Genomic DNA, 288,358 nt, shown 5'->3' with positions numbered 1-288,358 from the left:
TTCACCCCCCTTGGCATTTTTCCTATTTTGTTGCCTTACAACCTGGAATTAAAATGGATTTTGGGGGGTTTGTATCATTTGATTTACACAACATGCCTACCACTTTGAAGATGCAAAAATGTGTGTATTGTGAAACAAACAAGAAATAAGACAAAAAAAACAGAAAACTTGAGCGTGCATAACTATTCACCCCCCTGGGATTTTTTTCCCATTCTTCAAGGCAAAACTGCTCCAGCTCCTTCAAGTTGGATGGGTTCCGCTGGTGTACAGCAATCTTTAAGTCATACCACAGATTCTCAATTGGAATGAGGTCTGGGCTTTGACTAGGCCATTCAAAGACATTTAAATGTTTCCCCTTAAACCACTCGAGTGTTGCTTTAGCAGTATGCTTAGTGTCATTGTCCTGCTGGAAGGTGAACCTCCGTCCCAGTCTCAAATCTCTGGAAGACTGAAACAGGTTTCCCTCAATAATTTCCCTGTATTTAGCGCCATCCATCATTCCTTCAATTCTGACCAGTTTCCCAGTCCCTGCCAATGAAAAACATCCCCACCACATGATGCTGCCACCACCATGCTTCACTGTGGGGATGGTGTTCTCGGGTGATGAGAGATGTTGGATTTGCGCCAGACATAGCGTTTTCCTTGATGGCCAAAAAGCTCAATTTTAGTCTAATCTGACCAGAGTACCTTCTTCCATATGTTTGGGGAGTCTCCAACATGCCTCTTGGCGAACACCAAACGTGTTTGCTTATTTTTTTCTTTAAGCAATGGCTTTTTTCTGGCCACTCTTCCATAAAGCCCAGCTCTGTGGAGTGTACGGCTTAAAGTGGTTGGACAGATACTCCAATCTCCATTGTGGAGCTTTGCAGCTCCTTCAGGGTTATCTTTGGTCTCTTTGTTGCCTCTCTGATTAATGCCCTCCTTGCCTGGTCCGTGAGTTTTGGAGGGCAGCCCTCTCTTGGCAGGTTTGTTGTGGTGCCATATTCTTTCAATTTTTTAATAATAGATTTAATGGTGCTCCGTGGGATGTTCAAAGTTTCTATTTTTTTTTATAAAACAACACTGATCTGTACTTCTCCACAACTTTGTCCCTGACCTGTTTGGAGAGCTCCTTGGTCTTCATGGTGCCGCTTGCTTGGTGGTGCCACTTGCTTAGGGGTGTTGCAGACTATGGGGCCTTTCAGAACAGGTGTATAAATACTGAGATCATGTGACACTTAGATTGCACACAGGTGGACTTTATTTAATTTATTATGTGACTTCTGAAGGTAATTGGATGCACCAGATCTTATTTAGGGGCTTCATAGCACCACTTTTCCGTTATTTATTTTTTAGAATTTTTTGAAACAAGTTCTTTTTTTCATATCACTTCACCAATTTGGACTATTTTCTGTATGTCCATTACATGAAATCCAAATAAAAATCCATTTAAATTACAGGTTGTAATGCAACAAAATAGGAAAAACGCCAATGGGGATGAATCATTTTGCAAGGCACTGTAGTTCAACTGGTAATTTTCAGTAGCTTGGTGGTAGTTTAACTCAATCAAGTTTAACTCAATGGTAGTTTAACTTATCTCCCGAGTGGTGCAGTGGTCTAAGGCACTGTATTGCAGTGCTAGCTGTGCCACTAGAGATCCTGGTTCGAATCCAGGCTCTGTCGTAGCCAGCCGCGACCGGGAGACCCATGGGGCGGCGCACAATTGGCCCAGCGTCATCTAGAGTAGGGGAGGGAATGGCCGGCAGGGATGTAGCTCAGTTGGTTGAGCATGGCGTTTGCAACGCCAGGGTTGTGGGTTCAATTCCCACGGGGGCCAGTAAAAATATATATATAATGTATGCACTCACTAACTGTAAGTCGCTCTGGATAAGAGCGTCTGCTAAATGACTAAAATGTAAAAATCTATGTTGTGTTTTCAGTATTTAATTACTGTTTTTCCATGTAGTGGTGTAGCTAACTAGTGGAACTACACACAACCTTTTGTGCAAAAATAAAATATGGGTGAAGTTGGCAAGAATTTCCTTTCTTTTTCAGCATCAGACATGCCTAATTATCACTTTTGTGTTTAATAGGATAAATTACACATTCTGTTAACATCTGACTCCAGAGTGATCTGTTCTTGCAATCTGTAGTCTATGACATTTCAGATTTAGATCTGATAATTTATCACAAAGTTGTTTGGATGTAGTGAACTACTTTTTCAAAGTAACTTTAGTTACCGGTAAATAAACTGTATCTTTCTTATGGATAGCTTTGGGGTAGCTTAACTTCTTCCAGTGTGAAGTAATTGGTAGCTTGGTAAACTATATTTTCAGAGAAGCTTCTCCAACAATGATCTTCACTACTGTAACAAGTCCCAAAATAAGGAAGTCAAGTAAAATGTGAATTCATTCAGACTAATTTGAAATGCAGATCTCTAAAATGACAGCAGTACCTAATACAAATGTATACAGTAGTTTAGAAAAGAACAACCAGCATCACTTCAGCATGTGTGGAGATGAGGAGGTGGGAAAGCCTTTGGGGAACTGACAGAGATTACATGAGTCACTCCAGCTGGAAATATGACTTGTATAGGCTATTGAACATCTTTTCAGAATTTTCATTTATACTTTCAACTTTCAATTTCTAATGGTTTTATGGCTATCAGAATAGTTTGATATTTACAGTAGTTTGATGTTCTACAGTGTTTTTACACAGGCATAATAGCAACTAAGTGTTATCATCATTACAAATCAAGCTAATGTAGCCTATTGCTGTGGTAACATGAATTTATTGTGATTGGAGTGAAACTTAAAAATTATTGATAAAGATTGAGCCCTCCTACCCACATGATGCAGCTAATTTCTATTAGTCACTAATGCAACAAAAATATTTGGTTCAGCTCTCTATGGAGCAGAGATATGTGCACATCCATAAAACAGGCTACAGTAACATAGATTTCAAAACCTTTTGACATTGGCAATGATTTAAACTACTAATGGAGGGAATGGTGGCTGTTTTACGGGCTCCTGACCAATTGTGCTATTTTGTTAAAGTTTTTGTGCTGATCTGAACTTTTTTGGTACGTAATATTTCCGCCATCGTTTCCTGTGACCGAAAAGAGCTTCTGGACATCAGAACAGCTATCACTATCCTCAATTTGGATGATAACCTACTTTAATGAGTCGGGGGCGAAATACATATTGATTATCCCGGACCAGGCCCAAATCCCCAACACTCGAAGAAGGAGAAGACGGCTCTATAGAGGCCGGCGCGCGGGTGAGACTACGGCGGCGAATGAATAAATCGCCTCTACCCTCTGTTCTATTGGTGAATGTGCAAACGCTGGAGAATAAACTGGACGAGTTCCGTTCAAGACTATCCTATCAATGGGACATTAAGAACTGTACTGTACTATGCTTCTCGGAGTCATGGCTGAACAAGGACATGGATAATATACATCTAGCTGGTTATTCTATGCATCGGCAGGACAAACCGTAAGATTAGGGGGGATGGTGTGTGTCTCTTTGTCAACAACAGCTGGTGTGCGATCTCTAATATTAAGGAAGTCTCGAGGTTCTGCTCGCCTGAGTTAGAATACCTCATGATAAGCTGTAGACGATACTATTTACCAAGATAGTTTTTATCTGTATTTTACGTACAGTGAGGGTAAAAAGTATTTGATCCCCTGCTGATTTTGTACTTTTGCCCACTGACAAAGAAATGATCAGTCTATAATTTTAATGGTAGGTTTATTTGAACAGTGAGAGACAGAATAACAATCCAGAAAAACGCATGTCAAAAATGTTATAAATTGATTTGCATTTTAATGAGGAAAATAAGTATTTGAACCCCTCTCAATCAGAAAGATTTCTGGCTCCCAGGTGTCTTTTCTACAGGTAACGAGCTGAGATTAGGAGCACACTCTTAAAGGGAGTGCTCCTAATCTCAGCTTGTTACCTGTATAAAAGACACCAGTCCACAGAAGCAATCAATCAATCAGATTCCAAACTCTCCACCATGGCCAAGACCAAAGAGCTCTCCAAGGATGTCAGGGACAAGATTGTAGACCTACACAAGGCTGGAATGGGCTACAAGACCATCGCCAAGCAGCTTGGTGAGAAGGTGACAACAGTTGGTGCGATTATTCGCAAATGGAAGAAACACAAAATAACTGTCAATCTCCCTTGGCCTGGGGCTCCATGCAAGATCTCACTTCGTGGAGTTGCAATGATCACGAGAACGGTGAGGAAAGCCCAGAACTACACGGGAAGATCTTGTCAATGATCTCAAGGCAGCTGGGACCATAGAAAACAATTGGTAACACACTACGCCGTGAAGGACTAAAATCCTGCAGCGCCCGCAAGGTCCCCCTGCTCAAGAAAGCACATATACAGGCCCATCTGAAGTTTGCCAATGAACATCTGAATGATTCAGAGGAGAACTGGGTGAAAGTGTTGTAGTCAGATGAGACCAAAATTGAGCTCTTTGGCATCAACTCAACTCGCCGTGTTTGGAGGAGGAGGAATGCTGCCTATGACCCCAAGAACACCATCCCCACCGTCAAACATGGAGGTGGAAACATTATGCTTTGGGGGTGTTTTTCTGCTAAGGGGACAGGACCAGTTCACCGCATCAAAGGGACAATGGACGGGGCCATGTACCGTCAAATCTTGGGTGAGAACCTCCTTCCCTCAGCCAGGGCATTGAAAATGGGTCGTGGATGGGTATTGCAGCATGACAATGACCCAAAACACACGGCCAAGGCAACAAAGGAGTGGCTCAAGAAGAAGCACATTAAGGTCCTGGAGTGGCCTAGCCAGTCTCCAGACCTTAATCGCATAGAAAACCTGTGGAGTGAGCTGAAGGTTCGAGTTGCCAAATGTCAGCCTCGAAACCTTAATGACTTGGAGAAGATCTGCAAAGAGGAGTGGGACAAAATCCCTCCTGAGGTGTGTGCAAACCTGGTGGCCAACTACAAGAAACGACTGACCTCTGTGATTGCCAACAAGGGTTTTGCCACCAAGTACTAAGTCATGTTTTGCAGAGGGGTCAAATACTTATTTCCCTCATTAAAATGTAAATCAATTTATAACATTTTTGACATGCGTTTTTCTGGATTTATTTGTTGTTATTCTGTCTCTCACTGTTCAAATAAACCTACCATTAAAATTATAGACTGATCATGTCTTTGTCAGTGGGCAAACGTACAAAATCAGCAGGGGACCAAATACTTTTTTCCCTCATTGTAGCTGTCTATTTACCACCGCAAACCGATGCTGGAACTAACACTCAACGAGCTGTATCGGGTCATAAGCAAACAAGAAAATGCTCATTCAGCCCTCCTAGTGGCCGGTGATTTTAATGCAGGACAACTGAAATCCGTTTGACCTCATTTCTACTAGCATGTCATCTGTGCAACTAGAGGGGGAAAAAACTCTAGATCACCTTTACTCCAAACACAGATAGATACATACCAAGCCCTCCATTTGGCAAATCGGAACCATAACTCTATCTTCCTGATTCCTGCTTACAACAAAAACTCAAACAGGAAGCACCAGTGATGCACTCAATACGGAAGTGGTCCGATGAAGCAGATGCTAAGCTACAGGCTGGAATATGTTCCGGGATTCATCGGAATTCATCGGAATTTACCACATCAGTCACCGGCTTCATTAATAAGTGCATCGATGACGATTTTGCAGGTTTTCCTACTTACAAAGCATGTAGAGGTCTGTAATTTTTTATCATAGGTACACTTCAACTGTGAGAGACGGAATCTAAAACAAAAATCCAGAAAATCACATTGTATGATTTTTAAGTAATTAATTTGCATTTTATTGCATGACATAAGTATTTGATACATCAGAAAAGCAAAACTTAATATTTGGTACAGAAACCTTTGTTTGCAATTACAGAGATCATACGTTTCCTGTAGGTCTTGACCAGGTTTGCACACACTGCAGCAGGGATTTTGGCCCACTCCTCCATACAGACCTTCTCCAGATCCTTCAGGTTTCGGGGCTGTCGCTGGGCAATACGGACTTTCAGCTCCCTCCAAATAATTTCTATTGGGTTCAGGTCTGGAGACTGGCTAGGCCACTCCAGGACCTTGAGATGCTTCTTACGGAGCCACTCCTTAGTTGCCCTGGCTGTGTGTTTCGGGTCGTTGTCATGCTGGAAGACCCAGCCACGACCCATCTTCAATGCTCTTACTGAGGGAAGGAGGTTGTTGGCCAAGATCTCGCGATACATGGCCCCATCCATCCTCCCCTCAATATGGTGCAGTCGTCCTGTCCCCTTTTCAGAAAAGCATCCCCAAAGAATGATGTTTCCACCTCCATGCTTCAGGTCATTGACCAGGTCCTCCCGTGTAGTTCTGGTCTGATCCCTCACCTTCCTCATGATCATTGATGCCCCACGAGGTGAGATCTTGCATGGAGCCCCAGACCGAGGGTGATTGACCGTCATCTTGAACTTCTTCCATTTTCTAATAATTGCGCCAACAGTTCTTGCCTTCTCACCAAGCCGCTTGCCTATTGTCCTGTAGCCCATCCCAGCTTTGTGCAGGTCTACAATTTTATCCCTGATGTCCTTACACAGCTCTCTGGTCTTGGCCATTGTGGAGAGGTTGGAGTCTGTTTGATTGAGTGTGTGGACAGGTGTCTTTTATACAGGTAACGAGTTCAAACAGGTGCAGTTAATACAGGTAATGAGTGGAGAACAGGAGGGCTTCTTAAAGAAAAACTAACAGGTCTGTGAGAGTCGGAATTCTGACTGGTTGGTAGGTGATCAAATACTTATGTCATGCAATAAAATGCAAATGTATTACTTAAAAATCATACAATGTGATTTTCTGGATTTTTGTTTTAGATTCCGTCTCTCACAGTTGAAGTGTACCTATGATAAAAAATTACAGACCTCTACATGCTTTGTAAGTAGGAAAACCTGCAAAATCGGCAGTGTATCAAATACTTGTTCTCCCCACTGTACATATCCCAACCAGAAGCCATGGATTACAGGCAACATTCGTACTGACACGTTCAAGGAGCAGGACACTAATCTGGATGCTTATAGGAAATCCTGCTACGCCCTCTGACGAACCATCAAACAGCCAAAGCGTCAATGCTGGACTAAGATCGAATCCTATTACACCGGCTCTGACGCTCGTCGGATGTTAAAGGGCTTGCAAACTATCACGGATTACAAAGGGAAACCCAGCCGAGAGCTGCCCAGTGACGTAAGACTACCAGATGAGCTAAATGCCTTCTATGCTCGCTTTGAGGCAAGCAACACTGAACGTAGCCAATGTAAGTAAGACCTTTAACCCTTTACTGCAGTTGGCTAAATCAGGGTCACACAGAGTGTTTCTTGGTAGTCTTAAACAAATCTACTTTGAAACAAAATTATACACCTCACACAGATGGTTATGGGCTTAAAAAAAGAAGACACCTCTACCATGTCAGATATAGAGTTTAAATGTATTACATTGAGTTTGCATCCCAATATTACACTTTATATAAATCACAGAAGACTGAAATATAACAAAACTGTTTGACATAGAAACAGCAGGTTTTCTGCTGCTTTTTTGAAATAATGTTTATTAATTCGCAAACTCCAAGCAGGCTTTCATGTGCCTTTTACTGAGGAGTGGCTTCCGTCTGGCCACTCTACCATAAAGGCCTGATTGGTGGAGTGCTGCAGAGATGGTTGTCCTTCTGGAAGGTTCTCCCATCTCCACAGAGGAACTCTGAAGCTCTGTCAGAGTGACCATCGGGTTCTTGGTCACCTCCCTGAACAAGGCCCTTCTCCCCCGATTGCTCAGTTTGGCCGGGCGGCCAGCTGTAGGAAGAGTCTTGGTGGTACCAAACTTCTTCCATTTAAGAATGATGGAGGCTACTGTGTTCTTGAGGACCTTTAATGCTGCAGAAATGTTTTGGTACCCTTCCCCAGATCTGTGCCTCGACACAAAGGCTGTAACGTAACAAAATGTGGAAAAATGGAATGGGTCTGAATACTTTCCGAATGCACTGTACTCCACAATACGAACCTAATTGACAGAGTTTAAAGAAGGAAGCCTGTACAGAATACAAATATTCCAAAACATGCATCCTGTTTGCAATAAGGCACTAAAGTAATACTGGAAAAAATGTGGCAAATCAATTAACTTTTTGTCCTGAAAAATGTTTTTAATCAATTTTAGAATAAGGCTGTATCGGAACAAAATGTGGAAAAAGTCAAGGGGTCTTAATACTTTCCCGAATGCACTGTGAATAAGGTAGCAGATATAGGATATGTTAGAAAGAGTATGTGGCCTTTTCTGTAGGCTACAGACTGGAGATAAAATGTATGACAATGTAATGAGACAGACACTTTTTACATCATGTAGGTTTCTCAGATCAAATAGCCTAACTTAAATGGCGCCCAATCAAATAAAAAATGTGCTGTCATGTTAACAAACAACATAGCCTAAAAATGTCACAGTAAAATTGACAATATGGAATGGACAATCATAAATTATTGTCCAGGAGTTTCACCCCATTGTCATGATTAGTGGTTTCAAGTTTGTATCCATACATTTTTGACAAGCTGATCATAGAGAAAATAAAATACTTCTGTATTTCCCTATGTGTAAACGCATTGCAAATAGGCTCACGATAACTCCTGATAAAGTTGGGTAGCTGATATTCAGAGCTTAAATAGCCAAATTCATTAGTCACAGGAATCAGGACTAATAAAGCCAGTGCAATGGCCTGTTTTACAAATGGTGGGCCTACCACATGGATGGGCATTCATAAAATTGCATTGGGGGCCAACATGGCAGGCTACACACCAGTAAGCACGAGCCAACGTCTTTTGGACGTCTTTTTTTACAAATGTTTTACAAATGGCAGGCTTAAAACATAGACGGTCACTCATAAAATGGGCATGTGATCAATAAAATGTGATTTGATTTAATTGGCTAAGTGGGCAAACTTAGGCATGACATTCCAACAACAGACTGTGAGCCATCATATTCATGTATAAAATACCTAATAATGAAAGAAAAGCATTGTAATTTTGAATTGTGTAAAGTTAGTGTAGGAGAGGTGGAAAAATTATTGCTGTCAATCAATAATGAGAAACCACCTGGTTTTGACAACTTAGATGGAAAGCTACTGAGAATGGTAGCGGACTATTTTGCCACTCTCATTTGCCAAATCTTTAATCTGAACCTGGAGAAGTGTTTGTCTACAGACCTGAAGGGAAGCTAAAGTCATTCCGCTACCCAAAAATTGTAAAGCTCCCTTTGCTGGCTCTAACAGCCGACCAATCAGCTTGCTGCCAGTTCTTAGCAAACTTATGGAAAATATTATGTTTGACCAGATACAATGCTATTTCTCTGTGAACAATTTAACAACTGACTTTCAGCACGCTTATAGGGAAGGACACTCAACATGTTCTGCACTGGCACAAATGACTGATGATTGGCTGAAAGAAATTGATAATAAGAAGATTGTGGGAGCTGTATTTTTAGATGTCAGTGCATATTTTGATGTTATTGACCATCATTGTTACTGAAAAAATGAATGTGTTATCACTTTACATCTGCCATTTCATGGATAGAGAGCTATATATCTAATAGAACACAGAGGGTGTTCTGTAATGGAGGCTTCTCTAACTTAAAACATGTAAAGTGTGGTATTCCACAAGGTAGCTGTCTTGGCCTTTTACTGTTCTCTATTTTTACTAATGATCTAATGCTTTAAAGCCTGTGTGTCTATGTACGCAGATGATTCAACACAATACATGTCAGCAACCGCTAGTGATATCACTGCAACCCTAAACAAAAAATTGCAGTCAGTTTTAGAATGGGTGGCTAGGAATAAACTGGTCCTGAACATATCTAAAACCAAAACCATTGTATTTGGTACAAATCACTTCCTAAGTTCTGGACGGCTGGATCTGATAATGAATAATGTGAATGTTGAGCAAGTAGAAGATACTAAACTTATTGGTGTTATATTACATCAACATGGCTGCAGTGGAGCGGGTCGAGAGCTTCAAGTTCCTTGGTGTCAAAATCACTAAGGACTTAAAATGGTCCACACACACGTTCACAGTCATGAAGATGGCATGACAGCGCCTCTTCCCCCTCAGGATGTTGAAAAGGTTTGGCATGGGCCCTCAAATCCTCAAAAAGTTATACAGCTGCACCATTGAGAGCATCTTGACTGGCTGCATCACTGCTTGGTATGGCAACAGCACCACCCTCGATCGCATGGCACTACAGAGGGTGATGCGGACAGCCCAGTACATCAGTGGGGCCGAGCTCCCTGCCATCCTGGACCTCTATATCAGGCAGTGTGAAAGGAAGGCCCCAGCCACCCAATCCATAGACTGTTCTCTTTGCTTCCACACGACAAGCGCTACTGGTGCATCAAGTCTGACACCAACAGGATCCTGAACAGCTTCTATCCAAAAGCCATAAGACTGCTAAATAGCTACCAAAATGGCTACACGGTCTGAGTTGACCCTTGTCTCTATGCATACTCACAGGACTTGATACACTCATGCACACACACTCACTTAATTTGCTCACACACACATAACATGCACACACATTTATACTGACTCTGCACACACACGCACACACACTCGCATACAATCATAATATACGCTGCTGCTACTCTGTTTATTATATATCCTGATGCTTAGTCACCTTACACCTATACATATCTACCTCCAGTATCCCTGCACATTGTAAATATGATATTGGAACTGACCCTGTATATACTATGCTTACTTACTTCTCGTGTTCTTCTTATTTCGTATTTTTATTTCTAGTATGTTTTTGTTCTACCTTATGTTATTTTTAGTACTACATAAATATTGATTACTGCATTGTTGGGTTTAGAGCTTGCAAGAAAGGCATTTCACTGTATTTGTGCACGTGACAAAACTTGGAACCAAGTAAACTGTCATGGTCAAACATATTGATTATATTGTAGTAAAGATGGGGAGAAGTCTGTCTGTGATAAAGAAATGGTCTGCATCACTGCTGGTCTTTGTAAGAAGTATTGACGTGCTGAAAGTACCGAATTGTCTGTTCAGCCAGTTAACACACAGCTCAGAAACCCATACTTACCCCACAAGACACGCAATCAGGGGTCACTTCACAGTCCAAGTCCAGAACAGAGGCTGGGAAGCGCACAGTCTTGTATATAGCAATGACTACATGGAATTCTCTTCCACCTCAGGTAACTCAGGACAGGAATAAAACCAGTTAAAAAAACAGATAAAACAACACCTCAAGGAACATGTGATGAGATACACACACAAACACACTACACGCACCCACACATTATTCTTCAGTTGTATTCTTTAGTTGCAATAGCCTAAAAGTGTCTACATGACAAAGCAATTTAATGTTTGAGATTAGTATTATTTATTTATTTATTTTTATTTATTTTCTCTTTCTTCTTATTTTATATAACACAGTTTTGTGTCAATTCTCTGGAAACTTGCCTCAATAGGAATGTCTTACTATGAAACCTAAGAGACTTTAGTCGTATTGTTCTTTAGTCGTAGTGTTCTTAGTTAAAATTTGTGTTGCTGTTCTTGTCCATTAGTGTTCTGTATTTTGTCATGTTCTATGTTTTGTGTGGACCCCAAGAAGAATAGCTGCTGCTTCTTAAACAGCTAATGGGGATCGGAAAAAAAATCATAAGATAATTTCCTCAGAGATGTTCTTCACAAATTGGAGTATAAATTGTAATTTGCTATTTGTTCATTTGGAGCATACTAGGACAGTTGGAATCAATTAAATTACTTTAGATGTAATTCAAGGTCAATGTGAACAAACTGGAAAGGACTTTGAATGTCACAAGTTAACAAGTTCATGCCATGGCGGCCAGTGTCACCTATCTCATACTGAGCAAATAACAAAAGCAATCTGAACTTGAAACCTAAGTAAACAGAGAGAAAATTAAATGTCGAAGCGGGGGTTGAGGAAAACTGATTTTATTTAGAGGAAATGTACCTCAACAATATGGCTCTGCTCTGTCAGGTGAGAAACGTTAATCCAAAGAAACTATACTTTTAGCTTCTAATGCCAATGTCTTGAAGATTCATGGTATAATGACCAGGTAGTCCAGCAGTCATCGGGGACTGAAACAGTGCAGTGAACCACTGAAAACCAGATAAGTCTCTCAGGCGTTTTGACATAAATACTATGATTCTTTACCACAGAACAAGGGAATGAGAATTATAGATGGAGACAAGAGACTGATCAATACACTGGACAAAACTCAATAGTCCAAAGCTGTTCTAATAGGGCGTGAATTAATTCAGGCCAATTTCAGGATATTACCTATATTCCTACTAGGCTACTATAGATCAGAGAAGTAAAGCAGCCTTACATTGTTGCAACTTGTACAATATTAGCCTGAGAACCAGTCTCTTTAGCTAGCATTCCACTCCTTGCTGCTGCTTGTCATTGCCAAAGAGACTGGCCTTTCTTTGGCAATGACATGGCGTAGCAATGAGTGGAATGTTAGCTAAAGAGACTGGTACTCAGGCTAATAAAATAAATCCTTCCATCTTTAGGAGTATGGGGCGCCAATATCATACATTTGTGAGGTGAGGCAAGCAGAAAATGAGACTGCATCTTTCTTGATAACCTTAATATATAAATACATATAACCATGGGTGTTGCATTCCATGTTCCCGGATGTTTTGAAATCACTACAGGCAACGCTGTATATGTCTTTGAAATGGCCAGCCAGGGGATTTGGTGGCTGTACTCATAACTGTGTGACTGTTATGATAAAAATACCTCTACAAATATACTATTTATGATGGCAGATAGTGCATGTTCTTCACATTGAGTACCTTTGAATGAAAGCGAGTATGAATAGATAATCTAATAAGTGGGTCATGCCCTCTTACTCAACAGTGAAACATTTTCTTACACACTCACTCTGTACTGTCGTATTCATTGTACAGTCTTGAGTATCTGTTGCCTGTTAAGACTATTGATGTAGTCTGACTGATCTTGGTGAACATTCCCTCATTGATATCGACCAGTCTTCCTCTCCATAGCAAAGAGACCAAAATACAACAGCGGCATCTGTCAACACCAAAATATTACCATTGAATAAATAGTTGTGAATGTAAAGGATCTCTGCATGGCTTTCTACAGCATCCAGACATCCACCGACCGTTGAGCTGTCAGAAGCAGTTGATGAAGGAATAGAATAAAGGCAGACTAAGCTCATTAAAACAAGAAGGTGTTGAAAAGCCAGATTATATACAACTCTAATTTCACAAGCAAGGCAGAACGATGCCTTGAGCATGGACTAGATATGCCAAAAATGGGTTTATGCTTATACATGTATCATTATTTAACAGACCATATTTCATCAATTTTATCTATACTGACTAAGGGGGGGACTCAAATAAATCTACGGCTGTTTTTATGGAGGAACAGATAATTGTATATACCGTTCCCTCAAATTCTGCAAAGTCACACAAAGACTTGAGGCCTCTTAAGTTGTTTATACCCTTACGATTATTCTCTATTCATAGAATAAGCTGGCTAATTTATTTTACCTTAATCATTCCGTCGCAAGTCTTATTCTTAAGATTATCCAACGGCCTTCTTCTGAGGACAGAAGATTAATAATTAATGGGGGGAGGGGAGAGCAGAGTCTCTCACCATCTCACAGCCACATTCCAGTTTCCATTTCAATTCCTCTCTGAATGCAATGAAAACAATACATTGGCTGTGTCCCAAATGGCCCCATAGGGCCCTGGTCAAAAGTAGTGCACTATATAGGGAATAGTGTCATTTGGGACACAGCCAATGTATTGTTTTCATGTTAGCTTCTCAAAATAACTATTAATAACCCAGCATTCTACCATCTACCGTGCCTTCAGAAAGTATTCAAACCCCTTGACATTTTCCACATTTTGTTGTGTTACAGGCTGAATTTAAAATTGATTAAATTGAGATTTTGTGTCACTGGCCTAAACACAATACCCCATCATGTCGAAGTGGAATTGTGTTTTTAGACACTTTTACAAATTAATTAAAAATGAAAATCTGAAATGTCTTGAGTCAATAAGTATTCAACCCCTTTGTTATGGCAAGCCTAAATAAGTTAAGGAGTAAAAATGTGCTTAACAAGTCACATAATAATGGACTCACTCTGTGTACAATAATAGTGTTTAACATGATTCTAGAATGAATACCTCATCTCTGTACCCCACACATACAATTATCTGTAAGGTCCCTCAGTCAAGCAGTGAATTTCAAACACAGATTCAACCACAAAGACCAGGGAGGTTGTCCAATGCCTAGCATTGAAGGGCACCTATTGGTAGATGGGTAAGAATAAAAAAAGCAGACATTGAATATCCCTTTGAGCATGGTGAAGTTATTAATTACACTTTGGATGGTGTATCAATACACCCAGTCACTACAAAGATACAGGCATCCTTCCTAACTCAGTTGCCGGAGAGGAAGGAAACCGCTCGGGGATTTCACCATGATACCATAAAACTTTTAAACAGTTACAGAGTTTAATGGCTGTGATAGAAGAAAACTGAGGATGGATCAACAATATTGTAGTTAATCCACAATACTAACCTAATTGACAGAGTGAAATGAAGGAAGCCTGTCCAAAACATGCATCCTGTTTGCAAGAAGGCACTAAAGTAATACTGCAAAAAATGTGTCAAAGCAATTAACTTTTTGTCCTGAATATAAAGTTTTATGTTTGGGGCAAATCCAATTCAACACATTACTGAGTACCACTCTCCATGTTTTCAAGCATAGTGGTGGCTGCATCATGTTATGGGTATGCTTGTAAACGTTATGGACTAGGGAGTTTTTCAGAATAAAAAAGAAACAGAATGGAGCTAAGCACAGGCAAAATCCTAGAGGAAAACCTGGTTCAGTCTGCTTTCCACCAAACACTGGGATATTAATTACATTTACGTCATTTAGCAGACACTCTTATCCAGAGCAACTTACAGTTAGTGAGTGCATACATTATTTTTATTTATTTTTTCATACTAGCCCCCCGTGGGAATCGAACCCACAACCCTGGCGTTGCAAACACCATGCCCTACCAACTGAGCTACATCCCTGCCGGCCATTCCCTCCCCTACCCTGGGCCAATTGTGCGCCGCCCCATGGGTCTCCCGGTCGCGGCTGGCTACAACAGAGCCTGGATTCGAACAGGATCTAGTGGCACAGCTAGCAAGGCGATGCAGTGCCTTAGACCACTGCGCCACTCGGGAGAACACCTTTCAGCAGGACAATAACCTAAAACACAAGTCCAAATGTACACTGGAGTTGCTTACCAAGAAGACAGTGAATGTTCCTGAGTGGCCGAGTTACAGTTCTGACTTAAATTGGCTCGGAAATCTATGGCAAGACATGAAAATGGCTGTCTAGCAATGATCAACAACCAACTTGACAAAGCTTGAAGAATGTTATTGTACAATCCAGATGTGCAAAGCTCTTAGAGACTTACCCAGAAAGACTCATCGCTGCCAAAGGTGATTCTAACATACAGTGGGGAGAACAAGTATTTGATACACTGATGATTTTGCAGGTTTTCCTAGTTTTTATCATAGGTACACTTCAACTGTGAGAGACGGAAACTAAAACAAAAATCCAGAAAATCACATTGTATGATTTTTAAGTAATTAATTTGCATTTTATTGCATGACATAAGTATTTGATACATCAGAACAGCAGAATTTAATATTTGGTACAGAAACCTTTGTTTGCAATTACAGAGATCATACGTTTCCTGTAGGTCTTGACCAGGTTTGCACACACTGCAGCAGGGATTTTGGCCCACTCCTCCATACAGACCTTCTCCAGATCCTTCAGGTTTCGGGGCTGTCGCTGGGCAATACGGACTTTCAGCTCCCTCCAAAGATGTTCTATTGGGTTCAGGTCTGGATACTGGCTAGGCCACTCCAGGACCTTGAGATGCTTCTTACGGAGCCACTCCTTAGTTGCCCTGGCTGTGTGTTTCGGGTCGTTGTCATGCTGGAAGACCCATTCACGACTCATCTTCAATGCTCTTACTGAGGGAAGGAGGTTGTTGGCCAAGATCTCGCGATACATGGCCCCATCCATCCTCCCCTCAATACGGTGCAGTCGTCCTGTCCCCTTTGCAGAAAAACATCCCCAAAGAATGATGTTTCAACCTCCATGCTTCACGGTTGGGATGGTGTTCTTGGGGTTGTACTCATCCTTCTTCTTCCTCCAAACACGGCGAGTGGAGTTTAGACCAAAAAGCTATATTTTTGTCTCATCAGACCACATGACCTTCTCCCATTCCTCCTCTGGATCATCCAGATGGTCATTGGCAAACTTCAGACGGGCCTGGACATGCGCTGGCTTGAGCGGGGGGACCTTGCGTGCACTGCAGGATTTTAATCCATGACAGCATAGTGTGTTACTAATGGTTTTCTTTGAGACTGTGGTCCCAGCTCTCTTCAGATCATTGACCAGGTCCTGCCGTGTAGTTCTGAGCTGATCCCTCACCTTCCTCATGATCATTGATGCCCCACGAGGTGAGATCTTGCATGGAGCCCCAGACCGAGGGTGATTGACCGTCATCTTGAACTTCTTCCATTTTCTAATAATTGTGCCAACAGTTGTTCCCTTCTCACCAAGCTGCTTGCCTATTGTCCTGTAGCCCATCCCAGCCTTGTGCAGGTCTACAATTTTATCCCTGATGTCCTTACACAGCTCTCTGGTCTTGGCCATTGTGGAGAGGTTGGAGTCTGCAATAGAATGCAAATTAATTACTTAAAAATCATACAATGTGATTTTCTGGATTTTTGTTTTAGATTCTGTCTCTCACAGTTGAAGTGTACCTATGATAAAAAATTACAGACCTCCACATGCTTTGTAAGTAGGAAAACCTGCAAAATCGGCAGTGTATCAAATACTTGTTCTCCCCACTGTATATTCACTCAGGGGTGTGAATACTTATGTAAATTAGATGTTTCTGTATTTCATTTTCAGTAAATGTGCAACAATTATTTCTAGTCTAGAAGTGTATACAGTGCTTGTTTTATTATTACAATTGAAAAGTTTTCATTGATTTCAAGATAGGCGCTAATGACGGGCTGTCACTCTTTCATACAATGAATACAAAAAAGAGGTTGAGTGAGTCCAAATGCAAATCCTTGGAATTGAAGTGTCCTCTTTTGGACTGAATCATCTTATTTTAGAACAGATGGTTTATATTTTAATCAACATAATTCCATGAGACATTTAGTTGTTGTCAAATAAGAGATTTCAAACAGAATTGCATAGCTCATAACTCAGGTAGAATTTTTGACGATTTTGGAGATTTGCTGAGATTGAGATTGTAGAGAACAGGAGCAAAAGTGCTTTGGTATGCCTGAAGTAGGAGACTGCCAATGGAAAATGTACTTTATTTACGAGTAGTTTTAGATGCTTGTTTCATTTGTGTGTAAACAAATCAGATTCCATCAGTGCAGCGTCATCGGTAGAATATGTTACTTTAGATAAATACACAAAGAAAGTTATAGTGATTACACCGAGAGATGAAAGATTATGCTGTTCTCAATAATTCATCAAATATTCCCATCCAAGTTTCCTCCATCGTATATCGGCTTCTGTTTACACCTCATAAATGAGAAATGGGAATATTAGTTTTTTCGTATTTGTGGCATGCCAGTCTTGCCAGAAACCTCACAACATTATGTATTTGAATGTGAAATTACAATTTTCCACGCACCAATTTGCAGAGCCTGAAAATCAACCAAAAGTGTCAAGTTAAGTCAAACAATGTTACTTCTCTCAGCACCTAAAGGTTCACTGTTATGAACCTCTTTTATTGTATAACAACAAACAAAAATATTTTGACAGGGAACAGGACGTTTTTACAGTAACTGTCCAGTGAAAATCTCACTTTTAAAAGTTCATATTTTGTTAACTCATATCCAAATAATGTTGTTGACTTGTCCTATACTCGTATTTATGGCCAAAGCATAAACTGGAGAGAAAAAAAAACATTTCAAAAACCCCATATCAAACTTGTATCTCAAACAGACCATTTCAAAAACGCTTGCTATTTCCTTGTAGAACATGATGTCATGTTGGCTCAATGGCTGACATGGCCAATCAGCGGTTTACTCGCATTAATATTTTTAATGACCGTTATACGCCCACACCATTCTGTTGTTGGAGTACACCGACACCAATCAAACAAAGAAATGCTGTTTAACATTCTTAATTACCATTATTTGGAAAGAAAACTATTTCACTCATATAGTAATTAAGTATAGGTCATATTTCATAGAAATCTGGAAACACTGGACTGTTACTTTAAATTGTCTGCAGATCAACTTAGCAACCTCCTGTAATAGAGCACAACAGAGCACTGCACCTGGGTCAAAATAACCTGCTACAGTGAAAACCTCTGCAGAGGGCACTGGCCGTTGTGAAATGGAAAAGAGAAGAGTCTTCTGTCTGCTTTTGTGGGTTATCCTTCCTGCTGGGTAGGCTGCACAGCATGTGTCCTCGCAGGCCTGTGAAGGATCGATGGAGCAACGTGAGAATCCTTTTAATAACATTTTAAGGGGATGCTGCATACCTGGCAACCGACAAAACCTCCAACCTCACAGGAGACTGCAGCTGTGGTGGTTGTATTCAGCTCTCTAGAGCTCAAATGATGCCAACTGACACCACCATGCACGGAGAGGAGAGAACCTGCCATTGTTCTTCCTCTTTGATCAAAACCCTAAGGTTTGGTCAGACCAGAGGTTTCCGGACAACTCTAGTTTATCATCGTTGCTTGCAGGTGACATTATCTAGCCTGAGTCCCAAATGGCAACCTATTCCCTTTATAGTGCACTACTTTTTGCCATAGCCCTTTGGGTCCTGGTCAAAGGTAGTGTACTAAATAGGGAATAGGGTGCCATTTGGGACGCAGTTCCAGGCTGAGTTAATGCTGGGCATGTTCTTGATCTCAACCCTCAAACTGTCCAACTGCTGGCCCTAAAGGGTGGGCCATTTTAAACCTGAACAAAATCACTTTATTGGTTGGACTATTTGCTGTTTTTTTAACATTAATGAATACTATCAACTCTTGAGACGTACACTTTAGACAAGAGCCTGTAGCTGACCACAAAGCCAAATATTTCAGTGACACTGTCATGATCCATGGTTTGAACAGTAAGTACACCCCCATATTCTGATTAAACAACAGTTTAAAAGAGGAGTGTGTCAATGTTCATGGGTTATTGCCAAAGTACCACTTGTGATTGCCACAGCTACCTCCCCAATTCCACTGTAACAATTGTTACTCATGTTTGAGAGCAAAAGTTTGAGGCGATTCATGGCTGAAATACAGTATTCTCTTTTGTAAGCAAAAATTAATGGTTTCACTAATGGAGATAGTAATTTACATTTAAGTAGCTTTAATGCACTTTTCTATTCATTTCCGTTGTTTTCATTCTTGCCTGGCACTGTTTTCTCAAGTGTCTGCTTCCTTCAAATTGCAGGAGCTGGCAGTTAATGCAACACAGCTGTGTGTGTGTCTATGACTAATATCAAAACTACAAACACTGATGAAGCGGATGTTTGTCTCCCTCATACACAGTGCAATATGAAGCCTTTCTACTAACCCAAGTGCCTAATTTAATTTACTCAGTCTGAAAGCAGAAACCAGCTGTTGTGAAGTTGCCATCTAATCAATCTCAGCATGTATCTGTGCAAAGGCTTTCTAAATAAATATGTGCCTACATGGTTAGGTAATGCATTGACAGCACCTTTATGGAAACTTTTCCTACCCTTAACATTGAGAAAGGTTGTCTTGAAATTGATGTGAACATTTTAAATGAGAATGAACTTCTGGAAGTCTTTGAAGGTGAAAGAATGCCCTCTAGTGTTCAGGCAAGCCATTATCTAAATCTATGCATTCAAATTCAGTCCACTTAGTCAGTGAGTAAAGCCTTTGGTATATATTTGCTCAAGAATATAGGAGCTTCTATCGACAAACACTCAGCATTACAGCAGGATTATTTCTTCAACCAGATGGAGGTACAAACAGAGGAGGACAGAGCATATCTGAGCTGCAATCAAACAAAACACCACAACATAAATGGTAATGGGTGTAATCCTTATGATCACTGATTTGTGACCAAGAGGAGAGATATAAATGAAGATCATAAGATGTTGGTTGTTAATGGAATGAGTATAGGGATATGAGTTGAGTTATCCCTACATTGTATTACCCGTCTTATTCCTCTCTTGTTTCCTCTGGCAAGTTTTGTACACAACTATGAAGCTATGAGATACAGAGGGAGAGTGTGTAGGTTACAGGACTGTATATTCTACTTCCCATTTGCAATGCTTATGAAATTGAATCATGTTCCTTTTACATCAGCCAAATGCCTTCCATTCTCACACATTTCTCCCTCTACCAGCTCTGCGGCTGAGTTCAAACTGATACTAAACCAGTCTCCATAGAAACAAAATCTGTCCCAATTACTTCCTCAAATGGTTCTGAACCCGGGGATGGTTTACAGAGAGAATTTCTATAATCAGGCCAAACGGAGAACATTTTAATATTTACCCTCTTCTACGCGTCAGCTAGACTAGAGTAACAGAGCTTATCCCTTTCAAGGTCGCTGTCCTATTAGTGGAAGGAGAATCATCTCTGTCATTAATTAGGGGAGGTTAAAATAATACCACACTCAGTTTGCTTTTAAAGGCAATAGCTGCTATTTTACACTCCCTTGTCGTGGTTTTTGGTCTTAATGGCAAATAGAATTAGGCACACATTGATTACAAACATTGACTGAATGAATGAGGTAGCTTCAGAATGCCAATGAAATATGCTGCTTCACCTTACAGGAAGTCAAAGAGAGGAATAGGCATAGAGCATAATCACCATAGTCTAAAATGAGCTACAATCATTATATTGCTCTATCTATGTTTTTTATATCTATACTCAAAGTTCATGTAATTTTTACTCAATAAATGTGTATTTTTTTGCAGTACAGTATGTTGGTTTGGTTACTCTCCACTCCCACATTATAGGTCTTTCAGTTCATAAACACAGGATGTACAGGAATAGACTAGCTCTGTGTTTCATAACATGTTTCTGTTAGCTGATATATCATGACAAAATACAGCATATTACCAAAGATTGTTCTATCTGTGATATTACTGTCCTGCTAATGTGCCTGGACCTTGTAGGCTAAACAGACATGAAAAACCCCAGAACTGATCCAAATGGTCCCCAATCAGGCAGGCTAGATGTAGTTATTTCGAAATTAACATGCATTCAAAACGCAGGGTTTTGAGCGGTTATTCAAATGACAGGCTATACACTGCAGTTTACAGCCTAGACTAGAGTTTTGTACTCACTTGAAAACAATAATAACATCCTTCATTATATTGTGTTGTTGTAGCCTAGGTAGGGTACATTTCTTGTCCCTAAAAAACTGAAACAATAGAGGACCACAGTAAGAGTAATGATACCCATAAAGCCTAGCAGTCAAACAAGGAAATGGTTCCGGTCACAAATTGCTATACAGGTTGAATGTTATGAGTGAGCTTGAGGAAAAAAAGATGGCGGAAGTGGATGCTGAGTTCGAATCAAGCAGTGCGTCGAGCAAAGTTGGAATGTTCTGAATGGACAGTCATAGCGAAAACAAAAAGGAAATGTTCTAAAATTGGAGTGGAGGATATGTGTATGAATGATAATTAATCGCTTCTTGTTGGGATGCATTTGTTGAGTAAGAATGCATATGTGGGAAACCCGTTTGAGGTGTCGAAAACTGTGAAGTATGCGCTGGGAAAAGTGGAGTCTGTCAGAGTGACCAGGAGTGGTCTTATTTTGATTAATTGTATTTCTGAAGAACAGAGGAAGATTGCAGTGAGCCTCAAAAGAATCGGAACAACAGAAGTTTTGTGTTTTGAACTTCGGAGTAGAGCACCCGTCAAATAAGTCATCTCAGGGGTGACGATGGATGTTCAGGTTGAATCCCTGAAGAAAATTCCTGGTGTGGTTGGTGCACAGCTTCTGACCCACTGGTGAATGGAGAAAAATAAGAAAGTCTGTCGGTCCTGTTGTTCTTTGATAAAGAGCATATACCTACGCATGTGAAGCTTGGTTATGTAAAATACGGTGTAAGAGCTTTGTCCCCAAACCATTGCAGTGTAAGAATTGTAAAGGATTTGGCCACGTTTCAAGTGTGTGCAGACGGACAGAGTGTATTGAAGAACGGTGTGTAGAAGGACGACAGTGTTGCAATTGTGGTGGGGATCATGATCCCGAGTTCCTGAAGTGCCCTGTAAGGGTGAAGGAGATTGAGGTAGCAAAAGTTACAGTGGTGGAGGTTGGGAGGTGAAGGATTTCTAGGAATCTAGAATAGTAGTCTGACACTACTAGGTAGTTTTGCTTTTTGCACTCACACGTCTATTGCTATTTTCTGCCAACGTCTGGAGGGAAGCTCATTAGATATTAATGGCTCCTTCCTCTGTGTGCTCCTAGTTTCACTGCTAAATGCACACATTTGCACCTCTGTGATTATCTCCTGTGAGATTTTAGGCCACCACACTGACTGGTTAAGCTCTCTTACTGCACTTAACTAGCCCTTGGTGTCCATCATGAATCCTATGTAGGATTGCATATGGGAATTACTATGCGGTTTCCCCTGATCGCTAGTCCATGTTCTTCTGATAGTTCCCTTCTCACCTGATAAAAGTATCTTATAGATTCAGGGGTTTTCTCTAAGTACTCAGGCTACTCATTTCTGATGAACCACAGCACTGACTGTAGCTGTGGGTCGGAATCTGTGTTCAGTCTGATGTCCTCCATTCTCTGTGGAGAAGCAGGTAGATTACTTACAACTGATGCGACATACGCTGTCAGGTTGCTGTGGGAGTCTGCTGCACCCTCGTGGTTTCTCAGTGGACCCCTGGACAGAACATCAGCTACGGCGAGTGTCTTTCCTGGTGCGTACTCTGCAATTCCACAGTCTTTGACACCTGATAGGAACATTGTCCAAGTCCTTGCTGTTAATGAGGTCGGTGACCAGCCTGAAGCTGTCTAGTCCGTAAATGTACTTCTCGAAGCGTTCACAAGCCCACACGCTCGCTAAACAAACTTTTTCAATTTGGCGCACCTTGTCTCTGCATCACTTAGATGCCTGCTGCAGTAGGCGACTGGTTTCCAGTCCTCTCCATGCGGTTGAACTAGGACAACACCTACTCCGTAGCTGCTAGCATCAGCTGACACTGCTATAGGCTTCCTGGAATCATAATAAATTAACACTGGAGAAATGCTGCCTCCTGTGTGTCTCCACAGGCCCACTCTACCTTTGTTTTGAGGAGCAAAATATTTTATGCATATGTTTTCTTTTCAGTCTCCTCCATCTCCACTGAATGAATGATGTTAACTGTAAGGATTTTTTAACAATAATAATGTAAAATTAACAAATGTACAGAAAGACCTGTGTGAAGGACAACTTACAGAGGAGGAACTTCTTGAGGCAATTAAATCCTTTCAGTCTGGAAAAACCCCAGGGCTTGATGGCATACCAGTAGAGATATATCAAACCTCTTTTGATATATTTAAAGATCCTATAAAAATGGTTGACTATCAGGTACTCAGCAAGAAGTCTGTCTCATTAGCCCAGCCAGGCAATTTATAAACATGATCTCCACTATAAAAAGCATCTAGACTTTATCTCACATTTGTAGAAAACAGGTAAAACGAAACGAAGTGCAGCTAGTTTAAAGTCTTTCCAGCTTCAGTTTGAAGTGATTGTTTTAGCTGTGTTGTTGGCTAGCTCCTCTAAACAACAGTGTCCTGACGAGAGAGCACATTTTCTATGCCAGCTGAAATCGCACATCATTAGCTCATTGTTATGGATGTATCCAAATAAAGGTAACTAGAAAACAGCTTAAACAAATGCAAATGCAGCTACTTAATTGTTATTCTGGCTGCATTGTTAGCCGTAGTTGGCTAGCTAGAAAGCAAGGGATAAGAGCGTTGCCAGCCAATATGACAATGGAACATTTAGAACGAATGACTGGGTCGCGTCCATAGATAAAAAATAAAAGACTCTGGCAACCGAACCGATAGAACGAACGACCAGCCGGCTTGGGTAGCAACCCTAGATTTGTGTCATTACTATAGCTTGTGGAAGGATTAAATAGTATGAATAAATTAATAAAAATAACATTTTCAATGAAAATATGTCAATCATTATTTGAATATGTTGGTAACCCATTGTATAAAAGTGATAATGCCCTCGTAGCTGGTGTTTGGAGGATATATTGGCACGGTTTGCCAGCCCTCGACATCGTCTCGGGCCTAACAACATCCGTGCCAATATATCCTCCAAACACCGGCTTCTCTGGCATTATCACTTAAGTATACCAACCCCAGGTGTACAATAGTAAATAATGGTTACTTCTCAGAAAGTATTGAACTGTCAAGAGGAGTGAAAACAAGGCTGTCCACTGTCTCCATATCTATTTGTTATGGCTGCAGAAATGCGAGCTATTAAAATTAGATCCTACAAGAACATTAAGGGGACCATCTTAAACAGCTAATCTAAAGGGAACATTTTTGGATTTACAAACTACAGGCCACTAAGTACCCTGGTTTAAATGAAGATATGGATTTCTCACCTTTCCATTAGGGTCGTGAGAGGTCCCTTTCCTGGCATCCAGTGGATTTTCTGCTCTTTTTGCTCTATTGCCCTCAGCTATGTTTGGACTGTTTTGGCCCATGTTTACTGTGTTCTTGTGTACTATAGAATGGATGGCTCTTCTGTTCTTAACACTTTGCCCAGTCATGTTCAAGGTTAGAACTACCTTTCTGGGGGTTCTGATGCTTCTATTTTTGATAACATATCTACAGTATTTCACTTTTTAATGGGTATAGTATTGCTTAATAGGTGTTGTCCAATGAATTCTGTAACCACTCCCTCTTCTAATCAGGGTTGATTGGAAAAATCAGTTCAAAAGAGGACATTGTATTATCATATTTTTGTACTCCCTGACGAAGGCCATGTAGTCGAAACGCGTCCGAGTTTAAAAAGAAACTTTGTTTCCATTGAACATGTCGTACAAATAAAGGCATTTTAATTAATTTATTATATGAAGAGTGCCTTGGTCCTCCTTTCTTTTTGAAGAACATCAAGGGGTTAGAAATCCAGGGCTTAAAAACAAAAGTGTCAATGTATGCCGATGACTCAAGTTTCCTCTTAAGTCCGCAATCTGGATCTCTGCACGGTCTCATTGAAGATCACTTCTCAAGCCTCTCTGGACTAAAACCAAAGTGCACCATATTACGTATTGGATTATTAAAAGATACAGCTTTTACATTACCATGTAGTTTACCAATAATGGACTGATGGTGAAGTTGACATACTTGGTATTTATATCCCTGAAGATATAAATGAACTTACCACAACAAATTTGAATAGAAAATTAGCACATTCTAGACAAGATTCTGCAAACATGGAGGTAAATACTTATCTAATTATGGAAAAATCACACTAATCAATTCTTTAGTCATATCACAGTTTGCTTATTTACTTATGGCGCAGCCTACTCCAGACGATTCTTTAAAAAAATAATATGAACATAAAATATTGCACTTTATTTGGAACGCTAAGCCAGACAAAATTAAAAGTGCCTATTTATATAACGAATATGAGTTTGGGGGGCTGAAATTATTAAATATTAAAGCATTAAACCTCTCACTAAAAGCTTCACTCATACACAAGTTATACTTAAACCCAAACTGGTTCTCCAGTACATTACTAAGAAAGGCTCACCATTTGTTAAATGGCCTTTTTTCCTTTATACAGATTACAACTTCTCATTTTTGTCTAATTGAAAATTAAACCTTGTTCAAGGTATCGCCCTTTCTGAAACAAGCCATACAAAGTTGGTTACTATTTAAATGTTATCCTCCAGAAAAGAGGACATTATGGTTAAACTAAAATATACTCATTGATAAAAAAAATGTTTTACAAATATGGATTGTTTTTATTTTTATTGTATTATATTTATTAATGATATTATGAATAGTAATGGTGGAGTTATGTCACACATGTAGCTTTCGAAAATATATGGTAATGTTTGCTCAATCCAAAGTTACAACCAACAGGTGGAAGGGAGAGAAGGTAGGGAATCTGTTTGTCTGCCATATATTAAAGACCAAAGCAGGCTGAAAGATATTTGCATAAATAGACAAATATACCAGTTTCATTTGAGGACAAAAATGTTGACAGCTGTGCCATACAGGTTGCAAAATAGCTGGGAAGAAATAGTTGATTTACCAATTCCATGGCACATGGTGCATGAACTAATACCAAAACAATGCTTGATTCAATAGTTCGAGTTTTTCCATTTCAATTGTTATACAAAATTCTTGCCACAAACATAATGTTATATATGTATGGGGCATATAACAATATCAGCTCTGCAGATTTTGCTCTGAAGAAACAGAATCATTAGATAATTTATGCTGGTATTGTCCCTATGTAGCTTGTTTCAGGTCACAGGTTCAGGAATGGATAAAACAATCACAACATTCACTTAAAATTAACCTTACAAATAGCAGTGTTGGGCGATTTGGAAGACCATAGTCGATCAATTAACAATATCATAATACTCTTAGGAAAAATATTTATCTTTAATGTACAATCTGTGGATACTATGCGATTAGAGAAGTTCAAAGTTCATGTGAGACATCACAGCACAGTTGAAAAATATACGGAGATAGGTGGGATGGGCTGAGAGTAGCAGAGGGCTGGGTTTAAAAAGCTCATGATCGGTAATAGTTATTACTGAAAACATTAGATAGATGTCCGAGTACTAACTATCCAAAATGTTGTGTGTATATATATTTTTTAAATGATGTCTTTGTGAATTAACTGTATAAAAAAAGTACCATGTACACTACCATTCAAAAGTCTGGGGTCACTTAGAAATGTCCTTGTCTTCGAAAGAAAAGCAATTTTTTTGTCCATTAAAATAACATCAAATTGATCAGAAATACAGTGTAGACATTGTTAATGTTGTAAATGGCTATTGTAGCTGGAAACGGCTGATTTTTTTATGGAATATCTACATAGGCGTACAGAGGCCCATTATCAGCAACCATCAGTCCTGTGTTCCAATGGCACGTTGTGTTTGCTAATCCAAGTTTATCATTTTAAAAGGATAATTGATCATTAGAAAACCATTTAGCACAGCTGAAAACTGTTGTGCTGATTAAAGAAGCAATAAAACCTTCTTGAGACTAATTGAGTATCTGGAGCATCAGCAATTGTGGGTTCGATTACATGCTCAAAATGGCCAGAAACATTTACATTTTAGTCATTTAGCAGACGCTCTTATCCAGAGCGACTTAAAGTTAGTGAGTGCATACATTACTTTTTTTTATACCCCCCCCCCGTAGGAAACGAACCCACAACCCTGGCGTTGCAAACGCCATGCTCTACCAACTGAGCTACATCCCTGCCGGCCATTCCCTCCCCTACCCTGGATGACGCTGGGCCAATTGTGCGCCGCCCCAAAGAAACAAATAACTTTCTTCTGAAACTCGTCAGTCTATTCTTGTTCCGAGAAATTAAGGATTTTCCATGCGAGAAATTGCCAAGAAACTGAAGATCTCGTACAACGCCGTGTACTACTCCCTTCACAGAACAGCGCAAACTGGATCTAACCAGAATAGAAAGAGGAGTGGGAGACCCCGGTGCACAACTGAGCAAGAGGACAAATACATTAGAGTGTCTAGTTTGAGAAAAAGACGCCTCACAGGTCCTCAACTGGCAGCTTCATTAAATAGTACCCGCAAAACACCAGTCTCAACGTCAACAGTGAAGTGGCGACTCTGGGATGCTGACCTTCTAGGCAGAGTTGCAAATTAAAAGCCATATCTCAGACTGGCCAATAAAAATAAAATATTAAGATGGGCAGTCTGAGATATGGCTTTTTCTTTGCATCCCGGAGTCGCCATTTTGAGCCTGTAATCAAACCCACAATTGCTGATGCTCCAGATCCTTAACTAGTCTAAAAAATGCCTGTTTTATTGCTTCTTTAATCAGCACAACACTTTTCAGCTGTGCTAACATAATTGCAAAAGTGTTTTCTAATGATCAATTAGCCTTTTATAATGATAAACTTGGATTATCAAACACAATGTGCCATTGGAACACAGGACTGATGGTTGCTGATAATGGGCCTCTGTACGCCTATGTAGATATTCCATAAAAAATCTGCCGTTTCCAGCTACAATAGCCATTTACAACATTAACAATGTCTACACTGTATTTCTGGACAAAATTGACAAAAAATATGCTTTTCTGTCGAAAACTTATTTCTAAGTGACCCCAAACTTTTTAACGGTAGTGTATGTAAAATGTGTGTAAAATGTATATGTAACAAAAAAATTTAAAAACAAAGTTGTCCTCCAAAGACGGGGTGGAGGGGCTATTTTTTAATACTTTTTTTAAAGACAGTTATATTGCACCATGAAAATGGCTTGTCCCTCAGGTCAGGAGTCATGGTTTAGTGACATATTTTGAGTTAAAAATATATATTTTATTAACAAAAAACGAAAATGTCAACTAAATATTATTTACAAAAATTAAATAATAATTGCTTATCCCCGTGACCTTTTCCAAGTCTGGCCTGATGCCGTTTGTCAGTGATGTGCCCAAGGAAACAAAGCTGGCTTGGTTTGAATTTACAATTGTCCTTGTTGAGCTTGAGGCCTGTTGCTTCAATGACTTTGAGCACGTTTCTCAGGCGCTCGTCATGTTCCTGCTCAGAATTGGCATGGATCAGTACATCGTCCATGTATACTGAACAGAAATATAAACGCAACATGCAACAATTTCATAGATGTTACTGAGTTACAGTTCATATAAGGAAATCAGTCAATTGAAATAAATTCATTAGGCCCTAATCTATGGATTTCACATGACTGGGAATACAGATGTTGGCTACAGATAACTTTTTTTAAAAGTTAAGGGCGTTGATCAGAAAACCAGTCAGTTTCTGGTGTGACCAACATTTGTCTCATGCAGCGCGACACATCTCCTTCGCATAGAGTTGATCAGACTGTTGATTGTGGCCTGTGGAATGTTCACCCACTCCTCTTCAATGGCTGTGTGAAGTTGCTGGATATTAGCGGGAACACGCTGTCGTACACGTCGACCCAGAGCTTCCCAAACCTGCACAATGGGTGACATATCTGGGGAGTATGCAGGCCATGGAAGAACTGGGACATTTTAAGCTTCCAGGAACTGTGTGCAGATCCTTGTGACATGTGGCATGCATTATCATGCTAAAATATAAGGTGCTGGCGGCGGATGAATGGGCCTCAGGATCTCGTCACGGTATCTCTGTGCATTCAAATTCAAAACAATAAAATGCAATAAAATGCAATTGTGTTCGTTGTCCGTAGCTTATGCCTGCCCAAACCATAAACCCACCGCCAACATGAGGCACTCTGTTCACAACATTGACATCAGCAAACCGCTCGCCCACGCAACGCCATAAACGTGGTCTGAGTTTGTGAGGCCGGTTGGAAGTACTGCCAAATTCTCTAAAATGACATTGGAGGTGGCTTATGGTAGAGAAATGAACATTAATTTCTCTTGCAACAGCTCTGGTGGACATTCCTGCAGTCAGCATGCCAATTGCATGCTCCCTCAAAACTTGAGACATATGTGACATTGTGTTGTGTGACAAAACTGCACATTTTAGAGTGGCCTTTTATTGTCCCCAGCACAAGGTGCACCTGTGTAATGATCATGCTGTTTAATCAGCTTCTTGATATGCCACACCTGTCAGGGTGGATTATCTTGGCAAAGGAAAAATGCTCACTAACAGGGATGTAAACAAATTTGTACACAAAATTTGAGAGAAATAAGCCTTTTTTATTTCAGCTCATGAAACATGGGACCAACACTTTACATGTTGCGTTTATATTTATGTTCAGTGTATATAGCCACACCCTCGAGCCCTTGCAGTTTCCGTTATTTTCCTTTGAAAAATCTCAAGGACACTGGTTATCTTGAACGGGAGACGTTTGAAGCGGTATCTCCCAAAAGGAGTAATGAAAGTAGTCAGCTTGCTACTCTCCTCGTGTAGAGGGATTTGGTAGAACCCACTAGCTGCATCTAGCGTGGTGAACACTTTGGCTCCTGACAGTTTCGACACAATTTCCTCCATCGTGGGAAGAATGTACTTTTCCCTTTTCACTACTTTATTCAGTGGTTTTAGATAGACACAGATTCGGATGTTGACATTTGGCTTTAGCACTGGCACCATAGCCGCACACCAATCTGTCAGCTCTGTTACTTTTACCGCTATGTCCTTATTTTCCATGCGATTGAGATGCATTTTGACTTCAGCCATTAGCGGCAGTGGTACTCGCCTGGCTGCATGTACTGCTATTTTCTCTGGTTCCATTTTTAGCTTGCCGCAGTACCCGAAAACATCACACCTTGTTTATGCTCTTAACCATGCCCATATCTGCAGCAGTTACACAGCTAAGCAGATTGTTGACACCCGCTCCTGGTATCATGTACACAAGGAAACTGTACTGTTGTCCCTTGTAGCTAGTGTTAGCCTGAAACTGACCTAAAAACTTTAACTCGCCCCCTGGGCTGCTCAGATGCGCATCGGCGGGGCACAATTCTCTCCTCGTGAGAGTTGCTAAAAACTATCTTCACTAATAATGTTTGCGTCTGCTTGTGTCTATTTTAAATCTTGTAGGGGTGTCCCCTATGTTGAGCAGCACAGTCCAGTTTTCTTGTTTTTCTCACTAGCCTCCTTGCTAACTGAGCCCAGAAAATGATCTATCTATCTCTTTGGTGATCTCCCTCACAGATTGTGGTTTGCTGTTGCATGCACGTTCACAATGTCCTTTCTTAATATACTTGTTGCAAGTGCTTTAGAGCACTGGGCATCTTTCCTGGTTAGCATGCCTGCTATAACCACATCTTTCACAGTTCCTTGCATTGTGGCTTGTTTTAGCGCCGCCATGTCCTTGACTAGCGCCCTTTTCCTCCCCGTAGCCCTCTCTCTTCCTAGTGGAGCTGCTGCTAGCTACATGCTGTATTAGCCCATGCTGCCGTTCCCTCGTCTGCAAGCTAATCTGCCTAACAACATCCTCAGAATGCCAAACGCACTTGTTGAATAGCCTGTGCTAAGGTCAATGTCGGCATCAACTGTAACTTTTGAGAGAGTTCTTTATCTGTGATGCCGACTACTAAACGGTTTTGGATATGTTCATCCCTTTTAGCACCGAAATCACAGTTCACAGCTAGCTCATAAAAGCTCTGATGTACATTTCTGCCTTTTCTCTCTCTCTTTAGCTGCATTGGTAAAAACATGCCCGCTCGTGAATTTGATTCCCTTGTGGAATGAAGTAGTTGTCATACTTTTCCAACACTATATCAAAGTTTGTTTTATCCTCCTCCTGAGCGAATTGAAATGAGCTGAGTATTTTCTCTGCCTCACAGCCCATCGCTGGATGACTCCATCATCTTTGTCCAGTTTTGTAGCAGTCCTGAAACGTCAGAATCTCTGTCTCAACTCCGGCCATTCTGCGGGGCTTTCAAACTTGAATTGCTCTGGTGGGTTGAACTTGGGCATTTCGTCATCCTCGTCGTTAGATTTGATGTAAACAATATGAATTAACCCATTCATCACATCTCCCCCCTTTAATAAAACATTCTCAAAATGTTTATCAACGGTATGTTTAAACACATAGCCTCTCTCTTCAATCTGTTCCCGTGTGCAACAGGCTATAGCCTACGCAAGCCTCTCCACAATAGGCCATTCCTCTTCTCGTGAAATCCCAGGAAAAGCGCTAGGCTACAAAAGCTATATGACATTTATTTTGATCATTTCTTATACTAGGCCTAATAGCCTATTCGAGGAAAGAAGCAGGCTTGCTCTTGCTAATTGCTGAATGTAAAACAGGCCTACAGCATAGAAAATGTCGGGGACAGTTGAGGAGAGAAAGTGTATTGGCGTGATCACTTTTGTCTGGTTATGATAAACTTGTTGTACTGATGCATTGCAAATAGTTGCACAGGACATACAGATATGAGCACAGTGAAAATTAGAAAAATGGAAGTCACTTGCAAACGACTTGAGCAACGAGGCAATGACATGCTGTAAAAGATGCGCAAGGCTAAACGGTGTTTGTTGTTAAATTGCTACATTTAAATACGAGTTACTATATTATTTTTCATTAGGCCTACATGTACATTGAAGTATTATTTGCAGTTGTCACTATGACAATGAACACACCCTGAAAGTACTGAAAGGTCTGAACCAGTATCTGTGCGTTAGAGACCTCATGAATGGTCTTGTGTTACCACCTTGTTATTATAGGCTGCGTGCAGTAGGATGCGTTGATCAGTTGATTGACAGGTGTAGGACTGTAGAACTATAACGATAAACGTTCCTTTAGTGTGGATGCTCACCAACGTTTTGTAGTTATGTAGTCTATAGTTTATCATTATAGTTATTGTTATAGTTATTGGTTTTGTAGATGGCCCGGGCCTTAACTTAACTCTGACACATCACAACTAAAACGTATTATCACAACAGAACTAGCCTACTAGTAAGTCTAGCTAACGTTAGCGAACTTGTAAAATTACACTTATACACTTATACTGGTTTACTTGACTTTTATACTCTATAAATTGACTCTTTCAAATAATTGACTCTGGCAAGTTTGCCACCAGAGCTCCAGTAGGGAAGTAAAGCAAAGTCAAATCCATCACTTCCTTTGTTTGGCTGTGCCCATAGCAACGTTTGAAAATGAGGTGGATAGAAGTCGAGGAAGTCAAGCTGTTTACCAATTATTATTTATATGGCATGTGGGAAAGCAACCAACGTAAAGCAACGTAAACCAACACGTGGTAAATTATGTGTCACCCCTGAAAGTGTCAATTTTACTAGCCCTCTGAAATCAGCCATGATCCCTTTTTCTTCACAGTACAGTATGGCAATGGGTGCGTTCTTAAATTGCTTCCAGTGTATCAGAGTGCACACTGGGTCATTGGTAAATTCAGAGCGTTTTGCTCTTGGAGTGTTCAGAGCGCACATTAATGCTCTGGCTGAGGAATAGGGTTGATCTGAGTGTTCTAACTTCAAAATGGCAGTCAAGCACCTAAGCTAACTGGCTAAAGTTGACTAGCTTGCTAGCTACTTCCAGACACAAGTGAGAGAACACCTCACTCTGACCATTTTACGCACCCTAACAGAGCTGGTTAGGCTGTTTTCATGTTATCTAGAGCATTAGTGACTGTAACTGTGCTGATGCCAACAATTTAATTACTTTTTGCCGACATTTACTGACACCGGTCATATTCGGCGGGTGTTGCGCATTTGTAAATTCATCAGTTATTCTGCGCTCTGACACACTCAGACGAGAGTGCTCTGAAATCGGAGTAGATAGCCAGAGTGAATTTACGAACGCACCCTATGGCAGGAAGGTGACAGGAATATTCATTATCCATGTTGGCATGTAAGCCAGGGGTTCCCTGTCTCTCATTATGAGCACAACAATGAATTCATTGGAATTTTCATGCTGCATGACCTTCACATTCACCTCCTGTTCATAATGGGGACTGCCAGGGCCTATGTAGAAATTATTTCACAGTCCATCAAACTGCATGCAGGAGTGTATTACAAAGTCGGCTAGGAGGTGAGAGGGTTGCAAGAGAAAAAATGAAAATAAAATGGAAATGTAATTTCCTTTTTGCCCAGAAGGGAACGATGTTTGGAGATCAAGAACTCCCATTAGGGTTTTTGGATTGTCAGGAGTGCTGTAGGTGGGTGTAGTGGTGGAATCAAGCGCAGGACACCGAAGTATAGTCCAAAAGACTTTAGTAATATTTCCAACAAGGAAAATATGAACTCACTTGCCCGAAGGCGAAATTACGCACGAAGGCGACAAAATAACGGCGCACTAAACATGTGCGAAAATGCTCCAACGCAGTGGAGTGAAGCTCAACCGAGCGAGAATGCAACTAACAAGCAACACAACGACAGCAAATAATACAATAACACACAGCACTAGACAAACACAACGAGAAACTTATAGGACACTAATTACGCTAAACGAGAAACAGGTGTCACAACAAACAGACAAAAGCAAACGAACATGAAACATACAACGGTGGCAGCTAGTATTCCGGAGACAACGAACGCCGAAGCCTGCCAAGGAAGAGAGGCAGCCTCGGCCGAAACCGTGACAGTACCCCCCCCCTTGACGCGCGGCTCCAGACGTGCGCCGACTCCGGCCTCGGGGACGACCAGGAGGACGCGGAGCAGGGTGCGTCGGGTGCCCACGATGGAATTCCGTCAGGAGAGACGGGTCCAAAATGTCTCTCCTCGGCACCCAGCACCGTTCCTCCGGACCGCACCCTCCCACTCCACTAGATATTGGAGACCCCCATCCGACGTCTCGAATCCAAGATGGACTTCACGGAGTACGCCGGTGCCCCCTCGATGTCCAATGGGGGCGGAGGAGTCTCCCTGATCTCACTTTCTTGGAGTGGGCCAGCTACCACCCGGCCTGAGAAGAGACACATGGAACGAGGGGTTAATACTTTTATATTCAACAGGTAGTTGTAATTTGTAACACACCTCGTTCAACCTTCTCAGGACTTTAAATGGCCTCTACAAACCGCCGACCCAGTTTCCGACAGGGCAGGCGGAGGGGCAGGTTTCTGGTAGAGAGCCAGACTCGATCACCAGGTGCGTACACCGGTCCCTCACTGCGGTGGAGATCGGCGCTCGCCTTATGACGTCGAAGGGCCCGCTGCAGGTGGACGTGTGCAGCGTTCCATGTCTCCTCCGAGCGCCGTGCCCACTCATCCACCGCAGGAGCCTCGATCTGGCTCTGCTGCCAAGGTGCCAGAACCGGCTGGTAACCCAACACACATTGGAAAGGGGTTAGGTTAGTGGAGGAATGGCGTAGGGAATTCTGGGCCATCTCGGCCCAGGGAACGTACCTTGCCCACTCCTCCGGCCGGTCCTGGCAGTATGTTCTAAGAAACCTACCCACATCCTGGTTCACGCGTTCCACCTGCCCATTACTCTCCGGGTGGTAACCCGAGGTGAGGCTCACCGAGACCCCCAACCACTCCATAAAGGCTCTCCAGACCCTGGAGGTAAATTGGGGACCTCGGTCAGACACAATATCCTCGGGTACCCCGTAGTGCCGGAACACATGGGTGAATAGTGCCTCGGCAGTTTGCAGGGCGGTAGGAAGGCCCGGCATGGGGAGCAAACGACAGGCCTTAGAAAACCGGTCCACAACGACCAGTATAGTGGTATTCCCCTGAGAAGGAGGAAGGTCAGTAAGGAAATCCACCGAGAGGTGAGACCATGGTCGTTGTGGAACGGGCAGGGGTAGTAACTTACCCCTAGGCAGATGTCTAGGCGCCTTACACTGGGCGCACACCGAGCAGGAGGAAACATAAACCCTCACATCCCTTGCCAACGTGGGCCACCAGTACTTGGCACTAAGACAGTGCACTGTCCGGCCGATACCAGGGTGTCCAGAGGAGGGTGACGTGTGAGCCCAATAGATCAATCGATCCCGAACCTCGAGCGGAACGTACTTCCGACCCTCCGGGCATTGCGGTGGACTAGGGTCGGTGCGTAACGCCCGCTCGAGCTCAGCATCGACCTCCCACACTACCGGTGCCACCAGACACGACTCCGGCAGTATGGGAGTGGGCTCCACGGACCTCTCCTCCGTGTCATACCGCCGAGACAGTGCATCTGCCTTACCGTTCTGTGACCCAGGGATGTACGTGATCTTAAATGTAAACCGGGTCAAAAACATATTCCATCTTGCCTGGCGAGGGTTCAGCCTCCTCGCTGCCCGGATGTACTCCAGGTTACGGTGGTCCGTCAAAATGAGGAAAGGGTGTTGAGCCCCCTCAAGCCAGTGCCTCCACACCTTTAGGGCCTGTACCACGGCTAACAGCTCCCTGTCCCCTACGTCATAGTTTCGCTCCGCCCGGACTGAGCTTCTTGGAATAAAAAGCACAGGGGCGGAGTTTAGGTGGCGCACCTGACCGTTGTGAAAGCACGGCTCCTATACCGGCCTCAGACGCGTCCACCTCTACCTGAAATGGCAAAGAGGGATCCGGATGCGCCAGCACCGGGGCCGAGGTAAACAGGTCCTTCAGCCTCCCAAACGCCCTGTCCGCCTCGGCAGACCACTGTAGACGCACCGGACCCCCCTTCAAAAGAGACGTGATGGGAGCTGCCACCTGTCCAAAACCCCGGATAAACCTCCGGTAGTAATTCGCAAACCCCAAAAACTGCTGCACCTCCTTCACAGTGGTTGGTGTCTGCCAATTACGCACGGCTGACACCCGGTCTACCTCCATCTTCACCCCTGACGCAGACAACTGATACCCCCAAAAAAGGAGACCGACTCCTGGAAAAACAGACACTTCTCTGCCTTAACATACAGGTCGTGCTCCACCAGCCTCCGCAACACTCTGCGCACCAGGGCCACATGCTCGACACGGGTAGGCGAGTACACGAGAATGTCATCTATGTACACAACCACCCCCTGCCCCTGCATGTCCCTGAAGATCTCATCCACGAATGATTGGAAAACTGACGGAGCGTTCATCAACCCGTATGGCATGACAAGATACTCGTAATGGCCCGAGGTGGTACTAAAGGCTGTCTTCCATTCATCGCCCTCCCTGATGCGCACCAAGTTGTACTCGCTCCTGAGATCTAATTTAGTGAAGAAACGCGCCCCATGCAATGACTCAGTCATGGTCGCAATCAGCGGGAGTGGATAACTGTACTTCACCGTGATCTGATTGAGACCACGATAATCGATGCACGGGCGTAAACCCCCATCCTTTTTCTTCACAAAAAAGAAACTCGAGGACGCAGGGGGAAGTGGAAGGCCGTATGTATCCTTGTCTCAGAGATTCGTCTATGTAAGTCTCCATAGCTTTCTTCTCCTCCTGAGACAAAGGATACACATGGCTCCGTGGGAGCGCAGCTCCTGCCTGGAGGTCTATCGCACAATCTCCTGCCTATGGGGCGGCAACTGCGTCGCCCTCGACTTACTAAACGCAATAGCCAAATCCCCATACTCAGGGGGAACGTGCAATGCGGGCACCTGGTTTGGACTCTCCACCGAGGTAGCCCCTACGGAAACGCCCAAACATCGACCCACACACTGGGCAGACCACTCCATCAGAGCCCTCTCCTGCCACGAAATAAATGGGTTATGGGTACTCAACCAGGGCATGCCCAGCACCACCGGATACGCAGGCGAGTCAATCAGAAATAGCTGAATCATCTCCTGATGACCCCCTGCGCACACATCCTAAGTGGCGCAGTGACTTCCCTGATCAAGCCCGCACTCCAACGGACGGCTATCTAGGGCATGAACGGGAAAGGGACATCAACAGGAAGAAGGGGAATCCCTAACGTTAAACAAAACTTCTTATCAACAAAATTCCCAGCCGCGCCTGAATCTACCAGCGCCTTATGCTGGGAATGAGGTGCTACCTGTGGAAAACTCACAGGTATACAGAAATGTGCAACAGAGAGCTCTGGGTGAGTGGGGCGCCTACTCACCTGGAAGGAATCCCCAGTGCGGGACCTGTCGTCCTCTCCCCTAGGAGGCCATCCCCAGCACCTAGCCGCGGTGTGTCCTCCCCGACCACAGTTGGTGCAGGAGATAGACCCCCTAGAAAGCCGACCCCTCCTCTCTCTAGCGCCAGCGCCCCCGAGCTCCATGGGGCACGGCTCGGAGGCGCTGGAGGGTGAAATGGACGGACCCCCCTCGGGACGTCCGCGGGTAGCTAGCAGGTTATCCAGCCTGATGGACATGGTGACCAACTGGTCGAACGAGAGGCTGGTGTCCCTACAGGCCAGCTCCCGACGGACGTCCTCTCGTAGACTACATCTGTAGTGATCGACGAGAGCCCGCTCATTCCACCCTGCATCTGCCGCTAGAGTACGGAATTCTAGGGCGAACTCCTGGGCACTCCTCCTCCCCTGCCGGAGGAAGACCAGACGCTCCCCGCCGCTTCCCCTCCGGGGGATGGTCAAACACCGCCCTGAAGCGGCGGGAGAACTCGTCGTATGTGATGGTGTCCGCGTCGATCCTCCTCCACTCCGCGTTGGCCCATTCCAACGCCTTCCCGGAAAGGCAGGAGATCAGGGCGGACACGCTCTCATGTCCCGAGGGCGCCGGGTGCACGGTGGCCAGGTACAGCTCCATCTGGAGAATGAATCCCTGACACCCGGCCGCGGTCCCATCGTAGGCCCTCGGGAGCGAGAGTCGGACTCCTCGGTGTTCCGGTGCGGGAATGGGCTGACTGGCCGATGGTGCTGGCAGGGAGGATGGCGGTGGAGGCGTCCCCCAGCCTCGGATGGTGGTGATCACCTCCTGCAGTGCGGTCCCCATCTGCAGGATCTGGTCACTTTGTTCCCGGACCTTGTCCTCCAGCGTCGCCTGGGCTGCTGCGGCTCCTGCTGATTCCATTCTTAAAGGTGTGTTATTCTGTCAGGAGTGCTGTAGGTGGGTGTAGTGGTGGAATCAAGCGCAGGACACCGAAGTATAGTCCAAAAGACTTTAGTAATATTTCCAACAAGGAAAATATGAACTCACTTGCCCGAAGGCAAAATTACGCACGAAGGCGACAAAATAACGGCGCACTAAACATGTGCGAAAATGCTCCAACGCAGTGGAGTGAAGCTCAACCGAGCGAGAATGCAACTAACAAGCAACACAACGACAGCAAATAATACAATAACACACAACAATAGACAAACACAACGAGAAACTTATAGGACACTAATTACGCTAAACGAGAAACAGGTGTCACAACAAACAGACAAAAGCAAACGAACATGAAACATACAACGGTGGCAGCTAGTATTCCGGAGACAACGAACGCCGAAGCCTGCCCGAACAAGGAAGAGAGGCAGCCTCGGCCGAAACCGTGACATGGATAACCACGTGGCTCAGAAGAAGTACGCTTCTCCCATTCTGGCACCAAATATACTGAACACAAATATAAACTCAACATGCAACAATTTCAAAGATTTTACTGAGTTACAGTTCATAGAAGGAAATCAGTCAATTGAAATAAATTAATTAGGCCCTAATCTATGGATTTCACTTGACTGGGCAGGGGCATAGCCATGGGTGGGCATTGGAGGGCATAGGCCCACTCACTTGGGAGCCAGGTCCACCCACTGGGGTGCCAGGCCCAGCCGGGCTCCTGAGTGGCGCAGTGGTCTAAGGCACTGCATCTCAGTGCTTGAGGCGTCACTACAGACCCCCTGGTTCGATTCCAGGCTATATCACAACCGGCCGTGATTGGGAGTCCCATAGGGCGGCGCACAATTGGCCCAGCGTTGTCCGGGTTTGGCCGGTGTAGGCTGTCATTGTAAATAAGAATTTGTTCTTAACTGACTTGCCTAGTTAAATAAAGGTAAAAATAAAACAAATAAAAAAATAAGAATATGTTTTTCCACGCAAAAGGGCTTTATTAAAGACAGAAATAATCCTCAGCACCCCTCCCTCCCCCTCCTCAGACGATCCCGCAGGTGAAGAAGCCGGATGTGGAGGTCCTGGGCTGGCGTGGTTACACGTGGTCTGCGGTTGTGAGGCCGGTTGGATGTATTGCCAAATTCTCTAACACGACGTTGGAGGCTGCTTATGGTAGAAAAATTTACATTCAATTCTCTGGCAACAGCTCTGTTGGACATTCCTGCAGTCAGCATGCCAATTGCACACTCCCTCAAAACTTGAAACATCTTTGGCATTGTGTTGTGTGACAAAACTGCACATTTTAGAGTGGCCTTTCATTGTCCCCAGCACAAGGTGCACCTGTTTAATGATAATGGTGTTTAATCAGCTTCTTGATATGCCACACCTGTCAGGTAGATGGATTATCTTGGCAAAGGAGAAATGCTCACTAACGGGGATGTAAACAAATTTCTACACCAAATTTGAGAGGAATAAGCTTTTTGTGCGTATAAAAAAATTCTGGGATCTTTTATTTCAGCTCATGAAAATGGGACTTTACATGTTGCATTTATATTTTTGTTCAGTATAAATAGGCCCGAAAGGCTTGAGCAAATAAATAGGCCCTAAATGCTTGATGCTTGAGCGGCTGCTTTCTATTTAAACAAGGCATTGTGGTGTACATTAGACAGAAGGTCAGGGATACTGTATATGTATGTATATTCGCTGTGGCATATTTGTATTTATAAGCCTGCAGTACTTTAAACACATTATGTCGAATATTGTATTTCTTCTAAAGGGCAGGTCAGGAATACATGGCTGTGGCATATTTGTGTTTACTGCACTTATTAGGCCTAGAGTACTTTAAGCACATTGTTTTAAATATTTATTTTTTTCTATAGCGACAGTATACCCTAGAGCCTCTGTAATATGTCTGCATCCCAAATGGCACAATATTTCCAATATAGTGCACTACTTTTGACCAGAGCCCTATGTGCCCGGTCCAAAGTAGTGCATTAAATAGGGAATGTGGTGCCATTTAGGATGTAGCCTATGTGTATTTCATTGTCTGGTTGAGGGAGTTCCTGTCTAGGGCATTGAGATGTAGGTCATACAATAGAACCCAACAGTAATTAGAACGACCAGGTAATAGCACATGAAAACCAAGATGCTGAGTGGAGCATTTTGAAAAGTATCCTACTGCTTGCAGGGAGTGAAACAGTATGGCATAGCAACAAGATAAACATTGGAAGTGCCAGGGCTGGTCTAGCTGTGTTGCTCAGCCCCCGGACCACATATGCCCCTGGAGGCAACGATTAAATTCCCCATTCCGCCTCTAGCACTTCTATGCTATATTCCTCACCTCTATCTGTCCATCTACAATTATATCTGTATCTGATAATAAAATGTAAGAAAATACCTAATATATATTTTTTATACATACATATCTATAGTATATGGCTTTGGGTACAAGTGCACAGGACATGGGATATGAGGAGGGCTCTGCCGGCTCAAGCAAAGGGATAAGGAGTAGCTGTAAACTGGCAGGCTAAAGGAGCTCCTAGTGGGAGCAGATCACCAGTAGGGTGCTGGCCTCCGCAGGGGGGTGATCTACAGAGCAACTTGAGGTTGATGAGGCAAAGATGGTGGCAGTGCCTCGAGTGGTGTGGAGCTCCTCTGACCAACATTTCTAGATGGAGTGCCTTGGATGAGGAGGGAACAACCAACCAGCAGAGATCATATAATAATAATAATTAATTAATTAATAAGAAAGGGCTTATTAAGGGTTTATAATTACACTATTAACTGTTATTTAATAATTCGTAAAGCGTTATAAAGAGCACCTTAATGTAAAGGGTTCCCCAGATGTTGATCATGCTACGATAATAATCAAGAGCCGTAATAGACTGAGGTCACTACAGATGCTGAGGAGACTGGTTAATAGGGGCTCTGAATTGAAAACAAAATACAGCAAAGGTCACCATCACTCATTATGTTGTTGCAGTCGTCTCTGGGTACTTAAAGAGCAGAGTTATGAAATCATTCATTCGTGCTTCCAAAAGAACACAAGGAAACCTTAGGACAGGACTGTAGATTTTGTGATATTTCCTTTCATGTGCATTTTACATGTAATACACTTTAGGGTAAAACATGTGAACCTAAAAGTGGTACGCTGGTTAAGTGGGTATTTTTGTGCACATTGCACAAAGGTGATAATTCCAATTTACACTCCTACTGTTGACAGGTATGTGAGCCTGGAGAAGGCTTGAGGCAGTGTTACCAAACCCCATGTGGATCTGAGCAGATGATAGAATATTATGTGTTACAGAAATTCACACATAATGTTCATACCCATACCCAGTTCCCCTTGCATTGAAATTGCTCTGAAGCAGAAAAATCTTAAATGTAAATAGTTTGGATTAAGCAAAAATCAATGTTTATGTTAATAAGGAAAACACAATCACGTTTTAACAATGTAACGCACGAACAGTTCAGCAGATTCTTTATTTACTTATAAACAGTGAAAAATAATACAATTCCTGGGGCCTCATTTATCAATCATGCGTAGGCACAAATCTGCATAGTGTGTAGGATCATTTCCACGCAAAGTGTGAGATCTATCAATATGAACGTTTGCTTGAGAGTGTGGGTAAATGTACGCATAGCCATGACCATGCTACGTACAGTGCCAAGTGGTGGAATAAGGAACTGCTTGTCAAGCGTAGAATAGGGAAAATATATGTTGAAAATGTGTGACATTGTGAGAGTAATAATTTTATGATTTTCCGATTCAATTGTATTTCCATAGGGAATTCATGTAACATACTGTATCTGAACAGGCTATATATAATTTGACCACATCAGTGCATTTTTTAAGATAATGATCCATATAAAGTACAGTAATTACTTTATATGTAATCGTATAGGATTTTTGCAAGGATGTAAGACCTACTTTAAAAAGGCAAACACATGCCATTCAGGTGCACATTCAAGCGCTATCCACCCTCAGGTGCACTTGACGATCGGCATATCACAGCCCTCGATGAGACAATGATTTGGATGCAACCATCAGCAGAACTAACGGTAACACATACAATTTCCATACACGATCGCGTTGCGCTTTTTCTCAGAGTTGTAAAAGCAAGCAGAGCAGAAACTGTCTACTAATTATTTGACTGATGTAGCTGGCAAAGTAACTGCTTAACAGAAAAAAAGTATGTATTTCCAATGATGAGCTAGTAGTGTAACTGACATGTAACGTTAGCTAATGTTTCATCCCCTCTCGACTGAAGTTATGTCTGAAGAGAATTAACTAGCTAGCTAGCTAGTAGCTACCACAGCGAGTTCAGCTCAAGCCTCTAGCTATCTGTCAGATAGCAGTATCTAACAGCAGTTATGTGTATGGAAATGTTTTGTAGCCTTTTTTTCCCATTTCAACAGAAGTAAATTAACTTGGCTAGTTTTCACCAGTTGATGTACCATTAGAGGTAGCCAAAAGTTGGCTAACGTTAGCTAGCTAGCTCACTAACTTTAGGTATTATTTTTGCCTCAATCACACTAGACCTATCAGGACTCAGGCTAAGACACAAATGCAGACACAGGAGGCGGATAGTATGAGTCTCAGAATTTATAATAGTACAAGGGGCAGGCAAAAGGTAAGTCAAGGCAGGCAAAGAGTCGTAATCCAAATCAGAGTCAGGCAGGTACAGGACGGCAGGCAGGATCAGGGTCAGAACAGGCAGAAAGGTCAGTACTGGGAAGAAAACTAGAGCACAGGAAACATGGGAACAAGCAGGTAGGACTTGACGGAACAAGGCGAACTGGCAACAGACAAACAGAAAACACTGGTATAAATACACAGGGGATAATGGGGACAAATGGGAGACACCTGGTGGGGGGTGGAGACAAGCACAAGACAGGTGAAACAGATCAGGGCGTGACAGTATCCCCCCTCTAGGGACGCCACCTGGCGTCCTACCCGGGCACATACCTGGTTGACCGGGGTGCCTGCGGCGGAACTCAGCAATGAGGGCTGGGTCCAGGATGTTCCTAGCGGGGACCCAGCACCTCTCCTCAGGCCATAACCCTCCCAGTCAACCAGGTACTAGAAACCCCTGCCCTGAGGTCAAACACTCAGGAGGCACCTCACCGTGTATGCCGGATGGCCGTCAATGAGACAGGGGAGAGGGGTGAGCCTGGAAACAGGAGACAAAGGGCTGTGAGACAGGGGTTTAATTCTAGACACATGGAATGTGGGATGTATACGGAGGGTGCGGGGCCACAGGAGACGAACAGCAGAGGGGCAAAACATCTTAGAGATGGGGAAAGGGCCGATAAAACGGGGAGAAAGTTTGCGGGACTCCACCCAAGATCCGGAGTGGACAGCCACACCCTCTGCCCAAGATGGTAGCGGGGAGCAGGGGACCGGAGGTGGTCCGCTTGTCGTCGATACCTGGAGGTGGTCTTGAGAAGAGCGGCCCGGGCTCTCTTCCAGGTACGGCAACAGCGACGGACGAACATCTGGGAAGAAGGTATGCTGACCTCTTCCTCTTGCTCAGGGAAGAGCGGGGGCTGATAACCCATGGAACACTCGAACGGCGAGAGACCAGTGGCCGAGCAGGGAAGGGTGTTGCGGGCGTATTCCACCCACACGAGTTGCTGGCTCCAGGAGGTAGGCTTGGCGGAGACAAGGCAACGAAGAGTCGTCTCCAGGTCCTGATTGGCTCGCTCCGACTGGCCATTAGATTTGGGGTGAAAACCTGAGGACAGGCTGGACGATGCCTCAATGAGGGTGCAGAACGCCTTCCAGAACCGGGACGAGAACTGAGGACCGCGATCGGAGACCATGTCCACCGGAAATCCATGGAACCAGAAAAATGTGCTGCACCATGAGCTGGGCCGTTTCCTTGGCTGAGGGTAACTTGGGAAGGGGAATGAAATGGGCAGCTTTGGAAAACCTATCCACCACCGTGAGGATAGTGGTGTTGCCATCTGATGGAGGGAGATCCGTGACGAAGTCCAGGGATATATGGGACCAGGGGCGGTGAGGAATGGGAAGAGGATGAAGGAGGCCAGTCAGAGCTTGCCGCAGAGTTTTGTTCTGAGCACACACGGTGCAGGCGTTAAAAACGAACGCGGAGACATCAGGAACAAAGGTGGGCCACCAAAAATGTTGACGTGCAAAGGCCATGGGCCTGACGGGAGCCAGGATGGCAGACCAGGAGGGAGGAATGAGCCCATTTCAAAACCAGAGAATGGGAAGAGTCCGGGACAAACATGCGGTTAACCCCCCCCCTACCCCCGGGCTCCAGCTGGGAACGCTGCGCCTCACGGACCTGGTTCTCCATACCCCAGATGAGTGCAGCCGCGAGACAAGAGGTAGGGAGGATGGTCTCTGGGTCCGATGGTGTACCAGCGGGGCTATAGAGGCGTGAAAAGCGCATCCGGCTTCACATTCTTGGACCCCGGGCGGTAGGAGATGGTGAAGTTGAACCAATTGAATAGCAGGGCCCATTGAGCTTGCCTGGAGTTGAGGCGCTTGGCGGTGCGGATATATTCCAGGTTCTTGTCATCCATCCACACTATGAAAGGGTGTTCCGCCCCCTCTAACCATTGCCTCCACTCCTCCAACGCCATCTTCACAGCGAGTAGTTCTCGGTTAACCACGTCGTAATTCCTTTCAGTGGTGTTGAGACGATGGGAGAGGAAAGCGCAGGGATGCAGCTTTTGGTCTTGGGCCAAACGCTGGGACAGGACAGACCACACTCCGAGGTCCGAGGCGTCGACCTTCACCACGAACTGCCGGGACGGATCTGGATGGATTAGGATGGGGGTGGTCTTGAATTGGTGCTTGAGGTACAAGAACGCCCAGTCTGCAGCTGGAGACCACGTGAACGGGACCTTGGGAAAGGTGAGTGCAGAAAGGGGGGAAGCCAGGGTGAACCCCAAGAAGCGTTGCAGCTGCACTCTGGAGGTGGGTTGAGGCCAATCCACCACCGCTCTCACCTTTCCAGGATCCATCTGTAAATTGCCTTCAGCGATGATGTATCCAAGGAAGGAGATGGTTGAGCGATGGAATTCGCATTTCTACGCTTTGACGAAAAGCTGGTTCTCCAGAAGACTCTCCGAGCGGGAAAACATGAGAATGTCATCGAGGTAGACGAACACAAACCATGTCTACGTGTCAAAGAGAACATGGTTAACCAGGGCCATGGAACATGGCAGGAGCATTGGTCAGTCCTAATGGCATCACCAGGTATTCGTAGTGCCCGCTAGCCATGTTAAAGGCGGTTTTCCACTCGTCCCCTTCCCGTATCCGTACCAGATGCTAGACGTTCTGGTGGTCCAACTTGGAGAAGATGGTAGCCTCCTGGAGAGGCTCGAAATCCGAGGTGATGAGTGGAAGCGGGTATCGGTTTTTAACCGTGATGTCATTCAGGCCCCAGTAGTCGATACATGGGCACAGGGTTTTGTCCTTCTTCTCCACAAAGAAGAACCCTACGCCGGCGGGGGAGCCAGGGAGTCCTCAATGTACATTTCCATCACCTTGGTCTCCGGACCCGACAGGGAATGAAGCTGCCCCCGAGGCAGTGTGGTGCCCGGGAGAAGGTGATGGCACAGTCATAGGGCCGATGCGGAGGAAACGAGGTGGCACGGGCCTTGCTGAAAACCTTCCGGTGGTCCTGGTAATCCCGTGGAAACGGCGGAGAGGTCCGAGGCTTTACCCAAGCCCGCAGGAAGACGTCCCGGGGCAGGCTGCGCCGACTTCAGGCAATGAGCTTGGCAGAACGGGCTCCAACCCTTGATCAAACCCACAGTCCAGTCCACAAGGGGATTGTGTCTCTGGAGCCATGAAAACCCCAACACAACGGGTACCTGAGGGGATTTGATAAGTAGAAACTGGATTGACATGCTGTGGTTGCCTGAAACTCGCAGGTTGATAGGAACCATGTTGTGGGTGACTCTGCCAATAGAACGCCCATCCAGCACTCTGACGTCCATGGGAATGGGGAGGGTTTGAGTGGGGATTCCCAACTCTGACACCAGGTAGCATCCATAAAACTCTCGTCGGCCCCAGAGTCAATGAGAACCCGGAGAGATTTGGACCGGTCACCCCACAGCAGGATGGCATGAAAAGGGGTACGAGTAAGAGGAGACTGGACATTCTCCGTAATGTCCACCAGAGTTCTCATACCTCCAGATGAACCGAGTCTTTTTACAGGACAGGTAGAAATGTAATGACCTGTAGTCCCACAGACAGCTCTTGGTGTTCAGTCTGTGTAACCGTTCGGCAGGAGACAATCTAGCACTGCCAAGTTGCATAGGCTCCGGAGGAGGCAAGTCGGCAACCCTCTGTGATTTCCGAGATAACTAGGGTGACATCGGATTCACTCGGAAGTGTAGACTTCGGGGATTTCCAGCATTCCTTGGAGGCGAGGTGGAAATTGAGGACGAGCGAGGGCGACAGGGAACAGACTCCCTCTCTCTCCTATGTTCCCGTAGCCAACCATCGATCCGGATGGTCAAGGCTATGAGGGAGTCGAGGTCCATAGGCAGCTCCCGGGCTGCGAGCTCATCTTTAATCACCTCCGATAATCAGTGAAGAAACGTGTCGAACAGGGCTTCCGAGTTCCAGTCACTCTCAGCCGGCAATGTGCAAAAATCCACTACGTAGTCTGCCACACTACGGGAGTCTTGATGTAGTTGGAGCAGCTCTCTCCCGGACAACGGAGAATCAAACACTTTTCGTTCCTCTGCCACGAACTCCTCCAGACTGAGGCAAACAGTGGACTGTTGCTCCCACACCGCCATAGCCCAGGCGAGTGCCCTCCCGGGCATCAGCGTTATGAGGTATGCTATCTTTAAGTGGTCTGAGGGGAACGAAGAAGGCTGCAGCTCGAAGATGAGCGAGCACTGGGAGAGAAAAGCCTGGTAGGTTCCAGAATCTCCAGCGTAGCACTCCAGAGGAGGTAAGCGAGGTTCTCGGGACACCGGGGTAGGCTGGGAAGAAGCGCCACTAGTGGCGGGGTTGCTGAGATTCAGTGGAATTACAGTAGTGGCTGGCTGCCTAATAGACAATCCGTGGACTTGCTCCAGCACTGTATGGAAGCACGGTCGTGGCAATCCGCCAAGGTCTGGAATCCTTCCATAAGGTTGTGAAGTAACTCCTCGTGTCTTCTAATGGTGGTTCTGTGGGAGGAGACAGTGTCGCGGAGCTGGTCCGAGTCTGCTGGGTCAGTCAAGGCCAGTTCGTACTATTAGGACTCAGGCTAAGACACAGATGCAGATATAGGAGGTGGATAGTCCGAGTCTCAGTACAAGGGGCAGGCAAAAGGTATGTCAAGGCAGGCAAAGAGTCGTAATCCAGATCAGAGTCAGGCAGGTGCAGGACAGCAGGCAATCGGTAGGTCAAGGCAGGCAAAGAGTCGTAATCCAAATCAGAGTCAGGCAGGTGCAGGACAGCAGGCAATCGGTAGGTCAAGGCAGGCAAAGAGTCATAATCCAAATCAGAGTCAGGCAGGTACAGGACGGCAGGCAGGATCAGGGTCAGGACAGGCAGAAAGGTCAGAAGTGGGAAGACTAGGAAAAACTACAGGTAGGACTTGACGGAACAAGACGAACTGGCAACAGACAAACAGAAAACACTGGTTTAAATACACAGGGGATAATGGGGACAAATAGGAGACACCTGGTGGGGGGTGGAGACAAGCACAAGACAAGTGAAACAGATCAGGGCATGACAAAACCTGAATCAAACGATGAAACCAGTGGCCAAACAATTGAAGACCGATATTCTGACGTTTATTGACAGCGCAATGTGAGTTTTTATTAGAGTCAGTATAGCAATGTAGTGTTATTGATCTGTCAGTTTCCCTAGCTAATATCCTACTTTTCACACTGACACAGTATAAACAGCTCTACAGACTACACTGTCATGGTGCGTAGTCAGTACACAACACAATATTGATGATGATGAATGGATACAGATATGTTTGAATGCCCAGTCATGTTCATATAATCTCAGACATAAATTACTGCAGTTTAATACCATCCATAGAACATCCTATATGCCAGTCAAACTGAATATCATGCACTCCGAAATGTAATAACTCTGCTGGAAGTGTAAAACTCAAAAGGGGACATATTTGCATATGTTAGGATCCTGTGAAGGCTTGCTGAATTCTGGCAAAGAGTAGGTAATTTTATCTCAGCATGTCTACAGATTCTCCCTTCTTCCTGTTTTTGTTTGATTGGAAATGTTGATACTGGAGACTGTTATTACATTTACGTCATTTAGCAGATGCTCTTATCCAGAGCGACTTACAGTTAGTGAGTCATTCTTTTTTAAATTTTTATATATTTATTTTTTTCTGGCCCCCCGTGGGAATTGAACCCACAACCCTGGCGTTGCAAACACCATGCTCAACCAACTGAGCTACATCCCTGCCGGCCATTCCCTCCCCTATCCTGGACGACGCTGGGCCAATTGTGCGCCGCCCCATGGGTCTCCCAGTCACGGCCGGCTACAACAGAGCCTGGATTCAAACCAGGATCTCTAGTAGCACAGATAGCACTGCAATACAGTGCCTTAGACCACTGCACCACTCGGGGGACCAGAAGAAACTGTGTAACCTAGCATTTATAGCGGCTAAGAAATGCATTGTCATTCATTGAAAGGTTGGTTATCCTCCCACAATGTCACAATGGATGGCAGAAATGTCAAGTTCTGTATTACTAGATTTGATTTCTTACACGATTAAGGGTATACTGTGCAACTTTCATAAGGTCTGGGGGCCTTGTATGGAATAGCCTGCTGTATGACAAAAGGGGTCTGTATTGAAAACATGAGTTTTTTTAGTCGAGTAGTCGCAAATAGATATTTTATTTTCATAGCACACGAGACACCTGTGTGATTTGCGCCTGTCTCAGTGGACTAATACATTGAGGAGGCCTCGGGGATGCCACGGTCCAAGAATATGGATATTGTGGTTCAGATGCACAAGGCACGTCTCTCTCTAGAATGTGCTTTCTCCTGCCATTTCATATTCATTGTTTCATAACTTAATTGTGTTCATTGTTTGCTGTGTCTATCAATTCCCCATTACAAACATCACCAGTAGTAGCCTACATTTATCGTTAATTCCCATAATTTCTCATCTGCAATGTTTGTTTGGTTATGGTAATTTCTGTTACTGCATTCAATATTATTATTACAGTCATTTACCATTCATTCTCATTGTCGGAGTGGACATATGTTTTGCAGAACTCACAACCTATGCTACACTTGTGAGAAACAAGTTTTTGTTTATTTCATTACATTTACGAGTTTTGTCAATTTATTAATCGTCTTTTGTTTGAAACACTCCTGTCAATGTTGAGTAAGGACACGCACCTGATTTCGCATATAGAAGTAAAATTAGTCTACCTGGCCTGTGCGCAAATGTAGGCCTATAAATATGCCCATTTGGGGATATCTGATTGTATTTCTGATTGTCTTAACTCACCGGCACTAATGAGCTGTGGAGCTTCTCAAAGAAAATGCTCTACACCTCAAACAGCAAGTAAACAAAGTATGTTTTTAGAATCAATTAAGAATGACAATAGTTCCTCAAAGTATTCAAACAATATTTCCAGCTCTCTCCTATTCGATATTCACTCGGCATGAAAGGGAAAAACTTAATGCTCTGATTACTTTTTATCCCTTGCACAAATAGCCTACAGCTTTGTCTGTATCGAGCTCACTGGCACGGGAAACTCTGAGGCCCCAGAATATTTTAGAGAATGTTTCAAGTTTGCTAGCAAGAGTTTTGGGGTGACCCAGTTGATAGTTGATACGTTTCAAGATCGTTGCAGACAGGCCATATTTATATTTATCAGGATATGTTCTACCTGCAGGCTGCAATGTTTTTATGTGTTGGCAATGGCAATAAAAGTTACTTTTAGATTTGTATAATTTTCATTTAGATTTGGATAGAATTAATCACAGACAATGATTTTGAGATACAAAGACTATTATAAATTAAACTGTTCCACGAAAATGTGCACATCAAATCATAACTGGGCCGCAGATTGGTATAAATAGTAAGATAAATTGGCACTCCAAATGGAAAAGTTTGCCGACTACTGGTGTAGCCTGTTACTGGCAACTTGAGGAGGATAATGTCAGAATCTGTGAAGGCCAGCAGCAGTGGGAGAAGGAGGGTCGAGAACAGGTTTTTTTCTGCTGATTAGGCTATCTTGATCTCTGGCTCCCTCGAGTCATTTGTGTTCTTCATTATTTAATCAAACAGCGTGCTTAAAGCTTCAGACAAGTTCAGTACATACAGTTGATTTTATTAAAACACATAGGGTGTGTCTATATATGGAAAAACATACGTTTTAAAATTTAGATCAGTCGATTGGTCAAATGAAAAGACTACTCTTTTGTCAGGGACAGCCCTAGTAGAAATGAAGGAAATGCACTTTAGATGCCCCAAAAAAATCTGAGGGAGGACCCCCTGCCAGGTTATGTTCCCCCCACTTCTATAACCAAAGTTGCGCCCCTGCAAAACGTAACATATCATACTAAATGGAGTGTCTCGGATTTACGTGCGTAATAATCCGAAACGCTCTGAGACCAGGTTGGGCACTCACATCACCATAAAAGAACCATCCTAAAATAATCAACTATGTGAACAGAAAAGGTTTCCACTCTTAATGTGCAGGTGAAAGATGCTGCTGAATGTGGTGGCAAGGCAGCCAGTGGAACGCACAACTCGTTCATTCTGCAGAATAGCAATGTTGACCTATGCGCCAATGGGAGGGAGATGTTGAGGATGGATGGCTTACTGGTGAGTGTTGCCTACTCATTTTAAGTATATTTGCCATGGCTAAAGCAAGTTGAATTGTCCTAATTGTCCTCTCATTGTAGCTATCAATCAAATGTATATATAAAGCCATTTTTACATCAGCAGATGTCACAAAGTGCTATACAGAAACCCAGCCTAAAATCCCAAACAGCTATGTTTTTATTTTTACTGGTCAAGCCACAATGGAGGGAGCCAAATAAAACCTTTTGGTTGTACTCAATCTCTGACACTAGCGCCGCTATTTCAGTCTCAGAAAAGTTATTTTTTCTTTGCTTTTTTGGGTTGCATCATTGTATTTCATAGTACGGAGTTGTATATTCCCCACAGGCTTTAAAGGGATAATGTTGACCATATATGGTTAATTGGGGCATTTCTAAATGCTAATAGCCAAGATCGTGCATGAGCACTGAGAACAATTGTTTCTATTCGTACGAACATAAAAAATTCAATTTGCAAGTAGTATTTTAGAATAGTTTCTACGCAATATTGATAAATGAGGCCCCTGGACTTTAGTGGGGCACAATAGATGATCCTTTGCCAGATCTAAAGTTGTTAACCTTCTTCCTGCCTCCACTCATCTCACCTCAGAGCCCCCCCAACCCCCCCCCCCCTTCCTTAACGCCAGCAGCCCATAAAGCTGTGATCCTGTCACTGTGGTTTCACAAGTCATTTGTAGCTGATGTGTGGCCTTGCCTCCCTTGCAGTTCAGCTCAGATCGATGGTTTTACCATTCCCTCTGCAATGGTGGGGATGTGAAAAGGTCATTCAAAATTGTTTGTGCCGTCATGAGACTGTCTGTCTGTCCCTGTGCAGTCCAGTGTTTGCTAGCTGGAACTTGTTTGAACACAGCTCCCTGCGTCAGTGTTCAAAGTGTGAGACACACAAAACATACACACATGCTGTAAAACAACAATGAACGTCTCACGAAGAGGGTTGGGTATTGCTGTAATGCCGTGTTTGTGTATGATAATGAAGGCATCAGCAGGATCAATAGATGTACTACATTATCATACGGCACACATATCTGGTGAGAAACATGGATTTTTTTCATATTAACATCAAAGCAAATAAATCAGTAACACGGTTATCTTTTCTTCTTGCCTGCAAAACATTGTAACTCTTAGTTATACTTTGTAAGAAATTAGAACATGCTGTCATGTCAGGAGAAAAGAATTGTAATCAATGTTTCTTAGTGATCTGTTTTAGTAAGATACAATCAAGGACAATAGACTGTCTGCCACATCCACCATCTGCCACACTTAGCATACCACAATATTAGTTAAATACAGTGATACATGGGGAAGCAAATCTTAAATGTAATGTTTTTGTCATTACTGTACGCTAGCTCTCAAAAAACTGTTACATACTGTTATGCTAAGCTTCATGACTTCTCACTTCATTTGTAAGAACCCTGTTATGACAGACATGAATCCACAGACCAGAATGAGCAGACAACAAATGCCTCCTTGAGTTTTGATGATGCTTTTTTCTCTACATTACTTGTCATACAACAGAAAGTGTTAGGCTCTGATCATCAAGTGAAATACCAATGCATGCTTGAAATGGGGTGAAGTTAATGAGGTGAAAGAGATCCTCAGAAAATAACAAACTGTATTACATAGATGGGTTTAATAGAAAATGTTTATATGAGTATGGCGCAGAGAGCACTTTGAGGAATAAAATCAATTACTTCCTCAGAGATTGGAATCAATCAGTTCAGGCTGCACTAAATCTGAACAATGCCCTCACACCCTCCACCCCCTGGTCCTCAGTGAAGACCGAATGCGGCCCGCGGGGAAAAATTTGTTTAGAGCTATTACTAAAATAGATACCATCTTGTTATTTCCTCTACCTTAATGGGCACCTGACTTGCAAACCTAATCAGCACATTTATACAAACAAACTATGCAATGAGTATTCATAAAAACCCGGCTGGTGAATTATCGCAGAGAACCATCAGCAGAAATGATTCGCTTTGAAAAAAGACCCTGAAAAAAACGATATCTTCACCACCTAAATCTTCACTATATCATCACCATCAATGAGCTTGCAACAACGGGTGGCTTTTCTCACCGCCAAGCTACAGAGAAATTACTCAGTCTCACAGAAGAATAACAATCAGTGAAAACTGTGAAGACAAATAGGGTATTTTACATTGCTTATTGAGTCTATTAACATAATGCTTTTTGCTGTATAAATAAAAATCTCTCTATAAAATAAACTGGTATTTCAATTCAACATACAAAGTCTTGCATTTCTCTTTGAATTCCCCTCCTGACAGTTTTATATGAAATATGGAAATATTGGAAATCATGTTGGTGTTTAAATTGGTGCTGTGAGTATTGAACCTGTAGAATCAGCAAATCTGTGGTCTCATCCATTAATAAATCCCCTGCTACTGCACATGTGTAAGCTATGCATAGAGAAGCCTACATGAAACCACCTAATTAGTCCAGTTAGTTATTAGTCCAATAGTTATTTCTAACTTCCATTGACAGAATAGATTCTCAACAACGTCTGTCCAGCAGGGGTTGTTGATGTCAATGTGATGCATCCCAAATGGCACCCTACTCGCCAAGGGCCCTGGTCTAAAGTAGTGCACTATAAAGATAATAGGGTACCATTGAATTTTAGCTCACTCTTCATGTTTGTCTGTCTGATTGCCTTCAAGGGGATGTTCTGTTCTTTTCTAAACGTACATTTGGGGAGGACCAATATCAGTGGATGGAAAACATTCCAAACAAACAATCAAAAGAGAATGAATGCATTGCATAATCTGCATTCTGTTCATTCTACTTCCAGCTGTGTCTTCCACTCTTACCCCGTGTACCCCCTGTTTTAGGCTAATGGCTAGGTCAATCCCTCGACTTCTTTACCTTATTAGGATGGATGCTCTGTACAAAGCTGATTGCTTGCTTCTCTCCTTGCCAGGGATTGAAAACATCCACTCTTGCATTTCAAATGCTTTTGAGCGATGAAGCAATTATAGAATTTGTACACACTATTCCCAATGTTACCTTTAGGAACTAATAATTCACATTACACTTTTATCTTTAATCGAAATGGATGAAAACAAACCTAGGAGCTGAAATTTTCATCACATGAGATTTGCTCTTAGCTCTTTCTCCTAACAGAGAGAACGATCCAGAGGTGGGCTTATTAATAGCACTCACTCCTTACAGAGGCAGAGGTGACTGTCCAGCTCGCTACCCCTTGACTGGGGCACAGAGCTGCTGTGAATGATACACTGCTCTCTGTACTAGTCAGCATTCCAGGAAGGTAATCAGAAGGTCATTCCATTTATATCCTACTACTGTATGCAAAGCAGTCAGTGAGAGTGGCAATGGCAATGTGCTCTGTCTGTAGCAACAGAAACGACACCTATTTAAAGGATATCCACAGATCACTTATTACAGCTACACTGTAATCTACTCTACAGAGGCTTCATACTACAGATAGTATTTAACATAACATGGATGGATCTCCAAAGCTTACTTATGTGTCTCTAATGAAGGGCATTTTTACCTTCTGCCTCCATTTATTAAATTGGACGTACAATTTTCTGGTCACACCATGGCACTGGCAGATACTTTCAGAGGCCTTAAGTGAAAATCAATAACTGTGGCTAAACAAGGTTTAAATCAAGGTGTAATATCCATTATAATTTGCACAATGATCCCCAAATAATCCAGCGGAGATCAACATCAATTGAAAAATCTTAGTCTGCATAAAACAATTCCCCCTAAATTACTGGAATAAAATGGCACAGGGGGATATTTCTGAGCAGAGCAGAGATGCTCAAGCACCATGTCGGATTACACACCATGCAAATCGTCTGCACAGAGGCATGCTGCGAGGGGAAAGTGTGTGCTTCTTGCTTGGTTTGTTGTTGGGTAGTCGGAGAGAATTCAATACTACAGAAGTCCAGAGGACATATGAATAAAAAAATAATTCCTTCATGTCGAGATCACAACTTATTTATCACAAAATACTGTAACAAAGTTGTTTTGCCGAGATCAGAAAATAATTTTCTCATGATCACAACATAACAAAAGTTGTTTTGTCAAGATCACGAAATAAACTCTATAAATAGGAGTGGACGTATTGATGATAGATTGACTGTATGGCTGAGGCTGCAGAGTCCATGGTGGATCAGCGCATATGTTTTATTGGTTGCTATTTGTGTTTATAAATTAGAATGTTAGCAATCTAAATGTCCCTCACCTTGAGCTAAGAGCTCTTGGGGCATTTAAGGCCTGAACGATGCCTGACAGGCAATCCTGTCTCCCAGCCTGTGTGGCACCCCGAAGACCACAGCAAATCGCATGCAAGCACCGCCGCAGCTAACTTGGCTAGTCTTGTGAGCGAGCAAGCTAGCTAGTTAGCTAGGTAGTCTTGTTAGCTAGCTAGCTAGCTTGTTATCTATGCTGGTTGTTAGCTTGCATAACTGATATGTGTATAATTGTAAGGGACACAATGTTTTATGGATAATATGGAAATTTACAGAGTGGGTGAGCGCCATTCCTGACAGGCTGATCAGATTCAATTTCAGCCTCAGAGCTTGATCAGATTCAATAGCAGCCTCAGAGGCTTATAAATCAGGATTCTGCCTTGTAGGCTGTTTTATAGGTAAGGCTCCTTGCTGGCAGATTAACAGTCAGTGTATTATGTACAGTGGGGAGAACAAGTATTTGATACACTGCCGATTTTGCAGGTTTTCCTACTTACAAAGCATGTAGAGGTCTGTAATTTTTATCATAGGTACACTTCAACTGTGAGAGACAGAATCTAAAACAAAAATCCAGAAAATCACATTGTATGATTTTTAAGTAATTAATTGGCATGTAGTGATCATAATACCGTTTCTAAACTTCTGCAAAAACAATTGGCAAGATCTTTGGGATGAGAAGCCTGCACTTACAACGTACCACTTTAGTTTTTGCTTTACTAAGTACAAAAGTGAGCAAGTAAGTCCCTTGCAGTAATGATAGCTGTTATAAGTAACAAAGTGACTGCAGTGCTAAGGGGCTGTTTACTCCTTGTAAAAAGTTCTGTCAATCCATAGTGTTTATACCCCAGACACACACTCCCTTTCACTGTATGATTCAGACATTTCGTACCAAACAGCAGTTGGGGAGACAATTAACTAAGCCCATCACTGGAGGGAGCGGGTGCACAGGGCTCAGTTAATGAACTTTTATTCATTCGCCCCCCCACACACACACAGTTCCTCAGAAAACGGTACGTGACAAATTTTCCCAAACACTCATCCAACACTCTCTGTGAACCTCTATAGAGCCAACAGATGTGATGGATGGCTGATTCTTATGTTGAAAAACCAGTGCACTCTAAAACAAGAAGTGGGTCAAAAATAGTAGAGGCATTTTGCATTTACAAAGCTCTCCCCTGCACCAAGATCCCATATTGTCATGAATTGCACTTGTAATTTTAATTTAAATGTTTTATTGTGTATATAGTGTAATATCCATCTATTTCAGTGATATGTGTATATCAGTAAACACTTGAAACTGACATAAAAATGTCCAAATGTCTTTTCCCAATAATTTCAATGGGTATGCTGCTTAGCCTGAACAGTCAAGGGGAAAGGCAGTGAGAGGAGCTGCCTCTTTGATATTCAGCAATAATGGCCTGCATCTCCTTTGAGTCCTTCTGATGGTTTTACGCCATGGACTTTGGAGAAAAGGGGATTCTGGTTTTCCACAAATAGATGAAGGACTCCTCATTAACTTTGTACTTTTAAAAGCTTTCTCCTTCCTTCTCCTCTGCAAAGGAGAACTGCTGTGGTCTAAGCACAGCACAGTACAGCACAGCAAACCGACTGGTTTCAAAAACTCTGCTGTTGGTCAATGCTCCACACTTCAAAGTGCCCAGTAGGCCTCTACCATACAGCTGGAAAAGCTGGCTTCTAGTACAGACAGTTGACTCTCTATCTCAGTCAAGACCTGGGATGTAGTGCTGCCATAGCGGGAGGGAGCAGCGTCACCTTTTTCAATTTAAGAATACACGGAGCTGAATGCTAAAAATATTATTATAAACTGGGTGGTTCAGCCCTGAATGCTGATTGGCTGACAGCCGTGTGTCAGATACCACGGGTATGACAAAACATTTACTTTTACTGCTCTAATTACATTGGTAACCAGTTTATAATAGCAATAAGGCACCTCAGGGGTTTGTGGTATATGGCCAATATACCATGGCTAAGGGATGTATCCAGGCACTCCGCGTTGCGTGGTGCATAAGAACAGCCCTTAGCCTTGGTATATTGGCCATATACCACACCCCTCGGGCCTTATTGCTTAATTAATTCCTATAAATTCTAAATAAATTATATTGAAATACCGCAAAAATTCCATGAAAACGATAGAATGACAAATTAAATAAATATGTAGGCTATAGCAGCCTATAGGTAGGTAAATTGTGGTTTCTTCCCTGTATTCTCTCTCTATTGCGGTGGTGCGAATGATGAATAACTGTAGGCGTGTGTACAGAGGCACGTCCGTCGGCCACTTGACCACTTTGAGCGGGCCAAATCTGACATAACAAGAATAGCCACAGACAGAAAACTCTACCTGGGGTTGCTAAAACGGCTGTCCTCAAAACAGTTTGTTATGGAATTGAATTGGCGCTCTTGTACGACGCACTTGAACTCGCCCTACTGTCCGTGTGCTTAGCTTACATAAACGTACCACCTTTATTACATATGCAGACAATTTTGATCCACCGCATGAACCTTATCATCACACCAACGAGAACTAGGATCCAAATTCACTGCGTGTCTGCCTTGATTTTCATAAATCTCCACGGACACCCTTGCGCAGTGGAATCCAGAACGATATGTGATGGCTGCTGTCCTTTCAGCACCACGATTCGAAGGGCGCTCAAATCGCTTAAGTTAGGCTAACCCTCATCAAGATAGTCCTACTCATCACTTATTATTATTATTACAAATAGTTTGTTAACACCATTCATTCGTTAATTCGCTCTCGAAACAGTAGGCTAATTTGGCATGCACTTTGGACGTTTTACCGGTAGATTATCATTCACGATTGACAGTGATAATGGGCTATTTTGAAATTAGATATACCTAACTTGGTGTTTAAGGATATGTGTGGGCATATAGGCAGACGTTGCAATTGGAGGATGCAATTTCTGCACCTATTCTATAATAATATTAAATCTGTTGGTGCAAACTTTGAGAAATGATGACATCATTTAATTATTTATTTGCGGTTCCTCACCTAAAAAAATAGCACTACAACACTGGTCAAGACAAAATTATTAATCTTGACTTGGAATATGAATGAATATTCATATGAATCTACAGGTTACAGGCACACAAATGGTAGCTGCCTGCGACATATTTCTGTACTTGCATGTTCTCAAAACCATATAGTGCCTTCACAAAGTATTCCCCCACATTTTGTTGTGTTACAGCTTGAATTTAAAATGGATTACATTTAGATATGGCAAGCCTAAATAAATTTAGGAGTAAAGACTTGCTTAACAAGTCCCATAATAAGTGGCATGGACTCACTCTTTGTACAATAATAGTGTTTAACATGATTTTGAATGACTACCTCATCTCTGTACCCCACACATACAATTATCTATAAGGTCCAGGTCCCTCAATCGAGCAGTGAATTTCAAACACAGATTCAACCACAAAGACCAGGGAGGTTTTCCAATGCCTCGCAAAGAAGGGCACATATTGATAGATTGGTAAAAATAAAAAAAGCAGACGATGAATATCCTTTTGAGCATGGTGAAGTTATTAATTGAACTGAGGATCGATCAACAATATTGTAGTTACTTAACAATACTAACCTAATTGACAGAGTGAAAAGAAGGAAGCCTGTACAGAATAAAAAATATTCCAAAACATGAATCCTGTTTGCAACAAGAAACTAAAGTAATACTGCAAAAAATGTGGCAAAGCAATTCACTTTTTGACCTGAATACAAAGTGTTCTGTTTGGGGCAAATACATTACAACACATTACTAAATACCACTCTCCATATTTTTCAAGCATAGTGGAGGCTGCATCATGTTATGGGCCACCACAGTATGCTTGTAATCATTAAGGACAGGGGAGTTTTTCAAGATAAAAAAGAAATGCAAAAGCCTAGAGGAAAACCTGGTTCATTCTGCTTTCCACCAGACTCTGGGAGATGAATTCACCTTTCAGCAGGACAATAACCTAAAACACAAGCCCAAATCTACACTGGAGTTGCTTACCAAGAAGACAGTGAATGTTCCTAAATGGCCGAGTTACAGTTTTGAAATCTATGGCGAGACTTGACAATGGCTGTCAAGAAATGATCGACAACGAATTTGACAAAGTTTGAAGAATTTTGAAAAGAATAATGCGCTAATATTTTACAATCCAGGTGTGCAAAGCTCTTAGAGATTTATCCAGTAAGACTCACAGCTAAAATCGCTGCTAAAGGTGATTCTAACGTGTATTGACTCAGGGGTGTGAATACTTACAGCACCAGTCAAACGTTTGGACACACCTACTCATTCAATTTTTTTTAAATTTATTTTACTATTTTCTACATTGGAGAATAATAGTGAAGACATCAAAACTATGAAATAACACATATGGAATCATGTAGTATCCAAAAAAAAAGTGTTAAACAAATCAAAATATAGTTTAGATTTTAGATTCTTCAAAGTAGCCACCCTTTGCCTTGATGACAGCTTTGCACACTCTTGGCATTCTCTCAACCAGCTTCATGAGGAATGCTTTTCCAACAGTTTTGAAGGAGTTCCCACATATGCTGAGCACTTGTTGGCTGCTTTTCCTTCACTCTGCGGTCCAACTAATCCCAAACCATCTCAATTGGGTTGAGGTCGGGTGATTGTGGAGAACAGGTCATCTGATGCAGCACTCCATCACTCTCCTTCTTGGTAAAATAGACCTTACACAGCCTGGAGGTGTGTTGGGTCATTGTCCTGTTGAAAAACAAATGATAGTCCCACTAAGGGCAAACCAGATGGGATGATGTATCACTGCAGAATGCTGTGGTAGCCATGCTGGTTAAGTGTGCCTTGAATTCTAAATAAATCACTGACAGTGTCACCAGCAAAGCACCCCCACACCATCACACCTCCTCCTCCATGCTTCACGGTGGGAACCACACATGTGGAGATCATCCGTTCACCTACTCTGCGTCTCACAAAGAAAAGGCGGTTGGAACTAAAAATCTCAAATTTGAACAGATTTCCACCAGTCTAATGTCCATTGCTCATGTTTCTTGGCCCAAGCAAGTCTCTTCTTCTTATTGGTGTCCTTTAGTAGTGGTTTCTTTGCAGCAATTCGACCATGAATGTTACAGGAGGGGGTCGCAGTTCCAGAGCGACCCACTAGGTGTCATCCTCCGACAACCTTAGGCACCTCCTCACTCACAGTCTGGACTAATCAGTGTCCATTAGTACTACTCAGTGTCTGATCGGAGACCTATGTACAGGTACTTGAGAAGTGTTCTCCCTGTTTCATTATTTGTTTCAGTCGTAGGTAGTATTTCATATTTTGGCAGTCAGCCAGTTTTTGGAGACTTATTTGCTCCGCCTTTCTTTTATCGTGATAAGTCCGTTATTTTGTATTCTGGCTTCGGGACCACCAGTGAAGGTCCTTGTTTCACCATCTCTGCCTACTGCCTACTGTACAGTATATCCTGCATCGCACCTGGGTCACACCTCACACCAACCCTTACACATGAAGGCCTGATTCACGCAGTCTCCTCTGAACAGCTGATGTTGAGATGTGTCTGTTACTTGAACTCTGTGAAGCATTTATTTGGGCTGCAATTTCTGAGGCTGGTAACTCTAATGAACTTATCCTCTGCAGCAGAGGTAACTCTGGGTCTTCCTTTCCTGTGGCGGTCCTCATGAGAGCCAGTTTCATCATAGCACTTGATGGTTTATGCGACTGCACTTGAAGAAACTTTCAAAGTTCTTGAAATTTGCCGGATTGACTGACTTTCATGTCTTAAAGTAATGATGGACTGTCGTTTCTCTTTGCTTATTTGAGCTGTTCTTGCCATAATATGGACTTGGTCTTTTACCAAATAGGGCTATCTTCTGTATACCCCCCTACCTTGTCACAACACAACTGATTGGCTCAAACGCATTAAGAAGGAAAGAAATTGCACAAATTAACTTTTAACAAGGCACACCTGTTAATTGAAATGCATTCCAGGTGACTACCTCATGAAGCTGGTTGAGAGAATGCCAAGAGTGTGCAAAGCTGTCATCAAGGCAAGGGGTTGCTACTTTGAAGAATCTCAAATATAAAATATATGTAGATCTTTCTAACACTTGTTTGGTTACTACATTATTCCATATGTGTTATTTCATAGTTTTGATGTCTTCACTATTATTCTGTAATGTAGAAAATAGTAAAAATAAAGAAAAACCCTAGAATGAGTAGGTGTGTCCAAACGTTTGACTGGTACTGTATGTACATTTGATATTGTCTAAAAACATGTTTTCACTTCGTCATTATTGGGTATTGTGTGTAGATGGGTGAGAATATATATATATATATTTAATCCATTTTGAATTCAGGCTGTAACACAACAAAATGTGAAATAAGTCAAGGGGTATGAATACTTTCTGGAGGCACTTGCTGTTGTGCTAAATATAGACAATGTGAAATGGCTAGCTAGTCAGCGGTGCACGGTAGTAGCGGTCCACCAGTGACGTCACCCGCTTTGAGACCTTGAAGTAGTTGTCTCTCTTGCTCCGCTGGCTTTTGTGGAGCGACAGGTAACAATGCTTTGTAGGTTTTCGATGCATGCATTCAGAGGGTCTCTGGTTCGAGCCCAGGTTGGGGCAAGGAGAGGGACAGAAGCAAAACTGTTACATTGATGCTGTTGACCCGATCATTCAGTTGGGCTCTGCTGGGGTTGCTGCTGCTGCGGAGGTCAAAGGGGTGTGTGTGTGTGTGTGTGTGTGTGTGTGTGAGTGTAGTCAATGTGAAATGGCTAGCTAGTTAGCGGTGCGCGCCAGTTACATTCAATCTGTGACGTCACCCGTTCGGAGACCTTGAAGTACCCTAAAATCACATCATTGAGTACATCATAGGGGCATTTTATCAAGAAAATATTTTATATGGTGTATATATTGCATATCAGTTGAAACAAAACAAAAACTTGCAGATGTTAAAGTGGATCCTTGCCTTTTGGCTGATCCATTTGTGGTTTCAAGATGGGTGAAAAAAGTGTTGGGTATAGTGGAATCGGTGAGGGTAACCAGAAGTGGTCTAGTGATAATTGTTTGTGTTTCTGTTGGGCTGAGGGAGAAGGCGCTCAGAGTTAAACAAATGGGGGAAAGAATTGTGAATTGTTTCGCTCTTAAGAAAAGGGTGCCATTGAGAGGAGTGATTACTGGGGTAGCAGTAAATGTAAAAGTGGATCAACTGAAGGAGAAGATTCCCGGTGTGTGTGATGCTCGTCGTTTGGTGCGACGTAAACAGGGTGGCGAGAGTGGGCAAACAGAAGAGTCATTGTCTATTCTTTAGAGTTTTGAAGTTGAGTCTTTGCCGGATAAAGTGAAGTTAGGATATATATGTTATCCTGTGCGAGCTTATGTGCCGAGTACATTACGATGTTACAGGTGTCAAACTTATGGGCATGTGGCAGCAGTATGTAGGAGGGAGATTCCAAGGTGTGAGAAGTGTGCAGAAGGGCATGAGACTAAGGAGTGTGAAGTAGTGGGGAAAGTGGTGGTATGTGCTAATTGTAGGGGTGGCCATGGGGCTGGGGATCAGACATGTCCAGTGCGAGAGAAGCAGGTTGAAGTTTCCAGAGTAAGAGTAGAGAAGAAGTTGTCATATGCGGAGGCAGTGAAGAAAGTAGAGGAAGAGGGGTCAAGGGGGGGGGGAGTGGTGAGAGTAGGAGATATATACCAGTACAGTGGGATAGGCAAGCAAGTGATATATGTTTCAGTAAGATTGGGTTTTTAGCGTTTATAGCAATGGTTATTAATTGTACTGCAGGGATGGAACGCAAATCGAAGAAAATTGAGGTTGTGGTGGCAGCTGCAGAGAGATATTTGGGTGTGGGAGACTTGACAGCAGAAGAGTTACAGGGAGTGTTAAGTGGTGATGTCCCATCATTTCAGGTTGAGGTAGGAGTGAGTATATTTAAATAGTGGAGAAGGGTGGGTGTTATGTATGGTACGACGTGCTGTACGTCGTACTGTACGTTGTTATGGTTTACGACAGTGTGCTGCGTTACGGATGAATGGGTTGTCAGAATGCGTGGCACATGTCATTAAACGACAGAGTGATGTTCAATGTGAAACTGTGCAGATGTCCGTTCTTTTACAACTAGGCTAGATATAACATTGGCGACGAAGATGGCTGAATTCAGTTTACCACCGCCAGCACCATTCCTCGCCGTGCCTGGCGAACCTCCAGTCCCGTGGAATAACTGGCTTGATAGTTTTAACACTTATTTAGAAGCTATGGACTTTTCTACAATCTCCGACAAGCGGAGGACAGCACTGCTCCGTCACTGCCTTGGTACAGAGGGACAGAGGATTTTCAGAGCGCTTGGATCGGCTCCTACATTCACTGCTGCAGTCAGCCTCTTACGGAACCACTTCGCCGGGAAAGAGCGAGTGCTCCTCCGACGCCACCGGCTACGGAAGAGACACCAACGGCCGGGTGAGTCCATTCAAAGCTACGTGGCTAATCTGAGGGATTTGGCTAGCTCTTGTAACTACGGGACACTTCAGGACGAGATCATCAGGGATCAGTTGATAGAGGGGACGTTATGTGAAAAGACAAGGGAGAAACTGCTTTTGGAATCGGATAATTTACAACTAGATGGAGCTATTAAAATAGCACTCCAGGTTGAAGCGGCGTTGGAATGCTCTTCTATGCTAACAGACAGCTCTGCAGCATACACTCGGCCCCCAGCCATTCTCACACAGCAGCTTCAGCCCGAGCAGGCGCACTACAACGATCACGCGCTGCGCACGCCCTCCCGCGTCGATAGCTGCATGGACACAGACATCGACATGCCCGTGCAGCAGGCACACAGACAAACAAACAGAACTAGCTGTGGCAACTGTGGGGCTAGCTCTCACAATTCAAGGGCTTCAAACTGCCCAGCCCGTGGGAAAATATGCAAGAACTGTTCAAAATACAATCACTTTGCGAAAGTGTGTCGTTCTGCCCCTGCTACTAGCTCCACCCAGAACAGGCCCTTCGTTTCATCTCACTCTCAACATGAACACACGGAAATCCGAACCGTCTCCACCAACCATGTGTCATTCAGGACATGCACTGTGCAGCTGGGTGAGGTGGGTTTGCCTTTGCTGCTGGATACTGGCGCTGCGGTGTCGTTGCTCAACCTTGCCACTTACTACAAGTTTTTCAGTCACCTACCACTCCAACAGCCCTCCACTGCCCTGTGTGGGTACGGTAGATCTAAGATAGACATTGTAGGCACCCTCCAGGTCCCAGTACACTACGGCACCAAACATCTGCCATCATTCACATTTCATGTTGCAAAGCGGGGTGCCAACCTCCTGGGCCTCGACCTCTTCACAGGCTTGGGATTCACACTGAGAGATGACAGTGGGTCAGCTATCTACCAGGTTACCTGCACATGGCAACAGAACTGGCCGACTCTGTTTGATGGACTGGGCTGCCTCACAGCCTTTACTCACAGGCCCCTAGTGAATCCGGGAAGTGACCCCAGTCATGCAGCCCCTGCGGCGCATTCCCTTTGCACTGCGTGATGATGTCACAAAAGATCTCCAGTCACAGTTGGATGCAGGCATCATTGAGCCAGTCAACGCTGCCCCCTGGATTTCAAACTTGGTCATTGCAACCAAAAAGTCCAGTGGAATCCGGACCTGTGTGGATCTCCGTGCTGTGAACAAGGCCGTTGTCCCGGATAAGTACCCCTTGCCTACAGCTGAGGAGCTGACCGCACAATTCCATGGCTCCACGATCTTCACGAAGCTTGACCTTCGTCAGGGTTATCTTCAGGTACCCCTCCATGCAGCTAGCAGAGACCTCATGGCCTTTGTCACACATGCTGGCGTGTTCAGATATACACGCATGCCTTTTGGACTTAGCTCCGCCCCCAGCTGCTTCCAGAAGGTGATGAGCACCATCCTCGCTGGAATACCTGGGGTGGCGGTCTATCTGGATGACATCGTGGTCCACGGCCCTGACCTCCACATCCATGATTATCGACTCCACAGAGTATTCAGTGCTCTACTGCGGAACAACCTGACCCTGAACGGTGGAAAGTGCACCTTTGCAGCTCCAGCCGTCGAGTTTGTGGGCTTCCGCCTGTCGGCCAAAGGCATTGCCCCACTCATGTCGAACATTGAAGCCGTCCACCGGATCCCGGAACCGACCTCAGCCTCTCAGGTGGCCTCATTCTTGGGCATGACAGCTTACTACCTCCGGTTTCTGCCCCACTACTCTCAGACCACAGCGCCCCTTCGCCAGCTCCTCAAGAAGGATGAGCCATGGGCCTGGACGGCAGCCTGCTCAGACGCGGTCCGCTCACTGAAGAGCCAGCTCACCACAGCCCCAGTCTTGGCTCACTTTGACCCCGTCTGCCACACCATTGTCACATGTGACGCCTCAGCTGGAGCACTAGGAGCTGTCCTCTCACAGCTGCAGAATGGCATTGAGAGGCCCGTCGCCTTCGCCTCAAGGGGCCCTGAGCCCCACAGAACAACGGTACTCTGTGGGCGAACGAGAAGCACTGGCCTGTGTCTGGGCGTGCGAAAGGTGGCACCTCTACCTATATGGCCGTCTGTTCACACTCCGAACCGACCACCAGTCCCTCACAACGCTACTGTCAGCATCAGGAACTGGCCACAAGCCACTTCGGCTGCACAGATGGGCCGACCGCCTCAGACAGTATGACTATCAGCTGAAGTTCACTCCGGGGAGGGATAACGTGGTGGCAGACCTCCTCTCACGCTCCTTTGACGCTCCTACTCCAACCGTCTTGCCAGACGACAACGAAACAGAGCTTGTACAAATGCTCTACGCTCCTCTTCAGTCAGTCGTCTCACTGGAGGAGCTGAAGCAAGCATCGGAACAGGATCCCACACTGTCTACCCTGCGCACCTACATACGCACTAAATGGCCAGCACATGTGCCGGAAGAGCTGGCGACTTTCGCCAGAGTGAAGCACAAACTTTCTTGCTGGGAAGAAGTCTGTGTCTCTCGAGGGTTTTGCACTGTGGTCCCGAGTGGCCTGCGTGCGCGTGTTCTATCCATGGCGCACGAGGGTCACTTGGGCATAGTCAAGGTCAAACAGCGATGTCGAGACCTTGTGTGGTGGCCAGGCATCGACCACGACATTGAAGCCCTGGTCAGGGATTGTGCTGCATGCCTCCTCAGTGGGAAAACAGGACAGTCCGCCCCACCCCCCTGCAGCCTCTCGCATGGCCGTCCCACCCCTGGGAGCACATCCAACTGGACATCTGTGGCGAGATCCATGGACACGCAGTCCCTCACCATCAGCGCTTCCTGGTGGTGGTGTATGACCTCCACTCTAAGTGGCCAGAAGTGGTTCCTGTCGGAACTGTCACAGCACAGGCCATCGTGGACATCCTAGACAGCCTGTTCACAAGGTGGGGCCTACCCCCTCACCCTTACCACGGACAATGGGCCCCAGCTAACCTCTGCCGAGTTCTCCTCATATCTCAGCAACAAGGGAATCAAACACATCCGCACGGCCTACTACAACCCACAAGCTAACGGAGGGGTGGAACGCTTCAACCAAACGCTGAAGAACGGCATCAGAGCGCACCTGGTCCAGGGGTGCACGTTCCAAACTGCTTTGAATCAAACGCTAATGCACTACAGAGCAAGCAAACACACAACAACACAGGTCTCCCCGGCATCCCTCATGCTAGGTCGTGAGATGGAACTGCCACTGGACAGACTCAGAACACAGAGAGTAGCAGAACCGGCGACTAGGCGCACCCAAGAACAGCAGGCAGTGACCAGGCACCAAAGAGCAATGAAACAGCGTTTTGACAAGGCACACAGGGTGAAGAAGTTGATCATTCAAGTGTCAGACTGGGTCCGAGCCCGACGGCCTCAGCGGTGCAACAAAATGGCCTCATTCTGGTCGGACCCCTTGCAGGTCAGTCGACAACTGGGGCCCGCCACATTCATGATGAGCAATGGATCACGCTGGCACGCCAGCCGCCTCAGAAAAGTCCCTGCCCCTCAAGGAACACGAAGGCACACAAAACAGACATGCAGGCCAGAGACGCCACCGGATGGACCTCCTCCACCACTACCACCTGAGCCCCAGCCTCTGTGGGTTCCCCAAGGGCCAGAGCCACAAGCGGTGACGGTGGAAGAAAGGCCTATGTGGGCACGAACTCGCCCTGCTTATCTGGGGGACTACTTAACCTCTTTTCATTCTTAGGCTCCGTTAGGTGTCTTAGTCAACCTCCAGGTTAATGGACTGAACTGGCTAGTTTGGAGAGTCCATCCGTTTAAGGGTTAATGTTTATTTCTTACAGGTATCACTCTAGGTTCTTGCCCTATGGACATTTTATATATGGTACCAGTCCCTGGTTTTGGAAAGGGGGGGGAAATGTTATGTATGGTACGACGTGCTGTACGTCGTACTGTACGTTGTTATGGTTTACGACAGTGTGCTGCGTTACGGATGAATGGGTTGTCAGAATGCGTGGCACATGTCATTAAACGACAGAGTGATGTTCAATGTCATTAAACGACAGAGTGATGTTCAATGTTATATCTAGCCTAGTTGTAAAAGAACGGACATCTGCACAGTTTCACATTGAACATCACTCTGTCGTTTAATGACATGTGCCACGCATTCTGACAACCCATTCATCCGTAACGCAGCACACTGTCGTAAACCATAACAACGTACAGTACGACGTACAGCACGTCGTACCATACATAACAGTGGGGTTAATTATTATTAGTAGTTTTGAAGTTGTGAGTGTAGTGTTAGATGGTAGGATATTTCTTTGCTTTGTTTTATTTTATTTTTCAAGGAAAGATAAGGGAGTTGAACTCCAGTCTAGTAGGTGATGGTAATGCAACAAATTGAATGCCAACCGCCGTTAAACCTCATTGAAGAAGAAGAAGAAGAAGAAGAAGAAGAAGAAGAAGAAGAACTTACAGAGGGCTTGCAGTTGACGTACGAGGCCTCCTGGCGGCCATGTTGGAAGATCACTGCATTAATTATTCTGACAACAACAGCCGAGCGGCTACCCCAAACTGCATGATAACAGTGCGTAAAACTAGTTGATTCATCACCACGTTCATTTTCTGTAGAGTATTTGGCTGCTCTAACAAGGCAGGAAAGACAACAGGAAAACAAATATGTTTACAGATTCCCGCAATCATGAAACACCATTGGTGACACCAATGAGATAAGACTCAAGAACTGTCTGAAAAGTGAAGAAACCTTTTTGCCCGTCAAGACCTGAACCTAGGTAGCTGTCAGTAACAGGTCTGCTACAATCATTTCATCACTGGTAAGTCAATTCTGATCGATTTCCAGTTTAGTTTAGCTGTTATTCTAACCAGGTGTTCACAACAACACTGTTAGCCACAATTAGCTAGCTAGATAGCTTGCAGTCTAGCAATTAGCATGTGTGTGTGAGCTAAAAGTTTTGGGGAAGCTATTTTTCACCATAAAAATGCACCTTTATAACAAAGGATTGCATGCCTCTATCATCACATTTGCAGACTAATGTAAGCCTACTATTTCTAATGTGATGAGTAGATTGGATAGTGATAATTTAGGCGAATAATAAATGTGTAGTGGCATAGGCTATATCAAAGACGTTTCCTTTGCACAGGGAAAATGTGGCCTTTGTCAAAAGTATATATTTTTTCATTTTAGCTAACCCTTTTCCTAACCGTAACCTGAGTCTCCTAACCTGCTGCCTAAATTCTCCTAATCTGCTACGAAATGTCAAATATGGTGTTAATTTGACGAAAGCTGAATCCCTTCTAGCCATGACCATGAAAAGGGGAGACACAAATTGTACAATATGACGTCCATATAGCCTGGAGAACATTATTGTCCAAAAAAACTGCAGTGGTTATCATATAATGATAATTTGTTGAGAACTTTATTCATAAGAGGAGGGAAAATGTATGGACATTACAGCATAGGACAAAGGCCTCAATGGGATACGACAACCTGCTGTGTTGACTATTGATTGTTCCAGCCCAACAATAGATGTAATAAATTATAGATGACACTAAGACACCTGAATGAATTAAACACAACCAAACAATTAAGAGCCCTGGTGATACCTCCAAGTGCCACTCAGACCTTCTTGGAGAAAAGTATCTGGCATTGGACTTGGTAGTAGTAGTTGTATGTATGTTTTAAGATAAGGATCCCATCTCCTGCTTCCAGACATTTCCCCACCTAGATTACAAGGGTTGGATTTGCACCAAAAAATGTCATGTCAGCACAAGGCATGTACAAAATCTAGTATAATGATTAGCCTCATATACATTGTCTACTGGTATCGTTTTTAATTTGAGAACATATAGCTGAACAATATGTAAACAGTGTGTGAGTTAAGCTATTCTCTGCATTAGATTCACAATGTCAAGGGGTGCATTGCAAATGCCCATAAGGCTAATGCCATCATACTGTAGGCCAGTGGTTCCCAAGTCCGGTTCTCGAGTACCCCCAACAGAACAGTTTTATTGTAGCCCCGGACAAACATGCCTGATTCAACTGGTCAACTAATCATCAGGCTCTCAATGAGTTGAAACAGGTATGTTTGTCCGGGGCTACAACAAAAATGTGTACTGTTGGGGATACTCAAGGACTGGAGTTGGGAACTGCTGCTGTAGGCCTATGGCTGCATTGGCGTTGCATGCCATTATCAGCTGCAAAATGGGTTCACATGGCTGATATCCTGAAAAATAGTGACATTTACATTTACATTTTAGTCATTTAGCAGACGCTCTTATCCAGAGCGACTTACAGGAGCAATTAGGGTTAAGTGCCTTGCTCAAGGGCACATTTACGTCATTTAGCAGACGCTCTTATCCAGAGCGACTCACAAATTGGTGCATTCACCCTATAGCCAGTGGGATAACCACTTTACAATTTTTTTTTTTTTTTTGGGGGGTAGAAGGATTACTTTATCCTATCCCAGGTATTCCTTAAAGAGGTGGGGTTTCAAATGTCTCCGGAAGGTGGTGAGTGACTCCGCTGTCCTGGCGTCGTGAGGGAGCTTGTTCCACCATTGGGGTGCCAGAGCAGCGAACAGTTTTGACTGGGCTGAGCGGGAACTATGCTTCCGCAGAGGAAGGGGAGCCAGCAGGCCAGAGGTAGATGAACGCAATGCCCTCGTTTGGGTGTAGGGACTGATCAGAGCCCGAAGGTACAGAGGTGCCGTCCCCTCACTGCTCCATAGGCAAGCACCATGGTCTTGTAACGGATGCGAGCTTCAACTGGAAGCCAGTGGAGTGTGCGGAGGAGGGGGGTGACGTGAGAGAACTTGGGAAGGTTGAACACCAGACGGGCTGCGGCATTCTGGATGAGTTGTAGGGGTTTAATGGCACAGGCAGGGAGGCCAGCCAACAGCGAGTTGCAGTAGTCCAGACGGGAGATGACAAGTGCCTGGATTAGGACCTGTGCCGCTTCCTGTGTAAGGCAGGGTCGTACTCTCCGAATGTTGTAGAGCATGAACCTGCAGGAGCGGGTCACCGCCTTGATGTTAGCGGAGAACGACAGGGTGTTGTCCAGGGTCACGCCAAGGCTCTTCGCACTCTGGGAGGAGGACACAACGGAGTTGTCAACCGTGATGGCGAGATCATGGAACGGGCAGTCCTTCCCCGGGAGGAAGAGCAGCTCCGTCTTGCCAGGGTTCAGCTTGAGGTGGTGATCCGTCATCCATACTGATATGTCTGCCAGACATGCAGAGATGCGATTCGCCACCTGGTTATCAGAAGGGGGAAAGGAGAAGATTAGTTGTGTATCGTCAGCGTAGCAATGATAGGAGAGGCCATGTGAGGATATGACAGAGCCAAGTGACTTGGTGTATAGGGAGAAAAGGAGAGGGCCTAGAACTGAGCCCTGGGGGACACCAGTGGTGAGAGCACGTGGTGCGGAGACAGCTTCTCGCCACGCCACTTGGTAGGAGCGACCGGTCAGGTAGGACGCAATCCAGGAGTGAGCCGCGCCGGAGATGCCCAGCTCGGAGAGGGTGGAGAGGAGGATCTGATGGTTCACAGTGTCAAAGGCAGCAGACAGGTCTAGAAGGACAAGAGCAGAGGAGAGAGAGTTAGCTTTAGCAGTGCGGAGAGCCTCCGTGACACAGAGAAGAGCAGTCTCAGTTGAATGACCAGTCCTGAAACCTGACTGGTTTGGATCAAGAAGGTGATTCTGAGAGAGATAGCAAGAGAGTTGGCTAAAGACGGCACGCTCAATAGTTTTGGAAAGAAAAGAAAGAAGGGATACTGGTCTGTAGTTGTTGACATCAGTGGGATCGAGTGTTGGTTTTTTGAGAAGGGGGAGCAACTCTCGCTCTCTTGAAGACGGAAGGGACATGGCCAGCGGTCAAGGATGAGTTGATCAGCGAGGTGAGGTAGGGGAGAAGGTCACCGGAGATGGTCTGGAGAAGAGAGGAGGGGATGGGGTCAAGCGGGCAGGTTGTTGGGCGGCCTGCAGTCACAAGTCGCAGGATTTTATCTGGAGAGAGAGGGGAGAAAGAAGTCAAAGCATATGGTAGGGCAGTGTGAGTAGGACCAGCAGTGTCATTAGACTTAACAAACGAGGATCGGAAGTCGTCAACCTTTTTTTCAAAGTGGTTGACGAAGTCATTCAGCAGGGAGGAAAATGTGGCAAAGAGCTTCCTAGGGTTAGAGGCAGATGCTTGGAATTTAGAGTGGTAGAAAGTGGCCTTAGCAGCAGAAACAGATGAAGAAAATGTAGAGAGGAGGGAGTGAAAAGATGCCAGGTCGGCAGGGAGTTTAGTTTTCTTCCATTTCCGCTCCGCTGCCCGGAGCTCTGTTCTGTGAGCTCGCAATGAGTCATCAAGCCACGGAGCTGGAGGGGAGGACCGAGCCGGCCGGGAGGATAGGGGACACAGAGAGTCAAAGGATGCAGAAAGGGAGGAGAGGAGGGTTGAGGAGGCAGAATCAGGAGATTGGAGGGAGAAGGATTGAGCAGAGGGAAGAGATGATAGGATGGAAGAGGAGAGAGTAGTGGGAGAGAGAGAGCGAAGGTTGCGGCCGCGCATTACCATCTGTGTAGGGGCAGAGTGAGTAGTGTGGGAGGAGAGCGAGAGAGAAAAGGAAACAAAGTAGTGGTCGGAGACATGGAGGGGAGTTGCAGTGAGATTAGTAGAAGAGCAGCATCTAGTAAAGATGAGGTCAAGCGTATTGCCTGCCTTGTGAGTAGGGGGGACGGTGAGAGGGTGAGGTCAAAAGAGGAGAGGAGTGGAAAGAAGGAGGCAGAGAGAAATGAGTCAAATGTGGACATAGGGAGGTTGAAATCCCCCAAAACTGTGAGGGGTGAGCCATCCTCAGGAAAGGAACTTATCAAGGCGTCAAGCTCATTGATGAACTCTCCAAGGGAACCTGGAGGGCGATAGATGACAAGGATATTAAGCTTAAATGGGCTAGTGACTGTGACAGCATGGAATTCAAATGAGGAGATAGACAGATGGGTTAGGGGAAAAATTGAGAATGTCCACTTGGGAGAGATGAGGATTCCTGTGCCACCACCCCTCTGACCAGATGCTCTCGGGGTATGCGAGAACACATGGTCAGACGAGGAGAGAGCAGTAGGAGTAGCAGTGTTTTCAGTGGTAATCCATGTTTCCGTCAGCGCCAGGAAGTCGAGGGACTGGAGATTAGCATAGGCTGGGATGAAGTCAGCTTTGTTGGCAGCAGAACGGCAGTTCCAGAGGCTGCCTGAGACCTGGAACTCCAGGTGTGGGGTGCGTGCAGGGACCACCAGGTTAGAGAGGCAGCAGCCACGCGGTGTGGGGCGTTTGTGTAGCCTGTGGAGAGCTTGTGGAGAGCTTATGACTGAACAAAAAGGTAATGTTCATTTGAGAATACAACATAGAAACACAGACAAATTAGAGACAGATTCCCTTCCCCTCTTTATTGCAGGATTGTGATCTGTGATTAATCAACATCAACACTTGTTCATATTGAATAATAGTTAAGTTAACAATTAAAACAAGTTTAAACACTTAACTTCAAAGAATCAACACTTTAATATAATTTCAAAGTGTAGAAGTAAGCTAACTCATATGTAAAGGTTAGACATTTTAGTAACAAGTAGGCTATTATTACTAAAACATAATTTCAGGTAAACAAAAAAAGTCAATACCAGAGGTGGCCAACCTCACTCCACTGATCCAGCCCGGCAATAGCACACTTGATTATTAACTAATTAGGTTTGATATATTGAATCAGGTGTGTTAGTGCTGGGCTGGAACAGAAGTGTGCACAACAAGCAGGGTTGGCCTGCTCCAGTTGTAAAAGGTTTATACATTGTGTGACTTTAAAACTGCATTTTTGTTCACAAAATTTGCTAACATAAGTACACATATCATCTATGGCATACAAGGATGTACCCTTACTCTCTTGGGACATTCATTGGGACCTCTTCATCTGCAGACAGGGTTTGACGGCTCTCTGTATCTGAGGACAGAAAACATCACAAAGAAACAGGCTGCATTATACCCAATTAACAGTACACAGCCCTGAATATTATGTTGCTATATCTCTCAGTCTTCCGTTTTTCTCACTAGGGACTGGAACCTGAGAATAGTTTCATAATGTCCTCCCACAAAGGTACCTGTCCTATCAAGAGTAGCCTACTCTCCCTTCTCTGACAGCTGGAAGTGCTAGCTAATCCTTTCACCTTCTTCCATGGCTGTTAGCTAGCTACCTACCTAGCTACAAATGCATTTGTAGTTACAACGATAAATACATCAAGATAGCTTACTAGCTAATATGAAGTTAGCAAGCTGGTGATATTTAATTCACGTAGCTAGCTATACAGTATGTAAATTTAGCTACCTACAGTTGAAATCGGAAGTTTGCATACACTTAGGTTGGAGTCATTAAATCTCGTTTTTCAACCGCTACACACATTTCCTGTTAACAAACTATAGTTTTGGCAAGTCAGTTAGGACATCTACTTTGTGCATGACACAAGTAATATTTCCAACAATTATTTACAGACAGATTATTTCACTTATAAATCACTGTATCACAATTCCAGTGGGTCAGAAGTTTACATACACTAAGTTGACTGTGCCTTTAAACAGCTTGGAAAATTCCAGAAAATGATGTCATGGCTTTAGAAGCTTCTGATAGGCTAATTGACATCATTTGAGTCAATTGGAGGTGTACCTGTGGATGTATTTCAAGGCCTACCTTCAAACTCAGTGCCTCGTTGCTTGACATCATGGGAAAATCAAAAGAAATCAGCCAAGACCTCAGAAAAAAAATGGTAGACCTCCTCCACAAGTCTGGTTCATCCTTGGGAGCAATTTCCAAATTCCTGAAGGTACCACGTTTATCTGTACAAACAATAGTACGCAAATATAAACACCATGGGAACATGCAGCGTCATACCGCTCAGGAAGGAGACGTGTTCTGTCTCCTAGAGATGAACGTACTTTGGTGCGAAAAATCTACCCAGAACAACAGCAAAGGACCTTGTGGAGGAAACAGGTACAAAACTATCTATATCCACAGTAAAACGAGTCCTATATCGACATAACCTGAAAGGCTGCTCAGCAAGGAAGAAGCCACTGCTCCAAAACCGCCATAAAAAAGCCAGACTACGGTTTGCAACTGCACCTGGGGACAAAGATCGTACTTTTTGGAGAAATGTCCTCTGGTCTGATGAAACAAAAATAGAACTGTTTGGCCATAATGACCATCGTTATGTTTGGAGGAAAAAGGGGGATGCTTGCAAGACGAAGAACACCATCCCAACCGTGAAGCACGGGGGTGCCAGCATCATGCTGTGGGGGTGCTTTGCTGCAGGAGGGTCTGGTGCACTTCACAAAATAGATGGCATCATGAGGAAGGAAAATTATGTGGATATATTGAAGCAACATCTCAAGACATCAGTCAGGAAGTTAAAGCTTGGTCGCAAATGGGTCTTCCAAATGGACAATGACCCCAAGCATACTTCCAAAGTTGTGGCAAAATGGCTTAAGGACAACAGCGTCAAGGTATTGGAGTGGCCATCACAAAGCCCTGACCTCAATCCTACAGAAAATGTGTGGGCAGAACTGAAAAAGTGTGTGCGAGCAAGGAGGCCTACAAACTTGACTCAGTTACACCAGCTCTGTCGGGAGGAATGGGCAAAAATTCACCCAACTTATTGTGGGAAGCTTGTGGAAGGCTACCCGAAACGTTTGACCCAAGTTAAACAATTTAAAGGCAATGCTACAAAATACTAATTTAGTGTATGTAAACTTTTGACCCACTGGGAATGTGATGAAAGAAATAAAAGCTGAAATAAATAATTCTCTCTACTATTATTCTGACATTTCACATTCTTAAAATAAAGTGGTGATCCTAACAGACCTAATACAATTTTTACTAGGATGAAATGTAGGAATTGTGAAATACTGAGTTTAAATGTATTTGGTTAAGGTGTATGTAAACTTCCGACTTCAACTGTATCTAACATTACGTTAGCAGCTCATTTGAGTTAGCCTGCACACTACGTTTCTGTAGCAAGCTAGCTAGTTAATAATACATCACTTTTGATCACTTTCAAAATATATTTACTTACTTGAATAGGTTCTCCCACTGCCTCTGTTTTCTGGGTCCTTAGAAAAACGAAATAATGGGCATAATCTACCCAAAGTTTCCGGTGGTTGCAAAACGCAGCCAGCCATTTGGACCATTGGAGGACTTCCAACAGACTGAGTTTGGTCTTTCAACATGGCGCTTGGTGCAGTTGCGAGGTGATTTGTGACGCAACTGCAAGCCATCTATACCGCCTGGTGATGTGATCAGTTGGTCCAAAAACCCCACCCAGCCAAACAAGCTGACATTTCAGGTGGTCTTTTCAAACAGGTCTTACACTAAAAGTGCATTATCATAATTTACACAATTTAACAGTATTATTTCAAACTCATAGTGTGGAAATATATATAAAACAAAGGAAAATTACGTTTTTGTCTACACTGTCCGTTTAATAATTAAAGGGGAATTGTCTCCTAGAACTAACTTGTCTGGTTATAAACAGCCTATGTGGCGTCGATATGAGTCAGATACATTAATTGTAGTGTCAAAATTGACTACAAAGTGTAAATAAAATAATTTTGGTCATAACATCAGTCTCGTCAGTGAGTGAGTGCGTCACGATGGGTTAGCTATGGATTACTTCTGCCAATGATGTCCAATTGCCCAGAGACAACAAGGTGTGTTCCGCCCCCAGCTGCCATGTGTTGTAACGCATGCACACTTGCTCGAAAATAAGAGTGAAAATGGGCTTTCATAAAGTTGGTGCAAACTTCTAATGCATTCAACAATATTGTGCATGATGGCAAGGAATAGATGACATACAACAAACGTATGACATGATGGCTGTGACTGGTGTGTGGTGAGTAGCTACTGTGATGTATCTAGCTAAATACATAGCCTCTCCAATATGTGTATAGCTAACGTTGCACCTGACGATAAGGTTTGATAGGATGTAAAATTAGCCAGCTTGCTATCGATAATGTTTCAATTCGAACTGGCTAGCTAAGAAGATTTCAACTTATTTTCATTTGCTAGGTAAAGTGTAAGCATACTGTCTTTACAAGCAAATCAATATGATAGCCTATTTACAGCAGAAAATGTTGTCTTTGTAACACAAACACTTCGATCGATTTTTTGTTGATAAAAGATATCTACACTCAAGCTGGCCATGTTTGTGCAATGTTCATATGTAGCCTACACCTGTGGGGATTTTAGTTCTGGGATTTGTCCCCCAGGAAAGATCTAACAGCGGACATAAGCAGAGACAAAACTAGGCAGTTATAGAACATTGTGTTGACAGCTGAGCTGACTGAAGACCAGGCATTCAAATTGCAGTTGTTGATAGTCTCAGTCGGTATTAAATAGAACGTTGCGGACCTGCCGACTCAAAGCAAAAATGTGACCTTTTTCAAACACAACTTTCTTGTTGTCTGCTTGTTTTAGTCAATTATAAAAACTACATTTAAGAAATGTACAACATGTATAAACATTACATTTCAACATTGCCTGCTCCCAAGCATTCTCACTACTTAGGAAAACGTAATATTGTAGGGCTTCCCTCATGACCCTTTTCATTATGGTGCTAGTAGCCACGTGAGTGGGTGTTACCTAGCTACCGATCAGAACAATAATCTAGCCAAAACCAACAACACAAACTAACGGACTATACAGCTACAGGTAGTGAGTGGCATTACAAACGGACTATACTAAACAAGTCAAATGGCTTACCTGGGATAAAATATTTTCCACACACATAGCCACGCCTAATAGCCTGAAGCCACAGGGCTCTTCTCGCAGGCTCTATTTCCGTACCTGGGTCAGGAGGTCAGGATTTTTGACCTGGTTACATGTACATTAAACAACACGGCAGCTGTTCGGCATATTTTGTTATAACTAAAGATCAACGATGAAGTGGGCTTTTTTACAATGGGGTTCAATGGGAAAGAATGTTTGTTTTCCCAATATATAGGCGTGGTTGAGGGGAAATAATTATTATGATGTGAATATCAACTTGGAGTATATCGTTTCCACCAGTGGTGTAGTGGAGGGTGTACGCAGGTATATGCCGTATACACACTTTTTTTGTGGGCATTGCGTAGACTCACTTCTTAATCCCCACAATGTGCATCAAAGTAGTGTAGTGGAGGTATACAGTGTACCAATTAATAAGGCTGATGGAACAGATCCGAATGTTTAGCTTAAAATGTTGATCAATTATTATTTCTTCACATTTTAAGCGCAGCAATGTGCACACTGTGGTAGGCCTACGCGCAAATGTTCCAAAATGCAATTTGAAAATGCAAGTAGTTTCATGGACAGAGATGGAAATATCAGTTAGAAATGTAGAAAGAGGGGAGATCTATAGATGCAACAACTAGCATGGGTTCCTAATATGACTAGGATAATGCCTTTGGCTGCTAGACAATGAAAGAAAGTTGATTTGAAAACCAATAGAACAGGAGAGCGCATATGAGGAAGTCATATGGAAATAATTGCCTCCACGTTTCTATGGTGGGATTTTGGCTATAGGCTACTTTGAAGCAAGGTAAGACATGCCTCATAATATGAAGTAAAATGTCCAGGTGTCAAACAATTAAGGAACAGTCAAATTTAGCGATGCTAATGATAGGCCTAACCGTCTTCTGGTAGATGGAAAGGCTCTCAAAACCCTTCTCAATTAAACGTTAACTAGCTACAAAGTAGCGTATACCTACCTGGTATAATGATATCAGAACTATTTGCATCAATCCAGTGGTAATTTGTTTTGCAAACTCCATCTCATGTGCGCTACAGAAACACCACTAACCAAACAACAGTGCTTGGTGCCTGCACAGTTGAATTAAAATGGTAACTACACTAGACCTCAAATGGTAAACCCTTTAGAACCCATTGCGGCCGTCGACGGCCTTTCTTTAAATTACTATAGTGGCCTTGAACGGACTTGTTTTTCTAACAATAATATCTGTGTCAATATCGCAAAATTAACTTGCTAACAACCTGTTGTCGTATTTGCGTGGCTGTTGTCATCAACCAGAAACAGGGTATGCTGTCATTTGACTTCTCAACATTTTCTTTACTTCATTCCTCAAAATGATAACGCCGAAGCAGACATGACTTTTCACTGTGAAAGAGGCTGTATCTATGTTGGTTGGTGATACGTATTCGGAAGCATCCTTACACTTGAAAAGCAATGATGTCGAGGTGAGTGAAATAAGTAAACAGTAGATATATGTTTGGTGTTGTCGATGTTTGATGCTGTGAAACTTGAGGAATAGCTCTCAGATTAGCAAATCATGTCATGATAGCTTGGTTGATACAGGTGAGCACATCAGCGGTGGAGCTCGAATGATTGCCCTCTGTCTCATGGAAATACTGTAGTTGCAGTGTTTAGCTGTATATAGTCAGCTAACTATATAGTTGGTTGTTTTGTCTTGTTTCTACCGATGTTATTCATATGGAAACGGCCCAAGCTGCTTGCTATAGCTAGCTAACTAGTTAGTCTGTCAGGCAAGAAAAGTTGTGTGTAGCGATAAATTAAGTCTGTAAATTCACTAGCTAGCCATACAAACCACCAGCTAACTAGCCACCAAAATGAAGGCTAGAGTTTTTTTATCTGTTGGGTTTAGGTTATGGTTTGTCATGTTTACTAGGTGCAGATATTCATAGGCTATACATTGCCTCGTTTTCCTATTATTTGACAGCTTAGCTGTCGTGTTAGGGTAGTAGATGCCTGCGCAGTGGAGCTCATATGATGAGTTGGATATTTGTTTACATAGCCAGCTAACACGTTGCTTGTTTTGTCCTGTTTCTACCAATGCAATTCATTTGGAAATTGTCCCAGCTTTGTAACTAATCAGCTAATATTGGCAAACTCTGTAGTTAGTCTGTCAGGCAAGAAAGCAAGAGTTGATAAGAGAGAGAGAGAGAGAGAGAGAGAGAGAGAGAGAGAGAGAGAGAGAGAGAGAGAGAGAGAGAGAGAGAGAGAGAGAGAGAGAGAGAGAGAGAGAGAGAGAGAGAGAGAGAGAGAGAGAGAGGCTTGTAACTGTATCACACAATTTATTACGGAAACCCCTTATTAGGAAGAGAGTATGTGGATGGTTGAGAAAAAGAAAGAGAGAGACCCGTGCGAGAGGGAGAGAGAGATTATGTTCCTGACTACAATTGTATCCTATTTGTTTCTCCTCTCATTATGTTGCTCTGTTCCTCTGGGTCAGTGAAAGTGAGGGAAGTGATGTGGAGAGTCAGGGCTCAGCAGCAGAAGGCAGGGAGGAAGAGGAGTTAGAGATTATTGGAGGGATATAGATGTGGAGGAGAGGAGAGTGGAAGGAGAGAGGAAGAGGAGAGTGAAGAGGAGGGAGAGTAGAGCAAGAGAGGAGGAGGGAGAGGATGAAGCAGAGGGAGGGGGAGAGAGAGCGCACACCCGAGAGTGTCTGCCCCAAGTCCCAACATTCACCCTTGTACCACACAGCCTGTGCCTAAAGTAACAGTGGCAGGGGTTTTGGAGTTGTTTGTGGTAGGAACTTATATCTGTTCCAGACATTGTCATGGATTACAACAAGAAAATGGGCAGGGTTGACCATCTTGACCAACTGAGGAGCTATTACAATGTTGGATGCACAGGCAGAAATGGTGGAAGTATGTGTTTTTGGGGAAGCTCAACATTGGCATCATAAATGCGTACATTGTGCAGGGGACCCTGCAAAGGCCCTTTCCCAGAAACCGCAGGCGCTGGTCCCTGAAGGCATTCAAAATGCAGCTTGTGCATTCACTTTGTGATATGGCTACAGTGGCAGGAAGAGGGGAGCCAAGAGTGTGGAACCAAGGCGTGTGGACCGAGTTGTAACTCATTTGAAAGCAGGTGAAGTTTGAAGGGCGCAAGAGATGGTGTGCATCTGGAGTGGACACAGGGCAAAGAGTGGGAGAAGTGTAGAAACCTCCTTTGGGTGCTCTATGTGTTCTGTGCCACTTTGCAGGATGGGGCAGTGCTTCTAGAAGTTCCATGATATGTTGTAGGCTAAATGCAAACACTAAAGTGACATTGTGAAATATGAATTTGTCCTACAAATCTTTTATTGTCTCTGAACAGTTGTTGCTTTGTATGTTCTCTCTTTATCTGTCTCTATCTAATACTAGTTGCATTCACTGCATTGTTGTCAAAGTAGGCTACTATTTCCACATTTTGTGTCAGGCCTGGTCTTTACTAAATCTTATTGAGAGAGGTTACCTACATTTCGAAATAGTCTCTGAATAGTTGTTTGCATTTTTACATTGACAATGATTCTTACTTCTGTAACAATCAAATAGCCTACTTTGTGTGGGTTTTGAAATACTTTCTGAATATTGTCCTCTGGTCACATTTTGGATAATTCTATTTATTTTTATGTAAATAATATTTATAAGTATAATATATTATACTTGGTACATTTTTAGTGAGTAATTTAGTCAAATTTACTACAATTTAAATACTCTAAGGTTTTTTGTTGTGTGGAGTGTTAATAGTTTTTTGATAGTGAGTGTCTTTACACAATGGAAGACAAAATAATTGTTATTCCAATTGACATGAATGTGGTGTCATATTAAAGAAGAGGTTGTGCTCTTTAAAAGTAAGTTAACTTGTAATTGTCATTTGTTCTTTGTTTTTGAGCTAAGTCTGTTTGTTTGAAATGTGTGAGAAAATTATCTTTATCTTGAAAATTCTCAGTAATCTACAGCAGCATTCTAGAATTATATTGGGGTCTAAAGGGTTAAGCATTGTTGTGGACATAGAACATCCAATTTTGTTGTTTTTCTATTAAAAAAGTGTGACTTTGAGAGTGAAAACCTGAAAGAAATGGGACAAATCTGACTCAGTTGACACCCTCATTTATCTGTTTCAATAGTAGGCCTACTATTAGCCTACTTACACAGTACAGCTTGGGTTGGCCTAACTGTGAAAGACCAATATGGGATTTATCATTTTAGGTAATTCAGAGTGTATTTCACTGTTTGTCATATACTTTTTCACACAGGGTGCATTTCCTTTGCCGGGTGGGCCGTTTGGGAAATGTTTGGCAAAATTAGAATATACCCACTTCTCCAGGCACCACTACACCACTGGTTTCCTCGGTACCATGTCTTTACCTGACGTGCTAAAATGTACATGTCGTGATAAAAAAAGTTGTAAGCTACTTTCGCAGTAATGTGTTGTAGAACGAGTGTCTCATGAAACACATTCCAGACACTGGTACTTATTGCTATCTTGGCATAACTGTGATTTGACAGAGAAATATCAGCGAGCTACACTAAACAAAAATATAAACGTGACATGTAAATTGTTGGTCCCATGTTACATGAGCTGAAATAAAAAATGTTCCATACGCACAAAAAGCTTATTTCTCTCAAATTTGGTGTACAAATTTGTTTACATCCCTGTTAGTGAGCATTTCTCCTTTGCCAAGGTAATCCATCCACCTGACAGGTGTGACATATCAAGAAGCTGATTAAACAGCATGATCATTACACAGGTGCACTCACCAGACATGATACCCATTGAGCATGTTTGGGATGCTCTGGATCAATGTGTGCAACAGCATGTTCCAGTTCCCGCCAATATCCAGCAACTTCGCACAGCCATTGAAGAGGAGTGGTCACCCCACTCAACGCCACAATCAACAGACTGATCAACTCTATGCAAAGGAGATGCCGCACTGCATGAACAAATGGTGGTCACCCCAGATACTGACTGGTTTTCTGATCCACACCCCTACTATTTTTTAAGGTATCTGTGACCAACAGATGCATATCTGTATTCCCAGTCATGTGAAATCGAATGAATTTATTTACATTTACTGATTTCTTTATATGAACTGTAACTCAGTAAAATCTTTGAAATTGTGGCATGTTGCGTTTATATTTTTGTTCAGTATAGATAGTCTAGCCAGCTGTAGCTATCCCCATGCTATGCTAGCTAGCTGCTGTCAGGTTAGCTAAACACAAGGTCAGCGCAGGCTTTAGCCTACACATAGAACTGAATTAACAGATCATCTTGAGATGGCGTGTCAGTTAGCAGGGGAGAAGTCCTCAACTTCAAAACTTCTCTCCATAGCAAAGCTAGTTTAGCCTACCTCGCTGTCACTAAGTTATTCACTACTGCCCTTGTTTGTTGTGATTGAATAGCAAAGACACACCCAAGAAACCCCCACATTAAACTACACCCCAAAGACCACTCGCGTTTGGGCTTCAGTAATGGCCGCTGCATTTCTTAATGAGCACCGGAAGAAACACATGCGGAATAGGTGAGTGCAGTTCACCTTTAAGAAATATTATTATGAATGTGTTTAGGCTGAAACGCCCCCTCCCTCAAGACGGGTGATATGTCTCAAATGGCACCCTATTCCCAACATAGCACACTATTTTGGACAAGAGCCCTACGGCACTATATAGGGAATAGGGTGCCATTTGGGATGCAACCTGGGTAACCACAGTACAGTATCCACTTTGACCATAACGACCACCTGTGTAGTTACACCTCTGAATATTATTTGTTCAAGCAGCATATCAATTATCTTCAATATAGAAGAGCTTAATAGCTTATTACTCACTCGCACCATTTTACTTGCTCTTAACCATATTGGTTTCTTTACTTCAAACATTCAGAATTTAGTTCAATTTTACATTTTCACAATAATATGAGATTCTATCATTCCGAAATGCTTTTTCATAACCTACCAACAAAACAAAATGATCATTTCTGAAAATACATTACATCGTACCATGAAACTACACATCAGTTTTCAATGAAAGTGAACGAATGACTATGTTAGCTTCAAACCACCTCCACTAAATTGACATTTCAGTCAATTGCATTCACTCACTGAGTGACTTCCAATGTTCAATGTGTCAAAAATCTAATAATGTGCCATATACAGTAGTTTGCGAAAGTATTCACCCCCCTTGGCATTTTTCCTATTTTGTTGCCTTAAATTGATTTTGGGGGGGTTTGTATCATTTGATTTACACAACATGCCTACCACTTTGAAGATGCAAAATATGTTTTATTGTGAAACAAACAACTTGAGCGTGCATAACTATTCACCCCCCTTTTGCCACCTTTTGCAGCAATTACAGCTGCAAGTCTCTTGGGGTATGTCTCTATAAGCCTGGCACATCTAGCCACTGGGATTTTTGCCCATTCTTCAACGCAAAACTGCTCCAGCTCCTTCAAGTTGGATGGGTTCCGCTGGTGTACAGCAATCAGTCATACCACAGATTCTCAATTGGATTGAGGTCTGGGCTTTGACTAGGCCATTCCAATACATTTAAATGTTTCCCCTTAAACCACTCGAGTGTTGCTTTAGCAGTATGCTTAGGGTCATTGTCCTGCTGGAAGGTGAACCTCTGTCCCAGTCTCAAATCTCTGGAAGACTGAAACAGGTTTCCCTCAAGAATTTCCCTGTATTTAGCGGCATCCATCATTCCTTCAATTCTGACCAGTTTCCCAGTCCCTGTCGATGAAAAGCATCCCCACAGCATGATGCTGCCACCACCATGCTTCACTGTGGGGATGGTGTTCTCAGGGTGATGAGAGGTGTTGGGTTTGCACCAGACATAGCGTTTTCCTTGATGGCCAAAAAGCTCAATTTTAGTCTCATCTGACCAGAGTACCTTCTTCCATATATTTGGGGAGTCTCCCACATGCCTTTTGGCGAACACCAAATGTGTTTGCAAATTTTTTTTTAACGCAATGGCTTTTTTCTGGCCACTCTTCCATAAAGCCCAGCTCTGTGGAGTGTACGGCTTAAAGTGGTCCTATGGACAGATACTCCAATCTCCGCTGTGGAGCTTTGCAGATCCTTCAGGGTTATCTTTGGTCTCTTTGTTGCCTCTCTGATTAATGCCCTCCTTGCCTGGTCTGTGAGTTTTGGTGGGCGGCCCTCTCTTGGCAGGGTTGTTGTGGTGACATTCTTTCCATTTTTTTATAATGGATTTAATGGTGCTCCGTGGGATGTTGAAAGTTTCAGATATTTTTTTATAACCCAACGCTGATCTGTACTTCTCCACAACTTTGTCCCTGACCTGTTTGGAGAGCTCGTTGGTCTTCATGGTGCCGCTTGCTTGGTGGTGCCCCTTGCTTAGTGGTTTTGCAGACTCTGGGGCCTTTCAGAACAGGTGTATATCTACTGAGATCATGTGACAGATCATGTGATACTTAGATTGCACACAGGTGGACTTTATTTAACTAATGTTACGAACCCCGTGGCTTTAAACGTCTAGGGTGGATGGACAAGAGACCCGTAACATAATTCATGCAAATTAGAATCGTGACATGGAAACAGTGAGAAAAAAATTACACCGACAACCAAATGTTTATTTTGAACACACGGTAAAGGTTTGGGAAAAAGGGCTGAGCAGGACCCAAGAAATGAAACAATAGTGTAAAACTAAACTAAACTGATCTTGCCTGCCTCAAGAACCGCTAAGCTACTGCTAATCATACAAAAATTACAGTGGGTGGTCCGCTCAGGTCTACTAGTGTTTTTAGACCATTTTCTTCCTACGGGTAATGTATGCCCAAGGGCAACTTGCTTAAATCCCCCTTTTCCCAGAAACACACAACAAAGTTACCAAACAAAGTAACCAGCAAATGAGTGAGTACACAAAACACAGGACACCACAGTATCCATACTCACATACGGAAAATAGTCTCTCCATACAAACACAACTGACTGGCTTTTAAAACAATGGGAGGTGTAAGTGAAAAACCAGAAACAGGTGGTGCAATACAGAAGAATGTCCACTGATTGGTCCACCTCAGCAATCAGCAGCCAAACGGATGTCGGACAGGTGGGACACCCCAACGACCACCAATCAGGAACATAAAGGACACCTGTGATTAGGGCAGAAGGAGAGGAAAAACACAAAAGCACACAGGATACCTGTATCCGTAACACTCCCACCCTTAAAAGAGAAAACCCCAAGGGTTTGCGACACACGTACCATCACAACACCCAAAATTCAAAGATCAACAGCATCCTGACGGGATAACAAAAAAAACCTAGTTCTCTAAACGCGAGACAAAGCATCTGCCAACACATTATCCGACCCCTTTTTGTGGCAGACCTCCAAATTATAATTTTGCACTACAAGTGCCCAACGCATAAGGCGTTGGTTCTGGTTGTACATCCGGTGGAGAAAAACTAAGGGGTTATGGTCAGTATACACTATCACTGGTAATGCACTGGAACCAACATATACTTCAAAGTACTGCAGAGCTAATAACAAAGCCAGAGCTTCTTGTTCAATGGTGGAATAGTTTGTCTGACATTTGTTAAATTTCCGTGAAAAATAACAGACAGGATGGTCCACTCCACTCTGGTCCGGCTGCAGTAGAACAGCACCAGCACCTCTGGCACTTGCATCTACCTCCAGTTTAAACGGTCGTTCAAAATCCTGCGCAGCAAGAACAGGAGTACTACATAAGAGTGCTTTAGCAGTGTTGAAAGCAGTACGACAATCTTCAGACCATACACATTTTCTCGCCGGACTGAGCAAATCCATTAATGGAGCAACTACCGCAGATACATTTTTACAGAAACTACGGTAGTAGCCAACCATCCCTAAAAAAGCGGCGTAGCTCTCTTCTGGTGGTAGGTGTGGGAAATGCATTTATAGCTGAGACCTTGGCATCTACAGGGCGCACCTGACCATGGCCGACCTGTTTACCGAGATAAGTAACAGTGGCCTTCCCAAACTCGCACTTTGCTAAGTTCAGGGTTAGAGAAGTGGCTGCTAGACGTTCACACACTACCCTTAGAGTGTTAACATGATCAGACCACTAAGTTGAATAAATTACCAGATCATCAAGGTAAGCACTACAATTAGGAACTCCAGCCAATACTGTGTTAACCAGGCGTTGGAAAGTGGCTGGTGCGTTCCGCATCCCAAATGCCATGACAGCATATTGTAGGAAGTGGTCTGGGGTCACAAAGGCAGAGATGTCAGAGGCACGTGAGGTTAACGGCACCTGCCAGTAACCTTTTAGAAGATCTAGTTTGGTTACATAAGTAGCAGCACCAACAGTGTCAATACAGTCATCCAGTCTGGGTAACGGGAACGAGTCGGGCACTGTGACAGCATTGACCTTCCGATAGTCCGTACATAACCTGGATGTCCCATCAGGTTTAGGAACCAGAATGCATGGAGAACTCCAAGGACTTGAACTTGGCATAGCCAGGTTATTCTCCAGCAAATAACCGACCTCATCCTTCATTATCTTTCTTTTAGAGACGTTGACACGATAAGCATGTTACTTGATAGGTGCAGCGTTTCCAACATTAATGTCATGTTCTAACACATTTGTGCATGTAGGAACATCATTAAAAAGACATGGAAAGCTGTGTAATAGTCTCACAATATCATCTGACTGTCCGTCCGATAAATGAATCAGGCTTGACGGGAGAGACAGCAGCATCTCTGAATTGGGCAATCTAGCACACTGCTGCGGAGTATTGCGCAACTCCAAACCATCTCCGTCCTTATCATTAACATGACCTCCCACTACAGCCGTAGCAGCAATAGAGATAGCCGACTCGGCCAGTTTCTCTGGACTGTCTATCTGAGTGACGGGTCTGGTGTGGTATGTCTTCAACATGTTAACGTGGCACACACGAGATTGGCGTTTTCTATCAGGAGTCTGTATCACGTAGTCAGTTTCACTTAGTTTATTTTCAATTACATAAGGACCAGAGAAACGTGCTGACAATGATGCTCCTGGCACAGGCAACAATACAAGAACTTGGTCACCTGGCTGCAGTGAACGAGAAACAGCCTGGTTGTCATAGTGCCGTTTCATCCGTCTCTGTGAGGAAGACAGCGCTTCCTTTGCTAGAGCACAGGCACCATGTAGGCACTCACGAAAGCAACTAACGTAGTCCAACTAATTTTCTTTCACACACAACTCTTGTGATAAAAACTGATCCTTAAGGACTTCCATAGGTCCTCTCATGGTGTGTCCAAACACCAGTTCAGCTGGGCTGAACCCTAGGGATTCCTGTACTGTCTCACGGACAGCAAACAAAACTAGAGGAACTCCCTCATCCCAATCCTTCTCAGATTCCAAGCAATATTTACCGAGCATAGACTTCAGTGTCTGATGCCAACGTTCAAGCGCACCCTGAGACTCTGGGTGATATGCGCTTGACACACGGTGTGTAACTGACAAGGATTTTAACACTTGTTTGAAAAGCTTAGAAAGGAAATTCGTACCCTGATCAGTTTGTACCACCTTAGGTAACCCAAAAGTTGAGAAGAATTTGATCAAAGCTTTACTCACCACCGGAGCAGTAATCCTTCGCAGAGGAAGGGCCTCTGGGTACCTGGTGGCCACACACATAATCGTCAACAGAAACTGGTTACCAGATTTTGTCTTAGGTAATGGTCCAACACAATCAACAATCACATATTCGAATGGTTCACCTATGGCAGGTATGGGACAAAGAGGCGCGGGAGTAATAACCTGGTTCGGTTTCCCAGTTACTTGACAGGTGTGGCAAGTCCGACAGAACTGAGCCACATCTTGTTTTAAACCAGGCCAAAAGAAATGTCACAAAACTCGATCATAAGTCTTGGTGACTCCCAGATGTCCGGACCACTGGTGATCATGAGCGAGGGATAAAACATTTTGTCGAAAGGCTGTAGGAATCACTATTTGGTAAACAGCATTCCAATCTCCGCCAGCGTCAACATGGGATGTCCATTTACGCATGAGGAGATTACCATCAATAAAGTATGCGAGGTTTTTCTTCTTTAGCTCCTCCTCTGAGACAACACTAGAAAAACATTTAGCCAGGCTAATGTCAACATTCTGGTTAGCGATCAGCTGCTCACGAGTGACTGGTAACTGTATTGCCTCGGCAACAAGTTCCACATACTTCTTCCTTTCCCTGGGCTGTTGGTCAGACTGCACCAGCTTACCAGAGGTAGCACCCGAGCTATCCTCTGGATCACACTCTCTGAATAGAATCGTGTTCGACAAATCTATCACGTCACCCACTTGTCGTGCTTGCGGGGAACACATCTGGATAACCCTGTGCCAGCTCCTCGGAGAGAGACTGGTCACTTTTATCCATTACCTCCAATACGGGTATCACCTTTCCTCCGGCAATATCGTTGCCCATTATAAATGTCACACCTTTTACTGGCAACATAGGACGTACTCCAACTCTGAACACTCCAAATCAAATCAAATCAAATCTTATTGGTCACATGCGCCGAATACAACAGGTGCAGACATTACAGTGAAATGCTTACTTACAGCCCTTAACCAACAGTGCATTTATTTTAAACAAAAAAAGTAAAAATAAAACAACAACAAAAAAAGTGTTGAGAAAAAAAAGAGCAGAAGTAAAATAAAGTGACAGTAGGGAGGCTATATATACAGGGGGGTACCGTTGCAGAGTCAATGTGCGGGGGCACCGGCTAGTTGAGGTAGTTGAGGTAATATGTACATGTGGGTAGAGTTAAAGTGACTATGCATAAATACTTAACAGAGTAGCAGCAGCGTAAAAAGGATGGGGTGGGGGGGCAGTGCAAATAGTCAGGGTAGCCATGATTAGCTGTTCAGGAGTCTTATGGCTTGGGGGTAGAAGCTGTTGAGAAGTATTTTGGACCTAGACTTGGCACTCCGGTACCGCTTGCCATGCGGTAGCAGAGAGAACAGTCTATGACTAGGGTGGCTGGAGTCTTTGACAATTTTGAGGGCCTTCCTCTGACACCGCCTGGTATAGAGGTCCTGGATGGCAGGAAGCTTTGCCCCAGTGATGTACTGGGCCGTACGCACTACCCTCTGTAGTGCCTTGCGGTCGGAGGCCAAGCAGTTGCCATACCAGGCGGTGATGCAACCAGTCAGGATGCTCTCGATGGTGCAGCTGTAGAATTTTTTGAGGATCTGAGGACCCATGCCAAATCTTTTTAGTCTCCTGAGGGGGAATAGGCTTTGTCGTGCCCTCTTCACGACTGTCTTGGTGTGTTTGGACCATGATAGTTCGTTGGTGATGTGGACACCAAGGAACTTGAAGCTCTCAACCTGTTCCACTACAGCCCCGTCGATGAGAATGGGGGCGTACTCAGTCCTCTATTTTTTCCTGTAGTCCACAATCATCTCCTTTGTCTTGGTCACGTTGAGGGAGAGGTTGTTGTCCTGGCACCACACGGCCAGATCTCTGACCTCCTCCCTATAGGCTGTCTCATCGTTGTCGGTGATCAGGCCTACCACTGTTGTGTCGTCGGCAAACTTAATGATGGTGTTGGAGTCGTGCCTGGCCATGCAGTCATGGGTGAACAGAGAGTACAGGAGGGGACTGAGCACGCACCCCTGAGGGGCCCCCATGTTGAGGATCAGTGTGGCAGATGTGTTGTTACCTACCCTTACCACCTGGGGGCGGCCCGTCAGGAAGTCCAGGATCCAGTTGCAGAGGGAGGTGTTTAGTCCCAGGATCCTTAGCTTAGTGATGAGCTTAGAGGGCACTATGGTGTTGAATGCTGAGCTGTAGTCAATGAATAGCATTCTCACGTAGGTGTTCCTCTTGTCCAGGTGGGAAAGGGCAGTGTGGAGTGCAATAGAGATTGCATCATCTGTGGATCTGTTGGGGCGGTATGCAAATTGGAGTGGGTCTAGGGTTTCTGGGATAATGCTGTTGATGTGAGCCATGACCAGCCTTTCAAAGCACTTCATGGCTACAGACGTCAGTGCTACGGGTCGGTAGTCATTTAGGCAGGTTATCTTAGAGTCCTTGGGCACGGGGACTATGGTGGTCTGCTTGAAACATGTTGGTATTACAGACTCAGTCAGGGACATGTTGAAAATGTCAGTGAAGACACTTGCCAGTTGGTCAGCACATGCTCGGAGTACACGTCCTGGTAATCCGTCTGGCCCCTGCGGCCTTGTGAATGTTGACCTGCTTAAAAGTCTTACTCACATCGGCTACGGAGAGCGTGATCACATAGTCATCCGGAACAGCTGGTGCTCTCATGCATGCTTCAGTGTTGCTTGCCTCGAAGCGAGCATAGAAGTGGTTTAGCTCGTCTGGTAGGCTTGTGTCACTGGGCAGCTCGCGGCTGTGCTTCCCTTTGTAGTCTGTAATAGTTTTCAAGCCCTGCCACATCCGACGAGCGTCAGAGCCAGTGTAGTACGATTCAATCTTAGACCTGTATTGACTCTTTGCCTGTTTGATGGTTCGTCGGAGGTCATAGCGGGATTTCTTATAAGCGTCCGGGTTAGAGTCCCGTTCCTTGAAAGCGGCAGCTCTACCCTTTAGCTCAGTGCGGATGTTTCCTGTAATCCATGGCTTCTGGTTGGGGTATGTACGTACGGTCACTGTGGGGACGACATCATCGATGCACTTATTGATGAAGCCAGTGACTGATGTGGTGTACTCCTCAATGCTGTCTGAAGAATCCCGGCACATGTTGGTGGCACAGGAATCCTCATCTCTCCCAAGTGGTCATTCTCAATTTTTCCCCTAACCCATCTGCCTATCTCCTCATTTGAATTCCACGCTGTCACAGTCACTAGCCCATTTAAGCTTAATATCCTTGTCATCTATCGCCCTCCAGGTTCCCTTGGAGAGTTCATCAATGAGCTTGACACCTTGATAAGTTCCTTTCCTGAGTGTTAGAGCTGATTTGGGCATATTTTGTATAAAAGACTGAACATACTGAGCTCCATGTACATTTGTGTAAATATATTAAATATTAATGTATATGATGAAATATTAGGTACGTACCTTTATGATTTATTTACCGGATTGAGATATATTCATTTGTTATTAGTGTAACTCAGTTTTTGGCCCCCCCTCTTGCCCATTCATTGTACTGTGTTAATTGTGTTAGTATAAAGGCAGGAAGTTGGGCCTTCGGGGGAGGAGTCCTTGCTAGATGCGGGAGCGGTATAGTTTTTTGACCATATAGACATACAGAAATACAGACAGACAGGTCATATTATATTATGTATTTGCATTTCAAGTAATCTCTGCTTTAAGTTGATTGGAGAATACCTTTTTGTTAGATAAGAAGAATAAACATTTTTTGTTGCACTATATCCCTGGATCTCATTGAATGTTTGGCCGTTTGGAAAGCGTTGAGTGTGGACTGTATGTCCGAAACAACCCCGCTTCAGGCTAGGGCAGTGGCTATGGTAAAGAGGAAAGGAAGCCACTACATTCAAGTCAAAAAACTCCGTGAAGGATTACTACCGGAAGGAAATCTCCGGTTCGGACACACGCTGGATTTTGTTCTATTTGTAATTGCATTCGGACCATAAGGACAGCTCGCTTGGAAGGATTTGAACTCCTAGATTTCGCCAGCCGTGAGTAACCACTGCGAATGAATGAGCTGCCCTGTTCAAGGCGATCGTTTGATCATGCATATTATGGAAGCGCAAATGTGCTTATAATTGGAATGTTTGATAAACTTGGGAATGGAATTCAAAATACAGCGCTGTGAAAACAATTAAGAAGTTTAAGTTTGGGAAACACAGATCCTATGCACAATGTAGCCTAATCATATATCTAATATTTGGCCTAACGTGGAAATGCAATCCATCAACGCAACGAATGCAACTTAAGGATCTAAAGATACTGCGTGTTAAAACTTAATTAAAGGGACAAAACCTCAACGGGATGAAATGTTTAAAACGCATCTAAAATGCCAAACTTGCACATGTGCAATTCAAAATGGGTCAATATGCTGAAATGGATGACTGTGTTTTTAAAGATTAAAGGAGGTCTAAAGGGGCATTACGTTTAACAATCAAACCAACAACCGTGTCATCGTAAATTGAGTGAACTAAAAGTGAATGATGGAGGAGGAAATCCCAAATAAGACTCCACTGGAGAGGGCAGAGGAGCATCTAAATTCACTCTATGCAGCCCGGAGAGGCAAACTTGGAGTGTGTACACGCAAAATGAATGAAATAAAAGTCCTTCTTGTTGATGGAGGAAACATTGCAACTGTGAATGAGAGTCTTGAAGCATTTGATGCTGTGCTCAATGACTTTAAGAAGGCTCATGAATCTGTGCTAGAGCTGGTCACAGAGGAGGAACAGGAACAGGAGAGCATTAACTATTATCAACCAAGAATGAGAACTTATGAACATTTCCTGAAAGAGGTGGAAATATGGAAAAAGGCTGAAGTTGAGCCACAAACGCTCATTGAACCACATGACAGCATTTCCAATGTGTCAAAAATATCAAGTAAAACTAAGTATTCTAAGACTGCTTCCTCAGTGTCCTCTGAACGCCTTAAAGCCGAGGCAGAACGAGCAGCTCTACTAGCTCGCCAAGCATCATTACAAGACAAGCATGCATTGGAACTGGAGAAAGCTCAACTGAATGTTAGGATGGAAAAAATGGCACTGGAAACGGACATAGCAGCATATAATGCCAAACTGAAGGTCCTGGAGAGTACCGAGTCAACTTCTCAATCCCATTCTGTGGCAGCCCATTTACTAAGCCAAGAAGATGGAATGAACTCTTATTTTGAGAAACAGGAACCAGAGGTCTATGTGGAACCTGAACCATCACCTGTTGAGTTTGCTGCATTAGGTGCAGTTCCAAAGACCCCACTACAAAGAGTTTTACAACAACCGACCACAAAGCCATCAAACCCTATTCGAAAACAGTCGTAAACCACACTCTTCAGCAGCCAACAGCAAGGTCTAGCAATCGACACAGAATCAACACTGCGGGTATCAGCCATAATACCAGCCATGATAACCTCTCTACTGTCATGCAAAGGCAGAATGAAATTGCTGACCTCCTTGTACTACAGCACAAACAAGCCACACTCCCTGTTAGGGGAGATACCTATGTTTGACGGTGATCCTCTAAACTTTAGGCCATTCATGCGTGCATTTGAGCATGGTATAGAAGATAAGACAAGCAGTCACCAGGATAGGCTCTATTACCTGGAACAATACACCTCTGGTCAGCCCAAGGATCTGGTCCGTAGTTGTCTGCATATGGAAGCCAGAAGAGGCTATGCAGTAGCTAAGAGGTTGTTAAAGGAACACTTTGGCAATGAAATCAAAGTCACCACTGCTTACATGGAAAAGGCTTGGAACTGGACAAACATCAAACCCGATGATGGAAAGGGACTGGGTGGTTATGCACTCTATCTAAGAGGTTGCTGTAACGCTATGCAAGACCTACAGAACATGGAAGAGCTTAATCTTCCCTCCAACATAAAGCTGATCATGTCAAAACTTCCCCACAAACTAAGGGAAAAATGGAGGTCTATGGCATGTGATATTTTAGAGAGAAGTCACCTGAGGGCCCAGTTCAGTGACCTGGTAACGTTCATGGAAAAACAGGCCAAAATACTGCAGGATCCGTTGTATGGAGATATTCAAGATCCCCTGTACAACAAAAGGTTTTTAAAACCCAAAACAGAAGCTGACTTTAAACAGCAGTTCAAGTCCAAGAGTAGGGGAAGCAGCTTTGCCACTACAGTAGCTATAGTGGCAGATTGTGACTCTGAAAAACCTTTAAAAGAACAAACATTCAAAGTAAAGAGACCAGGCACCTACCCTTCTGATGCTCCCAGTATCTCATGTATATTTTGTGCTGGTGCGCATTTATTGGTCGACTGCCAACAGGTGAAGGCACAGCCACATGAATTCAAGGTTGAGTTTCTGAGATCAAAAGGCCTTTGTTTTGGCTGTTTGATGAGAGGACACTTAAGCAGAGAATGTAAAAGAAGGATGACCTGTCAGAGCTGTCAAAGAAAGCACCCCACTATCCTGCACATTGAAGGAAGAGAGAGATTTAGATCTCAAAAGGCAGATATGAGTGGTGTAGCAGTAAAGCGGGAGGAGACTGTCAGCAGTGCTCTTGTTTCACTGGAAGCTGGTGAAGATACCGGGCCGGTACAGATTGTGCACTTGCAATTGTGCCAGTTCAAGTAAAGGTGGCAAATGGAAGCAAGTCTGTGTTAACCTATGCGTTTCTCGATTCTGGTAGCTCAGCAACATTTTGTACGGAGAGACTCATGAGGCAGTTGCAAGCTAAAGGCAGTGCGACTGAAATTCTGCTACGCACAATGGGGCAGGAGAGTCCTACCAAGAGCTTTGAGATATCTGGATTAGAGATTGGCAATGTGGAAGGCGACACATTTCTTGCATTACCAAAGGTCTACACCCAACATAAGATCCCAGTGACAAGAGAGAACATTCCCACTCAGAAAGAGCTCAAAAGGTGGCCATACCTGAAAGAGGTTCAGTTGAAGGAGATTGATGCCGACGTCGAACTTCTGATTGGCGTAAATGCTCCAAAGGCAATGGAACCCTGGCAAATCATAAATAGCCAAGGCAACGGACCGTATGCAGTGAAAACCCTCTTTGGATGGGTGATGAATGGTCCTCTCAACAGTTGTACCATGGCAGAAGAATCCGGGGTCCTACGGTGATGGCCAATCGTATCTCAATGGCCGACCTGGGGGTTCTTCTTGTAAATCAGTACAACCATGACTTCCCTGAGAGAGAGTATGAAGAGAAAAGTGAGATGTCAGCTGAGGATCGTAGGTTTATGGAGATAGTATCAAGCTCCATAACCCTCAAAGACCATCACTACTACTTACCGTTGCCCTTTCGCAACAAAGATGTAGTCCTGCCAAACAACCGTGACATGGCAAAGCAGCGGGCTCTAAATATTATCAGGAAGTTCAAGAAGGACAAAGGTTACGCTGCAGAGTACAAAGGCTTCATGGAAGAGATGATAACAAAAGGTTACGCCGAGAAGGTACCACAAGAACAGCTCCTCAGAGAGAAAGGCAAGGTATGGTACATACCACACCATGGCGTTCACCATAAGCGCAAAGGAACGATACGAGTGGTGTTTGACCGTTCATCATCCTATAAAGGTACATCTCTTAACCGTGAACTCCTTCAAGGCCCTGACCTGGCAAACACGCTTATAGGAGTCTTGCTAAGATTTCGGCAAGAGCACATTGCCATGATGGCAGACATCGAAGGAATGTTCCATCAAGTACGTGTCCATGAAGATGACTTAGACTTCCTGCGATTCCTATGGTGGCCGGATGGTGATACTAACAAAAGATTGGAGGAGTACAGAATGACAGTACATCTTTTCGGTGCTATATCCTCTCCAAGTTGTGCAAACTTTGCACTGCGAAAGACTGCAGAAGACAACTGTGAGGGGTACGATGAAGAGGTGATTCAAACAGTCAAGTCCAACTTCTATGTTGATGACTGCCTCAAGTCAGTGGCCACAGAAGAACAAGCCATAGCTCTCACAAGAAACCTCAGGGATGTGTGCTCTCAAGGTGGGTTCAAATTGACCAAGTGGGTCAGCAACAGCCGCACTGTACTAGCTTCTATCCCTGATGAACACAAAGCCAAGCAGATAAAAGAACTGGACCTGGACAGAGAAAAGCTGCCTGTTGAAAGAGCACTTGGAATCCGATGGAACATTGAAAGGGATGTGTTTAACTTCCAGGTCACTGTCAAGAACAGACCCCTTACAAGAAGAGATATTCTCTCAACTGTCAGCTCTATTTATGATCCATTAGGTTTCCTCGCCCCATTCGTATTAAAGGCAAAGCAAATTCTTCAAGTGCTCTGCAAGCTAAAGTGTGGATGGGACGAAGTCATCCCTGAAGAACACTCTATTTCATGGAAGAGATGGCTCTCAGAGCTGGACCAGCTCTCCAGATTCCAGATCAACAGGTGTATGATGCCGGAGAACTTTGGTCAAATCAAGACCGCACAGCTGCATCACTTCGGTGATGCAAGTGAACAAGGTTATGGCACGGCAAGCTACCTTAGGTTCACAAACGTTATGGAAAAGGTCCACATCGCATTCATACTGGGGAAATCAAGGGTGACTCCACTCAAGCAGATGACGATCCCCAGACTGGAACTTGCTGCAGCAACATTGGCAGTGCGAGTGGACAGGATGTTAAGGTTGGAGCTCCAGATTGAACTTGAGGAGTCAACTTTCTGGACAGACAGCCAGTCGGTGCTAAAATACATCCGCAACGATACCAAGAGATTCCATACTTTTGTGGCTAATAGGGTTGCTATGATCCGTGACCTATCGAAAGCAAAACAGTGGAGGTATTTGAACTCCAAACACAACCCAGCCGATGATGCCTCAAGAGGATTACATGTTGAAACTTTCCTGAACTCAAAGAGATGGCGCAAAGGACCAGAATTCCTGGAGAAAACAGAAACACAATGGCCGAAAGTCCCCGAGGAGCTTGGCTCCATCCCTCCAGATGATCCAGAGGTGAGAAAAGACGTCATCGTAAACAGTACATGTGTGGAAGAAAAGAGTCCGACCAGCAAACTGATTGAGTACTATTCAACATGGAACAGCTTGAAGAAAGCAGTTGCCTGGATGCTGAAACTGAAGAGACTTCTACTACAGTTAAGCCAGAAAAGGAAAGTTCTCACCCAAACTGATCCAGGATCAGATCAGAGTCTGACAAACTCACTGAAGGAACAAATTGACAAGTTCAAACTGACGTTTGGAAAAGAAAGTCTGTCTGTAGATGACCTAGATGAAGCAGAAAAGGTCATCATTCGATTTGAGCAACGACAGCACTTTAAACAAGAAATTGCACTAGTTGTAAAAGGAAAACAATGTGCCAAGAGAAGCGGCTCAATCTGTAAGCTTGATCCAATAGTTGACAATGGCATTCTGAGAGTAGGAGGAAGGTTAAGCAAAGCTGCTATGCCTACGGAACTAAAGAATCCTATGATCCTGCCCAAAGACTCCTACATCTCCAAACTGATCTTACTCCACATCCATGAGCAGGTTGGCCACTCTGGGAGAGGTCACATGCTTTCTAGACTTCGCCAGCGATATTGGATACCCTGTGCCAACTCCTTAGCAAGGAAGATCCTTAAGAGCTGTGTCTTCTGCAGGCGGATGCAAGCTAGAGCTGGGGAACAGAAGATGGCTGACCTTCCACAAGATCGGGTAGCACCTGATTTGCCGCCTTTCACCCATGTGGGCATAGATTACTTTGGCCCCATAGAGGTGAAGCGAGGCCGCGTTCATGTGAAGCGGTTCATCTGTCGAAGGGGCCCAGTAACAAGTATCAGAACAGACAATGGCACCAACTTTGTTGGAACACACAGAGAGCTAGGAGAAGCTCTGAAAGAGCTGGATCACAACAAGATTCAAAATAAATTACTGAAGGAAGGAGTGACATGGTCATTCAACCCTCCCTCTGGAGCCCACCATGGGGGGGTATGGGAGAGGTTGATCCGACTGGTGAAAAAGATCCTCTATTCAGTCCTTAAAGAGCAAGTACTGGATGATGAGGCTTTGCAGACAGCCTTGTGTGAAGTTGAGGCGATTATGAACGACAGACCAATCACTACTGTAACAAATGACCCTAACGATCTAGAACCCCTGACTCCGAACCATCTGCTTCATCTGAAAGCAAAGCCAGTCCTGCCACCAGGACTATTCCAGAGAAGTGACCTATACTCACGAAGGAGATGGAAGCAAGTACAATATATCACTGACCTCTTCTGGAAGAGATGGATCAGGGAGTATCTTCCACTTATGCAGGAGCGGAACAAGTGGAACAAAACTAAGAGAAACTTCAGTCCTGGTGACCTTGTGGTCATCGTCGATGACACCGCCCCAAGGAACTCTTGGCTAATGGGGCGTGTGGTGAAGGCTTTGCCAGGGGCCAAAGGTCTTGTCCGGAGCGTCATGGTTAAGACTAAAACCAATATCCTACAGAGACCTATCAATAAACTCTGTCTGCTCCTTGAGGCGACGAAGTGAGACACACACACACACACACACAGTGCTCCATCTTTGAATCACGTGCACCTCTGATTCGTTGATGTCGTACTCTTACATTCTTTGATGTCATAAATTTTTTGGACGTCAAACTCTTGACATTTTTTGGAAGTTGAACACCTTTACACTTCAACTCAGACTGAGATCTATGGACTATTTTCCTATATGGCACCTTGTATATTTGTATATAGCTATGAACTGTAATGGTGCTCTGGTATAGAATGTTTTTGTATTGGCTCTACGTTTGAATATTAAGTAATTGTTGTGCATTCAGTGCAGTCAACAATTAGGGGCGGTATGTTAGAGCTGATTTGGGCATATTTTGTATAAAAGACTGAACATACTGAGCTCCATGTACATTTGTGTAAATATATTAAATATTAATGTATATGATGAAATATTAGGTACGTACCTTTATGATTTATTTACCGGATTGAGATATATTCATTTGTTATTAGTGTAACTCAGTTTTTGGCCCCCCTCTTGCCCATTCATTGTACTGTGTTAATTGTGTTAGTATAAAGGCAGGAAGTTGGGCCTTCGGGGGAGGAGTCCTTGCTAGATGCGGGAGCGGTATAGTTTTTTGACCATATAGACATACAGAAATACAGACAGACAGGTCATATTATATTATGTATTTGCATTTCAAGTAATCTCTGCTTTAAGTTGATTGGAGAATACCTTTTTGTTAGATAAGAAGAATAAACATTTTTTGTTGCACTATATCCCTGGATCTCATTGAATGTTTGGCCGTTTGGAAACGTTGAGTGTGGACTGTATGCGTCCGAAACAACCCCGCTTCAGGCTAGGGCAGTGGCTATGGTAAAGAGGAAAGGAAGCCACTACATTCAAGATGGCTCACCCTTCACAGTTTTGGGGGATTTCAACCTCCCTACGTCTACATTTGACTCATTTCTCTCTGCCTCCTTCTTTCCACTCCTCTCCTCTTTTGACCTCACCCTCTCACCATCCCCCCCCAGTCACAAGGCAGGCAATACGCTTGACTTCATCTTTACTAGATGTTGCTCTTCTACTAATCTCACTGCAACTCCCCTCCATGTCTCCGACCACTACTTTGTATCCTTTTCTCTCTCGCTCTCCTCCAACACTACTCACTCTGCCCCTACACAGATGGTAACGCGCCGCCGCAACCTTCGCTCTCTCTTTCCCACTACTCTCTCCTCTTCCATCCTATCATCTCTTCCCTCTGCTCAATCCTTCTCCCTCCAATCTCCTGATTCTGCCTCCTCAACCCTCCTCTCCTCCCTTTCTGCATCTTTTGACTCCCTGTGTCCCCTATCCTCCCGGCCGGCTCGGTCCTCCCCTCCAGCTCCGTGGCTTGATGACTCATTGCGAGCTCACAGAACAGAGCTCCGGGCAGCTGAGCGGAAATGGAAGAAAACTAAACTCCCTGCCGACCTGGCATCTTTTCACTCCCTCCTCTCTACATTTTCTTCATCTGTTTCTGCTGCTAAGGCCACTTTCTACCACTCTAAATTCCAAGCATCTGCCTCTAAACCTAGGAAGCTCTTTGCCACATTCTCCTCCCTGCTGAATCCAACCACTTTGAAAAGAAGGTTGACGACATCCGATCCTCGTTTGTTAAGTCTAATGACACTGCTGGTCCTGCTCACACTGCCCTACCCTATGCTTTGACTTCTTTCTCCCCTCTCTCTCCAGATAAAATCTTGCGACTAGTGACTGCAGGCCGCCCAACAACCTGCCCGCTTGACCCCATCCCCTCCTCTCTTCTCCAGACCATCTCCGGTGACCTTCTCCCCTACCTCATCTCGCTGATCAACTCATCCTTGACCGCTGGCCATGTCCCTTCCGTCTTCAAGAGAGCGAGAGTTGCACCCCTTCTCAAAAAACCAACACTCGATCCCACTGATGTCAACAACTACAGACCAGTATCCCTTCTTTCTTTTCTTTCCAAAACTATTGAGCGTGCCGTCTTTAGCCAACTCTCTTGCTATCTCTCTCAGAATGACCTTCTTGATCCAAACCAGTCAGGTTTCAGGACTGGTCATTCAACTGAGACTGCTCTTCTCTGTGTCACGGAGGCTCTCCGCACTGCTAAAGCTAACTCTCTCTCCTCTGCTCTTGTCCTTCTAGACCTGTCTGCTGCCTTTGATACAGTGAACCATCAGATCCTCCTCTCCACCCTCTCCGAGCTGGGCATCTCCGGCGCGGCTCACTCCTGGATTGCGTCCTACCTGACCGGTCGCTCCTACCAAGTGGCATGGCGAGAAGCTGTCTCCGCACCACGTGCTCTCACCACTGGTGTCCCCCAGGGCTCAGTTCTAGGCCCTCTCCTTTTCTCCCTATACACCAAGTCACTTGGCTCTGTCATATCCTCACATGGCCTCTCCTATCATTGCTACGCTGACGATACACAACTAATCTTCTCCTTTCCCCCTTCTGATAACCAGGTGGCGAATCGCATCTCTGCATGTCTGGCCGACATATCAGTATGGATGATGGATCACCACCTCAAGCTGAACCCTGGCAAGACGGAGCTGCTCTTCCTCCCGGGGAAGGACTGCCCGTTCCATGATCTCGCCATCACGGTTGACAACTCCGTTGTGTCCTCCTCCCAGAGTGCGAAGAGCCTTGGCGTGACCCTGGACAACACCCTGTCGTTCTCCGCTAACATCAAGGCGGTGACCCGATCCTGCAGGTTCATGCTCTACAACATTCGGAGAGTACGACCCTGCCTTACACAGGAAGCGGCACAGGTCCTAATCCAGGCACTTGTCATCTCCCGTCTGGATTACTGCAACTCGCTGTTGGCTGGGCTCCCTGCCTGTGCCATTAAACCCCTACAACTCATCCAGAATGCCGCAGCCCGTCTGGTGTTCAACCTTCCCAAGTTCTCTCACGTCACCCCCCTCCTCCGCACACTCCACTGGCTTCCAGTTGAACACCTTATGACAATAGAAACAGTGACGCACATCTTTTGGGCGTGTTGAATGTACTGCTGGTCGACTAGGACTAAAAGTTAGCAACTCTGCGGCCCTGCTCTCCGTACGAGCCGAAAACACGCTCTTATGCGTCAACACAAACTCGTCTGCCAATACAGATGCTTCTGACAGTGAGGATACTTTCTGTTCGTTCGGATAAACTACAATGCGTTCGGGTAAGCAATTTTTAAACTGTTCTAACAATATTAACTCCCGTAGAGAGTTAAAATCAGTTATCTTACTAGCAGTGTGCCATTTGTCAAACATATTTCCTTTGTCTCTAGCAAACTCCACATAAGCCTGAGTAGAATACTTTTTATGAGACCTAAATCTCTGTCGATATGCCTCAGGAACCAACTCATAGGCACGAAGAACAGTAGCTTTGACCACGTCATAATTCAAGCTGTCTTCAAGAGGTAGCGCTGACAGAACTTCTTGGGCTTTACCTGTTAATTTACACTGAAGTAATAGGCGCCATACCTCTTCGGGCCATTTCAATGCTACTGCTATACACTCAAAAACACTGAAATAGGAATCAACCTCTGACTCCCTAAACACAGGTACCAAGGTGATCTGTCTACTAATATCAAAAGTAGCAGACGAGACAGCTGGTGAGGATGGCTCACTAGCAGGCATAGTATGAGCAGAGACTAACCTTGCGGTTTCTGCCTCCAGTTCCAGTTTATGCATCTCTAGTTCCTGATCAAGCCTACGCGTCTCCAGTTCTTGATCAAGCCTACGCGTCTCCAGTTCTTGATCAAGCCTACGCGTTTCCAGTTCCATCTTACGCGTCTCCTGTTCTGCCTCTAGCTTACGCGTTTCCAGCTTGTCTTGCCTGATTTGTGCCCTCTCTTCCGCCTCCATTTAGAGTCGTGTCGAGCGGACATCCAGCCTGGCATCACTGTCAGACAGTGGGGAGAGTGGGTCAAAACGGGGCATTGTGGCTGGAGCCTTAGCCTCGTCCTCAGACACCGACAGGCTTACAGGAGCAGCAACCACATCCCCTACAGGAGCAGCAGGCTCAGGCGGCAGTAACTCAAGCACTCGTTCGTTCAATAATATCTCTAACACTGCTTTCCTAACTTCTGCTTTCACTAAAACCCTTGATATGGGTACAGAAAAGTGGTCAGCCAAAGCCTGTAGATCCACTCTACGGCAATTCTCAAAAACCTCCCACGTAGGGTTTTCCAAAAATGCATCCAACTCAAAAGTAGCCATCCTAAACTAGCAACACGAGCCGACGAATACTGAACAAAAAACCAATTAGTTACAGCTGCCAAGCTCAATACTGAACCAGACACTACACTAATTTGCATGAGTAGCATGGGTATCAATGAGAATGATCCCAGACGAGCCCCCACATTATGTTACGAACCCCGTGGCTTTAAACGTCTAGGGTGGATGGACAAGAGACCCGTAACATAATTCATGCAAATTAGAATCGTGACATGGAAACAGTGAGAAAAAAATTACACCGACAACCAAATGTTTATTTTGAACACACGGTAAAGGTTTGGGAAAAAGGGCTGAGCAGGACCCAAGAAATGAAACAATAGTGTAAAACTAAACTAAACTGATCTTGCCTGCCTCAAGAACCGCTAAGCTACTGCTAATCATACAAAAATTACAGTGGGTGGTCCGCTCAGGTCTACTAGTGTTTTTAGACCATTTTCTTCCTACGGGTAATGTATGCCCAAGGGCAACTTGCTTAAATCCCCCTTTTCCCAGAAACACACAACAAAGTTACCAAACAAAGTAACCAGCAAATGAGTGAGTACACAAAACACAGGACACCACAGTATCCATACTCACATACGGAAAATAGTATCTCCATACAAACACAACTGACTGGCTTATAAAACAATGGGAGGTGTAAGTGAAAAACCAGAAACAGGTGGTGCAATACAGAAGAATGTCCACTGATTGGTCCACCTCAGCAATCAGCAGCCAAACGGATGTCGGACAGGTGGGACACCCCAACGACCACCAATCAGGAACATAAAGGACACCTGTGATTAGGGCAGAAGGAGAGGAAAAACACAAAAGCACACAGGATACCTGTATCCGTAACACTCCCACCCTTAAAAGAGCAAACCCCAAGGGTTTGCGACACACGTACCATCACAACACCCAAAATTCAAAGATCAACAGCATCCTGACGGGATAACAAAAAAAACCTAGTTCTCTAAACGCGAGACAAAGCATCTGCCAACACATTATCCGACCCCTTTTTGTGGCAGACCTCCAAATTATAATTTTGCACTACAAGTGCCCAACGCATAAGGCGTTGGTTCTGGTTGTACATCCGGTGGAGAAAAACTAAGGGGTTATGGTCAGTATACACTATCACTGGTAATGCACTGGAACCAACATATACTTCAAAGTACTGCAGAGCTAATAACAAAGCTAGAGCTTCTTGTTCAATGGTGGAATAGTTTGTCTGACATTTGTTAAATTTCCGTGAAAAATAACAGACAGGATGGTCCACTCCACTCTGGTCCGGCTGCAGTAGAACAGCACCAGCACCTCTGGCACTTGCATCTACCTCCAGTTTAAACGGTCGTTCAAAATCCTGCGCAGCAAGAACAGGAGTACTACATAAGAGTGCTTTAGCAGTGTTGAAAGCAGTACGACAATCTTCAGACCATACACATTTTCTCGCCGGACTGAGCAAATCCATTAATGGAGCAACTACCGCAGATACATTTTTACAGAAACTACGGTAGTAGCCAACCATCCCTAAAAAGCGGCGTAGCTCTCTTCTGGTGGTAGGTGTGGGAAATGCATTTATAGCTGAGACCTTGGCATCTACAGGGCGCACCTGACCATGGCCGACCTGTTTACCGAGATAAGTAACAGTGGCCTTCCCAAACTCGCACTTTGCTAAGTTCAGGGTTAGAGAAGTGGCTGCTAGACGTTCACACACTACCCTTAGAGTGTTAACATGATCAGACCACTAAGTTGAATAAATTACCAGATCATCAAGGTAAGCACTACAATTAGGAACTCCAGCCAATACTGTGTTATCCAGGCGTTGGAAAGTGGCTGGTGCGTTCCGCATCCCAAATGCCATGACAGCATATTGTAGGAAGTGGTCTGGGGTCACAAAGGCAGAGATGTCAGAGGCACGTGAGGTTAACGGCACCTGCCAGTAACCTTTTAGAAGATCTAGTTTGGTTACATAAGTAGCAGCACCAACAGTGTCAATACAGTCATCCAGTCTGGGTAACGGGAACGAGTCGGGCACTGTGACAGCATTGACCTTCCGATAGTCCGTACATAACCTGGATGTCCCATCAGGTTTAGGAACCAGAATGCATGGAGAACTCCAAGGACTTGAACTTGGCATAGCCAGGTTATTCTCCAGCAAATAACCGACCTCATCCTTCATTATCTTTCTTTTAGAGACGTTGACACGATAAGCATGTTACTTGATAGGTGCAGCGTTTCCAACATTAATGTCATGTTCTAACACATTTGTGCATGTAGGAACATCATTAAAAAGACATGGAAAGCTGTGTAATAGTCTCACAATATCATCTGACTGTCCGTCCGATAAATGAATCAGGCTTGACGGGAGAGACAGCAGCATCTCTGAATTGGGCAATCTAGCACACTGCTGCGGAGTATTGCGCAACTCCAAACCATCTCCGTCCTTATCATTAACATGACCTCCCACTACAGCCGTAGCAGCAATAGAGATAGCCGACTCGGCCAGTTTCTCTGGACTGTCTATCTGAGTGACGGGTCTGGTGTGGTATGTCTTCAACATGTTAACGTGGCACACACGAGATTGGCGTTTTCTATCAGGAGTCTGTATCACGTAGTCAGTTTCACTTAGTTTATTTTCAATTACATAAGGACCAGAGAAACGTGCTGACAATGATGCTCCTGGCACAGGCAACAATACAAGAACTTGGTCACCTGGCTGCAGTGAACGAGAAACAGCCTGGTTGTCATAGTGCCGTTTCATCCGTCTCTGTGAGGAAGACAGCGCTTCCTTTGCTAGAGCACAGGCACCATGTAGGCACTCACGAAAGCAACTAACGTAGTCCAACTAATTTTCTTTCACACACAACTCTTGTGATAAAAACTTATCCTTAAGGACTTCCATAGGTCCTCTCATGGTGTGTCCAAACACCAGTTCAGCTGGGCTGAACCCTAGGGATTCCTGTACTGTCTCACGGACAGCAAACAAAACTAGAGGAACTCCCTCATCCCAATCCTTCTCAGATTCCAAGCAATATTTACCGAGCATAGACTTCAGTGTCTGATGCCAACGTTCAAGCGCACCCTGAGACTCTGGGTGATATGCGCTTGACACACGGTGTGTAACTGACAAGGATTTTAACACTTGTTTGAAAAGCTTAGAAAGGAAATTCGTACCCTGATCAGTTTGTACCACCTTAGGTAACCCAAAAGTTGAGAAGAATTTGATCAAAGCTTTACTCACCACCGGAGCAGTAATCCTTCGCAGAGGAAGGGCCTCTGGGTACCTGGTGGCCACACACATAATCGTCAACAGAAACTGGTTACCAGATTTTGTCTTAGGTAATGGTCCAACACAATCAACAATCACATATTCGAATGGTTCACCTATGGCAGGTATGGGACAAAGAGGCGCGGGAGTAATAACCTGGTTCGGTTTCCCAGTTACTTGACAGGTGTGGCAAGTCCGACAGAACTGAGCCACATCTTGTTTTAAACCAGGCCAAAAGAAATGTCACAAAACTCGATCATAAGTCTTGGTGACTCCCAGATGTCCGGACCACTGGTGATCATGAGCGAGGGATAAAACATTTTGTCGAAAGGCTGTAGGAATCACTATTTGGTAAACAGCATTCCAATCTCCGCCAGCGTCAACATGGGATGTCCATTTACGCATGAGGAGATTACCATCAATAAAGTATGCGAGGTTTTTCTTCTTTAGCTCCTCCTCTGAGACAACACTAGAAAAACATTTAGCCAGGCTAATGTCAACATTCTGGTTAGCGATCAGCTGCTCACGAGTGACTGGTAACTGTATTGCCTCGGCAACAAGTTCCACATACTTCTTCCTTTCCCTGGGCTGTTGGTCAGACTGCACCAGCTTACCAGAGGTAGCACCCGAGCTATCCTCTGGATCACACTCTCTGAATAGAATCGTGTTCGACAAATCTATCACGTCACCCACTTGTCGTGCTTTATGGGGAACACATCTGGATAACCCTGTGCCAGCTCCTCGGAGAGAGACTGGTCACTTTTATCCATTACCTCCAATACGGGTATCACCTTTCCTCCGGCAATATCGTTGCCCATTATAAATGTCACACCTTTTACTGGCAACATAGGACGTACTCCAACTCTGAACACTCCAAATCAAATCAAATCAAATCTTATTGGTCACATGCGCCGAATACAACAGGTGCAGACATTACAGTGAAATGCTTACTTACAGCCCTTAACCAACAGTGCATTTATTTTAAACAAAAAAAGTAAAAATAAAACAACAACAAAAAAAGTGTTGAGAAAAAAAGAGCAGAAGTAAAATAAAGTGACAGTAGGGAGGCTATATATACAGGGGGGTACCGTTGCAGAGTCAATGTGCGGGGGCACCGGCTAGTTGAGGTAGTTGAGGTAATATGTACATGTGGGTAGAGTTAAAGTGACTATGCATAAATACTTAACAGAGTAGCAGCAGCGTAAAAAGGATGGGGTGGGGGGGGCAGTGCAAATAGTCCGGGTAGCCATGATTAGCTGTTCAGGAGTCTTATGGCTTGGGGGTAGAAGCTGTTGAGAAGTATTTTGGACCTAGACTTGGCACTCCGGTACCGCTTGCCATGCGGTAGCAGAGAGAACAGTCTATGACTAGGGTGGCTGGAGTCTTTGACAATTTTGAGGGCCTTCCTCTGACACCGCCTGGTATAGAGGTCCTGGATGGCAGGAAGCTTTGCCCCAGTGATGTACTGGGCCGTACGCACTACCCTCTGTAGTGCCTTGCGGTCGGAGGCCAAGCAGTTGCCATACCAGGCGGTGATGCAACCAGTCAGGATGCTCTCGATGGTGCAGCTGTAGAATTTTTTGAGGATCTGAGGACCCATGCCAAATCTTTTTAGTCTCCTGAGGGGGAATAGGCTTTGTCGTGCCCTCTTCACGACTGTCTTGGTGTGTTTGGACCATGATAGTTCGTTGGTGATGTGGACACCAAGGAACTTGAAGCTCTCAACCTGTTCCACTACAGCCCCGTCGATGAGAATGGGGGGCGTGCTCAGTCCTCTTTTTTTTCCTGTAGTCCACAATCATCTCCTTTGTCTTGGTCACGTTGAGGGAGAGGTTGTTGTCCTGGCACCACACGGCCAGATCTCTGACCTCCTCCCTATAGGCTGTCTCATCGTTGTCGGTGATCAGGCCTACCACTGTTGTGTCGTCGGCAAACTTAATGATGGTGTTGGAGTCGTGCCTGGCCATGCAGTCATGGGTGAACAGAGAGTACAGGAGGGGACTGAGCACGCACCCCTGAGGGGCCCCCATGTTGAGGATCAGTGTGGCAGATGTGTTGTTACCTACCCTTACCACCTGGGGGCGGCCCGTCAGGAAGTCCAGGATCCAGTTACAGAGGGAGGTGTTTAGTCCCAGGATCCTTAGCTTAGTGATGAGCTTAGAGGGCACTATGGTGTTGAATGCTGAGCTGTAGTCAATGAATAGCATTCTCACGTAGGTGTTCCTCTTGTCCAGGTGGGAAAGGGCAGTGTGGAGTGCAATAGAGATTGCATCATCTGTGGATCTGTTGGGGCGGTATGCAAATTGGAGTGGGTCTAGGGTTTCTGGGATAATGCTGTTGATGTGAGCCATGACCAGCCTTTCAAAGCACTTCATGGCTACAGACGTCAGTGCTACGGGTCGGTAGTCATTTAGGCAGGTTATCTTAGAGTCCTTGGGCACGGGGACTATGGTGGTCTGCTTGAAACATGTTGGTATTACAGACTCAGTCAGGGACATGTTGAAAATGTCAGTGAAGACACTTGCCAGTTGGTCAGCACATGCTCGGAGTACACGTCCTGGTAATCCGTCTGGCCCTGCGGCCTTGTGAATGTTGACCTGCTTAAAAGTCTTACTCACATCGGCTACGGAGAGCGTGATCACATAGTCATCCGGAACAGCTGGTGCTCTCATGCATGCTTCAGTGTTGCTTGCCTCGAGCGAGCATAGAAGTGGTTTAGCTCGTCTGGTAGGCTTGTGTCACTGGGCAGCTCGCGGCTGTGCTTCCCTTTGTAGTCTGTAATAGTTTTCAAGCCCTGCCACATCCGACGAGCGTCAGAGCCAGTGTAGTACGATTCAATCTTAGACCTGTATTGACTCTTTGCCTGTTTGATGGTTCGTCGGAGGTCATAGCGGGATTTCTTATAAGCGTCCGGGTTAGAGTCCCGTTCCTTGAAAGCGGCAGCTCTACCCTTTAGCTCAGTGCGGATGTTTCCTGTAATCCATGGCTTCTGGTTGGGGTATGTACGTACGGTCACTGTGGGGACGACATCATCGATGCACTTATTGATGAAGCCAGTGACTGATGTGGTGTACTCCTCAATGCTGTCTGAAGAATCCCGGAACATGTTGGTGGCACAGGAATCCTCATCTCTCCCAAGTGGTCATTCTCAATTTTTCCCCTAACCCATCTGCCTATCTCCTCATTTGAATTCCACGCTGTCACAGTCACTAGCCCATTTAAGCTTAATATCCTTGTCATCTATCGCCCTCCAGGTTCCCTTGGAGAGTTCATCAATGAGCTTGACGCCTTGATAAGTTCCTTTCCTGAGGATGGCTCACCCTTCACAGTTTTGGGGGATTTCAACCTCCCCTACGTCTACATTTGACTCATTTCTCTCTGCCTCCTTCTTTCCACTCCTCTCCTCTTTTGACCTCACCCTCTCACCATCCCCCCAGTCACAAGGCAGGCAATACGCTTGACTTCATCTTTACTAGATGTTGCTCTTCTACTAATCTCACTGCAACTCCCCTCCATGTCTCCGACCACTACTTTGTATCCTTTTCTCTCTCGCTCTCCTCCAACACTACTCACTCTGCCCCTACACAGATGGTAACGCGCCGCCGCAACCTTCGCTCTCTCTTTCCCACTACTCTCTCCTCTTCCATCCTATCATCTCTTCCCTCTGCTCAATCCTTCTCCCTCCAATCTCCTGATTCTGCCTCCTCAACCCTCCTCTCCTCCCTTTCTGCATCCTTTGACTCCCTGTGTCCCCTATCCTCCCGGCCGGCTCGGTCCTCCCCTCCAGCTCCGTGGCTTGATGACTCATTGCGAGCTCACAGAACAGAGCTCCGGGCAGCTGAGCGGAAATGGAAGAAAACTAAACTCCCTGCCGACCTGGCATCTTTTCATTCCCTCCTCTCTACATTTTCTTCATCTGTTTCTGCTGCTAAGGCCACTTTCTACCACTCTACATTCCAAGCATCTGCCTCTAACCCTAGGAAGCTCTTTGCCACATTCTCCAAGAAGGTTGACGACATCCGATCCTCGTTTGTTAAGTCTAATGACACTGCTGGTCCTGCTCACACTGCCCTACCCTATGCTTTGACTTCTTTCTCCCCTCTCTCTCCAGATAAAATCTTGCGACTAGTGACTGCAGGCCGCCCAACAACCTGCCCGCTTGACCCCATCCCCTCCTCTCTTCTCCAGACCATCTCCGGTGACCTTCTCCCCTACCTCACCTCGCTGATCAACTCATCCTTGACCGCTGGCCATGTCCCTTCCGTCTTCAAGAGAGCGAGAGTTGCACCCCTTCTCAAAAAACCAACACTCGATCCCACTGATGTCAACAACTACAGACCAGTATCCCTTCTTTCTTTTCTTTCCAAAACTATTGAGCGTGCCGTCTTTAGCCAACTCTCTTGCTATCTCTCTCAGAATGACCTTCTTGATCCAAACCAGTCAGGTTTCAGGACTGGTCATTCAACTGAGACTGCTCTTCTCTGTGTCACGGAGGCTCTCCGCACTGCTAAAGCTAACTCTCTCTCCTCTGCTCTTGTCCTTCTAGACCTGTCTGCTGCCTTTGATACAGTGAACCATCAGATCCTCCTCTCCACCCTCTCCGAGCTGGGCATCTCCGGCGCGGCTCACTCCTGGATTGCGTCCTACCTGACCGGTCGCTCCTACCAAGTGGCATGGCGAGAAGCTGTCTCCGCACCACGTGCTCTCACCACTGGTGTCCCCCAGGGCTCAGTTCTAGGCCCTCTCCTTTTCTCCCTATACACCAAGTCACTTGGCTCTGTCATATCCTCACATGGCCTCTCCTATCATTGCTACGCTGACGATACACAACTAATCTTCTCCTTTCCCCCTTCTGATAACCAGGTGGCGAATCGCATCTCTGCATGTCTGGCCGACATATCAGTATGGATGACGGATCACCACCTCAAGCTGAACCCTGGCAAGACGGAGCTGCTCTTCCTCCCGGGGAAGGACTGCCCGTTCCATGATCTCGCCATCACGGTTGACAACTCCGTTGTGTCCTCCTCCCAGAGTGCGAAGAGCCTTGGCGTGACCCTGGACAACACCCTGTCGTTCTCCGCTAACATCAAGGCGGTGACCCGATCCTGCAGGTTCATGCTCTACAACATTCGGAGAGTACGACCCTGCCTTACACAGGAAGCAGCACAGGTCCTAATCCAGGCACTTGTCATCTCCCGTCTGGATTACTGCAACTCGCTGTTGGCTGGGCTCCCTGCCTGTGCCATTAAACCCCTACAACTCATCCAGAATGCCGCAGCCCGTCTGGTGTTCAACCTTCCCAAGTTCTCTCACGTCACCCCCCTCCTCCGCACACTCCACTGGCTTCCAGTTGAACACCTTATGACAATAGAAACAGTGACGCACATCTTTTGGGCGTGTTGAATGTACTGCTGGTCGACTAGGACTAAAAGTTAGCAACTCTGCGGCCCTGCTCTCCGTACGAGCCGAAAACACGCTCTTATGCGTCAACACAAACTCGTCTGCCAATACAGACGCTTCTGACAGTGAGGATACTTTCTGTTCGTTCGGATAAACTACAATGCGTTCGGGTAAGCAATTTTTAAACTGTTCTAACAATATTAACTCCCGTAGAGAGTTAAAATCAGTTATCTTACTAGCAGTGTGCCATTTGTCAAACATATTTCCTTTGTCTCTAGCAAACTCCACATAAGCCTGAGTAGAATACTTTTTATGAGACCTAAATCTCTGTCGATATGCCTCAGGAACCAACTCATAGGCACGAAGAACAGTAGCTTTGACCACGTCATAATTCAAGCTGTCTTCAAGAGGTAGCGCTGACAGAACTTCTTGGGCTTTACCTGTTAATTTACACTGAAGTAATAGGCGCCATACCTCTTCGGGCCATTTCAATGCTACTGCTATACACTCAAAAACACTGAAATAGGAATCAACCTCTGACTCCCTAAACACAGGTACCAAGGTGATCTGTCTACTAATATCAAAAGTAGCAGACGAGACAGCTGGTGAGGATGGCTCACTAGCAGGCATAGTATGAGCAGAGACTAACCTTGCGGTTTCTGCCTCCAGTTCCAGTTTATGCATCTCTAGTTCCTGATCAAGCCTACGCGTCTCCAGTTCTTGATCAAGCCTACGCGTCTCCAGTTCTTGATCAAGCCTACGCGTTTCCAGTTCCATCTTACGCGTCTCCTGTTCTGCCTCTAGCTTACGCGTTTCCAGCTTGTCTTGCCTGATTTGTGCCCTCTCTTCCGCCTCCATTTAGAGTCGTGTCGAGCGGACATCCAGCCTGGCATCACTGTCAGACAGTGGGGAGAGTGGGTCAAAACGGGGCATTGTGGCTGGAGCCTTAGCCTCGTCCTCAGACACCGACAGGCTTACAGGAGCAGCAACCACATCCCCTACAGGAGCAGCAGGCTCAGGCGGCAGTAACTCAAGCACTCGTTCGTTCAATAATATCTCTAACACTGCTTTCCTAACTTCTGCTTTCACTAAAACCCTTGATATGGGTACAGAAAAGTGGTCAGCCAAAGCCTGTAGATCCACTCTACGGCAATTCTCAAAACCTCCCACGTAGGGTTTTCCAAAAATGCATCCAACTCAAAAGTAGCCATCCTAAACTAGCAACACGAGCCGACGAATACTGAACAAAAAACCAATTAGTTACAGCTGCCAAGCTCAATACTGAACCAGACACTACACTAATTTGCATGAGTAGCATGGGTATCAATGAGAATGATCCCAGACGAGCCCCCACATTATGTTACGAACCCCGTGGCTTTAAACGTCTAGGGTGGATGGACAAGAGACCCGTAACATAATTCATGCAAATTAGAATCGTGACATGGAAACAGTGAGAACAAAAAATACACCGACAACCATAAGTTACCGTCAAACGGTCACACGGTCAAGGTTTGGGAAAAAGGGCTGAGTAGGACCCAAGAAATGAAACAATAGTGTAAAAACAAACTAAACTGATCTTGCCTGCCTCAAGAACCGCTAAGCTACTGCTAATCATACAAAAATTACAGTGGGTGGTCCGCTCAGGTCTAACTAGTGTTTTTAGACAATTTTCTTCCTATGGGTAATGTATGCCCAAGGGCAACTTGCTTAAATCCCCCTTTTCCCAGAAACAAAGTTACCAAACAGAGTAACCAGCAAATGAGTGAGTATACAGGACACCACAGTATCCATACTCACATACGGAAAATAGTCTCTCCATACAAACACAACTGACTGGCTTTTAAAACAATGGGAGGTGTAAGTGAAAAACCAGAAACAGGTGGTGCAATACAGAGGAATGTCCACTGATTGGTCCACCTCAGCAATCAGCAGCCAAACGGATGTCGGACAGGTGGGACACCCCAACGACCACCAATCAGGAACATAAAGGACACCTGTGATTAGGGCAGAAGGAGAGGAAAAACACAAAAACACACACAGGATACCTGTATCCGTAACACTCATTATGTGACTTCTGAAGGTAATTGGTTGCACCAGATCTTATTTAGGGGCTTCATAGCAAAGGGGGTGAATACATATGCACGCACCACTTTTCCGTTATTTATTTTTTTGAATATTTTTTAACAAGTTATTTTTTTCATTTCACTTCACCAATTTGGACTATTTTGTGTATGTCCATTACATGAAATCCAAATAGAAATCCATTTAAATTACAGGTTGTAATGCAAAAAAATAGGAAAAACGCCAAGGGGGATGAATACTTTTGCAAGGCACTGTATCTAACATTCTGCTTGACAATGTGTTGCTGTATACTGCTATGTAAGCACTGATTGGTTTAATGCCTGAACCAGCTACTCTGAAATGCAGAGGAGGAAGAGCGAGAGCCTTTTGAGTATTGTGAATATCAGTTCAATGTCTTGAGTGTGGATGATATAGGCTTTCTTCTCCAGGTACAAGCAGCCAATTCTTGGATTATTATCCAGTAAGGGCTTTTCTGGAAGTAATTTACAGCTCCCCAGCCACCCATCAGCAGCGAGCGTGTCCGTGAGTGTGCTTCATGTCTTGTTTAGTAGCAAGTCTCTGTCATCACAACAAGCACCCTCCTCTATCTCCATTCCGAGGCTGCCACTTCTGCACAGCATCACATCAACACAAAGAACTGAGACAACCAAGACCTTCTCTGCAAATGAGGAGCAGAGAGCGAATACAAAGACACGCTAGAACACTGAGATTATATTCAACAAGACTGAGGTTACAGCTAATATCCAACAAATAGATGACTAAGTATGATGTTGATGTTTTACAGTATGAAAATGAGTTTGAATTGGAGTTCAATTGTTATTGCAGATTCTAAATTGAACTAGCTTGATGATGATCGGGCCTCAATTTGACCTCATATTCATTTTTTTTTATATATACATTTAGGTCACAAAAAACATACATAGATGCAATCATTGGTTACAGAGGAGCCATTCATACAGAGACTGCCAGGTCAATACTGCCCTCTACAGACAAAACATAATTTGGATGGCTCTTGATTTGTCAAGCTCCACAGGTAAATAGTCCATGTTCACACCAAACAGGCTGTAGAAAAAATAAAATGATAGATGACGAAAGGCTGTTTAAGCTAAAGCTGCATGTGTTAGTTTATCAGTGAAGCTCAGACGCTTTGTTGAGAGTGGAAAGTAGATGGGCTCTTTATCTTTGATAGAGGTCAAGCCTCACAAGGAAAATGGCAGCAGGATAAAATAGGAGGATTAAGACAGTCTTGTAATTACAGACCACAGAAAAATTATGCAAAACACCATCAATCAATGCTTGAGGTCATACTAATCCCTGGGCAGAGTGCATGATGGGACATGGCATGGAAATTGGTCCAGTACCTCCAACGGTGACAATCTCCTCAACCAGGTACAGCTGTTATATTTATCGAGGGAGAGTTGAATATTCCCCCACTGTCTTTGGAAACATGTCCAATTGGCATGTTCAATTGACTCTCATAGTACACCTGTATTATAATCATCGGCTAATGGGTCGTTCCACGAAATGAGTGCCCTTTGATATATTAAGTAGAAATTGTGCAGCAAAATTGCATTTTAAAAGCCTATAATAGCCTTGTATATTAAATTAAGTGTCCTTTAATATAGACCACATGGAGAGTTCAATAAATCAGATTTTTTATATGAATAAAGGCTTGCTAAAGTGCTGAAATTCAGCATTTTTGCATGTCCCTCCGTCAACCCTGTCACTTCTAGGAGGTTTTAACCCACTTATTCCCAGGATGTTTCAAAGTTTCACCATCTTTGTAAAGCCCTAGTTATTTTGTTGCTTTGACAAAGCCATTTCTGAAGATTAATATTTATTTCATGTGATTAGTGATTAATTTACATCTGTCCCTCATTTTAAGGTCAACCCTGTTATGTGAACTGAACTCTCATTTTAATATGGTGAAACTATATATATATTTTTTTTATTCAAAAGGAACATTGAAAATCTAATAGTCAAATCACAGAGTAAAAGCAGGTGAGCTGGTTCTACTCTTTTTGGCCATTTTCTCATGTTTTGTGGTGGAAAACTGAGCTGGTGGAGCATAACACGTCAACACCGTTACCCATAGATAGACAGGCTAGAAATGTTTTAACAATTTCCTTTTTTTGGTGAAGCTTGCATTCAATTGCCACTCCCTGTTGCACACAACACGCTTCCATTCCCCCTGTCACACGTGTTTTACGGTCAACCCTGTTACTTTATTTGGCACTTAATAAGCACTTACTATAGTCTATTTCTTTTTAACTAACCTCTTGAGATGGGAAAATTATTTTGTTTTTATGAAGCTGAACATGTGCTCTTTAAGAAAGAATGTTAAAATTAAGTGAAATCAATTGTTGTTTTTTACCAAGTTACACTTCTCAAAAGGCACCGAAACGACCATAGTACACTTTCTTCCACAAATAATAAAACATATACATTTTCTGTTTAATAGTCTGTTTTTATATGAGAGCATACGAACAACTTGACCCAAAACGAAGGGGAGGAATTGTGAAGTACAGGCTCAAGGTTAACCAAGGTAAGGTGTGACTGGCTGCTTTAACAGAGCTTCGAATACGAGCTGCCAACCGGTTCCGACACTGGATGCGTCCCAAATGGCACCTTATTCCTGATGTACTGCACTAGCTTTGACCAGGGCCCTTAGGGCTCTGTTCAAAAGTAGTGCAATATATAGGGAATAAGATGCCATTTGGGATGCACCCACTAATATTAATGGCATGAATAGAATCTCAACACATCCCCAGGACATTAGTCACTGTTTTGATCTTAAAAAAAAAAAAAAAATGTCAGAGGCATTGTATAAATCTCTATGAATAAAATGACCTGAAATATCATGGTGGATGTATCCTAAAAATATGAAAAATGTGCAGTTATTAAAAATAAATAGAAGTGGAAGATTAGCAGATGGGATCTCTTTGAACTCTGTTATATCTCAGGATGGTGGCGACCTCCATCATAACACCACAGAGACAGAATGTGTTGCATATGGCAGCGAGAACATGGGTTGTGTCCCAAATGGCAACCTATTCCCTTTGTAGTGCACTACTTTTGACCAGAGCCATATAGGCCCTGGTCACAAGTAGTGCACTACAAAGGGAGAAAGGTGCGATTCTGGACACAACGTAGTAATAATTCCAGTTAATCACTGTCAGCAGATGCCGGTATTAATAACTATTCACTCATGGTCGCCGGCATACCATGTCATAAATGATTGTGTGTAGTATTGATGAATCTGAGAAACAAATTAAGCTGGAGGGAGGCATGTGCTGTTGGTTTGATAGTAGAGGACAAGGCGTGTAGAGTTGAGGATTCTCAACATATCCCTTTCCTGTCCTCTCAACCAAGTCATTGCATGCACAGAGAGCTGAGAACAGTGGCGATAAAAAATGCATTATGTATGCGACTTTCACAGACATTTTACATTTACATTTAGTCATTTAGCAGACGCTCTTATCCAGAGCGACTTACAGTTAGTGAGTGCATACATTTTTCATACTGGCCCCCCGTGGGAATCGAACCCACAACCCTGGCTTTGCAAACGCCATGCTCTACCAACTGAACTACACGGGGCGAGACTGAAAATGCACCTTGTCGGCTTGTGGTCCCCACATTGAAATCAATGGAAAGCACTGCTAACCTGCCACCAGCCACATGAGTGATTGAATTCAAATAGACATTGAGGCTTAAAACACTTCTGGAAGGAAACTACAGTCCATTGGAACCCTGCCATGGAATAATTACCCAATGAAGGGGGGTGGGGGGCCTTTCCACCCCTTACGTTCCACTGTTGCAGTTCGGTTCCGCTCCCACCACCAATCATCTGTATTCTCAAACAGCAGGTCTACACATCATTGCAGAGCAGGGCCCTATTTCCATATGTGTCTTGTCCTGGGGATGTTTCACTCAGGCTTCTTCATGTTTGAGCAAGCACGCAAGCACTCATTTATTGACATTAAATAACTGACATTACATTTGATGCACGTACACACACACTTTGTTTGATCCACCATGGTCAGAGAGAGAGTGCCTGAGTGACGCACGCAGTTGCAAGCATCAGTCAGACCACACACCAACTATAAGGGAGGTGGTGTCTAGCTCACCAGGCATTTCACAGAGTGTATACACTATTAAAGAGTAAGGTTCCTAAGCTCGTTCTCTCAGATCCGGTTTCCCTCCCAGGTGTTACAAGAGGAATTTTACCACCTCTTCAAGATCAAAGAGGGGCTCAACATGTAATGACTCAGAGCCCAATGGAATTTTCATTGATACATTTGAATGTTGACAAGATTCATAGGAAAGTAGGAAGTGTAGGAAGTCTACATCAAAAACTAAATTGGAATAATGTGCAAGAACCAAGGACATGTCGTTCTGACTAACTTCAGTACTGTTTATTTTTCTATATATTTTTTTCTGTATTTCTGATTACCCTTTGAAAATCCATGCTATAAGAATCCATCCTAGTAATGTAAAAGCATAGGCTACTCAATAAAAAAAAGAACAACTCCAGCACACTGGTAATCTTGATTGTTCCAACAATATCATAGGTCTTATTTCACCATAATGTAAAAGTAAAAAGTGCTTCTTAGTATGATGCAACCTCCGGCCACACAGAGCATATCTTGGTTGAAAAATTATGGATATTTGTATTTCCCTGAGAGAAATTCTCCTAAGGATGTTCCACCATAAAGTGAAACCTACCATGACCAGACCCTTACTGTCTGAGCCAAGAAAACGTCTCTCTCCTTCACACTCCCTGCCTGCAGAGCTGTTTAGAACCATATATAAACCAGACACAATTGCCCCAGTCTAATAAACAACACTTTTCTCTATTCTTTCAAATGGCATGCAGTGGCAGACTGCTGTATCTAATTTCACATTGCAAATATTAGAGTGAGGATTATACACACTTGGCTATGCCAAAATATGATTCAGTTCACTGTATTAACAACTCCCCACTTGGGCATGCCTTTTCATGCTTCTCTCTAAATGTTGCCACTCCAAGTCAGTAAATTATAATTCCCAATGGTTCCCTAAAACTGATTAATCAATAAACCAACCATTAGAATTATCATTTATTGATTCTTAACGTCAGCCCTCTCAACTAGAATATTTATTCTAAAAGTAATGTGATGATTTGTGTTCGACATATAAAGTTTAATAAATTGTCTAAACTTTTATTTGCATTGTATGACAGGGCAGAAAACTGGGACCCACTGATTTGAAACTCTCTAAACAGGGTGACCTCTGAAGTCTAGTTAGTGATGTGTTCATGCCTGCCTTTCTGCCTGCCCACCCTCAGTTTATTATTACAATGCAGTATAGATCCTTGCCTTGAGACCTGCTGGCATTACTCAAATGCCTAACAACACTTGGCACAGGTGACTCTTGCTGTCCTGCTTTATATTCACTCAGTGGGATGCCTAAATAGCAGAGCAATCCCATGATGCTTTGCATTTGACATATTTTAATAAATCTAGGTCTAATATAGCCTGTGCACTAAGTGTTATTGCTTGTAATATGGCGTGAAACTGTTTCTGGGTTTTATAGGAACAATAGCTGTAATGATAATAGAGAAACCTTGCGCCAGAACAGCATGATTGGTATATTTGCGCTCCATTGCACTCAATCTATGGTTGTATGTGAGAACTTATAAGATACCATACAATTGTCAGCTCGCTTTCAGCAAAGGAAAGAGAAAATGTCAACTGAGACTTACAGTATAAACATCAACACCTAAATGGCAGGGACATACTGTATCCTGGACAAAGATTTTAAAGAGGAGATAAATTGGTATTTTTGACCATCATACCATCTGTGTGATATCAATAGACATCTAGAGTATAGTGAATGGAGTGATTGTATTACTAATTTAAAAAGGACACGTATTGATGTGTATGTGCCATTAATGTTGCCTACACTCAATTTTCAGAGGAGAGAGAAAGCAGATATACCTCTTAAAGAATTGTATCCTTCTGAGAGTTAAATATTAACGATAGTATCAATCAGGCACTAAAAGCCAATGGCTAATTGATTTAAACTTCATCTCTCGCACAAGATACAGAGGGAACTATTATCATTTAACTAGGTCAAGAACAAATATTCCCCACAATATAAATAATTATAACACCCTCCAGATTATAATGAAAGATCTATATATACACTGAATGCATTATATTCTACTCTCAAAATGTTGGAGAGCAATATACATTTGAATAGATACAAAGCAGGCCATATTTCCTGTATTGATCACATTACTATTCCAACATCCTGGGGAATGTTTGCAACCAGTAAAAGAGCCCTTAATGTCTCCCTGAGAACCACATATTACTAAATGGTTGACATGCACAAAAAAGATTGGATAACTACTTCCGATTATTCCAGCAGTATCCAAGTAAACTGTGCTAGAATTTAAGCAACCTCTAAGCATATTCAGATTTGTTGTTTGATACAATTACAATTTGAGGTACTCCGTTCTGCTGTTATACTACTTATAAAAGCTACATAAGCTTGCAATTCTACAATGTTTCTTTCAAGTTACATCATGGTGATTTAGATGCTTCTATTCGTTTCCACTGTATCTAACCACGTCTAAGGCATGCCTAATCAAATGTTCCAATCAGACACCACACACCCAACTACCCACTGCTCTGGAACTCAGTTATCATTGGTAAATACTGTATGTCAACATAGAATATTCAATTTGTTTATATTTGTCCACAGAATACATTAGCGCCGTGGTGCCGTCTAGTTCCTGTGACAGAGTCCCTAGCATACTGTTACACAAGCTGCTAGAATATTGACAGAAACTGACATCCGCTGACATGACAATCTATCATTTAATCCTCAACACATTGTGACGGATGGCAGGAGAAAGAGCAAGCTCAATTTGTCTGAAGGAATGGATACTGAAAATGTTATAGATGAAATTGCTAACTATTACTGATAATGACAGGTGCTTAGCAAGATAAATAATAGGGAGAAAACATGCAGTTATATACATTAATTCTAGAATAATTACAACCTAATTAACGTGACTACACAAACTGTCAAAATAAATGTATGGTTGGATGTAGCAGAAAATTACACAATGCAATCTTCCTGTTTATTATTGGTCAAGTGCTTTCCATAACAAATGTCCATTAGGGACAAAGGATGTGTCAGAGTGCTCATTATCCCTGGGCTTGTCTCAGAGATGCCGGTAGAAACCCCCCCCCCCGACCACATCAACCTGGATTACACTCTTGAGACTGCTTGTCCTAAGAGATTACAAAATGTTTGGAATTATACAGTCTCATTAAATTGAGGACGATGGTAGCTGAGCTGCTGGAATTCATTATATTTATGCCTCAGTCATGGTTATGCAGTGTTACTTTAAACCTGCAAGCTCACACCATTTTGCAGAGGGTAAACATGGTCCTCTCTTTGCCCTTTTATGTTTGATGCATAATTGTCAATGGACCACAGGTAAATTTGGCACGGCAGTGACTCTGAATAAATTCACAATTCACAGCTTCAACGTTTTGTAAAAATAGGCAGCAAGACAATATGCCTACAATCAGTAGCCTTGCAATCCCATTCATTTTGCACCAAGGGCTTTCCCTCTGCACTGCACATACATGAAGAGGCATAGTCAGCCTTCACATCACGATGTGGAACCTGTGTAGGTTGGCACTGAGGGTTGCAACAGCTCTCTTTCTTTCCACTGCCCTCTCAACACTGACTGTGGAGAGACAAGTGAGCCCTTCTCCTTTCCTCAGCCATCCTCTTACCCAAAAAGCCACTAAAAAAATTAAGTATTTGAACTTCACTCTATAGTCGCCAAGGCATGTGGAAAGCCTCTCTCCACCACTACCACCTTCACCCCTCAGACAACAGACAAAATGGCATCCAGGACAAGCTGTAGTGTTGGCTGCATTTTGTGCACTAATGAGAACATCTGTGTGGTACCTGCCAGACTTAGCAACGGTCTCCTAGCGAAGGTGGCGGGCGGTGTGGCAGGCAGCTGTTGTTGTAAAAGTGGCAGTTTACACTGGCACGGAGGTTACATCAGCGTGGCACTAAAATAACTCTGCAGTCTGAAGGGGAATGAATACATTCTCACTGCACTTTTTATTTTTTTTATCTCCAGAACTTAACTGGTCTCTGAAGTTCCCGGTCTGTGTAATATTTATTTGTTTGGAATTTAATCTTATAGAAAAACAACATCAGAGGTGATTGACCTCACTACTTGATTTAGTAGTGAGGTGGTAAATGTGTTGTAAAAGGTGATCTGTAGGTTGACGGTTCAATGTATGTGAGGCTTACTATACTAGAGGGTAATGTAGTACCCTGGAGAAATGTGTTTAACCTTAATTGCTTCAGTTAATGTCATGTTGTCCTAGATAAGGTTGTCTGACGGGAAACATTTTACAAGATCAAATGGAACAATGCTCCCCCCTATTGGACATTACAATATTTTCACAAAGTCTGAGTAACATATTTGATGCAGAATGTATACAGGATTGTATTGTGTAGCATGAGAATTATAAGCAACAAACATGAATTTGTCAAACCATAACAATTTATTGGTGACAGTGTCTCCTGTCTACATTGTGCATTCGGAAAGTATTCAGACACCTTGACGTTTTCCACATTTTGTTATGTTACAGCCTTAACCTAAAATTGATTAAATTCATCAGCAATCTACACACAATACCCCATAATGACAAAGCGAAAACAGGTTTTTAGAAATGCTTGCAAATGTATTAAAATAAAATAAAACAGAAATACCTTATTTACATAACTATTCAGACCCTCTGCTATGAGAGTCGAAATTGAGCTCAGGTGCATCCTGTTTCCATTGATCATCCTTGAGATGTTTCTACAACTTGATTGGAGTCCACCGGTGGTAAATTCAATTGATTGGACATGATTTGGAAAGGCACACACACCTATAAGGTGGACTCCAATAAATATATAAGGTTCCACAGTTGACTGTGCCTGTCAGAGCAAAAACCAAGCCATGAGGTCAAAGGAATTGTCCGTAGAGCTCAGAGACAGGATTGTGTCGAGGCACAGATCTGGGGAAGGGTACCAAAAAATGTCAGCAGCATTAAAGGTCCCCAAGAACACAGTGGCCTCCATCATTCTTAAATGGAAGAAGTTTGGAACCACCAAGACACTTCCTAGAGCTGGCCGCCCGGCCAAACTGAGCAATCGGGAGAGAAGGGCCTTGGTCAGGGAGATAACCAAGAACCTGATGGTCACTCTGACAGAGCTCCAGAGTTCTTCTGTGGAGATGGGAGAACCTTCCAGAAGGACAACCATCTCTGCAGCACTCCACCAATCAGGCCTTTATGGTAGAGTGGCCAGACAGAAGCCACTCCTCAGTAAAAGGCACATGACAACCTGCTTGGAGTTTGTCAAAAGGCACCTAAAGACTATCAGACCATGTGAAACAAGATTCTCTGGTCTGATGAAACCAAGATTAAACTCTTTGGCATGAATGCCAAGCGTCACGTCTGGAGGAAACCTGGCACCATCACTACGGTGAAGCATGGTGGTGGAAGCATCAAGCTGTGGGGATGTTTTTTCAGCGGCAGGGACTGGGAGACTAGTCAGGATCGAGGGAAAGATGATCGGAGCAAAGTACAGAGAGATCCTTGATGAAAACCTGCTCCAGAGCGCTCAGGACCTCAGACTGGGGCGAAGGTTCACCTTCCAACAGGACAACGACCCTAAGCACACAGCCAAGACAACAGGACAAGTCTCTGAATGTCCTTGAGTGGCCCTGCCAGAGCCTGGACTTGAACCCGATCGACCATCTCTGGAGAAACCTGAAAATAGCTGTGCAGCAACGCTCCCCATCCAACCTGATAGATCTTGAGAGGATCTGCAGAGAAGAATGGGAGAAACTCCCCAAATACAGGTGTGCCAAGCTTATAGCGTCATACCCAAGAAGACTCAAGGCTGTAATCGCTGCCAAAGGTGCTTCAACAAAGTACTGAGCAAAGGGTCTGAATAATTACGTAATTGTAATATTTCAGTTTTTGTTTTAATAATTTAAATATAAATTAGCATCATTATGGGGTATTGTGTGTCGATCGATGAGGGGAAAAAAACTATTTAATACATTTTAGAACAAGGCTGTAAACTAACAAAATGTGGAAAAAGTCAAGGGGTCTGAATACTTTCCAAAGGCACTGTATAATATGTCACTTTCAGGACTGTAGTTTGGCTAGCAGAGGAGCTGCCCCTGAGAACAACTACAAGCTGGCAAAAAAGCGCAACTTTAGAAATGGAGCCAAATGGAAATGTCTTCAACCAGAACCTGGATCCAAGTGGAAACATCAATATGTGAGTAAGTTTTAGCTTCAGGACAATGGTGTAAACTGGGTTTAAGTTGTGGTGACGCGGAAACGACAATCCCAGCTCTGACACCACAGTTTTTCCCCACACGGCCGACACACAATTTATACTGGAGCTATTAATGGTCATCCACGACTCGCACAAACCAGCATGTTCAGCAACAATATTCTCTAGGAGAATCGGATAGAAGCGCATCCGAATTCTGCTCCGAATTCTAGTTCACATATATAAGTCACGGTACTTAGTTGTCCCACATCTCCCCAATGTAAACCCACCTTTAATATGAGTCAGAGTCTCAGCTTTAGGACAAAAGTGTAGCAGCAACAATGTCTATTTCTCCTGGTTCCCTTCACTGCCTGCTGGCCAGTTGACAGAGATGTGGTAGGGTTTCAGCTCATTTTCAGAGACAAAATCTAGGGCATGAATCATCAGGTCATGGTCCCTGAATGATTTGGGGAAGGCAATCACGGCCCTGATGCTGGGGGCTCCGACTAGAATGGATACTAGGCGGTGCAAACCTAGAGAGAAAGTGAACAGGGGAATGAACAGGGGAATTAAATGATGACTCACAAATGATGCATCACGCTTGGCTGCAGGAAGACAAGGGGCCTGGTCTACTAAGTTCTACTAAGTCTACTACTTAGCATCTGTAGAACAAATGGTGAAATATCAAAGCATGAGAAACACAGCTGGGTTTGATGGTTATTATGGCTGATTTACCCAATGCAATCCCACCATGAGGGGGAGCCCCAGAGTCCCGTGCCTCTAGCAGGTGAGAGAGGAGAGATGGATTCTTTTGGAAGACAGAACAAACCAGTCAGGGCCCGGTTTCCCAAAAGTATCTTAAAGAGATACTACTCATGGATACCATTTTTGTCTCTGCATCCAGTATGAATGAAGATAAAGGTAGTTTTGTGAGCCAATGCTAACTAGTCTATGGTAGGCTTATCGGGCAGAATTATATAATTATTTGTATCACTCAGTTGGCCTTTTGTTTTGCAAACTCTGTCATGACATACACAGCAGCAAAAACATAGCTAGACCAGCACATTCCTCTCTCGCAAAATGCGCAATGAAAGGGGTATTACACTCAAATCATCAATCTTTTTTTTTTTTTTCAGCCCTCAAAAATGGTCTTCTGATGTGATTTAAGCATTGACATGGGCTCAGAACATCAAAGTCATTGTTTCTCTATGAATAATTGTAAGTTTGAGTGTGTAAAACCGAGAAAACGGAATTCGGGAAAATACAAAGAGTGACTATTTGAAAGCTAGGAAAGAATTAAGGAGTAACTCGCGACAATTTAAAAGTAGCTCTCATGCTAGAAAAGGTTGGAGACACCTGTTATAGGGTAAGCATTAGAACAAGCCACCTCAATATTTGCAGCCAGAAGGTAATATCTCTCTAGGAGTTGATCCGTTGTCAGTATTCTAATGTTAAGGTAAGATTTGAATGGAGAAATCTGATCAGAGCAGTGGTGCTCTACAGAGGAATTCACTTAAGGCCAAGACACACCATTACAAAAGTTGGCCATGCGCAGCAGATAACCTGCTGGGTGTTGACGAACGGTGACGAATCAACATGTAGAATTCAGGAAATGAACAGAAAATTACGCCTGATGTTCAGTTGTCAGAGGCGATAGGGTGGCCACTGTTGCTTTTAACCGTTCGTTGGCACAGTCTGTTTAGTCCTCAAGTCTGGCTTATTCTATTCATCACTGCGCTGGAAGGCTAATGACAGTAGAATTTAGTATATAGCTACAGTAGCGAATACTGTCTTATTACCAGTGATAATAAATATTACCTTCCAACAAGTTAGGAGAACGTGCAGCTCAGAAACTTTCAGATAAAGAGGGAGCAATGAGCGATGTGATTACCGATCCTAATCAATTGTTTATTTTGAGAGGCTGTAATTGCGGTACTAATGGTATTTGTGCTTGCATATCCTCCTCAGCCTGATAGAAATGACTGTTTGGGAAATCAGCATTCTGGTGCTCTTACTTATCCAGTCCAAGTTCATTACCTTGAGAATCGTCTCCAGGACATGCTGCTGCTCTGAGGCCTTGTGAATAAGAATGGATCCTCCCCCGATCTGACACCCGTTCAGGACCAGGTCATAATGCTGGCCACGTACCAGCCATAATGACACAGGAGGAATAGATGAATGATACAGACACAGACATACGGTCTCAGTGTAGGCCATTACAGGATGCTCTCTGATGTAAAGTTTATTTATACTGACTTATGGGATACTGTTGTGACGATACAAATTAAATATACTTGGCTATGAATTTTCCTTGAATATATAGTTTGGTTTGCTAAACTTCTTGTTTGGACTACATCCTGTTTGAAAATAGCAGTGACAGCAATGTTACACAGACACAGTACTCAGTGGGGGTCGTTCCACCTGAAAAAGCACAAGAAAGAGGATTTGGATGTGAAGCACGAAAATGCTAATATAGGTAACATTGACTTGCATTGGATTTGTGCCACAAATGCCAAATAGTTAGCATTTGAAACCGTGGCCAGGTAGACAAAATCAAAGCATGGATTGCTGTCATACCTTGTCCATAAACTGCTTACAGGCTAAGGAAACCAAGATGTAATTTTGTAATTTGGGCGAACTAACCCTTTAACATTGAGGGGGGCGGGGGGTCTTTAAAAAATAAATCACCTGGAACAGCACCATCTAGTCGTCAGAACCTGGAAATATCAGGATGTAGGATAGGACATAACCCTAACAACTTCAATTAGTAATTTCTTTGAACAGTGGGGAAAAAACATCACCAAATTCACTGAGAATACATTACATAGGATGAAGAAACAATACTGCGAGCCGCAGCTCCATACTACTTGTCAGACAGAGAACTGATACTGTATACTCGTTGTTAGGGTGGGATTGGTGTGGGGTGTGGGAGGTCCGTGGGTGGCTTTTGACAATTCCTCTGGATTCCTTATGTCCTACTCATTGTTAGAAAAAAATGTGTTCCAAATTGGATGTTAGGTACTATATTTATTGAATATTATGTGAATCCTATAAATTAAAATGGCCAATTTGGGTGCAATCAATTAGCTTAATTTCTCAACGATCAAATGTATATTTCAACAAAATAATGTTGCAGGAATGCTAATCTTATCTGTTTTCTAACTACAGAAATGATTTCAGAACAATCTGAGATGGTGGGTGTCATGGCTTGCTGCAATGACATGGAACAACCCCAGTACATTTCTAAGAGTTTTCTATTTGTACAAAACAGCAAGCAAGGGCACAGAAACAAGCTTCATAAGGTCAGTCAACACTGTTGAGAAGGTTTCGTCTCTCTATAAATATGTGCCCAAGGAGACACTGTGAGGCTGGGAGTAGAGGAGGTGGGTATCCTCAGGGAGAGGTGCGGTGAATGGAGGGTGAGCTGAATCAAGCTGCCCAGGGTCCTGTTCTTTTGGCAGGAACAGTGGGAAGTCTACCACCCACAGGAAGTGAAATGCTGAGGGGTTTCGAACAGCCATACCTGGGCACTCTAGGAGTTCAGCACACTGAAGTCTCAACTTGCCCAACAAAGAGCGCTGTGGGAGTGAATCATGGAAATCAGGAAAACAAAAGTAAAAGATTGTTTCTTTTCAGAATGCAACAGCCTTCACTGTTTGGTCACAAAATGATCTTTGACGCCTGACAATTGACTATTGCGAGGGTGGATTGTTCTCTTTCTTCTATTCTGACATTTTATTACAATTGCTTCCACATCCTTTAGGACAAAAGTACACTATTGATCCACAGCTTTATGAAAGGCCTTTTCTTTTTAACAAAACAGCCATCATTTTTGGTGCACCAGAGCCAATTACGTGTTTGAGAAAAATAAAACATTGCTTTTAATTCAAAAGATAAAACAGCAACTCAAACCTTGAAGTGTGTTGTGTGTATGAATTATACTGTGTAGTTCATATCAAAGCAGCCACTTTGACCACCACATCACTCATTTTGACTAAAAGGGTTATCTTTAATGGGGTGAGGTATGCAGAAGGACAGGGTCTGTGTCCGATATTGCACCATATTCCCTACCTAGTGCACTACTTTTGACCAGGGGGCCTGGTCAAAAGTAGTGCACTATATAGGCAATAGGGTGTCATTTGGGACGCGGTCAGGGTGACCAGATCAGAGTGTAACTCACCACACATTTCTGCATACCAGCAGAGAAGAGCAGCAGGTCCCCAGGTCTGGCCTGGGCCATCTGGAGCAGACTTCAATGCACCATCTGCCTTTACCAAAACTACATTCACTTCCTAGGAGGGATGGACAAAATACACCACAACAAAAAACACCAGGCTTATTTGATATTCCTCTGAAGCAGCTAGCCCCTGGGCAGGGCGCCGACATACTTGAATGCCCAGGAGTCATCGGTTTTCATCGCTCTCTAACCATGAACTGCTGAACCCAATAAATAATTAGTCTAAATGGAGTCACAAATTAGCTGTGCATTTACCAATAATCTCACTTCGTTATAAAGGGGATCCTATAAGATGTACAGGATTGCACCACTCTAGGATTGGTGAGGTCTACCCTTGCCTCAGGGCAAGTATGCTATGTCTTTCGTTCAACATTTTCTTCACAATAATCTTGGTTTATTGATCATATTCCAGATTCATATTTCATGAATATTGTCTGTTCTCTTTTGCTGAGTGTACTGTAAAAGCAGCAGGGTTTTTTAAAACGAGGTAAACATACCTGGCAGAACTGGGTCCTGGCAGTTTGTTTTAGGGATTCCTGATCCTTGCCCTTCAAATGTTTCTGTAGTGAAATAAAGTATGTTCTAATACACTGAGAGTAAAAAACATTAAGAACACCTTCCTAATAATGAGTTGCACCCCATTTTGCCCTCAGAATAGCCTCAATTCGTCAGGGAATGGACTCTACAAGGTGTTGAAAGCATTCCACAGGGATGCTGGCCCATGTTGAATCTAATGCTTCCCACAGTTGTGTCAAGTTGGCTGGATGTCCTTTGGGTGGTGGACCATTCTTGATACACACGGGAAACAGTTGAGTGAAAAACCCAGCAGCGTTGCAGTTCTTGATACAAACCAGTGTGGCTGGCACATACTACCATACCCCGTTCAAAGGCGCTTAAATCTTTTGTCTTGCCCAATCACCCTCTGAATGGCACACATACACAATCCATGTCTCAATTGTCTCAAGACTTAAAAAGTATTATTTAACCTGTCTCCTCCCCTTCATCTATACTGATTTGAAGTGGATTTAACAAGTGACATCAATAAGGGATTATAGCTTTCACCAGGTCAGTATGTCATGGAAAGAGCAGGTGTCTAATGTTTTGTACACTCAGTGTATATCATCATAACAAACTTAGACAATCTTTATTTGACACACAAATCTTAACAAAAGTAATAGGTTACTAGAACCTACCAGAACAGTCTACTAGAATCCTATCTCAAATCTTGTGTTTGCGAGAAAAATATAGGTTTTTGTTTAACTGTACTTACTGCTCCATCCGGGACTAAATATTTCCTGGAAACAAACTTCTGGTTGGTTGAGGGCCTCTTTCAGGAACTCTATTTCTGTGTTGGGAAATGTTTCACTGATGTCCATGAGCGATACAAGTACAGTAAGAAACTTAAGAAACTGAAGCAGGATTTTATATTTTCTTCCTTCACTATAAGACTGTAGCATTTAAAAATACCCCCCAACCCCCAAAATATAAAATCATATTTAAGTATTTTGAGCAAACCATGGCAAATCGTGTGTCTGGCATGTCCACTCCATAGTCCTTCATACATCATGCAGGTGAAGGGTGTGGAAACAGGACCTTTCTCCACAGGCCAGGAGTACTGGACCAAGCCCTCAGATTCCAGCTTGATCCACAAATTACATTTCAATGTCCACCTAGGGAGGATAGATAAGAGGCATTATAGAGTATTGAGGGCAGAATTAAACTTGAATTATATGTGTGTGTATATGTGTGTGTGTATATGTGTGTGTGTTGCCAGCAAAGATCTTTAACAGAGTGGGTTAACCCCATTAGGAACCCCATTAAAGCTGTTCGACGCTCATCTGCCAAAGTTTTTCTACTGTATCTGCCCTCAGAAGTAGTTGATCAAGTCTCTTCATAGAGCTAATCCCCACATTACCTGGGTGAATTCTGTCTGTCTGTCTGGTTTGGAACCTTCATGTCTTTAGCACCGGGCCAGTTGAAAGTACCTGCCAGATAAAAAATGGACATCAGAGAGTTCCAATTCGAATGCCAATTTTCATGTTTAAAAATATTCTCAAAACCTCTGAACTAGGCAGGCACATCAAAAGGCAGGGTTGCACCTGTGCATAGATTTATCCAACTTATTTCTTCCTTCCTCCCACATTCACTTTAAGAGTAAATGTAAATCAGTTTCCCTACAGAAGTTGTTTAAGTAAGAAACAATGGACACAGGGCATCAACTGTAACAATGCCTTGGTGATTCAATATAACGAATCCATGTTGTTTACCTGGCAATGCCAGCCACCATGTGAAAGCTGTTTAAATTGCAGAGGACTGAGGCAGGGAGTAACATCGACCAGGTTCTCGAGGTTACCACAAACTCCTTTGCACCCTGGAAAATACATAAACATGAGGGGAGGACTGGCTCCTCACTGCTCTATAAATAATTTAATAGAGGAGCTACGAGACTATAATACACATAATTTATCCAAAATTGTGTTTGGAGAAAGTAAAATGTTGTGTGAAGTGCACCTACCCCTGGAGTCCTCTTAAATAAGGTGGGTGTTTCAATGTCCACAAACCCTAGAATGGAAACAAAAATAATGCAACACAAATGCACTACAATACAGTAGGATAGGAACTGGAGAGGTAACTCAAGGACACGTACCATGCACATTGCAGAGGTACTCTCTCATCTTCATCACTAGCTGGGACCTCAGCCTCAGGTTATACTGCACGAACGAAGGTCCAGATACCAATATTGCATCCGAAAGGATTCAGATTTCTGTAAACACAGAGTAAAGCTCATCAATACTAAAATAGTATTGATAACAATAAATATGTTTTTATGTGTCTGATGTTATTATGCATAAATAATGTAAGCGTAATCATATACTCACTTTCATAAAATCTTTGATTTCAAAGGGCAGCGTTCGGCAGACATTTAGAATCTCCACACTCTCAGCAAGAACCTCAACCTCTCCTGTGGGCATCTCCTACAATTTACAAAATGGCGACACAATCAGAAGGGAGTCATTCACATGAACACTGATGGAGAATATTACTGCCACTTGTCTTGTCACCACAGTCTCACCTTGTTATCTTGTCCATCTGGTCGACGCTTGGCCGTGCCTTTCACCCTGATCACTGATTCAGGGGGTAAATCACACAGGGCTTTTTTCAGATAAATTTTGGCCAAGACCGAGAGACAAATGACAAATAAATATATAGTCAAGTTAAAATATATTACATTGGAATTTGATTACCAGAAATATAAGATAGTTACAGTAGTGTTTTTGGAATAATGAATGAAATGGTAAAACAGTCTTACCATGTCTTAACATTTTTACATTTTAGTCATTTAGCAGACGCTCTTATCCAGAGCGACTTACAGTTAGTGAGTGCATACATTTTCATACTGGCCCCCCGTGGGAATCGAACCCACAACCCTGGCGTTGCAAGCACCATGCTCTACCAACTGAGCTACACGGGGCCTTAAGATATAAGAATTTGTGCCAAGCCGCTTAAAATCGCTCAGGATAACAAATAAATCCTGTCTGATTGGCGCAAAACAATATGTTATCACGTCAGCACAATGCATTTCTTCCCATTTGAAGGCTACTTTAAATATGAATATAAAACAGTATGTTAGTGATTGAAACATGTCAAACCTCAGGTACTGAACCCAGCCAGAGTGACTTCCTCTCCAACATGGGCAGGCCGTAGCTCCCCCCCAAGTGTGACTCTGAAGGAACAAGCTGCTAGATCCTGGAGAGACAAAGTTAGTGTTATGCTTGCTCTATATTAAGCATAGGCATCATTATTCCATTGAGGAGTGTTCTTCAATCCTGGTCCTGAACGCCCACATGAAATAACTATTTTGTTCCAGCCCAATAGTAACAAACCTGATTCAGCTATTCATGAGCTTCATGAGTAGTTGACACTTGACATATTAATGCTGGGGCAAAACCCTGCACACATGATCTGAATTCCAGAACAGCAGTGGTCACCAACCCCAGTCCTGGAGAATGATGTGGTGTTACATAGTTCTTGAGTATGTGAATCAGGTGTTAGTGTTGGACTAAAACAAAGGCCTGCACACAACCTCTGGGTCTCCAAGACCAGAATTAATTACCTGACATTATGGCAAGTAATATAGGCTACCTGTCGTGCACTTTGAGCGTTTGTTAACATTGAGAGAACACTTCAAATGCCTAATGCAGTGTTTGATTAGATGTCATTGGCTTGCAATCGTAATTGTTGCCATTCGCCATAGTGAATACGCCCTGGTCTCCTGTCTACACAGGATAAGAATCCTCTGTGCCAATGCTCTGCTTTTATTGGCCATTTCAGATACTTACTAGCAGTGCTGCCAACTTAGCGACTTTGTTGCTATATTTAGCGAGTATTCAGACCCCTCTAGCGACATATTTTCAAAAAAATCGACTAGCGACAAATCTAGCGACTTTTTCTGGTGTTATTGGAGACTTTGAGACTCTGACGTGAAAGCACGTATCGTTCTTACTCTTCTCAACGAGCAGCGGGTGCTGCCGTGGGCCCCACCCCAGTGCCAAAGCACTCACAGGCAGCCCAGTCCTCGCACAGCAGTCCCTCCCAGCTGCAGTCAGAGCAGGAGATGTTCACTCCTCCGCGTCCAGACTGCAAATGAATCGTGCATGCGGGAAGCCGCCGCTGGCTGATCCCGCCCTGGCTTACATTCAGGGCGGGATGTAAATGTAAAATATTCTTTGTCTAAAATAAATCACTGCACAAAAATAAATCACTGCATTTGACTCACACAGCCTCAGTCACTTACTCACCTCGTCCACTGTGTGTGTGCGCCTCTGTGACATAAGCTAAACATCTAGCTGGCTAGTTCATCATGTCTCAGTCTAAACTGTACACAAAAAAATACAGAAAGGAGTGGGAATCAAACCCTGAATTCAAAGTGTCAAATTGCGTCAATTCGAATCTGGTATAAGGAACAAAAGAGGTGAATACACGTCTTCTAAGATAGACTAGTATTTTAATTAATGCAAACACTTGAATGGTAAATATGATGTTTGTATATACTGGCCCACTGAAACACCACGCAGGGCAGTCAGAGAACTAACTTTTTCAACCCAAGGTTCTTCTTTAATACTCTGACAGAGATAGTTCCCGCTCCCTGCTGGGCCTGTCAGAATAGAGGCTGGGTGTGGTTTAAACTTACCCAACCTATCGTTGGCGCTCAGGCTGGTCCCAGCCCCTTGGCGCTTCACTGTTGCCGGGCATTAGTTGTTTTCTTTACAACTTGTCTCGAGTCAGCAACCTCAGACATAGTTTGTTCTTCTTCATTGTAGCAGAACACATGTCCTTGAGCGGTTTAACAAAGAGGCAGTGTGTGTGTGTGTGTGTATCTCAGCCTACCCCCTAACGGTTCCTCACATTAATCACAGCTTGTTATGTTAAACAATCTATATCAGTACAGCACAAACCTATTATGTTTAATCATTAATGTATTCTTTCTAAGCTAGGCATCACATCTAGTTGTAAGAAAATAGATCCCCACAAAAGGCTGGTTGAAGCCGTTTATTGGAGATGATACACGGGCATACTGCCTGTATTGTAAGGCTGATTTCTACGCCAAACTTAGTGATGTAAAAAAACATGACAATTCAAAAACATACTCAAAAGGCAAAGCCATATAACAGTTCCACCCAAAACAAGCTGCCATTTATGGTTTAAAAAATGTACTCTGCAAAAAAGGCTGAGGCCACCATGGCATTAGCTATCGCTGAACACTGTTCCATGCTGGCATGTGATCACATTGGAGAAGCATGTAGAGCTGCTTTCTCAGACTCCACTGCTGCTACCCACTTAAAAATGCACAGGACAAAGTGCACAGAAATTATTAATTGTGTTCTAGCACCATACTTTCTGAAAAGGTTGGTCGCAGATGTGGGTGCCCAGCGTTTCAGCCTCCTCCTCGATGAGTTCACGGATGTAAGTGTTTCTAAGTACCTGGGTGTTGTGATAAGGTACTTTAGTGACACCAAGCAGACAATTGTATCAACATTTCTGGGGCTTGTTGAGTTGGAGGGAGGAGATGCCAAAGTGTTGTCTTAAAAAAGAGAAACTCCTGGGGATATGGACTGACAATGCCTCTGTTATGACATTGATTAACAATGGGGTCCATAAAGTGCTGAAGGAGGAGTATGGCCTCAAAGATCTGGTTCTTATTTGCTGTGTGTGCCACTCTCTGCAGCTTGCTGTAAGTCATGCTTCCAATGACACCATCCACCGTAGTGTGGAGTACTTGGTACGAGAGACTTATAACTGGTTTTCAGTGTCTCCAAAGCGCAGGGAGCCATATATGAGACCATCAACTGTGGGGAGAAACCTTTACAGATAACCAAGGTGTGTGCCACACATTGGCTCTCCATTGAACCCGCGGTTTCACGCATTTTGGACCAGTGGGAGGAGCTTAGGCTGCATTTCGCAGTCACCAAGTCCAGTGAACACTGCTACATGGCTGAGGTTTTATACTCCATGTACAGTGATCCTCAAAACATATTGTATCTGACTTTTTTGAAGTCAGTGCTGGGTGAGGTACAGTTGGCCATCAAGGCTTTTGAGGGAGAGCAAGTAGATCCTCTTAAGCTACTTGACAGCTTGGTTAGCCTGATCAAGTCTGTGAGCAGCAGGGTCCTGAATCCACTGGCAAATGTTGATGTACCCAATAGATGGATACATCAGTCCCAAACCGTACAATGTCCGAAAGCGGTGTGTAGCCTTCACCATCTCCCTCACTAATGAGTTGAGGGTGAGACTGCCGGACAACATCGAAGCATTGCAGTACATATCAGTTTTCAATGTGGAGGAAACTCTAAACCACAATAAGAGCCCTGAAGAAATATAAAAAAATTGCCAAGCTACTTGGCTACTCCCCTGCAGAGATAGACAAGATTGTACAGCAATGGCGTGCCATCCATCTTAGTAAATGGAATGAGACAAAAAACACACTGGGCTTCTAGAGTGAGATTTGGAAGTTCAGGGATGCAGCTGATATCAACGCGTTTCAAGAACTTGCCATGGCTGCTGTGTCTGTGTTGTCCTTGCCACACTTGAATGCGGAAGTCGAGAGAGTATTCAGCCAGATGAGTGTGGTAAAAAGCAAACTTAGAAATCGGATGTCCTTGCAGACCCTTAACTCCATCCTGTACATTCGATATGGACTGAAGCTGTCTGGTGAGGCTTGCTATGAGCACCAGCTGCCTGATAATGTTTTGCAGCTTTTTGGCACATCAGCTGCTTACTCATTTAAGTCTGCTCCCTCAGTTGCTGAACCTGCCATAGAGAGCCTTGACCAAAATGACGATGACCCACTATTTCTGAGAGCCAGCACAGCCTGTGTGTGTGTGGAGGGGGGTCTGAAAAAAACAAACAATTAACCTGAATTAAGGCCAGAGTAGTTACCATCATTTTCTCACATTGCCATTGATAGTTGATAGTCTCTTTTTGGTCCATTTAGATTGTTAATGTAGATTGTATACACTTTTTTTTTTAATGTTATGGTTCAAATGTTAATGTTTTACTGTGACTTGTCGTAGGCTCCTAAGTGGACCATAGGGTTAAAAACCAAACCAAACTTAAGAAAACTAAACACACACACACAAAAAAAAGATAATAACAGTGTCTCTTTTGGGACATTTTTGCCAGTCCCAAGCCAGGATAAAGGAGGAGGGTTGGAATTGTGACATAAAAAAAAAAAAAGAATCGACAGAAGAAAGTTCATTTGTAGTTCTAAACATATTTAGGGTGTTTTTTACTCACTTTTTGTCTCCCCCACGACGTTATTCCTCTCTCCTACAGCATCCATCACAATTACATGCACATGGTCAATTATGCAAATCATTTAGTAACTTCTAGCAACTTTTAGGACAGCTAAGAGCTACTTTCCTTACTGAGGGTTTGGCAACACTAGCTAAACAGATAGCTAGCTATCATCTAACCTAGTAAATATATGTCTTGAAAGCTGACCGCTTGTTGTACATGGATGCTAGATAGCTAAATATGATTTACTGGCAACCTTGATGTGGCAAATTAAACGTTAGTTGCATCATGTCGATATGCCCAAACGACAGCGTTTGCCAGCTAAAAAGCGCTACTTCATTCCTTGTGAATGTGGCACCGGCGTCCTCTAAATTCCGCCCATGCCTCCTCCGTGTTCAGTCTGAAAAGACAGCGTGATTGACAAAACTCAATAAATGTGGATGTGCTTGGTACCGACAGTTACTTTGTAGTGTGTCCATTCGTTGGATTTACAGATCAGTGATTTTTTTGCTCAATTTGTGTAACACATGGCGGGGAGGAGCGTTCTATTTCTGACCAAAGTAGTGAAACTACGATAAGGATATATTACAATCTTTGTTTTCTTTATGATACACATTATTATGAGAGCATTTGAAGATTCAGCTGTATGAAAATATAACTACATTTGTAGATGTGGGTCCATGATTTATTCGGCATAATTGCCGAGTGAACATAAATCCAGGATTCGAATTCAATGTTGAATGATGCTGTAATTGACTACATTTCCTTATCAAGATTCAAGTTGCATCATGGGAAAGCGCGAATTTCAAATCCACTTCCTGTCTTTGCTGGTGTTATTTTTTTTCCAGTAATGGAGGAACGAAACAGGTACAAATCTAGTACAATTTCTTACCTATTGTTAATTCATGTCGATAGACAGCTATGTTATCGACGTTAGCATATAGAATTATTGCTAACTAAGCTGTTGGTCAGTGAGGAAAACGGGGTCGTATCAAAACAGCGTCTGCTTAGCCAAAGCAAAGCTTGCCAGCTAGCGTTAGCAACCCTTTTTTGACAAAGAACAAGGCCATGCTAGTTAGTATGTGGAAAAGGGGATAGAGAGCAATAGTACTAGCGTATTTTTGTAGGCACTAACTCCGCCATGGCTCGTTGGCCAAAGCCTATGGGGAAATGACTGGGGTTGTTGTAGCTAGTGTTTTTGGATGAACGCCCAAAATGTCGGTGGTAAACAGGCTTAGAAACTCTTATGTTAAAATCCAAATGTTATTCGTCACATGCTTCGTAAACAACAGGTGTAGAGACTAACAGCAAAATCGATAAAATAATATAAATGTAAAACGCGTAACGTTAATAATAACAGTAATAATACACAATGAGTAACGATAACTTGGCTATTTACACGGGGTACCAGTACCGGGTCTGTACTGTACACTGTTTTAACCGACGTTATCACAGTTGCAGCCAACAGTATTTTTCAGTGAAATGTTTCTGGCGGACTTCTTCCATTACACACAGGTGTTCAGAACATGCGCATGCTAGATGGCTAATTAGCACAGGTGGTCCCTCCGCCTTGATACACACAAAATAACATGGAGATATGGTGTGTGGGAACACTAACACTATAAAGGTGTGTATCAATTTAAGGTTTTGTTTTTTGAAAAATATTTATCGCTGATATGAAAGATAAGGTCCTATTGGTTCCAAAACCGTGCCACAAGTGATGCATGTTAATGTTCAGACCGAGCAACGGGCTCTTAACAAAACTCCCCCATAAAGAAGACACCTTTGTCCAATGACTCTTATGTGTAATTTTAATTGAACTGTCATGATTAAGAGCTAGGGTACGAGGTAGAGATGTACATATAACTTTGAATAAATTAACAGATAAACAGTAGCAGCAGCATATGTGACGAGTCAAAGTTAGTGCAAAAAGTGTCAATGCACATAGTCCAGGTAGCTATTTGGTTAACTATTTAATTATTTAGCAGTCTTATGGCTTGGGGGTAGAAGCTGTTCAGGGTCCTGTTGATTCCAGACTTGACGCATTGGTGCCGTGCGGGGTGCGGTAGCAGAGGGAACATTCTATGACTTGGGTGGCTGGAGTTTATGACAATTTAAGGCCTTCCTCCGAAACCGCCTGGTATAGAGGTCCTGGATGGCAGGGAGCTCGGCCCCAGTGATGTATTGGGCTGTATGTACTACCCTCTAACAGTTGTGTACCAAGCGGTGATGCAGCCCATCAAGGTGCTCTCAACGGTGCAGCTGTATAAATTTGAGGGCCCATGCCTCTTCCCTGTAGGCTGTCTCATCGTTGTCAGTGTTCAGGCCTACCACCGTTATGTCATCTCAAATTAAATGTTATTGGTCACATACACATATTTAGCAGATGTTATTGCGGGTGTAGCGAAATGCTTGTGTTCCTAGCACCAACAGTGCAGTAGTATCTAACAATTCACAACAATACACACATCTAAAAGAATGGAATTAAGAAATATATATATAAATATTAGAACGAGCAATGTCGGAGTGGCATTGACAAAAATACAGTAGAATAGAATACAGTATATGCATGCATTTTATTTGCCACATGTGCCAAATACACACAGCAGGTGTAGACCTTAGAGTGAAATGCTTACTTACTTACCACCTGGGGGCGGTCCATCTACATATGAAATGAGTAAAGCAGTATGTAAACATTTATTAAAGTGACCAGTGATTCCATGTCTATCTATATAGGGCAGCAGCCTCTAAGGTGCAGGGTTGAGTAACCGGGTGGTAGCCGGCTAGTGATGACTATTTAACAGTCTGATGGCCTTGCGATAGAAGCTGTTTTTCAGTCTCTGGGTCCCAGCTTTGATGCACCTGTACTGACCTCGCCTTCTGGATAGTAGCGGGGTGAACAGGCCGTGGCTCGGGTGGTTGAAGTCCTTGATGATCTTTTTGGCCTTCCTGTGACATCAGGTGCTGTAGGTGTCCTGGAGGGCAGGCAGTGTACCCCCGGTGATGCGTTGGGCATACCGCACCACCCTCTGGAGAGCCCTGCAGTTGCGGGCGGTGCAGTTGCCGTACCAGGCGGTCATACAGCCCGACAACATGCTCTCAATTGTGCATCTGTAAAAGTTTGTGAGGGTCTTAGGGGCCAAGCCGAATTTCTTCAGCCTCCTGAGGTTGGAGAGGCGCTGTAGCTCCTTCTTCACCACACTGTCTGTGTGGGTGGACCATTTCAGATTGTCAGTGATGTGTACGCCGATGAACTTCAAGCTTTTCACCTTCTCCACTGCGGTCCCGTCGATGTGGATAGGGGCGTGCTCCCTCTGCTGTTTCCTGAAGTTCACGATCAGCGCCTTCGTTTTGTTGATGTTGAGTGAGAGGTTATTTACCTGGCACCACTCCGCCAGGGCCCTCACTTCCTCCCTGTAGGCTGTCTCATCATTGTTGGTAATCAGGCCTACTACTGTTGTCGTCTGCAAACTTGATGATTGAGTTGGAGGCGTGCGTGGCCACGCAGTCATGGGTGAACAGGGAGTACAGGAGGGCGCTGAGCACGCACCCTTGTGGAGCCCCTGTGTTGAGGATCAGCAAAGTGGAGGTGTTATTTCCTACCTTCACCACCTGGGGGCGGCCTGTCAGGAAGTTCAGGACCCAGTTGTACAGGGCGAGGTTCAGACCTAGGGCCCGAGCTTAATGATGAGCTTGGAGGGTACTATGGTGTTGAAGGCTGAGCTATAGTCAATGAACAGCATTCATAGATGGGTATTCCTCTTGTCCAGATGGGATAGGGCAGTGTGCAGTGCGATGGCGATTGCATCGTCTGTAGATCTATTGGGGCGGTATGCACATTTTAAGTGGGTCTAGGGTGTCAGGTAAGGTGGAGGTGATATGATCCTTAACTAGCCTCTCAAAGCACTTCATGATGACAGAAGTGAGTGCTACGGGGTGATAGTCATTTAGTTCAGTTACCTTTGCTTTCTTGGGTACAGGAACAATGGTGGACATCTTGAAGCAAGTGGGGACAGCAGACTGGTATAGGGAGAGATTTAATATGTCCGTAAACACTCCAGCCAGCTGGTCTGCGCATGCTCTGAGGACGCGGCTAGGAATGCCATCTGGGCCGGCAGCCTTGTGACGTGGCTGGTTCTCCCTTTGTAATCCGTGATTGCCTGTAGACCCTGCCACATACGTCTCGTGTCTGAGCCTTTGAACTGCGACTCCACTTTGTCTCTGTACCGACGTTTTGCCTGTTTGATTGCCTTACAGAGGGAATAAATACACTGTTTGTATTCAACCATATACCCAGTCACCTTGCCATGGTTAAATATAGTGGTTCTCGCTTTCAGTTTTGCGCAAATGCTGCCATCTATCCACAGTTTCTGTTTTGGGTAGGTTTTAATAGTCACAGTGGGAACAACATCCCCTATACACTTCCTGATGAACTCAGTCACCGTGTCCGTGTATACATCAATGTTATTCTCAGAGGCTACCCGGAACGTGGCATCCCAGAAGGGGGAGTAACAGTGGTCGAGCGTTTTTTCAGCGCGAGTACTACAGTCGTGGTCAAAAGTTTTGAGAATGACACAAGTATTGGTTTTCACAACGTTCGCTGCTTGAGTGTTATGAGATATTTTTGTCAGATGTTACTATGTTATACTGAAGTATAATTACAAGCATTCCATAAGTGTCAAAGGCTTTTATTGACAATTACATTAAGTTTATGCAAAGAGTCAATATTTGTAGTGTTGACCCTTCTTTTTCAAGACCTCTGCAATCCGCCCTGGCATGCTGTCAATTAACTTCTGGGATGATCGTGTTGGTGTGAGCCATGATGACCAACATTTCAAAGCATTTCATGGCTACAGATGTAAGTGCTATGGGGCGTTTGTCATTTAGATAGGTTACTTTGGCGTTCTTGGGCACAGGGACTATGGTGGTCTGCTTGAAACATGTAGGTATTACAGACTGGGTCAGGGAGAGGTTGAAAATGTCAATGAAGACACTTGCCTGCTGGTCAGCGCATGCTCTGAGTATGCATCCTGCTAATCCATCTGGCCCTGCGGCCTTGTGAATGTTAACCTGTTTAAAGGTCTTACTCACATCAGCTACGGAGAGCATGATCACACAGGCTCTCATGCATGGTTCAGTGTTGCTTGCCTCGAAGCGAGCGTCACTGGGCAGCTCGCGGCTGGGTTTCCCTTTGTAATCAGTGATAGTTTGCAAACTCTGCCACATCTGACGAGTGTCAAAGCCAGTGTAGTAGGATTCGCTCTTAGTCCTGTATTGACTAGGGGTGTAACGATCCATCTACTACATCGATGTATCGATTTATATTCCTATGATCCAACTACATCGATCTGTGCTCGGCGAGTTGGCCTTTTGGACAACATATATCAATCTAACATCGTTTTAAAATGTAATAAATCGATTGTATCGATACTAGGAAATAACCCATTGGATTTAAGCACGTCAGACTTTATATGGATGTTTTTTCTTAGCACTTTTAATGATAAAGGCTTTAAACATTACTAGATTCAGTCTGCCTATCCGTGATGTCATCGCCCCGCGCCAGCAGCAGCGCAAAGGCGCAAAGACATCAAAACATAGCATGGCGGACGACAGAGGAGAAGCCGACGAGCGAGAAATTATCAAGCCACCATTGCGGTCCTTACAAGAAACAGGAATCTAGGAAACTTCACCTGCACTGTTCAGTATCCAGGTATTTATTTCAGTCACACTGGTTGAATTTTTGGCTAAAAGGTTACTGAATCGATTTCAAGTCACTGAATCGTTTCGGATCGTATCGTTCTAAATGAACCAATATCGTCCTTGAATCGTATCGACAACCACGAATCGTGATACAAATCGAATCGTTGTTAAAACGAATCGTTACAACCCTAGTATTGACGCTTTGCCTGTTTGATGGTTTGTCGGAGGGCGTAACATTTTGTTCTATTTGTTCATCAGCTAACGCAATTTCTGTGAATTCTGAATAATTTGATTATGTAATCAAAACAAGCAGATAAAGGCTTCATTTTCATAAAGGTAATGTTAACTGAATGATATCTCAAAGAACAAAATGTTTAATCTCTCCTAAACCTGTGTTAACCTCAGACCTTATTTTCGGCGTTTATCCCAAAACCCATTCTTTCTCCCATAGGAATGGCCAACGAACCAGAGGTAACTAATTTCTGTTTTTTAGGACTACAATCTGGCAAGCTCTATTAATGTAATTTGATCCAATGAATGGTACCATCAAATTAAAATGGTTACAATGTTTTACTTGAAAATGTGAATGTTTTTGGTTTTCATTTTCGTTTTGGTGGCATAGATTTTTTATTAAGATGTCATTGAGATTTCTAAACTGCCCCTGAAGTTATCTGCATTTCATCAACAAGTCATCCATTATTGTTGATAACGTACTTGGCAACCATTATTGGAAACAAATATATTAACATAACCTCACTCCGTGTACTACTCCAATTTGGAACAATAGATGCATACTAATTTAAGAGAAAATCCTTCTTTTACAATGAGTGGATGGAGAAAGGTATCTGGTCTATTCAACATTTTAATGGATGATAATGGAAATATTCTATTGCATAACAATTTCATTTAAAAAAATGATCTTGTTTGCACCAATATACTACAGTGGTTAAGGCAATTCCACAAGCAATGATTATTTTAGTCAAAGGAATGTAGACTTATTCTGCTGCAGTACCACATATAGCGAACTGCCAAAATAAAGGAAACACTGTCTTAATAGGGCGTTGGGCCACCACGAGCCTCCAGAACAGCTTAAATGTGGCTTGGCATAGATTCTACAAGTGTCTGGAACTCTATTGGAGGGATGTGACACCATTCTTCCATGAGAAATTCCATTAATTTGGTGTTTTGTTGGTGGTGGAGGAAAACGCTGTCTCAAGAATCTCCCAAAGTGTTCAATTAGGTTGATCTGGTGACTGAGACGGCCATGGTATATGGTTTAAATTGTTTTAATGCTCATCAAACCATTGTCACCACTCGTGCCCTGTGGATGGGTGCATTGTCATCCTATGGGGGAGTAGCCACGGAGCCAAAATAATGGCCTGCCCACACAGATTATCCATTATATTGACCAGATACTCAAGTGGCCACTCTCACAATTGAAATACATTTCTTAAAAAATTGAAGGCAGTCGGGAGGAGGCAAGATCAGGTGGGACAATTCTAGCCAATGAGGGCAGATGTGTGTGTGAACAGGCACAACTCAGATATCACGTGTCCTACTTATCAGTACACTCGTAACAACCTAAGCATTACTAAACTTCTATCAAATAAGCCATACATTTTGTTGACCAAATTCGACACTCGTTGATTCCTTGCTTGGTGAGTGAAAAAAATGAAAACCACCACCTGCTGAAGATAACTGGGCCCAAAATCAGTCTTCTATCTCGCTTCACCTCTTCCCAGCATTTTTATACATGACCCTAAGCATGATGGGACGTTAACTGCTTAATTAACTCAGGAACCACACCTGTGTGGAAGCACCTGCTTTCAATACACTTTGTATCCCTCATTTACTCAAGTGAATCCATTATTTTGGCAGTTACCTGTATGTTTTCATTAGTTATATTCTTAAGAACTACTTTTACTACAGAGTTTCCATTCACCTTTGAAAGGGAAATATGTTAGATTTCACTAGAAGTTCTATAGTCAAAATAAGAACCAGATGCCTTTCTTTTCCTTTAACACCTAAAGCATGGTTTCCCAAACTCGGTCCTGGGGCCCACTCTGGGTGCACGTTTTGGTTTTTGCCCTAGTACTACACAGCTGATTCAAATAATTAAAGCTTGATGATGAGTTGGTTATTTTAATCAGCTGTGCAGTGCTAGGGCAAAAAACTATGTGCACCCAGGGTGGTCCCCAAGACAGAGTTTTGGAAACCCTGACCTAAACCTAAAGAAGTTGATTTCTTCAGAAGATTTAACTTTGACCATTGTGTGTTTTGTAACTCAGATATTGAAAGGCAGAGCATCTTTGTCACATATCAACCTACTAAAACATGTTGGGATGCATTTCAGTACTGATCTAATAATGATCAAAATTATTCATACCCACTTTAACATTTAATAATATCATACATTTTTTATGGAGAACAGGAAAGCCGAATGTATGAACAATTGGTTTTTTTTAACTGCCCCTTTTCTTTTTAGCAGGCCAATCATAAGGTGTAGGCCTATTTTGTCAGGATCTAGTCCAGTGTTAAGATAGGCCGACTATAGGAAAATATGGGCTTCTCCTTCGAACTCCCTGCCAGTTAATGCTGTAGCCTATTTTACATTCAGCAAGCAAGAGCAAGCCTACATCTCTCCTCAAATAGGCTGTTAGTAGGCTAAAGAAAAGAAGCCGAAATAAGTGTCCAACAACCTTTTGTAGTTTTTTCCTTGTACTCCACAAGATTGAAAAGGAATAGTAGTGGCAGAGAAGAGACCAGGTGCGTAATTGCGCAACAGAACAATGAAGACAGCAGGCTCGAGATGTAATACATATGCATATTAGCCCATAATTCATCAGCTCAATGTTAGGCTTAATACTGCAGTGAGTATATCCAGTCAATTAACACAGCGGGAAAAAAAGTTGATCAGATAATGAAATCATAGGTAGCCTACACTGTGTGCGCTCCCTCCCAGTCCCCGGGTACTCAGTAGACAAATAAGATATCCTCATGATCTGTGGAGTCCTGGCTTTCGGTGTGTATCAACGTATTCCGTGTTTATTTCGTTTATGCGTCACAACGCTAACCGGAATGTAGGTAGCAGCCATCTTGAAATTAGGTCATCGGCTCGGCCTGCCCTTATAAATTCGTATGCCCATATATGGTAGTAAGTCACACCAAAGATTTGAAGGCACCGATCAATAGTCAAGATACTCTGCTTTCTGCAGATAGGTGCTACAGTTCTCATACCAGACTGAATTTAATTTAAACAAAATCGAATAGGTATGGGGACTTTACATTTTAAGAGGTTTTAAACAAGGTAAAGTTAAATAAACAATTGTTCAAATTGGTTAAATCCAAACAAGCCCTTGAGGTTTATAATAATCTCTGTAATTTGATTCCTAAATAGACCATCCTGTGTTTTTATTATTTATTGAAATAAATAATGCCTGTTTGATTTTTGAATGTCTGAATAATAATAAAAGAATCTAGCTAGTTTGTGACACATTTCTACTTTTCATCATTTCAGCTTGCCTAGTTTTATTAACATTGTATGCTTGGTGTAAAATAAGAATACAATGTTTCACTAGCTATCCTAATGTGATAATCTGTTCTTTACAGCACTGAGAAGACCCCACTCAACAATGTCTTGGCACAACGAAGGAGCAAGAGTTACAGGCGATCAATGCGAAGCTGTGTTGAAGCAACTCATCTGGCATACACATCAGGCCATCTGACAGCTCTAAGAATACCAAGAAGTAGAAGTGCTCCAAAGTCACGTGATATCACAGTAAGTAGCTAAGGCCAATCAATGTGGTTGTATTCATAATTGTTCTACATTGTTGACAAATCGACTAATCTGTAGGCTTGATCTGTAGCCCTGCTTCAGATATTCTCATCAGACATTATCATTTGAGTGTAATATTTTGATTTTGAATATTCTGATGCATGTCTCTTTGCTGTCTAGAAACAGGTTGACCCAGACCAAGTAGCACTTCTGGTGAAGAAGGAATGGCAGCTGTCGTATGTCACACCTTTGTACCAGTTTAGACACACTCAGTTGAAACCCTACTCAAAGCAACTATCAGCTTTCATCGTATCAGAGAAGCAACAGGGCCTGGCGATTGAAGTTGGTCAGGAGTTGGGCTTCAAGGTCAATTTTTCTGTGGTCCTTGGGTTGGCAGAGACAGATAAAGATGCTGAGACGGTTTTCATACAGGTAAGGGTTTTTCCTCTAAATGTAGTTTGCAGTTCATACTTTATTCTTCTGTGGAATCCTTTGACTGTGGTGTTCAATGCCATCTGTTGTTCTCATCATCACAGATTCTCTCCAAACAAGCGTTTGCTGCAAAAGATGATGCTCAGAAGGTTGTGTGGAGTGGCTGGCTGACCTGCGTCAACGGTGACTTGGATTATCTCCGATCACTACCCCCGGAATTTGTCAGTTTGCCTTTGCTCTGCACCAGAGGACCAGAATCGCTCACAGTGTTGGTCAAATCCTGGTTTGAAAAGACATTTGACTGTTGCTTCGGCCCTCTTGGTATCAACTCTACCAACCTCCAGTGGCTCGCATCACTATGGACTGGGTGCCACCCCACCATCAACATCCAGTACCTGAAACTGGTCTGGACTCTCCCAACACTACCCCCTATGGACGTTACCTACACCGTCGACCCACAAGATGCCTGGGAGCTTTGGGACAGCGTGCGGCAGGTTGACACTACAGAGGACAGCATCAGCATCGATGAGGTCACCAGGTTCATCAAAGGGCTGCAGTCACACTTCTTCAGGCACTTCAGGATAGACTTGTCTGCTGGGTCACTGATGCAGATCTCCACGGCTTTGGGTTCTTCTCACCATAGTGGAAAAATCAAGGTAGATATGCACACATCTGTAAAGGCCAACATATCTATATCTAGACTAAACGCAAGTGACTGGCTATTTGTAACATGTAACTTGCATTTCAAATGGGCTTAGCCACACACTTAAAGGTGAACAATTATAATTAAACAGTATGTTTAACTTGTGAATGGATTTCCAACTAACCCTTTTGTAGCTGACATTTGTAGTTTGAAATAGGAAGTAGTATCTGTTATCTAACTACTCATTTTCCTTCACAGATTGCAAGCCCTAATTACATCCCCACCATCCTGCAACTGCTGACTGAATGTGCTCTCCTGAAGATGCCCATCTAAGCAGACTGTCTTTGACATCACAAATCAACTTTTGTGTCGTTTGTAAAATACCTGTATACCCCAAAATTACTGTCCATATGAAATTAAACCTTGACACTTTTTTTTATTCATGTAAATATAAGTACCTGTATTGTATGAACAGGCAAATGCATACATTTGAAAATAGCCACGCTTTTGCTTATTGTGTACCTTGTCATTATTCTGTGGTTTCAGTCACTATTCAGTCAGTATTCACTACAAGCGCAATAGTGTAGAAGTAAATGTGTTACAGCTTAACCCTTCAAATGTTGGTTCTGTCAGTGTGGTGATAGTTGATTAATCAGGTTTGATATATGGTAAATCGTCAAGTAACTTGGGCAGTTCTCCTGAAGATATCATTGTTTCAGTCCAGATACACAGTAATTGGCTAACTGTAAGAAAGCCTGGTGTCCCAGAGAACTAGCCTAGTGATTTCCTAAACGGTAGAGAGAGTGATGTAACAATCTAAAAGAACAGTCCCTGTAAATACATTTCCATCTTCAAAATTATTTTTTATGAGCTTAAAGTTTGAAATAAAAAAATTGTTTTTATTAACAGCATGGGGTATTTTGTCAGTACAGACAATTCCACATTGTCTAATAGGGGTAAAATGCCAGTCTGGTATGTCAAGGCTTACAGCTCATACAGAGAAATCTCAGACCTTCAGCAGAAATAAAGCACCCATACGTTTGCTACCAAAACGCTTCCATACTTGTGTGAAAGGTTGGGTTTACAGCGGCAGCCCAATTTGATATTTTTTCCACTTATTGTTCTTTTGACCAATCACATTAGAGCTTTTCACATTTTCAGAGCTGACCTGATTGGTCAAAAGACCAATTAGTAGAAAAAAATGACCCGAATTGGGCTGACTGAACACAGCCAAAGGGACATGTTCTTTTTCAAAATGATTGGTGATTAGGCTAATTACTTCCGAACACTTGCAGAATCTGACACATTTGGGTGATAACATATCCACAGGGGTTGAGTTTCAGCAAAACGCATGATCGTATATTATTTCGCTCAATAACAGTGACAAATGGTAACATGAGATACATCAGGATTTACAGACATTATTTAAAAAATATATATTGTTTAATAAAGCATATTACTGAATGTCCATCTATGTTTTGCATGGTTACCAATGAAGAGGTTAAACGCATACTACATCAACCAGTTCATTATTCCTTACTGTGTGTTAGATTACCCAAAATGCAACTCATTCCTCAAGAAGAATCTATAATAGATTAAAGTGCAAGACTGTCTCAGAAATGTGTCCTATAATGTAAAAAGAGTTGCTCCTAAAAAATTATATCCACTGTCACACAGTCTTAAATGGGCAACAATCTTGTATGAAACAGTTGTTATAATATTGTGTAAGCACCACCGTACCAATATCTTAGTGAACCAACAATTGACCCCAGTTGTGAACGTAGAACTCCAGGTTATGCTCAGTGTGTCAAACTAATAAAAACAGCAACAAAAAAAACAATCTAAAATAATAATCACAGTGCATTCAATTTAGAGATTCAAACAACTGCCTAACAAGTTCATCCACTTTTCACAACGAGGATCAGGAGAAGCAGTGAGACCACATCCTGCACCTTCAGCTCTCTTTGAAGATTCTTCTTCATGCCCCATTTAATATTTCAATGGAAACTAAACATTGGTATAGTATAACACAGCAAAAGTCTCAACTGTCTCTTAAAGTGCAGCTGCAGCATTCCATTTCAGTAACCGAAAAAGGGGAAATGAAGTGTTTGCCTCCATGATGTCATAAACAATAGTTCCTCGTGATTGATCTATTCAGAGTTGGTTCCTCTTGGCCTTGGCCAGTCAAGTCATAATACAGGAAGTACAGAAGAGAGAGATGAACCGTAGGCTCCTAGAATAGAAGCCTTCCAGACTTGACACAGGAACAATAAAGCTTGTAGTCACTCAAGACATTTCATTGGCTTGCCAATAACATGGCTGTGGATGAGTTACAGTTAATATTGTCTTCCTTCGTTCCTTGCATGATAAACAATGTTTATTTCGGAGGCACAAGCGACAGTGAGGCCTTTGACCTGGAGGTGTTACCATATGTGGGATTCACAGTGAGTCATTTTGATAACACCAACCCCTCCTCCAAGTCGCCTATAGTTCATTCCACCGTAGAGCCTGGAGGGAGAGAAGGAAATTAAATATCTTCATGTTCAACACAAGCCCTCTAGGCTTGTGGTCCTCTGTAGCTCAGCTGGTAGAGCACGGCGCATATAACGCCAAGGTAGTGGGTTCGATCCCCGGGACCACCCATACACAAAAAAAAATTATGCACGAATGACTGTAAGTCGCTTTGGATAAAAGCGTCTGCTAAATGGCATATTATTATTATTATTATTATTATTATAATATGTCTCAAGTAACCTGTTGCATGCGGTCACCTACCTCCATGTGTTAGCGTCAGGATCATAGACCTCTATTGTTTTAAGATACGTTGTCCCGTCAAAGCCACCCACAGCCATTAACTGGCCATTTACCACCGCTAGTCCAACCTGCAATCAAACAATGCTCCAAACATCAACAGGTGAAAAGCAACAGATGATTTCCCTATTGCTCCACATTTCATCTAATTAATCCCAACAACAATTACTAAATTACCTGATTTGATTGAAAAGTCCAACACTTCGCCTCCTTATCCTAAAATAAAGCACCAAAACCAAACAGAAATCAATGTGAAAGATGCAGACTGACCCCACTACGTCTTGAAGTCATGGCTACAACAGGTGACCACTGGTTGGTCCTGGGGTTGTAGCGCTCGGCGCTGCTCAGCTCGGTGGTGTCGTCCCGGCCTCCTACGGAGTAGATCATGTCCTGGTACACTGCACAGCCTAGGTGTTTCCTCCTGGTGCCCATGGGAGAGACGGTGTGCCAGCGGTTCTCCTGGGGGTTGTACCTCTCCACTGTGGTAAGATTAGAGCAGAGGCAGAGCAGACGGAGTAAGAAATGGGGTTAGAGCAGGGTCATATTCATTAGTGTACACTATAACAAAGTGTAGCAAGATAACAAAAACAAGTGTTTCTTATTGGACAAGTTCAGATAGTCTCTCCCTGTTTCAGTCCGTTTTCATCCATTTGGTGCCTAATGAATACAACCCAGATCTCTAGGGAACTATAGGGACATTTATGTGACTCTAGGATCTCTTTTCCTAGGATCTCTGGAGCTTCTACTGTGATTTATCTGTATAAATAAAGAAATTAGTTTACACCCTGTTAGTGACGTGCTGAGTAATGAAAGATATTGTACTGTTTTCTAAGTACTTCATCTGTACCGGTATTGAGAGGGGATGTGCCGTCTGAACCTCCCACTGCATAGAGGAAGCCCCCCAGTACAGCCACGGCTACACCCAGGCGCCTGGTGCTCATCGAGGCCACACGCGTCCATTTGTTCTCCTTGGGGTCATATCTGTTACAGATCATACAGTCACATTACTCAGTGGAGTCAGCTTTTTGTGATATTTCAGGAGGCATGTAAATTGTTTGTTATAATACTTTTAGTATTGCAAGATGAAATGTCTTTGCCTCAGCATGATAGAAAACGGTGTGATTTATAGAAGACAAATACAGTAAATTAAACAATGAATATGTATGATATAGTGTGACCTTTCAACAATGTTGAGACAGGATACTCCATCTTGGCCCCCTACTGCGTACAGATACCCTCCCAGGACAGCCACACCCACACTGGTCCTGCACGTGCTGGTGGGTGCTACATCACTACTCCACTGATTTGTCTTGGGGTCATACCTGTTGTGGAGAGTGAGTTCAGTACAGTACACTAAGATAAGGAAGTTAAACAATGGAAGGAAGACCAGCCTTTTGATAAGATCTGGGGTGTTTCCCAATATTCCCTATATAGTGCACTACTTTGACCAGAGCCCTGTGGACCCTGGTCATAAGTAGTGCAATATATTCAGGACAGAGTGCCATTTGGGACAAGGCCCTATAAAAACAGGGAAGGAAATGCTAACCTCTCCACACTGTTGAGATACGAGGACCCGTCATGGCCGCCGACAGCATAGAGAAGATCGTCAAGGACGCTGACACCCACTCCACAGCGCCTCTTACTCATGGAAGCTACCATGCGCCACTCGTTGGTCTGTGGGTCGTATCGCTCCACACTGGAGATGGCATCCCCACTACACCACCCTCCAACTGGGAATATGACAGAATAAATAAAAAAAACTCAACTTGGTAGAACTTTGTTTCTTCTAACCCTACCCTTTGGAATATTTGGGATATTCAATGGCCAACATGTTGGCCAAAGTAGGCATGACTGTCATTTTGAAATACCTTTGAAAGCAGACGTGATCAGACATGGGTACCAAGAGAATGCAGCGAGGTTCAACAGTTTTAAGATACTAACCTGCAAAGAGTACTTCACCACACCGGATGGGCTTCCGAGGGCGTGTTCTTGGCCCTTGCATTAGAGGGCGCTCTTGGGGCAAGAGCAGGTAATTCTTTGCCTCATCAACGAGGTCTCTGCACTCCTCATCACTTTTGATGAGAGGGTCTGATCCTACCGTTCCCACCAGAAATTTGGGGCTCAGAAGAGGAAGACGAACATGCTGGAGGACCTATAACCAGAAAATATCTCCTGAATCAATGACTTACCAGGTGGAATAAGTTACACACAAACACTTTCAATTTTAAAACAGACTGTCCTTAGTGTTACATTTCTTTTGTTTATACAGCAGGCATTATCACCTGTGGCAGCTGTGGCCGGCGCTCCTGAATGCTGTACTTGACCCAGGCCATGACTGCATTGAAAACCTGCTCTTCACTTCGCACATTCAGTTCGTCACTGGAGATTATATCTATTAGCTGGTTGGCTGGAAGCAGCATGAACTCCTCACTCTCCATCACCTGAAGGCAAAGCAAGCAAAATTACTTGAGGCACACTTTCATCAGGTGAAACCTGTTCAAAGTCCACAAAAAGACAGGGGCTGTGTTCAAGAGAATGATGCACGGTAAGGCAGTCAAGTTAAACCAGCAGCAGCAGCATCTAATTCACATTTTAAAATTCTGAAAGTTCCGTGGCAGTTATTTCCTGAGGATACAAATAACATGGGGGTTTAACTTTGTGGAAATCCTAAAACTGTGTGTAAAGAAAACGTAAGACAATGTAGAGAAGGTATTAACTTTATTGCTGGGATTCACTTTTAAGGCTGTGGGGCTAAATTTACACTAAGGGACACCTCTCTCTGGTGTTCACTAACCGGAAACCAGTGTGGATTTTCAAATGAATAGCTAGACTAAGTAACTAACAGGATCCTGATAAGCAGAGAGGTAAGATAAGCAACATTATTTTCTAAATGTCAAAGAAACACTTTTTAGATTGCACCTCAGAGAGTGAGTGCACAGAGACTCACATGTATGCAAGATAAGAGACCTTACCTCTTGAAAGTTGTGCTGTGTAAACTTGTCAGCTATCCGCAGCAGCTCGCGGCAGGAGTGGGTGTCAGCAAAGGCACGGATACCCAGGCAATTGGAGGGGTCCAACTGGCGCTTGAGGAACTCGCAGCAAGCCTCCTGAATCTCAGCCAGCTGTAACAGACAAGCGGCGGGCAGCAATGTCTGCACATTGCCTTCCTCAACGGTAACCTGCGAAGTGTAGGCAAAGTCAATGAGCAGCTCCATGGCCCGCTCGTCAATGTCCCGGATCACAACCTCCGTCTGACGGCTCTCGGCCAGCTCGCCTGTGAACATGGCCCTGAAGTAAGGGCTGCAGGCCGAAAGGATCACTCTGTGGGCATAGATCTTTTTGGCGCCGACCACCAACACGACATCACACAGTTCCCTGTGCTTGCGTAGCAGATTGATGACCTCTAACGTCTGGCGAGGGTGCTTGTCGGACACGTAGGGCATGCGTGCCGGCTGGGGCACACCCTCTGGGAGCTTGTTGGGATCACCCAGTGTGCAGCGTGCGGTGATGTCCATTCCGGTGTTGTCTGGGCGTGCGCTGGTACCCCTGCAGAACAGACACATAAAGCCAGACAGAATAGGGATAAACATCCACAATTCACACTTTAACACTGATTTATCCCAAAAGAACTGCCACTACAAAAATCCAATCAAGGTTAATATTTGGTCATGTCAACGTTGGTATTGGTGGGAGCCAGAGTCAAAGTTGATGTAATAATTCCTTAAGCTAAAAAGACATCAGCTATGTCTGTCTGAACTATGGAAAGTTGAGGTCTAGATGTGAAAGAACCAAGTACCAAAATAGACATCTCCTTTCAACTAGGCTATGACTTACTGGTCGTCTAGGGTGCAATCCAAGGTCTCTTCAGCTAGCATCTGTTACACCCCCCCAAGCAATTTCCTCAGCAATTCTTGTTGTCAAACAGCAATCAGCTCTTCCAATTATAGCTCAATATGCAGTAGCAACAGGAGAGTGTCTCTGATCTCCTACATAATGTGAAGGGAGCATTGGCTACTACACAGAACAAGAGAGGACTGTCTTTCAAATCTAATTTCACAGGAGGTCCACGGTACATCAATACTTACCAGGCTAAATAAGATAAACTATGATTGTTTCCTCCCCACTTTTTTCATTCTTCCCCCAAAAAGTAGATTCAATGTGGATTAACTTGTCAAACCACAAAGACTCAAATTGACCTTGAAACATTGGGCCACAGCAGTTTGGGTACTGACACAAGTGATACTGGATGCAGGCCTAGCACTCCCAGTTTCACCAACCCCAAGACACCTCACTGGGCTGGGGTCATTTCCAAGTCATAGGTGAATCATGCAGAACTTAATCCCCTGATCATATTACATTATAACACATTTATACATGTTGATTTTATGATTTCCAACAAATCTAGCCCATTTAAAAAAATACAAAATGAACTACTCTCAAATTTCTGTCACTTGCAATGAAGAATGATGAACTAAACCAGGACACAATTGTCATTGGATGTGAAAGGACGGAAAATTACTTTTAACAGAAAAAATAATACAAAATCAAGCCACACAACAACAAAAAACGTCAGGAGGTCATCACATACCTGCGCATTTGCTTTCCGTCCATGCACAGAAAACAACTTTTGGTCTCACAACTTTTTGCCAACCTTTGTGAATAGAAAAACAGGGGAGGGATAAGTTACAATTGATTGATAGGGAGGGATGTTAGCCCACACAAGACACTACCACTGCAACACACAGAGATAAATGGCTTGGTCCGGGGCTCCTGGCAGATAGTTGACCAGCTAGCAGGCTGATACTGTACTACCACTAGTTACTGTTGATGTAGCCAGCAGATCTGACCCGCTTGCTTACAGCTGCACTAGGGTCAGACAGCCTTCCTGTATAGATTAAGACACTGCGGTGCTGGAGTGAGATATGACTCGGAAAACGTACCTCAATCCAGGGATGAGAAATGCATTGTACTCCAAGTTGTCCCATTATCCCAACTGTTACACATAGAATACTTTACAACTGCTAAAAAAAATAGCAGTAGTGCAATCTTCTCGGTGTAACAGTTGGGATAATGGGACAATTCGGAGTACAATGCATTTCTCATCCCTCGATTGGGGTACGTTTTCTGAACCATATCTCGCACTGGCTCTGCTCTGTCTTAATCTACACATGAAGGTTATCCGACCCTAGTGCAGCTGTAAGCAAGCCTGCTGGCTTCTGTTGATGCAGATGAGATTGAAATCTATCTAGCTAATTTAGCTAGCTAGCTAAACAAGCTAGACAAAACCTCAAACTAAGCTACTGAATTACTGACGATTACTAGCTAGCTAATTCATATATTTATCAAGCAGACTAGTAAAAATATAACGTTAGCTATAGAGATAAATAGTAACGTTAATGGCGTATTTTTGTAAGCACTAACTCAGTTGGACAAAGCCTATGGGGAAATGAATGGCGTTTTTGTAGTTTTTTTTTGGATAAACGCCGAAAATAAGGTCTGTGGTAAACACTTAGGAAATCTTGTACGTTTTGTTCTATGAGATCATCTTCATCAGCTAACGTCACTTTATGCATTTATGTAATAAAAAAAAGAATATAAAAGCTTCATAATTCATAAAGGTAATGTTAACTGACTGATACTAGCATATCATATAACAAAACGTAAAATATATCCTAAGCCTGTTAACCTTAGACCTTATTTTCAGTGTTTATCCAAAACCCTATTCTTTGCCCATTCATTTTCTCCATAGGGATGGCTGAACGAACTAGAGGTAACTAATTTCCGGGTTTTAGGACTACAAACTGTCGAAGTCTATATCATAGCGGATTAAACGTTAGCATTTAGCAAGCTAGCTGGCTAGCCAATTGGAAATAAGCTAACGTTAGCTAGCCGCTTCCTGATACGTTAACGGGTTAGCTAACTAGCTAAGCACAAATATTTTCGGTAGAGAAATGCTATCGTTACTGGATCAAGAAAACCACTACCTACCTTAAACTTCCATTCGAACGTCTAGCAAAGTGTCAGATAGACAATATTTGAAATACTTTGCATGATCGCAAGCTACGCTTTTGACTTTCCATAAAATTCCAATCAACAAGAAATGTGCACTTGAGAGCAAGGTCCCCCTCAGAACGATTATTGGCTAGGGTTCCACTGGTACATCGTTCCGATGTGCCCACTGCACAAAAATAAATAAATAATGGATAACTGTTCGTGGGGAATTTTTTTTCTCGTAAACGCACTGTTTTAGCATATAAACTTTCCACACCAATGCAAATGCAAAAAAGGTAGTGATCCTTTCATTTTATTTTAGCGATTTATGTTAGCAGGAAAGGAAAAAATAGTGACCCTTCTATCCATTGAAACAATAAATATAATGTATCTATAGACATCGAAGGAGTACAAAAACATTTGGAAAATGTGTCTTTGTGGCAATGAAGAGCCACCAGAGGATTTGTTTTTGGGAAAAGGATGAGATGGGTAGAAATGCACTTTTCACTGCATGTATGTTGGAAAGATGCACCACTGTGCGGGAACTTGTCAAGCATGGAGCTCAAGTTAATGAGTTTAATTACTGAATGAGGTAGGCTAGGTGTTCCAAGTTCCAACCATACACACACACACACACACACACACACACACACACACACACACACACACACACACACACATTAAATAATAATCTCTAATAATACACAATTATATCAATTATATATAATACACAATTATATCATGGACAATTTGATTTTTAAACACAGGTTGTTTCCCACTGTATTGTGCGGCCCTCTGGGGCCAGCTTGAGACAGTGAAAACTTTGGTGGAACTTGTTGCCGACCTGCAGGCCAACAACTTATGTAGGGGGAGGGCCAGGGAAGTTGCCTCCCGTTGTTACAAAATGGATTGTGCAGAATATCTTACCTGGGCAGGTGAGATAGTGTGAAAGTATGAGAATGAGGCACCTGTATATGCTTGTATGTGTGTGTGTGTGTGTGTGTGTGTGTGTGTGTGTGTGTGTGTGTGTGTGTGTGTGTGTGTGTGTGTGTGTGTGTGAGAGAGAGAGAGAGAGAGAGAGAGAAGAGAGAAACTTCCTATCATAGCATGTGCTGCATGTAGAACATATGTACAAACACCTGCTCAGCGAAGTCGGATTGGATCCAGAATGCCAAGAACCCATCTATCCAATACTTAATTGAGCAGAGGAGGCATCTTCAGGACATTATTATCCCCATTCTGTCCAAGCTCACGACTCAACGTGAGTATGACTATTGAGAACGCCAAGGTAACCTGTCTAAATAACTACCGCCCCGTAGCACTCACATCTGTAGCCATGAAATGCTTTGAAACGCTAGTCATGGCTCACATCAACACGATCATCCCAGAAACCCTGGACCCACTCCAATTCACATACCGCCCCAGCCGAACTCCCTGCCATCCAGGACCTCTATACCAGGCAGTGTCAGAGGAAGGCCCTAAAAATTGTCAAAGACTCCAGCCACCCAAGTCATAGACTGTTCTCTCTGCTACCGCATGGCAAGCGGTACCGGATCGCTAAGTCTGGGACCAAAAGGCTCCTGAACAGCTTCTACAAGACTGCTTCTATAAGACTGCTAAACAGTTAATCACATACTACACTGACACTCCAACATACACACTACATACGCTCACACACATGCATTGACGCCAGACACACACACACACACTCACACATAGACACACTTTCACACTCTTCACATACACTGCTGCTACTCATTTTATTATATATCCTGATTGCCTAGTCAATTTTAACCCTACCTAGATGTCCATACTGCATTGCCTCAATTACCTCAACTACCTTGTACCCCTGCACATTGACTCGGTATCAGTACTCCTTGTATATAGCCTCGTTATTATATTGTGTTACTATTTCCTTTTTTATTTAGAAAATATTTGTCTTACTTTTTAACTCTGCATTGTTGGGAATGGGCTTGTAAGTAAGCATTTCACGGTAAAGTGTACACCTGTTGTATTCGGCGCATGTGACCAATACAATTTGATTTGATTTGAGTATGTATCTAATTCAAGTCTACCTCATTTTCCTATGTCCTTTTATCTACATGAGAAACACTCCTTTCACACCACTTCGATACAGCTACAACTGGAAGTGACTTTTTCGTAGCAGGTCAGGAGAATTTACGCAGCAGGTTAGGAGAATTAACGCAGCAGGTTAGGAGAATTAGGTTAAGGTTAGGGAAAATGCTCTCCTAACCTGCTACGAAAATCACTTCTGGTCGTAGCTGTATCGAAGTGGCGTGAAAAGAGTGTGTCCCTTATCTACACAGCCGATTATGCATCATCTCCTTAACCTATGCTACCCACTTCTATACCACTGACTGAATATCTGTGGCATGAGAGTGATTAATTGTTATTTCTATTTGCAGCTGAAGCCACAGCTAAAGCAACCAAAAACTGATGATATAGAATGTGTCACAATCAAATATGCTCACAAATAGTCCAGAGAAGGTCTAAAACAGTTAAACTGACCAAAGTGGAATTTGTCCATCATTGCATGTACTATCAAAATATTTGTAATAATAAAATATCAGAACCACCATCATGTATTATTTGTGCATTGTCTTTGCAAGTTAGCAGATGATGAAAATTAATATGACTGGGTTGATGACTGGAGTTAGTGTTTTAAGGTTTAATTCTCAACAGACTGAGAACTATACTTACCACAGGGCAGAGACATAGTACAAAGTTCTGTGTTAGGAGAAGCCTGAGTCTTAATGAGAGAGAAAATCAATATGTATTTCAAGACATGCTGAAAGGTAGTATTTATGTAATGTATTGACATAAATTATAACACTAGCAATAACATTATTATGAGGTATGGTAGTTTCCCTTACTTGAAGAAAACTTAGCACATTTTAAATGGCAATCAAATAAGTCCAGTAGGTATCAACTAAATATATCAAATAGAAAATAAATGTCTGCGCCATTGTTTTTTAAATAATAATAGTTACAAAAATATATTAAATTGCAGTCTACATCAGACCTATATCTGCCATGTAAATACTATTCAAGTCGGTGCCATTGGTGGAGTCTAGTTAAAATATTTATAATCATTATCAAAAATATGTACATGATACATACAGTACATCATAGATGCTTAGGAATTTTTCTTATACTAGTTTACGTGGAATTTGACAGAGAAGGGCCCAGCCCCTTTGAACCCATGCGTAAACGATTCTCTCTGTGATCTACTGCTCTCGCCTGAATCCCTAGAATTTTGCTCTGGCATGTGATAGAAGTGGAACATTGGTTTGGATTTTAAATGTGAAAATGATTTTTCACCCCCGTGGAAGAGTGAAGAGAAACCCAACCTCGTGAGTGATGCTTCTATTCAAGAATGGGCGCATAATTGACGCCACGGCCGCACACACTTATTATTTTGTTACCCACACATTTGCTTGGAATAACAAGGGCGCGTACTATACTTTCGCGACTTTTTTTGCGCGTGGTCCTGTTGGAGCAGCACTCCACCTCTGATCTCTGGGCAGAGAGGATATGTGAACAAGACCGCTAGCGACAATGTCAACAGCGTAGCTAGCCATAGCTAAACAAAACTGTCTTCATACTAGACTGCACAGACAGCTACCCAGCATTTACAATGTCTGCGAGATAAAGAATAATGGTAGGGCTTTCGTCTAGCCAGAACGTTAGCTTGTGCCAAACAATGAAATAGCTTGCGCGAGCTAGTAAACGTGAGAAAACTTAGCCCGGTTAAACGTGCATTTTTTTTGTCATAAAGCTAACTCACAAGCAGTTAAATTTAAGGAACGTTATTACTTCCCTTTCGATTACGTCGTGGACATCTCAGTTTTGGACACTGTTTCTACCTGGAAGTTATAGGAAAGGTGATTCTAGTATGGAGACCGACTCAGTCACAGGCGACGTGGATTCTCTTCATGGGGGGCTGCTTTCCTTGGATCCATTGCTGGACAGAATCCTAATGGATTCTTTATGCCAGCAACAAGGATGGGTGCGTGTATATGGTAAGATTGACATATATTTTCAAAGATGCTTAGTTAACCAGATAGTGCACTGAGATGAGAGGTGTTCTATGTCTTTTGGTTTTGACATCTCAAATCCCATTCCAACGTTGCCATAAAAACACCAGTGTCGTTGGTTGGAAAAAATGGCACCACTGTAACCAAGCTCTTCTGTCACATAGGAGGGTAGGCTACATGGCTTCAGGGAACAAGCCATGTAACCAACCATAGACATTATACACCCCATACATAATATTACATAATTGCTTGACCCTATTGCCAACATCACAGTATTTAGAGTGTTTGCCATTGCATTGGTAAATATTTGCCATCCAACAGAAGGATATCTAACTTCCAACTTTATTTAATATTTGTTTAAGGTGAGTCATGGAGGGATTGAATTACATATTTTGGTGACTAGAACACAGATGTCAAGTTCAGAAGACATGAAAGGCTCATTTTCAGAATTCCATGTGCATCACATGTCAACACAATGAAATATGGCAACAACCAAATATATATGAAGGTAATTTCTTCTTCTTGACATGCCTTCAATTCATATGACATTATTGGGCTGAGCAGTAGATAATATTCAATACTTGGCATGCTTAGTTCCCAAGCACCATTATAGGTTACACACAGACCGAAAGAGCTGTTAATTAAAACACCTCCATATTATCAGGGGGAAATGCATGCCGCCACCACCAGTAGTAGTGGGGGATTTTCAGGCTCTCACGTTATTATGTATCTACATGACTAAGTCAGATCCTGTTGTTGGGTCTGGATGAGGAGCAGTAGGAATGGACAAGGTGATGGATGGGAGTTTTCCTCTGAAAAAAATGCAATATGGTTGTGACTTGTGATCATATCTTGTGTGGTAGAGGAAGATGAGCACTTTATTTATTTTATTTTATTTCACCTTTATTTAACCAGGTAAGCCAGTTGAGAACAAGTTCTCATTTACAACTGCGACCTGGCCAAGATAAAGCAAAGCAGTGCGATTAAAAACAACAACAACACAGAGTTACATATGGAATAAACAAAAACAAATGTACAGTCAATAACACAATAAAAAATCTATATACAGTGTGTGCAAATGTAGTAAGTTATGGAGGTAAGGCAATAAATAGGCCATAGTGCAAAATGATTACAATTTAGTATTAATACTGGAGTGATAGATGTGCAGAAGATGATGTGCAAATAGAGATACTGGGGTGCAAATGAGCAAAATAAATAACAATAAGGGGATGAGGTAGTTGAGTGGGCTAATTGCAGATGGGCTGTGTACAGGTGCAGTGATCGGTAAGCTGCTCTGACAACTGATGCTTAAAGTTAGTGAGGGAGATAAGAGTCTCCAGCTTCAGAGATTTTTGTAGTTCGTTCCAGTCATTGGCAGCAGAGAACTGGAAGGAATGGCGGCCAAAGGAGGTGTTGGCTTTGGGGATGACCAGTGAGATATACCTGCTGGAACGCATACTACGGGGGTGTTGCTATGGTGACCAATGAGCTAAGATAAGGCGGGGATTTGCCTAGAAGTGATTTATAGATGACCTGGAGCCAGTGGGTTTGGCGACTAATATGTAGTGAGGGCCAGCCAACGAGAGTGTACAGGTCACAATGGTGGGTAGTATATGGGGCTTTGGTGACAAAACGGATGGCACTGTGATAGACCAAATCCAATTTGCTGAGTAGAGTGTTGGAAGCTATTTTGTAAATGACATCGCCGAAGTCAAGGATCGGTAGGATAGTCAGTTTTACGAGGGCATGTTTAGCAGCATGAGTGAAGGAGGCTTTGTTGCGAAATAGGAAGCCGATTCTAGATTTAATTTTGGATTGGAGATGCTTAATGTGAGTCTGGAAGGAGAGTTTACGGTCTAACCAGACACCTAGGTATTTGTAGTTGTCCACATATTCTAAGTCAGACCAGCTGAGAGTAGTGATTCGAGTCGGGCGGGCGCAAGCAGCGTTCGTTTGAAGAGCATGCATTTAGTTTTACTAGAGTTTAAGAGCAGTTGGAGGCCATGGAAGGAGTGTTGTATGGCATTGAAGCTCGTTTGGAGGTTTGTTAACACAGTGTCCAGTGAAGGGCCAGATGTATACAAAATGGTGTCGTCTGCGTAGAGGTGGATCTGAGAGTCACCAGCAGCAAGAGCGACATCATGGATATACACAGAGAATAGAGTCGGCCCGAGAATTGAACCCTGTGGCACCCCCATAGAGACTGTCAGAGGTCCAGACAACAGGCCCTCCGATTTGACACATTGAACTCTATCTGAGAAGTAGTTGGTGAACCAGGCGAGGCAGTCATTTGAGAAACCAAGGCTATTTAGTCTGCCAATAGGAATGCGGTGATTGACAGAGTCAAAAGCCTTGGCCAGGTCGATGAAGACGACTGCACAGTACTGTCTTTTATCGATCGTGGTTATTATATCGTATAGGACCTTGAGCGTAGCTGAGCTGCACCCATGACCAGCTCGGAAATCAGATTGCATAGCGGAGAAGGTACGGTGGGATTCGAAATGGTCGGTGATCTGTTTGTTAACTAGGCTGTCAAATACTTTTGAAAGGCAGGGCAGGATGGATATAGGTCTGTAACAGTTTGGATCTAGAGTGTCACCCCCTTTGAAGAGGGGGATGACCGCGGCAGCTTTCCAATCTCTAGGGATCTCAGACGATACGAAAGAGAGGTTGAACAGGCTAGTAATAGGGGTTGCGACAATTTCGGCGGCTAATTTTAGAAAGAAAGGGTCCAGATTGTCTAGCCCAGCTGATTTGTAGGGGTCCAGATTTAGCAGCTCTTTCAGGACATCAGCTATCTGCATTTGGGTGAAGGAGAAGCGGGGTGGGGGAGTTGCAGTGGAGGGTGCAGAGCTGGTGGCCGGGGTAGGGGTAGCCTGGTGGAAAGCATGGCCATCCGTAGCAAAATGCTTATTGAAATTCTCGATTATCGTAGATTTATCGGTGGTGACAGTGTTTCCTAGCCTCAGTGCAGTGGGTAGCTGGGAGGAGGTGCTCTTATTCTCCATGGACTTTACAGTGTCCCAAAACTTTTTGGAGTTAGTGCTACAGGATGCACATTTCTGTTTGAAAAAGCTAGCCTTTGCTTTCCTAACTGATTGTGTATATTGGTTCCTGACTTCCCTGAAAAGTTGCATATCGCGGGGGCTGTTCGATGCTAATGCAGTACGCCACAGGATGTTTTTGTGATGGTCAAGGGCAGTCACGTCTGGGGTGAACCAGGGGCTATATCTGTTCTTAGTTCTGAATTTTTTGAATGGGGCATGCTTATTTAAGATGGAGAGGAAAGCACTTTTGAAGAACATCCAGGCATCCTCTACTGACGGAATGAGGTCAATATCCATCCAGGATACCCGGGCCAGGTCAATTAGAAAGGCCTGCTCGCTGGAGTGTTTTAGGGAGCGTTTGACAGTGATGAGGGGTGGTTGTTTGACCGCGGACCCATTACGGACGCAGGCAATGAGGCAGTGATCGCTGAGATCCTGGTTGAAGACAGAGGAGGTGTATTTAGAGGGTAAATTAGTCAGGATGATATCTATGAGGGTGCCCATGTTTACGGATTTAGGGTTGTACCTGGTAGGTTCCTTGATAATTTGTGTGAGATTGAGGGCATCTAGTTTAGATTGTAGGACGGCCGGGGTGTTAAGCATATCCCAGTTTAGGTCACCAAGCAGTACGAACTCTGAGGATAGATGGGGGGCAAGCAATTCACATATGGTGTCCAGGGCACAACTGGGGGCTGAGGGGGGGTCTGTAGCAAGCGGCAACAGTGAGAGACATATTTCTGGAAAGGTGGATTTTTAGAAATAGAAGCTCAAACTGTTTGGGCACAGACCTGGATAGTATGATAGAGCTCTGCAGGCTATCTCTACAGTAGATTGCAACTCCGCCCCCTTTGGCAGTTCTTTCTAGACGGAAAATGTTGTAGTTCGGAATGGACATTTCTGAATTTTTGGTGGCCTTCCTAAGCCAATATTCAGACACTGCTAGAACATCAGGGTTGGCAGAGTGTGCTAACGCAGTGAATAACTCAAACTTGGGGAGGAGATTTCTGATGTTAACATGTAAGAAACCAAGGCTTTTACGGTTACAGAAGTCAACAAATGATAGCGCCTGGGGGGTAGGAGTGATACTGGGGGCTACAGGGCATGGGTTAACCTCTACATCAACAGAGGAGGAATAGAATAAGGATATGGCTAAAGGCTTTAAGAACTGGTCTTCTAGTGCGTTGGGTACAGAGAAAGGGGGCAGATTTCCGGGCGTTGTAGAATAGATTCAGGGCATTATGTACAGACAAGGATATGGAAGGATATGAGTACAGTGGAGGTACACCTAAGCATTGGGTAACTGTGAAAGAGATAGCATCACTGGATGTACCGATTTAAGCCGGTCTCCGCGTGTATGGGGGGTGGGACAAAGGAGCTCTCTGAGGCTTGTTGAGCTGAACTTGGGGCTCTACATTGAAATTGTATAATAAGAACTAACCCAAACAGCAATAGGCTAGGCATATTGACATGGGAGAGAGGCATAACGCAATCACAGGTGTTATTCGAGAGGGCTAAGAAAACAACTGGTAATGGCGACGAAAGTTTGGGGTGAGGCTAAACAGATAAACAGGATGGGGTACCGTGTAAAGGAACAGTCCAGCAGGCATTAGCTGTGTAGCTGAGTGATCATAAGGTCCAGTGAACAGCACTAAGTAAGTCCGGGAGCAGATCGTAGGCTGCTAAAATACAGGCGAGAAAGAGGCACGGCTGTTGATTGCGCGTGCTAGCGGGCCGGGGCTAGCAGATGGATCTTCGTGGTCGTCGTAACGGGAAGCCTGTTGAAACCACATCAGACAATTACGTCGGCAGACCAGACGTGATGGATCGGCGGGGCTCTGTGTCGACACTAGGAGGTCCCGTCCAGTTGACAGAGAGGTAGATAGCTGGGAGGTGGGCCTGGCTCGAGGCTAGCTCAAGGCTAACTGGTACGTCGGGAAGTGGATATTAGCCAACAACAGCCATTCGGTTGCAGCTAGCTAGTTGCGATGGTCCGGTGTTAAGGTCCAGTGATTCCGGCAGAAAATCCGATATGCTCTGGGTTGATAGCACGCTGTGCAGACTGGCCGATAATTGTCCAGGCTAGAGCTGGCTGGTAGGTAGCACAGGCCACGGACAGTGGTGAAGACCGCTAATAGCAAGTTAGCTGGCTAGCTGGCTAGTTTCAGCCGTAGGTTCTTGATAAAAAAAATAAAGAAATAATAGAATCTGTTCCACATTGGGTGAGGCGGGTTGCAGGAAAGTATATTTAGTTAAAGGATGGAAAGTGAGATAGAGAAATATATACGAATAAAAGACAAAAAAACTGGCTATTTACACGAGGACACAACCCAATACACGACCGCACTACTACGCCATCTTGGACTAACACTTGGTAGAGGAAGATTAGTAACTGCTTTTAGCTGGTGTTAATTTACTGCCTGATTTAAGATTACAAAGTGGCAATGCTATTTATTGATTGCTTGGCTTTACAGCCAGGGTTTGATGTAAGAATGCTGGCTAAATTTGAACTGATGTGTCTTTGTAGCCTACATCCTGTAGTCATGTTGGCAGGGACTGTTGTCATGGTAGCTCACTTCAATGAAAGGAAAGGGATAGCTCAATAATATTGTGCTTAGACAGAACGTCCAGAACATGCTTTCCACTACTGGTTTTTCTTCTTGTATGTTTTAAGATTGGATTGCATTCTGTATCAATTTCAATTGATGTTTGCAACCAGTTTTGATGTTTGCAATAACTCTAAGGCCTGCATTGGCTTTGCATTTCCTTGGTCATGTTATAAGCTACCTAGAGTAACTTTGGGTAATTTAACTGTAAGACTGGATTGATTTCAAGCAATTTTTTGCTCTTCTCTCAAAGATTATTATTGAACCTTCAGAGGATAGAGGTGATACAACGAAGAACAGAAGCAGAATGATGTTGTTGACAGTGTCTTGTTAATATGCAATACTGCTGCCCACTTGAAGAGTGACTAGAAGAGAGACGTTTTCTTAATGGAAATGGAACATTTTGACCTCGGTATACAGTAATGTTTTCTATGGATGAAGTTGTTCTCGAGGGAATCCTGGGAATGTTCTGCCAGGCCTATTTTTTTTGTTAATATCCTGGGAAAGTCACTTGATGTTAAGGGGTCAGTTGACACCATGTTTAGTAAGCCATGAATACATCTTAGCTGCTAAATGATGTCTTATGATTATGAGGATGAGGTCAAATGTGCTGAAATATTTTGAGAGAGTGTCACTGTTCAGGTTTTTGCTTTAGGCTAACATTGTTTTAATCGTTGTGGCTTTTTAAAAAAAAAGTCACGACTTGTATTTCAAATTGAAAGTGTCAACAGTTGAGTATGTAGGTGAGCTTAAGATTTGTTTGTTTTGCTCTGGAGAACTTGGGTTTTAGAGCAGGCGAGTGACTAGCCTACTGTAGCTGCAGTGAATAGTATGATTGTACTGTGGCCCATGGACAGCAGCAGCCCTGTCTCTGAGTCCCAGCACTCTCAGGATGTTTGCCTCCACTTCCCTCCTCCTCTCCCCTGACTTTTTCAAGTGACTCGCCGGAGCTGTGATGTAAGCAGACAATTCTGTGAATGACCTCAGTGGCCAGGATTCCAGATCAGCAGGCACCAGTGTTCCAACGTCACTGCGTTCCACCGCTGAAATAACTCAATAAGGATGCCGGCCGGCTGATCCCAATGTTTTTCCAGTAAAAAAAAACCCTGTCTTCTCTTAGTGTTTTGTCATTAAGTTCCAGACATGTAACCAAAGGCAAAAGGATCTACATTTTCAGTGAAGTTGGCCTTTTTTTTTTTTTTAAGTAAGAAACATTCTCAATGGTTGACAGTTCAACTGTGAAATTGGGGATTCATTTGACTTTTTTGGCTATTTAGCAATTATTGTGTCGAATGAGTATCCAATGTTTAGCCACAGTGGAATGACAGAATGGCAAGGTATGGTAGAACAATTATGCTCCCAGTCCTTGCTTGTTGGCTGAGCTGCCAATTTTAGTTCTATTAAGGCTGAAAGAGTGCTTGTCATGGCTGCTTCTCATAGGGCGCTCAGGGTCACCATAGCAGCTGTCTACAATTTTTTCAATTAGGCTAGTAAACACTCAGAACAACAATTACAATTTCCAGTTATGGGAAGAAATGTTGTTTAAGTAGGCATGGCCTAGATTTCACATCCTAGGCCTAAGCATTAGTTTGTGTTACTCAAAAGCAAGACATGATCCAACTGTCCGTCCCTGAATATCAAACATAGCACCATACGGATTAGGATTATGTCCCATTAATAAGGCTTGTGGTGCCCTGCTTGAATCCTTTGAAAACGTTGACAGTGCATTAGCCAGAGAAAGGGAATTGTGCATAAGCCTATTAAAGGTTGACTGAAGAAGGAAGACCGAAGAAAAGGTTTATCGTGGCCCTCATATTCTATTCATCCACACCTCATTTGAGGAATAACGAAGTAGGCTTTAAAGTGAATTATTACAATATCATAAATCTCTAGCTGTAGTTTAGGTTTAAACACAGATTTTTATAATCCCTGTCCTCTAACAATACATCATTGTTTTTTTTCTAAACCACCCAAACTCTATCGGTTTAGGCAATGGCCTAAATCGAGTCAATGAAATTGAACTCATAAACCAATCCCATTACTGCCATAGTTTGTCCTCAGTAGTCCACATTTTATCCATAGAGGAGCAATTTGCTCGTATGGCCTGCTGTTTTAGACAGTTGTATTCCCATTCATAGAAGACCAGTGGTTGACGGCCTCCCTGTGTTTGACTGCAGATAAGGGCAGGTATCTACAGATCCTCCACCCTTTCTTTCGACACATAGTCTAATTGGCTGCAAAACAACATTCTGGGATTCCAGGCGTTACCTGAAAACACAGGAAGTCCCCATCCTGTTTTAGATCCAATTCCAGATCTTTGAAGGATAGGCCTGTTAACAATGTTCCCTCATTTTTGGGGGGGCTGAGCAAATTTCAGGTCTTGTGAACGGAATGTTGAATTTTGTGAGAATTCTGTGCAACTTCCGGCGCGTTTTTACAGTGAACTGAGGCTGTACCCGTTGAAGTTACTGTTAGACTGTAGCCAATAAGCTATTGTGCCTACAGTATTTGAGCATAATGTAGGAGTGGCCTACCAACAAAACCAATAGAGAAAATCCCATAACATTTTCACATGGAAATAGATTTTGATTTCTATGATATAGCCTATGTTGTGTTCAATGCAAGCCTACATTCGTCATGAGACTTTTAAAAACTTGTTTAGACTATGCAGGGCTTGACATTTTTAAACTGGAAGAACTTGTCCCGATTGGTGTTTTTAAATCTCTGATGAAGGATTTTGAGGCTGATTCCCTGACCTGTCAATGTTTTTAATTTGCTGTTTTTGATATTGTTATACTCTTGTGAATTCATGAATGGTTTTTACTAGATTACTTGTAGTTTTTCATGTTGTCTGTCTGTAATTTTTTGTAATGACTTGGTGCTGCCTATCTTGGCCAGGACGCTCTTGAAAAAGAGATTTTAAATCTCAATGAGCCCTTCCTGGTTAAATAAAGGTTAAATAAAATAAAAATAAAATTAATTAATGTAACACCATGGGCCAAATAGATGAATGTAAATTGCATTATATTGTGTTGTATGATGCACGAAACCACTTTACAAAATACAAATCATTATTATTATTATTATTACCATACAGAAAACTAGACAATGTAGGCTACCCTCTGCCTATTGTCTTATTTGCATATTTAAGCCTGTTTCAAAATACAACACAGCCCCTTAAACAAGCTTTTTACCTGACTCGCTTTTCAAAGAGCTTGAAATGTACACGTTTTATGCTCCTGTAGGAAGCAGTAGTTCCCCCATTGCTGAAATGGGGGAATTCGGAAAGTATTCAGACCCCTTGACTTTTTCCACATTGTTACGTTACAGCCTTATTCTAAAATTGATTAAATAAAAAAAATCCTCATCAATCTACACACAATACCCCATAATGACAAAGTGAAAACAGTTTTTTTATTTTTTATTTTTTTGCACATGTATTACAAATAAATAACAGATACCTTATTTACATAAGTGTTCAGAAACTTTGCAATGAGACTCAATTGAGCTCAGGTGCATCCTGTTTCCATTGATCATCCTTGAGATGTTTCTACAACTTGATTGGAGTCCACCTGTGGTGTATTAAATTGATTGGACATGATTTGGAAAGGCACACACCTGTCTATATAAGGTCCCACAGTTGACAGTGCATGTCAGAGCAAAAACCAAGCCATGAGGTCGATGGAATTTTCCATAGAGCTCCGAGAGAGGATTGTGTCGAGTCACAGATCTGGGGAAGCGTACCCAAACATTTCTGCAGCATTGAAGGTCCCCAAGAACACAGTGGCCTCCATCATTCTTAAATTGTCCTCTGTAGCTCAATTGGTAGAGCATGGCGCTTGTAATGCCAGGGTAGTGGGTTCGATCCCCGGGACCACCCATACGTTAAAATGTATGCACACATGACTGTAAGTCGCTTTGGATAAAAGCGTCTGCTAAATGGCATATTATTTATTATTATTATTATATTATTATTACATGGAAGAAATTTGGAACCACCAGGATTCTTCCTAGAGCTGAGTAAAGGGTCTGAATACTTATGTAAATGTAATATTTCCGTTTATTTTATTTTATACATTTGCTAACATTTCTAAAAACCTGTTTTTGCTTTGTCATTATGGGGTATTGTGTGTAGATTGATGAGGGGAAAAAACAATTGAATCCATTTTAGAATAAGGCTGTAACGTAACATAATGTGGAAAAAGTCAAGGAGTCTGAATACTTTCCAAATGCACTGTACTTACCTAGAACTTGACTAATAACACGCTAACTAGCAAATAAAATAAAATGCACTCTGATCTGAAAAGCGCATCCATATTCGGGTGATTGATAGACTGCTCGTCAAAAGAAACTAATGGGGCGAACTGTGAAGTTCAATCTCATGCATCTCTGCGCGGCAGTCCTGGAGGAGGTGCGTGGCCGCACACGTGCTCAGCTTAGAGGGAACATTGGGCCTAAATGTTTTTTTTTTAGTTCTGAAATCAAATGAAGTTGTCTTTGTAATGAATTTGGAAATGCACTACAAATAGGCTTAGGCCTAGACCTAGGCTGCATTGCACATTTCCTAAATAAATCCACCATTTGTATCTGAACCATCATTTCTTTGTCCTCCATTGGCGTCAATGCAAGTGAAAACGTAAATGTTCCAGTTGCGCAGATGCAACACGGAGTGCTGTCTGCGTCAATGATGGATGTCGTGGCTATGCGGGTGTATGTAGGGTTTGTCTGAGGTGAAAATGTTATGAAAGATCCCTCTATGTAATGCTGAAACGTGAGCTGTGTTGAACATACAACAGAAGCTTTAGTCTTCCAGGATGTGCCTAATCAAACTACTGCACTGAAGCCTCAAACCTTTGCCCTGATTAATCTCACAGCTCCAAAGTTGGTTAAGGTACAGGAGAGATGGAGTAGCCTATGTCTAGACCTTTGCCTTTCATTCAATACCTATCTTGTCATATAAAAAAAATCATCCCATTCAGTTATTCAAAAAATAAAATAAACAGTGACTGAATAAAACATTTCTGCCTGCTCACTGGGTCGTTTGTTGTCATCTCAGATTGTTCTGAAATTGTTTCTGTAGGTAGAAACAGATAAGATAAGCATTTCCGCAACATTACTTTGTTGAAATACCATTTGATTTGAGAATTGGCCATTTCAATTTATAGGATTCATATAATATTCAATAAATATAGTACCCAACATCCGATTTTGCACAAAAACCACTTAACGATGATTTAAGATGTGAGGAATCCAAATAAATGGTCAAATGCCATCCACGGACCCCCAAACCTCACACCAAGCCCACCCCAATGGCCAGTATATAGTATCAGTTCTCTATTTGACAAGTTATATGAAGCTGCGACGTGGAGTATTGTTTATTCATACTATGTAATGTATTCTTAGGGAATTTGGTTATGTAAAAAAATATATATGTTCAGAAAAATGTGCCGCTGTTCATGCTACTGCACTTTTATCCATTTTGCTGGTCTCTTGTGTTTATAAAATGTGTCACAACATTGTCTTTGCGACTTTGGGGTGGCAGGTAGCTTAGTGGTTAAGAGCGTTGTGCCAGTAACCGAAAGGTGGTTCTAATCCCCGAGCCGACTAGGTGAAAAATCTGTCGATGTGCCCTTGAGCAAGGCACTTAACCCTAATTGCTCCTGTAAGTCGCTCTGGATAAGAGCGTCTGCTAAATGACTAAAATGTAAATGTAAAACCAATAGTTTTTCCTCATGATGAAAATGCATTGTGGTCATCTTCCTAATTCAATCTTTGTCCAGGAAACTGCCCCTGTGTGTGTTTGGTGAACAAGCAAACTTTTAGGCTACAGCAGTTCTAATGGTTTCAGTATTATGGCCTCTAAGGGTTTTCAATGGTAAAAGTCCCGAAAAACACACTGTATAGTGTTTTGCAATGGTAATAGTATTGGGTTGGGTGTAATGGTAAATGTCACTAATCACACAACATATACAGTGGGGAGAACAAGTATTTGATACACTACCGATTTTGCAGGTTTTCCTACTTACAAAGCATGTAGAGGTCTGTAATTTTTATCATAGGTACACTTCAACTGTGAGAGACGGAATCTAAAACAAAAATCCAGAAAATCACATTGTATGATTTTTAAGTAATTCATTTGCATTTTATTGCATGACATAAGTATTTGATCACCTACCAACCAGTAAGAATTCCGGCTCTCACAGACCTGTTAGTTTTTCTTTAAGAAGCCCTCCTGTTCTCCACTCATTACCTGTATTTACTGCACCTGTTTGAACTCGTTACCTGTATAAAAGACACCTGTCCACACACTCAATCAAACAGACTCCAACCTCTCCACAATGGCTAAGACCAGAGAGCTGTGGAAGGACATCAGGGATAAAATTGTACACCTGCACAAGGCTGGGATGGGCTACAGGACAATAGGCAAGCAGCTTGGTGAGAAGGCAACAACTGTTGGCGCAATTATTAGAAAATGGAAGAAGTTCAAGATGACAGTCAATCACCCTCGGTCTGGGGCTCCATGCAAGATCTCACCTCGTGGGGCATCAATGATCATGAGGAAGGTGAGGGATCAGCCCAGAACTACACGGCAGGACCTGGTCAATGACCTGAAGAGAGCTGGGACCACAGTCTCAAAGAAAACCATTAGTAACACACTACGCCCGTCATGGATTAAAATCCTGCAGCGCACGCAAGGTCCCCCCTGCTCAAGCCAGCCCATGTCCAGGCCCGTCTGAAGTTTGCCAATGACCATCTGGATGATCCAGAGGAGGAATGGGAGAAGGTCATGTGGTCTGATGAGACAAAAATAGAGCTTTTTGGTCTAAACTCCACTCGCCGTGTTTGGAGGAAGAAGAAGGATGAGTACAACCCCAAGAACACCATCCCAACCGTGAAGCATGAAGGTGGAAACATCATTCTTTTGGGATGCTTTTCTGCAAAGGGGACAGGACGACTGCACCGTATTGAGGGGAGGATGGATGGGGCCATGTATCGCGAGATCTTGGCCAACAACCTCCTTCCCTCAGTAAGAGCATTGAAGATGGGTCATGGCTGGGTCTTCCAGCATGACAACGACCCGAAACACACAGCCAGGGCAACTAAGGAGTGGCTCCGTAAGAAGCATCTCAAGGTCCTGGAGTGGCCTAGCCAGTCTCCAGACCTGAACCCAATAGAACATCTTTGGAGGGAGCTGAAAGTCCGTATTGCCCAGCGACAGCCCCCGAAACCTGAAGGATCTGGAGAAGGTCTGTATGGAGGAGTGGGCCAAAATCCCTGCTGCAGTGTGTGCAAACCTGGTCAAGACCTACAGGAAACTTATGATCTCTGTAATTGCAAACAAAGGTTTCTGTACCAAATATTAAGTTCTGCTTTTCTGATGTATCAAATACTTATGTCATGCAATAAAATGCAAATTAATTACTTAAAAATCATACAATGTGATTTTCTGGATTTTTGTTTTAGATTCCGTCTCTCACAGTTGAAGTGCACCTATGATAAAAAGACCTCTACATGCTTTGTAAGTAGGAAAACCTGCAAAATCGACAGTGTATCAAATACTTGTTCTCCCCACTGTAGATATGTTTTCGAATAATTTTATTGTAAAACACCATGCAGTGGTTTATAATTGTATTATTTCATTAGGGTTGTCACATTTTAGTCGCTAGCCCATTTCTCTGTCACATTTTTGGGCTTCATATGAGAATTGCTGCTTCTTTTTGGGCTATTCAGGGCTATTCAGGGAGAGGTTGGTTGAAGCATTAGGTTGCTAAGAGGACGACAAACTGAATTGCTTTCATAGAGGACTGGCTTGAATTGTGAGGATGACCACACCATTTATTTTCATCATTAGCAAAAGCTATTGGTTTTCTACCCAAAGTTGTAAAGAAAATGTGGTGATACATTTTGATAAACACAAAATACCAGCAAAATGGATAAAAGGGCAGTAGCAGGAACAGCAGCATCTAGTGGGCAAAACCTGGTACTTTCACTTAATTTATGGGTAAAATGCCAGCGACTTCATTGGTAGTGCACTATAAAAGGAATAGGGTGCCATACTACCATTTGTAAAATGTTTCAAGAAGCTAGACCTATGTCGCACGTCACTACTTCACAGGAGATGCATTTGAACGTTTTTTTTTTTTATCAATTATTTTTTGTGGCAGAAATGCCTTCTGGAACATATGAACTTTCATGTGCCTTAATAACAAACTTGTATACCATCTGTAAATACAAATACAATTGTTAAATTACAAGCCTAGTTGGTTTAGCCATCGAAAAATACAGGAACCTTCCCGCTAGCCATGATTGGCTGAGATAATGGATGGGCTGGACATGCCGAGAGATGAGTTCAGATTGGTCTGCCATGTAGCATGCTTCTGTCTATAACATGAGCTGCTCAGTATGTGTGGATAATCCTTTCTACAGCAGCTTTTTTTTTTTAAAGATACGCTGAGATGATGCTGACAGTCAGACTTTAAAGGTATGCCAAACAAAAACCATTGATTGCAAAGTTAAAGCTAGAATTCTTAGTTGCTACATCCATTTGTGTACTTATGTGGACACCTGCTTGTCGAACATCTCATTTCAAACTCATGGGCATTAATATGGAGTTGGTCCCCTCTTTGCTGCTATAACAGCCTCCTCTCTTCTGGGAAGGATTTTCACTAGATGTTGGAACATTGCTGCGGAGACTTGCTTCCATTCAGCCACAAGAGCATTAGTGAGGTCGGGCACTGATGTTGGGTGAATTGGCCTGGCTCGCAGTCAGCGTTCTAATTGATCCCATTGTCATGCTGAAACGGGAAAGGGCCTTCCCCAAACTGTTGCCACAAAGTTGGAAGCACAGAATTGTCTGGAATTTCAATGTATGCTGTAGCGGTAAGATTTCCCTTCAATGGAACTAAGGGGCCTAGCCCGAACCATGAAAAACAGCCCCAGACTATTATTCCTCCTCCACCAAACTTTACAGTTGGCACTATGCATTCGGGCAGGTAGCGTTCTCCTGCCATCCGACAAACCCAGATTTGTCCGTTAGACAGCCAGATGGTGAAGCTTGATTCATCACTCCAGAGATCGCGTTTCCACTGCTCCAGAGACCAATGGGGGCAAGCTTTACACCACTCCAGCCGACGCTTTGCGTTGCGCATGGTAATCTTAGGCTTGTGTGCGGCTGCTCGGCCATGGAAATCCATTTCATGAAGCTCCCGATGACCAGTTCTTGTGCTGTCGTTGCTTCCCAAGGCAGTTTGGAATTCGGTAGTGAGAGTTGCAACCGAGGACAGACGATTCTTACTCACTTCAGCACTCTGCGGTCCCATTCTGTGAGCTTGTGTGGCCTACCCCTTCGCGGCTGAGCCGTTGTTGCTCCTAAACGTTTCCACTTTACAATGACATCACTTACAGTTGACTGGGGCAGCTCTAGCAGGGCAGAAATCTGATGAACTGACTTGTTGGAAAGGTGGCATCCTATGACAGTGCCACGTTAAAAGTCACAGAGCTCTTCAGTACAGGCCATTCTAATGCCAATGTTTCCCTATGGAGATTACAAGGCTGTGTGCTCGATTTTATACACCTGTCAGCAATGGGTGTAGCTGAAATAGCCGAATCCCCTAATTTGAAGGGGTGTCCACATACACTATAAAAGTATCATGAAGAACTGAAAAGTGTTGCATTCCTGCCCTGAAGTTAATAGCGCTATCGACAAAGATCAGTGGGAATAAGTTGTGATGGACTGCATTCTGGAGAACGATCATGCCATGCTGACTCTGACTCTGAAAATGAATCAGACGATGAAGAAATCCCTGATTTTAGGTTAAAACATTTTCAATGAACCAGACATTGTAGAGTCTTCCCTCATCACTGTCATCAGTGGAATGCCCTGTGGAAGCAGAGAAATGATTGCCAAATGCGGAGAGCGTTGAAAAGAGAACACAGGAGGCTGTTGTATAAAACACCTGTCTCTGGATTACATATTCAAACTAAGGGCAACCATGGCATCCATGACAGAGGGAGAAGCGTTCATCCATGTATACGGGTAAGAGTCTAGCTACATTTTCAGATAGTATACGTTTCTAATTTTGTCAAAGTCGTTTGCAAGTTAAAGCGTACTGTTAACTAGCTAACGTTGGGGGCTGGCTCACTAGCTAAAGTTACGTGTATGATCTGTCTAGTAATATTATTCTTATCTCAGAAATCCATTTGCGTTGCTAGTTTTATAGCCTAATGTTAGCTAGCTAGCTAACATTGAACCTAGTTGGTTAGCTTTAGATGCCTGCAGATTCATGCATGCTGCATGGTAGTATGAGTTGGGATTATGGTTATTTGTTTAGCTAGCTAGCTACTTGTCTAAACAAAAGACTCCACTATGCAAGTAACCATTTCACTGTACCATTTACACGTTCTTTATCCTGTGCATGTGACAAATTAACTTAGATTTTATTTAATATAGTGTGTGTTTACCAGAGACGGTAATGTGAAGAACAACATGACCTGCACCAAAGTCAAATTATGATATAGGCCAAGGACTAGATAAAGTATTTTTACTGTTACTTTTTGCTACTACTTTCACCACTTTTAGTCTTGAAATCTTTGGTTGTTTACTACACTAGCATATTCACTTTGTTTAGCACATGGCCTCACCTGTGTATCCTTAAAGAGATGGATGGAGCTAAGGCTTAAGAGGGTGTTAACGATGCTGAATGGGTGTAGGCGAAAAACATTCACGGGCTATTTTCTCAAAAGTGGGGTTACAAGTTTATTAACTTTCAAAGCAGAATTACAATTTCAAATGTTGCTACATAAGACCGAATCCAGGTTGTGGGTCACATTTGGGATGCAGACCTGAGGTCTGCTAAGGGGCAGTTACATGGTAAAGGATTTACGCTTCGACTCAGATTTTTTACTCTCCTAGGGCTTAGTGGTCACATACGTGGACAGCACTTTTTAGCTCTTATGTCCACAATTGTGTAGAAGTTCTGTCATATTTCATGGCTTATTCAGATTTAGATATTTATAAAAGCCTTGTATATTTGTCATGACATGCAAATTTGAAAAAAAAAGTGTAAAACTAGCAACTTTGTAGGTCGCTAAACATGAAGTACACGTAAGTGTACTTATGGACTGAGGCTCCTCGAAACAGCTAATATGCTTGTAAACATGCACACACGTAAAATGGGAAAAAAGCTAGCTCTGATGCAGCTAAAAAGCTGTACATGGTCCCAATGAAATAAATAACAATTAAATCACTAAATACATACATACATACTTAAATTAGTTGTGTTGAAAATGTTAGCCTAATGCAATTCGGACCATGAATCCACATATGTGGACATCATTTTTCTCTAAAAGTACATCATATCAAAAGATGATACTTAGTTTTTATTCTAATTAGGTTCCAATAAGCCCAAATAGCAAAGAGAAATAAAAAATGCATGTAAAAAAACAGCTTGGGCCTTAAGAGGTTAAAATGTAGCTTATGCCAAACTAAAAACATTGATTTCAAAGTTAACAAACCATATAAATATATGCACAAGGACTTTCTTTGAACAATTTACAAAAATGTTCACACACATTTACTGTGCAGAAGCTAAGTTTGCTAACAGAATTACGGTAAAATCAACAGTTTTTTTTGCAACCATGTTTTCCAAAAACTCAAAGATGTCTGCAGGAAGAATGGAGTGTCAGCTATGACATGACACCTTGAGTTTGAAAGAATTACGGAATGACATCATGGGTCCCTGATCTGTACTATACAGAAATGCATACTTATGGATATGCATATCATTCTCTTCATGGTGATATATCCTGAATAGGTACACAAAGATAGAAATATGCAATATCCTTCTTTTGCATATTTGGGTATTTTATGCACTGGCTATTATTGTTGTGAGCTCCGCCCACATCAAGACCACATTTGGTTGGTCTGGACCAGACCAAATCTAAAACGTCTGTTTCACAAGTTTGGATATCACAGTAGAGTGGAGCACAGCAGAGTGCAGTTCAATACAGTAGAGTACAGTAAAGTAGATATGACGTAAATGTGCCTTGCCCTTGAGCAAGGCACTTAACCCTAATTGCTCCTGTAAGTCGCTCTGGATAAGAGCGTCTGCTAAATGACTAAAATGTAAATGTAAAATGTAGATATGTTCAGTACAATAAGTACATTATACTGTACTCTACTCTAGTGTGCTCTACTGTACTGTACTTTTCTTTACTGTACTGTTCTGTACTGTGCTGTCCAAACTTGTGAAACATAGACGTCTATGATTGGTTCAGATTTGGTCCAGCCAGGGAGGACTGACCAAATTTCAGCTACTTTTAAACGTCCATGAATGTCCGGTGTTGGTCAGTGCTCAGTGGTTGGGGATGCTTGTTACAGTAAATGGAAAGAGGGTAGGTGTCAGTAAGTGGAGAGAGAGAGAAAAGAGGGCGAGAGCAGCAGAGAGCGGGAGAGGGAGGGGTTGTCCAGACTGTTTTCAGTCTTGGTTTGACCATCAGACGACAGAAAGAGAAACTGAACAAAACATTATACCAGTGGAAGGGAAGTAATTAGCAGGTGACCCAATTGTGGTTTTTGACTACTATGATTTCCCATTGTAGTCAATTTAATTGCAATAATGCCATTACATATTTTTCAGTTTTAATCACTTAATAATTAATAAACAAATTAATAAACAAACTTTATCAGTAAAAACACTAATTGGTAGGTCTACCTTTTAATCTTTACTTCTGTGAACTTTTATTATCCTCCTTCCTCATGAGGGAGAGAAATTCGAAAATATATTGTCTTATAGATATGTGCGTTTTTATTAACGTAATTACAAGGCACAAGGCAATGTTTCTTACATTTACAGAAGGCAAAAAATTTATCCAAAACGACATTTGTTGATATTTATTTGCAGGAGTCTTCAACATTATTATGTTTTGATATATTTCTAATACCTCAGACACACCGGTAGGATTGTCCAACGTTTCCCTGCCGATTGTACTTAGCACCTCTGAACAGAGTGTCTCTTTTGTGTTCACACAGCAAGGACCTTGAAGTCGTCAGCCACTCAGCCTTAAAATTAAATTAAAATACTCCAAACCAGAAGGTGGCAGTAGTGTTGTTTGGCAATGCATGTCTGTGTGTGTTGCTTTATGGGCTAGTCAATATTAGATAGCTAGCTGTGCTGATGTTGCTATTGTTGTAGAAAGCCAATGTTGATACTAGCCAGATGGCCACAGTTAGATAACGAGCTAGCAAGATGACAAAGAAACAATTTAATTCACTCTCCATAATCACATACAGCCCATAGATACATTTTTTAACTAGCTGGCTAACTTTAGCTAAATTGTTAACTTGATTTGCTAGCTAGCTGTTGTGCTAGCTACAGTGAGGGAAAAAAGTATTTGATCCCCTGCTGATTTTGTACGTTTGCCCACTGACAAAGACAGGAACAGTCTATAATTTTAATGGTAGGTTTATTTGAACAGTGAGAGACAGAATAACAACAAAAAAATCCAGAAAAACGCATGTCAAAAATGTTATAAATTGATTTACATTATAATGAGGGAAATAAGTATTTGACCCCTCTGCAAAACATGACTTAGTACTTGGTGCCAACAAGGGTTTTGCCAATCACAGAGGTCAGACGTTTCTTGTAGTTGGCCACCAGGTTTGCACACATCTCAGGAGGGATTTTGTCCCACTCCTCTTTGCAGATCTTCTCCAAGTCATTAAGGTTTCGAGGCTGACGTTTGGCAACTCGAACCTTCAGCTCCCTCCACAGATTTTCTATGGGATTAAGGTCTGGAGACTGGCTAGGCCACTCCAGGACCTTAATGTGCTTCTTCTTGAGCCACTCCTTTGTTGCCTTGGCCGTGTGTTTTGGATCATTATCATGCTGGAATACCCATTTTCAATGCCCTGGCTGAGGGAAGGAGGTTCTCACCCAAGATTTGATGGTGCATGGCCCCATCAGGCGGTCAAATACTTATTTCCCTCATTAAAATGCAAATCAATTTATAACATTTTTGGCCTGCGTTTTTCTGGATTTTTTTGTTATTCTGTCTCTCACTGAGAAATGCTCACTAACAGGGATGTAAACAAATTTGTACACAACATTTGAGAGAAATAAGCTTTTTGTGTGTTTGGAAATTTTTATTTCAGCTCCTGAAACTTGGGACCAACACTTTACATGTTGCGTTCATATTTTTGTTCAGTATAGAAATGGCAGTTTCGTCAGTACCAGGTCGGTACACAGCAGGTACTTTATTTTGTTCTAGCAAGAGAAGGAACGGCCTCCTACTGTGAAACATTAAGTACCTCAGATTCTCTGCGTGTTTCATGCTTAATACCTTTTTAAGACTTTTTCTGGTAGATGTTGTCTAAGACCCCTTTTTCCATCTGTTTGACCAGAAATCAAAGCCTTTGCTTATTACTAATTTATAGGATGGAAAATGGTTAAAATGTATATATGCCTTAATTTCTCAAAAATAGAGACTCTTAGCTTTCATTTTACACCCAATTTGACATGCTCCTATGAACTTCACATGTTGGTGCTCATGGGTTCTTTTAGATGTAAATGCCCAAAGGTTGAATCAGGGTGGCAAAGGGACATGGCTGAAAGGACATGTGATGTGTCATGACTGAGTTCCCAGGGCGATGTTTCTTCTCAGGATCACCACACAATACATGACACAGTACATTTCTATCTAGGCCTACAGCACACATGGCTGTGCCTGAAAATCAGGCCAGTGTCAAGCTCATGTAGATGGCTCTACAGCAGAACCTCAGTGTCTCATGAATGACTAAGCATGCATCCTCATCTTTCTTCACTGCTTTGTGGATATTTGTTGAAAAACAACAAGCCCAGGAACTGCAACATATTATGACATGATATAGCCTAATCCGCCTGTAAACGTTTCCTCTTTGAGTTATTTACACAGACTGTTTCACTCTACGCATAAAACGACTGTCACGTTCGTTCATAGACGGGACGGACCAAGGCGCAGCGTGATATGCATACATGTTTATTTATACTTAATAAACACTCGACAAAACAATAAACGAAACGAAACGTGAAGTCCAAGGTAGACACAAACAACATACCTTTCACGGAACAAGATCCCACAACTCAATAGTGCCAATAGGTTGCCTAAGTATGGTCCCCAATCAGAGACAACGAGTGACAGCTGCCTCTGATTGGGAACCACACCGGCCAACATAGAAATAGCCATACTAGATAGAAAACATAGAACTACACAACATAGAATATACACACCCTGACTCAACATATAAGCGTCCCCTGAGTCAGGGCATGACAGTACCCCCCCCCCCCCCCAAATGTGCGGACTCTGACCGCACAACATAAACATAACAGGGTAGGGGCGGGTGGGCATTCCGCCTCGGAGGCGGATCCGGCTCAGGGCGTGACGACCTCTCACTCTTCGCCTCCCTGTTGCGCCCCTGGTCTGGTCTAGACCTCGGCGCGTTGCTTCCCCTCTCCTTCCTCCCACGATACGCCAGGCCCAGTCTGGACCCTGGTGCTGGAGAGGGGCTGACGTCATGGTCTGGACTGGAGCCGCTGACCGGAGCTGGATCAGGCACCGGTGGAGCGGACTGCTCTGGCTCCGAAGTGGAGCCGTTGACCGGAGCTGGACTAGACCCCGGTGGAGCGGACTGCTCTGGCTCTGGAGTGGAACAGCTGACGGGCACGGGCCGTGCCGGAACGGGCACGGGCCGTGCCGGACTGGACAAACGCACCACTGGTCTGGTGCGAGGAGCAGGCACGGGCCGGACCGGACTGGCGACGTGCACCACTGGCTTGGTGCGAGGAGCAGGAACGGGCCGGGCTGGGAACACGCACCACTGGTTTGGTGCGAGGAGCAGGAACAGGCCGGGCCGGACTGGCGACGCGCCCCACTGGCTTGGTGCGAGGAGCAGGAACAGGCCGGGCCGGGCTGGCGACGCGCACCACTGGCTTGGTGCGAGGAGCAGGAACGGGTCGGGCCGTACTGGGAACACGCACCACTGGCTTAGTGCGGGGAGCAGGAACGGGCCGGACCGGACTGGTGACACGCACCACTTGCTTGGTGCGAGGAGCGGGACTGGGTTCCTTTATTAACCCCCGCTCCTTCTGCTGCCTAACCAGCTCCTCTCGCCGTGCCTCTACACTTTCTTTCTCCCTTTTAGCCTCCTGTAGCGCCTCCCTCTGACCGAATAACTCCTGCTCCCTCTGAACCAATAGCCCCCGTAACATGGTGGCCTCCTCTCCTAACCTGCAGATTCGCCCTTCCACGGCCTCCTGCTGCCTCGTCATCCACCCCGTGTGCCCCCCCCCCAAAAATGTTATTGGGGTTGCCTCTCGGGTCTCCGTTGTCGGCACGGTTGGCGCCGTTTCTCCTCTCCTACCTGGGCATCAACTTTCATCGCCTCCCGATAACGGACGGCCTCCTCCTCAGTAATTCTCCCCCAATTGAGGAGGACATCTACTAAAGTTAGCTCCCGTTGAATCCCCGGCGTTTGCTCCTTCTGGGCACGCTGCTTGGTCCTTGTTTGGTGGGATCTTCTGTCTCGTTCGTTCATAGACGGGACGGACCAAGGCGCAGCGTGATATGCATACATGTTTATTTAAACTTAATAAACACTCGACAAAACAATAAACGAAACGTGAAGTCCAAGGTAGACACAAACAACATACCTTTCACGGAACAAGATCCCACAACTCAATAGTGCCAATAGGCTGCCTAAGTATGGTCCCCAATCAGAGACAACGAGCGACAGCTGCCTCTGATTGGGAACCACACCGGCCAACATAGAAATAGCCATACTAGATAGAAAACATAGAACTACACAACATAGAATATACACACCCTGACTCAACATATAAGTGTCCCCTGAGTCAGGGTGTGACAACGACTGAATGGTTTTTCAATTGCACACCACCCCTCAGTGCTCTGCAATGCGAAGCAGGCTTGCCAAGAGAAATAAATGAGGCAGAAATAAATGGCTGTTGAAAATCCTGCTTAATGGTCAGGAGTGCAGGGCAGGGTGGCTCGCTTCAGTTTGTTTAGTAGCAGCAGGCAACATGGCAACTGTGAAGCACTTAAGGATATTTGGCAGCGTTTTAGAGAACCTTCTGATTGTATGGTAGGAGCCTGTTAAATGGGGCCAGGTTATAGGCTGCAGCCCTAGAGGTTTTCTGATTCATATTGGATGGGGACTGTGGGAGTCTGCCTTGTTTTTTCCCCAGCTTATTCACACATGACACACCACACAAGGATGTATAGGCCTTGTGTCTACATGGAGAATTGGATCTGTCATATTGTAGCCCTAATCTGTTTAGGGCCACAATATCCCTATCGTTAAAGTTATTTTTTTCAGTACATTGCCAAGTCACCATGCCATTTGAAATAATATTTTAATAATATTTATTTTCCCCCTCCTCCTTCCGCTCATTACAAATTCAGGTTACATTTTATATGATATAGAAGATTTATTGGTAGGCCGCCTAGGCTAATAGGCTAGATATGAACCTCACACTTTGGTTGTGCGTCACTGTGAGGAAACCTTTCTCTCTAGGAGAGAGGAGACATGGTTTATTGGTCATCTTTAACAAAGGAGAAAATGCTCCCTGCACTGGAAGATTAATCCTCTCTCTAAACCAGGGCTGTTCAATGTCGGTCCTGGTTTTCATCGTCTCCTTTTAATAAGGGACTAATTCAGTCCTGGGACACCAGGTGAGTGCAATTAACTACCAGGTAGAAACAAAAACCAGTGTTTCGGCCCTCCAGGACCGGAATTGAACAGCCCTGCTCTAAACCTCCTCATTACCAATCCAAGGTCAATGCTGCATAAGTGTTGTGCTATCTAGAATCTAGAAAGAGGTAAACATAGCTATGCAGCACCATAACAGGTTTGAAATGAAGTTTTGTGTCTACAGAAGAGTGATGGGGAGAAGAGGGAGATTAGGCCTACGTCTAGCATTGTATGCCCTCCCACTCAACCACCCTACAATGGCTTGGCAGATGAAAGGAGGAAATGGTAAGTTCCCTGTGTAAGTCTGTCCCACCCCAGCTTGCGCCAAGGCAGCCATGCTGTCATTAGGGGGTTGGGATGGGGGGCAGGGGCAGGATATCCCTTCCCCTCCGAAAAACAAAACAAGAAACTAACCTGTGCTGTTAAAAAAGAAGCGCTTGTCTATTTTAGTTATTCTGTCATCCTGGTGAGTGGAAGAGCACACAGGTTAGGAACTAAGGCTGCTCATGTGTTAAGAGGATGACTTGAGCTAGTTTTGTGTACCGATTGAGTTGCTGTTTTCTCAGACTCCTTTTTTAGTTTTGTAGTCCATTTGGTGTAGCTTAGCTGTTGAATTCCATTGATGGCATAATCATTATAAGCAACTATTTAGGGTTATTATAACAGCATCAAGCCATGTTTCCTCTCATGAAGTGAAAAAATTGAACGGCTCTTGTCTGGTTGGGGTGTCAAATACCATACCCTACCTCTGGTTCATTGAACGCTGCCAGGCACAGTTCCCAGGTCGTAATAGTTCTGTCCGCCAGCTCAAGACAGAGGCTGTGTCCCAAATGGCACCCCATTTCCTATATCCCTCAAATTCAAATCTGGACCGCAAAGCCAGTTCCATTGCTTTTTTATTTTATTCTTCCCCTCTAATCCGGGACTGATTTAGTGGGTGCAATTAATTATCAGAAAGCCAGCAGTACTCCGGACCTCCATAGAGGAAGATTTGAACACTCCTGTCCTATAGGCCTATAGTGCATTACTTTTGACCATAGCCCTGGGAATAGGGTGCCATTTGAAACACAGACACTAGTATTTTGTGGGGAAATATTCAATGCCTTGTCCCCCTAAACCCCCCTCCCCCTTCACTCCCTATTTTTCATGGCTGATTTATTCCCCTCTTAATGGCAAGGTGCTATTTTTAGATCAGGGGGTATTCATGCGCTCATAGGTCCTGGATACAGTCCTGATTTCTGCCAGGACAGGGACGAATAAAGACGTCAATATGGCCGTTGGATAAAGTCATTCCAGCAGCCCAATGTCATTTTTTCCTGTGCTCCGGATCGGAGACAGTATGTACCCATACGTCACAATGGAAGAGGCGTCAGCCAGACTCTCAGGGAGACGAGTTATGGGACCGGAATAGTAAGTCAGTCTGTAACTGAACAGGTTGTTGTCTCGCACTACAGATTTCTCACACTACATTGACTAGACCATAAAGCAACACACATGGATATGCATTGCCAAACAACGCTACTGCCACCTTCTGGTTTGGAGTATTTTAACAAGGCTGTGTGGCTGACGACTTCAAGGTCTTTGCTGTGTGAACACACAAAAGAGATTGACTGCCGACACTCTGTTCAGAGGTGGGTGCAAAGTACTGTCGGCAGGCAAACGTTTGACAACCCTACCGGTGTGTCTGAACTATTAGAAATGCATCAAGACAATAATGTTGAAGTAAAGACCCCTGCCAGCTAATATCAACATCTATATTTAGTTTTTGAGAAATTATTTGCCTTCTATTTGGGGTGTTTTTCCAGTCTCCTTACATAATTATGAGTGATGAGAGGGTGTTTCAGACATAATTATGCACTATAGCTGTATTTATTTTCATTTTCGCACTGGGAGAGTTCAACCAATGACATCATTAGCAATTATTGTGGCCTTTGCGTTTCGACGATTGCACGATCACGCTAGCAGCGGGTAGATATGGTTGTCCTTGTTCAATAGAGCCATTGGACTTGTCTTAACAATGTTTCTATCTGCCTGGACATTGCAGGATATCTAGGTTGACTCATTTTCCTTGGCTTTGTAAAGATTACAGCCTGATGGGAGCCATACTTCCTAGTTTCCACCCTCGAAGGCAGGCTTTTCAAAACGGGGGTGGTACTAGTTTACAGGTTTACGGGAGCTATGTTATCGTGCACTGTCTATCCGAGATTACTAAATAACTTGCTACAATGGCTGCTTCTGTTGATTCCTCTATCCAAGAAAAGCTTTTACATAGGAACATACAGCCCTATTTATTTGAGCCGAAATACACTGAAAAGGATTTGAGACAGCAAGAAAAATAATTGCGAGACCAGCAAGCAGCAACGGCGGCAGCATAGACCAGCTGGACCAGGATTCAGGAGCTTAAATTACAAACAAGTAAGTTGTTTTGCTGTCGGTAGCTAGATAGCAATATAAGCTATCTTTTTACACGAGGCAGTGTTGTTCACACAGTACAAATTGGTGAATGATTTGGCCATAATGGGTCTTGCTAGTACCGCTACAAGCCAAGTTTAGCTAACTAGCTGTGTTTGCTATACCTAAAATGTACTGTAGTCTGTTATAGCTAGCTAGCTACTTGAGGTAGTGTTGTTCAGTACAGTACAAATTGGTGATCGATTCGGCAATAACGGGGCTTGCTAGTACCACTACAACCAAGGTAGCCAAGTTTAGCTAGCTAGCTACCTAGCGGTGTTTGCTAAACCTAAAATGTAATGTAGTCTGTTATAGCTTGCTAACTAGCCTAGCTAGCCTCAGTGCCTCTCATACAGTGCAAAACTGGAGAAATGTTTTGATGATGATGGGATGGCGGAGAGTAAAGGAATGACTGGTTTGATGACTCATATTAGCCTTGGAGTAACTATACCTGTGTGTTGTAGCTAGCTATCTAACGTGTGTTTGTGAGATGTCTCATATTCTACACCATGCTGCTACAGTAGGAATACAGACAGTACACAATGATTGCCCATGAGTGTTTAAAGGCGTTTTCGTCTTTCTCGCACAGACAATACCTCTTGGATACAAAGAAGTTGATGAATCTCAAGAGGAGATGTGAAAGGTCCCATAACAGCAATCTGCCATTGTATGAAAGTGACTCCAAACACTATTCCCTTTTGTAGTAGTACATTTTTAGCTCCACAGCGGAGATTGGAGTATCTGTCCATAGGACCACTTTAAGCCGTACATTCCACAGAGCTGGGCTTTACGGAAGAGTGGCCAGAAAAAAGCCATTACTTAAAGAAACAAATAAGCAAACACGTTTGGTGTTCGCCAAAAGGCATGTGGGAGACTCCCCAAACATATGGAAGAAGGTACTCTGGTCAGATGAGACTAAAATTGCTTTTTGGCCATCAAGGAAAATGCTATGTCTGGCACAAACCCATCACCCCGAGAACACCATCATGCTGTGGGATGTTTTTCATCGGCAGGGACTGGGAAACTGGTCAGAATTGAAGGAATGATGGACGGCGCTAAATACAGGGAAGTTCTTAAGGGAAACCTGTTTCTGTCTTCCAGAGATTTGATACTGGGACGGAGGTTCATCTTCCAGCAGGACAATGACCCTAAGCATACTGCTAAAGCAACACTTCAGTGGTTTAAAGGGAAACATTTAAATGTCTTGGAATGGCCTAGTCAAAGCCCAGACCTCAATCCAATTGAGAATCTGTGGTATGACTTAAAGATTGCTGTACACCAGCGGAACCCATCCAACTTGAAGGAGCTGGAGCAGTTTTGCCTTGAAGAATGGTCAAAATCCCAGTGGCTAGATGTGCCAAGCTTATAGAGACATACCCCAAGAGACTTGCAGCTGTAATTGCTGCAAAAGGTGGCTCTACAAAGTATTGACTTTGGGGGGGTGAAAAGTTATGTACGCTCAAGTTTTCTGTTTTTTTGTCTTATTTCTTGTTTGTTTCACAACAAAAAATATTTTGCATCTTCAAAGTGGTAGGCATGTTGTGTAAATCAAATAATACAAATCCCCCCCAAATCCATATGAATTCCAGGTTGTAAGGCAGCAAAATAGGAAAAATGCCAAGGGTGGGGGGGGGTGGGGGGTGAATACTTTCGCAAGCCACTGTATATGTCATACATTGCCATAACATTTCCTGCATACTGCTGTTTAAACTCACCTCGGTCTCCAGAGCAAATTAACTTTGTCTTGAATACAAGCAATGTCTGCTTATTTGCTACAGTGGGGGAAAAAAGTATTTAGTCAGCCACCAATTGTGAAAGTTCTCCCACTTAAAAAGATGAGAGAGGCCTGTAATTTTCATCATAGGTACACGTCAACTATGACAGACGAATTGAGAATTTTTTTTCCAGAAAATCACATTGTAGGATTTTTTATGAATTTATTTGCAAATTATGGTGGAAAATAAGTATTTGGTCACCTACAAACAAGCAAGATTTCTGGCTCTCACAGATCTGTAACTTCTTCTGTAAGAGGCCCCTCTGTCCTCCACTCGTTACCTGTATTAATGGCACCTGTTTGAACTTGTTATCAGTATAAAAGACACCTGTCCATAACCTCAAACAGTCACACTCCAAACTCCACTATGGCCAAGACCAAAGAGCTGTCAAAGGACACCAGAAACAAAATTGTAGACCTGCACCAGGCTGGGAAGACTGAATCTGCAATAGGTAAGCAGCTTGGTTTGAAGAAATCAACTGTGGGAGCAATTATTAGGAAATGGAAGACATACAAGACCACTGATAATCTCCCTCGATCTGGGGCTCCACGCAAGATCTCACCCCGTGGGGTTAAAATTATCACAAGAACGGTGAGCAAAAATCCCAGAACCACACAGGGGGACCTAGTGAATGACCTGCAGAGAGCTGGGACCAAAGTAACAAAGCCTACCATCAGTAACACACTACGCCGCCAGGGACTCAAATCCTGCAGTGCCAGACGTGTCCCCCTGCTTAAGCCAGTACATGTCCAGGCCCGTCTGAAGTTTGCTAGAGTGCATTTGGATGATCCAGAAGAGGATTGGGAGAATGTCATATGGTCAGATGAAACCAAAATAGAACTTTTTGGTAAAAGCTCAACTCGTCGTGTTTGGAGGACAAAGAATGCTGAGTTGCATCCAAAGAACACCATACCTACTGTGAAGCATGGGGGTGGAAACATCATGCTTTGGGGCTGTTTTTCTGCAAAGGGACCAGGACGACTGATCCGTGTAAAGGAAAGAATGAATGGGGCCATATATTGTGAGATTTTTAGTGAAAACCTCCTTCCATCAGCAAGGGCATTGAAGATGAAACGTGGCTGGGTCTTTCAGCATGACAATTATCCCAAACACACCGCCCGGGCGACGAAGGAGTGGCTTCGTAAGAAGCATTTCAAGGTCCTGGAGTGGCCTAGCCAGTCTCCAGATCTCAACCCCATAGAAAATCTTTGGAGGGAGTTGAAAGTCTGTGTTGCCCAGTGACAGCCCCAAAACATCACTGCTCTAGAGGAGATCTGCATGGTGGAATGGGCCAAAATACCAGCAACAGTGTGTGAAAACCTTGTGAAGACTTACAGAAAACGTTTGACCTGTGTCATTGCCAACAAAGGGTATATAACAAAATATTGAGAAACTTTTGTTATTGACCAAATACTTATTTTCCACCATAATTTGCAAACAAATTCATAAAAAATCCTACAATGTGATTTTCTGGATTTTTTTTCTCATTTTGTCTGTCATAGTTGACGTGTACCTACGATGAAAATTACAGGCCTCTCTCATCTTTTTAAGTGGGAGAACTTGCACAATTGGTGGCTGACTAAATACTTATTTTCCCCACTGTATATTGACAGACTAATCAGTTTTATTAAAACAAATTAGTTTAAATAATAAACCAACTCCCTCCATCATTTGTTCTAGCGGTAAGACTGCAGCTAGTTTATCCAAATACATTTAATGAATATCACAATGAATTGATCAAGAAGTTGAAGTCAATGCTTTATTGGTTTCTGATGCAGCTGGAATCATTTAGTCACTTGTCAATACAAATATTATATAAAACACCATAATATACAGTATGTACAACAGCTAGCAATATCGATACCACAATGCAGTTGTGAGTATACTAGGTGTTCTATATTATACTACAACATCCATCTAACTGAAATGGATGTTGTTGGTTGAATGTTCCAGAATGTTCTTCAGCTGGTGAACCTCTTCTAATGTTGGCTAATGTGTTGGCTAAGAGTGTGCAAAGCTGTCATCAAGGCTAAGGGTGGCTATTTGAAGAATCTCAAATATAAAATATATTTTGATTTGTTTAACACTTTTCTGGTTAGTACATGATTCCATATGTGTTATTTCATAGTTTTGATGTCTTCACTATTATTCTACAATGTAAAAAATTGTAAAAATAAAGAAAAACCCTTGAATGAGTAGGTGTGTCCAAACGTTTTTATTTTTAATACATTTGCGAACATTTCTAAAAACCTATTTTTGCGTTGTCATTATGGGGTATTGTGTGTAGATTGATGAGGAAAAACATGGATTTAATCAATTTTAGGATAAGGCTGTAACATAACAATGTGGAAAAAGGGAAGGGGTCTGAATACCTCCTGAATGCACTGTATTAGTGTTTTATTTTTCAGATATTTTTATTTTTTTACAAATGTTAGTAATACTGCAAAAAAAATTGGCAAAGCAATTCACTTTTTTTCCTGAATACAAAGTGTTATGTTTGGGTCAAATCCAACAACGCATTACTGAGTACCACTCCATATTTTCAAGCATAGTGGTGGCTGCATCATTTTATGGGTATGCTGGGGACTGGGGAGTTTGCCAGGTTAAAAAAGAAACGGAATAGAGCTAAGCACAGGCAAAATCCTAGAGGAAAACCTGGTTCATTATGCTTTCACTGAGAGATGAATTCACCTTTCAGCAGGACAATCAACTAAAACACAAGGCCAAATCTACACTGGAATTGCTTACCAAGAAGACAGTGAATGTTCTGGAGTTGCTGAGTTACAGTTTTAACTTAAATCTATTTGAAAATATATGGCAAGACCTGAACATGGTTGTCTAGCAATGATCAACAACCATCTTGACAGAGCTTGAAGAATAATACAAAATAAAAATACATCTAATGTTGCATAGTCCAGGTGTGGAAAGCTCTCAGAGACTTACATTTCCATTTTAGTCATTTAGCAGACGCTCTTAACCAGAGCGACTTACAGTTAGTGAATACATATTTTTATATATATATATTTTTTTTTTCATACTGGTCCCCCGTGGGAATCGAACCCACAACCCTGGCGTTGCAAACGCCATGCTCTATCAACTGAGCTACATCCCTGCCGGCCATTCCCTCCCCTACACTGGACAACGCTAGGCCAATTGTGCGCTGCCCATGAGTCTCCCGGTCGCGGCCGGCTGCGACAGAGCCTGGATTCGAACCAGGATCTCTAGTGGCACAACTAGCACTGCGATGCAGTGCCTTAGACCACTGCGACACTCAGGAGACTTACCCACAAAGACTCACAGACTCATCGCTGCTAAAGGTGCTTCTACAAAGTTTTAACTCGGGCTGTGAATACTTATGTATTTATTTCTCTAAATTAGCAAAGAATTCTAAAATCATGTTTTCACTTTGTCATTATGGGGTATTGTGTGTAGATGGGGGAGAAGAAAAAAAATATTTAATCCATTTTGAGTTCAGACTGAAACACAACAAAATGTGGAATATGTCAAGGGGTATGAATATTTTCTCAAGGCACTGTATAACTGTCATTCAACAACAACAAAAATTAATCAGCTGAAGTTCAATGTCTAATTTCACAGATAAATGCTTATTATATTGAAAGGCAAACACTGCCATTAATACAAGGAACAAAAAGTGTTTTATGTCACACGATTTTGGACAACTAAAATGTTATTAGAATGTATTAATGTTACATTCCCATGATGCCTAAAAGACGGTTCCAGTTGTAGGTCATACTTAATCAAATGTTTTAGGCTTACTTGCCCAATAATTTTTTTGTGTTTTGCTAAGCCTTTTTGTTAATAAATAAATGTTTTATAGTGAAGATATATTGCAGAAACTAGATATAGGCCTAGATATAGAATAGGCTGTTTTTAGCCTTCAGCCTTTATATAACCATATGAATTAATTAAATACAATATTCTGCCTATATGAACAAATTTATATAGGCCTAGGCTACAATATTCTGCCCAAATGAACACATTTATTTTAGGTCATAACTGAACCAATTTCTGTAGGCTATATTTTCTGCCAATATGAATGAATGTAGGCTTATAGGCTATACAATATGTGTAGCCATACATGATTTAATGAAAAGCAGTAAACATACACATTGTTTCACATTATTTTAATAACAGACATAAACACAATCACGCAATAGGCTATAGCTCCCTTCACAGCTTCCCCCGGAAACTCGACGTATTGTAGCGTCACTTGGACGAAGGACGAAAGAGTAGCGGAGGAAGGAGTACCGGTGTTAGCGGTAAAATATAACGCGTCACTGCGATGCTTCTCTACTTTTGACATACTGTAGGGCTCTGGTCAAAAGTAGGGCACTAAGGAGCCATGCTTTCTTTCTTCTAAAGCATCCATATCAAGGTTTTCAATCTTCAGTTTTGCTGTGGTGGGTTTCAAGTTGTGCCTCCTCTATTCCTGTCCCTGATAAGGATGTGCACTCCAATAAGCCCTGGTGACAAAGGCAGGCAGGAGTGACTATGGCCTGTACCTAGTTAACCCCCAGTGGGACTCCTCTCCCATTTCCTCTCTGATCACAGAGGCCTTGGGTCCAGCCAGGGAACTGCATTTAGCAGGACACATGAATATTTATGACACCATGCCATTCAGTTAGAGGAGGCCGGCAGCAGAGTGATTGACATAAACCGGTCATTTTTGCTTCTCTATGGTCTACGTCATGTGGTAGTTGATGATGGAAAATACCACAATTGCTGGGATGAATGGATGTTATGATTGATATTTGAGGAAACGCTCAAATAACCAGCATTTTCTGAATGCTAGTAATAGCCCTTGAATAGTAAGTATTCCCATGAGAACATGTGTAATCAAAACATTTTCCATGTTCAGGACCACTTCGGTGTGGAATTGCCAGTGCTGCACTTTTTGCTCTCAACTCGAAGAGTATGTGGGTGTATGTGCTAAGCTACTTCAGCATCCATTGACACAGACATTCCCCATCATGGATACTGTTATGTTCCCTGGTGTTAATGGCACCCCCTCCATTTCTGAATTACTTACTAATACTCAATCTCCAGTTTTAAATTACTCTTACTTGAAATGTCAAAAGGCATAATGTCTTCTTCTTTTTTTTAAGCTCTCAAGTGTATCGTTGGTTAATTGTGCCGTACAACTGAAACCCCCTCTGGAGGTCTTCTTCACACTTCAATTTTAAATGTGTGAAGGACTCCAGTGAATGACAGAGGTCTAATTTAAATTAGCCTACATAATGTGTTTTGTAGCAAATGGATTGCAGCAATATTGTGGCCTATTTATGCTGTCTAGACTGTTGTGCTGACAGTGGAAGTTACACCATGTACATAATGCAATATTTTGTTGGAACAACAATTATTGCGAAACATTGCCTAGCCCTCGAGTGTTTGTGACGTCTATGAACAATTCATATGAGTATCATGGGGCAGTAATGACAACAAACAGTCCTTTCCATTTTTTAACAAGATCTCGAAGACCGGTCTTTAAAAAAACATCTTGACTGTTGATACGGAAAACCACAACCTGAGGCCTACAGTATAGTAGCATCTGATTGGAGCGTCTAAGGAAGCTTACGTATACATCTGACAACCCACTTCCTCTCAGGAAGGCTACCATCAACCAGTTAGCAAGATACTGAACTCTCAGACTTTAGACTTATTACTCAAATACAGTTGGAGTAAAACTACTACACAAAGAAATGGTCGCTGAAGTCAGTTAAAATATTACAAAGCTGTCAGCCAACCATCAGGTTCAGCAGCCGTTGGATGGTGGCCTTCATCTGAAAGCTTGTAGGTTTACATTTGATCATGAGTCTACCGAGAAAGTCTCCAGAGCACAGCAGACATTCAGGTCCGAAACCACCTCAGTTTGGCATGGAGGATTCTTACCACTGGCACCATTACAGAAAGACCTGGCTGAAGCAGGGCTCCCAGTCCGCTCCTGAGCAGCCACTGAATGGCTACGAGTGGAGGACCTCTGCCAGGCTGACACCTAAAATACCAAACGTGATGAGGTTGGACAGTAATGATCACGTCGTAATGGAACCTATCCACTTCAGGGTATTGAGTCTACCTAGGAGGACCACCACCAGCAGTACCGGACCTGTGGAGCAGCACAGTGGGCAGGGGAGGCTGCGGTCACTGCGCTCCCTGATTCCCTACCACAGGTCTGTGTCAGAGCCAGGGGCTGGCAGCAACACAGAGAAGACTGCAGTCAGGAAGGTGCGCTCAGACATGGAGGAGCAAAATGTCCCCTTTGTCAACGGCCTATTCTCCTCTGTATCGCGGAGGATCAGTAGGATTCTCAGCATCAAGGACGAGCCTGACCCTGAGAACCAAGTGCCTGGTAGGAGAGCTTTCTCTCCCTTCTATCGCTCTCTCTCTCCATCCTCTTTTAGAATGACATAGTGGAGTAAGAAGAGACAATTATTCTGCAGGTGCAGCTCATTTGAGTTTACAGTTTATTTATAAAAGTCTGATACATTACATGGGTAATGGCGTAATTATTAGTTGGCCTAAAGCGTTTAAAATAGTGCAATTATTTTTAACTGCTGCACAGAGTAGGCCTAATACTGCCCAATTTAGATTTATGTTGCTATTATATACTGCAATACAAGTGTGTACATTTGACATTTTTGTCATTTTTGTAGACGCCCTACTTACAGTAGTGAGTGCATACATTTTCATACTGAATTGAACCCACAACCCTGGCGTTACAAGTGCCATGCTCTACCAACTGAGCTACAAGGGACTACTGTGCATTTTCATATCTTTCCTCTGTACTGTGGGGAGGAGTCTGCTGCTAATTGATAGTAAGGGATCTGCCTTTGGGCCACTTTTCCAATGAAGGAGTAGATATTCACAATTTAATTGACACGAATCCTGTAATGCTCAACCAAAGAGCAGGGTGTGTGAACATTCTTTGTAAATAATGAATGCATTTTTTCCTCCTATTCCTGGCAGCCAACATGAAAAGGAAAAAATCTCTTGTCTGAAAATTGCTAGATCATTTCTGATCTGAAGAACCATGGTATTTCATTTCACATCAGTATATGAGAATTGAGAGGTGCATGATAGCCCTGGTGATTTGTCATGCTGAAATGAATGGAAACACTCACTGATATCTTTCACCTCACAGCACATCTGCAGCGTGTATGCTCAGGTCACGCATGCGTTTAGGCCAACTGTAATTCAAGAGCAGAAATGGCAGTGCTTATTCAACCGTGGTTTGACAGATTCTTCTATTTCATGTTCCTGAAATGAGTCATAAGGGAACATTGGGGCCAGACAGCCTCGTTTCCGCAAATTATAAAAGTATTTTTTGTTATAGGGTTGGTTTGGTTATGTGGGAGGGGGTTGGTTAGAACTTGGTGAACACTGATGTGTTACATTGGCTTTTATAGGGGAAAACACACTTTGGTGATTTTAAATTGAACTTCCATATGTTATAAAATACATTTTACCAAGACAAATATGATTATTCATGTTCTGAATCGTTCAGTAGGGTCTTTCTCTAACATACAATTAACATATATCCAAAAAGTTGGATTTCATAACCTAATACATCCAATAATAAGCACTGAGCTCTGTTGACATAGCGGTGCAGGTTTGTCTTGAGGATTTTACATTTTGTTGTAGTCTTCAATGTTTCCGCATGTCGCAAAAAGCAAAGTTAGCATGACACGAGCTGAATTAAAAAGGCTTTGAAAATAATAAACTTGGTATACGCTCACTGCTCCCTTGACATTTCACAGAGATACGCTTGTTTTTGTAAAAATATAATAAATAAAATACATTTCAAATTAATATGAAAAGCGTATACTAAAATATTAAAATACTTTTGAACGGATTATGATGGAGACATGAGGTTTGGACCATTGGTTTTCTTAGAGGATTATCTACACAATTAAAAATGTTTTACCCATTGGTTAAAAGGTGCGTTTATGATTGGAAACCCTAGCTTTTGTGTAGTAAGTCTCACTACACTGTGGTCTAAGATTTATATATTCCTCATTTTTCTAAGGGTCTGAAGGTGTAGGCCACTAGGCCTTGTCTGTTTCCAAAATGGCTTCCCTGTGTATTTGTAACATGTTTAGTTTATTGAGGAAAGGGGGGTGAGGATATGTGGTGGTGGTCGGAGGGGGGGCGTATTGCCTGAAAGGTAATCCATCCTCATTATGCAGCAGTGTTCTCAAACATATCAACATAAGTGTAAGGAATCCTCCATGGAGCCTACCATCTGGTGTACTAGCTCACAATGACATGAAACCACAGTGCTCTCCATTTGATGTTTCACTTCTCCTTGGTAGAGTAAGCAACGTGGGCTTCCTCATTGTAGATTCACTGAACTTCCCTCAGGCCTGCCTACATTTCTCACACCAAGCAGTCAGAAGAGGCTTCTCTCATGAAAATGAATTAAAACTAATTCTAATTGGAGGATAATTAAACCGTATGCGTCCGTGTGCCTGAACTAAAAGTGTTCAGTTAGTCTCGTGCCTCCCACCTGTTCTGTGAAGTGGTTAACCTAAATTAGATTCCGGCCAAAAATATTAAGTTTCAAAGGTTGGTTGCTCTGTGAGTGCTCACAAAAAAGGAGCCTGCTGCATGCGGAGGGGAAACTGCATACCCCTCCTTTCCTTTCGTATGCAAATGCCCCTCTGCAAATAAATGCACCATGCTATAACAAAAAGAATGTGGCAGCAGCACCTACGAGCTCATTAACCTTTCAAAGCTTGGGCCAACGTTGGCATGCAGTCCTGGGAAAACCAACCGTGACTTTGCATTTCATTTGGGGCTACCGGAATGAGGCCTTCGAGGGGGGAGGGGGGTGGGCTGTATGTATTAAAAGAGAGACCTCTCTTGTCATGGACCACTGTCTGGCAACAATGTCCTGAATAAAGGGAAGAATTTGTGTGTCAGATATGCGCAACGTGTTTGATGGTTATGTGAGATAAGCTTGTGTGTCTGTCTGCACACCTCTTCACTGAACAATAACCTATGCTTATCTAGTAGGTTATAGGCTTGACGTGATAAGATATGACATTGGTTCATTCTCAAATGGCACCCTGTTCCCTGTAGAGTACACTACTTTTGACCAAATCCCTATGGGCCCTGGTCAAAAGTAGTGCACTATGTAGCGAATAGGGTGCCATTTGGGACGCACACATTATCGCTCACCTTCGACCTCAGTGGCTCCACCTCTTCCCATGGTCCTAGCACCCTTTTGCAACAGGAAAAAAAGAAGCCCATGCAAATGTGAGAAACCTCACTAATGGCAGCATATTTAAATATTTAACAATGTCATTGAGTTCTGGAATGAGCTAACCCCAGGAACAAAGAGCATTTATCCCCATCGCCCTGCACTGAATACAAATTATTTATTGGGACTGATGTTTTTGGACAGCTAGAAATACTTGTCCCTGAGGGTACCTATGGCTATGTAGGTAGGACTAATGTAGAACAGTGTTTTTGTGTGTGTTTACTTACAATTTCTTCACATTTTGTAAATGTATGAACTTTCCAATTACTCAATACAGTTCAGAATTTGACAATAAATATTAGGTGAATGTATTTTCGTCTAAGGTCATAACTATTCAACCTAGACATCTGGACATTACCCAGGCATGTCTGTGGGCTGGGCTTGTAAAGCAATTTCACTCACTCCAGTAGCGATGTGCTTTCATTTGTACATTTAATAGAATGGAATGGGACTTATTTTTAGGACATTTTATGGTGCTTGAACATGCCCATCTCGATTGTGAATGTCAGCATTTAAGCCAGCTGAATTCCTGTCATGTTTCTTTACTCATGCATGCCTGATAGAAATGGAGTGCCACTGCTTTGCAGAGATAAGTTGTTTATGCTCAGATGGTCATACATTCATTCACATATACAGTTGAAGTCAGAAGTTTACATACACTTAGGTTGGAGTCATTAAAACTCGTTTTTCAACCACTCCACAGATTTCTTGTTAACAAACGATGGTTTTGGCAAGTCGGTTAGGACATCTACTTTGTGCATGACACAAGTAATTTTTCCAACAATTGTTTACAGACAGATTATTTCACTTATAATTCACTGTATCACAATTCCAGTGGGTCAGAAGTTTAAATACACTAAGTTGACTTAGTGTAAAAAAATAAAATATTTGACTGTGCCTTTAAACAGCTTGGAAAATTCCAGAAAAGGATGTCATGGCTTTAGAAGCTTCTGATAGGCTAATTGACATAATTTGAGTCAATAGGAGGTGTACCTGTGGATGTATTTCAAGGCCTACCTTCAAACTCAGCGCCTCTTTGCTTGACATCATGGGAAAATCAAAAGAAATCAGCCAAGACCTCAGAATTATTTTTGTAGACCTCCACAAGTCTGATTCATCCTTGGGAGCAATTTCCAAATGCCTGAAGGTACCACATTCATCTGTACAAACAATAGTACACAAGTATAAACACCATGGGACCATGCAGCCGTCATACCGCGAAAAGTGCAAATCAATCCCAGAACAACAGCAAAGGACCTTGTGAAGATGCTGGAGGAAACGGGTACAAAAGTACCTATATCCACAGTAAAACAAGTCCTATATCGACATAACCTGAAAGGCCGCTCAGCAAGGAAGAAGCCACTGCTCCAAAACCGCCATAAAAAAGCCAGACTACGGTTTGCACATGGGGACAAAGATTGTACTTTTTGGAGAAATGTCCTCTGGTCTGATGAAACAAAAATAGAACTGTTTGGCCATAATGACCATCATTATGTTTGGGGGAAAAAGGGGATGGCTTGCAAGCCGAAGAACCGAAGAACACCAGCCGAAGAACACCATCCCAACCGTGAAGCACGGGGGTGGCAGCATCATGCTGTGGGGGTGCTTTGACGCAGGAGGGACTGGTGCACTTCACAAAATAGATGGCATCATGAGGAAGGAAAATTATGTGGATATATTGAAGCAACATCTCAAGACATCAGTCAGGAAGTTAAAGCTTGGTCGCAAATGGGTCTTCCAAATGGACAATGACCCCAAGCATACTTCCAAAGTTGTGGCAAAATGGCTTAAGGACAACAAAGTCAAGGTATTGGAGTGGCCATCACAAATCCCTGACCTCAATCCTATAGAACATTTGTGGGCAGAACTGAAAAAGCGTGTGCGAGCAAGGAGGCCTACAAACCTGACTCAGTTACACCAGCCCTGTCAGGAGGAATGGGCCAAAATTCACCCAACTTATTGTTGGAAGCTTGTGGAAGGCTACCCGAAACATTTGACCCAAGTTAAACAATTTAAAGGCAATGCTACCAAATACTAATTGAGTGTATGTAAACTTCTGACCCACTGGGAATGTGATGAAAGAAATAAAAGCTGAAATAAATAATTCTCTCTACTATTATTCTGACATTTCACATTCTTAAAATAAAGTGGACGTTAGCTCAACCGTCCCGTATATGGGACACCGATCCCGTAGACGTTAAATGTGCAATTATCTAAAAATGACACTTGTGCAAATTATTAGATAATCACTGGGTTCTAGGTATCTTCTCGTGATGATTGTGAGGCAGTGGTGAGTTTGTGGCTAGAACTGAGGCCTCAACGCTCAGTCTTGAATCACTTTACTCCTCTAAAAGGAAATTATTTTCATGAAGCTCACCTAGTAAAAACCAGGCTGCTGTCTGTTGTAACCTATGCCATAGAGATGAACAATGATTTATCTATATGGCCTATGCTGCCTTATCATATATTATCTTTTGGGAAACGCAGCAGTGTATAGGCTACGTCCCAAATGGCACCCTATTCCCTATATAGTGCACTATGTTTGACCAGGGCCGTTTGAGACATAACCCTAGTCTGTCTAGTGTCTTCCTACCCCCTTCAGGGAGCAGCTGGTCTGAGAGAGAGCGAGCGAGAACGCCTTACTGTGATTACGGCTAGCCCTCCACACTAAGAAAGCATAACAAAAAACCCTCTCTGTGGTCCCACATGGCTTACAGCTGGAATGCCACACAATTCAATAAAGACAGGGCCACATTCACACGCCAATCAGTTAATTGCAATAATTTCCCCAGCTGCCAATTACGATTGTTAATTTGCAATGTTTTTGAATAGCTAGCTTTTGTCTTCTGGGACACAAAGGCCTGCATTTCAGCTATTGTAGTTAAGCCCCTGTAATATAGGGAGAACAATACAGCTATTATTATATCCCATTCCCAATTTTGTGGTGAGTTTTTTCTTTAGTGACAGACTGCGTGCGTGTAGCTGTGTACAGTAGGTCAGTTTCAGTACCACACCTCTCTCTGTTTGTGTCTGTTTGTATTCTACCCCCTCCTCCCTCTCTCCCCACCTGTTGGCCAGGTTTTCTGGATAAAGGAGATGATGTCAGGCCATTGTCATTGGAGGAGCAGCTTGTATTTACTGGTTGCCACGGCGACCTGGCTATTGCTTACAAATAGGTATAGGTTGGGCTTTGTGTCTGTGTAGGGCTTGAGGTTAAGATTGTTGGCGCACACAAAGCATCCTCTATTGCCCTATGTAGTAGAGGCTCTGGGTGTGGACCCACCTGGCAGCAAACACTATGGGAATTAAGGGTGGCGAAATGTATTAAGCTTTTACCGGTTGCAGTCTAAAATGTAGGTTTATGTCCCACGTGATAATTGTGTTATGTTATTCAGGGTGGTGAGTCACCCTTGAGATAAAGGACGTTGTTATATAGACGTCTTTAAACAAGTGGTAAATGCCTCCTAACCGTTTCCCCCCTCAGAAAGAAAACAACACTGTGTGAGCACTGTGGTAATTTGGCAGAATATTCACCACCATATTTAAGATTTCCAAACAGCTGCTACTTCCCTGTTTTTAATCACAGCCATAAGCAAATTCAGTAGGCTTATAGTCTACTTCTGGAGAGATCAAAACCAAAAGGACCGTTGTTTTTTTAGAAACCATATTTGCCCGTAAGCTTTTTTCCTGGGAAAACAGAAGTGAATTCTCTAGTTTTGAGCCTCAAATGAGAAGTTGAAGATCCTATATGACGACTGCATTACAAATAGGCCTGTGCATGTGAATGTCTGTGTGTCTGTGTCAGGGTTTCAGTTAGGAAAATGAGGTGCTGGACATTTGACTGGCAAAATGTAAAAATTTTCGGACATTTGAGAAATCTGCCGGACCCATATGCATTGGGTGCGTGACTTGATTAGGGCGTCCACCCACGGTGCTCAGAATGATAGAAATCACATTTAGGTTATATGGTCATACATTTTTATAGAACTTGCAAGTCAAGGATGCAACGATGTGCGGTCCTTCTTACCGAATTCGGATGTGCACTTTTACTTTTCCTCAGCCAACAAGACGAGTAACGAACAGTAAAATCACTAGCCTATGCCAATTTACTATCCCCCATAGTATAAAAGTGTGCCTATTCTATTGGTCAGCTTGTCGAGAAAGAAATAGACTCTGGGACAGTTGTGGGAAGATAGATCCCAAATTCATACAACCAGTAGGCCTAGGCTACATAAACAACATGTTAAAAAGCAATGAGTCTGATGCAACAGATCAGAACGTTTAGTTTAAAATGTTGATAAACTATTATTTCTTCACATTATAGCGCCGCAATGTGCACAAGGCAGCACACAAATGTTTGTTCCATAATGCAATTAGCGGGAATTCGTTGTCAAAAGGGCCCTGCACATGTGTACAGTTTCATGTGACGAAAAATCTAATAGGCTACTTTGAAACAAGGTAAGACATGCCTCATAATATGTATTAAAAGATTTCGGGTTTCAAAAAATTAAGTTTATTTTTTCAAAATCCATAGCCTACTGTCTCCAGGTCATTGCAAAGTGGTGTGTGAGGTGAAGCCTGCCTTCCGTTGTTTGAGATGCTGCAGCAGCAGCTCTCGCACTGTCTGACAGATTTTCCGCTTAAAGGCTGTATCTGTATGCTGTAAGCGTGTGAATAAATAAGATACATAACGAATATACTTTGGTCTACACACACGCCAATTTAATTCCACTAAATTATGCAAATTTACCTATAGAACGATAAGCATGATCAGGCAAATGTATTTCCATCGACTGGTATTTCCATCAATGAATAGGCTAAAAAGCATTATTTTCCACAATTAGATTTTTTCTTCTCCTGGACAATTGGCCGGTGGCAATTTTATTTATCGCCTTTTCCCATTTTTATAGGCCAAAAGCTGGCTATTAACGGCTAACGGAAACTCAAGTCTGTGTGTGTTAAGTAGGAGGATCTATCCTATATTGGCAGTGATTAGCAACCAAAGCATGCCCCTGAAACCCCACCCTGGACAGGTGGCAGAACCTCACCCTGGCTCCCAGACATTCCAGACAGGCCTCTAGAGGGTTGGATTTCTCCCTGGCCATGTGGACTGGGCCTGGTCAGGGCCTGCTATTGGACATCTCTGCCTGGCTGAGGACTGACCAGAGTATTCATAGATGCCACAAGTGCCAGTTGCCTTAGTTTCAGTCACACATTCTCTCTCTCCCTCTCCCTCACTCTCCTCTTGTTCTCTTTCTGTCTTTCACACATGTATTGTAGACACACACCCAGTCAGAGGACCTCCGTTTCTCTCACTGTAGCCGCTATTTGTGTGTTTTGCTTTGACCCCCTCCGGGTCACAAACTGGCAAAGTTCTTTAGCGTCCAGCTGGCAAGACTTCGCTGCTAATTGTTTTCAAACCCGTATGCCACACAAACAAGCAAACGGCCGTATGGGGGCTCAACTCCAGGACACCCACACAGTGACGAACTCATTACTCAAAAACCAAAAGCATTCTCTCTCTGTGAGCTGGGGAGCTGGTCTGATTAATTGGATCCATTTATTTTCTCCTGACTCTCACATAGGCCAGGCAGCAATCACACACACACACACACACACACAGACATCACTCTGGTCTAGAGATGTTGACTCTATTGCTGCTTTTTGACTGAAACATCAGTGTTCCACTAGTGTATACACCCTTATGTTATACTAGGGACATTGTTTCCATAGCTAGGGCTGATAGTGAGGACTTGTGAAGAGCAGAATCAACAACCTCTGCATAATCAAAGCAGTTGCTTTGTGAAAAGGTGTTAAAGTTCATAGTTAGCCATTGTTATGTAAATGCAGGCTGAAAAGTACCAGTGGCCTGGCTTTGGCCCCAAGTGAGAGCAGGTCCGCCAGAGCCATGGCCCAAGTTAGACACTGTAGATGGAAGCACTCATCTGAGCCTTTTGGGTAAATCCTGGATGGAAATGCGCCATAAAAGTGGCTCTGATTGTTAATGCTTTTCAATGAACTTACTGTAGCTGTCAAAGTGTCAGTGACAGATATAGGACCTTAAGCCCTCTGTCGATCTGTTTCCAAGGGAAATGTTAAGTGAGGGGGAACGTGTTTCCTGTCCTGTCATTGAATTAACTGCTTTGTTGCACCCACGCAACTCTGTGCACAGTGCAAGTCCCCATCACCTTATGCATTTACATTTACGTCATTTAGCAGACGCTCTTATCCAGAGCGACTTACAAATTGGTGTATTCACCTTATAGCCAGTGGGATAACCACTTTACAATGTATTTTTCTTTTTCTTTTTTTTCTTTGTGGTGGGGTAAGTTGGGGTAGAAGGATTACTTTATCCTATCCCAGGTATTCCTTAAAGAGGTGTGGTTTCAAGTGTCTCCGGAAGGTGGTGAGTGACTCCGCTGTCCTGGCGTCGTGAGGGAGCTTGTTCCACCATTGGGGTGCCAGAGCAGCAAACAGTTTTGACTGGGCTGAGCGGGAACTGTGCTTCCGCAGAGGTAGGGGGGCCAGCAGGCCAGAGGTGGATGAACGCAATGCCCTCGTTTGGGTGTAGGGACTGATCAGAGCCTGAAGGTACGGAGGTGCCGTTCCCCTCACAGCTCCGTAGGTAAGCACCATGGTCTTGTAGCAGATGCGAGCTTCAACTGGAAGCCAGTGGAGTGTGCGGAGGAGCGGGGTGACGTGAGAGAACTTGGGAAGGTTTAACACCAGATGGGCTGCGGCATTCTGGATGAGTTGTAGGGGTTTAATGGCACAGGCAGGGAGCCCAGCCAACAGCGAGTTGCAGTAATCCAGACGGGAGATGACAAGTGCCTGGATTAAGACCTGTGCCGCTTCCTGTGTAAGGCAGGGTCAGTACTCTCCGAATGTTGTAGAGCATGAACCTACAGGATCGGGTCACCGCCTTGATGTTAGCGGAGAACGACAGGGTGTTGTCCAGGGTCACGCCAAGGCTCTTCGCACTCTGGGAGGAGGACACAACGGAGTTGTCAACCGTGATGGCGAGATCATGGAACGGGCAGTCCTTCCCCGGGAGGAAGAGCAGCTCCGTCTTACCGAGGTTCAGCTTGAGGTGGTGATCCGTCATCCACACTGATATGTCTGCCAGACATGCAGAGATGTGATTCGCCACCTGGTTATCAGAAGGGGGAAAGGAGAAGATTAGTTGTGTGTCGTCTGCGTAGCAATGATAGGAGAGGCCATGTGAGGATATGACAGAGCCAAGTGACTTGGTGTATAGCGAGAATAGGAGAGGGCCTAGAACTGAGCCCTGGGGGACACCAGTGGTGAGAGCATGTGGTGCGGAGACAGATTCTCGCCACACCACTTGGTAGGAGCGACCGGTCAGGTAGGACGCAATCCAAGAGTGAGCCGCGCCGGAGATGCCCAACTCGGAGAGGGTGGAGAGGAGGATCTGACGGTTCACAGTATCAAAGGCAGCAGACAGGTCTAGAAGGACAATAGCAGAGGAGAGAGAGTTAGCTTTAGCAGTGCGGAGAGCCTCCGTGACACAGAGAAGAGCAGTCTCAGTTGAATGACCAGTCTTGAAACCTGACTGGTTTGGATCAAGAAGGTCATTCTGAGAGAGATAGCAAGAGAGTTGGCTAAAGACGGCACGCTCAAGAGTTTTGGAGAGAAAAGAAAGAAGGGATACTGGTCTGTAGTTGTTGACATCAGAGGGATCGAGTGTTGGTTTTTTAAGAAGGGGTGCAACTCTCGCTCTCTTGAAAACGGAAGGGACATAGCCAGCGGTCAAGGATGAGTTGATGAGCGAGGTAAGGGAGAAGGTCACCGGAGATGGTCTGGAGAAGAGAGGAGGGGATAGGGTCAAGCGGGCAGATTGTTGGGTGGCCGGCCGTCACAAGTCGCAAGATTTCATCTGGAGAGAGAGGGGGGTAAAGAAGTCAAAGCATAGGGTAGGGCAGTGTGAGCAGGACCAGCAGTGTCATTTGTCTTAACAAACGAGGATCGGATGTCGTCAACCTTCTTTTCAAAATGGTTGACGAAGTCATCCACAGAGAGGGAGGAGAGGGGGGGAGGAGGATTCAGCAGGGAGGAGAAGGTGGCAAAGAGCTTCCTAGGGTTAGAGGCAGATGCTTGGAATTTAGAGTGGTAGAAAGTGGCTTTAGCAGCAGAAACAGATGAAGAAAATGTAGAGAGGAGGGAGTGAAAGATGCCAGGTCCGCAGGGAGTCTAGTTTTCCTCCATTTCCACTCGGCTGCCCGTAGCCCTGTTCTGTGAGCTCGCAATGAGTCGTCAAGCCACGGAGCAGGAGGGGAGGACCGAGCCGGGCCCGGAGGATAGGGGACATAGAGAGTCAAAGGATGCAGAAAGGAAGGAGAGGAGGGTTGAGGAGGCAGAATCAGGAGATTGAAGGGAGAAGGATTGAGCAGAGGGAAGAGATGATAGGATGGAAGAGGAGAGAGTAGCAGGAGAGAGAGAGCAAAGGTTGCGACGGCGCATTACCATCTGAGTAGGGACAGAGTGAGTAGTGTTGGAGGAGAGCGAGAGAGAAAAGGATACAAAGTAGTGGTCGGAGACATGGAGGGGAGTTGCAATGAGATTAGTAGAAGAACAGCATCTAGTAAAGATGAGGTCAAGCGTATTGCCTGCCTTGTGAGTAGGGGTGGACGGTGAGAGGGTGAGGTCAAAAGAGGAGAGGAGTGGAAAGAAGGAGGCAGAGAGAAATGAGTCAAAGGTAGACGTAGGGAGGTTGAAGTCACCCAGAACTGTGAGGGGTGAGCCATCCTTAGGAAAGGAACTTATCAAGGCGTCAAGCTCATTGATGAACTCTCCAAGGGAATCTGGAGGCCGATAAATGACAAGGATGTTAAGCTTGAATGGGCTAGTGACTTATAAACCCCCAAATGCGTTAAATCCTTTTGGGCCGGGTTTCCCGGGCACAGATTAAGCCAAATCCTGGACAAAAGCATGCTGTGGAGATTCTTCATTGAAAGTGCTTTTTAGTCCAGGACTCGGTTTAGCGCTTATCCTGTGTCTGGGAAACCAGCCCTTATGATTGAATTAAAATCCATCTTTGCTAGCCTACAGTTTTACTGGTGTTGTTCACATTGACACTGCTTATATAATTCATATTTGTTGGATATTCTACTGCTTTATGAGTGCAAATTAAACCGAATCAAATTGAAGGACTTGCTCTGCCTCTGGTCAAAGACCTCAGTCCTGAGAATGGGATGATGACATCAGATAGCAAATAGTCTTAAACCAACCAGTCGAGCATGGATGAGTTATGTAATGAGAATAGCCAGTGGCATGCATACCCCCCCAACCCCCCCTTACAACAGATGAATTTGTAACAGCAGTCTTCTGACTAAATGGTCACATCTACCTTAGTTTTTTTTCTCTTCAATAGACTGTTTGTAAGGGTTTCTGTGGACATGGTAGTTGGATATTCTTACAAGAAACACACAGAATACTCCAATTAGTTTTTTTACTCCTGCTTAGGAGAGGCTATTTTGTGGACTTTGTGGCCTTCTTGAATTCCCCTGAGAAATGTGGCAATTTCACACGGTAGCTAGCTACATTTGAACAGTAGCAGGTGAGAGAGGATTCTGTTCTCTTGGGTGTTGCAGCAGTGAAGCTTTGTGGTACATGATTTAATATGCATACAGAAATATATCCGTTAACGTGTACATTTCTTCTCTATACAGACTACCATTGTACAGTACAGTGCTATCATGGGACGAGGAAAACGTCAGTGGATGCAGTTTAATTCTTTTAGGTATTGAAGATTAATGACAGACGTTCAAGTGATGACACACTCTAGTTTAGTTTATTCTTTTGTCTCAAAATAACTTTAAGTCCCTGTATTTCGGAAATTATGAGTGATAAATTGTACCGGATGTCTGAAAGAAAAAAATATCTTATTCCCTCTTGTCTGTAATCTGTATATGGGAAAGTTGGCTGGATTCAGAAGGAGCTGTGCTGTTCACTCCCCCCCAGTCAATTAGTAAACTGGCACCGAGTGTCTTATTTGAGCTCTCAGCTCACATACCCATATGTTGAACATAAACAATGAATACATGCAGCCAGCCATCCTATTCAAAGCAGCCTACGCTCTGTCTGGATTACATTCCCACCTCGCCCACGTCTTCTATATTCCATATCTTTGTAACGCCGCCATGTGTGTGGAGCAATTTCCAACACAGCGCTGCGGCCAAAAGACGGCACATTATCATCTCTAGTCAAACACTATAAAAACATGTCTGTTTACTCTGTCATTACATCCGCGTTTGGATAGCCGGCTGTGTAAAAACAATTTGCTATCTGCCCTCGTCATTGCACTCTATCCTATTGTTCAACACAACTTATTGCTGTTGGAGTACATTACAGGGTTGTGGCCAGTTAACATGGAGGTGGGGGGGGGGGCAGCATTGGTTGTCTCCCAAATGGCACCCTATTCCCTATATAGTGCACTAGGGAATAGGGTGCCATTTGGGACACGGCCAATGACTGCCTCACTTGCGGCATAGTACATAAACCTCTGGGAATAGGGCCTCCTTTGGACTCAACCTTGTTAGTCCAAGGAGATTGATTAAGCCTGAAGGGTCGCCTATAGACCTATAGCACTTCCCACTTATGCTCAGTGACATGGGGGCATGACCTATGCACTCTGCTTTCTCCATAACTACCCTGCACCAATGCACCAACCAGACAGCTAGCCTAGCATCAGGCAGATGCACCCGGGGGGGTTGATGAACCTTGAATACAACACTTTAATATCTAATCCCAAAAAGCCCCCTTTGGCTTGCAATGACCTCATCAACTATAATTGCCTGCCTGCTATGTCTGCTACCTCCTAAAACATTGGCTGCATCCCAAATACCACCCTATTCCCTATATAGTGCACTATGGGCCCTGGTCAAAAGTAGTGCACTATATAGGGAATAGTGTGCCATTTGGGATGGAACCATCTCACCAGTAGGGAAAAGGTCACATCCTGCACAAGACATCCTGTAGGAGCAGTGAGGCAGTTAATGGACGCAAGGCAGTGCATCTCCATCATCACATAATGATGGGTTGACAGACAGCTGTGAATTAATTAAGCAATAAGGCCCGAGGGGGTGTGGTATGTGACCAATATACCACGCCTAAGGGCTGTTCTTATGCATGACGCAACGCGGATATACCACAAACCCCCGAGGTGCCTTATTGCTGTTATAAACTGGTTACCAAAGTAATTAGAACAGTAAAAATATTTTTGGGGTCATACCCGTGGTATACAGTCTGATATACCATGGCTTTCAGCCAATCACCATTCAGGGCTCAAACCACCCAGTTTATAATTATGAATAGATCATTTTGTAATGTCACATACTTTTGCAATAATTATATTGCTAGGTTAGGTAGACTATCAAGCTTGGTTTCAGGTATGCATTATTTCTTGGGCAAGGGAATTAAACCATTTATTTTATTGCTTTTCTTCTGACAAGGTTATGGGTTCACCTTCCCCAGTTTTGCATGTCATATAATCTATAGCATATTAATCTATATATAATGTAATTGCAATAGCATGCAGTAGCCTAATGGAGTGAAATCCATTCTTTGTTGCTTAGCAGAGGACAACCCTGCCCTCTACAGACAAGCTGTGATGACTTCACCTTATTTTCTCTGGGCTGAACAGAGTTGGTGCTAATTAAATTTCCTACCTAATGCTGGTTCCTCTCAGTCAGTGGGATCAACAATACAGCTGTGTCTCGTGATTATCTATTTTCTGTTAGGCAGCAGACTTTGATCAGTCATAATGAGGCACAAGCCAAAAAGCAGTTCACTTCACTATGGCATCCTATCAGTGCATACAAAAGGTGGTGTATAAAGTAAAGTTGAAAGAGTGAAGAGAATGTTCATTATAACCTGTTCCTTAACCTTTTTTTATTTAGCATCTTCCTGGTTTACCGTGGGATCTTCTGTGCTGCTTCCTCCCTCTAAGGTGTCTCTTCTCCCCTCTGTGCAGATGTAAAGGGACCACCCACACACCGCTTTTCCTGCGGCCAGTCGCCCTACTCCGAGACCAGTATGTGGGAGAGGAAGTACTGCATCCTGACTGATAGCCAGCTCATCCTGCTCAACAAGGAGGAAGAGGTGAGTGAAGTTCCTAATACTACCCCCCTTCTACCACCATGCACACACACCATTTCCCTTCTACCACCATGTACACACACCATTTCAGAGGGACAATGCAAGGTGTGGATAGTGGGGGGGCTGCATCTTGCATCGTATCTCTAAAAATCTATCCCATCTTCTGTGTGTGCAGGAAAAATTGTAATGAAAGAGAATACATTAATATTGTATATATGTCCCAGGCTGATCATGTTCCGAAGCTACTAGGAAAACTATTACTGTTTCAATAAACGAACTATAGAAATAAAAAATGATAAATGTGCTGATGATGCCCTACTTACAGTGCCTGCGGTTCTTCCCTCTCTGTGATTTTTCAGATGCCAGGTGAGGTGGTTGATAGTCCTACAGAGTCGTCAAAGGGCAGGAGTCTGCGTCGGACAGTCAGTGTTCCATCAGAGGGACAGTTCCCAGAGTTCCAGGCAGAGGGCGCCTCCATTCTAGGTAAGACGGCCACAGACTGGAGAGGAGGGAGCATTTACAGTGCATTCGGAAAGTATTCAGACCCCTTCCCCTTTTCCACATTTTGTTATGTTACAGCCTTATTCTAAAATGGATTAAATCAAACATTTTCCTCATCAATCTACACACAATACCCCATAATGACAAAGAGAAAACAGGTTTTTAGAATTTTATAAAAAAATAAAAAACGATACCTTATTTACATAAGTATTCAGAATCAAACTTGAGCTCAGGCGCATCCTGTTCCCATTGATCATCCTTGTGATGTTTCTACAACTTGATTGGAGTCCACCTGTGGTAAATTCAATTGATTGTACATGATTTGGAAAGGCACACACCTGTCTATGTAAGGTCCCAGAGCTGATGGTGCATGTCAGAGCATAAACCAAGCCATGAGGTTGAAGGAATTGTCCTTAGAGCTCAGAGATAGGATTGTGTTGAGGCATAGATCTGGGGAAGGGTACCAAAAAATGTCTGCAGCATTGAAGGTCCCCAAGAACACAGTGGCATCCATCATTCTTAAATGGAAGAAGTTTGGTACCACCAAGACTCTTCCTAGAGCTGGCCGCCCAGCCAATCTGAGCAATCGGGGGAGAATGGCCTTGGTCAGGGAGGTGACCAAGATCCCAAGCGTTGGTCCCATGTTTCATGAGCTGATATAAAAGGTCCCAGAAGTTTTCCAGATGCACGAAAAGCTTATTTTTCTCAAAATGTGTGCACAAATATGTTTACACCCTGTTAGTGAGCATTTCTCCTTTGCCAAGATAATCCATCCACCTGACAGGTGTGGCATATCAAGAAGCTGATTAAACACCATGATCATTAAACAGGTGCACCTTGTGCTGGGGACAATGAAAGGCCACTCTAAATTGTGCAGTTTTGTCACACAACACAATGCCACAGATGTCTCAAGTTTTGAGGGAGTGTGCAATTGGCATGCTGACTGTAGGAATGTCCACCAAAGCTGTTGCCAGAGAATTGAATGTAAATTTCACTACCAAAAGCCGCCTCCAACATAGTTTTAGAGAATTTGGCAGTACGTCCAACCGGCCTCACAACCACAGACCACGTGTAACCACGCCAGGCCAGGACCTCCACATCTGGCTTCTTCACCTGCGGGATCATCTGAGACCAGCCACCCGGACAGCTGATGAAACTGAGGAGTATATCTGTGTGTAATAAAGCCCTTTTGTGGAGAAAAACTCATTCTGATTGGCTGGGCCTAGCTCCCCAGTGGCTTGGCCTGGCTCCCAAGTGGGTGGGCCTATGCCCTCCTAGGCCCACCCATGGCTGCGCCCCTGCCCAGTCATGTGAAATCCATAGATTAGGGCCTAATACATTTATTTCAATTGACTGATTTTCTTATAGCAACTGTAACTCAGTAAACTCGTTGAAATTGTTGCATGTTGCGTTTATATTTTTGTTCAGTTTTTGTTCACCAATCTGTTACACCAATGCACTGACTTTGGGTGCGTCCCACGTATTATTGCACTCTATTCCCTATTTGGTGCACTACTTTGACCAGGGCCCATAGGGATCTGGTCAAAGTAGTGTACTAAATAGGGAATAGAGTACCATTTGGGATGCTAATTTCTTGTTAGCTTTAATGAGAGGATATGCTGCACACAGTAAATTCATTATAGACACAGGCCTTCCGCCATAGTTGATATAAATAAATACATGTTAGATGATTTTGAAATAGTTTTACTTATTTTCTACTAATTGTATGTTGGTAGTTTTATCAAATGACATTTTTGGAAATTGGAATCATGGTAATGACCTTTTTGATTTGAAGTAGAAAATAATGTATGCACTCACTAACTAAGTCGCTCTGGATAAGAGTGTCTGCTAAATGACTAAAATGTAATGATATGTGTGCACTGAGCAGTATTCAGTTATGATTGAGTACTTATAGTTTTTAAAATGCATACAGACACATCTGAACATTACTAACTGCTGCAACAAGAATTAAACTAGTCTGCAATTTTTTTATCTTCTCTCCAATGGCTCAAAATTCTTGATCTGGATGATGGTTGATCACTATCCATGTATCCCTCCTTGAGTTCGTAATACACACTCTGTGACAAAGAAGCAGTCTGCAAGTATGAAGAACAATGGCACAAACGCATCTGTTGGGTGGATAAAAAACTACAGCAGAGCTTTTTAGAAAATATGACAGAGCTGCAGCAGCAAGCATTATTATCAACTGAAATAACTTAATTCTCTCATGATGAGTCTGTGGACTGCTGCTGACCTCTTCCCTGCCTGGTGCGTGGTAAACTCCCAAAGGGAACAAAATGACAAGTTGTAATAATAACAAAATGATTGCTATGTCTTGTGTCTGTTTTCATGAGAATTTCATTTAATTTAGGCCGGTTAGTGTTTGCGTTCTGCTACTGTAGTCCGTAGTCCGTAGGCCGGGAAATGCTCTGTAGAGTAGGTGTCTTTGGGAATGTATCAGGGACAAAGCACCCTGTGTCCATTCTATCCATCCATCTCACAGGGTCCGAGTAGCATGGCTGACCCCACTGTCTTCATGTGGGCTTTTCTCAGCCAGGGCCTTCACTGGGGAAATCTGCGGGGGTGCGGCCGCTGGCTGGAGGGGTGCTGCCACTGGCTGGAGGGGTCCTGGGCTGAGGGGTCAGTGGGAACAGGGAAGGGGTCTTTGGGCTGGTTGTATTGTGACAGCAGCTGATGGGTAGAGGAATGAGGACGGACATGGGCTTACATCCCAAATGGCACTATCCCCTATATGGTTAAAAGTAGTGCACTATATAAGGAATAGGGTGCCATTTGAGATGCATGCAGCCCCTGTAACTCAGGGAGTCATCCACCCATGATGACCCTCTTAATGTTCTCTGTCCTGCCCTCAACCAGGGGAGAGGGGGTTATTTATATGTTAATCTGTGCTCTTGTTTGACAAAGTGCCTGCAATACTGGGTTTTAGGCCAATACTGGGATTCTATTGGCATTCAACTATCATTTTGATTGACATGTAGAGCAAACAAAAAAAGAGAGGAAACTTTCTGAGATTAATGAAAAGTCTTCCTTCTTTAATATTGTCCATTTATTTTCCTTTTGTTTTCAAAATATGGTGTTGAGAGATCCGCATTTAATAGAGCTCTGGGGACATAGCCTATATGGGTGTTTAGATGTATTCTACTAGGGAAATAATAGTTTTGCCACAATATTATTATATTCCTCCACCATTGGCATTTTTTTACATGACTAGTTTTTGTGACACATGACACTGACTTGCATTATTAGAGGGAAATCAGTGACATTTCTGGTACTTCTTGTCCCCCCCACCAAATAATTTACAGGTCATAAATCTCACTGCATTGAACCCATTGGTGCCTTCTAGGTTTGTATACAACAACAGTATTTTAATTCAAGCATTTCACTGACTTTTCCTGTACTCCACCTGTAACCTTGTAGTAACAGGGTCAATACAATACAGGTCGTTTGGTCAGCTGAAACCTGAGGTTGCTGCATCAATGAGATGAGATGACTCATATGGAAAGATTATGATATGCGTGTGAAAGTTTTTGACTTGACATTTCTGCAGGGCAACACACTTATTGACAAGTTTATATTCATGCGTATCCGTAAGTAACTTGTGATGTGATCCCATCAACTCTCCTGACTGTAAATAATCGCTTGATCATTTGCCGCACACCCCCTTTTTACTGAGGCGACTGATGGGCACAGGCTTCGTTCTGATGGGGATGTTCGACGATGCATCTTGAGTACGCATGTGGCTCGTAGATGGAAGGGCTGCTATTGTTGTGTTCATTTCAAAAGACTAGAGAAGAGAAAGGCTGTGTGGGTTTGACTGGTTTGGCCTCAGGCTTTTCTGCATTCCTGCATGTCTTGAAAGGAGACGAAATAACAGCCAGGACGAGATAGTAAACGAGCACTAGGATCTTGTGACATTGCTTGGTATATTTTCAGCGAAATGTGATTTCTGGATTGTAAACTATGGAATACATATGGGGTAAGTTCAAGTCGTTTTAATTAATATTTTTTACTTGCCAAACAATTCTAGAATACAAAGAGCAATCGTGTGAGAACTCTTGGGCCGCTACTCAGGAGGACCGTCTGTACTGTGGAGGTTTTGCAACATCATAAACTTTTCCATGCGCAACCTGTGACTTTTTGCCACCCGAAACAACACCTATGAATTTGTTTGGATTTCAATCAATTTGTCTAGTCTTTAGTCAGACACATTTAGGCTATGCCTCTGTTATATCCTTGTTGTAAGATACAATGTAACATAATTTGGCTATATGTAAAAACAGGTACTTTTAGCGTGTTGACAAGCACGTGATATTGGGGTCACGTAATCGCTCAAATTATTTAATATCTTTATTCTCCAAGGTTATTGTTTATCTGGCATCCTTAACTTGAACATAAGATAATAAACAATGGTTACTGTCATCTAGTGGGGGACATATGTTAATACATTTTCCGGTTCCTTGCACTTCGCTGCGGTTCTCTAACGGACACATTGTGGCAGTTATAGTTAGCCAAAATGTTGAACACTGTCTGGGTTTGACCACAGCTGTCCTTAGGTCGTTGCTTTTCCTTAGGTATGTCTGGAGAATGGATATTATCATTGACATTTCTACAGTACTCGGAGGCAATCTCATTACTTCACTTGGTTTGTCAATCAAAAGGTTGTTTATAATCGTTATGAAATGTATTTGCCAAATAGCATGTATTAAAGCCCATAGCATCTGTCAACTCTGTCACAACTCTTTTACTTACATTCTCTCCTTGGGGAAAACACTTATCTGTAATTACATTTATGTTGATTACTCTGCTCACAGCCAATGTTTACTGTATTTTGTTGCCAGATGACTGCATGCAATTCTTTTAAATAAAATGTAATTACAGAGAAGTGTCAGTACCTGCCACAAAGCATTCATGTGAAAATAGACAGGGCATGGAAACAGGTATGTAACAGTGGATAAAGTCAACAGCATTGCCTTGTTACCTGGACATATAACTGGTTCCATGGGTTGAGAGGAATTCCTTGTATAGTTGTAATACAGTTGGACAATGGATACATTGCAACTTTGTGGGTTTCCATGGCTGAGCAGCCACACACAAGCCTAAAATCACCATGCACAATGCCAAGTGTCGGCTGGAGTGGTGTAAAGCTCGCCACCATTGGACTTTGGAGCAGTGAAAACGCGTTCTCTGGAGTCACCATCTGGCAGACTGAGGGACGAATCTGGGTTTGGCCAATGCCAGGATAATGCTACCTGCCCCAATGCATAGTGCCAACTGTAAAGTTTGGTGGAGGAGGAATAATGGTCTGGGGCTGTTTTTCTTGGTTTCGGGCTGGGCCCCTTAGTTCCAGTGAAGGGAAATTTTAACGGTACAGCATACGATGACATTCTAGACGATTCTGTGCTTCCAACTTTGTGGCAACAGTTCGGGGAAGGCCGTTTCCTGTTTCAGCATGACAATGCCCCCGTACACAAAGCGAGGTCCATACAGGTTTGTCGATATCAGTGTGGAAGAACTTGACTGGCCTGCACAGAGCCCTGACCTCAACCCCATTGAACACCTTTGGGATGAATTGGAATGCCGACTGTGAGCCAGGCCTAATCGCCCAATATCAGTGCCCGACCTCACTAATGCTCTTGTGGCTGAATGAAAGCAAGTCCCCGCAGCAATGTTCCAATATCTAGTGGAAAGCCTTCCCAGAAGAGTGGAGGCAGTTATAGCAGCAAAGGGGGGACCAACTCCATATTAATGCCCATGATTTTGGAATGAGATGTTTGACGAGCAGGTGTCTACGTACTTTTGGTCATCAGGTGAATGATAATGGCAAGGAGAAGTAATCAACATTTTTAAAATGAATGGATTTGGTAGATAGTTTTTTGTTCTTTTGGTCTCCCCACATTATAATTGGAAGAGGAAGTGTAAACTCTAACAGCCTATTAGCTAGAAAGGTAACTCCATTCACATTTTTGCTATGAGCAGCTTTTTAGCTGGTTAAACAAAGGTGAGCCATGTGTTGGCAAAACTTCACATTCAAGTCAAGAAAGCTTACCATCAGCCAGCGGCACTTGCCAGTGTTTGCCAAGCCAGCCTTTATCTAGCACAGTATGTCAAGGTCACCACTCAGGGCTGTCTACAGGAGCTAGTGGTGAGGCAAGCAGTCGTCAGGCAGTCTGGTGGGGCCTGTGCTGCCTGCAGACAACATGGTCCAGTTCCAAATGGCACCCTATTCCCTAAATAGTGCACTACTTTTGACCAGGGCCCATCAAAAGTAATGCACGATATAGGGAATATGTTACCATTTTGAGACGCCTTGCCTCCTGCTGCATCTGTTCCTGAAAATCCAGTTAAACAATTGATTCGGTGCAGGCCTTCCTGAAATCAATATTGTGTTAAAAGATAAGCACAGGGTTAAAATGCATTGCCTGCCACGTGGGGAAATTAGGCCCCGGCTGGAATTAGAAATGATGCTTTCTGGGAGATTCCTACCAGAACCCCGTTTATACCAGGTAGCTGCTAGCCTAATCATCTGGGCCGTATTCATAAAGCATCTCAGAGTAGGAGTGCGAATCTAGGATCAGGTCCACCATGTCCATTCATTAGCCTATGATCTTAGATCCTCCTTGTTAGCATGTACAATAGTTGGTATGGTAGGCTATTTGTATGCTGTTTCTACTTCAAGGTGCTCCATTATTTCCAAACATAAGGGGGTAAGAAATCACAATGTAGCATGCATGCTATTGAACATAATAATAATATAATAATATGCCATTTAGCAGACGCTTTTATCCAAAGCGACTTACAGTCATGCGTGCATAATTTTTTTTTTGTGTATGGGTGGTCCCGGGGATTGAACCCACTACCTTGGCGTTAGAAGCGCCGTGCTCTACCAGCTGAGCTACAGAGGACCATCATATGGTTTCAATAGATCACAATTAATTTGATGCAACTAAAGGTTAAAGATGAAAATGTCTTGAAAACATCCTTCTTGTTTGCTGCTCCTTTGGCCACTCACCACTTCATTGTGCTTGCGATATCTGATATGAAGTGTGGATGGTGATCATCAATAATTCATATTTCGAAGTACTTGGGGCTATTATTGAACTTAGCCCAGCCCCAAGTTCGTGCTTAACTCTCAACGCCCACACCATTGTTGCTACTGCATGATATGGAAATCATATTCCCAGAGGATAATTCTGCAGTTTAAGTAACTTTCAGTGTTGTGTAACTTGGGTCATATGTTGCACAATGGTCAACAATGTAGGATTTCCCTAGCAAAATTATGCAGCCGAACATGTACTAAACCTCTGAGGTAGAGGACAAGGCACTGCTGCGCTGTTCAAATACTGTTACCGGGGATTGCTGATCCACAAATCTGTGTTGTTTGTTGTTGTTGTTTTTCCAAGTTGACTCCCAACCACTGCACATTTTTACAGCTGAGTTTTTGGACTAATGAGGGATAGTTCAAAGAACAGCTTTTTAGCAAGGGTCTGGAGTTTTATCTGTGTGGAATGCTGCATAGTAACTTTGTAAATGAACACGAACTCAGTCTTTGTCATCTTTTTGTGCATAATGAGAAATCTGGCTGGATCTTGCAGTTGGGCCTAACTAGTGGAAATTTCTAATTTTCTAATTCATTTTTAGACAAAGTGGTGAATCACTGCAGCTTGTGGCAAATCTTCCAATTTTGCAAATTGCCATTTCCGACTGACGATAAGGATGGTCTTGTACAGGGGGTTCATATATTTTTGGTTTCTCTCTCTCTCTCCTCCCACCCTTTTCCCTCTCTCTATCTCTCTCTCTCTCTCTCTCCCCCCACCACCCCTGTCCCTCTCTGTCCCTCACCCCTGTCCCTCACACACAATGATGAGAAAGCCCCCAGGGTTGTGTCCTACATCAGTCGAATAAGGCAGCAAGTTATTTTGTAATTAGCCTTAAAGCGTGGCTCTAAATTTGTCCTGTATGTCCTGTGGTTCCAGCAGTGAGGCTGCATTTCAGCTGCAGTAGCAGTCCAGCAGATGCTTCAGTACACAGAGAGAGGTAGAAGGAGAACGAGGGAGGGAGGGAGGGAGGGAGGGAGGGAGAGAGCGCGACTGAAGAGGGATGTACTTGCAGTACTGTTCTGTTATGCTGAGAGGAATGGTGGAGTGCAGTTACAGCAATTGATTGAATAAATGCGGTAAAATCTCTTCCACTGCTGGCATGCCAAGAAGGAGAGTCTGATGAAGTGAAGGTTAGAATTGCTGCCAAGAGGAGAGAGCGAGCGAGAGTGTGATAGGGAAAGGAAGAAGGAGAGGGAGGTATATAGCGGAGGGAGACTCCAAGAGAGAAGGGGAGTGAGAGTGGGACCAGGAGAAGCATAGAGTGCTAGTTCAGGGAGAAATACGTGGGATGCCAGACTGCAGGAACAAAACTAGTTCATTAAGAAAACTGAGATCCTGGGATGATCTTGGAAAAATCTGAGTTCAATGGGATGGCTTGATAGTACTGTAGAAGATGGACAGTTAAAGGGAAATGACTTTGCCTCATTAGCTGATGGTGATGGTCTGTGTTTAGCCAATCGGATGCTGGCTGACCCTGTCCATCTCATCCTCAAATGATGGGGAACAGCTGTGACCGAGGTACAGATTCACTCTCCTGTCTTTTTTCTATAGACTCTATTGTTTGAAATTAAGTTGATTATTCATGCTTAAATCTCATATGTGCAGAGCACCATCGTTTAAAAGCCGTTATGTTCGGTTCTGAAGTTTGTCTGTTTCTTTTCATTTAGGTTCTATACTGTATACATGTAATGCTCCATATGATGGGTTTGCTAGCATCTTTCACGAACACTGAACTGAAGATGTGCGTAACTTCTTTGATCATCTTTACTTTGTGCTGTTTGTCAATGTCCATAGTTGTTATTAAGCAGTAAGGATGTGCATGAAGTTTGATAGGTGTCTCTCTCCCTCCAAGCCACCCCCAGCCAGAGGGCTCAGGCTCCTTGCTCACAGGAAAAAAAACGGCCTCCAAATTCGCTCCATTCATCCTTTTGTTTAAAATCACAATTTAACCAACACCCATCGCTTTTTGAGACTACATAGACATACCATTTTGATTTCAAATATTGAAACCAAACCATATGATTTGAATGAAAAGTATTTTAATAAACAACATGAAAAGGTGACTGTAAGAAGCTCTCATCATTTTAAATAGGCTACATGTTGTATTAAACTGCATATAAACACTCTAAATAGGTCAGGAGCCAAAACAGGTAGCCTAAGAAGGAACAAAAAAATATTATTTAGGCTGTATCGTTAGCCTATTATTTCAATTATTTCAAGGCTATAGCCTACAAATAAATAAATTGTGAAGCATTTGCGAGTGCGACACACTAGGCTGGCAGGAACATTAAGCACTCAACATTTAAACAAAATGTTGTCTTATTAAATCATTATAGTCTATAAATTGCACATATAGGCTGTGACTTACTTAGAATTAAATAAAAATGAAATGAAAAATGCCTCACTGCTCTAGATTGTAGAGGAAAACAGGGCAATTCAAGTTGGTGCAACGAAATTAATGTCACAACGTAGTTTTCTTTGCCTTATATCATTATAAATTATATAGAATGAATCATTCCAACCTTATTATAACCTGAATATACTTGTACTTGACAATGTTGATGAAAATAAGAATGTTAATTTGCTGTGACCGTTGCTAGTTTAGACCGCACCGTTCTTGATTGTATCTCATCCATATTTGGAGTTGGGAGGTGGTAACATTTGGAGGTGTTTCCGCAGGTTGGACCAATAAAAATCAAATTAATACCCTCGTCATTTTCATCTTCAGATCCTTGGCTTTCATTGGCTATATTGGCGATCAATCTACGTTGAGGGGCTGTTTCTATGGTGATTTCTAAAGGGAAAGACACAACGAAAACAGGAATAGATTGTTTTCGCGGAGGGTGGATATTGAAATTCAGTCGGTTAGCTTTGTTAATAAATATATATTAAGTCCCTATTTCGTTTTGTATTCAGCGGATTTCATTTAGAAAAAGCCAATGTTTTCTCTCACGAACATGCAGCCACAAGTTAGCGTGTCAGTTGACATTCGAAGTTAGCGCCGTTCTGCCGTGGAGCAGTGCCACAGAGTTCTATTGAGCAGTGACCACTTTATGATCATGCCCATGATGATATTACATTAACTCTAAACATGCAAAATTCTCTGAGAAAATCATCTAACTTCTAACATGGGGTTTGGACTATAGTTTTTTTCTCTCTATTGAATGGACATATTTTTATAAACCTTCAATGAATTAATCATTTTATGGGTGAACACCCTACTTATTAGGCTCAGTGCCTTTAGAATTCACTTTTAGAAACACGAGTTTGGCCAGATTCTCTCGCTTCAGGCTCATGCGATGGTGCCTGCAGAGGCCAGCAGTGGAGAATACACTCTGTACTCGCAGAGCCACTGGGGATGCTAAACACCCTTCGGGCCACTCTTGCCAGGCGGGGGTAGGGATACAGAGTTGTCTTTCCAAAAGGTGATAACGTCCTCGTCTGCGTTGCTTCTCATGGCCATTAGGTACTCCTCTACCTCTTCTTTCTTGTTTATAGAGGACCACTGCTGCTGAATGAAGTAGAAGCCAAACATGTGAGGGCACTTTTGGGCACTTCGTTTTGCTCAGGGGCAGGGTTAGGTGCTGCTGGTGCCAGAGCAGCGAACAGTTTTGACTGGGCTGAGCGGGAACTGTGCTTCCGCAGAGGTAGGGGGGCCAGCAGGCCAGAGGTGGATGAACGTAATGCCCTCGTTTGGGTGTAGGGACTGATCAGAGCCTGAAGGTACGGATGTGCCGTTCCCCTCACAGCTCCGTAGGCAAGCACCATGGTCTTGTAGCAGATGCGAGCTTCAACTGGAAGCCAGTGGAGTGTGCGGAGGAGCGGGGTGACGTGAGAGAACTTGGGAAGGTTGAACACCAGACGGGCTGCAGCGTTCTGGATAAGTTGAATGGGTTTAATGGCACAGGCAGGGAGCCCAGCCAACAGCGAGTTGCAGTAATCCAGATGGGAGATGACAAGTGCCTGGATTAGGACCTGTGCAGCTTCCTGTGTAAGGCAGGGTCGTACTCTGCGAATGTTGTAGAGCATGAACCTACAGGATCGGGTCACCGCCTTGATGTTAGCGGAGAACGACAGGGTGTTGTCCAGGGTCATGCCCAGGCTCTTTGCACTCTGGGAGAAGGACACAACGGAGTTGTCAACCGTGATGGCGAGATCATGGAACGGGCAGTCCTTCCCCGGGAGGAAGAGCAGCTCCGTCTTGCCGAGGTTCAGCTTGAGGTGGTGATCCGTCATCCACACTGATATGTCTGCCAGACATGCAGAGATGTGATTCGCCACCTGGTTATCAGAAGGGGGAAAGGAGAAGATGAATTGTGTGTCGTCTGCGTAGCAATGATGGGAAAGGCCATGTGAGGATATGACAGAGCCAAGTGACTTGGTGTATAGCGAGAATAGGAGAGGGCCTAGAACTGAGCCCTGGGGGACACCAGTGGTGAGAGCACGTGGTGCGGAGACAGATTCTCGCCACGCCACCTGGTAGGAGCGACCTGTCAGGTAGGACGCAATCCAAGAGTGAGCCGTGCCAGAGATGCCCAACTCGGAGAGGGTGGAGAGGAGGATCTGATGGTTCACAGTATCAAAGGCAGCAGATAGGTCCAGAAGGATGAGAGCAGAGGAGAGAGAGTTAGCTTTAGCAGTGCGGAGAGCCTCCGTGACACAGAGAAGAGCAGTCTCAGTTGAATGAGCAGTCTTGAAACCTGACTGGTTTGGATCAAGGAGGTAATTCTGAGAGAGATAGCAAGAGAGTTGGCTAAAGACGGCATGCTCAAGAGTTTTGGAGAGAAAATAAAGAAGGGATACTGGTCTGTAGTTGTTGACATCGGAGGGATCGAGTGTAGGTTTTTTGAGAAGGGGTGCAACTCTCGCTCTCTTGAAGACGAAAGGGACATAGCCAGCGGTCAAGGATGAGTTGATGAGCGAGGTGAGGTAAGGGAGAAGGTCTCTGGAAATGGTCTGGAGAAGAGAGGAGGGGATAGGGTCAAGCGGGCAGGTTGTTGGGCAGCCGGCCGTCACAAGTCGCAAGATTTCATCTGGAGAGAGAGGGGAGAAAGAAGTCAAAGCATAGGGTAGGGCAGTGTGAGCAGGACCAGCGGTGTCATTTGACTTAACAAACGAGGATCGGATGTCGTCAACCTTCTTTTCAAAATGGTTGACGAAGTCATCCACAGAGAGGGAGGAGGGGGAGGAGGGGGGGGGGATTCAGAAGGAAGGAGAAGGTGGCAAAGAACTTCTTAGGGTTAGAGGCAGATGCCTCTGTTTCCTTCACAAGGAGGTCGCACCAGCTCATCCCTTATCACCCACTCAGTTTTAAACCTGGGGTCCAGGACAGCGGCTAGGACAAGATGTTTATCATTCTAGTACTGCCTGTACCAAGTGGAGACGTTATCTGATAGTGTTTCTGGAAAAGCAGCAATGTCTATGGACTGAGACACGGTAGTCAACAGTTTATTTATTCCAGACACGGCAGGGAGAATCATGCACAGGGTCCCCAACTCGTTCTGCATATTATCGGTGAGGTCAGCTAGTGGTGTCAGAACCTCCACCAGGACCTGTAGCCGACGCACTTCATTTAGGGTGAGTTTTGCATCGGAGGTAGACTTCGGTCTCTTTCGAACAACTTCAACACAGATTCAATCATGCGTAATTGGCTGTTCCATCTTGTCATGCAGGCTGATGTGGGATGCTCTCCCAATCTGTCCCTTTCCTCTGTGTTCAATGTACTCTTCCTAACACTTTTCACAAGTTTCCCCACTTTCTGGATCAGTCCACTAACCCCATCATGGCGTTGCTGCTGCGTCTTGTTCTCTATAAATATACATTAAAGCTTAATTAGCCTAATGATAGCCTACCTTAAATTAGCACCAAAATAAGCCTAGACACATAAACAACACAGAACAGTTGAATTGTTATGAACACACCCTTCTGTCTGTCTCCAACTGTTTAAACAGCATGCTAGCCTGTCCACTTTGTTCAGATGTTGAAATCAAGTTGCCTACCTTATTTCTCAAAATAAGAACGAGTTGCCAATTCCTTATATAATTGTGATTTATGCGTATTGTACATTTATATAAAAATACTAAACAGCTAGTATAACAGTCTTTGACTAAACCCGCGCGCGACGAACTGAGCATGAATTTTCCAGAATCAATGTTCATTGATACTCCTGTTTTAGTAGTGTGTGCTCTGCGCACAATTTGAGTAGTTGAGACATAAAAAGGGTATCGTTAGAAAGGTTAACTTAAACTCTATTACAGTAAAATAATGTCTCAATGTCCATATGACCGATTCTGTTGGACCAAACCTCAAATGCAAATAGTGAGTTGAAAACACTTGTCGGAGAGGAAGAAGTAATCTCTGAACTTTGTTGGTGTGAGTGGCAGGGGCTTAGTGTATGTGTGTGTAAACAGAGAGGAAGAGGCGAAGCGAGAGGTTTTACTCGCCAAAATCTGTCCAAAATAAACCCAATGCGTTTCTATGGGTTTATTTTGGACCTAAGCTTGTCGCCTGCTTTCCCGCCTTTGGGACAACAACTCCAATTGTTAGGGCGGAGACATGAGCATCTCGTAATCTTAATTTAATATGGTGTAAATTAAAAGGCGGACACAGCACAGAAGGAGCGAAGGAGACGAGACCAAAAAGACAACATGAAAACAAGCAGACATAAACGCTCATAAAAACAACAAAAACAAAAAATAGATTCTTGCAATACAGGCATTTGGAATATCGTGCAAAAACATTCATTCAAATTAATTCGATATATCGCCCAGCCGTAACATGAATTATGATAGCCTTTTCTTTCAATTATTCCAATATTAAGATGAACAAAGCTAAATCATGAAACAAAATATTGTATTTTTCTATAGGTAGGCCTAAAGGTTTTAAGGCAAAATAACCCTATCAAAACAGAAAGCTCCTATGTCAGGCATATTGGTCCAAAATCAATAATAGCCTATTGTATAGATAATAGAACGAAAATGAACAAAAGTTTTAAGAGATTGTTTTTTTTTGTGTATAAATACTTTGCTACAATGACACCCTTAGCTAGCTAAGCACCTCGTTCCTTTCTGTTTGCATGTGCATATAGTACACCATCATGCTTTCGGGATGCGTGTCTTTTCAGATTCCACAATGATTCTTTAGTTGTGGAAACTATATCACCACACTCCCTCTCTTGCTCTTGGTCCTCATCATCTTTGTAAAGTCACCTTGATTTTTGCACTGGTGTTTTATCAGTTTCTTTATGAAAATATTTAGCGAACTCCATGACTGTAGCTAAAGCAAGGGGCTATATCAGCACACAAATAGCTTACAAATAAATGCATGCTGGGCCGGGCATGCTCTGAGCTCGTGAAGTGAGCTACAGCGCTACGCTCCAGCCTTTGGGAAACTCTCTGCGCTCCAGTCAAATTGGGCATGCTCCGCTCCTCACGCCGCTCCGCTCCTTGCGCCGCCCCCACTCCGCTCACATACTCGGCTCTGAATTATGATGCATGCACCATTTATAAGACCAACCGGGCTGCAGCCAGGGGTGCCATGAGCACAGTGTCTGAGGGAGAACTTGATGTAGCACTTTGCAAAGTAATCTTTTTAATAATGCTGACTGCTGCAAGCTGTGTCTCACAACCTGTCTGAAATGTGGGATTCGTTGCCGTGTGTGGTGTTGCTCTAGTTTAGATGTCATCTCAGTTCATTATCTTGTCTGGTAAAACTTGTTTTCTTTACAGAGCATCAAATGGTTCTGGCTTCTTCTTTCACAGCACTGGTTGCAATCATGTTGCACAGGGCTTATCCTCAAGGGGCTAAATTTAGCTTCCAATCAATCGCTCCCTGGATATCGGCCAGCGATCTCAATGTGACGGATAGTTTGGGACTTCTGTATTTGGAAGACGTGGCTTTCTTTGCTCTGTGCAGCATTGGTAAGGCAGAAGGTAGTCTGGTATGCAGCTGCTGCAACAACAGCAGCAGAACTGGCTGTGGAAGTCTAGGACTGTGTTCCAAATGGCACTATATTCCCTATATAGTGCATTGCTTTTGACCAGGACACTGGTCAAAAGTAGTGCACTATATTACAGTGCCTTCAGAAAGTATTCAGACCCCTTGACTTTTTCCACATTTTGTTAAGTTACAGCCTTATTCTAAAATGGATTAAATTGTTTATTCCCCCTCATCAATCTACAAACAGTTCTTTTTGTGCGTGTGCAAATGTATAAAAAAGAAATAACAGAAATACCTTATTTACATAAGTATTCAGACCATTTGCTATGAGACTCGAAATTGAGCTCAGGTGCATCCTGTTTCCGTTGATCATCCTTGAGATGTTTCTACAACTTCATTGGAGTCCACCTGTGCTACATTCAATTGATTGGACATGATTTGGAAAGGCACGCACCTGTCTATATAAGGTCCCACAGTTGACAGTGCATTTCACAGCAAAAACCAAGCAATGAGGTCGAAGGAATTATCCGTAGAGCTCCGAGACAGGATTGTGCCGAGGCACAGATCTGGGGAAGGGTACCAAAACATTTCTGCAGCATTGAAGGTCCCCAAGAACACAGTGGCATCCATCATTCCTAAAGGCTCTCAGACCATGAGAAACAAGATTTTCTGGTCTGATGAAACCAAGATTGAACTCTTTGGCCTGAATGCCAAGCGTCACGTCTGGAGGAAACCTGGCACCATCCCTACAGTGAAGCATGGTGGTGGCAGCTTCATGCTGTTGGGATGTTTTTCAGCGGCAGGGACTGGGAGACTAGTCAGGATCGAGAGAAAGATGAATGGAGCAAAGTACAGAGCGATTCTTGATGAAAACCTGCTCCAGAGCGCTCAGGACCTCAGACTGGGGCGAAGGTTCACCTTCCAACAGGACAACGACCTTAAGCACACAGCCAAGACAACACATGAGTGGTTTCGGGACAAGTCTCTGAATGTCCTTGAGTGGCCCAACCAGAGCCTGGACTTGAACCCAATCAAACATCGCTGGAAAGACCTGACAGATCTTGAGAGGATCTGCAGAGAAGAATGGGAGAAACTCCCCAAATACAGGTGTGCCAAGCTTGTAGCTTCATACCCAAGAAGACTCAAGGCTGTAATCACTGCCAAAGGTGCTTCAACGAACTACTGCGTAAAGGGTCTGAATACTTATGTAAATGTGATATTTCTGGTTTCTAAAAACCTGTTTTTGATTTTCTATTATGGGGTATTGTGTGTAGATTGATGAGGGAAAAAAACTATTTCATCCATTTTAGAATAAGGCTAATGTAACAACGTGGAAAAAGGCAAGGGGTCTGAATACTTTCTGAATGCACTGTAAGTCAGGGGTTGGAAACTACACTGAACAAAAATATAAACGCAACATGTAAAGTGTTGGTCCCATGTTTCATGAGCTGAAATAAAATATCCCAGAAACAAAAAGCGTATTTCTCTGAAATTGTGTGCACAAATTTGTTTACATCCCTGTTTGTGAGCATTTCTCCTTTGCCAAGATAATCCATCCACCTGACAGGTGTGGCATATCAAGAAGATGATTAAACAGCATGATCATTACACAGGTGCACTTTGTGCTGGGGACAATAAAAGGCCACTCTAAAATGTGCAGTTTTGTCACACAACACAATGCCACAGATGTCTCAAGTTTTGAGGGAGCATGCAATTGGCATGCTGACTGCAGGAATGTCCACCAGAGCTGTTGGCAGATAATTTAATGTTAATTTCTCTACCATAAGCCTCCTCCAACGTCATTTTAGAGAATTTGTCAGTACGTCCAACCGGCCTCACAACCGCAGACCATGTGTATGGTGTTGTGTGGGCGAGCGGTTTGCTGATGTCAACGCTGTGAACAAGAGTGCCCCATAATGGCGGTGGGGTTATGGTAAGGGCAGGCATAAGCTACGGACAATGAACACAATTGAATTTTATCGATGGCAATTTGAATTCACAAAAATACAGTGACGAGATCTTGAGGCCCTTTTTTTTTTTAAAGGTATCTTTGGCCAACAGATGCATATCTGTATTCCCAGTAATGTGAAATGCATAGTGAATTTATTTCAATTGACCGATTTCCTCATATGAATTGTAACTCAGTAAAATCAATGAAATTGTTGCGTTTATATATTTTTTCAGTATAGATTCAGCCATGGGCTGATTTTTGGCGAAACGGATGGTCGGGGGGGCGGAACATAATTATAATAATTTGTACACTGCAAATTGACCACAACTAAGCATAAAAAGAGATTTGTATTTGAAAATATCAATAATTTCATACATTGAGACACGATCACATACAGTGCCTATAAAAAGTCTACACCCCCTGGAACTGTTACAAAGTGGGATTGAAATACATTTAATTGTAATTTTTTCATTGATCTAGACAAAATACTCCATAATGTCAAAGTGAAAAGAAAATTCTATAAATGTTTACAAATTAATAAAAATTAAATAACTAAAATACAGTCGTTGAATAAAAATCTAATCAAATTTTATTGGTCACATACACGTGTTTAGCAGATGTTATTGTGGGTGTAGAGAAATGCTTGTGTTTCTAGCTCCGACAGTGCAGTAATATCTAACAAGTAATATCTAACAATTTCACAACATATACAAATCTAAGTAAAGCAATGGAATTAAGAATATATAAATATATGGATGAGCAATGTCAGAGCGGCATAGACTAAGATACAGTAGAATAGGAAAGAATACAGTCTATACATATGAGATGAGTAATACAAGATATGTAAACATTATTAAAGTGACTAGTGTTCCATTTATTAACATTACATTACATTACAGTCATTTAGCAGACGCTCTTATCCAGAGCGACTTACAGTTAGTGATTACATATTATTTTTTATCCTGGTCCCCCGTGGGAATCAAACCCACAACCCTGGCGTTGCAAACGCCATGCTCTATCAACTGAGCTACATCCCTGCCGGCCATTCCCTCCCCTACCCTAGACGACGCTGGGCCAATTGTGCGCCGCCCATTAGTCTCCCGGTCGCGGCCGGCTGCGACAGAGCCTGGATTCGAACCAGGATCTCTAGTGGCACAGTTAGCACTGCGATGCAGTGCCTTAGACCACTGCGCCACTCAGGAGTTCATTAAAGTGGCCAGTGATTGCTAATCACAGGCAGCAGCCTCTAATGTGCTAGTGAAGGCTATTTAACAGTCTGATGGCCTTGAGATAGAAGCTGTTTTTTAGTCTCTTGGTCCCAGCTTTGATACACCTGTACTGACCTCGCCTTCTGGATGATAGCGTGGTGAACAGGCAGTGGCTCGGGTGGTTGTTGTCCATGATTATCTTTTTGGCCTTCCTATGACATCGGGTGCTGTAGGTGTCCTGGAGGGCTGGTAGTTTGCCCCCGGTGATGCGTTGGGCAGACCGCACCACCCTCTGGAGAGCCCTGCGGTTGCGGGCGGTGCAGTTGCCGTACCAGGCAGTGAAACAGCCCGACAGGATGCTCTCAATTGTGCATCTTTAAAAGTTTGTGAGGGTTTTAGGTGCCATGCCAAATTTATTCAGCCTCCTGAGTTTGAAGAGGCGCTGTTGCGCCTTCTTCACCACACTGTCTGCGTGGGTGGACTATTTCAGTTTGTCAGTGATGTGTACGCCGAGGAACTTCAAGCTTTCCACCTTCTCCACTGCAGTCCCATCGATGTGGATAGGGGGGTGTTCCCTCTGCTGTTTCCTGAAGTCAACGATCAGCTCCTTTGTTTTGTTGACGTTGAGTGATAGGTTATTTTCCTGGCACCACACTCCCAGAGCCCTCACCTCCTCCCTGTAGGATGTCTCGTCATTGTTGGTAATCAAGCCTACTACTGTTGTGACGTCTGCAAACTTGATGATTGAGTTGGCGGCGTGCTTAGCCATGCAGTTATGGGTGAACAGGGAGTACAGGAGTGGGCTGAGCACGCACCCTTGTGGGGCCCCAGTGTTGAGGATCAGCGGAGGTGTTGTTTCCTACCTTCACCACCTGGGGACGGGCCGTCAGGAAGTCCAGGACCCAGTTGCACAGGGCGGGGTTCAGACCCAGGGCCTCGAGCTTAATGATGAGCTTGGAGGGTACTATGGTGTTGAATGCTGAGCTATAGTCAATGAACAGCATTCTTACATAGGTATTACTCTTGTCCAGATGGGATAGGGCCGTGTGAAATGTGATGGCGATTTCATTGTCTGTGGATCTATTGGGGCGGTAAGCAAATTGAAGTGGGTCTAGGGTGGCAGGTAAGGTAGAGGTGATATGCATGATCTTGAAGCATGTGGGGACAGCAGACTGGGATAGGGAGAGATTGAATATGTCCGTAAACACACCAGCCAGCTGGTCTGCGCATGCTCTGAGGATGTGGCTAGGGATGGCATCTGGGCCGGCAGCCTTGCGAGGGTTAACACGCTTAAATGTCTTACTCACGTCGTCAATGGAGAAGGAGAGCCCACAGTTCTTGGTAGCGGGCCACGTCGGTGGCAGTGTATTATCCTCAAAGTGGGCAAAGAAGGTGTTTAGCTTGTCCGGAAGCAAGACGTCGGTGTTCGCGACGTGTCTGAGCCGTTGAATTGCGACTCCACTTTGTCCCTATACTGACGTTTTGCCTGTTGAAGTAGTCACCCCCTTTGTTTAGACAAGCCTAAATTAGTTCTGAAGTAGAATTTGGCTTAACAAATCCTTAAGTTATATGGACTAAATAATAGGGGCTGACATTATTTTTGAATGACTATCCCTTCCTCTGTCCCCCATACATACAGTACATATGTAAGGTCCCTCAGTCAAGTGTTGAATTCCAAGCACAGATTCAACTACAAAGACCAGGGAGCTTTTCGAAAGTGTATTAAGAAAGGCAGGGATTGGTAGATGGGTAACAATAACAAATCAGAAATTGAATATATCTTTAAGCATGGTCAAGCTAATAATTATGCTGTGGATGATGTATTAAACCACCCAGATACATCACAAATACAGTCGTCCTTCTGTACTGAGCTGCAGGACAGGAAGGAAACTACTTAGGGATGTCTCCATGAGGCCATTGGTGATTTTAAAACAGCTACAGAGGTCAATGGCTGTGATGGGAGAAAACTGTGGATGGATCAACATTGTAGTGCCACAATAATGTCCAAAATGACAGAGTGAAAAGAATAATATAAATATACAGAACAAAAATATTCCGAAACATGCTTATGTATACAACAAGGCACTAAAGTAATACTGCAAAAAAACACTGCAAAGGAATACACCTTTTGGCCTAAATGCAAAGTGTTACGTTTGGGGCATAACACAACACATCACTGAGTAACTGCCTCATTATTTTCAAGCATGGTGGTGGCTGCATCATGTATGCGTATGCTTGACATCGGCAAAGACTGGGGAGTTTTTCAGGATGAAAAGAAACAGGATTGAGCTAAGCATAGGCAAAATCATACAGGAAAACCTGCTTTACACCAGACACTGGGAGAGGAATTCACCTTACAGAAGGACAATAACCTACAACACAAAGCCAAATCTACATTGGAGTTGCTTACCAAGTGGATCACCACCTCAAGCTGAACCTCGGCAAGACGGTGCTGCTGTTCCTCCCGGGGAAGGACTGCCCGCTCCGTGATCTCGCCATCACGGTTGACAACTCCGTTGTGTCCTCCTCCCAGAGTGCAAAGAACCTTGGCGTGACCCTGGACAACACCCTGTCGTTCTCTGCTAACATCAAAGCAGTGACCCAATCCTGTAGGTTCATGCTCTACAACATTCGCAGAGTACGACCCTACCTAGCACAGGTCCTAATCCAGGCACTTGTCATCTCCCGTCTGGATTACTGCAACTCGCTGTTGGCTGGGCTCCCTGCCTGTGCCATTAAACCCCTACAACTCATCCAGAACGCTGCAGCCCGTCTTGTCTGGTCTACCTTCCCAAGTTCTCTCACGTCACCCCGCTCCTCCGCACACTCCACTGGCTTCCAGTTGAAGCCTGCATCTGCTACAAGACCATGGTGCTTGCCTACGGAGCTGTGAGGGGAACGGCACCTCCATACCTTCAGGCTCTGATCAGTCCCTACACCCAAACGAGGGCATTGCGTTCATCCACCTCTGGCCTGCTGGCCCCCCTACCTCTGCGGAAGCACAGTTCCCGCTCAGCCCAGTCAAAACTGTTCGCTGCTCTGGCACCCCAATGGTGGAACAAGCTCCCTCACGACGCCAGGACAGCGGAGTCACTCACCACCTTCTGGAGACACTTGAAACCCCACCTCTTTTAAGGAATACCTGGGATAGGATGAAAGTAATCCTTCTACCCTCCCCCTACCCCACCCCCCCAAAAAATAATATATATATATATATATATACACAGTGGGGAGAACAAGTATTTGATACACTGCCGATTTTGCAGGTTTTCCTACTTACAAAGCATGTAGAGGTCTTTAATGTTTTATCATAGGTACACTTCAACTGTGAGAGACAGAATCTAAAACAAAAATCCAGAAAATCACATTGTATGATTTTTAAGTAATTAATTTGCATTTTATTGCATGACATAAGTATTTGATACATCAGAAAAGCAGAACTTAATATTTGGTACAGAAACCTTTGTTTGCAATTACAGAGATCATACGTTTCCTGTAGGTCTTGACCAGGTTTGCACTTACTGCAGCAGGGATTTTGGCCCACTCCTCCATACAGACCTTCTCCAGATACTTCAGGTTTCGGGGCTGTCGCTGGGCAATACGGACTTTCAACTCCCTCCAAAGATTTTCTATTGCGGTCTGGAGACTGGCTAGGCCACTCCAGGACCTTGAGATGCTTCTTACGGAGCCACTCCTTAGTTGCCCTGGCTGTGTGTTTCAGGTCGTTGTCATGCTGGAAGACCCAGCCACGACCCATCTTCAATGCTCTTACTGAGGGAAGGAGGTTGTTGGCCAAGATCTCGCGATACATGGCCCCATCCATCCTCCCCTCAATACGGTGCAGTCGTCCTGTCCCCTTTGCAGAAAAGCATCCCCAAAGAATGATGTTTCCACCTCCCATGCTTCACGGTTGGGATGATGTTCTTGGGGTTGTACTCATCCTTCTTCTTCCTCCAAACACGGCGAGTGGAGTTTAGACCAAAAAGCTCTATTTTTGTCTCATCAGACCACATTACCTTCTCCCATTCCTCCTCTGGATCATCCAGATGGTCATTGGCAAACTTCAGACGGGCCTGGACATGCGCTGGCTTGAGCAGGGGGACCTTGCGTGCGCTGCAGGATTTTAATCCATGGCGGCGTAGTGTGTTACTAATGGTTTTCTTTGAGACTGTGGTCCCAGCTCTCTTCAGGTCATTGACCAGGTCCTGCTGTGTAGTTCTGGGCTGATCCCTCACCTTCCTCATGATCATTGATGCCCCACGCGGTGAGATCTTGCATGGAGCCCCAGACCGAGGGTGATTGACCATCATCTTGAACTTCTTCCATTTTCTAATAATTGCGCCAACAGTTGTTGCCTTCTCACCAAGCTGCTTGCCTATTGTCCTGTAGCCCATCCCAGCCTTGTGCAGGTCTACAATTTTATCCCTGATGTCCTTACACAGCTCTCTGGTCTTGGCCATTGTGGAGAGGTTGGAGTCTGTTTGATTGAGTGTGTGGACAGGTGTCTTTTAAATAGGTAACGAGTTCAAACAGGTGCAGTTAATACAGGTAATGAGTGGAGAACAGGAGGGCTTCTTAAAGAAAAACGAACAGGTCTGTGAGAGCCGGAATTCTTACTGGTTGGTAGGTGATCAAATACTTATGTCGTGCAATAAAATGCAAATTAATTACTTAAAAATCATACAATGTGATTTTCTGGATTTTTGTTTTAGATTCTGTCTCTCACAGTTGAAGTGTACCTATGATAAAAATTACAGACCTCTACATGCTTTGTAAGTAGGAAAACCTGCAAAATCGGCAGTGTATCAAATACTTGTTCTCCCCACTGTATATATTGTAAAGTGGTTGTCCCACTGGCAATCATCAGGTGAATGCACCAATTTGTAAGTTGCTCTGGATAAGAGCGTCTGCTAAATGACGTAAATGTAAATGTAAAGACAGTGAATGTTCCTGAGTGGCCAAGTTACATGTTTGACTTAAATCTGCTTGAAAATCTATGGCAAGACTTGAAAATTGCTGTCTTGCCATGATCCCTAACATCTTGACAGAGAGCGTTAAGAATTTTGAAAAGAATAATGGGCAAATATTGCACAATACAGGTGTGCAAATCTCTTAGAGAATTACTCAAAAAGAGACAGCCGTAATCGCTTCCAAAGGTGTTTCTAAAATGTATTGACTCAGGGGGTTGAATACTTTTCTAATCAAGGTATATTACTGTTTTATTTTTCATAAATCTTTTAAAAACATCTGTGAATTTTTCTTCCACTTTGACATTAGATTATTTTGTGTAGATCGTTGACCAAAAATGACAATTATACAGTGCATTCGGAAAGTATTCAGACCCCTTGACTTTTTCCCTAAAAGTTAACGTTACAGCCTTATTCTAAAAAGGATTAAATAGTTTTTTACCCTCATCAAGCTACACACAATACCACATAATGAGAAAGCAAAAACAGGTTTGCACAAAAAATTTATGAAATGTCACGTTTAACATAAGTATTCAGACCCTTTACTCAGTACTTTGTTGAAGCATCTTTGGCAGCGATAACAGCCTCAAGTGTTCTTGGGTATGACGTTACAAGCTTGGCACACCTGTATTTGGGGAGTTTCTCCCATTCTTCTCTGCAGATTCTCTCAAGGTCTGTCAGGTTGGATGGGGAGCGTCGCTGCACCGCTATTTTCAGGTTTCTCCAGAGATGTTAGATCGGGTTCAAGTCCGAACTCTGGCTGGGCCACTCAAGGACATTCAGAGACTTGTCCCGAAGCCACTCCTACGTTTTCTTGGCTGTGTGCTTAGGGTCGTTGTCCTGTTGAAAGGTGAACCTTCACCCCAGTCTGAGGTCCTGAGCGCTCTGGAGCAGGTATTCATCAAGGATCTCTCTGTACTTTGCTCCGTTCATATTTCCCTCAAACCTTACTAGTCTCCCAGTCCCTGCCGCTGAAAAACATCCCCACAACATGATGCTGCCACCACCATGCTTCACCGTAGGGATGGTGCCAGGTTTCCTCCAGACGTGACGCTTGGCATTCAGGCCAAAGACTTCAATCTTGGTTTCATCAGACCAGAGAATCTTGTTTATCATGGTCTGAGAGTCCTTTAGGTGCCTTTTGGCAAACTCCAAGTGGGCTGTCATGTGCCTTTTACTGAGGAGTGGCTTTTTCTGGCCACTCTACCATAAAGGCCTGATTGGTGTTGTAATGCGGAGATGGTTGTCCTTCTGGAAGGTTCTCCCATCTCCACAGAGGAACTCTGGAGCTCTGTCAGAGTGACCATCAGGTTCTTGGTCACCTCCCCGATTGCTCAGTTTGGCCGGGCAGCCAGCTCTAGGAAGAATCTTGGTGGTTCCAAACTTCTTCCATTTAAGAATGATAGAGGCCACTGTGTTCTTGGGGACCTTCAATGCTGCAGAATTGTTTTGGTACCCTTCCCCAGATCTGTGCCTCGACACAATCCTGTCTCGGAGCTCTACGGACAATTCCTTCGACCTCATGGCTTGGTTTTTGCTCTGACATGCACTGTTAACTTTGGGACCTTATATAGACAGATGTGTGCTTTTCCAAATCATGTCCAATCAATTTAATTTACCACAGGTGGACTCTAATCAAGTTGTAGAAACATCTCAAGGATGATCAATGGAAACAGGATGCACCTGAGCTCAATTTCGAGTCTCATAGCAAAGGGTCTGAATACTTATGTAAATAAATTTCTTTCTGTTTTTAATTTTTTATATATTTGCAAAAATGTCTAAACCTGTTTTTGCTTTGTCGTTATGGGATATTGTGTGTAGACTGATGAGGAAAAACATTTATTTAATCAATTTTAGAATAAGGCTGTAACGTAACAAAATGTGGAAAAAGTCAAGGGGTGTGAATACTTTCCGAATGCACTGTAAATCCATTTTAATCTCACTTCGTAACACAATAAAATGTGAAGAAATCCAAGGAGGGTGTAGACTTTCTATAGCCATTGTATTTCTCTTTTTTGTTTGTGTCAATACTTGGGAACAGATAACATACATTGAATAAATGTTTTGCTGAATTACTGGGGATTTGTATTTTTTGGCCCATGGGCAGCCTGTTGCTGACCCCTGATAAAGGTATTAAGGTACCATTTGGGACATAGCCAGGGACTCAGGGATGAGAAATTAGGGTGTTTTTCAGTGGAGGGACTGCTCCTGCCTCTAACCTGACCTGGCTTGGCTGAGCTGACACTTCGGTGCCCAGGCTTACTGGGGCATAGCAGCTGGAGTCCAATGGCCCTGCCCTGCCACTGTAAACTGAGATCACCGGAGGGAAAAATAAATGTGGGTTCAGTCCATCCTCATCCTTGACACAGATAGCCGTAACCTTACCGAGCTTACCGGGAGAGACAGAATAGTATGTCAGAACAGACCATAAATAGCTCTCTTCTACAGAGGAACTGATTAATATTGTCATGTTTTTATTTTATCATCCTGCATGTTCACTGAGGATTACAGGGTAGCAAATAACAATATGTGACCTTATAGCAGGAACCTCAATGTCAATGAATTACAGACCCTTGTGAATAGCATTCTGAGATGATAAAAAAAAAACTTGAGTTAGTGCATTAATTCAATGCTATGGCTTGTCTTTTGGGGGACCACAACACAGACTCCTGGCAGCCTGTGGCCTGATGTAATTGCTTGCTCGATACAGCCCACCTCGATCTCTTTCTGGGTGATCTAGATGTCGTCGACAGTTTGTACACCGATCACTCTGGCTCCCTCTCCCAAATGTGGCAGCATCTGTGTTCATATAACTCAACCTCACCCAGTCCAGGTGTCAAGGCAGCTAGCTAGATTGATTGAGTAGTAGTGAGTTAGTGGAGTAAAGTGCAGACTCACTCCTCTTGTTTGTCCTGTCTAATCTCTCTCTCTCTCTGTCGGTCTCTGTCGCTCTCTCTCGATCTCGCGCTCTCCTTCTCTCTCTGTCGCTCGCTCTCCTTCTCTCTCTGTCTGTTGTCCACAGAAGTGTCTGCTGAGAGGTCCCCCAGGAGGCGGAGTATCTCAGGCCTAGGGAGTTCAGAGAAGAACATATCCCTGGACGTACCCAACTCATCCCCCTTCAAAGTACCGGTGAGTGCTATTGCTATGATTAGAAAATTAGTTTATTGTCCAATGTACACAGATGTCCAACGGAAACTTGTCTTCTGCTTTACAACAAACCCCTCCGGAAAAAACGCACACGTTAGACATTTTAAGCCTCTTTGTACAGTTGCCGTTTGACGTACAATAACTGTTATGTTGGAAACAATTAGGAAGCCATTAATATTTTCTGTTGCTGTTGAAGTGATTTTAATCCATACTTTATATTCTTTTGATATCCAGAAGTTCTTCTCTTGTTTGAAGCATATGGGCAGACTGCAGACCCAACCCTGCCTGCACTTGATTAGGCTTTATTTCAGTTAAAACTCCCCAGAGCCCCATTGATGGCCATGTGCTTTCAGTTGCTCAGTCAGTGTGTAAAACTCTCCGCTATAAACATGGTCTTCCTATTCCATCCTAGGACATGGATAATATCAATCTAGCTGGTTTTTCTTTGCACCGGCAGGTCAGAACGGCAGAGTCCGGTAAGATAAGAGGTGGTGGTGATTGTCTCTTTATTAACAACATCTGGTGCGCAATCTCTAATATTAAGGAAGTCTCGAGGTTCTGCTTGCCTGAGTTAGAATACCTCATGATAAGCTGTAGACCATACTATTTACCAGGAGAGTTTATCTGTAATTTTCGTAGCTGTCTATTTACCACCACAATCCGATGCTGACATTAAGACCGCACTCAGCGAGTTGTATTGGTCCATAAGATAACAAGAAAATGCTCATCCAGAGGCGGCGCTCCTAGTGGCTGGTAATTTTAATGCAGGACAAATAAAATCAGTTTTACTTCATTTCTACCAGCATGTCACCTATGCAACAAGAGGGCTAAAAATTCTAGATCACCTTTAATCCACACACAGAGACGCATACAAAGCTCTCCCGCGCCCTCCATTTGGGAAATCGGACCTGATTCCTGTTTACAAGCAAAAACTCAAAGAGGAAGTACCAGGGACGCTCTCAATATGGAAGTGGTCAGATTTACATTTACATTTTACATTTACGTCATTTAGCAGACGCTCTTATCCAGAGCGACTTACAGTTAATGAGTGCATACATTTTTCATACTGGCCACCCGTGGGAATCGAACCCACAACCCTGGCGTTGCAAGCGCCATGCTCTACCAACTGAGCTACAAGAGGCCAGATGAAGCGGATGCTAAGCTGAAGGACTGTTCGAAAACATGATGTTTGCAATAAGACACTAAAGTAAAACTGTACAAATTTTGGCAAAGAAATTAACTTAATGTCCTTAATACAAAGCGTTATGTTTGGGGCAAATCCAACACAACAAAAATAATAATGTGCAAATATAGTACAATCTAGGTGTGCAAAGCTCACTGCCAAAGGTGACTCTAACATGTATTGACTCGGGGTTGATATTTATGTAATCAAGACATGCTAGTGTTTTATTTGTCATGTATTTTTTTGGGGCACATGTTCGAATTTTTCGTCCACTTGAACGTTAGAGTATTTTATGTAGAGTGTTGACAAAAAAATGACAATTAAATCTATTTTAATCCCTCTTTGTAACACAACAAAATGTGAAAAAAGTCAAGGGGTGTGAATACTTTCTGAATGCACTGTAATGCAGTAATTTAGACCAGGGCCCATAGGGTACACTATGTAGGGAATAGGGTGCAATTTGGAATGCAGCCCCAGTCAGCATTGATTGGAGCCATCAACCTTGTTAGTGAAAGGGAAAAGGGGATACCTAGTCAGTTGCACAACTGAATGCATTCAACCGAAATGTGTTTCAACTGAATGCATTCAACCCTTCTGAATCAGAGAGGTGCGGGAGGCTGCCTTAATCGACATCCACGTCATTGGCACCCAGGGAGCTGTTGTTATTGGGGGTTAACTGCTCAAGGGCAGAACATCAGATATTTTCACCTTGCCGGATCGGGGATTAGTTTACTGGCCCACCGCTCTTAACCGCTAGACTACCTGTTATACCACCATGTCTCTCATAGAGCTACATTCTGATTCATGTCATTCTGGTCTCGTCCTCAAAGTGAAGCAGTACTTGTCATTATTGTGTTGGGCTAAGGAGGAGGGTTTATTACATTTACATTTTACATTTACAAGCATAGAATTACGCATATAACTAATTTAATAGGATCTCTGTGGGTGTATCTAGCTAAATCTTACCTTACTATAGCTTCTCGCATAGAACATCAGCATTTTTCAAATTCTCAGACGTAGACTTGAAGTCTAGAACAGACTCGGTGTAGTTGTTGTTGTGAAGTAAATATGGAAGAGTGTTATGATATACAGTATATCTTAGAAAACTTTTGCTTGCTAATCAGAGACTAAGTGGGACTATGAAAATGCAGAGACATGCTTTTGGTGATATTTATAACCAAAATAATTGGGCCATGCATCACCGTTACTCAAATCTCTGGCCTGTTATAGGGCTTCTTGTTATGCATTTATAAAATGTTGTTAAGGATAGATGAAGAACAACTTCTACATTTGGAAAGAAAACTTCTACATTTGAAGAGAAACATATACTTTAAAAAAGCTAGCTTCAGTCTTTTTCTATATGTCATGATGATCGTTTTAGATTCACCAAAGGGTCTAGCCTACTTCCGCTAGTAGGTAGATGATTCATGTGAGAATGTTCCCAATGGTGTAACCTGGCTGTGTCAAGTAAGAGTGATTCAGGGTGTCACTCAGAGTGGGAATGCTGATAGGATCAGTAATGTAATCTTATTCATTATGATCTAAAAGGCAACACTGATTCTAGATCAGCACTCCTACTTAGAGATGTCTAGGTCCCTGGCACTCTCAGCCCTCACTATGGAGTAGCTTCTATCTACTTGATGGACACTGTAATACCCCCCAACCAGTTGCTGGTTGTGGACCAAGTCAAAGTGATGGCTGCTGTCCACGTGTGCTGACATGGCAGGCTTGATCAATTCAGGCACCCATGGGAGCAGAGGGGAGAGGGTTGTGCTGTTATTGTCTCTGACTGAAAATGAGCCGTTTGAAACTCACCTCCTCCACACTGCCAAGGTGAATGAGAGTGACAAAAAGCTGACAAAGACTTCCTGTACTCGTCCTCTCTGTGGACAAACAATTATTTATTTCACTCTCTCCTCATTGTGAATCATTTTACAGAGCATATTAACACCTATTATAGTGGAGTGCACTTCCTAGTGTTTATTGCAGATTTGCTAATAAGTAACATGGCTTCCCTGTGCAGACTTCCCTGTGCAGCAATACTCTCTCACTGTCAGAGGTCACAATATGCACTCGGTGTTGCATTACCATATCCTATATCAGTAGACAGGCCAGGGTAAGCATTGTACACTACTTGGAGTACAATATATTTTATTTTCCAAGATGTACAATAACTGACTATGAATAATTTCAAAGTTACAAGTTACTTCTTTCAACCATTTTAATTAAGTCATGAAATAACAACAATTGCATATATATCCTGATCATGTTTTATTTGATATCTCACCCTTTACTGTAAATTAAGCAGAAAAAGCTAAAGGAAGTGATTGGGTGTTAGATGTGAGTAATACTGGGGTTAAAGGTCACTGAATACACTCCTGTCTCTGTCTCAGCTCTGACTCAAGACAAGTCCCCTATCGGTTTCAATGTGTCTATTCTTTCTGACCTCGTCATAGTATTCAGTCTGAGTGGGGTTATTTCACAATACACAACCAAACACGCTGTTCAGTTTCCTGTGTGTCACCGGAGCATGACAATGGAATTCATTCCCCAACTTGGTAATTGTGGTCAGCTGGTCAGTCACACTGTAGTTACTATATCACAAAATGAGAATACAAAAGTATTTGACAGTGTTGTGCACAACTTCATTATATTCTTATGTAGGCTACACATTACACAACATTCGTTTGAAATTCTGAACTGACAGAGTTTATGACGTGTGTGACACATTGGCCATTCATTGCTACAACACCTCTCCCGATGCAAACAGACTAATTGCAACAACAGCTGATGCCCGCAGTAGACTTCCATACATACTACTAAATGTGCGTCTCTGAGTGTAGCACTCCTCCTAAAGGTCATTTCTTCTGTTGTATCTTTCAGGGGTTTTTCAGCAAACGACTGAAGGGATCCATAAATCGGACGAAGAGTCAGACCAAACTGGACCGCAACACCAGCTTCAGACTGCCCTCCCTGAGACCTTCAGAAAATGACAGGTAGGCTATTCAATTCTCTCCTTCCATTTTTTTATGTTTCAATACCAAGGAACTGAATCGCCAATTCACATCTCTTTTCTTAATTCTGCCTCTCTGGGCGTGGATTTAGGCCTATCTACTGATCCTAATTTGGTTATTCATTTTTCACCACAAAAGTATATCCTCTTAGATGATATTGTAGATGTAAAAATGTGGAAGAGAGGCGGGGGGGCAGTGACAAGTCAAAGTAATGACAGAGGGAGCATCTCCTGTGGTGTATTGTGTGTAACACAAAGTGCAGGTACTACATTAATATGTAATAACCTGTCTGAAGTGTGGGGTTCGTTACCAAGGTGCTAGTTTATTATACAGCGTTTGTACAGCCTTTTAAGAAGATAGCCACATCTTACCTTATGTTCCCATCCATTATCAGTCCTGAGTGCTATTCTGAGAAATCTGTCTTTGATTCCAGGATTATAAGCCTGTGAAATAATGGCCTTACTGTAAGCCTGACTGCTTTCTTCCCTCCCTCGCATGCAGTCAATATAATAGGACAATTGGGCATTGTTGTATCCGTGCATGTGAGACCAAGACCAAGCCAACTGTAATCCACAGTGAGCTTCCTCCCTCCGTTGGTCTGAACAGTGGGCTAATGTTGATATATTTAGGGTTCTCAACGCTCCAGTGAGTTTGCTGAACAGTATTGGTTTGAGGAGGGGGGCAGAGGGGCAGCAGACAGTAGGCAATGTCAGTGAGTTGCCTGCCCCCCTCCTTCCTCCTCCCCCTGCTGGTCCCTGTCTGGAGGGCTTCCTCTTTGCTCTGAGGGGCGGTTTTCCCCATGCTGGGCTCTTTGCTGCCTGCTGAGGGCCGTGCCGACCGTGTTGATATGCAGCTCCATGCGCCAGGCAAAATATGCAGCGTCTACCATTACACAGATACTCACTCACTCTCTGACTGTTCTGTGCAGATTGTAGACTACAGAGTTAGTGATGAACAGGCTAGCGGCCATATAAATAAGTACTGTATCTATCTATGCTAGTGGCTGAGCGGGTAGCTGGTAGGCTACGTGCGTATAGTACTGTCAGCTTTCCTCAGGCTGACATGACATCTGTCACTGTGTAGGGCTCTACGCCCACGTGGATGACATCTGCCTGCCCCGTGAGCCAGAGTAGTGAAAGTGGACTTTAGAGGCATTAGAGCCAAAAGGAGTCAGGGATAATGGTCAGAGCTGCAGCCTCTCTCTGCCATGGTTAACTAATGTGAGTGACTCCCAGTAAGGACCATACAACAGCATCAGCATGGCCACCATGGCGACCAGCGCCTCCTCTTCACTCTTAAGGAGAGCCAGGAATTCCCACCTGCCCAAGTCGCTGCGCTTCAGGTAGGGCAGCATCATATAAATAGAATTAGAACTCATTCTAGTTCTGTGGACAGCATGTCTCCTACTTGTTAGAGAACGATGAGCTGAATGACCAACGCATTGTTTGCTACATTTATAATGATCTGATTGGTGACAATCCTGTCTTTCGTTTTTATTTGATGTAGATGGGACATGTTTCCTCTGCTGTAAAATGTGATGTTTTGTTGTTTCATACAATAATACACTGTTTTTGTCCCATCTGAACTGGCTAAATTATAGAAATTAACTGCAGTTACAACATGCAATATCATGCCAGGTTGAATTGTATGATCAGTTCAGAATCAGATGGCAGCATTTTGTTAATTCAAGGACCTGGTCACAGCTGAGTAAGTTCCTATCCTTCCTCCCAGCAGACGTATCGGGTTTCCATCCTAATGCAGTGGACATGGTGAGGACTGGCAATCTGATTAGATTTCAAAAGACTTTGAGGACGGGGGGCAGTAGCACCTTTTTAAAGAGATCAGACTCCCTCAGCAATTTACTTAAGTGTTTGCGTTTTGCTTTTTCACCACAAATGCTCTGCGATGAATTTCAGTATGTAGGCTAGTTATCCACTTCTGTACTGATACAAACACTGATTGTTCTTGACATAATGCATCTTTCTCATGTTCTCATAAACAGTGTTATGAGACGGCTCAAAGCACAACAAATTACCTTACCGCCCACAATGTGTTTACGACTTTAGCCTAACTCTGACGCACAGGTACAGATCTGAATAAATACCCAGGTTGTGAATCACATAAGTAGCATTGTTGAATGTATGCATCTGTGGCATCGATCGCTGGATTGAGAGGGCAGATCTGTTTCTGCCCAAATCCTTAATCTGGGTTTACATAATTCAGTTGGCGAGGCAGGTTGAGATGGCTGATGCCAGGAGATTACGGGGGCACATACAGTGAGGGGAAAAAAGTATTTGATCCCCTGCTGATTTTGTACGTTTGCCCACTGACAAAGACATGATCAGTCTATACTTTTAATGGTAGGTTTATTTGAACAGTGAGAGACAGAATAACAACAACAAAATCCAGAAAAATGCATGTCAAAGATGTTAAAAATTGATTTACATTTTAATGAGGGAAATAAGTATTTGACCCCTCTGCAAAACATGACTTAGTACTTGGTGGCAAAACCCTTGTTGGCAATCACAGAGGTCAGACGTTTCTTGTAATTGGCCACCAGGTTTGCACACATCTCAGGAGGGATTTTGTTCCACTCCTCTTTGCAGATCTTCTCCAAGTCATTAAGGTTTCGAGGCTTCAGCTCCCTCCACATATTTTCTATGGGATTAAGGTCTGGAGACTGGCTAGGCCACTCCAGGACCTTAATGTGCTTCTTCTTGAGCCACTCCTTTGTTGCCTTGGCCGTGTGTTTTGGGTCATTGTCATGCTGGAATACCCATCCACGACCCATTTTCAATGCCCTGCCTGAGGGAAGGAGGTTCTCACCCAAGATTTGACGATACATGGCCCCGTCCATCGTCCCTTTGATGCGGTGAAGTTGTCCTGTCCCCTTAGCAGAAAAACACCCACAAAGCATAATGTTTCCACCTCCATGTTTGACGGTGGGGATGGTGTTCTTGGGGTCAGAGGCAGCATTCCTCCTCCTCCAAACACGGCGAGTTGAGTTGATGCCAAAGAGCTCGATTTGGTCTCATCTGACCACAACACTTTCACCCAGTTCTCCTCTGAATCATTCAGATGTTCTTTGGCAAACTTCAGACGGCCCTGTATATGTGCTTTCTTGAGCAGGGGGACCTTGCGGGCGCTGCAGGATTTCAGTCCTTCACGGCGTAGTGTGTTACCAATTGTTTTCTTGGTGACTATGGTCCCAGCTGCCTTGAGATCATTGACAAGATCCTCCCGTGTAGTTCTGGGCTGATTCCTCACCGTTCTCATGATCATTGCAACTCCACAAGGTGAGATCTTGCATGGAGCCCCAGGCCGAGGGAGATTGACAGTTATTTTGTGTTTCTTCCATTCGCGAATAATCGCACCAACTGTTGTCACCTTCTCACCAAGCTGCTTGGCGATGGTCTTGTAGCCCATTCCAGCCTTATATAGGTCTACAATCTTGTCCCTGACATCCTTGGAGAGCTCTTTGGTCTTGGCCATGGTGGAGAGTTTGGAATCTGATTGATTGATTGCTTCTGTGGACAGGTGTCTTTTATACAGGTAACAAACTGAGATTAGGAGCACTCCCTTTAAGAGTGTGCTCCTAATCTCAGCTCGTTACCTGTATAAAAGACACATGGGAGCCAGAAATCTTTCTGATTGAGAGGAGATCAAATACTTATTTCCCTCATATAAATGCAAATCAATTTATAACATTTTTTACATACATTTTTCTGGATTTTTTTGTTATTCTGTCTCTCACTGTTCAAATAAACCTACCATTAAAAGTATAGACTGATCATGTCTTTGTCAGTGGGCAAACGTACAAAATCAGCAGGGGATCAATTACTTTTTTCCCTCACTGTATGCCCTCTGTAGAAGACACAGGCACAGTGGATGGATGTGTGCTAGTTAATAGTGAGGCGGCTGCAGACCTGAAAGAAAAGGACAGAGGAGTCTGCTTTCTCTCTCCTCTGTTACTACTCCTATTACTTGTTCCAATGGGTAGGCATCAGCACATCCCACTCCCTTGTGTGTGAGATTTTGTGTGATCCCCTTTATAAGCTTCTGTTTTTCAAAATATCAGTCTAAAGACTACCTGGTTGATAACTTTGTTGTGACACTGTACAAGCAAGATAACGAGGAGAAAATGACATCCCTTTATATATGGGGAACTCAAGCAATCATGCTTTGTAAACATGTTGCATGTTGCAAATCTGAGATGTAGGGTGTGTTCCAAATGGAACCCTATTCAGCCTAGTGGTTGGAGCGTTGGGCCAGTAACCGAAAGGTTGCTGGTTCGAATACCTAAGTCGACAAGGTGAGCAAGACACTTAACCCTAATTTGCTCCAGGTGCGCTGTACTACTTTGGCTGACCCTGTAAAACAACACATTTCACTGCACCTATCCCTTGTATGTGACAATAAAACATATATATACAGTACCAGTCAAAAGTTTGGTCACACCTACTCATTCAAGGGTTTTTCTTTATTTTTACTATTTTCTACATTGTAGAATTATAGTGACGACATCAATGGAAGTCCCAGAGTTAACTCTGCTGCAGAGGATAATAATAATAATAATATGCCATTTAGCAGACGCTTTTATCCAAAGCGACTTACAGTCATGCGTGCATACATTATTCGTTTTTTGTGTATGGGTGGTCCCGGGGATCGAACCCACTACCTTAGCGTTACAAGCGCCATGCTCTACCAGCTGAGCTACAGAGCTAAGTTCATTAAAGTTACCAGCCTCAGAAATTGCAGCCCAAATAAATGCTTCACAGAGTTCAAGTAACAGACACATCTCAACATCAACTGTTCAGAGGGAACTGTGTGTATCAGGCCTTCATGGTCAAATTGCTGCAAAGAAACAACTACTAAAGGACACCAATAAGAAGAAGAGACCTGCTTGGGCCAAGAAACACGATCAATGGACATTAGACCGGTGGACATGTGTCCTTTGGTCTGGAGTCCAATTGGAGATTTTGGGTTCCAACCGCCGTGTCTGTGAGACGCGATGTGGGTGAACGGATGATCTCCGCATGTGTATTTCCCACCATAAAGCATGGAGGAGGAGGTGTGGCGGTGCTTTGCTGATGAACACTGTCTGTGATTTATTTAGAATTCAAGGCACACTTAACCAGCATGGCTACCACAGCATTCTACAGCGATACACCATCCCATCTGGTTTGGGCTTAGTGGGACTATAATTTGTTTTTCAACAGGACAATGACCCAACACACCTCCAGGCTGTGTAATGGCTATTTTACTACTAAGAAGAAGAGTGATGGAGCGCATTTGCATTTAGCTTTTGCATTTTAGCAGACGCTCGTATCCAGAGCGACTTACAGTTAGTGAGTGCATACATTTTTCAGTGCTGCATCAGATGACCTGGCCTCCACAATCCCCCGACCTCAACGCAATTGAGATGGTTTGGGATGAGTCGGACCGCAGAGTGAAGGAAAAGCATCCAACAAGTGCTCAGCATATGTGGGAACTCCTTCAAGACTGTTGGAAAAGCATTCCAGGTGAAGCTGGTTGAGAGAATGTCAAGAGTGTGCAAAGCTGGCTATTTGAAGATTCTGAAATATAAAATATACTTTGATTTGTTTAACACTTTTGTTTACTACGTGATTCCATTCATAGTTTTGATGTCTTCACTATTATTCTGCAATGTAAAAATAAAGAAAAACCCTTGAATGAGTAGGTGTGTCCAAACTTTTGGCCCAAGCAAGTTTCTTCTTCTTATTGGTGTCCTTTAGTAGTGGTTTCTTTGCAGCAATTCGACTATGAAGACCTGATTCACACAGTCTCCTCTGAACAGTTGATGTTGAGATGTGTCTGTTACTTGAACTCTGTGAAGCATTTATTTCGGCTGCAATTTCTGAGGCTGTTAACTCTAATGAACTTATCCTCTGCAGCAGAGGTAACTCTGGGTCTTCCATTCCTGTGGCGGTCCTCTTGAGAGCCAGTTTCATCATAGTGCTTGATGGTTCTTGCGACTGAACATTCAAAGTTCTTGAAATTTTCTGTATTGACTGACCTTCATGTCTTAAAGTAATGGTGGACTGTTGTTTCTCTTTGCTTATTTGAGCTGTTCTTGCCATAATATGGACTTGGTCTTTTACCAAATAGGGCTATCTTCTGTAAACCCCCCCCACACACACACACAAATTAACTTTTAAGAAGGCACACCTGTTAATTAAAATGCATTCCAGGTGACTATCTCATGAAGCTGGTTGAGAGAATGCCAAGAGTGTGCGAAGCTGTCATCAAGGCAAAGGGTGGCTATTTGAATAATCTCAAATCTGAAATATATTTTGATTTGTTTAACACTTTATTGGTTACTACATGATTCCATATGTGTTATTTCATCGTTTTGATGTTTTCACTATTATTCTACAATGTAAAAAATTATAAAAATAAAGAAAAACCCTTTAATGAGTAGGTGTGTCCAAACCTTTGACTACTTTTGACCAGAGCCCTATGAATGTTGTTTTATAGTTGTATGTAGGCCATGATGCTTTAACCCAGACATGGGCCACATAATTAATGAAGACTATTTGCCAGGCCATTGTGGCCAATAGCAACAGACAGACAGTTTGTTTTCTCAGCATGGTATCAAGATAACGATGCCTCAATTCTCCAAATGCCTCAAAATACAAACATATTTAATTAAGGCTATGGACATTTAGAATAATTGTTACGTATTTGACACTTTGCAAATTTCCGGTCTGCTGAGCGCAAACTTGAACATTGTGAAAATTCTGTGCAACTTCTGCCGCTCGTTTACTGTGAACAATGAGGCTGTACCCGCTTTAAGTTAGTTATAACGGTGGCCAAGTAGGCTACTGTGGCTATTTGATCATAATTTAGGCCTATCAGAGTGGCCTACCATAAAAAAACAATGGAGAAAATGCATCCCATAACATGGAAATAGCTGTTCTATCATTCAGCCTACAGTAGCAGCCAATGTGTGGTGTTCAATGTAGGCCTACATTCCATGAGATTTGTAGGAATTTATCCACTTGTCCTTCAGACAAGAAACTACTTTACCAAATACAATTCATTATTATTCCCATACCATTATGACAGAGAATCAGACAAATTATGTTACCCTCTGACTATTGGCTACTTAGCTTGTTCAAGCCTGTCTCAAAATACAACACTGCCCCAAAATACAACACTGCCCCTTATAGGGAAAAAAAATCTTTACCTGACTTGCTTTTCAAAGCTGGCTGGAAATGCACACGTTTTGTGCTCTTGTAGGAAACAACCACTCCCCCATTGCTGACTAGAAATGAGCTATAACTGGGCTAATAACGCTACAACGCTCGTGACCAATGTTCGCTCTAATTGTTTGGGGCACTGAGCAAATGTTAGGTCTTGTGTTGCATTGTATTGTGTTGTATGATGCAAGAAACCACTTTACAAAATACAATTCTAATTACCATACAGAGAATGAGATAATGTAGGCTTATTTGCATATTCAAGCCTGTCTCAAAATACAACACTGCCCCTTTAATTAAGACATAAGCTTTTTACCTGACTTGCTTTTCAAAGACGGCTTGAAATGTAGCCTACACGTTTTATGCTCTTGTAGGAAGCAGTAACTCCCCATTGCTGACCTATACTTATCTATAACTGGGCTAATAACTTGCTAACTAGCAAAGAATATCAACAAATGTTCACACGCGTGGCTCTGAACTGATCTGAAAAGTGCATTCATTCACTCACGGGTGATCGAAAGACCCCTCGAGGGCTACCCGCCAATAGAATTCTACTCCTTTGCGCTCTGGCTCTGCCTACAACAAAATCACAGACTCAATCTTGGTTTTGGTTTGTTGCATTGAAAAGGGGCTGATATAATGTTTTTTAGATCACAGAAAAAACGTAGATCTATATAGTGCAAACTAATGGGATGAATTCAATGAAGTTCAATCTCTTGCTTCTCTGCGCGGCCTGGCATTTCTTCTGCGCGGCAGTTCTGGAGGAGGTGCGGGAGCTGCGCGCCTGCGCATGAGCGCAGCTTAGAGGGAACATTGCCAATGACCATACTATAGTTAGAATAACACACATCATGTTGAAAGGGCCTCTCAGAAGGGCATTGAATGTCTCTTCTTTTAACTGTTAGATTTTTCAAACTAAGTTTCCCTAAAATAATGACTAAGATTTGCCTCTCTTCTCAGACAGTCTCCCAGACAAATCTATTGTTATTACGGTATACAGCTTTATTTTATTACAATAATGCCTCCAGACTACTTCCTTCTAAATTGTCTCACTGTCTTCGATAACTCGTAAACACACCATTGATTGTCTGGAATCTCTTACTTTCTTTCAGACACTCGAGGGTGCGCTGTAGTTCAGAATAAACAGCTTTAACTGCTTTCAAATAATCTTTGGTATTAACCACCGCTACTGCCTACTTAGTTGTTTTCTAAAGAATGAATGATTACCAGCAACTGAAAGTGACAACCGATCAGAATCTAATTGCGACGATCTGTCCATGGGAATTACTATCTATCCAAGCAATATTGCTTGTATATTACCCTTGCAAATGAATACATTTCTGAGATATTTCTTGGTGATGTTATACTACCATAGGAAATGCTCATTTACACTGAACAAAAATATAAATGCAATATGCAACAATTTCAAAGATTTGACTGAGTTACAGTTCATATCAGTCAATTGAAATACATTTATTAATCTATGGATTTCACATGACTGGGATTACAGATATGTATCTGTTGGTCACAGATACCTTAAAAAAAGGTAGGGGTGTGGATCAGAAAACCAGTCAGTGTCTGGGGTGACCACCATTTGCCTCATGCAGCGCGACACATCTCCTTCGCATAGAGTTGATCAGGCTGTTGATTGTGGCCTGTGGAATGTTGTCCCACTCCACTTCTATGGCTGTGCGAAGTTGCTGGATATTGGGGGGAACTGGAACACGCTGTCATACACGTAGATCCAGAGCATCCCAAACATGCTCAATGGGTGACACATCTGGTGAGTATACAAGCCATGGAAGAACTGGGACATTTTCAGCTTCCAGGAATTGTGTACAGATCCTTATGACGTGGGGCCGTGCAATATCATGCTGAAAAATCTAAAATGTAAATGAAAGATGCAGTGATGACGGCAGATGAATGGCACAACATCAGGCCTCAGGATCTTGTCACGGTATCTCTGTGCATTCAAATTGCCATCAATAAAATGCAATTGTGTTTGTTGACCATAGCTTATGCCTGCCCATACCATAACCACCATGGGGCACTCTGTTCACAACGTTGACATCAGCAAACCGCTCGCCCACACGACGCCATACATGCTGTCTGCCATCTGCCCGGTACAGTTCAAACCGGGATTCATCCGTGAAGAGCACACTTCTCCAGTGTGCCAGGTTAGCATTTGCCGACTGAAGTCGGTTACGACGCCGACCTGCAGTCAAGACCCTGGTGAGGACGACGAGCACGCAGATGACCTTCCCTGAGACGGTTTCTGACAGTTTGCAGATTCTTCAGTTGTGCAAACCCACAGTTTCATCAGCTGTCCGGGTGGCTGGTCTCAGACGATCCTGCAGGTGAAGAAGCGGATGTGGAGGATCTGGAATGGCGTGGTTACACGTGGTCTGCGGTTGTGAGGCCGGTTGGACATACTGCCACATTCTCTAAAATGACGTTGGAGGCGGCTTATGGTAGAGAAATGAACATTAAATTCTCTAGCAACAGCTCTGGTGGACATTCCTGCAATCAGCATGCCAACTGCACGCTCCCTCAAAACTTGAGACATCTGTGGCATTGTGTTGTGTGAAAGAAACTGCACAGTTGAGTGGCCTTTTATTGTCCCCAGCACAAGGTACACCTGTGTTATCAGCTCCATGATATGCCACACCTGTCAGGTGGATGGATTATCTTGGCAAAGGAGAAATGCACACTAACAGGGATGTAAACAAATTTGTGCACAAACTTTTAGAGAAATAATTTCTTTGTGCGTATGGAACATTTCTTGGAGCTTTTACAGTGGGGAAAATAAGTATTTAGTCAGCCACCAATTGTGCAAGTTCTCCCACTTAAAAAGATGAGAGGCCTGTAATTTTCATCATAGGTACACATCAACTATGACAGACAAAATGAGGAAAAAAAATCCAGAAAATCACATTGTAGGATTTTTAATGAATTTATTTGCAAATTATGGTGGAAAATAAGTATTTGGTCAATAACAAAAGTTTCTCAATACTTTGTTATATACCCTTTGTTGGCAATGACACAGGTCAAACGTTTTCTGTAAGTCTTCACAAGGTTTTCACACACTGTTGCTGGTATTTTGGCCCATTCCTCCATGCAGATCTCCTCAAGAGCAGTGATGTTTTGGGGCTGTCGCTAGGCAACACGGACTTTCAACTCCCTCCAAAGATTTTCTATGGGGTTGAGATCTGGAGACTGGCTAGGCCACTCCAGGACCTTGAAATGCTTCTTACGAAGCCACTCCTTTGTTGCCCGGGCGGTGTGTTTGGGATCATTGTCATGCTGAAAGACCCAGCCACGTTTCATCTTCAATGCCCTTGCTGATGGAAGGAGGTTTTCACTCAAAATCTCACGATACATGGCCCCATTCATTCTTTCCTTTACACGGATCAGTCGTCCTGGTCCCATTGCAGAAAAACAGCCCCAAAGCATGATGTTTCCACCCCCATGCTTCACAGTAGGTATGGTGTTCTTTGGATGCAACTCAGCATTCTTTGTCCTCCAAACACGACGAGTTGAGTTTTTACCAAAAAGTTCTATTTTGGTTTCATCTGACCATATGACATTCTCCCAATCCTCTTCTGGATCATCCAAATGCACTCTAGCAAACTTCAGACGGGCCTGGACATGTACTGGCTTAAGCAGGGGGGACACGTCTGGCACTGCAGGATTTGAGTCCCTGGCGGCGTAGTGTGTTACTGATGGTAGGCTTTGTTACTTTGGTCCCAGCTCTCTGCAGGTCATTCACTAGGTCCCCCCGTGTGGTTCTGGGATTTTTGCTCACCGTTCTTGTGATAATTTTGACCCCACGGGGTGAGATCTTGCGTGGAGCCCCAGATCGAGGGAGATTATCAGTGGTTTTGTATGTCTTCCATTTCCTAATAATTGCTCCCACAGTTGATTTCTTCAAACCAAGCTGCTTACCTATTGCAGATTCAGTCTTCCCAGCCTGGTGCAGGTCTACAATTTTGTTTCTGGTGTCCTTTGACAGCTCTTTGGTCTTGGCCATAGTGGAGTTTGGAGTGTGACTGTTTGAGGTTGTGGACAGGTGTCTTTTATACTGATAACAAGTTCAAACAGGTGCCATTAATACAGGTAATGAGTGGAGGACAGATGAGCCTCTTAAAGAAGTTGATACAGGTCTGTGAGAGCCAGAAATCTTGCTTGTTTGTAGGTGACCAAATACTTATTTTCCACCATAATTTGCAAAGAAATTCATTAAAAATCCTACAATGTGATTTTCTGGATTTTATTTTCTCAATTTGTCTGTCATAGTTGACGTGTACCTATGATGAAAATTACAGGCCTCTCTCATCTTTTTAAGTGGGAGAACTTGCACAATTGGTGGCTGACTAAATACTTTTTTTCCCCACTGTATATCCTCAACATAAAGACAGGATTTTGAGCATATGTCTTTCCCCTGGGTACGTCACTGAACAAAATGGCCCTCGTCACTAAAGTGAGTTAGATTTCTTGATCCATGATTCTTAAAGTCATCTGACATGTGGCAATTATGTAAGGCTACTGTTATTATATCATAATGTGGCTATTATATTATGCATTTTGTGTTGTGCATTTACAATAAGCATGTGTGATTTGACTGCACATTGTCAGTGATTGTATCATTTGGCTAATGTCCCCCTCTCCTACCATGTGGCTATTATGTAAGGGTCTATTTTTGTGTAATGTATTTTCAATTATCATGCATAAATGCATGAAGCATTTTAATATTGTTGCACTTTGAACATCCAAATGAATGGTTTGCCAGTTGGAACGCATACAGTCCTTTGATAAACAACACCTTCAGCCAGTGACTTCCATTCCCCTCCACTACCTGTAGTGTTGTGCTCTGATGGAAAGCCCAGGTTGTTTTGTCCAAGGTGTTTGTGAGCACAGCAGCACATCCTCCCTCCGTCATCCCCTGCTGCTGCTTTAGAGAGTCAAGTCTCCTTGTAGGGGCATCCCTATGGAAACTGTCTCAAGGGGCCAATGGATTGGCCAGCCCAGGTCCCTGTTTACCACCTGTGAATCAAAGGAAATCTGCAGCAAGGAAGAGGGAAGGGCATTGGAGCTGCTGGTCCTTCTTCACTTTTCAGCATTTCATGGGGGTAGAATGAGGAGTTGAGACTGTATGGTAGAGGCAGTAGAACCAAGGACAGCGGACTAGAACAGAGAAAAGAAGAGAACCGTCCCAAGGGAATGTATTGAGCTACAGAGAGAGAGATGCTCTGGGGATATTCCTTCAAGTGCCTGTTTAGATGTTTTTCGTAGGTATTACTGCTTCCTGAAATGTTCTAGTGAGTGGTTGGATGCTGGAATAGTACGGACAAAGCTTGAATTCCTTACAGAAAGACAACAGCTGGTTGTGTTGTGTTTTGGGATAACATGAAGGCTACAGCAGCGATTCTCAACTGGTGGGTGGGGAGGTTTTGAGTGGTTCGCGGGTGTCTGAAAAGAATGTAAACATTTAAAATACTCCGGTCTGAACTTAAATGACTTTAACCAGGTAGAAAGTGTGTAGAAATGATAATGAACTTACATTTTTTAAAATAATTTAATCTCTGAACAACTTTTCTTCAATCACAGTATTTTCAATATAGAGCTATTAGCAGCGCCATTTTGGTTGATTTTGTGGTCTCAAACCAGAGTTTATTAACATTCTTCATCAAGAATATGGGCAACATTTTATTATTGACAATGAATGAGGTGGGAAAGTTGTTCCCTTGTCATATAATTGCTCCATTTACTATCAATATAGCATTAAAAATAGTTTTCCATATTGTATTTTTGTCAATTATTTTTCACGATGCAAATATTGGGTCGCGACTGAGACAACCTGGTTCAATTTGTATCCCGAGGCAAAACCAGTTGATAAACATTGGGCTACAGTATATACATTTTTCAGGGTCCTCCAACTTTCTGTATTGTTTTAGTGGCCATTTCATTTCTGTGGTATACCTAGTGAATAATACAACTAGTCAGTGGAGGAGTCCAAGGTCTTTTGACACATTTTGGGATTTAGAGCCTCAGAGCAGGTTTCTCTGCCATGCTTTGAATGCTCTGAATGAAAAAGTTATGTTGTAAACTAACCAACTGCCATGTTTTTGTCTTCCAGATCCCGAGGGCTTCCTAAGTTAAAGGAGTCGTGTTCTCACGAGTCCCTGCTCAGTCCGGGCAGTGCAGTAGAAACCCTGGATCTGGGAATGGAGGAAGATGTCTATGTCAAACCTCTCCACAGTAGCATATTGGGACAGGAGTTCTGCTTCGAGGTAAGTCTAAACAGTAGTTAGTCTTGTTCGACTACTTTGATAAAACTTTAAGCTTTTAGCAAGTAATGGAAGAGCACACCCCTGATGATGCATAGTGAAAAGAGCACACTGACAAATTGCAAATTATTATACTACTTGGTTCATTTAGCTTACTGGTTTAACAAGGCTATATTGTTACATTTTGTTACAGAACAATATTACTGTATGCTCTTTGTCATTGATAAAAAATCACAGGTGATGTAATGCATTAGAAGGCCTTGTTAGTTATGCTCCTCATGCTTCTGTATCTGTCTTTTCCAGGTGACCTACTCAGGGGGAAGTAAGTGTTTCAGCTGCTCCTCAGCCGCAGAGAGAGACAAATGGATGGAGAACCTGAGGAGGACGGTCCAGCCAAACAAGGTGAGACCAGAGACATGGCCCGCATCCCAAATCGCACCATATTCCCTTCAAAAGTAGTGCACTATGTAGGAAATAGGGTGCCAATTGGGACATAGACATATTGATGCCATTTACATTGTCCTAATGCTAGTTAATGCTACAGTGACCTCCTCTACTTCACTTCTTGTTCTTTTCAATTTCATCTTAACAATGTCAGTTTAGGGTCACTGTTCCCCCCATTGGATTCAGTACTCATTTGATATCTTCCCAGGACAATTGCCGACGAGCTGAGAATGTCCTCCGGCTATGGATCATCGAGGCCAAGGACCTGCCTCCCAAGAAGAAGTACTTCTGTGAACTGTGCCTGGATGACATTCTATACGCCCGCACCACCAGCAAAACCCGGGCTGACTGCTTGTTCTGGGGGGAACACTTTGAGTTCTACAGCCTGCCGTCTGTCCGTAGCATCACCGTGCACATCTACAAGGACGTGGACAAGAAGAAGAAGAAGGACAAGAACAACTACGTGGGCTTGGTCAACATCCCCATCGGGGGGGTGACAGGAAGGCAGTTTGTGGAGAAGTGGTACCCCGTCAGCACCCCCACCACCAACAAGGGTAAAGGTGGAGGCCCCTCCATTCGGATCAAGTCCCGCTTCCAGACCATCTCCATCCTGCCCATGGAGCAGTATAAGGAGTTTGCAGAGTTCATCACTAACAACTACACCATGCTGTGTTCTGTTCTGGAGCCAGTGATCAGTGTGAAGAACAAGGAGGAGATGGCCTGTGCCCTGGTTCACATCCTACAGAGCACCGGACGGGCCAAGGTAATCAAATCAAATCAAATTGTATTTGTCTCATGCGCCGAATACAACCTTACCGTGAAATGCTTACTTACAAGCCCTTACCCAACAATGCAGTTCACGAAATAGAGTTAAGAAATATTTACTAAATAAACTAAAGAAAAAATAAAACACAATAAAATAACAATACCGAGGCTATATACAGGGGGTACTGGTACCAAGTCAATGTGCGGGGGTACAGGTTAGTCGAGGTAATTTGTACATGTAGGTAGGGGTAAAGTGACTGCATAGATAATAAACAGCAAGTAGCAGCAGTGTAAAATCAAAGGGGGGGGGTGTCAATGTAAATAGTCCACGTGGCCATTTGATTAATTGTTCAGCAGTCTTATGGCTTGGGGGTAGAAGCTGTTAAGGAGCCTTTTGGACCTAGACTTGGCGCTCCGGTACCGCTTGCCGTGCGGTAGCAGAGAGAACAGTCTATGACATGGGTGACTGGAGTCTTTGACAATTTTTGGGGCCTTCCTCTGACACCACCTAGTATATAGGTCCTGGATGGCAGGAAGCTTGGCCCCGGCCACTAGGAGCGCCGCTTCTGGATGAGCATTTTCTTGTTTGCTTATGGCCTTATACAGCTCGTTGAGTGTGGTCTTAGTGCCAGCATCGGTTTATGGTGGTAAATAGACGGCTACGAAATATATAGATGAAAACTCTCTTGGTAGATAGACTTTAGAAACTCCATCTCTGCTCTGTACAGACTACTTCTCTTAATCTTTTTCATAACACTGTGCCTCCCTCCCTACACTGACTATAACTTCCCCTGGGGATCCCATTCAGTTGTATCCATCTATTTGCCCACATTAATATTAGCACATTTAGTACATTAAGTACCATACTGCAGTTTTTCTCAGTAAATTAAAGTTCCCTCTCCTCTTCCCCAGGACTTCCTGACAGATCTAGTGATGTCCGAGGTGGACCGCTGTGCAGACCACGACGTCTTGATCTTCAGAGAGAACACGCTGGCCACCAAGGCCATAGAGGAGTACCTCAAACTGGTGGGACAGAAGTACCTGTATGACGCACTAGGTGAGAGGGCAGGGTTTATAATAGATGTTCTTATGATCCAGTTCAAATTCAGTGGAAGCTCTTGATGTATGACAGTTATTGATTGCTGAATTGGCAGGTTTTCAAACTATTCCATGGGTTTTTGTCAATGACGTATTACTGCTCTTCAACCAAGTCTGTGTTTTCTCCTGGGTACTGTAGGAGAGTTCATCAAAGCGTTGTATGAGTCAGATGAGAACTGTGAGGTGGACCCGGGGAAGTGCTCCAGCAGTGAACTCCCTGAGCACCAGAGCAACCTGAAGATGTGCTGCGAGCTGGCCTTCTGCAAGATCATTAACTCCTACTGGTGAGATCAGTCCCTCAGCACTCTAAAGGCTAAAGCCACATAGCCTGCTTCTTAAGGCCAATGCCACTGAGCCAGCCAGAGGGCCTTTAATCGCCTCCACTTAGGGCAAGTCCTAGCTCCTTGAAAATGGGTAGCTATAACATTATGTGAATAGAGAAGAATATCTGCAGCACTGCGGAACTTGAAACACAGATTTGGGGGACTTGTTTTCTTGTTGTTCTGAAAGAGATTGTCATAGAGTTGGATGTTACAGTACATCTGGTTTGGCTTTAATAGTGACGATGTATAGTGCATGCTGCCCCCTGGTGGTAATATGTGGAGGTGCATGTGTGTGCATATTTTCTGATTCATACCACGGTCGTCTCACTCTGGAAACCAGCGTCTTAACCATTAGACCAAGAGGAAATTCTCTCTTGGGCCGAGTGTTACACTAGCAGGCAGGGCTACCTCATCATGAGCTTGTGATTCCTAATCATCTCCGCTACACTGACTCTTCCCTCTGCCTCCCCAGTGTGTTCCCACGGGAGCTGAAGGAAGTGTTTGCAGCGTGGAAGCAGCAGTGTCTGTCCCGAGGGAACCAGGACATCAGCAAGCGCCTCATCAGCGCCTCCCTGTTCCTCCGCTTCCTCTGTCCCGCCATCATGTCTCCCTCGCTCTTCAGCCTCATGCAGGAGTACCCCGACGACCGCACCTCCCGTACCCTCACCCTCATCGCCAAGGTCATTCAGAACCTGGCCAACTTCGCCAAGTAGGTTTCTCCTGTTGCTGGTGGTGTATGGTAGATCACGGCTACGTGTCAAACGGCACCCTATAGTGCACTACTTTTGACCAGGCCCTGGCTCTGCTCAAGTGTAGTGCACTGTATAGGGAATAAGGTAGAATTTCGTTAATAATTTCACCTTTGCAAATTTACAAGACAATCAAAGCATGTCGCGCTAAGTAGAAAGTGCATCATATGAACGTAAGTGCATCATATGAACGTTTGTTATTGTCTGTTTCCAAGGTTTGGCAACAAAGAGGAGTACATGGCGTTCATGAACGACTTCCTGGAGCACGAATGGGCAGGTATGATGCGTTTCCTCACCGAGGTCTCCAACCCAGAGACCATCTCCAACACGCCAGGGTTCGAAGGTTACATCGACCTTGGCCGAGAGCTGTCGGTCCTCCACTCGCTTCTGTGGGACGTGGTGTCCCAGTTGGACAAGGTAAGGAAGACCTTGGAGTGGGCAGCAATGATACCTCTGTTAACAGATGTTGCAAAAACAATTTGTATCCCAAATAGCACCCTGTTCCCTTTATTGTGAACTACTTTTGACCAGGGCCCATAAGGCATTACATAGGGAATTTAGTGCAATTTGGGACACGTACATATATTTGTAAGCCTAAAGCTGAAATGGAAAGTGCTGTACTTTAATGAGATGCTAAGGTTCCTAATTGTGGCCCTTAGTAGGTGTCTGTTGAGTTAAGAGGCTCTGTTGTAAAAAAATGTTTTTGTCATTTTAGTAGACGCTCTTATCCAGAGCGACTTACAGTTAGTGAGTGCATACATTTTTCATAATGGCCCCCCGTGGGAATCGAACCCACAACCCTGGCGTTGTAAGCGCCATGCTCTACCAACTGAGCTACAGGAGGCCGTGGTGTGTAGTGGGTTTGGGTCTGCCCATTTGATTGTGTGTTATCATCCTGACAAAGATCTTTCTTTCCCTACTCTGTTTGACAACTTCGTTTGCAGGCATGGAGTGGATCTTTACAGCTGCTATGAATCTAAATGCACAAATGTATGATTCTGAATAATGCTGAAAGTAATCATGTTTTTATGGATGAAATGTGGGTAGATGGGTCTAATTAGATCACTGTGACATAATCATATAATTGTGCAATGATCTAATAATATTAAGTGGCGTTAGGACAAAAGTCTGCCTAATCAGCTTACACCACATTGACTTACATCTCAAGCCTGCCATGGCTAAAGGGTTAGTTAATTACTTTATGAGTAGAGGGAAACTGAATTACTGTCCAGGATGTTTTTACCCCACATTTTTCACTAGGATGTTCCTTAATGTCTGTCGAGTCTAGAAGTCTATGTTTAAGGTTTTAAAGCAGGGTAACATCACCCACTCATTCACTGTTCCCACCAATCCCCCTAACCTTAATCCCGCAAGGCTCCTGCGCTGTACATCAGTTTATTTTAATGCATGTTTATTCTACTGCATTATTTACACCCCTCTGCACAAATGTTCTGTGAACCCTAGTTGTTTTACAGCATCCATTTTTAAATCCTTCCTGCATCTTACCTCACAACCTTCTGTATTAGTTTGCCCTTGATGCATGTTTGCTGTGTTTGGAATGTCTGTTATTTAGTGGCATGTGTTGCAATTTTTTTTTTACCCCAAACTTATTAATTTCCTTATGTTTTTTCCTCTTATGTATGTACTTTCTTTTCTTTTGCCTCTACGCCCACCCCTTCCCCCTTTTCCACTCCGCCCGACACACACACTTGGTGTCTTCATGGTTACGCTGTCCCGCCAATGCCAATGCATTATGGTGCTTCTCATTGCCAACCAACCAACAAATCCAACCCATCAATCTTCCACCCTCCAAACCTTCTGCCATCCTCATTCCACAATGCTGGGTGACGTGGCCTGGTGCTGCTGCCCCTCGTCTTGGTAACGTGCAACCCAGGGTGAAAATTCCTTCCTGCAGGCGACCATAGCCAAGCTGGGCCCCCTGCCCCGCATCCTGGGGGACATAGCCCGCTCTCTGTCCAGCCCCACGCCCATCCAGCAGCAGCTCCGACGCTTCCAGGACTACAGCTCCTCACACAACATCAGCGGCAGCGTCTCCTCAGGCCTGCAGAGGATATTCGAAGATCCAGCTGACCGGTAGGGCTCCAAAATGGTCACAACTGTCGCAATGGTATTGTCAATCACCACCCAGCCATGCATGGCGTAATTATGTGGTGTAGTTCTGGCTGTAGTTCTTTTCAAAGGCTGTTTCATCTGGTGATTTTGTGCCAGTTATCCTAGAGATTCATACTTAAAGTTGAAAGTATTTGATCCCCTGCTGATTTTGTACGTTTGCCCACTGACAAAGAAATGATCAGTCTATAATTTTAATGGTAGGTTTATTTGAACAGTGAGAGACAGAATAACAACAACAAAATCCAGAAAAACGCATGTCAAAAATGTTATAAATTGATTTGCATTTTATTGAGGGAAATAAGTATTTGACCCCCTCTCAATCAGAATGACTTCTGGCTCCCAGATGTCTTTTATACAGGTAACTGAGATTAGGAGCACACTCTTAAAGGGAGTGCTCCTAATCTCAGCTTGTTAGCTGTATAAAAGACACCTGTCCACAGAAGCAATCAATCAATCAGATTCCAAACTCTCCACCATGGCCAAGACCAAAGAGCTCTCCAAGGCTGTCAGGGACAAAATTGTAGACCTACACAAGGCTGGAATGGGCTACAAGACCATCGCCAAGCAGCTTGGTGATAAGGTGACAACAGTTGGTGCGATTATTCGTGAATGGAAGAAACACAAAATAACTGTCATTCTCCCTCGGCCTGGGGCTCCATGCAAGATCTCACCTCGTGGAGTTGCAATGATCATGAGAACGGTGAGGAATCAGCCCAGAACTACACGGGAGGATCTTGTCAATGATCTCAAGGCAGCTGGGACCATAGTCACCAAGAAAACAATTGGTAACACACTACGCCGTGAAGGACTGAAAACCTGCAGCGCCCGCAAGGTCCCCCTGCTCAAGAAAGCACATATACAGGGCCGTCTGAAGTTTGCCAATCAACATCTGAATGATTCAGAGGAGAACTGGGTGAAAGTGTTGTGGTCAGATGAGACCAAAATCGAGCTCTTTGGCATCAACTCAACTCGCCGTGTTTGGAGGAGGAGGAATGCTGCCTATGACCCCAAGAACACCATCCCCACCGTCAAACATGGAGGTGGAAACATTATGCTTTGGGGGTGTTTTTCTGCTAAGGGGACAGGACAACTTCACCGCATCAAAGGGGCGATGGACGGGGCCATGTACAGTCAAATCTTGGGTGAGAACCTCCTTCCCACAGCTAGGGCATTGAAAATGGGTCGTGGATGGGTATTCCAGCATGACAATGACCCAAAACACACGGCCAAGGCAACAAAGGAGTGGCTCGAGAAGAAGAACATTAAGGTCCTGGAGTGGCCTAGCCAGTCTCCAGACCTTAATCCCATAGAAAATCTGTGGAGGGAGCTGAAGGTTAGAGTTGCCAAACATCAGCCTCGAAACCTTAATGACTTGGAGAAGATCTGCAAAGAGGAGTGGAACAAAATCCCTCCTGAGATGTGTGCAAACCTGGTGGGCAACTACAAGAAACGTCTGACCTCTGTGATTGCCAACAAGGGTTTTGCCACCAAGTACTAAGTCATGTTTTGCAGAGGGGTCAAATACTTATTTCCCTCATTAAAATGCAAATCAATTTATAAAATTTTTGACATGCGTTTTTCTGGATTTTGTTGTTGTTATTCTGTCTCTCACTGTTCAAATAAACCTACCTATAAAATTATAGACTGATCATGTCTTTGTCAGTGGGCAAACGTACAAAATCAGGGGATCAAATACTTTTTTCCCTCAGATAGATAGGTTGTTTTATGTTGTATTGATTTGGGAGATGACTCGCTGCTAGGATCTTTCTAAATAAAGCTGCAGCTAGAGACTTCCTATTTTTAGCGGCTGTAGAGGTAGAGGGAATCCAAGGTTTTTCCGGCTTTAAAGTGAATCTGTGTAAACATTGGTGCTAAAGGAACATTGAGTAAACTTAGCCTACATTTAATGTTGTGTGTCCAAAATGGAACCCTATTTCCTAGGCATTTATAGTGCACTAATTTTGACCAGACCCCTATGGGCCCTGTTCAAAAGTAGTGCGCTACATAGGGAATATAATGCCATTTGGGATGCACCCATGTTCTTGGTCTGGTCCTAGCTTTGGTTTCAGAACTCTCTGTTAATGTGTTGTGTGTTTACTGTCCACGTCTTGCAGTGAGGTTCGCAGCATCAAGTCCCCAGTCCAGGAGCATGTTATGAACGGCCTTCACCGGGGGAAGCACCCTCTCCTGGGCCAGCAGTCATCCGGCCATAGCATGAGCTTCTCGGACAAGGAGGAGCGAGAGAACCTCCAGCCCAACGGACGCAGCATCTCCCTGGTGGACCTCCAGGACTCTCACATGGTCCAGAGTGGCCAGGGACCCCTCCCCCTCCACGAGGCTCCCCCCAAGCTGAGCAGGGTGGGATCCCAGGTCTCTATAGGACACCCCCATCAGGCTACCACCCCACAGTCACACCAAGCCCTCCACCAGAAGCCCTCGTTACAGGACAACCTCCCCCAGAGTGCACCCCAGGTGCGTCGGCCCCTGCCCTCTTCCCTCAGCCAGCAGAGGAGCCGCCAGCCCCTCTCTTTCCAAAACCCTGTCTATCACCTTAGCAACCTGACACAACAACAACCCACAGCAGTACACTCCACAACACACTCGGTCCACTCCCACTCAGTGCACTCCCTGCAGCCGGACTCCAGCTCGGAGAACCTGAGCACCGATAGCTCCCGCAGCCACAGCAACTCGGAGGTAGAGTTTGGAGACGGGAGCCAGGGGGGGAAAGGGGGCAGGGTCCCGTCCAATAGCAGTCTGGAGGAGTTCAGCCGGCGGAGTACGCAGAGCGAAGACTGCTCGACGCCGCACCGCCACAACCTGCCAGACCACCACGGAGGAGCCCACGCTGTGGCAGTGCCCAGGCAAAGCAGCACGGGCACGGCTCACATCGTGAGGGTGGAGCAGCAGAGCCGCAGCGGGGGGAGTGGTGGGGCCCGGACTCCCCGCTCCCTGCCCCATAGCGCCTCTCTGCGCAGCAGCAGCTCCATCAACACAGAGCCCATGCCAATCCCCATCCAGGCCCAGCCAGGCACAGGAGGCCGCTCACACCAACAGTCCACCTGCTCCATGGAGAGCCCTGTGCCCCCCGTCAGGAGCGTGGCCAAGCAGCAGATGCCACAGCAGGTACTGGTCTGGCATACAGAACTACACTTAGATTCACACACACTCCGCTCCGACACCCCAATATAATATCTGTTATTATTATCAAGAAATAAAGTGTGGCCAAAGTCATGTTGGGCACTCAGGGTAGATTTGATTGACATACAGGTATCTGTGGTGGTGCAGGTGGCGTCGCCGGTAGAGCCAGTCACCATGTCACCGGTAGAGAGGACAGCGGCGTGGGTACTGAATAACGGACAGTTCGATGACGAGGAGGAGGCGGCCCCAGCAGATCAGAACAGGGAGGACAGCAGGCACGCCAAGAAGGTAAAGACACAGCCAGAGTCTCAGTCAATGAAGGTTTGATGGCCAAAACATTTTCAAGTTAAATGGATGTCTTCTTCATAATCATCCAAGTCAACACATCAGCCTGCTAAGCCAGTGTAGGCAGACAGAGGTAGTCTTAGTCATGACTAACACCATCATCCCCTCCCACTCACCTTCCCTCTCTCTCCCTTTCCCTCTCTCTCCCTTTCCCTCTCTCTCTCTTTCCCTCTCTATCGTTCTCTCTTTCCCCCTGTCTCTCTCTTTCCCTCTTTCTCTCTGTCTCTCTCACCTCTCTCCCGCCAGTATGAACAGGAAATCTCCAAGCTGAAGGAACGCCTGCGGGTGTCTAGTCGGTGTCTGGAGGAGTACGAGAGACGTCTGCTGGCCCAGGAGCAGCAGATGCAGAAACTGCTGATGGAGTACAAGGCCCGCCTGGAGGACAGTGAGGAGAGGCTGCGGCGGCAGCAGGAGGAGAAGGACAACCAGATGAAGAGCATCATCTGCAGGTAGGCATTACTAGGCAACCCTCTGGAAGATTTTGCTTAAAACAAACCCGTACTCCAGTCTGAATTCCTTTGAATGAATGATTGATTGAATGAAAGCAAAATCACAGATTGACTGCTTAATGGCATGCCTATAGTGTCTTGTATAGTTGTGTCCCGAATGGCACTCCATTCCCTATAGATTCGGAAAGTATTCAGACTCATTTACTTTTTCCACATTTTGTTACGTTACAGCCTTATTCTAAAATGGATTAAATTATTTTTTTCCTCATCAATCTACACACAATACCCCATGATGACAAAGCGAAAACAGTTTTTTAGAAATACCTTATTTACATAAGTATTCAGACCCTTTGCTATGAGACTCGAAATTGAGCTCAGGTGCATCCTGTTTCCATTGATCATCCTTGAGATGTTTCTACAACTTCATTGTGCAGTCCACCTGTGGTAAATTCAATTGATTGGACATGATTTGGAAAGGCACGCACCTGTCTATATAAGGTCCCACAGTTGACAGTGCATGTCAGAGCAAAAACCAAGCCATGAGGTCGAAGGAATTATCCGTAGAGCTCCGGGACAGGATTGTGTCGAGGAACAGATCTGGGGAAGGGTACCAAAACATTTCTGCAGCATTGAAGGTCCCCAAGAACACAGTGGCCTCCATCATTGTTAAATGGAAGAAGTTTGGAACCACCAAGACTCTTCATAGAGCTGGCCGCCCGGCCAAACTGAGCAATCGGGGGAGAAGGGCCTTGGTCAGGGAGGTGACCAAGAACCCGATGGTCACTTTGACAGAGCTCTAGAGTTCCTCTGTGGAGCTGGGAGAACCCTCCAGAAGGACAACCATCTCTGCAGCACTCCACCAATCAGGCCTTTATGGTAGAGTGGCTAGACGGAAGCCACTCCTCAGTAAAAGGCACATGACAGCCTGCTTGGAGTTTGCCAAAAGGCACCTAATGGACTCTCAAACGATGAGAAACAAGATTCTCTGGTCTGATGAAACCAAGATTGAACTCTTTGGCCTGAATGCCAAGCATCACATCTGGAGGAAACCTGGCACCATCCCTACGGTGAAGCATGGTGGTGGCAGCATCATGCTGTGGGGATGTTTTTCAGCGGCAGGGACTGGGAGACTAGTCAGGATCGAGGAAAAGATGAACGGAGCAGATCCTTGATGAAAACTTGCTCAGGACCTCAGACTGGGGCGACGGTTCACCTTCCAACAGGACAACGACCCTAAGCACACAGCCAAGACAACACAGGAGTGGCTTCAGTACAAGTCTCTCAATGTCCTTGAGTGGCCCAGCCAGAGCCCGGACTTGAACCCGATCTAACATCTCTGGAGAGACCTGAAAATAGCTGTGCAGCGACACTCCCCATCCAACCTGACAGAGCTTGAGAGGATCTGCAGAGAAGAATGGGAGAAACTCCCCAAATACAGATGTGCCAAGCTTGTAGCGTCATAACCAAGAAGACTCGAGGCTGTAATCGCTGCCAAAGGTGCTTCAACAAAGTACTGAGTAAAGGGTCTGAATACTTATGTAAATGTGATATTTCCATATCTTTTGGGGTTGATACATTTGCAAAAATTTCTTCAAACCTGGTTTTGCTCTGTCATTATGGAGTATTGTGTGTAGATTGATGAGGGAAAAAAAACAATTTAATACATTTTAGAATAAGACTGTAACGTAACAAAATGTGGAAAAAGTCAAGGGGTCTGAATACTTTCCGAATGCACTACTTTTGACCAGGGTCTACCATTTGAGATGCAGCCTATGACCTCCCCTTTTGGTTTGTATGCGTCTGAGATGGCTATACTCTGTCACTCACAGGTTAATTGCTGTAGAGGAGGAGCTGAAGAGAGACCATGCAGAGATGCAGGCTGTCATAGACGCCAAGCAGAAGATCATTGATGCACAGGTATAGTAACAGAAAACGCTACACATATTGTCTGTACTCTATGTATGGCTTGAATAAATCCAATACTCAGACCCATTCAGTTCTATCCCCTTATGAGTAATATTCTACTCTCCATGGAAACAGATTCATTCAGTCTTACATTTGGGGTTGCTTACCTTGTCTTATATCCTTGACAGCTTTTCAGAGCAATCTTGAATGCCATAGATAGTCTCACCAGAGGCACCTAACATTTGCTCTCGCTTTTTGGGCTTTTAACAGGGCCTGTTTATCAGCTCGTTGTCTCTGAAGACTTTCTCTTTGAGAAGGTCATACTTTACGGCAACAGATCTTCAATACCAAGCAGGGAAAGAGGAGAAGAAAATAGGATCAATGTTAACTATTATTTCACTATCAAAATACATATTTTAAATGCTTTGACTTTTTAAAATGTATACTTTCTTTACAATGTTATCTTTTGGTTAGGGGAGATATAATTGACACAAAATGTAAAAGTATAGACTTGACATGTAGTTAGTTCTATATTCACATCCAACCAACACTTTTCAAACTTCGGAGGGGGATGGAGTTCTTGTGCTCTGCATTGGAGCAGAGAACCTGTTGGCGTGCTCACTATCACTGTTCCACTGAATTCCAGGTCAATAAATCAACAGAGGTAATCCAAGCAGGCAAGTAAACCAGTCAGTCTTCAGGTTTTGGAAAATGCCGGCAAGCCTTGTATGAGCACAACCACACTTGACACCCATTCCTTCCCTCGCTGCTAAAAAAGTCCTTATTCGTGTGCAGACTAGCGGTTGTTTGGCTGTTGTTGTTTGGCATTGCTTTTGAAATTGGATTTTGGATTTCCCCATCAGTCAGAATATAAATATAAAACATAATCTAATACATTTTCATTACTTTTGCAGTTTGAGTACACCCCTGCTGCTACAATTAATGTTTCTCCATTGCCAATGTCAATATCATCTCAGACACAAAGTGGCAATCATAGTTAAAAATCAACAATATTATAGTATGAAAATGTCTCAGTCACAAGATGGAATTAGGGCTGGAAATATTAAGCATCTACATTCAGATGTGTTTACCATTTCTGTTGCTCCAGGAATGTGTGTTGTGAGTTGCGCTCTTAGCAGATGATAGCTTTGGCTGCTTTTCACCCTGCCCTCCTAATTTAGGTACTGTCACTCCCAAAACCCATTTCCCTTTACCTCCTCTCACTCAGTTCTGCAGGAACAGTGCCATGACCTGGCTAGATGAGGTTGCCCATGGCTAGTGACAAAACTTTATTTTGTTGCTGATTTCAAGGAGGGCAAACTGAATCAGTTTTCCTCCATCTAAGATGGCATCACGTTGGTGGTAATTGGGGGGGAACGATCAAATATATAATGTACAGGACAGTTCAGTCCAAGGTTTTGCATGGAATTGGGATTTCAGTAAAACAATTTAATGATAGTTGAATACAAATAATCCTCGTGTTTACAAAATATAAATGTACAATTGTTTTCAGTTGAAAGCCATGCCACTGTTGACATGTAGGCTCTGTGAATGGTATACGAATGGATATATACAGTATCTCACAAAAGTGAGTACACCCCTCACATTTTTGTAAATATTTGAGTATACAGTGGGGAGAACAAGTATTTGATACACTGTCGATTTTGCAGGTTTTCCTACTTACAAAGCATGTAGAGGTCTTTTTGTCATAGGTGCACTTCAACTGTGAGAGACGGAATCTAAAACAAAAATCCAGAAAATCACATTGTATGATTTTTAAGTAATTAATTTGCATTTTATTGCATGACATACGTTTTTGATCACCTACCAACCATTAACAATTCTGGCTCTCACAGACTGTCACGATCGTCGAAGGAGGAGGACCAAGGCGCAGCGTGATATTCGTACATCTTATTTTATTAAGTGCACACACGACAAACAAAACAACAAACGATACGTGCAGTCCAACGGTACTAACACAAAACAAAAGGAACAAGATCCCACAAAGAACATATGAAAACAGCCTACCTAAGTATGGCTCCCAATCAGAGACAACGAGCAACAGCTGCCTCTGATTGGGAACCACCCTGCCCAACATAGATCTATACGATCTAGAACAGAAACCAAAACATAGAAAACACAACATAGAAGCTACATAGTGAAAACTAAACATAGAAAATCCACACCCTGGCTCAACATTTCAGAGTCCCCAGAGCCAGGGCGTGACAGTACCCCCAAAGGCGCGGACTGCGACCGCGACCGCGCCTAAACATAAACCGAACAGGGGAGGGCTGGGTGGGCATTCCTCCTCGGAGGCGGTTCCGGCTCCGGGCTTGACCACCACCCACCAACAATCCCCCCGTAGCGCCCCTGGTCCGGTCTGGCCCCGCTGGCTGGAGCTGGACTGGACATCGTAGGAGCGGATTGCTTAGGCTCCGGTGTGGAGCAGCTGACCGGTACCTGACCAGGCACCGGTGACCCAGGCACGGGTTGTGCCGGACTGACGATGCGCACCCCTGGCTTGGTGCGTGGAGCAGGAACGGGCCGGACCGGGCTGACGATGCGCACTCCTGGCTTGGTGCGGGGAGCAGGAACGGGCCGTACCGGGCTGACGACGCGCACCCCTGGCTTGGTGCGTGGAGCAGGAACGGGCCGGACCGGGCTGACGATGCGCACCCCTGGCTTGGTGCGTGGAGCAGGAACGGGCCGGACCGGGCTGACGATGCGCACCCCTGGCTTGGTGCGGGGAGCAGGAACGGGCCGTACCGGGCTGACGATGCGCACCCCTGGCTTGGTGCGTGGAGCAGGAACGGGCCGTCCCGGCCTGACGATGAGCACCATTAGCTTGGTGCGGGGAGCAGGAACAGGCCGGGCCGGGCTGGCAACGCGCACCATTGGCTTGGTGCGGGGAGCAGGAACAGGCCGGGCCGGGCTGGCGACGCGCACCATTAGCTTGGTGCGGGGAGCAGGAACAGGCCGGGCCGGGCTGGCAACGCGCACCATTGGCTTGGTGCGGGGAGCAGGAACAGGCCGGGCTGGCGACGCGCATCATTAGCTTGGTGCGGGGAGCAGGAACAGGCCGGGCCGGGCTGGCAACGCGCACCATTGGCTTGGTGCGGGGAGCAGGAACAGGCCGGGCCGGGCTGGCGACGCGCACCATTAGCTTGGTGCGGGGAGCAGGAACAGGCCGGGCCAGGCTGGCAACGCGCACCATTGGCTTGGTGCGGGGAGCAGGAACAGGCCGGGCCGGGCTGGCGACGCGCACCGTAGGCTTGGTGCGAGGGGCAGGAACAGGCCGGGCCGGGCTGGCGACGCGCACCGTAGGCTTGGTGCGAGGGACAGGAACAGGCCGGACCGTACTGGGAACACACACCACTGGCCTTAAACGGGGATCAGGAACGGGCCGGACCGGACTGGCCATACACCTCAGTACCTCTCGCCGTGCCTCTACATCTTCCTTCCCTTTTCTCACCAATGGCTCCCGTAACCCGGTGGCCTTCTCTCCTCGTCCACGAACTCGCCCCTTCTCTGCCTCCAGCAGCCCCGTCGTCCATGCCATGTGCCCCCCCCTAAACATTTTTTGGGGGTGCCTCTCGCCTGTCCGACCACGGCCCGGTTGGCGCCGCTTCTCCTCTCCTGCCTGGGTCTCCCCCTTCATAGCCCTCCGGCAACGGACGGCCTCCTCCTCCGTAATCTGCCCCCAACCGAGGAGGACATCTACTAATGTTACCTCCTGCGTGTGCTCCTGGACACGCTGCTTGGTCCTGGTGTGGTGGGATCTTCTGTCACGATCGTCGAAGGAGGAGGACCAAGGCGCAGCGTGATATTCGTACATCTTATTTTATTAAGTGCACACTTGACAAACAAAACAACAAACGATACGTGAAGTCCAACGGTACTAACACAAAACAAAAGGAACAAGATCCCACAAAGAACATATGAAAACTGCCTACCTAAGTATGGCTCCCAATCAGAGACAACGAGCAACAGCTGCCTCTGATTGGGAACCACCCTGCCCAACATAGATCTATACGATCTAGAACAGAAACCAAAACATAGAAAACACAACATAGAAGCTACATAGTGAAAACTAAACATAGAAAATCCACACCCTGGCTCAACATTTCAGAGTCCCCTGAGCCAGGGCGTGACACAGACCAGTTAGTTTTTCTTTAAGAAGCCCTCCTGTTCTCCACTCATTACCTGTATTAACTTCACCTGTTTGAACTCGTTGCCTGTATAAAAGACACCTGTCCACACACTCAATCAAACAGACTCCAACCTCTCCACAATGGCCAAGACCAGAGAGCTGTGTAAATTGTAGACCTGCACAAGGCTGTGATGGGCTACAGGACAATAGGCAAGCAGCTTGGTGAGAAGGCAACAACTGTTGGCGCAATTATTAGAAAATGGAAGAAGTTCAAGATGACGGTCAATCACCCTTGGTCTGGGGCTCCATGCAAGATCTCACCTCGTGGGGCATCAATGATCATGAGGAAGGTGAGGGATCAGCCCAGAACTACACGGCAGGACCTGGTCAATGACCTGAAGAGAGCTGGGACCACAGTCTCAAAGAAAACCATTAGTAACACACTACGCCGTCAAGGATTAAAATCCTGCAGCGCACGCAAGGTCCCCCTGCTCAAGCCAGCGCATGTCCAGGCCCATCTGAAGTTTGCCAATGGCCATCTGGATGATCCAGAGGAGGAATGGGAGAAGGTCATGTGGTCTGATGAGACAAAAATAGAGCTTTTTGGTCTAAACTCCACTCGCCGTGTTTGGAGGAAGAAGAAGGATGAGTACAACCCCAAGAACACCATCCCAACCGTGAAGCATGGAGGTGGAAACATCATTCTTTGGGGATGCTTTTCTGCAAAGGGGACAGGACGACTGCACCGTATTGAGGGGAGGATGGATGGGGCCATGTATCGCGAGATCTTGGCCAACAACCTCCTTCCCTCAGTAAGCGCATTGAAGATGGGTCGTGGCTGGGTCTTCCAGCATGACAACGACCCGAAACACACAGCCAGGGCAACTAAGTAGTGGCTCCGTAAGAAGCATCTCAAGGTCCTGGAGTGGCCTAGCCAGTCTCCAGACCTGAACCCAATAGAACATATTTGGAGGGAGCTGAAAGTCCGTATTGCCCAGCGACAGCCCCGAAACCTGAAGGATCTGGAGAAGGTCTGTATGGAGGAGTGGGCCAAAATATCTGCTGCAGTGTGTGCAAACCTAGTCAAGACCTACAGGAAACGTATGATCTCTGTAATTGCAAACAAAGGTTTCTGTACCAAATATTAAGTTCTGCTTTTCTTATGTCATGCAATAAAATGCAAATTAATTACTTAAAAATCATACAATGTGATTTTCTGGATTTTTGTTTTAGATTCCGTCTCTCACAGTTGAAGTGTACCTATGATAAAAATTACAGACCTCTACATGCTTTGTAAGTAGGAAAACCTGCAAAATCGGCAGTGTATCAAATACTTGTTCTCCCCACTGTATCTTTTCATCTGACAACACTGAAGAAATGACACTTTGCTACAATGTAAAGTAGTGTGTGTACAGCTTGTATAACAGTATACATTTGCTGTCCCCTCAAAATAACTCAACACACAGCCATTAATGTCTAAACCGCTGGCAACAAAAGTGAGCTGCAGCACGGTGGCCAAGACCATACAGCGGTTTAACAGGACAGGTTCCACTCAGAACAGGCCTCGCCATGGTCAACCAAAGAAGTTGAGTGCACGTGCTCAGTGTCATATCCAGAGGTTGTCTTTGGGAAATAGACGTATGAGTGCTGCCAGCATTGCTGCAGAGGTTGAAGGGGTGGGGGGTCAGCCTGTCAGTGCTCAGACCATACGCCGCACACTGCATCAAATTGGTCTGCATGGCTGTCGTCCCAGAAGGAAGCCTGGGACGACAGGCCTGGGACTACATGATTCCATATGTGTTATTTCATAGTTTTGATGGCTTCACTATTATTCTACAATGTAGAAAATAGTAAAAATAAAGAAAAACCCTTGAATGAGTAGGTGTGTCCAAACGTTTGACTGGTACTATATATATACAGTGAGGGAAAAAAGTATTTAATCCCCTGCTGATTTTGTAAGTTTGCCCACTGACAAAGACATGATCAGTCTATAATTTTAATGGTAGGTTTATTTGAACAGTGAGAGACAGAATAACAACAACAAAATCCAGAAAAATGCATGTCAAAGATGTTATAAATTGATTTGCATTTTAATGAGGGAAATAAGTATTTGACCCCTCTGCAAAACATGACTTAGTACTTGGTGGCAAAACCCTTGTTGGCAATCACAGAGGTCAGACGTTTCTTGTAGTTGCCCACCAGGTTTGCACACATCTCAGGAGGGATTTTGTTCCACTCCTCTTTGCAGATCTTCTCCAAGTCATTAAGGTTTCGAGGCTGACGTTTGGCAACTCGAACCTTCAGCTCCCTCCACACATTTTCTATGGGATTAAGGTCTGGACACTGGCTAGGCCACTCCAGGACCTTAATGTGCTTCTTCTTGAGCCACTCCTTTGTTGCCTTGGCCGTGTGTTTTGGGTCATTGTCATGCTGGAATACACATCCACGACCCATTTTCAATGCCCTGGCTGAGGGAAGGAGGTTCTCACCCAAGATTTGACGGTACATGGCCCCGTCCATCGTCCCTTTGATGCGGTGAAGTTGTCCTGTCCCCTTAGCAGAAAAACACCCCCAAAGCATAATGTTTCCACCTCCATGTTTGATGTGGGGATGGTGTTCTTGGGGTCATAAGCAGCATTCCTCCTCTTCCAAACACGGCGAGTTGAGTTGATGCCAAAGAGCTCCATTTTGGTCTCATCTGACCACAACACTTTCACCCAGTTTTCTTCTGAATCATTCAGATTTTCATTGGCAAACTTCAGACGGCCCTGTATATGTGCTTTCTTGAGCAGGTGAACCTTGCGGGCGCTGCAGGATTTCAGTCCTTCACGGCGTAGTGTGTTACCAATTGTTTTCTTGGTGACTATGGTCCCAGCTGCCTTGAAATCATTGACAAGATCCTCCCGTGTAGTTCTGGGCTGATTCCTCACCGTTCCCATGATCATTGCAACTCCACGAGGTTAGATCTTGCATGGAGCCCCAGGCCGAGGGAGATTGACAGTTATTTTGTGTTTCTTCCATTTGCGAATAATCGCACCAACTGTTGTCACCTTCTCACCAAGCTGCTTGGCGATGGTCTTGTAGCCCATTCCAGCCTTGTGTAGGTCTACAATCTTGTCCCTGACATCCTTGGAGAGCTCTTTGGTCTTGGCCATGGTGGAGAGTTTGGAATCTGATTGATTGATTGCTTCTGTGGACAGGTGTCTTTTATACAGGTAACAAGCTGTGATTAGGAGCACTCCCTTTAAGAGTGTGCTCCTAATCTCAGCTCATTACCTATATAAAAGACACCTGGGAGCCAGAAATCTTTCTGATTGAGAGGGGGTCAAATACTTATTTCCCTCATTAAAATGCAAATCAATTTATAAAATTGTTGTTGTTATTCTGTCTCTCACTGTTCAAATAAACCTACCATTAAAATTATAGACTGATCATTTCTTTGTCAGTGGGCAAACGTATAAAATCAGTAGGGGATCAAATACTTTTTTCCCCTCACTGTATATATATATATAAATAAAACATTTACAAAAAACAAACATGATGCAATGCTTGGATATTAGTTTTTTGTTTTATCTAGAATTTTGGCTGCTAAACAAAAACTATTTCAGTGAGGTATATTTCAGACTTCGCTTGTGATATTTGAATTTCACCATCTACAGAGTAGTAATCATCCTTTAGCTTACCCTGCTAATCCTTTCTCCACTGTAAAGTGAACGTTTTCCTCCTTTTCTCACTCCCCCCTCTTTCCCTTCTCCTCTCTTTCTCACTTCAGGAGAAGAGGATAAGCTCCCTGGATGCAGCCAACTCTCGGCTAATGAGTGCCCTGACACAGGTGAAGGAGCGCTATAGCATGCAGAACCTGCGCAACGGCCTCTCGCCAACCAACCCCACAAAACTGTCAATCACTGAGAACGGAGAGTTCAAAAACAGCAGCTGCTGATCGAGTCGGACAGTGTGAGATGGTGTGATGGTCACACTCTCTCCATGCACACAGACCAATTACCTGTGGCTCTACAAGGAATGTCTAGATATTAATGTAAATAGCTTGTATCTTGTATTGGTTGTGTACAGAGATGATACTGGAAAGACGTGTCTTTTGAAGACGTGAACAGGGGGATCAACTGTTGTCATCAAATAGCGAATTGGTGTTTTATAAATGACATTATTCCCATATGCAGTCAAATGCAGTTTTAAAAAGATTTTAAGGATTCCCTAATTAAGAGATGATATATTGAGGAGATGTACATATCATAAAGGGGGTTTGTTGAAATAAAAGCACATAGTGAGCAGTTATAGCTCTAAAAACATATTGAAGTCATGATAGGAATGGAAGGGCAAAATAAACCAAAAACCGTTTTATGCACTCTGTTTTTCTAACTCTACTTTTTTATATTTTTTAACTTCTGTTTTTGTCGTCTTAAACTAGGGGCTGCATTGGTTTTGATTGGCTGATTTTGAGTATATTGGGACTGCTGCTTGCCCATTGTTAGCCGAAACCATAGGTCTTTGAGTTCAGGTTCTTATGGCCTACTGGATCTTCAAAAAAGAGTGCTCACTCCACCACCTTGCCACAGAATAGCAAATGTTATTTATTTATGTACCTTCTACTGGCAAGCCTTCAAGATCCCAAGAGAAGATTTTGTACAATTGTCAATTTAATGTCAATAACTACTGTTTAAAATAGTCTGTTGTTTTCTGTTCTCACCCATCCAGCCCCCCCACACTTTTTTGTTGCACAAAGAAATTGTATGAACTGGTTTATGTCAATGATAGCGTATCTGTCAGTTGTTGAGAATAAAAACTGCCTGTAACATTGTGTATGTTTTGCATTTATGACTTTTATATGGTTTGTAATTCAACTACAGTGCTAAAGCACATTCATATTTGCAGTGCTTGACTTGGGCAGGAGCTCACAGGAGCTGAGTACCAGCACCTCAAATGTTCTACTGCTTGAGCTCCTGCACCTAAATATAAACAGGAGCTGCACCTATTTCAGTTCAAATCAAGATCTGCATATTTGTGGAGTCATTACATAAATCCGCTTTATAAAGATTATTTTGTTATTGTTACTTTGTAAAATGTGACTTGATCAGTGAACTACAGTTAGTAGAACGGGGTATGAGAAAAATACTTGTAAGCTTGACGCGAAGGCCTCAATTACCGATGAAAGGTGGTAGGTTTAAGCCTAGGCAGACGGGTTGCTACCCACGTTGCCCTAGATCTGGGATTTTCAGTCCGGCAACTGGTCATCATTCTATCCATAGATTCTAATTACTAATGATATGGTTCTACCGCGAGGGGGCTCTCTGGCTGGCTGTCTCGTATGCGCCCCAGGCAACGATTATCTCCTCTTCGTCTCTGGCCCCCAGTTAGTGCTCTCATGTCAAGGTTTGTTTTTGCTAGCCGGCTCGTTTGAAGAAAGTCTTTGGTGGAGCTCGAGTGGGTAAAATGAGCAAAGTACAAATACAATTTGTACTAATTGTGTCAAATGTATTTAGCTAGCTGGTCATGTCTATAATTTCCATGCAACATTCGTTAACGTTAGTACAGAAGCTTAAGCTTCTAAACGAGCTAACGTTACCCACTTGATTTAGCTAGCTAGTTTTTTGTGTATCTTTCAGCTAATGTTAGCCTAGCTGGCTAGGTAGGTATACACTTTTTTTTGTCTGACCTAGCTGACTATGCATGCATTTTAGTTGACACTACTGCCAGTTAGGACTTGGCAAAAAATTTTAAATACCATTGCATTTGATTTAGCCAGCGTCGAATCAATGAATACACGTTAACGGGAATCCACATCTGGTTAACAAACGTTAGCTAGCTAAGCTAGCACCCTGAGCTTGGATTGTCTGGTGTTATCAACAAAGTAATTGAGTCATTGTTGATACAAGTCAGTACGTTAGCTGAGTTTACTCAACTCCACATTACAGGGATCTAAACTAAAACTCATTAGTCAGTTTCTTTGAATAAAGTCAGAACGTAAGAGGCGAAGCGAGAGGGTTTACTCCGCCCAACATCTGTCCACGAAAATGAGTTATTTTTGTATGGACGTCAGTGTCGAATTTGGTAATAGCTTATTTGATCGAATTGAGGTTTCGTAATTGTTAGGTTGTTACAAATGCACTGTAATAAGTGGACGCACGTGGCATTTCGTCAACTTTGGAAGAAACTACTTTATAACGGAGTTGTGCCTGTTCACACGCGTATCTGCCCTCTCATTGGCTAGAATGGTCCCACCTGATCTCGCCCACCATCGTCTGCCTTCCATCGTTGAGAACACGTATTTCCATTATTAGAGCAGTCACTCGACTATCTTGTCAATATAATAGACCATCTTTGATAAAGTCGATGGTCTTGTTCGACATTGCAGGCGACTGCCGACTGACTGATCTACAAAGAACAATGCATCATAAATAAGTAATTATTATTTGCATGTCAGTCACAATTTACCTATGAACCTTACGGTTTTGATCCACTCGAACACGGCCAATTAATCCCTGTTCCAACAGAGATCCACAAATCCGCCATGGCAGACATCAAGAACTTCCTGTATGCTTGGTGTGGGAAGAAGAAACTTACACCCAGCTATGACATTCGAGCAGCTGGAAACAAAAACCGACATAAGTTTCTGTGTGAGGTCAGTTTTATACTTTAAAATGTGTCTGCATCAGCAATGATCGGGTAAATAACATCTAACAACATTCCAATTTTGACATATATTATTCCTCTTCCAAGGTACATATTGAGGGATTCAACTACACTGGAATGGGAAACTCCACCAATAAGAAGGATGCCCAGGCAAATGCTGCCAGAGACTTTGTGAATTATCTTGTCCGAGCTGGAGAAATGAATGCAGCTGAAGTCCCAGCCCTTGGGGTCAGCTATTAACATATTTCACCTAATGCTTTTTTATAATTCAAGATAAAACATTTTGTCATGCACACGTTGATACCGTATAAAAAAATTATTTTCATATTAACAGGCAAGTGTACCTGACTTAAGTGAGCCTAACTGTGGGGGAGGAGGAGGGGGTGATGGAGGCAACGTCGGCTTTGGAAGTCTTCCTCCAAGTGGACCTATCCCACCTCACCTGGTTGTGAAAGCTGAGCAAGGTACTAGACTGACTTCACCAAATGTCTGTATAGTCTATGTTCTGTGAACTCCATTCCTATGGTGTCATAACTAATCTTGTTGTTTAGCTGTTGCTTCAGCGAATGTACCTTCTGGACCAGTCCCAGGTGTCACTGGTTTGGGATATTCGGGAGGTGGTGGTGGAGGCAATTATTCTGGAGGTGGTGGAAACAGCAATGCGCCGTGGGATCGTGGGGCCAATCTGAAGGACTACTACTCAAAGAGAGATGAGCAAGAGGCGCAGGCGGTAGGACCTGTCAATTCACAATTTTTATAAAGCATTGGGGTTTCATGTCTATCATTAGCTAAATTAATTTGTAACCTAGTTCATCAGGAGTATTGCTCCACCGCGTTCATGACAAACCAAATAGTTTAGGCTTAGACATACATTAGTTTTGTGGACTGTATGTTTTTCTGCTGGACTGCTATGGAGACAGAGCCCTCATGGGTGTGCGGTTAACACCTGAGAGATCTCGGTGAAGTCATTTTGGAGCTATTTCTACTTCAACCATAGAGATCCTATAATCCAATAATTAGTTATAGGATTTCTATGACCTCAAACAATACCTAGTACAATATTGATCCTATTTGAATTTAACTGGACTAAGAAATTCTGAATATAAAAGGTAGTGGACATGTGATGCCAGAAGTCACAACCCTACTTGTCAAGACATGTGGCATCCTTTAGGCTGCACTAAAGTTGTCACATGGTTGCATCCACAATGGGGGATGGAATGGGCATAGTATTGTGTGGTTTTGATTTCTGGTGTCATTTGTTCCACTAGGCGTGGGACAGTCTGGCTGAGGTGATAAGGTTGATTGTTGATTGAAGTCTGGCAGAAAAACATGCTGGCTCCCCCAAGTTATCATCAGAGTGGACAATGGACTTGTCAAGCTCCGAGGTCAGTTGGTCCAATGTTTGATACATGTTTTATCAACTGTAAAAGCATGACAGTTACACATCATTCTGAATTCAGATACATTATGCTTAGTAACATTATGGATGATGGTGTTTTTTCACTTCTACTTTAGGAGCTTTTATTGCTGAGATGCAGTTGTTTGTAAGACAGCTTGGTAGAAGTAAGTGCCAACGTTTTCATTCAACTCAAACTGAATTGTCTATTGGATGTAAACTGCTTTGTTTAAATGTCTGTAGATGAGTCTCAGAAAGATTAGATATTTCCAAGTTCTGGAGAAAATGTTAACAATGACAAAGTTGTTTAGTAGCTGTCTGGAGATGACTTCACATGCAGAGTTAAGAAATACATTTTAATTTGTTTTGTAGATATAATTGCCCGTGAGCATGGCTCTAACAAGAAGCTGGCAGCCCAGTCCTCTGCATTGTCTATCGTCCGTCAACTTTACCATCTGGGTGTCATTGAGTCTTATACTGGCAGTACTAAGAAGAAAGAGGGGGAAATTGTAAGTAACGTGTTTTACTGCTGAAAGAATAGTTATTCACTTATTTGGAGTTAGTACATTTGTTTAATAATGACAGGGTCTTTATGTTGTATGCTTTGTGTTTGTTTTAACCTATGGTTGGTTGAACCTTGGTGTCTTCACAGTTGGAGGCTTTTGAGGTGAATGTGGTGGATGATCTGCAACATCAGCTACAGAGTATGGCCCAAGAACTGGGTGTTGTAATTCCACCTCCAGTAAGTCTCATTTATATGATGACATTTATTAACCGTTATACCGTTTCAATTAGTATCCATCCTGTTGCACAGAAAAGTAAAGTACTGTATGTGATTGATATGAGTGTGACCTTGATTATGAGGATTATGAGTTAAACATTTTGCCTGTCCCCAGCCACCTGATCCAAGTACCCCAGTGTCCCTAGTCCAAGGGAAGATGGCTGTGTTTGAGCCCTCCCAGAGACAGAGCTTGGCCGGGGTGGTGCCCTGGTCCCCTCCGCAAGTCAACTGGAATCCCTGGACCAGCAGCAATATCGACGAGGGCCCACTAGCATTTGTGAGTCAGACTTGTTTCTAGCTGTACATTTACTAAAAGAAATGCAACAATATACAGTGAGGGAAAAAAGTATTTGATCCCCTGCTGATTTTGTACGTTTGCCCACTGACAAAGAAATGATCAGTCTATAATTTGAATGGTAGGTTTATTTGAACAGTGAGAGACAGAATAACAACAACAAAATCCAGAAAAACGCATGTACATTTTTTTATAAATTGATTTGCATTTTAATGAGGGAAATAAGTATTTGACCCCCTCTCAATAAGAAAGATTTCTGGCTCCCAGGTGTCTTTTATATAGGTAACGAGCTGAGATTAGGAGCACACTCTTAAAGGGAGTGCTCCTAATCACAGCTTGTTACCTGTATAAAAGATACCTGTCCACAGAAGCAATCAATCAATCAGATTCCAAACTCTCCACCATGGCCAAGACCAAAGAGCTCTCCAAGGATGTCAGGGACAAGATTGTAGACCTACACAAGGCTGGAATGGGCTACAAGACCATCGCCAAGCAGCTTGTTGAGAAGGTGACAACAGTTGGTGCGATTATTCGCAAATGGAAGAAACACAAAAGAACAGTCAATCTCCCTCGGCCTGGGGCGCCATGCAAGATCTCACCTCATGGAGTTGCAATGATCATGAGAACGGTGAGGAATCAGCCCAGAACTACATGGGAAGATCTTGTCAATGATCTCAAGGCAGCTGGGACCATAGTCACCAAGAAAACAATTGGTAACACACTACGCCGTTAAGGACTGAAATGCCAATGAACATCTGAATGATTCAGAGGAGAACTGGGTGAAAGTGTTGTGGTCAGATGAGACCAAAACGGAGCTCTTTGGCATCAACTCAACTCGCCATGTTTGGAGGAGGAGGAATGCTGCCTATGACCCCAAGAACACCATCCCCACCGTCAAACATGGAGGTGGAAACATTATGCTTTAGGGGTGTTTTTCTGCGAAGGGGACAGGACAACTTCACCGCATCAAAGGGACGATGGACGGGGCCATGTACCATCAAATCTTGGGTGAGAACCTCCTTCCCTCAGCCAAGGCATTGAAAATGGGTTGTGGATGCTTATTCCAGCATGACAATGACCCAAAACACACAGCCAAGGCAACAAAGGAGTGTCTCAAGAAGAAGCACATTAAGTTCCTGGAGTGGCCTAGCCAGTCTCCAGACCTTAATCCCATAGAAAATCTGGAGGGAGCTGAAGGTTCGAGTTGCCAAACGTCAGCCTCGAAACCTTAATGACTTGGAGAAGATCTGCAAAGAGGAGTGGGACAAAATCCCTCCTGAGATGTGTGCAAACCTGGTGGCCAACTACAAGAAACGTCTGACCTCTGTGATTGCCAACAAGGGTTTTGCCACCAAGTACTAAGTCATGTTTTGCAGAGGGGTCAAATATTTATTTCCCTCATTAAAATGCAAATCAATTGATAACATTTTTGACATATGTTTTTCTGGCTTTTTTTGTTGTTATTCTGTCTCTCACTGTTCAAATAAACCTACCATTAAAATTATAGACTGATCATGTCTTTGTCAGTGTCTTCTGAAACTCGTCAGTCTATTCTTGTTCTGACAAATTAAGGCTATTCCATGCGAGAAATTGCCAAGAAACTGAAGATCACGTATAACGCTGTGTACTACTCCCTTCACAGAACAGCGCAAACTGGCTCTAACCAGAATAGAAAGAGGAGTGGGAGGCCCCGGTGCACAACTGAGCAAGAGGACAAATACATTAGTGTCTAGTTTGAGAAACAGACACCTCACAGGCAGCTTAATTAAATAGTACCCACAAAACACCAGTCTCAACGTCAACAGTGAAGAGGCGACTCCGGGATGCTGACCTTCTAGGCAGAGTTGCAAAGAAAAAGCCATATCTCAGTCTGGCCAATAAAAATAAAAGATTAAGATGGGCAAAAGAACACACACTGGACAGAGGAAGATTGGAAAAAAAGTGTTATGGAAAGACGAATCGAAGTTTGAGGTGTTCGCATCACAAAGAACATTTGTGAGACGCAGACCAAATTAAAAGATGCTGGAGGAGTACTTGATGCCTTCTGTCGAGCATGGTGGAGGCAATGTGATGGTCTGGGGCTGCTTTGTTGGTGGTAAAGTGGGAGATTTGTACAGGGTAAAAGGGATCTTGAAGAAGGAAGGCTATCACTCCATTTTGCAATGCCATGCCATACCCTGTGGACGGCGCTTGATTGGAGCCAATTTCCTCCTACAACAGGACAATGACCAAAAGCACAGCTCCAAGCTATGCAATAACTATTTAGGGAAGAAGCAGTCAGCTGGTATTCTGTCAATAATGGAGTGGCCAGCACAGTCACCGGATCGCAACCCTATTGAGCTGTTGTGGGAGCATGGAAAACAAGGACATTTCTAAGTGACCAAACTTTTGAACGGTAGTGTATATATTTTTGACAATTTGGAACAGTGTAAACACTACTAAATCAATTATAAATAATACCAGAGAATTAAGTTGGTTTCCCCTCTCCTCACTTTTCTTAGACAATTAAGGCAAGGGCTGTTTTCTCGTCTCCTAACTCTGCTGCTGCCTCCGCCGCATTGTTCTCAACACCAATATGCTGCTTAACTTTGCTATTATGCACATAGCAACATGGTCTAGGAAAAGGCACCAATTGAACAGCGCACTGATGTTTCAGAACCAACCACGGACAGCGACCACTATCCAACGCGGGAGAAAGCACATTTGTGATAAAATAATAAAAATGGTATTTGTGTTGCACCATTGTTCTTACATAATATAACAATATACAATTTCAGTAGCACATGGCTTAGACTGATGGACTGTACCATCCCCACGGCCTCCACAATGGATCAGTCCACTCAGACATGCACGAATCAGACAGGTGTCTTGTACACAATTATTTTTTTGTTTGTTTTTTTGCTAATGCTCGACTTTAGAAGTCTCGGTCGACCAACGGCCTATTGACCAAACAATCGACCAGTCAAATAAATGGGGTCAGCCCTAAGCAGAAGACGCATTGAATTGTATTGATATTGTCATGTTAATGCCTTCGGAAAGTATTCCGACTTTTTCCACATTTTGTTACATTACAACCTCATTATAAAATGGATTAAATTGTTTTTTCCCCTCATCAATCTATGCACAATACCCCATAATGACAAAGCAAAAACAGCTTTTAGAAACATTTGCTAATTTTTTGAAAAAACTATTACATTTACATAAGTAAGTTGAAGCACTTTTGGCAGCGATTACAGCCTTGAGGCTTCTTGGGTATGACAATACAAGGTTAGCACACCTGTATTTGGGGAGTTTCTCCCATTCTTCTCTGCATATCCTCTCAAGCTCTGTCAGGTTGGATGGGGAGTGTTGCTGCACAGCTATTTTCAGGTCTCTCGACATGTTTGATCGGGTTCAAGTACGGGCTCTGGTTGGGCCACTCAAGGACAGTGAGAGACTTGTCCCGAAGCCACTCCTGTGTTGTCTTGGCTGTGTGCTTAGGGTCGTTGTCCTGTTGGACGGTGAACCTTCGCCCCAGTCTGAGGTCCTGAGCGCTCTAGAGCAGGTTTTCATCAAGGATCTCTCTGTACTTTGCTCCATTCATTTTTGCCTCGATCCTGACTAGTCTCCCAGTCCCTGCCGCTGGAAAACATTACATTTACATCATCCCCACAGCATGATGCTACCACTACCATGCTTCACCGTAGGGATGGTGCCAGGTTTCCTCCAGAAGTGACGCTTGGCATTCAGGCCAAAGAGGTCAATCTTGGTTTCATCAGACAAGAGAATCTTGTTTCTCATGGTCAGAGTCCTTTAGATGCCTTTTGGCAAACTCCAAGTGGGCTGTCATGTGCCTTTTACTGAGGAGTGGCTTCTGTCTGGCCACTCTACCATAAAGGCCTGATTGGTGGACTGCTGCAGAGATGGTTGTCCTTCTGGAAGTTTCTCCCATCTCCACAGAGGAACTCTGGATCTCTGTCAGAGTGACCATCGGGTACTTGGTCACCTCCCTGACCAAGGCCCTTCTCCCCCGATTGCTCAGTTTGGCCAGCTCTAGGAAGAGTCTTGGTGTTTCCAAACTTCTTCCATTTAAGAATGATGGAGGTCACTGTGTTCTTGGGGACCTTTAATGCTGCGGACATTTTTTGGTACCCTTCCCCAGAGCTGTGCCTCAACACAATCCTGTCTCGGAGCTCTACGGACATTTCCTTCGACCTCATGGGTTGGTTTTTACTCTGACATGCACTGTCAACTGTGTGACCTTTATATAGACAGGTGTGACCTTTATATAGACAGGTGTGTGCCTTTCCAAATTATGTCCAATCAATTGAATTTGCCACAGGTGGATTCCAAGTTGTAGAAACATCTCAAGGTTGATCAATGGAAACAGGATGCTCCTGAGCTCAATTTCGAGTCTCTTAGCAAAGGGTCTGAATACTTATGTAAATAAGGTATTTCTTTTTTTGATTTTTAATACATTTGCTAACATTTCTAAAAACCTGTTGCTTTGTCATTATTGGGTATGGTGTGTAGATTGCTGAGGATTTTTATTTAATCAATTTTAGAATAAGGCTGTAACAAAGTGTGGAAAACGGAAGGGGTCTGAATACTTTCCGAAGGCACTGTATAGCATAAGTTGATCTGTATTGCTCTATTTCTAGGTGTGTTACTGCGGAAGCTGGAAGCAGGTATTCGTGGGATCAGCCATGTGATTGTGGATGAAATCCACGAGAGAGACATCAATGTGCGTATAGCTGATGATCCCCCAAATCAGAATCATTAGGGGCAGTTGCCCCTGATACAGATTGAGCGCACTCAATGGAGAATCTACATTGAGAATTATTATTATTTGTAGTCCAGGACTAGGCTTAATCTGTATCAGGGAAATCAGCCCTCTGTGTACTAAATATAGAATAACTCATGTTTACTTTTCAGACTGACTTCCTCATGGTGGTGCTGAGGGACGTGGTCCAGACATACCCAGAGGTGCGCATCATCCTCATGTCGGCCACCATCGACACCACCATGTTCAGAGAGTACTATTTCAACTGCCCCGTCATCGAGGTGTTCGGCCGCACATTCGCAGTACAAGGTAAGAGAGCTCAGTCAAATGGAGCTTGCACACTTTCTTAAATCAATCTAACCTTTATATGATCTAGTTTATGGGCTTGTAATGGATAGGTCTAAGGTGTTTCTAACAAAGTACTTTTTGGAAGATTGCATTCAGATGACTCATTTTATTTCTCCTCTGAGTGATAGAAAGAGGAAGGACAAGGATGAGGAAGGAGGAGATGAAGAGGTATGGGACAATACTTTATCCTCGGTCTCAAGCACAGAGGACCATTTCATTTAACCACAGTTTCTTGTTCAACGGAAGTGTGGTCTTTGTATATGTTTGACTTCCTCTTGTTTGTCACAGGCCAACTGTAATGTGATATGTGGGCCAGAGTACACCCCAGAGACTAAGCGCTCCATGGCCCAGATTAATGAGAAGGAGACTCCCTTTGAGCTGGTGGAGGCCCTGCTGAAGTACATCGAGACCCTCTAGGTGGCCGGGGCCGTGCTCGTCTTCCTGCCCGGCTGGAACCTCATCTACTCCATGCAGAAACACCTGGAGATGAACCCACACTTTGGTGTGTTTTCTCGCTACTAATCCCTGGTTCTACTATAGAAATGCTATTGGTCAAAGTATTTGGATTGATATCAACAAATGCATTGTCATTTTAGTCTCAAATCACCCAAGTTTCTCCCTTTGAAATGCTGTTGGTCCTAATTGTAATGATAACAGTAAATTGACTTGCTTTTTATTTTTGTTTCACCCAGGAAGTCAAGGGTACCTGATTCTACCACTCCACTCTCAGATCCCCAGAGAAGAGCAAAGAAGGGTATTTGAGCCTTTGCCTGAAAACATCACCAAGGTCAGTCAGTCTGGGTCCTAGGGTTTTTCCTGTATTGGTGTTTAATGTTGCGTATATGTTATTCATTTTTTATCCTTTTCAGGTGATCTTGTCAACAAACATCGCAGAGACCAGTATTACCATCAATGATGTAGTATACGTCATCGACTCTTGCAAGTACCGTATTTTCCGCACTATAAGGCGCACCGGAGTATAAGCCGCAGCAGCTAAATTGAATGATATTGAATGATGTGTACATATATAAGCCGCACTGGACTATAAGCCGCAGGTGTTTTAATGTTTAATTACCAAATGTAAGGGTTCGTGCACAGAGGGGATTGTCGGGAAAGAGACAAACTGTCTCGCTCTCGTAATGTCTGTCTGTCTTGCTCTCGTTCTGTCTCTCGTTCTGTCTCTCGTACCACTCTCGGTTCCACTTTTACTTTTGCGCGCTACCTGTCTCACTCTTTTCCGGCCTCCAGCTTTTCCTGCTGGAGCCCGCCGCTTAAAGGTGGGGGGCGCGGACCGGTCATAGAGCCCATAGAGTTAAAGTTGGTGGACTGTAACCTGTAAAATCCATAGATTTAGGAGGTCTTCTAGTGGCCGTTAGCTGTAAAAATCCATAGATTAGCCGCACCGTTATATAAGCCGCAGGGTCGAAAAATTGGAAAAAAGGCGCGGCTTATAGTCCGAAAATTACGGTAATATAGGACTAGAATTAGATGCAGAAGGCTTTCACTTCTCTTCACGAAGATTGAATGGTTATGGTCTGAATAACTAACTACTATAACCTACCGCCATCGCGTGTTCGCTCTTTTTTTAAACTAACCGTGAGTTCTATAATCCCCTCTGTGCACGAACCCTTACATTTGGTAATTAAACATTAAAACACCTGCGGCTTATAGTCCAGTGCGGCTTATATATGTACACATCATTCAATATCATTCAATTTAGTTGCTCCGCAGCGTCCTGCTTCCCAGAGCCCTTCATCAATGATGGCAAGCGCTTGCGCTACGTGCACCGCAACTTTGCTGGCACCCGCTTCTCAGACCACGTGGCACTGCTGTCAGTCTTCCAGGCTTGGGACGATGTGAGGTGAGTCCTGGCTTCATAGAAACATGCTTTTATATTATTATTATTATTATTATTAAACATGCAACATGTACATCTAGAAAACAACCAATTCCCTCTTATGGATTAGAATGAAACACTCCTATTCTCTCTCACTACCTGGAAAATGAAGGTTATAACGGCTTGTTAACTTTATTGTAGAATGGGAGGTGAGGATGCAGAGTCCAGATTCTGTGAACACAAGAGGCTCAACATGTCCACACTGAGGATGACCTGGGAGGCCAAAGTGCAGCTGAAGGAGATCCTCATCAACTCTGGCTTCCCTGAGGGTAAATTATGTCTGTCTCAAATGGCCTATGGGTCCTGGTCAAAAGTAGTGCACTTTATTGGGAATAGGGTGCCATGTGAACAACCCAATTTGTGTTGCAATATTGGCATAATATACAATCACATTTGAAATAGTTTGCTGTTTTTTGTCTTTTCATTAGGGTGCTTGATGACACAGATGTTCAACAACGTTGGACCCGACAACAACCTTTACGTGGTCATCTCTCTCCTGACATACGGCTCCTATCCCAATGTGTGCTACCACAAGGAGAAGAGGAAGATTCTCACCACAGAGGGGCGCAATGCCCTCATCCATAAATGCTCAGTCAACTGCCCCTTCAGCAGCCAGGACATGACCTACCCATCACCGTTCTTCGTCTTTAGCGAAAAGGTATGATCTCAAATTAGAAGTTGTCAACATCTACATAATATGAATACACTGGTGTGTCAAAGGTTTTACTCTTCTATAGGTTATTTCTATGCTTAAATGTGAGCTAACGGGGTCACTCTGTCAGTGTTCGATGACAATCTATGATTGTAAATTGGGGTACAATTCAGTCTGACTGCACGCAACCAATTAACACTACTACTACAATTCATGACCACTGGTCTTTTTGTTTTCCACCAGATACGGACTCGAGCCATCTCCGCCAAAGGAATGACACTAGTCAGCCCACTCCAGCTGATCTTGTTTGCCTCCAAGAAAATCACATCAAACGGGGAAATCATTGAACTGGATGATTGGTGAGTGTAGCTACTGTCTTTAAAGTGGTGCAATAGTGGAAACATGTTTTTTCCTGCATATTTACTTACAATACTGAAAAGGGTTTTGGATGAAGCATGAAAATTGTGAGGTGAAGCAGATAAAACCACCATCTGTATTCACAGGATAAAACTGAAGATACCTCATGACGTGGCTGGCTGCATAGCGGCTCTGAGGGCTGGAATGGAGGCCCTTGTTGTGGAAGTCACCAAAGACCCTGAGTACATCAGACAGCTGGACCCCACAAACGAGCGCATGCTCAACATCATCCGCCAAATCTCCAAGCCCTCCGCAGCCGGGCTTAACCTCATGGTCAACAATCTACGGTAAGATCAACATGACAGATTAGACTTCTCAGTTCAGGGGAGTAGGAAAATATCCCAAATGGCACCCTTTTCCCTACATAGTGCACTACTTTTGACCAGAGCCCTAGCAGCCATAGTCCGATAAACATCAACAAACATAACATACCATACATACTTGTAGTGAAGCCATGTAGTGGCAATATTGGATTAGTTTATTCTGTGTAGGTTATCAACATTTGTGCACAGTATAATCTACTCCACTGATTGAGTAATAGGACAGCATATTACTTTTTTCAGTTGTGAAATATGTCTGTTTTGAATAACGAATACAGCTGGTTTACATGTTTTTCTGTCTTTATCAGTTTTGGCGATGGTCCACGTCCTCCTAAGATGGGCAGGTTTGATGGAGGTGGAGGAGGGTACCGAGGTGGAGGATACAGAGGTGGAGGAGGAAGTAACAGGAGGCGGCGGCGGATACCAGGGCGGCGGCGGCGGATACCGTGGAGGTGGTGGATACAGGGGTGGTGAGGGATATTAGAGCATTTGAAGTGTAACATTTTGGATGTTGTGTATAAAAATGCATAGTATGACCTTATTAGGAGCATGATGTTTGTTTATTTGACTAATATTACAAACGTTTCTGTAAGGATGTTTTGTTTTAGTTGTGCATTTTGTGAACCCCCACCACCACCACTTTGAAGTCAAGGTTATTGGCCCACATATTATACATTGGGTATTTAAATCTACTGGAATTAGGCATCAACAAATGTAAGTATTTGCTGTACAGATCATCCATTCTCTGTATTATCTTTTAGACTGACTCATTGGATTAGTTTGTATTTGTTAGTGTTAAATATTTCATTTCATGAGCCTCATTTTGTCAATAATTTATAACTGAAAGACGATCATTAAAGAAATCAATTCAATAAAATACTTTTCCCCAACACTGGCAGATTTCCTTGGCATTTCCTCTGAAGGCACACAAAGGAGCACAATTTTGGAAAAAAATTCATGAATTGTTCATATAAAGTGTACGTTTATGGGGCCAGTGCATAAAATAGCTTTTAACTTTATAGTTCATTGAAATGGATATGAACACAAGATAAATTATCCAACACAATCGCCTTAAGTAGTAACATCTGTTACATGGCAAGATACTGAGCAAACAGCTACATTCAATAGGGAATTGTCTGTCAAAGGTCTGGTTACTTCAACTTGTTTTAACCATTGTGTACAACACATTTACGCTGCAATCCTAGACTCAGGAATTCACCTACATCGCCCTTGGTGTTGTACTCCAGTTTGTTGGTGGTGATCTCCAAGCTGAGTTTCTGCAGGGCTTTGGAAAGATGATCTGTCTCGTTCTTGTCGCCACTGGCTGTCTGCTCCAGGTCCTCACTCAATTTTTACAGATTGTCAGGAACAAGAATGGTCACGCCATAACCGTGGTTATCATGAATGTGGTTGTCGATGAGCTTCAGCTGGGGCTGAGGGAGAAGCTGAATAGAAAGCACATTTCATGTTACTGATCAATCCTTGGTTTTCTACTTGAGTCGACACAGACATAAGTGAGGTTTTTCACTATGGTGACGCTTACATCATCCACCTTTTTAAATTGGGTCTCTGCTTTACTATGCCACATTAATTACACTTACAACACCACTATCACAGATTTATCATGCTGCTGACAATCGAGGGTTCCTCCTTGATTTAAACACTTTAGTTGATTCATTTCCCCAGAATCCCCACTTTCCCAAGAGAGTAAGCGGCGAAGCGAGAGGTTTTACTCCACCCAAAATCTGTCCACAAAAACAAACCCATGAAGTGAGGAATTTTTGTATGGAGGTCAACGAGTGTCGAATTTGGTCAACAAAATAGAAGTTTCATAATGGTTAGGTTGTTATGAATGCACTGAGAAAAGTGGACGCACATGGCACTTTGGCAACTTTTGAAGAAAAAAAAACTATAGAGGACATGTATATAACCCTTTATAGCATAGACATAGTCATCGAGGGCTTCCACCATTTAAAAGTAGTCAACTGGGTGGGGATTCCTATGAGTTGGGAGCAATCAGCCAATGAACAGAATTGACAGCTTTAAAATGGATAGCAT

At 43.6% G+C, this 288,358-nt stretch overlaps 3 protein-coding genes, 1 non-coding gene and 3 pseudogenes across 9 annotated transcripts; 4 read left to right on the top strand and 3 right to left on the bottom strand.

The window, feature by feature from the left end:
• Nucleotides 1-124,636: 124,636 nt before the first annotated feature.
• LOC121534827 lies at nt 124,637-132,649 on the bottom strand (annotated as a pseudogene).
• A 4,442-nt stretch (nt 132,650-137,091) lies between these two features.
• Nucleotides 137,092-147,778, top strand: LOC121535205 (centromere protein L-like). Its single transcript, XM_041842032.2, has 5 exons — nt 137,092-137,189; nt 145,632-145,800; nt 145,978-146,229; nt 146,334-146,885; nt 147,131-147,778. The coding sequence occupies exons 1-5, from the start codon at nt 137,173-137,175 to the stop codon at nt 147,203-147,205; spliced, it is 1,065 nt and encodes a 354-aa protein (XP_041697966.1). The 5' UTR covers nt 137,092-137,172; the 3' UTR covers nt 147,206-147,778.
• LOC121535204 (kelch-like protein 20) lies at nt 147,751-155,778 on the bottom strand. The gene is made up of 11 exons (XM_041842031.1): nt 155,672-155,778; nt 154,272-154,334; nt 152,656-153,229; nt 151,966-152,124; nt 151,625-151,835; nt 151,230-151,413; nt 150,862-151,005; nt 150,531-150,664; nt 149,954-150,162; nt 149,648-149,754; nt 147,751-149,380 (listed from the first exon to the last, which is right to left on the bottom strand). Exons 2-11 carry the CDS (start codon nt 154,292-154,294, stop codon nt 149,296-149,298), a joined length of 1,830 nt encoding a protein of 609 aa, XP_041697965.1. The 5' UTR covers nt 154,295-154,334; nt 155,672-155,778; the 3' UTR covers nt 147,751-149,295.
• Nucleotides 155,779-155,935: 157 nt separating this feature from the next.
• LOC121535206 lies at nt 155,936-156,979 on the top strand (annotated as a pseudogene).
• A 1,965-nt stretch (nt 156,980-158,944) lies between these two features.
• On the top strand, nt 158,945-273,600 carry LOC121535202 (ras GTPase-activating protein nGAP). 6 transcript variants are annotated; one of them, XM_041842027.2, is made up of 18 exons: nt 158,945-159,717; nt 208,624-208,751; nt 209,108-209,231; nt 235,454-235,560; nt 239,645-239,757; nt 253,135-253,288; nt 253,589-253,687; nt 253,938-254,492; nt 255,407-255,551; nt 255,732-255,876; nt 256,388-256,624; nt 256,880-257,081; nt 258,559-258,758; nt 260,912-261,920; nt 262,065-262,223; nt 262,527-262,729; nt 264,559-264,646; nt 272,557-273,600. In XM_041842027.2, exons 1-18 carry the CDS (start codon nt 159,591-159,593, stop codon nt 272,722-272,724), a joined length of 3,963 nt encoding a protein of 1,320 aa, XP_041697961.2. In that variant the 5' UTR covers nt 158,945-159,590; the 3' UTR covers nt 272,725-273,600. The 6 variants fall into 6 exon arrangements, with proteins under 6 accessions (XP_041697961.2, XP_041697959.2, XP_041697958.2 ...); XM_041842025.2 differs by lacking the exon at nt 158,945-159,717 and adding an exon at nt 192,972-193,718 and having other exon boundaries at nt 235,457-235,560; XM_041842024.2 differs by lacking the exon at nt 158,945-159,717 and adding an exon at nt 192,972-193,718.
• Nucleotides 257,435-257,510, bottom strand: trnav-uac. Its single transcript has one exon. It is a non-coding gene; the product is annotated as a tRNA-Val (tRNA).
• A 662-nt stretch (nt 273,601-274,262) lies between the features above and the next one.
• Nucleotides 274,263-287,190, top strand: LOC121534826 (annotated as a pseudogene).
• Nucleotides 287,191-288,358: the final 1,168 nt, after the last annotated feature.

This window comes from Coregonus clupeaformis, chromosome 21 (assembly GCF_020615455.1).
Source record: "Coregonus clupeaformis isolate EN_2021a chromosome 21, ASM2061545v1, whole genome shotgun sequence".
Classification (NCBI taxonomy): domain Eukaryota; kingdom Metazoa; phylum Chordata; class Actinopteri; order Salmoniformes; family Salmonidae; genus Coregonus; species Coregonus clupeaformis.
This window is presented reverse-complemented; position numbering and strand designations above follow the sequence as displayed.

What these genes read in the sequence shown, in the direction of transcription:
- LOC121535205 (XM_041842032.2), top strand. An exon ending in CAAAGTCACGTGATATCACA is followed by an intron (nt 145,801 to 145,977) that starts GTAAGTAGCTAA and finishes TTTGCTGTCTAG; the next exon opens with AAACAGGTTGACCCAGACCA. An exon ending in ACCATAGTGGAAAAATCAAG is followed by an intron (nt 146,886 to 147,130) that starts GTAGATATGCAC and finishes TTTCCTTCACAG; the next exon opens with ATTGCAAGCCCTAATTACAT.
- LOC121535204 (XM_041842031.1), bottom strand. Translation starts at nt 154,294, where the DNA reads ATGGACGGAAAGCAAATGCGCAG. An exon ending in TATCTCAACAGTGTGGAGAG is followed by an intron (nt 151,006 to 151,229) that starts GTTAGCATTTCC and finishes TCTCCACAACAG; the next exon opens with GTATGACCCCAAGACAAATC. An exon ending in CCTGACGCTAACACATGGAG is followed by an intron (nt 149,381 to 149,647) that starts GTAGGTGACCGC and finishes CTCTCCCTCCAG; the next exon opens with GCTCTACGGTGGAATGAACT.
- LOC121535202 (XM_041842024.2), top strand. Translation starts at nt 193,181, where the DNA reads ATGAGTCTACCGAGAAAGTCTCCAGAGCACAGCAGACATTCAGGTCCG. An exon ending in GGACGGTCCAGCCAAACAAG is followed by an intron (nt 253,688 to 253,937) that starts GTGAGACCAGAG and finishes ATATCTTCCCAG; the next exon opens with GACAATTGCCGACGAGCTGA. An exon ending in AGAAGATCATTGATGCACAG is followed by an intron (nt 264,647 to 272,556) that starts GTATAGTAACAG and finishes TTCTCACTTCAG; the next exon opens with GAGAAGAGGATAAGCTCCCT.